This window comes from Eubalaena glacialis, chromosome 10 (genome assembly GCF_028564815.1).
Source record: "Eubalaena glacialis isolate mEubGla1 chromosome 10, mEubGla1.1.hap2.+ XY, whole genome shotgun sequence".
Taxonomy (NCBI): Eukaryota; Metazoa; Chordata; class Mammalia; order Artiodactyla; family Balaenidae; genus Eubalaena; species Eubalaena glacialis.
Window position 1 is genome coordinate 66,005,146 of NC_083725.1, and position 237,832 is coordinate 66,242,977.

At 49.7% G+C, this 237,832-nt stretch overlaps 4 protein-coding genes and 1 pseudogene across 8 annotated transcripts; 1 reads left to right on the forward strand and 4 right to left on the reverse strand.

The window, feature by feature from the left end:
• Positions 1-55,558: 55,558 nt before the first annotated feature.
• MYO7A (myosin VIIA) lies at positions 55,559-139,497 on the reverse strand. Of its 3 annotated transcripts, none has more exons than XM_061202823.1 (47): positions 139,387-139,497; positions 135,205-135,357; positions 127,897-128,081; positions 127,285-127,406; positions 127,055-127,197; positions 126,666-126,779; positions 125,307-125,460; positions 124,517-124,593; positions 123,863-123,982; positions 122,959-123,101; positions 121,890-122,100; positions 121,233-121,368; positions 117,891-117,997; positions 111,832-111,969; positions 109,755-109,913; positions 109,242-109,334; positions 107,027-107,121; positions 105,671-105,755; positions 105,014-105,232; positions 104,450-104,557; positions 103,229-103,438; positions 102,639-102,842; positions 102,189-102,365; positions 101,673-101,762; positions 100,170-100,297; positions 97,842-97,968; positions 96,550-96,669; positions 95,838-96,011; positions 94,717-94,944; positions 75,471-75,641; positions 73,052-73,169; positions 72,170-72,296; positions 70,817-70,986; positions 69,722-69,912; positions 68,903-69,027; positions 68,043-68,200; positions 66,873-67,026; positions 65,541-65,696; positions 64,884-64,989; positions 63,064-63,177; positions 61,897-61,984; positions 61,611-61,717; positions 59,235-59,420; positions 58,747-58,857; positions 57,529-57,612; positions 56,493-56,612; positions 55,559-56,198 (listed from the first exon to the last, which is right to left on the reverse strand). In XM_061202823.1, the coding sequence occupies exons 1-47, from the start codon at positions 139,483-139,485 to the stop codon at positions 56,109-56,111; spliced, it is 6,495 nt and encodes a 2,164-aa protein (XP_061058806.1). In that variant the 5' UTR covers positions 139,486-139,497; the 3' UTR covers positions 55,559-56,108. The 3 variants fall into 3 exon arrangements, with proteins under 3 accessions (XP_061058806.1, XP_061058805.1, XP_061058804.1); XM_061202822.1 differs by having other exon boundaries at positions 58,741-58,857; XM_061202821.1 differs by having other exon boundaries at positions 58,741-58,857; positions 70,817-71,100.
• On the forward strand, positions 80,959-81,907 carry LOC133099258 (ester hydrolase C11orf54 homolog; annotated as a pseudogene).
• An 18,380-nt stretch (positions 139,498-157,877) lies between the features above and the next one.
• CAPN5 (calpain 5) lies at positions 157,878-216,573 on the reverse strand. Of its 3 annotated transcripts, none has more exons than XM_061202824.1 (13): positions 216,560-216,573; positions 196,374-196,600; positions 188,967-189,098; positions 172,170-172,378; positions 168,651-168,843; positions 167,615-167,808; positions 166,856-166,933; positions 165,228-165,423; positions 164,458-164,580; positions 163,132-163,328; positions 162,121-162,236; positions 161,447-161,583; positions 157,878-160,492 (listed from the first exon to the last, which is right to left on the reverse strand). In XM_061202824.1, exons 2-13 carry the CDS (start codon positions 196,536-196,538, stop codon positions 160,310-160,312), a joined length of 1,923 nt encoding a protein of 640 aa, XP_061058807.1. In that variant the 5' UTR covers positions 196,539-196,600; positions 216,560-216,573; the 3' UTR covers positions 157,878-160,309. The 3 variants fall into 3 exon arrangements, with proteins under 3 accessions (XP_061058807.1, XP_061058809.1, XP_061058808.1); XM_061202826.1 differs by lacking the exon at positions 216,560-216,573 and adding an exon at positions 215,903-215,956; XM_061202825.1 differs by lacking the exon at positions 216,560-216,573 and adding an exon at positions 211,258-211,350.
• On the reverse strand, positions 182,700-183,191 carry OMP (olfactory marker protein). Its single transcript, XM_061203212.1, has one exon. It carries the CDS (start codon positions 183,189-183,191, stop codon positions 182,700-182,702), a length of 492 nt encoding a protein of 163 aa, XP_061059195.1.
• A 5,183-nt stretch (positions 216,574-221,756) lies between the features above and the next one.
• B3GNT6 (UDP-GlcNAc:betaGal beta-1,3-N-acetylglucosaminyltransferase 6) lies at positions 221,757-222,891 on the reverse strand. Its single transcript, XM_061203058.1, is given in 3 exon segments — positions 221,757-221,941; positions 221,944-222,486; positions 222,489-222,891. Coding segments are annotated over 3 exon segments (1,131 nt in total).
• Between the last annotated feature and the right edge of the window lie 14,941 nt (positions 222,892-237,832).

Consider the following 237,832-nt stretch of genomic DNA (forward strand, 5'->3'; position numbering starts at 1 on the left):
AGGAAACCAGCTTTACAAGAAATGTTAAATGGACTTCTTCAAGTGGGAAAGAAAAGGCCACAACTAGAAAAATGAGAAGTATAAAAGGAAAAATCTCTATCAAAGGCAAATATACAGTGAAGGTAACAGATCAACCACTTACATAGGTAGTAGGAAGTTTAAAAGACAAAGTAGTAAAATCATCACCCTAAAAATGTATATCCACAAAAAGTAGTTAAGGGATACACACAAAAAGATGTAAAATAAGGTGATACAAACAGTAATTATATGGGGGTTTACATAAAAATGCAGGGTTGTTAAAATGTGTTTGAACTTGAGATTAGCAACTTGAAATAATTATACACACACACACACACACACACACACACTGCTACATATAAACCTCATGGTAATCACAAACCAAAAAGCTATAATAGTTACACACACAAAAGGGAAAAGAACCCAAACATAACATTAAATATTGTCATCATATCACAATGGAAGAGAGCAAAAGAAGAAAAAAGGGACAAAAAAGAACCCAGAAAAAACCCAAAACAATTAATAAAATGGCAATAGGCACATAACTATCAATAATTACTTTAAGTGTAAATGGACTAAATGCTCCAATCAAAACATATAGAATGGATGAATGGATACAAAAACAAATACCATGAATGTTGCTTACAAGAGACTCATTGCAGGTCTGAAGAAACACACAGACTGAAAGTGGAATTCCATGCCAATGGAAAGGAAAAGAAAGCTAGGGCAGTAATACTTATATCAGACAAATTATACTTTAAAACAAAAACTGTAAGAAGAGGCAAAGAAGGACATTACATAATGATAAATGAATCAATCTAACAAGAAGATATAACAATTATAATTATATATGCACCCAACATAGGAGCACCAAAATACATAAAGCAAATATTAACAAACACAAAGGGAGAAATTGATACTAACACAATAATAGTGGGGGACTTTCACACCCCATTTCCTCAATGGACAGATCATCCAGACAGAAAATCAATAAGGAAACAGTGGCCTTAAATGACACATTAGTCCAGATGGACTTAAGAGATCTATATAGAACATACCACTCAAAAGCAGCAGAAGACATTTTTTTCAAGTGCACATGGAACATGGACCACATGCTAGGCCACAAAACAAGCCTCAGTAAATTTGGTTTGAATTCATATCAAGCATCTTTTCCAACTACAATGTTATGAGACTAGAAATCAACTACAAGAAAAAATTTCAAAAAACACAAACATGTGAAGGCTAAACAATATGCTAGTAAACAATCAATGAATAACTGAATAAATCAAAGAGGAAATCAAAAGATACTTAGATACAAATGAAAACACAATAATCCAAAGTCTACAGAACATAGAAAAAGTAGTTCTAAGAGGGAACATAGGCCCAAGTCAACAAAATCAGAAATGAAAAAGGAGAAGTTAAAATCAACACCACAGAAATAAAAAGAACCATAAGAGATTACTATGAACAATTATACACCAATAAAATGGACAACCTAGAGGAAAATGAAAATCCCTAGAAATGTACAAGTTCCCAAGACTGAATCAGGAATAAATAAACAATCTGAACAGACCAATTACCAGCAATGAAACTGAAACAGTAATAATGATAATAATAATAAAAAACCTCCCAACAAAAGTCCAGGACCAGATAGCTTCACAGGTGAATTCTACCAAACATTTATAGAAGAGTTTACTCCTATTTTTCACAAACTATTCCAAAAAATTACAGAGGAAGAAATGCTTCTGACCTCATTCTACAAGGCCAGCATCACCCTGATGTCAGAACCAGACAAAGATACCACAAAAAAAGAAAATTACAGGCAAATATTACTGAAGAATATTAATGCAGAAATCTTCAACTAAAGATAAATATATAAATAATCAAATCCAACAGAACATGAAAAGTATCATACACTATGATCAAGTGGGATTTATCCCAGTGGTGCAAGAATGACTCAGCATCCAAAAATCAATGTGATTGATACATCACATTAACAAACTGAAGAATAAAAATCATATGATCATCTCACTAGATGTAGAAAAAGCTTTTGAAAAATTCAACATCCATTTATGATAAAAGCTCTCAACAAAGTGAGATAGAGGGAACATACCTCACTATAATAAAGGCCTTATGTGATAAGCCCTCAGCTACCACCATACTTGATGGTGAAAAGCTGAAAGCATTTCTTCTAACATCAGGAACAAGACAAGGATGTCTAATAACTTTGCTGGGTAGAGTATTCTTGGGTGACAGTTTTTAATCTTTCAGTATTTTGAGAATGTCACTCTGCTCCCTCCTGGACTATAGAGTTTCTACTGAGAAATCGGCTGATAGCTTAATGGGGTTCCTTTGTAGGTTACCACCCTTTTCCCCCTGGCTGCCTTTAAAATTCTTTCTTTGTCTTTGAATTTTTTTTTCATTGTGTTTTGAAAAAAAATTTTTATTGGAGTATAGTTGACTTACAAAGTTGTGTTTGAGGTGTACAGCAAAGTGATTCTGTTATATATATGCATATATTCATTCTTTTTCAGATTCTTTACCCATATAGGTTATTACAGAATATTGAGTACAGTTCCCTGTGCTATGCAGTAGGTCCTTGTTGGTTATCTATTTTATGTATAGTAGTGTGTGTATGTTAATCCCAAACTCATAATCTATCCCTCCCTGCCATGTTTCCCCTTTGGTAACCATAAGTTTTTGAAATCTGTGAGTCTGTTTCTGTTTTGTAAATAAGTTCATTTGTATCATTTTAAAAAATAAGATTCTACATATGAGTGATATCATTATAATATTTGTCTTTCTCTGAATTAGTATGATAATCTCTAGGTCCATCCATGTTGCTGCAAATGACATTATTTCATCTTTTTTATGGCTAATATTCCATTGTTTATATGTACCACATCTTATTTTTGTTTTTGGTTTTGGCTACGCCACACAGCATATGGGATCTTAGTTCCCCGACCAGGGATGGAACCCGCGCCCCCTGCAGTGGAAGTGTGGAGTCTTAACCACTGGACCGCCAGGGAAGTCCCCCCCATCTCCTTTATCTATTCCTCTGTCAGTGGACATTTAGGTTGCTCCCATGTCTTGACTATTGTAAATAGTGCTGCATTGAACATTGGGGTGCATGTATCTTTTTAAATTATGGTTTTCTCTGGATATATGCCTAGGAGGGGGATTGCTTCATCATATGGTAGCTCTAATTTAGTTTTTAAAGGGACCTCCATAGTGTTCTCCATAGTGGCTGTACAAATTTACATTCCCACCAATGGTGTAGAAGGGTTCCCTTTTCTCCACACCTTCTCCAACATTTATTGTTTGTAGACTTTTTGATGATGGCCATTCTGACTGGTGTGAGGTGATAGCTCACTGTAGTTTTGATTTGCATTTCTCAAATAATAAGCGATGTTGAGCATCTTTTCATGTATTTTTTGGCCACCTGTATGTCTTCTTTGGAGAAATGTCTGTTTAGATCTTCTGCCCATTTTTTGATTGTGTTGTTTGTGTTTTTAACACAGAACTGCATGAGCTATTTGTATATTTTGGAGATTAATCCCTTGTTGGTCGCCTTTCTCCCATTCTGTGGGTTGTCTTTTCATTTTGTTTATAGTTTCCTTTGCTGTGCAAAAGCTTTTGCGTTTAATTAGGTACCATTTGTTTATTTTTGTTTTTGTTTTCATTACTCTAGGAGGTGAATCAAAAAAGATCTTGTTGTGATTTATGTCAAAGAGTGTTCTGCCTGTGTTTTCCTCTAAGAGTTTTATAGTGTCCAGCCTCACATTTAGGTCTTTAATCAATTTTGAGTTTATTTTTGTGTATGGTGTTAGAGAATGTTCTAATTTCATTCTTTTACATGTAGCTGTCTAGTTATCCCAGCACCACTTATTGAAGAGACTGTCTTTTCTCCATTGTAAATCCTTGCCTCCTTTGTCATAGATTAATTGACCATAGGTGCATAGGTTTATTTTTGGGCTTTCTATCCTGTTTCATTGATCTATATTTCTGTTTTTGCTCCAGTACCATACTGTTTTGATTACTGTAACTTTGTAGTGTAGTCTGAAGTCAGGAAGACTGGTTCCTCCAGTTCCATTTTTCTTTCTCAGAATTGCTTTAACTATTCATGGTATTTGTGTTTCCATAAAAATTAAAAAAATTTTTGTTCTAGTTCTGTGAAAAATGCCACTGGTAACTTGATAGAGATTGCATTGAATTAGTAGATTGCCTTGGGTAGTATAGTTGTCATTGACTTTTGATAGTTTTTGTATAATGTGTCTTGGGCAAGGTCTTTTTGTGTTGATGTAATTAGGTATTCTCTTAGCTTCATGGGCCGTATAGTTGTCCCCCAGTATTGGGAATTTCTCAGCTATTATTTCTTTCAGTAATCTCTCTGCTTCCTTTTCCCTCTCTTCCCCTTCTGCTGTACCCATTACCCTAATGCAGCCCTTCCTAAAAGAGTGGGATAGGTCTAACAGAATTTTTTCAAGTCTTATTTCTCTTTCCTCTTCTACTTCTATAATTTCCAGATTTCTATGTTTGAGCTTGCTAATTTTCCTTCCATATGTTCTGCTCTCATTCCAAAGCATTCTAATACATTCTTCGTCTCATTTACTGAGTCTGCAGCTCTAGAATTTGTTTGTTCTTTTCAGATATTCAATCTCTTTGATAAATTATTCCTCTGTTCATTAATTTTATTCCTGAGCTCATTAAAATGCCTTTCTGAGTTTTCCTGTAGCTTGTTGAGTTTCTTCATGCCAGCTATTTTGAATTCTCTATCAGTTAGATTGCAATATTCTCTGACTTTAAGTTTGGTTTCTGAAGAATTGTCATTTTGTGTGTGTGTGTGTGTTACAGTGTTACTGTGGTTCTTCATGGTGCTTGATTAGTTGTTCCTCTACCAGTGCATTTGAAGTAGTGAACATCTTTCTACTTGTTTCTAACAATTCAACAGATAAGAAATTAGAGGTCTTTCTTTTGTTTTCCAGTAGGTGGCACTATAGCACATGTCTTTGATTTCACTTACCTGACCTGCCTCTGATTATATTTGAGAGTCCACACTTTACATCCTCCACTTTATGTCTGTCGGAAGTTTGACCCCTTGCCCTCACTATAATTTCCTGTGCTTCCACAGTCACTGGTGCCATGCTGCTGCCAGTGTTCCTGGTGATGCTGCCTGGGGCACCAGGATGATGGGCTCTTCTGTTGTGTCTGGGACCTGCTGAGCTGCAGGCTTCACTCTTGCAGGTGGGGGTGGGAGTGGGCAGGGAGCTGGGTCAGGTAGACACCTCTGCCATGTTCCTGTTGTCAGGTTCTTGGGCTCCACTACTGTGTGTAGGGGTGGAGTGGAGTTGTGGGTGCCTCTGTGGCTGGATGGGTAGGGTTCACTGCTTCCTAGTTACCTGTGGCCATGGGTGCCACTGTAGCTGGGAAGCCAAAGTCAAGTGTGCCACCTCCCCTGCTGCTACTTGGTTCTCTGGGAATGTGGACTCAGCTGTTGAGGCCAGGGAGCTGGGATTCTGCACTGCCTCCATGGTTCCCCTGGTTCCACCTCCTCTATGTGTTCCCATATATTCACCTTTAGATATACAGATGTGTAGAATTCTCCACCATTGTGATGTGTTGGGCAGAGGCACCTTTGTTGAGTTATGGATACTTTACTGGTTAGAGATTGAGGAGAGAGACAAAGGGAACATCTTTCTCTCCATCTTGATGCTGACATCACTCCTGGACAATTGTTTTGGCTAGTTTGGTGCTGGGAGAGAAATCTGATATAGAAGAGATTTAAACACTTGTCTCTTGTCTCTAATCTAGTGGTCCTTCCATTACTCTGTGCCCAGGATTCCTGTAGACACTGAAGTCCTCATTTGGAGGCACCTCTTTGTCTCTCACATTTCATAAACTGGGAAGGCTCTGATCTTATTGCTAAGGCCTGATGACCCAAGATCTTATCTTCAGCAGAAGAAGCCATGAAGGGAATCTGGAGTAACTGAGGTTTCTTTCCATCAAAATCATTGGTTGTAGAGTGAGAAGGTTGGGAGGTGGGAGTTGCCTGGGGAAGTTCTTAGTTCAAAGACTAAGTCTTTGAACTAATAGTTCAAAGACTATTGGGGCTCAGAGATTAAAAGAGGCACTTCCTGTTCCAGTGAAAATAGAGTTGGGCTCCTCTGAGGGAGGCTACTAGGACCTGCTTGTATATGTTTGGTGGTTGAAACCCCATGATGTACTGGTGAAGTCATGCTTAATAGGGACAGCACATACCTCATTGTGCTCTTGTCAGGCTTTTACAAGAGTCTGAGCCAAATATTGAGGCTCCATCGATGGTAAGTCAACTTAAAAAAAACATTATTATGTTTAAATATTGTTAATTGTTCTTTGATGTGAGAATCCAATAACCTAGATGCTTATTACCTTTACCTACTTACATAACCTTGGGCAAGTCATTTGACCCTCTGAGCCTGAATTTTATTTATTTATAAAATGTGCATGATAACATATACCTCATGAAAGTGTTGAAAAAGTTGAGTAAAGTAATGCATGTGAAAATGCATCATAAACTAAGAATTACGTATATATTAATTTTTACTTGTATGTATTTATTTGTTCCATAAAGCATTTACTGAACATTTGCTTTATGCTACACCTTGTGCTAAGAACTATGTTAAAGATTCAGACATTATAATCATGTAGTATATAAATGTAAGAAACCATATTTTCCATTATGTACATATAAAACTGTTGTAGTGCTGACAAGACACCTGTGTAAAATAATGTTGAGGAAGTTAGCATGGTATCATTCTGCCAATTTTAAATACATCTAATTGGAGGCAGAAATAAAGAAGAGGAGATTATACCAATTCTAAAAAGAACCCTAAAAATGAGATTATACCAATACTAAAAAGAACCCTACCTGGTAGGTAGTAATATTTCCTTTTTACTGATGAGGAATTTGAGACTCGGAAGTTTAAGTAACTTGTGCAGGGTTGTGCTAATAGCAGTTAGCAAGGGCTGGGTTAGAATCTTTTGATTCTAAAATTTTAACTTCTGCTTTCTGGGCTGCAAGGCCACAGCAGAGCTAAGGTTAGGCACCACGGCCCCTTGTTGTGTTTCTGGCCTCTGGGGCCTCACAGCCCTTGATAGGAGGCAGGCTGGTGCTGGCCAGTTCCTGGAAGGCCTGGAGGCTCCATGTGTGAGAAGCTGGCCACAGAAAACAAACTTGACTTCACTATGTGCCTGCCTTGTGGTTACAAAACTATGAGTGAAAGCGAGTCCATTAAGGTGGCTAATGCAGTGTATCCAGGAAGGCCTCATTTCCTCCCCCAGGGAGTGTAAATCTTTAGTGGAGCTAGTGAGATACTCTGTGTTTGTGAGCGAGTGCTTATTGGGGGTTATCCAGCTGAGAAGAGGAGAGCTATTGTCTGTCATATGTAAGAAGATTAGCATATTAATGCTGGAAATCTTCCAGTTACAGATCCAGCAATTAATTTTCAAGCCCATTTTTTAGAAGGAATGTGTCCCTACAATCCCACCCAGATTGTAGGAGGGTGCCTTCTCTCCACACCCTCTCCAGCATTTATTGTTTGTGGATTTTTTGATGATAGCTATTCTGACTGGTGGGAGGTGATAGCTCACTGTAGTTTTGATTTGCATTTCTCTAATAATTAATGATGTTGAACATCTTTTCATGTGCTTTTTGGCCATCTGTATGTCTTCTTTGGAGAAATGTCTATTTAGGTCTTCTGCCCATTTTTTGATTGGGTTGTTTGTTTTTATGATATTAAGCCACATGAGCTGTTTGTAAATTTTGGAGACTAATCCCTTGTCGGTTGCATCGTTAGCAAATATTTTCTCCCATTCTGTGGATTGTCCTTTTGTTTTGTTTATGGTTCCCTTTGCTGGGCAAAAGCTTTTGAGTTTAATGAGGTCCCATCTGTTTGTTTTTATTTCCATTACTCTGGGAGACGAATCAAAAAAGATACTGCTGTGATTTATGTCAGAGGGTGTTCTGCCTATGAGTTTCATAGTGTCCGGTCTCACATTTAGGTCTTTAATCCATTTTGAGTTTATTTTTGTGTATGGTGTTAGAGAATGTTCTAATTTCGTTCTTTTACATGTAGCTGTCCAGTTTTCCCAGCACCATTTATTGAAGAGACAGTCTTTCCTCCATTGTATAATCTTGCCTCCTTTGTTGTAGATTAATTGACCATGGGTACGTGGGTTTATTTCTGGGCTTTATATCCTGTTCCATTGATCTATATTTCTGTTTTTGTGCCAGTACCATACTGTTTTGATTACTGTAGCTTTGTAATATAGTTTGAAGTCAGGAAGACTGATTCCTCTAGCTCTGTTTTTCTTTCTCAAGGTTGATTTGGCTATTTGGGGTCTTTTGTGTCTCCATACAAATTTTAAAATTTTTTGTTCTAGTTCTGTGAAAAATGCCATTGATAATTTGATAGGGATTACTGAACCTGTAGATTGCCTTGGGTAGTATAGTCATTTTGACAATATTGATTCTTCCAATCCAAGAACACAGTATATCTTTCCATCTGTTTGTGTTGTCTTCAGTTTCTTTCATCAGCATCTTATAGTTTTTGGAGTACAGGTCTTTTGTCCCTTACGTAGGTTTATACCTAGGTATTTTATTCTTTTTGATGTGATGGTAAATGGGACTGTTTCTTTAATTTCTCTTTCTGATCTTTCATTACGAGTTTATAGAAATGCAAGGTTTCTGTGTATTAATTTTGTATCCTGAAACTTTACCGAATTCATTGATGAGCTCTAGTAGTTTTCTGGTAGCATCTTTAGGATTTTCTATGTATAATATCATGTCATCTACAAATAGTGACAGTTTAACTTCTTCTTTTCCAATTTGGATTCCTTTTGGACTCTTGCTATAGTGAGCCTCTTTTATATTGTGATTTTTAAAAGTATTTTTCTAATATAAGTATTTTATTTAGTACGAAGTTTAATCCTCAAGCTTTGGTGCACATGAGAATTTCCTGGAGAGCTTATTAAATCACAGAGTTTCTGGTTCAGTAGGTCTGGGTGGGGCCTGAAAATTTTCATTTCTAGCTCATTCCCAGATGATGTTGATGTTGCTGTTGCTGGTCTGGGGACCTCACATTGAGTACCACTGGTCTCTGATAATAAACTGTGAGTTCCTCAAGGGCTAAGACCATATCTTATTCATCTCTGATCCTAAGTGTTTATGGTCTGGTACTTAGCAGGTGCTTAGTACATACTGAGTCACTCTGTACATTGAATGTATTCTGATTTCAGGTGGCCATTAAGCAGATGAACCTTCAGCAGCAGCTGAAGAGAGACCTGATTATTAATGAGATCCTGGTCATAAGGGAAAGCAAGAGCCCAAATATTGTGAACTACTTATGGAGTGGAGTCCTGCCAGAGAAATAGGGCCTTTGGGACAGATATATGGTGGAGCTGTTAGAGGAGAAGGCAACACCAGCACTCAGAACTGCCTCCATTTAAGATGTGTCTATGATGCTTGGCTCTCTGCCTCTGACCCTGCATGTTGCTGGATACCTCTGATTGCTGCACAGTATTCTGGGGTTAGGCTGAACCCTACTACCCTGTACCTTCTCACAGCTGGTCCTGGTACTGTTTGTTCTGCCCTAGGGAACGCCTTCAGCCCATCTGCCTGAGTCAAACATATAGGTCTTTAAATCATTCTGCATCTCAAATCTTTCCTTATTCTGCTTACCCTGCTGAATAACTTCTAGTTTGTCTGCATTCTTTTAAAATGTGACACTCAGTAGTTTCCTTTGAGATTTGACCATTATGGAGAGAGTGGGACTCAGCTTTTGTTAGAAACTCAACACAACCTAATGATTTCATTCATTGTTTAGTGGGTTTTTTTGCTTTGTTTTTTTTAGGTGGTCTTTTTCATTGTTGACCCCTGGTACATTTGTAGCCAATTTAAATCTCTGACCCTTTTTTTAAACATGAGATTGCCTTAAGCTGGTAACATAGAACTTTTTAATTATCTTCATTAAATCCCATTTTGAGTATTCTACCCCATTGTTCCAGTCCATCAGAATTCTGATCTTCAGCATAATAATAAGGGTTGTAGCTAATATTTGTGTCATGCTTTACTTTGAACTAAACACTTTCCTGAACAGTAGTATCTCATTGTGAGGCAAGGTTTATTATCTATATTTTACAGATGAAGAAACTGAAGTTCATAGAAGTTAATAACTTGTCCAAGATCAGGAAGCCAGTAAGTAGCAAATGAGGGTTTTGGATTTCAATATTCCTACATCAACATCCATTCCCTTTCCATTTTTCAAATGTAAAAAAGAAAGTGAGCTTCTTGCCCAGCTCAGAGATGTCACAGGTACAGGTGATATTGGACCAAGTCTTGGACTCTAGTTCCTTTACTGTTTATACTGCATTGCCTGCTAGATTTCATTTCTGCTAGATTCTGCCAGTTTTCTTGTTCTGCATCTAAAACATTGGTAAGCTTCTGGTTTTTTGTTTTGTTTTGTTTTGTTTTTAAGAGGACTTTGATCTTTCCAACACATGATGTTGATAACTGTAGAAAATAAAGCCTTATCCTTTTGGGGGATGATTGTCTCTCCACAATGTGGGTCATGACTGGCTCTGAAAAATCCTCTGAAAGTTATTTTCCATCTTCTCATCTCTTTTATGAACTCATTATACAGAGAATAGTGTGTGGACAAAGTACTAAAAGTTATAAGGTACCAGATTTTGTCTCAGGATAAGGAAAAATGAATGCTGTCCAATAGAGTTATGGCCTGTCTCATAAAACAGGGAGTTTCCCATCATTGGAGTTATCTAAACAGTAAATACGTGACAATGTTGTTGAAGGAATTTGTGTTCTAGGAAGGGATTAGAAGATTTATAAATTGTTTATTGATCATGCCTTTTCTGGTGTCTCCAGAGGCTTTTACTGTGGAATCAGAAGTAATAAGGCTCAGTCCCTGCCATCAAATAGCTCCTAGTCTGGCATAGAAAAGAATACCGGGGAGCTCCTGCGGGAGGACAAAGTGGGTGCTCTTAACCTGAGCACTCAGTGAAGGTACTGCATTTGATAGTCCATGGCTTTTGTGAGTTCCCAGAAGAGAACTCCATTCTTATTACTTCTTCTCAAAATATGTGATGCTCTGAGGTTTTACCTTGAGATGTGATTTTAATCATACAATGAAAAGGCTATCTGCTTTTTTTTGCAATGCTGCTCGGCTTGTGGGATCTTAGTTCCCCGACCAGGGATCAAACCCGGGCTCTCAGCAGTGAAAGTGCAGAGTCCCTACCACTGGACAGCCAGGGAATTCCCTGAGATGTGATTTTAGAAGTTACCTTGGCACAGTGTGTAGTCCCAAAGTGTTTGAGACAACCTGAATCTGGTCTTGCATTGTATTAGTTTTGACAGGGACATGTCGGACCCAGGAAAGAGAATCAGCTTTGTCAGTGTCTAGAGGTAGTCTTTTGGGTGCTCATATTTTCCCCAGGTCAGTCCAAGTTGAAGATATCTTCTCCATGTGCTGGGTGACAGGCCATAAATGTATATTCTTTGTCAGTGAGGAAATAGGCTCCTGGCAAGTGGAAGGCTTTTTACCCAGTCCTGATTCTCTTTTGGTCCACGTTCCCATAGTCTTCTCTCTCAAAAGTGATTGTTGAAGAAAAAAGCAATCTGTCATATTTATTCTTCATGGACATTAAAAAACTACATGACTTTCAAGTGTAAAGAATGAAGAATATTATGGAAAGAGGACTGGATTGAATCATAGTCAAGAGAATAGGGCTCAAATCTTACCCTTTGGTTGAGACCATTTGTTTTTTCCAGTAGTCTCCCTATCTGCCCAGCAATAGTCCCAATATCTGGATGAAGATAAGATGACATACCACACAGCTTAAGTCAGTCCAGTCTAGCTTCTTTGTCTAAAGCTAGCACAAGAGTCTGTAGAGCTCTGGACTATCTTTGTTGTTATTTGTCTTATTCTACTGCTGAGGAAACTGACCAGGCAGGCCAAGTGACCTTTTTATTTATCACATAATAGGGCTGAGTGATCCAATCTCTGAGTGAAACTATCAGTTCTAACTCGTGTCAGCCCCATAATCTCTCCGATAGTACTTAATCGGCAGCCCTTGGCTTCCAGAAGAGGCTTTGGTTCTGCAGCCCTTACTGAATTCATTCCATTCCTAGAATCAGAGACATTCAAAATGGATATCATTGTCAGCATGATGACATGTGTATAAAACTCTACAGCTTTTCAGTGGCTTTTATGATGCTTATTTCACTTAGTATTTACAATTATCTTTTATTTGATTTATTCAGTAAATACTGACATCTATTGTGCTGGACTCTCTGGGGATTGAGTTCTGAACAAGACCCAGTGTGGGTCTCATGGATCTCAAATCTAATAGAACTCTAAAGGAGGTTTAGTGATTTTCCCTAATATTGGTAACATGGACTCCAAATCCCATCTTTGTGAAATGTTTGGGTGCTCTCTACTTTCATGCTTTTAGAGGTTTGGGAGTCATGCCTAATTTTAGGAAGTACTACTTTGTGTTGTGATGAAATAAAATTTTATTATATCTTCAACCTCTCGATTTTAGTTCTGCCCTTTGGGGCTTCACAGAAGAGTCTACTTTGTTTTCTCCCGGTGAATACTTAAGAGGTGTCAAGTTAGTAATCCTGTCCCCCAGATTTTGCTTTTGCTTAGAAAAAAGAACCCTAGATTCTTCCAGAGCTGAGGGAAATGCAGAGTCACTCTGTGTGTATGCTTGTCTTTGAAAACCACTGCTATGGCCCAGGATGCTCTATTCCTTCTCACCCTTTATCTTTACTCCTACAGTTACCTCGTGGGAGATAGGCTATGAGTCGTAATGGAATACTTGGCTGGAGGTTCTTTGACATGGAATACTTGGGAACCCACATGGATGAAGGCCAGATTGGAGCTGTGTGCCATGAGGTAAGGTCAGAGGCCAACCAGCCTTGAGCAGGACATGGCCTCCATATCTATGTATCTCAAAATTCTGCACCTGATGGGATCTCAGCCTGGGCACTGTAGAGGTGGGAGAAATTAACTGAACTCTCCCTTCATTCTCTTATTACACCTGTTTTGAAATTTCTGTTAACATGATATTTTCTTTAATGATAACTTTATTTTGAAAACAAAATTATGTAAACATTGTAGAAAAATTGGGAAGTACCATGTATATTTTTTTCACTCATAATTTCAACCTGTTTATGTTAAGTGCTGTAAACACTGTAATATTTTCCGTTATCTCTTTTATATGGATATATATTTATATCATATTTTTATTTTACTTTCTTCATGTGCTATGAAGGATATAAGGAAAAGAAAGAAGGTAATGACAGAGGGGGTACTATTTCAGACAGAGTAGTCAGGGAAGGTTTTGCCATACATTTGACTAAAGATATTAATGGTATGCAGAAGCAAGCCAAGCAGAAATCTAGGGTAAAGTACTTCCAGGCAAAAGAAATAGAAAACAAAGCTTAAATCGGTATCTCCTTTCTCCTCATTGCTATTAAAAATCTAAGGTCTGGGGACTTCCCTGGTGGAGCAGTGGTTAAGAATACGCCTGCCAATGCAGGGGACACGGGTTCGCTCCCTGGTCTGGGAAGATCCCACATGCTGCAGAGCAACTAAGCCCGTGTGCCACAAATACTGAGCTTGCGCTCTAGAGCCCATGAGCCACAACTACTGAGCCCACGTGCTGCAACTCCTGAAGCCCGCGCACCTAGAGCCCGTGCTCCACAACAAGAGAAGCCACAGCAATAAGAAGTCCACGCGCCGCAACAAAGTGTAGCCTCTGCTCACCGCAACTAAAGAAAGCCCTCACACAGCAACGAAGACCCAATGCAGCCAAAAATCAATAAATAAATAAATAAAAATTAAAAAAAAAAATCTAAGGTCTGTAACATGTTGGGGAAAGCAGGAAGAAAGAAAACTTCCATAAGGCCTTTGTGAGAAGCACTGTCCTCAGGGAATAGCCACATTTTTATTAGAGCAAGAAGATGAAGAGACTATTCAGAGAAGCTGAGCATACTGGGTGTTTCGCTGATAGAAAACTGGAACTTTACGATAGCCCAATAATAGAGAAGTTTCAGTATTAGGGAAAGAGTAAAAGATTAGGTGATTAGAAGAATAGGTTCAAAGTTTTATGGGGATGAGTGTAATAGTATGCTTGGGGTTTGATGATGTAAGATCTGGCAGCATAGAGATGAAATTATGTAGTTGTATGTTTAATCAATATTAGGAAAAATAAAATCATGTGAAATTGTTACTGTCCTAGAAAATATGATCACCTTTGCACTAAAACCCCTGGGATCTAGAACACGCACGTGCACGCGTGCACACACACACACACGCACACACACGTTAATGGAAGTAACACAGGCCTGGGATGCTTAGGAGATCTGAATTATTTTCTTTGCTGTACCACTAAGGCAGTGTTTCTCAACTTTTTTTTTTTTTAATTAGTCATCAATTTTATACTCATCAGTGTATACATGTCAATCCCAATCGCCCAATTCAGCACACAACCATCTCCACCCCACCGTGGTTTTCCCCCCTTGGTGTCCATATGTTTGTTTTCTACATCTGTGTCTCAACTTCTGCCCTGCAAACCAGTTCATCTGTACCATTTTTCTAGGTTCCACATACATGCGTTAATATACGATATTTGTTTTTCTCCTTCTGACTTACTTCACTCTGTATGACAGTCTCTAGATCCATCCACGTCTCAACAAATGACTCAATTTTGTTTCTTTTTATGGCTGAGTAATGTTCCATTGTATATATGTACCACAACCTCTTTATCCATTTGTCTGTCGATGGGCATTTAGGTTGCTTCCATGACCTGGCTATTGTAAACAGTGCTGCAATGAACATTGGGGTGCATGTGTCTTTTTGAATTACGGTTTTCTCTGGGTATGTGCCCAGTAGTGGGATTGCTGGATCATATGGTAATTCTATTTTTAGTTTTTGAAGGACCCTCCATATTGTTCTCCATAGTGGCTGTATCAATTTACATTCCCACCAACAGTGCAAGAGGGTTCCCTTTTCTCCACACCCTCTCCAGCATTAGTTGTTTGTAGATTTTCTGATGATGCCCATTCTAACTGGTGTGAGGTGATACCTCATTGTAGTTTTGATTTGCATTTCTCTAATAATTAGTGATGTTGAGCATCTTTTCATGTGCTTCTTGGCCATCTGTATGTCTTCTTTGGAGAAATGTCTATTTAGGTCTTCTGCCCATTTTTGGATTGGGTTGTTTGTTTCTTTAATATTGAGCTGAATGAGCTGTTTATATATTTTGGAGATTAATCCTTTGTCCATTGATTCGTTTGCAAATATTTTCTCCCATTCTGAGGGTTGTCTTTTTGTCTTGTTTATGGTTTCCTTTGCTGTGCAAAAGCTTTGAAGTTTCATTAGGTCCCATTTGTTTATTTTTGTTTTTATTTCCATTTCTCTAGGAGGTGGATCAAAAAAGACCTTGCTGTGATTTATGTCAAAGAGTGTTCTTCCTATGTTTTCCTCTAAGAGTTTTATAGTGTCTGGTCTTACGTTTAGGTCTTGAATCCATTTTTAGTTTATTTTTGTGTATGGTGTTAGGGAGTATTCTAATTTCATTCTTTTACATGTAGCTGTCCAGTTTCCCCAGCATCACTTATTGAAGAGACTGTCTTTTCTCCATTGTATATCCTTTCCTCCTTTGTCATAGATTAGTTGACCATAGGTGCATGGGTTTATCTCTGGGCTTTCTATCTTGTTCTATTGATCTATGTTTCTGTTTTTGTGCCAGTACCATATTGTCTTGCTTACTGTAGCTTTGTAGTATAGGCTGAAGTCAGGGAGTCTGATTCCTCCAGCTCCGTTTTTTTCCCTCAAGACTGCTTTGGCTATTCGGAGTCTTTTGTGTCTCCATACAAATTTTAAGATGATTTGTTCTAGTTCTGTAAAAAATGCCATTGGTAATTTGATAGGGATTGCATTGAATCTGTAGATTGCTTTGGGTAGTATAGTCATTTTTACAATATTGATTCTTCCAATCCAAGAACATGGTATATCTCTCCATCTGTTGGTATCATCTTTAATTCCTTTCATCAGTGTCTTATAGTTTTCTGCATACAGGTCTTTTGTCTCCCTAGGTAGGTTTATTCCTAGGTATTTTATTCTTTTTGTTGCAGTGGTAAATAGGAGTGTTTCCATAATTTCTCTTTCAGATTTTTCATCATTAGTGTATAGGAATGCAAGAGATTTCTGTGCATTAATTTTGTATCCTGCAACTTTACCAAATTCATTGATTAGCTCTAGTAGTTTTCTGGTGGCATATTTAGGATTTTCTATGTATAGTATCATGTCATCTGCAAACAGTGACAGTTTTACTTCTTCTTTTCCAATTGGGATTCCTTTTATTTCTTTTTCTTCTCTGATTGCCGTGGCTAGGACTTCCAAAACGATGTTCAATAATAGTGGTGAGAGTGGACATCCTTGTCTCGTTCCTGATCTTAGAGGAAATGCTTTCAGTTTTTCACCGTTGAGAATGATGCTTGCTGTGGGTTTGTCGTATATGGCCTTTATTATGTTGAGGTAGGTTCCCTCTATGCCCACTTTCTGGAGAGTTTTTATCATAAATCGGTGTTGAATTTTGTCAAAAGCTTTTTCTGCATCTATTGAGATGATCATATGGTTTTTATTCTTCAATTTGTTAATATGGTGTATCACATTGATTGATTTGTGTATATTGAAGAATCCTTGCATCCCTGGGATAAATCCCACTTCATTGTGGTGTATGATCCTTTTAATGTGTTGTTGGATTCTGTTTGCTAGTATTTTGTTGGGGATTTTTGCATCTATATTCATCAGTGATATTGGCCTGTAATTTTCTTTTTTTGTAGTATCTTTGTCTGGTTTTGGTATCAGGGTGATGGTGGCCTCATAGAATGAGTTTGGGAGTGTTCCTTCCTCTGCAATTTTTTGGAAGAGTTTGAGAAGGATAGGTGTTAGCTCTTCTCTAAATGTTTGATAGAATTCACCTGTGAAACCATCTGGTCCTGGACTTTTGTTTGTTGGAAGATTTTTAATCACAGTTTCAATTTCATTACTTGTGATTGGTCTGTTCATATTTTCTGTTTCTTCCTGGTTCAGTCTTGGAAGGTTATACCTTTCTAAGAATTTGTCCATTTCTTCCAGGTTGTCCGTTTTATTGACATAGAGTTGCTTGTAGTAGTCTCTTAAGATGCTTTGTATTTCTGCGGTGTCTGTTGTAACTTCTCCTTTTTCATTTCTAATTTTATTGATTTGAGTCCTCTCCCTCTTTTTCTTGATGAGTCTGGCTAATGGCTTATCAATTTTGTTTATCTTCTCCAAGAACCAGCTTTTAGTTTTATTGATCTTTGCTATTGTTTTCTTTGTTTCTATTTCATTTATTTCCACTCTGATCTTTATGATTTCTTTCCTTCTGCTAACTTTGGGTTTTGTTTGTTCTTCTTTCTCTAGTTCCTTTAGGTGTAAGGTTAGATTGTTTACTTGAGATTTTTCTTGTTTCTTTAGGTAGGCTTGTATAGCTATAAACTTCCCTCTTAGAAATGCTTTCGTTGCATCCCATAGGTTTTGGGTCGTCGTGTTTTCATTGTCATTTGTCTCTAGGTATTTTTTGATTTCCTCTTTGATTTCTTCAGTGATCTCTTGGTTATTTAGTAACGTATTGTTTAGCCTCCATGTGTTTGTGCTTTTCACGTTTTTTTCCCTGTAATTCATTTCTAATCTCATAGCATTGTGGTCAGAAAAGATGCTTGATATGATTTCAATTTTCTTAAATTTACTGAGGCTTGATTTGTGACCCAAGATGTGATCTATCCTGGAGAATGTTCCGTGCGCACTTGAGAAGAACGTGTAATCTGCTGTTTTTGGATGGAATGTCCTATAAATATCAATTAAATCTATCTGGTCTATTGTGTCATTTAAAGCTTCTGTTTCCTTATTTTCATTTTGGATGATCTGTCCATTGTTGTAAGTGAGGTGTTAAAGTCCCCCACTATTATTGTGTTACTGTCGATTTCCTCTTTTATAGCTGTTAGCAGTCGCCTTATGTATTGAGGTGCTCCTATGTTGGGTGCATATATATTTATAATTGTTATATCTTTTTCTTGGATTGATCCCTTGATCATTATGTAGTGTCCTTCCTTGTCTCTTGTAACATTCTTTATTTTAAAGTCTATTTTATCTGATATGAGTATAGCTACTCCAGCTTTCTTTTGATTTCCATTTGCATGGAATATCTTTTTCCATCCCCTCACTTTCAGTCTGTATGTGTCCCTAGGTCTGAAGTGGGTCTCTTGTAGACAGCATATATATGGGTCTTGTTTTTGTATCCATTCAGCCAGTCTATGTCTTTTGGTTGGAGCATTTAATCCATTTACATTTAAGATAATTATTGATATGTATGTTCCTATTACCATTTTCTTAATTGTTTTGGGTTTGTTTTTGTAGGTCCTTTTCTTCTCTTGTGTTTCCCACTTAGAGAAGTTCCTTTAGCATTTGTTGTAGAGCTGGTTTTGTGGTGCTGAATTCTCTTAGCTTTTGCTTGTCTGTAAAGCTTTTGATTTCTCCATCAAATCTAAATGAGATCCTTGCCGGGTAGAGTAATCTTGGTTGTAGGTTCTTCCCTTTCATCACTTTAAGTATATCATGCCACTCCCTTCTGGCTTGCAGAGTTTCTGCTGAAAGATCAGCTGTTAACCTTATGGGGATTCCCTTGTATGTTATTTGTCGTTTTTCCCTTGCTGCTTTCAATAATTTTTCTTTGTCTTTAATTTTTGCTAATTTGATTACTATGTGTCTCGGCGTGTTTCTCCTTGGGTTTATCCTGTATGGGGCTCTCTGTGCTTCCTGGACTTGGGTGGCTATTTCCTTTCCCATGTTAGGGAAGTTTTCAACTATAATCTCTTCAAATATTTTCTCGGGTCCTTTCTCTCTCTCTCTGTCCTCCTTCTGGGACCCCTATAATGTGAATGTTGTTGCGTTTAATGTTGTCCCAGACGTCTCTTAGGCTGTCTTCATTTCTTTTCATCCTTTTTTCTTTATTCTGTTCCACAGCAGTGAATTCCACCATTCTGTCTTCCAGGTCACTTATCCGTTCTTTTGCCTCAGTTTTTCTGCTATTGATTCCTTCTAGTGTAGTTTTCATTTCAGTTATTGTATTGTTCATCTCTGTTTGTTTGTTCTTTAATTCTTCTAGGTCTTTGTTAAACATTTCTTGCATCTTCTCAATCTTTGCCTCCATTCTTATTCCGAGGTCCTGGATCATCTTCACTATCATTATTCTGAATTCTTTTTCTGCAAGGTTGCCTGTCTCCACTTCATTTAGTTGTTTTTCTGGGGTTTTATCTTGTTCCTTCATCTGGTATATAGCCCTCTGCTTTTTCATCTTGTCTGTCTTTCTGTGAATGTGGTTTTTGTTCCACAGGCTGCAGGATTGTAGTTTTTCTTGCTTCTGCTGTCTGCCCTCTGGTGGTTGAGGCTATCTAAGAGGCTTGATGGGAGGCTCTGGTGGTGGGTAGAGCTGACTGTTGCTGTGGTGGTCAGAGCTCAGTAAAACTTTAATCCACTTGACTGTTGATGGGTGGGGCTGGGTTCCCTCCCTGTTGGTTGTTTTGCCTGAGGCAACCCAACACTGGAGCCTACCTGGGCTCTGTGGTGGGGCTAATAACAGACTCTGGGAGGGCTCACGTCAAGGAGTACTTCCCAGAACTTCTGCTGCCAGTGTCCTTGTCCCCACGGTGAAACAGAGCCACCCGCTGCCTCTGCAGGAGACCTTCTAACACTAGCAGGTAGGTCTGGTTCAGTCTCCCCCGGGATCACTGCTCCTTCCCCTGGGTCCCGATGTGCACACTATTTTGTGTGCGCCCTCCAAGAGTGGGGTCTCTGTTTCCCCCAGTCCTGTCGAAGTCCTGCAATCAATTCCCACTAGGCTTCAAAGTCTGATTCTCTATGAATTCCTCCTCCCGTTGCCGGGCCCCCAGGTTGGGAAGCCTGACGTGGGGCTCAGAACCTTCACTCCAGTGGGTGGACTTCTGTGGTATAAGTGTTCGCCAGTCTGTGAGTCACCCACCCACCAGTTATGGGATTTGATTTTACTCTGATTGCGCCCCTCCTACCGTCTCATTGTGGCTTCTCCTTTGTCTTTGGATGTGGGGTATCTTTTTTGGTGAGTTCCAGTGTCTTCCTGTCGATGATTGTCCAGCAGCTAGTTGTGATTCTGGTGTTCTTGCAAGAGGGAGTGAGAGCACGTCCTTCTACTCTGCCATCTTGGTTCCTCCTCTCAACTCTTTTTTTCATTGTCTCCACTTGCCCCCCCCCCGCCCCAGGAGCCTTTTAAGACATTGCTTCCTAATCACATTCCCACCATAAAATTTGATACCATAGTTATACTATATATCTGTTTATGTACAGTGGCCATTTGGAAAGCCACAACGATTGTAATATCTAAGATGTTTTTCACTCACCCCAGGAATTGACTTTCACTGGTTGAGAATACTTGCAAATGTATGCTTGGGGAAATCAATATGCCTCAAATTATTTATCTTTAAATTGTAAATTAGAACATTCATACTGCATGTATCTTAGGGGTGCCATATGGATCAAAAAGCACTTGGAAAAAAATTAAGTGTTACCCAAATGAGTGGCATTACTGTTATACTTAAATTCCCATAGAGATCACCCTCTTTTTAAAAAATAAGTTTATTGAGATATAATTCACACACCATATAATTCACTCATTTAAAGTATGTAATTTAATGAGTTTTGTATATTGAGTTGTACAACCATCACCATAATCAATTTTGAACACTTTCATTATCCTAAAAAGAAACTCTACACCCTTTATCAGTCACTCCCCACCCAACTGGCTTCCTGACCCTCCCAGTCCTATGTAGCCATTAATCTATCTTCTGTCTCTGGAGATTTTTTTTCCAGGCATTTCATATAAATTGGATCACACAATATGTACTGATTGTGACTGGCTTCTTTTGCTTAGCATAATGTTTTGAAGGTTCATCTGTGTTATAGCATATATCAGTACTTTATTCCTTTTATTAGCAGTTAAGATTCCATTTATTTCTGTTCACCAACTGATGTACATTTGGGTAATTTCCACTTTTTGGCTATTATGGATAATGCTATGAACATTCATGTACAAATTTTTGGTTGGATGTATGTTTTCATTTCTCTTGAGTATATGCCTAGGAGTAGAACTTCTGGTCATATAGCAACTCTATGCTTAACATTTTGAGGACTGGCCAGACTGTTTTCCAAAGTGGCTGTACAATTTTTATATTCCCACCAGCAATGTATGAGGGTTCTAATTTCTTGAAAACATCCTTTTTAATCATAATTTTTGACATCCGGAGCCCAGGGTCTCCAGCCTCCTTAGGAAAGAAAGTCTTACTTTTTCATGGAAAAGCCACATCTGGATATGGGTTTGTCATTAATTTAGCCATTGGAATATTCTTAGAAAGTGAAGTGTTAATTTGAGAATGTTTAAAAATATTTCCAATTGGTTTGTGTCTTCAGTTTTATAATTGGTAGAACCATCTAAAATTTTAGCTTTGAGTTGTAGATTTAGTAGCAACCCTGAGACTATCTTTTCTGATACCCACATTTTACAGATGGGAAAAAGTAGACTACAGAGAGTAAGAGATTTGTCAAGAATGATATTATCGGTCAGGTACTGGCAGAACAAGGCATTTTCATTGTTCCATTCAGTCACTACATTACTCTTCTGCCTGCTAAGTCTAGGTGTTTTCCAAGGTTCTTTTCTTTCTCCTCTATCTCCTATAGCATTTGTCAGTTCCAACTATTCCTGTAACTTAAAAAAAATCATCTTTTCACAAATGACTTGGAAATTTTTATCTCAAGTCCAGACCTATGTACAGAAATTAAGACTCATATCTTCAGTTGCCTACTGGACATTTGCCTGAAAATGTTTATAGATATGTAAAATTCAATATACTCAAACAGTAGAAATCACCTCCTTACCAAAAATAGGATTGTGCTTCGAACTTCACTGCTTCTAATATCACATATGTCTAGCTTCCCAAATGTGACTCTTCTTTGTCACTTTCCTCCAGTTTTATCATTCTTTGTCATAATGGAAAATCCTTTCCATTTTTCCTCAGTAGTTTTTCTTGGACCTCAGGTTCATTTTCAAGGATCTAATATTCTGTAATAAACTCTAAACTGGCACATAGTTAATACTTACAGAATGAATACCCTACATATAAATCCTTTCCATCTTTTCTTTTTCTAACTGATTTTGGATTCTGTGCCCAGATCATGCCAGAGCAGAGAAAATGGAGTACCATGATGGAAACCCCATACTGGATGGCACCAGAGGTTGTCTATGGCTCCAAGGTTGACATCTGGTCTCTGGGTATCATGGCCATCAAAATAATTGAAGAGGAGCCCCAATAACTCAATGAAAAAAATCTGAAAGTCATTGTTACTAGTCCCATATCAAGATGTTTGGGTTGTTGTCTTTAGACCCAGGAAATGGGCCTGAGACTATTCTCTTTGGCTTTCAACCTGGATTTCTCTTTTCTTTATAAAACTAGGCACTGTTGAATTTAAGGTATAAATGCTCAAAGAAAAGGTATACTAGCAAGTCACTCATTCATTCAACTATTATTTGAGTTCCTGTCACGTACAAGAAACTGTCCTAATGATAATTACACAAATTTATAGTAACAGAAGGTAAGTGCTGTGAACAAAAAGCAGAATAAGGAACTTAAGAGAGTGGGGGGTGGGGGAAGAAGGGAAAAGCGTGCTGTTTATTCTGAGTAGAGAATGAATTCCTCTCTTTTGCATTATTTGAGCAGAAATCTGAAGGAAGTAAATGAGCAAGCCATGAGATTATTCTGATGTAACAGTTTTTTACATATCAAGTATACAAAGGACTTGATTTGAGAGCATGCTTGTTCTATCTTGTGTAAAACCAAGGAGGCCAGTGTCCCTGAAGTGAATGAGTAGGGTGGATAAGGTCAGAGAACTAACAGAGGACCAGATCAGGGAAGACCTATGGTTACTGTGAGAACTTGGATTTTATTCTGCAAGAGGTTGAAAGTCATTGGAGGGTTCTGAGCTGAGGAGTAATATGATCTGATTTATTTTGTAAATAAATCATTTTGGTTGCTTTTATGGAAAATAGACTGAGAGATACTGATATAATACTTCAGATAATTGGTGGCTTGAACTCTATTAGCAGAAGTAGAACTGAAGGGTAGTTAGACTCAGGAAATATCTTTAATGTACAGCTGACAAGATGAATTGGATATCAGAGAAGAGGAATCAATAAAGACTAAAATACTTTGGGCCTTAATTGCTGAAGAAAGTCAGTTGCCATTTCCTGAGAAGTTTGAAGAGTGGGTGAAGTGGGATAATAAGAGTTGGTTTTGACCAGTGGACAGGCAAGAGTCCCAGGACCCCCAGACCCCATAGCCAACCACCCCAGGATGCAGCCCTGCCCCCCAGCATGGGGGCATCAACCCCAGGCCTGTAGCCAGCTATACCTGGATCAGACCCTGCCCACAAGCAGGCCTGCACCTGCCCTGGGACTCCCAGGGCCATGCAGCCAGACATGTCGGGACCCAGCCCCACCCACCAGTGACCACCAGACTGTGCATGAGACAGAGTGTGGCAGCAAACGGTACCAGGGACCAGCCATGCATACCAATGTGCCCACCATAGTCAGACAAAAAAACCACATAAAGAACCAGAAAATAATTCACAAAGTGGCAATAAGTACATACCTCTCAATAATTATTTTTTTAACATCTTTATTGGAGTATAATTGCTTTACAATGGTGTGTTAGTTTCTGCTTTATAACAAACTGAATCAGTTATACATATACATATGTCCCCATATCTCTTCCCTCTTGCATCTCCCTCCCTCCCACCCTCCTTATCCCACCCCTCTAGGTGGTCACAAAGCACCAACCAGATCTCCCTGTGCTATGTGGCTGCTTCCCACTAGCTAGCTATTTTACGTTTGGTAGTGTATATATGTCCATGCCACTGCCTCACTTTGTCCCAGCTTACCCTTCCCCCTCCCCGTATCCTCAAGTCCATTCTCTAGTAGGTCTGTGTCTTTATTCCCGTCTTGCCTCTAGGTTCTTCAGAACTTTTTTTTTTATTCCATATATGTGTGTTAGCATACGGTATTTGTTTTTCTCTTTCTGACTTACTTCACTCTGTATGACAGACTCTGGGTCCATCCACCTCACTACAAATAACTCAATTTCGTTCTTTTTATGGCTGAGTAATATTCCATTGTATATATGTGCCACATCTTCTTTATCCATTCATCTGTTGATGGACACTTAGGTTGCTTCCATGTCCTGCCTATTGTAAATAGAGCTGCAATGAACATTTTGGTACATAACTCTTTTTGAATTATGGTTTCCTCAGGGTACATGCCCAGTAGTGGGATTGCTGGGTCACATGGCAGTTCTATTTTTAGTTTTTTAAGGAACCTCCATACTGTTCTCCGTAGTGGCTGTATCAATTTACACTCCCACCAACAGTGCAAGAGGGTTCCCTTTTCTCCACACCCTCTCCAGCATTTACTGTTTGTAGATTTTTTGATGATGGCCATTCTGACCGGTGTGAGATATCTCACTGTAGTTTTGATTTGCATTTCTCTAATGATTAATGATGTTGAGCATTCTTTCATGTGTTTGTTGGCAATCTGTATATCTTCTTTGAAAAAATGTCTGTTTAGGTCTTTTGCCCATTTTTGGATTCGGTTGTTTTTTTGATATTGAGCTGCATGAGCTGCTTGTAAATTTTGGAGATTAATCCTTTGTCAGTTGCTTCATTTGCAAATTTTTTCTCCCATTCTGAGGGTTGTTTTTCGTCTTGTTTATGGTTTCCTTTGCTGTGCAAAAGCTTTTAAGTTTCATTAGGTCCCATTTGTTTATTTTTGTTTTTACTTCCATTTCTCTAGGAGGTGGGTCAAAAAGGATCTTGCTGTGATTTATGTCATAGAGTGTTCTGCCTATGTTTTCCTCTAAGAGTTTGATAGTGTCTGGCCTTACATTTAGGTCTTTAATCCATTTTGAGTTTATTTTTGTGTATGGTGTTAGGGAGTGTTCTAATTTCATTCTTTTGCATGTACCTGTCCAGTTTTCCCAGCACCACTTATTGAAGGGGCTGTCTTTTCTCCACTGTATATTCTTGCCTCCTTTATCAAAGATAAGGTGCCCATATGTGCGTGGGTTTATCTCTGGGCTTTCTATCCTGTTCCATTGATCTATATTTCTGTTTTTGTGCCAGTACCATACTGTCTTGATTACTGTAGCTTTGCTTTGTAGTATAGTCTGAAGTCAGGGAGCCTGATTCCTGCAGCTCCGTTTTTCTTTCTCAAGATTGCTTTGGCTATTCGGGGTCTTTTGTGTTTCCATACAAATTGTGAGATTTTTTTGTTCTAGTTCTGTGAAAAATGCCAGTGGTAGTTTGATAGGGATTGCACTGAATCAGTAGATTGCTTTGGGTACTATAGTCATTTTCACAATGTTGATTCTTCCAATCCAAGAACATGGTATATCTCTCCATCTATTTGTATCATATTTAATTTCTTTCACCAGTGTCTTATAGTTTTCTGCATACAGGTCTTTTGTCTCCTTAGGTAGGTTTATTCCTAGATATTTTATTCTTTTTGTTGCATTAGTAAATGGGAGTGTTTTCTTAATTTCACTTCCAGATGTTTCATCATTAGTGTACAGGAATGCAAGAGTTTTCTGTGCATTAATTTTGTATCCTGCTACTTTACCAAATTCATTGATTAGCTCTAGTAGTTTTCTGGTAGCATCTTTAGGATTCTCTATGTATAGTATCATGTCATCTGCAAACAGTGACAGCTTTACTTCTTCTTTTCCGATTTGGATTTCTTTTATTTCTTTTTCTTCTCTGACTGCTGTGGCTAAAACTTCCAAAACTATGTTGAATAATAGTGGTGAGAGTGGGCAACCTTGTCTTGTTCCTGATCTTAGTGGAAATGGTTTCAGTTTTTCACCATTGAGGATGATGTTGGCTGTGGGTTAGTCATATATGGCCTTTATTATGTTGAGGAAAGTTCCCTCTATGCCTACTTTCTGGAGGGTTTTTATCATTAATGTGTGTTGATTTTGTCAAAAGCTTTCTCTGCATCTATTGAGATGATCATATGGTTTTTCTCCTTCAATTTGTTAATATGGTGTATCACATTGATTGATTTGCGTATATTGAAGAATCCTTGCATTCCTGGGGTAAACCCCACTTGATCATAGTGTATGATCCTTTTAATGTGCTGTTGGATTCTGTTTGCTAGTATTTTGTTGAGGATTTTTGCATCTATGTTCATCAGTGATATTGGCCTGTAGTTTTCTTTCTTTGTGACATCTTTGTCTGGTTTTGGTATCAGGGTGATGGTGGCCTCATAGCATGAGTTTCGGAGTGTTCCTCCCTCTGCTATATTTTGGAAGAGTTTGAGAAGGATAGGTGTTAGCTGTTCTCTAAGTGTTTGATAGAATTCGCCTGTGAAGCCATCTGGTCCTGGGTTTTTGTTTGTTGGAAGATTTCCAATCACAGTTTCAATTTCAGTGCTTGTGATTGGTCTGTTCATGTTTTCTATTTCTTCCTGGTTCAGTCTCAGAAGGTTGTGCATTTCTAAGAATTTGTCCATTTCTTCCAGGTTGTCCATTTTATTGGCATATAGTTGCTTGTAGTAATCTCTCATGATCCTTTGTATTTCTGCAGTGTAAGTTGTTACTTCTCCTTTTTCATTTCTAATTCTATTGATTTGGGTCTTCTCCCTTTTTTTTCTTGATGAGTCTGGCTAATGGTTTATCAATGTTGTTTATCTTCTCAAAGAAGCAGCTTCTAGTTTTATTGATCTTTGCTACTGTTTCCTTCATTTCTTTTTCATTTATTTCTGATCTGATCTTTATGATTTCTTTCCTTCTGCTAACTTTGGGGTTTTTTTGTTCCTCTTTCTCTAATTGCTTTAGGTGTAAGGTTAGGTTGTTTATTTGAGATGTTTCTTGTTTCTTAAGGTAGGATTGTATTGCTATAAACTTCCCTCTTAGAACTGCCTTTGCTGCATCCCATAGGTTTAGGGTCATCGTGTTTTCATTGTCATTTGTATTTATTTTTTGATTTTCTCTTTGATCTCTTCAGTGATCTCTTGGTTATTAAGTAGTGTATTGTTTAGCCTCCATGTGTTTTTATTTTTTACACATTTTTTCCTGTAATTGATATCTAGTCTCATAGCGTTGTGGTCGGAAAAGATACTTGATATGATTTCAGTTTTCTTAAATTTACCAAGGCTTGATTTGTGACCCAAGATATGATCTATCCTGGAGAATGTTCCATGAGCACTTGAGAAGAAAGTGTATTCTGTTCCTTTTGGATGGAATGTCCTATAAATATCAATTAAGTCCATCTTGTTTAATGTATCATTTAAACCTTGTGTTTCCTTATTTATTTTCATTTTGGACGATCTGTCCATTGGTGAAAGTGAGGTGTTAAAGTCCCCTACTATGATTGTGTTACTCTCGATTTCCCCTTTTATAGCTGTTAGTATTTGCCTTATATACTGAGGTGCTCCTATGTTGGGTGCATAAATATTTACAATTGTTATATCTTCTTCTTGGATTGATCCCTTGATCATTATGTAATGTCCTTCTTTGTCTCTTGTAATAGTCTTTGTTTTAAAGTCAATTTTGTCTGATATGAGAATTGCTACTCCAACTTTCTTTTGATTTCCATTTGCATGGAACATCTTTTTCCATCCCCTCACTTTCAGTCTGTATGTGTCCCTAGGTCTGAAGTGGGTCTCTTGTAGACAGCATATATATGGGTCTTGTTTTTGTATCCATTCAGCCAGTCTATGTCTTTTGGTTGGAGCATTTAATCCATTTACATTTAAGATAATTATTGATATGTATGTTCCTATTACCATTTTCTTAATTATTTTGGGTTTGGTCTTGTAGGTCTTTTCCTTCTCTTGTATTTCCTGCCTAGAGAAGTTCCTTTGGCATTTGTTGTAAAGCTGGTTTGGTGGTGCTGAATTCTCTTGGCTTTTGCTTGTCTGTAAAGGTTTTAATTTTTCCATCAAATCTGAATGAGATGCTTGCTGGGTAGAGTAATCTTGGTTGTAGGTTTTTCTCCTTCATCACTTTAAATATGTCCTGCCACTCCCTTCTGGCTTGCAGAGTTTCTGCTGAAAGATCAACTGTTAACCTTATGGGGATTCCCTTGTGTGTTATTTGTTGTTTTTCCCTTGCTGCTTTTAATATGTTTTCTTTGTATTTAATTTTTGATAGTTTGATTAATATGTGTCTTGGCGTGTTTCTCCTTGGATTTATCCTGTATGGGACTCTCTGTGCTTCCTGGACGTGATTAACTATTTCCTTTCCCATATAAGGGAAGTTTTCAACTATAATCCCTTCAAATATTTTCTCAGTCCCTTTCTTTTTCTCTTCTTCTTCTGGGACCCCTATAATTCGAATGTTGGTGCGTTTAATGTTGTCCCAGAGGTCTCTCAGACTGTCCTCAGTTCTTTTCATTCTTTTTTCTTTATTCTGCTCTGCAGTAGTTATTTCCACTATTTTATCTTCCAGGTCACTTATCTGTTCTTCTGCCTCAGTTATTCTGCTATTGATCCCTTCTAGAGAATTTTTAATTTCATTTATTGTGTTGTTCATCATTGTTTGTTTGCTCTTTCGTTCTTCTAGGTCCTTGTTAAATGTTTCTTGTATTTTCTCCATTCTAATTCCAAGATTTTGGATCGTCTTTACTATCATTATTCTGAATTCTCTTTCAGGTAGACTGCCTATTTCCTCTTCATTTGTTAGGTGTGGTGGGTTTTTGCCTTGCTCCTTCATCTGCTATGTGTTTCTCTTTCTTCTCATTTTGCTTAACTTACTGTGTTTGGGATCTCCTTTTCGCAGGCTGCAGGTTCGTAGTTCCCGTTGTTTTTGGTGTCTGTCCCCAGTGGCTAAGGTTGGTTCAGTGGGTTGTGTAGGCTTCCTGGTGGAGGGGACTAGTGCCTGCGTTCTGGTGGATGAGGCTGGATCTTGTCTTTCTGGTGGGCAGGTCCACGTCTGGTGGTGTGTTTTGGGGTGTCTGTGGCCTTATTATGATTTTAGGCAGCCTCTCTGCTAATGGATGGGGTTGTGTTCCTGTCTTGCTAGTTGTTTGGTATAGGGTGTCCAGCACTGTAGCTTGCTGGTCGTTGAGTGAAGCTGGGTCTTGGCGTTGAGATGGAGATCTCTGGGAGATTTTTGCCATTTGATATTACGTGGAGCTGGGATGTCTCTTGTGGGCCAGTGTCCTGAAGTTGGCTCTCCCACCTCAGAGGCACAGCATTGACTCCTGGCTGGAGCACCAAGAGCCTTTCATCCACACGGCTCAGAATAAAAGGGAGAAAAAAATAGAAAGAAAGAAAGAGAATAAAATAAAATAAAATAAAATAAAGTAAAATAAAATAAAATAAAGTTATTAAAAAGATAAAAAATAATAAGAAAAATATTTTTTAAAGTAAAAAAGAAACGGACGGACAGAACCCTAGGGCAAATGGTGAAAGCAAAGCTATACAGACAAAATCACACACAGAAGCATACACACGCACACTCACAAAAAGAGAAAAAGGGAAAAAAATATATATATTGTTGCTCCCAACGTCCACCTCCTCAATTTGGGATCATTCGTTGTCTATTCAGGTATTCCACAGAGGCAGGGTACATCAAGTTGATTGTGGAGATTTAATCCGCTGCTCCCGAGGCTGCTGGGAGAGATTTCCCTTTCTCTTCTTTGTTTGCACAGCTCCGGAGGTTCAGCTTTGGATTTGGCCCCGCCTCTGCGTTTAGGTCGCCTGAGGGCGTCTGTGCTTCGCTCAGACAGGACGGGGTTAAAGGAGCAGCTGCTTCAGGGGCTCTGGCTCACTCAGGCGGGGGGGGAGGGAGGGTACGGATGCGGGGCGAGCCGGCGGCAGCAGAGGCCAGCATGACATTGCACCAGCCTGATGCGCACCCTGCGTTCTCCCGGGGAAGTTGTCCCTGGATCACGGGACCCTGGCAGTGGCGGGCTACACAGGCTCCCAGGAGGAGCGGTGTGGATAGTGACCTGTGCTCGCACACAGGCTTCTTGGTGGTGGCAGCAGCAGCCTTAGCGTTTCATGCCTGTCTCTGGGGTCCGCGCTGATAGCTGCGGCTCACGCCCGTCCCTGGAGCTCCTTTAAGCAGCGCTCTGAATCCCCTCTCCTTGCGCACCAGGAAACAAAGAGGGAAGAAAAAGTCTCTTGCCTCTTCGGCAGGTCCAGACTTTTTCCCAGACTCCCTCCCGGCTAGCCATGGCGCACTAGCCCCTTCAGGCTGTGTTCACGCCGCCAGCCCCAGTCCTCTCCCTGCAATCCGACCGAAACCCGGGCCTCAGCTCCCAGCCCCCACCCGCCCCGACGGGTGAGCAGACAAGCCTCTCGGGCTGGTGAGTGCTGGTCGGCACCGATCCTCTGTGCGGAAATCTCTCTGCTTTGCCCTCCGCACCCCTGTGGCTGCGCTTTCCTCCGCGGCGCCGAAGCTTCCCCTCCGCCACCCGCAGTCTCCGCCCGCGAAGGGGCTTCCTAGTGTGTGGAAACCTTTCCTCCTTCACAGCTCCCTCCCACTGGTGCAGGTCCCGTCCCTATTCTTTTGTCTGTTGTTTCTTTTTTCTTTTGCCCTACCCAGGTACTTGGGGAGTTTCTTGCCTTTTGGGAGGTCTGAGGTCTTCTGCCAGCGTTCAGTAGGTGTTCTGTAGGAGCAGTTCCACATGTAGATGTATTTCTGATGTATCTGTGGGGAGGAGGGTGATCTCCGCGTCTTACTCTTCCGCCATCTTGAAGCTCCCCTGCTGTTTTTTGTTTGTTTGTTTGTTGTTGGCTTATCTCTGTGCCAACAGTCAGCCTGAAGGATAAACTTAAGGTCTTCTCAGGTCTCTAATGGGCCTTACTCTGGGCATATGTGGTCACTTTGTAATTTTCCCCATGTATGCAATTGCTTTTGGATGTCCTAATCTTTAATGTCTGACTCCCAAAAGGGGAAAAGGAGAAAAATGAAAGATGGGGAGGAAAGAGTACTAGACCTTTATATCCACTGGAAGTCACGTTAGTGGGAAGGGGAGAGGTTTGCAACAATGGCGGGGGTGGGGGGAAGCAACAAAAATGCAGCCCTCCTCTTTCTGTGCACATCTGTGACCAGAAGCAGCAATCAGTGATCAGAGCACAGATTCCCAATAATTGGGAGGATAGTGACCTTTTGGCCCACCTTGGCTCCCATAAGCTGCTTCAGGAACATGGCACAGCTGCCTGCCATGGCACTGGGGGTGTGGAATGGGTCACTGCTACTGTGCTAATTGCTGAAATTGACCAAAGTTAACCATAACTTACCGTCTAAAACTTCACTGCAAGTTGCAAGCCTTCAATAGACCCCATAGTGCCAAAATAGTTATATTAGATAGATATTGCCTGTGCAATTATTGTCTAGAAGGGGACAGGTTCCTGGTGCTTCTTTTTCTGCCATCTTCCCAGAATCACCTGCTGTGAATATAAGTTTTTACTTCTAAGGAATAAATGCCCAAGAATGCAATTGCTGGGGTATGGTAGTTTGACAAGTTTTGTAAGGAACTTTATAAGTTTTATATAGTTTATGAGAAACTGCCAGACATTTTCAGAGGGCCTGTACCACTTTACATTCCCACCAGCAACGTCTGATGATCCAGGGGCTCTCCATCCTTGCCAGTTTGGGGTATTGTCTTTTTTTTTTTTTTTACTGTAGCCATTCTTATAGGTATGTAGTGATATCTCACTGTGGTTTTAATTTTCATTCTTTGGTGAGTAATGATATTGAACCTCTTATCATGTGCTTAGTTGCCATGGTCTATTCTTTTCAGTGAAATGTCTTTTCACATCATTTCTAACTGAACTGCTTGATTTTTTTTATTGTTGAATTTTGGGAGTTCTTTGTATGTTATAAACATAGTCCTCTGTTGGATATTTGGTTTGCAGATATTTTGTCCCAGTCTGTTTTGGGGGTGTACCATCTCCTTAACAGAGTCTTCCACAAAGCAAAAGTTTTAATATTCTGAATAGGTCGAACTTTTCAATTTTCCCTTTTATGAGTCATGCTTTTAATGTCAAGTCTAAGAATTCTTTGTCTAGCCCTTAGGTCTCAAAGATTTCTCCTATTTTTTTTCCTGAAAGTTTTATAGTTTTACATTATGTACTTAATTCTGTGATCCATCTTGAGTCAATTTTTATATGACGTGTGTGGTATGGGTCACAGTTTTCTGGTTTTTGACCTTACCTGTCCAATTGCACTAGTACCATTTGTTGAAAAAACTCTCTTTATCCCACTGAATTACTTTTGCACCTTTGTCAAAAATCATTTTGACATATTTGTGTGGGTCTGTTTGCAGGTTTTAAGTTGTGTTCCACTGATCTCTGTCTGTTCCTTCTCTAATACCACACTATCTTGATTACTATAGCTATATAGTAAGCCTTAATATTGGGTAGAGTGATTCTCTCTTTATTCTTTTTTTTTCAATATTGTTTTAGTTAATTTTGGGCTGTTCCTTACCATATACATTTCAGAATCGAAACCTTCCAGTATTTTGATTGGAATTGCATTAAGTCTGCAGATCACTGTGAGGAGAATCGACATCTTTACAATGTTGAGTCTTCCAATTCATAAACACATATGTCTCTTCACTTTTTAAATCTTCTTTGATTACTTTCATCAATACTTTGTAGTTTATGGCTTACAGATCCTGTGCTTGTTTTGTTAAGTGTGTACCTAAGTATTTACTTTTCTTTAGAGTAATTGTTAATGGTATTATGTTTCAATTTCTATAGGTTCATTATTAATATATAGAAATTGTAAATGGTTTTGCATACTGGTTTCAAAAAGTTTTAAAAAGGAGCTTTTTACTACTGTTTCCTTATTTCTAGTTTTTTTAATCTTTAGGTGATCTGTAGAGTTGTCTTAGAGACTATCCTAACATTATTGGGTATCTAATTGCAAGCACTCCTGCAAAGGTGGTAGTATTATTTTTATCTTACAATTTATACACTGAAACTAAGAACTTGCCAATCTAGTACAAGACAAAGCTGGTTTCAAACCCAGGCTTGTACAGAGCTGTTTCCAATATGCTATACCCCCTCAGGGTTAAAACACAAATTTTTGAAGGGACTTACATGGTGTATTTTCTGAGAAGTTTTACCTGAAAATGACAAATTGACTAGAATTACTAGATGTTCTTCTACTAATTGTCCTTCTGTCTCTATAGACAATGCACAAATATCTACTGACATTTAGTGCATAGGATAATATGGGTTCCATTTCCCCTACTCAGTGCTTTTAAAAATGTGAAATGTAAATATTTACCAGATCGGTATTCATTTATTTATTCCTTCAGTTAACTATTTATGAAGCAGGTACAGGATATACAGAGATGAGTAAGACAGAGTCTCTGCTTTTAACTTGCTTACAGCCAAGTAAAGAAGACTGATAGGAAAGCAGATAAATAGAGTAGAGGGTGATAAGTGCTCTGATGGAAGTAAGTACAGTTGCTACACAATAATGTGCTGGAGCTCGCTTGTACCAGCTCACTGGAGCCAATTATTAAATATTCAGGAAATTTGCAAACCTGTTTTATTAGTGGTAGTTGAAATTGGGCTATTGTAGGAGTACTTACACCATGGAAATTGGCAAATTCTAATAGGGTTTCCTTTTTTCCCCCCTTTTTTCCTCCCTCCTTCCCTCCCTCCACCCCTCCCTCCCTTCTTTCCTTCCTTCCTTTCTTCCTCCTTTCTTCCTTTCTTTTTCTCTTAGGACATACAGTTTACTGAAATACTTCTGTTGGTGCAGGAGCAAATGTATTAAATCCAGTTCTTTATCTCACTGTAACATGAGCTCATTTTGCATGTCATATCATAAGTTGTCCCACGACCAACTGCTTCTGGTAATTTAAGCAACAGCCTTTCACAAATATGGTGGCAGTTTCCCTTTTAGATGATGAAAGTGAGATTAAGTCTAAATCTCCTGTGGGTTCTTTTTCTTCCCAGAGACTATAAAGCAGTTAACATCAACATCAACTTATACATCGTCAATGAACCTTGGCTTTTCTCACTGGCCTGGTGCTCCAGCATTTACTCAGTGACCACAGACAACATTCAGGTCCTAAATGAGATAAATCACCCTTACTTCTTCATGGTGATCTGATAGTCCAGACTGTTCTTCCACCTCTGGTACAATAGGGGTCTCTGTCCCCCACCACACCCCTACACTGTGCAGGGACTGTGCAGTCCCCAGGGAAGCTGCTTAAGAGCAGAGATTTATGTGACATTGGAGATGGTACTCTGCCTTCTCTCATCCAGATCTTTCTGTGATTTTCACAGAAATTAATATTGCTATAATAATTGCTGTTTATTGAATCCTCACACTGTGCCTTTCATGCATTATGTAATTTAACCCTCTGAGTTAGCCACTAGGAGTATCCCCATGGGGGATCTGAAGTTTGAAGCTTCACATGATGCAAGATTCAAAATGAGGTCTGACTCCAGAGTTTTGTTACTGCAGCCCCACCTTCCTGTAGGCACAGCAACAATGACAGTGGCATGGGGTGTGGGGAGAAAACCAATGTACTTGATTTCAAAGTGAAAACTGTGTCCTGAGCAAAATGCTTTTGAAAAGGAGAGCGAGTGTTCAGCCACCTACCTTGATTTCCCCTTCTGTTCTGCTACTGCTTACGGCCAGAGGCTTGGGAACCTGAAGACCTGGGTTACACTTCCAGCTAAATCCCTTCACTTATTGTCTGTGAAGGGAACCCCAGCTAACCAGTTAACTACTTCAGAGCCCATTTTTCTTATCAGTATAGAGTAGGATGACCAAGTTGGACACAATAGCCTACAACAGAAAACAGCTTAATTTCTCTTTACTGACTTTTTAACCTGCTCTGTGAGCTATGTTTTTCCCTGCCCCTGGATGAAGTCTCACTCAGATCCCATAACTTTTCTAGTCACTCTTACATAATTTTTTAAAGTACCGTTTTGTCACCAAAAAGCCTCAATTCATGATCAAAGTTTCTAGTCCAGAATAATAACCCAAACTCTAAACTGCCTTGACAGTTAAAGCTTTAAGCCAAGAAACCTACATGAGAAGGCTAAATATTTCAGGTTGCCTTCTCCATACCTCCAGCCTCACTGGCCCTTGTTTCTGACTTGCTCAGGGTCAGAAACAGGTAAAAGGCGATCAGGGCCAAGGGCACAATCTCATAGGGCCAGTACTGCACTGAGGCCCTCTGGTGGCAGTGTAAAATTGCTTACCCCTTCTTTCTTGGTGGCTTGGGCAGCTTTCTGCAGATGACCCTCAAGGAAACCTTGGCATATGTGAAGCCTCTCCACTTGTCTGTCCCCATACTATTCCACTTCATGTATGTACTATATAATTTTCTGACGTTTTTGTTTTTTAAAATTGAAAAGTAAACTTGTTCATTATATAAAATTCAATCATTACAAAAACTATAAATTAGAAAGCAATCCATCCTCCATAATCCTATCCCCCAAATCAGTAATGTCTCAAAATTGTCCCTTTGGATATATTAAATAAAACTTTATTAAGGAAAACTTTTCAGTTTAATACTTGAATTGATCATATTTAAATTGATAATAAATTCATGTGATTCAAAATTCAAAGAGTGTAAAAGGATGTAAGAAGGAAGTTTAAAGCTCCCAAGGTCACTTTGGTCAGGGAGGTGGGGCCAGTATCCCAAGGGCTTTCCTAAGCAGCCCACACTCTGGGTTAGAATATGCAGATTCAAATCTTGGCTCTACCACTTATTGTGTGAACTTGGAAATGTTAGTTAACCTGTCTGGGCCTCAGTTTGTTTATTTGTAAATTGGAGATAAAAATAGTACAATAGAAGCAATTTTATCCAACACAATTGGGTCTGCTTAGTGGTCTGTTAATTGGAAAAGTTAAAACAGGAAATTGTGAAATAAATTATACACAGTCTATTAGCACTTTACTATGTTTAAAATAACTACCTAATATTTAGTGACTTAAAATTAACAAATATTAGTTTGTCACATTCTTTATGATGGCTGAGTTGTTTCTCTGGTCTAAGCCAGTTTGGCTGGACCAGGTGGTCTAGGGTGGCCTTATCCATATGTCTAGGGTCTTATCTGGGATGACTGTCGTCTCTCTTCATTTGGTCATTCATCCTCAAGGAGGCCAGCTTGTGTATGTTCACCTGGTGGCACTGGGTTCCCAGCAGCAAGAGAGGACAAACCCCAATGCACATGCCTTTTCAAGGATCTCCCAGTGTGATGTTTTCTAATGTTCCATTGGCCAAAGATAATCACATGGTCAAGTCCAGATTCAAGGTGGGGCAGGGGAGAAGCAGACTTTACCTCTTGAAGGAAAGGAACAGCAAAGTCACGTTTGATACAGGCCTGCATTTTGAAAGGAATAATGTGATCATTTTTATAAACAATATAACAGAAAAATAAACTCAAAATGGATTAAAGACATAAATGTAAGGCTGGATACTATAAAACTGTTAGAGGAAAACGTAGGGAGAACACTCTACCCAGTAACGCTCTAACTCAGATTCGATGGAGAAATCAGAAGCTTTACAGACAAACAAAAACTAAGAGAATTCAACACCAGCAGACCAGCTTTGCAACAAATGCTAAAGGAACTTCTCTAAGCAGAAAAAGAAAAGCCACAAATAGAAACAGGAAAATTACTAATGGAAAAGCTCACCAGTAAAGGCAAACATACAGTAAAGGTAGGAAATCATCTGCACAGAAATATGATACCAAAACCAGCAATTGTGAGAAGAGGAGAGCACAAATGCAGGATATTGGAAATGCATTTGAAATTAAAAGACAGGCAACTTAAAACAATCTTGTGTATATATAAAGCTATATCAAAACCCCATGGTTACTGCGAACCAAAAATCTACAATAGATACACACACAAAAAGAAAAAAGAATCCAAACACAACACTAAAATTGGTCATCAAATCACAAGAGAAGAGAAAAAAGGAGGAAGGGAAGAAAAACGACCTACAAAAACAAATCTGAAACAATTAACAAAATGGCAGCAAGAACATACATGTCAATAATTACCTTAAACGTATGTGGATTAAATGCTCCAACCAAAAGACATAGACTGGCTGAATGGATACAGAAACAGGACCTGTATGTGTGCTGTCTACAAGAGACCCACTGCAGATCTAGGGAAACATACAGACTGAAAGTGAGGGGCTGGAGAAAGGTATTCCATGCAAATGGAAATCAAAAGAAAACTGGACTAGCAATACGCATATCAGACAAAATAGACTTTAAAATAAAGACTCTTACAAGGGACAAAGAAGGACACTACATAATAAGGCAACAATCCAAGAAGATGATATAACAACTGTAAATATATATGCACCCAACATAACAGCACCTCAATATATAAGGCAAATACTAACAACCATAAAGGGAGAAACTGACAGTGACACAATAATAGTGGGGGACTTTAACACCCCACTTTCATCAATGGACTGATCATTCGGACAGAAAATTAATAAGGAAACACAGGCCTTAAGTCACACATTAGACCAGATGGACTTAACTGATATATATAGAGCATTCCATCCCAAAGCAGCAGAATACACATTCTTCTCAAGTGCACATGGAACATTCTCCAGGATTGAGCACATGCTGGGCCACAAAGTGAGCCTTGGTAAATTTAAGAAAATTGAAATTATATCAAGCATCTTTTCTGACCACAATGCTATGAGATTAGAAATCAACTACAAGAAAAAAATCTGTAAAAAAACAAAAACACGTGGAGGCTAAGCAATATGCTACTAAACAACCAATGGATCACTGAAGAAATCAAAGAGGAAATCAAAAAATACCTAAAGACAAATGAAAATGAAAGCACAATGATCCCAAACCGATGGGACACAGCAAAAGCAGTTCTAAGAGAGAAGTTCATAGCAATACAATCTTATATCAGGAAACAAGAAAAATGACAAACAACCTAAACTTACACCTAAAACAAATAGAGAAAGAACAAACAAAACCCAAAGTTAGCAGAAGGAAAGAAATCATAAAGATCAGAGCACAAACAAATGAAATAGAGATGAAGAAAACAATAGAAATGATCAGTGAAACTAAAACCTGTTTTTTTTTTTGAAAAAGTAAACAAAATTGATAAACCTTCAGCCAGACTCATCAAGAAAAAAGGGAGAGGGCTCAAATCAATAAAATTAGAAATAAAGAGGAGAAGTTAAAATGGACACCACAGAAATACAAAGGATCATAAGAGACTACTACAGGCAACTGTATGACAATAAATTGGACAACCTAGAAGAAATGGACAAATTCTTAGAAAGGTAAAATCTCCCCAGACTGAACCAGGAAGAAATAGAAAATATGAGCAGACCAATCACAAGCACTGAAATTGCAACTGTCATCAAAAAATCTTCCAACAAACAGAAGTCCAGGACCAGGTGGCTTCACAGGCGAATTCTATCAAACATTTAGAGAAGAGCTAACACCTACCCTTCTCAAACTCTTCCAAAAAATTGCAGAGGGGGGAACACTCCCAAACTCATTCTATGAGGCCACCATCACGCTGATACCAAAACCAGGTAAAGATACAAAAAAAGAAAATTACACGCCACTATCACTGATGAACATAGACGCAAAAATCCTCAACAAAATACTAGCAAACCAAATCCAACAACACATTAAAAGGATCATACACCATGATCAAGTGGGATTTATCAAAAGGATGCAAGGATTTTTCAATATCCGCAAATCAGTCAGCAAGATACACCATATCAACAAATTGAAGAATAAAAACCATATGGTCATCTAAGTAGATGCAGAAAAAGCTGTTGACAAAATTCAACACCCATTTATGATAAAAACTCTCCAGAAAGTGGGCATAGAGGGGAACATACCTCAACATAATAAAGCCTATATATGACAAACCTACAGCTAACATCATACTCAGTGTTGAAGAGCTGAAATCATTTCCTCTAAGATCAGGAACAAGACAAGGTTGCCCACTCTCACCACTATTATTAAACATAGTTTTAGAAGTTTTAGCCACGACAATCAGGGAAGAAAAAGAAATAAAAGGAATCCAAATTGGAAAAGAAGAAGTAAAACTGTCACTGTTTGAAGATGACATGTTACTATACATAGAAAATCCTAAAGATGCTACCAGAAAACTATTAGAGCTCATCAATGAATTTGGTAAAGTTGCAGGTTACAAAGTTAAATCACAGAAATCTCTTACATTTCTATACACTAACAGCAAAAGATCTGAAACAGAAATTCAAGAAACAATCCTATTTACCATTGCATCAAACAGAATAAAATACCTAGGAATAAACCTACCTGAGGAGACAAAAGACCTGTACTCTGAAAACTATAAGATGCTGATGAAAGAAATCAGAGACCTCACAAACAGATGGAAAGATATACCATGTTCTCAGATTGGATGAATCAATATGGCTAAAATGACTATACTACCCAAGGCAATCTACAGATTCAGTGCAATCCCTATCAAATTACCAATGGCATTTTTCACAGAACTAGATCAAAAAAAATCTTAAAATTTTTATGGAGACACAAGAGACCCTGAATAGCCAAAGCATCTTGAGAAAGAAAAATGGAGCTGGAGGAATCAGGCTCCCTGGCTTCAGACTATACTACAAAGCTACAGTCATCAAAACAGTATGGTACTGGCACAAAAACAGAAATATAGATCAATGGAACAGGATAGAAAGCCCAGAAATAAACCCACACACCTATGGTTAATTAATCTACAACAAAGGAGGCAAGACTATATAATGGAGAAAAGACAGTCTCTTCAATAAACGGTGCTGGGAAAACTGGACACCTACATGTAAAAAAAAATGAAACTAGGTAATTCACCATTTGACATAGCCTCAAGGTCTTTCCTTTGAGAGTATTTCAGCTGGTTGAATTTTGTATTCTGTTGCTTATGTATACTTCCCAATACACCAGCTATGATTTCTAAGTTTTGTTTTCTTAATGCACAACAAGAACTTAAAGTCATTTGGAGAATGAGGAATCCACACAGATTTTTATAATCCTCCCACCCCCAGGATCTTAGTGTGTTACTCACACCAAATTAAACTGCAGCTTATTTTTTAATGACCTATTCTGTCATCATCAAGTTTTTCAAAGCATTGACTGTTTCCTTGAAAATGCCGTACTTTTAAAACTCAGATTGTACAGATTTAAGTAACATTAATTACACTGCACAATTATAACAAGTACAGCTGTTCTAAGCCATATGGACAGTAAGAACAACTGATTCTTGGTGACTGTACAGCTCACATGGTGGGCATCCTGGAGCAGGCCAAGGCATCAGTCAGTCAGTTTCCCAGAGGGAATTAGGAGCCTCAGCTTAGTGGAAGTTGGTTAAAACCTTCTATTGTACATGCCTACTAGAGCTGTTGTGAGGATTAGCTGTGAAAATACCCTTAATGTGCTTAAAACACTTGCTTAGCTCCTGAAAATACTTATTAATGTTAGTTGTTATTCTCATTATTATCGTGATCATTCATGTTGTTGTTATTATTATTATTATCATTATTAATCAGTCCAAGGAAAGACCTTGGGATAGGATGGAAATGGCATAAGAAAGAATAAAAATGCCAGACCCAGTACCATCAAGTAGTATTGGAGGTGGAATAATGAAGGTAGAAAGGGAGGGTCAAACCAGGCAATTAAAAAACGTACACAATAGAACTTAGAAGATGGAGCTCTGTGAAATGCGTGATTTAGGTAAGGAGCCTAGAGAAGTGGGCATGTTCATTAAGAACTATAATTTCAACATTCTTATTTGAAGCATGGTGATTTAGGAGAATGAGTCATAAATGCTAGTTCACGGACTGGTTGCTTGTTCCTGAGGAGCTTGTTAAAAATGCAGAAATTCTAATTCCTGAGTCTGTAGTGAGGCCCAAGAACCTGTATTACTAAAAGCTGCTCAGGTAGATTTGGATGCACAGCCAGGTTTGGGAAGCCATGCCATGAAAACATAGAGCACTGGAAGTCAAGAAACTTGAGCTGTAGTCCTGGGTCCAGAATAGATTTGCTAATGTGACATCTCTGGGACTCCCTCAGACCTCTGTCTTGAGGGTCCAGGGAGATGAAGTGTGTGAAGTGTTTTATCCCTTGTAGAGCCCTCGACACATGTAAGGGGGGATTGTTAGGATAGTAGCAGGTACTCTCTGTGTTTGAGACCAACCCCATCAATCAAGGTTCCTCTGCCTAGTCTGCCACTGCTCCATCCGTGGCAGTCTAACAAGGGACTTGACCCACATGATCTAAAATCCCTTCCAGCTATAAAGTCCTATAACTGTGTTTTCTGTTTTGCAGACACCAAATTTCTATATGTTCATGTGGATTCTCATGGATAGTCTTTCTGCAGTTTTCATATTTTATTTTCGTTGGTAAGCATATATTTGTAAATGTAAATGATTTTTTCCCAAAATAAAAATGTAAATGGTTTTATGGAAGTTTGAGGAAAAAACAGTTACATTTGTCCCATAATCCCATATGGTGAATTCTCAGGGATATAGGATTTTATCATCCGAACTTCCTATTTCTTTTCATGCTCCCTGCAGCTCCTCACACCCCTCCTACCTCCTCAATACGAGACCATATTCTAAGGATAAAGACTCTCACTAAAGCTCAATCAAAGCCTGTTTCTACAGATTCAGTGTGGATCAGTTGGGAGAGGACAGGGGTTGAAGGTTGTTCAGAACAAGTGCCTCCAAATCTTCCCACCTTCCACAACAGGGGACACAGCGGGGTGCTGTGTAAAGAGCAAGTTCACACTCTGGAAAGCCTGGGTTTTAGTCCTGGCTTTTCCCTTAGTTTCTGGGTGACCCTGAGAAAATCACTGCCCCTTTCCAGACCATAATCTTTTTATCTGTCCAAGAAAATGACATTTGCGAATTCTTGAGGGAAAATGCTTCAAGATTGCAAGGTTCAGGGTGGGAGAGGGGACATCTGGTAGAAGAATTTTAGCTAGAAGGGACCATGGTTGTTTAGACCTCATCATGCCCATCATTTCCTCATTTGAGTTCTCCTTTAAAGGGGGAAACTACAAACCCTCTGCTTAAGGTAGAATTTGAATGGATAATGTTCTTTTCTGACCACTGCCTGAATTATTGTCATTTTTGGAAGAGGTCTGTGAGGCTCATGGATGGTCTGCTTCCTTCCAGGTGGAGAGAGAGCCAAAGTGAAAAAATCTTCAAAGGATCACCAGTTACACAGGTAAAGTCAGAGGCCTAGCCCACTCCCATCTCTTCATCCCTACCCGTTGCCTCCAGGATACAGGGCCTGCCTTTAATGTTTCTGACAAGAGTTGAAGGAGTCTAAAATCAGGGGGTGGGAACCAGTGAGAAGTTGGGAAAAGTAGCCTGGGCACAGATTCTGGGGGGCCCTTGACAACAGGATTCATTGTGGACTTTATCCTCTAAGCAATGAGACTCCTTGGAAGATTTTGAACATGGGTGTTTATTAGCTCACTTGTTCATATATTCATTCATCACAGTTATTGAGTACCCACTTTGTGCTAGGCACTCTGAGACTGAAGTACCTGAAAGCAGTCTATGGAGAGTGGCCCAAGAGAACAGAGGTTCTGGCCCACAGAGAGCAGTGAGGAAGCAAGCAAAAGTATAGCAGTTGACATCTTTCGGCCAAGCACCTAGGTCCAGGACAGAGAAGCTGCCGTGCTTGTCAAGGCTGAATGTGATTTATGTGGCTTCAGTTGTGGGTGATGTATGTTGGAAGGTGGAAGGAGAAAATTGCAGAGATCCTGGAATGCTGGACTAGAGTCTAGGCTCTGCATATAAGCAATCAGGAAATGGCAAATGAGTTTCAAACAAGGGAGCAATATGGTTAGACTTCTGTGTGAAGGGATAGAATAGGAGAATAACTTATTATTCGGCAGAATAACTCAGGGCTAAGTAAGTGAGATAGGTCCAGTAAGGGAAGGGAAGCTAGAGTTTATTATTCAGGAGGTTGTGGGGATAATCACACAGTGAATTACTGGTTTGGGAAGCCAGTGCAATGTCAAAGGGAAAACCAGTTAGGAGGCAGAGGACTGTGCAGTACATGATACAGTTTCCTCCCATAGCTCTTGGAGCCTTAAGTTGGTATGATCACAAAATCATGAATTTTTATTGTGTACAGTGGTGAAGATCATGAGATGTTCTATACCAGCTGGTGGAGGGTTGAACACATGCATTACTTAGAGTTGCAGGAATGATCCACAGGGACCATGAAAAAATAAGTTCAGAAATTTGAAGAGCAATGGTTTTTCCTACTGTAAAACTGAACGTTTTAACCAAGCTGACCCAAATTTCTTAAGGTATAGAGAGATTTCCAGTAACTCTGAGTTATATGTATTTTAAAAAGATCACTCTGCTGGCTGTTAAGAAGACTGAAGGCTGTGTTCCAGCCACCTTATGATTTTTAGTAGTATTAGCAAACTAGGTCTGCCGTAACAAAATACCACAGACTGGGTGGCTTAAACAACAGAAATTGATTTTCCACAGTTCTGGAGGCTAGAGGTGCAAGATCAATGTGTCAGCAGGTTTGGTTTCTTCTGAGGCCTTGGCTTGTAGATAGCCACTTTCTTGCTGTGCCTTCACACAGCCTTTCTTCTGTGCACACAGAAACCCCCAGTGTCCTCTGTGTCTCCAAATTTTCTCATCTCTGCTCAGACTGGATCAGAACTCACCCTAATGGCCTCATTTAAATCATGTCTTTAAAGGTCTTATCTCCTAAATTAGTCACATATTGAAGTGCTGGTTGTTAGGGCTTCAACATATGAATTTGTGTGGTACACAATTCAGCCCATAACAGTAACCTAGCCAAGAAATAAAAAGAGTATGGAAATAGTGAGGAAAGCATGGATGGGAGAGAAGTTTTGAAGGACAGTTTAAAGAACTGTTTAAATCTGAATGAAGGAAGTGGCTATAATGCCTTAGAAAAGTACACAGTTTATTTGACCCCAACTTTCCACCCGGTTGAAATGAGAAGAAAATAAGGTGAGTAAAAAATAAGAATTTTTCCTGTTTTTAAGAGTTTTCAGTTGCCCATTTACAAAAACCAGTTTTGCCTGATCTACATAAATTTATAGAAAGACTGTTGAGTACCTCCAAGAGACACTTAGAATGTGAAGGACCAAGTTTAGAATCAGGGAAGGAACAAGGAAGACTGGAAAGAAGCAAGAACCACAGCCCAGATCCAGTCAGGTTGGGAGAATATAGCCTCCAACACTAAGCATAGTGTCACATCTTGCACCACCACCACCTCTGGGATGGGCATGTACTGCTGCTGCCACCTCTCTAGCTTTAGGATGTATTTTTCAGCCCTTTAAAGAAGTTGATTATTTGTTTTCTGTCTCTTGTAGTTTCTTATGAAAAGGCTTCCAAAAAAGTCTTCCATTTTTTTATATGTCCTTTTTCTCTGGCTGCTTTTTAAGATTGTTCCTTTTATCACTGGTTCTCAGTAATTTGATTATGGTTTACCTTAGTGTATATGAGTGTGTCTATCTGCTTAGGGTTTGCTAAACTTCTTGGATCAGTAAGAGTATAAATTTTCAGTCTGTATTTTTCAAATATTTTTCTGCCACTAGTCTCTTTCTGGGATTCCAGTTACATAGATGTTAGGTGGTTTCATATTATCCCATGGGGTACCAAGACTTTATTTTTAGCCTGTTTAATTTTGTGCTTCATTTTGGATATATTCTATTACCATATGGTTAGTTTTTAATTGCTGTGCAACAAATTACCACAAACCTTGCAGCTCAAAACAATGCAAATTTATCAGCTTACAGTTTCTGTGGGCCAGGGGTCCAGGCATGGTTTTGCTGGGTCCTCTGCATAGAGTCTCACCAGGCTAACATCAAGGAGTTGGCCTGGGCTACAATCTCATCTGAGACTTAGAGGCCTCTTCCAAGCTCACTGGTTGTTGGCAAAATTTAGTTCCTTACAATTGCAAGAATGGAGCTGTCCATGTTTTCTTAATCACTCGTGGAAGAGTTTTGCTCTAAGATCCTAGAGACTACTTTCAGGTCCTAGCTGTATGGTTCTCTCACAGCATGACATCTTACTTCTTCAAAGCCAGCAAGAGAATATCTCTTGTAGCAGATGGATTCAGGGGAAAAAAGAACAAAGGAAGCAAAATACTACACAAAACAGATAGAAAACAAGTTGAAACATGGTAGTCATAAATTCAACTATTTTATTAATTACATTAAACATAAATGAATGAAATTCTCAAAACAGGAGTAGAGATTGTCAGACTGGATAGAAGAAAGCAGGACACAACCATATGCTGTCTACAAAAGAAATACTTAAAATACAAAAACACAGGTAGATTAAAACTGAAAGGGTGGAAAATAATATGCCATGCAAACAATAAGCATAAGAAATAATATCTGAAAAACTTCAAAACATGGAGCATTACTAGAAACAAAGATTTCATGATGATAAAATGATCAATATATCAGGAAGGCACTATAAAGTATATACTTAATAGCACAGCTTCAAAATACATTAAAAAAAATGAGAAAAATCATACTTGGAGATTTTAACATTCCTCTCTCATTACCTGAAAGAACAACTAAACACACAAAAAATAAAATCAGAAAGGATATAGAAGTCTGAATACTTTCAGCCAACTTGACCTAACTGACAGAAAATGTTATACTCAACAATGGCAGAATATACATTTTAAAATGTACATGGGATATTTGCCAAAATGGACCACATGACAAGCTATAAAACATCTGGAAGAGATCGCTGAGTTACCTAATATATAGACACAAACAGAGAATTAGGCAAAATGAGGATACAGAGAAATATATTCCAATCAAAAGAACAAGACAAAACCTCAGAAAAAGAACTAAATGAAGCAGAGATGATCAATCTACCTGATAAAGAGTTAAAATTAATGGTCATAAATATGATCACCCATCTCAGGCAAAAAAATGGATGAACACGGTGCAAACTTCAACAGAAAGATAGAAAGTATAAGAAAGTACCAAACAGTAGTTATAACTGAACTGAAAAATACATTAGAAGGGTTCAACAGCAAACTGGATGAGGTAGAAGAATAAATCAGTGAGCTGGAAGACAAAACAATGGAACTCACCAAGACAGAGCAGCAAAATGAAAAAAGAAGTTTACAAAGGGAAGATACATTATGGGACATTTGGGACAGCATCAAGTGTAATGGCATTCACATTATAGGGCCTCCAGAAGGAGAAGAGAGAGGGAAAGGGCCAGAAAAAATAAATGAAGAAAAAGTGGATGAACACTTTCCTAATCTGGGGAAGAAAACAGACCTCCAGATCCAGGAAGCCCAGAGTTCCAAATAAGATGAACCCAAAAAGACACATACCAAGACACATTACAATTAAAATGGTAAAGGTGAAGATAAAGAGAGAATCCTAAAAGGAGCAAGCAAAAATCAGCTTGTTACATATAAGGGAAACCCCATAAGGCTATCAGTAGATTTTTTTAGCAAAAACTTTACAGGCCAGAAGGGATAGGCATGATATATTGAAAGTGTTGACAGGAAAAAAACTTCCAACCAAGAATTCTCTACCCAGCAAGGTTGCCATTCAGAATTGAAGGAGAGATCAAGAGTTTCCCAGGTAAACAAAAGCTAGAGGAGTTCATCACCACTAAACCAGTTCCACAAGAAATGTTAAAGGGAGTTCTTCTAGCTAAAAAGGAATGGCGCTAATTGATAATAAGTAAGTGTACAAAAGTAAAAATCTCACTGGAAAATGTATATATATAATGAAGGTAGTAGATGGGTCACTTATAAAGCAAGTATGAAGACTAAAAACCAAAGTGATAAAAATGACTAAAATTAAGAGACAAAGAAGGACACTACAAAATGATCAAGGGATCAATCCAAGAAGAAGATATAACAATTGTAAATATTTATGCACCCAACATAGGAGCACCTCAATACATAAGGCAAATGCTGACAGCCATAAAGGGGGAAATCAACAGTAACACAATCACAGTAGGGGACTTTAACACCCCACTTTCACCAATGGACAGATCATCGAAAATGAAAATAAATAAGGAAACACAAGCTTTAAATGATACATTAAACAAGATGGACTTAACTGGTATTTTTAGGACATTCCATCCAAAAAGAACAGAATACACTTTCTTCTCAAGTGCTCATGGAACATTCTCCAGGATAGATCATATCTTGTGTCACAAATCAAGCCTTGGTAAATTTAAGAAAATTGAAATCATACCAAGTATCTTTTCGAATCACAATGCTATGAGACTAGATATCAATTACAGGAAAAAATGTGTAAAAAATAAAAACACATGGAGGCTAAACTATACACTACTTAATAACCAAGAGATCACTGAAGAAATCAAAGAGGAAATCAAAAAATAAATACAAACAAATGACAATGAAAACACAATGACCCTAAACCTATGGGATGCAGCAAAAGCAGTTCTAAGAGGGAAGTTTATAGCAATACAATCCTACCTCAAGAAACAAGAAACATCTCAAATAAACAACCTAACCTTACACCTAAAGCAATTAGAGAAAGAAGAACAAAAAAACCCCAAACTTAGCAGAAGGAAAGAAATCATAAAGATCAGATCAGAAATAAGTAAAAAAGAAATGAAGGAAACGATAGCAAAGATCAATAAAACTAAAAGCTGGTTCTTTGAGAAGATAAACAAAATTGATAAACCATTAGCCAGACTCATCAAGAAAAAAGGAGAAGCCTCAAATCAATAGAATTAGAAATGTAAAAGGAGAAGTAACAACTGACACTGCAGAAATACAAAGGATCATGAGAGATTACTACAAGCAGCTATATGCAAATAAAATGGACAACCTGGAAGAAACAGACAAATTCTTAGAAAAGCACAACCTTTTGAGACTGAACCAGGAAGAAATAGAAAATATAAACAGACCAATCACAAGCACTGAAATTGAGACTGTGATTAAAAATCTTCCAACACACAAAAGCCCAGGACCAGATGGCTTCACAGGCGAATTCTATCAAACATTTAGAGAAGAGCTAACACCTATCCTTCTCAAACTCTTCCAAAATATAACAGAGGAACACTCCCCAACTCATTCTATGAGGCCACCATCAACCTGATAGAAAAACCAGACAAAGATGTCACAAAGAAAGAAAACTACAGGCCAATATCATTGATGAACATGGATGCGAAAATCCTCAACAAAATACTAGCAAACAGAATCCAACAGCACATTAAAAGGATCATACACCATGATCAAGTGGGGTTTATTCCAGGAATGCAAGGATTCTTCAACATACGCAAATCAATCAATGTGATAGACCATATTAACAAATTGAAGGAGAAAAACCATATGATCATCTCAATAGATGCAGAAAAAGCTTTCAACAAAATTCAACACCCATTTATGATAAAAACCCTCCAGAAAGTAGGCATAGAGGGAACTTACCTCAACATAATAAGGCCATATATGACAAACCCACAGCCAACATCGTTCTCCATGGTGAAAAACTGAAACCATTTCCTCTAAGATGAGGAACAAGACAAGGTCCACTCTCACCACTGTTATTCAACATAGTTTTGGAAGTTTTAGCCACAGCAATCAGAGAAGAAAAAGAAATAAAAGGAATCCAAATCGGAAAAGAAGAAGTAAAGCTGTCACTGTTTGCAGATGACATGATACTATACATAGAGAATCCTAAAGATGCTACCAGAAAATTACTAGATCTAATCAATGCTTTTGGTAAAGTAGCAGGATACAAAATTAATGCACAGAAATCTCTTGCATTCCTGTATACTAATGATGAAAAATCTGAAAGTGAAATTAAGAAAACACTCCCGTTTACCAGTGCAACAAAAAGAATAAAATATCTAGGAATAAACCTACCTAAGGAGACAAGAGACCTGTATGCAGAAAATTATAGGACACTGATGAAAGAAATTAAAGATGATACAAATAGATGGAGAGATATACCATGTTCTTGGATTGGAAGAATCAACATTGTGAAAATGACTATACTACCCAAAGAAATCTACAGATTCAATGCAATCCCTATCAAACTACCACTGGCATTTTTCACAGAACTAGAACAAAAAATTTCACAATCTGTATGGAAACACAAAAGACCCCGAATAGCCAAAGCAATCTTGAGAAAGTAAAACGGAGCTGGAGGAATCAGGCTCCCTGACTTCAGACTATACTACAAAGCAAAGCTACAGTAATCAAGACAGTATGGTACTGGCACAAAAACAGAAATATAGATCAATGGAACAGGATAGAAAGCCCAGAGATAAACCCACGCATATGGTCACCTTATCTTTGATAAAGGAGGCAAGAATATACAGTGGAGAAATGACAACCTCTTCAATAAGTGGTGCTGGGAAAACTGGACAGATACATGTAAAAGAATGAAATTAGAACACTCCCTAACACCATACACAACAATAAACTCAAAGTGGATTAAAGACCTAAATGTAAGACCAGACACTGTAAAACTCTTAGAGGAAAACATAGGAAGAACACTCTTTGACATAAGTCACAGGAAGATCTTTTTTGACCCACCTCCTAAAGAAATGGAAATACAAATAAACATATGGGACCTAATGAAACTTAAAAGCTTTTGCACAGCAAAGGAAACCATAAGGAAGATGAAAAGGCAACCCTCAGAATGGGAGAAAATATTTGCAAGTGAAGCAACTGACAAAGGATTAATCTCCAAAATTTACAAGCAGCTCATGTTTATCCAAAAAACAAACAACCCAATCCAAAACTGGGCAGAAGACCTAAATAGACATTTCTCCAAAGAAGATATACAGATTGCCAACAAACATATGAAAGGATGCTCAACATCACTAATGATGAGAGAAATGCAAATCAAAACTACAATGAGGTATCACCTCACACCAGTCAGAATGGCCATCATCAAAAAATCTACAAACAATAAATGCTGGAGAGGGTGTGGAGAAAAGCTAACCCTCTTACACTGTTGGTGGGAATGTAAATTGATACAGCCACTATGGAGAACAGTATGGAGGTTCCTTAAAAAACTAAAAGTAGAACTACCATATGACCCAGCAATCCCACTACTGGGCATATACCCTGAGAAAACCATAATTCAAAGAGAGTCATGTACCACAATGTTCACTGCAGCTCTATTTACAATAGGCAGGACATGGAAGCAACCTAAGTGTCCATCGACTGATGAATGGATAAAGAAGATATGGCACATATATACAATGGAATATTACTCAGCCATAAAAAGAAACGAAAATGAGTTATTTGTAGTGAGGTGGATGGACCTAGAGTCTGTCATACAGAGTGAAGTAAGTCAGAAAGAGAAAAACAAATACCGAATGCTAACACATATATATGGAATCCAAAAAAAAAAAAAAAAAAGGTTATGAAGAACCTAAGGGCACGACAGGAATAAAGACGCAGACGTAGAGAATGGACTTGAGGACGTGGGAAGGGGGAAGGTTAAGCTGGGACGAAGTGAGAGAGTAGCATGGACATATATACACTACCAAATGTAAAATAGATAGCTAGTGGGAAGCAGCTTCATAGGACAGGGAGATCAGCTCGGTGCTTTGTGACCACCTAGAGGGGTGGGATAGGGAGGATGGGAGGGAGATGCAAGAGGGAGGAGATATGGGGATATATGTATATGTAGAGCTGATTCACTTTGTTATAAAGCAGAAACTAACACCACTGTAAAGCAATTATACTCCAATAAAGATGTTAAAAAAAGGGGGGATATGGGGATATATGTATGCATATGGCTGATTCACTTTGTTGTACAACAGAAACTAACAGTATTGTGAAGCAATTATACTTCAATAAAAATCTATTATTAAAAAAATGACTAAAATTACAATTAGTTAGGGATGCCAAAAATAAGATGTAAACTGTGTCATTGATAAATTTCAAAAAAAAAACCCAAAATCACACAGTTTGTTCTGTGACCACAAGAGAAATTAAATTAGAAGCAAACAATAAAATATCTAGATAATCCTCTACCGAAAATTAATGTATTTCTAAACATTTCATTGATCAAGGCATTAATCACAAGGGAAATGGGAAACTATAATATTTGTAAAGGATAATGCATATACAGCAGCAAAATTTGTGGGGTACAGCTTAAAGCAGAACTTAGAGGGAAATTTGTAACTTTAAGTGTCAGAAAGAAGATTGTTAAGGTAGAAACTTAATCAATATTAAACCAATCTAAAAGAGATAAGTAAATTTTTCTCCAAGTAAAAGGAAGGAAATAAGAATGATAGGAGCAATGAAATAGAAAAGATAAAACAATAGAGAAAAATTTTTAAATGAAAAGTTAGTTCTTAGGAAAGATTAATAAAATTGATAAACTCTTAGTAAAATGAATGAGAGAGATTGAGTGCCAATATGATGAATGATTAATGAAAGAGGGACTATCTCTCCACATCCTATAAATAAAAATGAAAATTATAAACATTTTTAGGCCATTAAATTTGACAATTTAAATGAAGTAGACAAATTCCTGGAAATGTACAACTTATCAGAACTGAGAGAAGAAGAAATAGAGATTTGTAATAACCCACTATCCATCAGATTCAAATCTGTGTCAAAAACTTCACCACAAAGAAAAGTCCAGGCCCAATGAGTTTCACTGGTTAATCAAATATTTAAGAAATAATACCAATTTTATACCAACTCAAAAAAAAAAAGCAGAGGAAGGAACATTTCCTAGCTGATTCTTTGAGGCCAGCAATAATCTCTTATAAAAAATGTCTGACAAAGACAGTACAAGAACTAAATTTACAGATCAGTATCATTCATGAACTTAGACATTAAAATCCTGAACAAAATATTAGCAGATTGAATCCATCAGTATATAAAAAGGACAAAACATCCGGAGCAAATGAGATTTATCCCAGCAGTGCAAGATAAATATATCATTTGAAAATTAATCAAATCTACCATATTAATAAAATAAAGTAGAAAAAGCATATTTGACAAAATTCAATACCTATTTATGATCAAAGCTCTGAGTAAGCTAGAAATAGAAACTTCCTCAATCTGATGAAAGATATTTACAAAAAACCTCCAGCCAATATCATTTTTAATAGTGAAACAGTATTTTCCCTCTAAGATCAGAAATAAGGCAAGGATATCTGCCACTTCTATTTGGCATTGTACTGGAGATCCTAGCCAGTTTAGTAAGATAGATAACAGGCATAAAGGAAGAAATAAAACTCCTGATTTGCAGATATGATTATTTACATTAAAAATTTCTGAAGAATCAAATGACAAACCTACTAACCTACTAGAACTGGTGACTTAAGCAATGCCTCAGGATACAAGTCAATATACAAAAAATCAACTGTATGTCTATATATTATCAATGAATAACTGGAAACTTTAAAAATTGAAATAGCATCATTTACAACAGCATAAAAACATAAATAGGAATTTTAGGAAAATATTGCAAGCCCTTGCAAAGAAGATAGATGACTGGTCACTGAAAACTACAAAAGTTTAGTGAGAGAAAAAAGACCCAGATAAATGGAGCAACATAACACAGTCATGAATTTGCAAACCTAATATGGTAGATATTGGTTGTCATGGAATTGACCTACAAATTCAAGTGCAATAAAAATCCGCTTCCTCCTGTGAAGCTGACAAAAAAAATGTAGCTCATGTGTGCAACTGTTTCTTCAAGATTGAAATTACAGTCAGGGCAAAAAATAACTGAATTTAGGGCTTACCTCTTTGGATTCTCACCCTCTTCTAGATTCCTGCTCCACAGTTCCTCAGTATATTGTAATTCTTAGATAATTTTAAGATGTTTTCTTGGTTTTGTATATTATCCATTTTTAAATTTGTCTTTGATAAGAGTCAGTTTCCTAGCTCCATTACTAGAAAAAGTCTCCATCATCTATTTTTTCTATCATTCAGTTAGAGAAAAAAAAACAATTTTTTGAGCAATTACTGTGTGACAGACACTCTTGAGCACTGTACATGTGGTGGCAAGCAAGACAAAGTCTCTGTCCCTAAAAAGCTCCCGTTCTAATGGAGGATGTGTTCATGTTTCTATTCAAACTGCTTCGGGAACAGTGGTTGTGAAATGCATGAACTTTAAGCAAATGTCAATCTCTGCCTTCTGAGGGCTTCCATGGTGAGTTAGAACCTTACGCAATAGGCTCTTAAACTCCAGCACCTTGATGAATTGAGGACCAAAGAAAAGTCTGCCCAAAGCCTGGATAGGGAGAGAGCTGGGGGAAAGTATCTGAGATGGTAAGTGAGGGGCTAACATTTTAAAGATGACTAGAATTTTACCATATGACTGGCAAAGATTCAAGAAGTGACTTTGGAGGAATCTGTGTTGTTGTCTTTTCTATCCCACAGAAACTCCAAGGGCAAGCCTCCAAGACGAAGCTTTGAAAGTTACGGAAAGCCCTGGACTTTAACCAAGAGCGAAAGGGAACGCTCAGGCTCTAAAGCCATCATACCAGAGCCTGTTGAGGAAACCACCAAACCAACGATACCTCCCTAGGATGCTGTTAGACAGCCGGTGCCCACCGAGCCGGCCTTTGAACCCACCCAGGCACCCACCTCAGAGGCCAGCAGAGAGGCTACCCTCCAAAGTGCATTGCCTACCTTGGAGGCAGATGAACCAACAGTTCCCTCTGTGGAGGACCCTCCTCCTGAAACAGAACCTGAAAAGCACCCCTACTATTGAATCCTCCCAATAATCCTCTTTTATGATGGTTTCCACCACATCCAGCATGTCCTTCTCCTCCTTTGGGCTGTCTTCAGAGAAGAATTAGCCACAACTTGCCCCCTTCTTCTTCTTCCTCTCTGTGCCCCAGGGTGACCTGATGGTAGAGAGGGGTCAAGAAAGGAGTGCAGCAGATCCCGGAGGCTCTCAGGAAAACCATTTTGGTCTAGCCTTCATCTCAAGGGCATGAGCAAAGGGAAAAAAGTTTTGGTCTTGGAGCTGGAACTGGTTGCTCTCTGGGTGTCACAGGATTTGTCTCATCCTAACCTTCATAACATTCCCCACTAAAGGAGTGGCTGTGGTGAACATCAGCATGTAAATAAAGGCAACCTCTCAGGAACTCGGAAGGTAAGTGATGCAATCTTTAGACCCTCTGTGGTCACTCAGGCTGACAAAGACTAGGGGATGAGTGCCAAAGTGAGTCAGAGAAGGAGAGGTGGCATGGGCACGAGTCGGGGGTAAAGATCTCATCCCACACGCACATCCTGTCGTACAGTGTGCAGTGGGTGCTTCCTAATAGCTTGTCATTGGCCGATTCCCCAGTGGGGTAATGGGCATAATCCCATGTCCACCCAAAGGCATTTGGTCTTGAAGGGCAACTAGAGCTGAGAATACCTGTCTGGGAGCCCAGCGTTAGAAGCAGCAAGTTGTGTTCCACTGTGTGCCCATCAGGTATTCACACTCCTCCAGGGCTCATACTCCCCTGTATATGATGATGTGTAGGGGCAGACACCACAGCACCTTCCTTGTGGCTCAGATTTATCCCGGGCTGACTGTGGAGTCATGTGAACATTGGTGGGGCAGGGCTGCCTCAGAGGGCAGCATTGTCATCCCAGAAAGCAGGGCTGTCTGGTTTGGGGCCTCCATTTCACCAGCCAGCCCTTCCACCTCCCGCACAGGCATCTGGAGAGAACAGGAATAGCACTCCCTGTGGAGTGGTTTGTCACCTACATGCAGGTGACCCCAGACCCTTGAGTGTGTGAGGGCAAGTGGAGCTGGGCTGGCTGTGCTGAAGTACCAGGGGGGCCTTGAGGACAGATCACAAACATGCCAACATCTCCCCTGTCATTTCTCTAGGCACTCATCCCAGCCACAGCCCAGAAGGATGCCCACCCCCAGATCACACCTTCCCTGTCTGAATCCCCCACCCCAGGACCTGCCCAGGTCACGTCCAAACTTGTATGTTCCATCCTGGTCACAAAGTAATATTTTACAGGCACCCACTGGACGTAAGGATTCATCCCAAGGCAGCATGGTTCCTGAGGTTCTTGGAGGTTTCTTGATGAGCCAAGGAGATGTTTCTGGCAGGATGCAAGGGCCACTCTTGATCCACTGGCCCTAGGTAAGGCCCAGAAGCTGGTCCCCCGCTCTGGATCTCCAGCCCATCCACACTTAGGTCACCACCTCCCAGGGCAGCATCCCCTCAGCCTGCCCCAGGCCCAGCCAGTCCTTTAAGCACCCCCAACCAACCCCCAGACCAGCTTGACCCTGCACGCACAGACCAAGGAGACAGTTCTATAGGCCACTCCCTGAAAGGGCCCTGTCCTGGCCCTACACCCTGCCCCTCCCCCAGCAAAGACACTACAGGGCCAGAAGATGGAACACATGCTTTATGCCTGAGGTGATCAGGGGAGCCTCGAGCAGGGGCTCAGCACTCACACCGTAATATATAAAAGTGGTCCGTCTCCCTCACCCCAGCTGAGGCTCCTGGACTTAGGGGAATTAAGCCAGTCCCTTAGGCTTCAGAACAATCTTGGTTTGGTTGTTCCCAGCATGAAGAACTAGGTAGTCCTCTTGGTTACCTTTCCTGGTGGCGCACAGAAAGTCAAAAGAGGTCACATAGTAGGGCTAGTCTGAGATAAGAACGGCATCCAAGGAGCACAGGGTTTTACAACTGGGAAGGCCACAGCAAGCCAGGAGTAGAACCAACCGGGTGCTTCAGGGGTGGATGGAGGGGAGTTCTGCATCCCGGCGAGGCTGCTGCACCGGAAGGAGGGTCAGAGGCCACGATGGTACAGTCAGTGGTGGCCAGCCGGCCCAGCCTCCCTGCCTCGATGGCAGAGGTCTTCCCCCGGCGGCAGAGGTAGCTGATGGTCCTGAGCCAGCTGCTGCCTAGAGAGCAGGCACAGAGCCAGCACCACCTCCCCACTGTTCACTTGCCACTCCTGGAGCCCCGCTGTTTGCTCATGGCCGTGAGCATCTGGCTAATATAGGAAGTCAGGAGGTCATCCATCTTGTAGCCCTGGAAACAGCAGCAAGAAGATAGATAAACAGAGCACAGAGTAGGATACGGCCGCCCACTCAGACCCAGAACACAGCTCCCAGGAGACTGCAGTGGACAGAAGCCCAGACAAAGGCAGACCCTGCCCACCCTCTGGACTTAAGTCTCCCCAGCCACACAGCTGAAGGGTTGGATTCATCCAGCCAGACATCTAGGGCTCTAAGCTGTTGCGACCTCAGGTTAAGGTGCTAATTTGTGGGTCCCTCAATTGAAGCTGCAGGTGAGCCCACCAGGCCTGGAAGGAAGAGCTCTCACCAGTGACGTCTCACAGAGAAGTTTGCTCCCGCGCACCAGGTTCCCAATGGTGATGTGGAAGTAGGTGTTGCCGCTGCTCCAGTTGGAGATCTTGGTGAAGGGGTGAGTGGTCAGGATGTCCTAGGGGGGCAGAGAGAGTCTGAAGCTGCACGGCCTGGACTGTCTGGCCTCACTCTCCTCAGCTCCAGCCCACAGACACCACCCACAGGAAGGACCTCAGGCTCTCAGACGAGAAAAGGAGCAAAGGGTAGAGTCCAGCTGTGCTATGGAGCTGCTGTGGGAAGCAGATGCCTTCCCCCTCCAGGCCTTGGGTGGGGCCAGCTGGTGGGACAACCAAGGAAGCCCAGGAGACTGTCAGGTGTATGGGGCCCGGAACTGGAAATCTGAGAGCCTGAAGGAACTGAAACTGTGGTCCCAGATGAGATGGTCCAGCAGAGTTGGAGGGGGGGAGACAAGAAGACACAGACTTGGGGAACACGGTGTGTGGGCTGGGTAGAGAAGAAGCCCAGGGAAGTGCCTGAGAGAGAGACCAAGGGAGATATGAGGAAAACCAGGAAAGTGGGCACATGGAGCCAAGGGGAAGATGGTGGCCAACAGCCCCAGTTGTACCCTCCTGTGTCAGTGGTAGGACTTGTCTCCTGACTCCCTTGGTAGGAACTGCTCAGGCCCACAAACTTGAGCAGCATTTACCCCAGTAGAGCCTCCCACCCTGACCAATGTGGACACAGAGCATTCTGGAAGGAGGAAGTGGTTGGTAGTATCCAGTGATGCTGAAAGGCCAAGCACTAAAGAGTGATTGGATTTAGTAGCGAGGGCTTTGTTAGTAACTCAGAGAGCAGTTTTGATGGAGAGATGAGAGGTAAGGAAGTAGACACAGCAAACACGGTCAGCCTCTCAAGATGTGTGGCCAGGTGGGTGGATGAAGCGAGGATGGTGGTGGCCGATAGGGTCTCTTGGGGTTTGAGTCTGGGGGGCCTTTGTTAGAAGTGCAAACAGAGAAGCCCACCCCCGCCTGCTCTTCTCTGTCACTGCTCACCTTGGTTCTGGGATCAATGAGGCTGACCCCATACTTGTTGATGGCAATTAGGAGAATCTCAGGAAAGTTTGGCTCTGTAGTTTGCTAGTTAAAAAAAAAAGCCAGAGACATCAGGTGGGAAACTCAGAGCAGGAAATATTATAAACATTTGGAGCAGGAGTGAAGCCGCCCCCAGCTGGGCTTAAGTCTAGCTCTCCTGCTGCCTGCTTGATACCAGGGGTGCAGTGGTGCTCGTGGTCCTGCCACGACCTCATGGTTTCTACCAGTACCTCTGCTGGGCCCTCAGAGCTACCCCAAATCCCTTCATGGGTCCCCAGCCAGCCCGGCAGCAGTTTCAGCCCCTCTGTCCTGCTTCTCTAGGAGTCCCTGCTATTGCTCTCTCTCAGCCCTAAAGCCTCTCATCTTTAAAAAGCCTCCTTGAACCCTACACCTGCCTCCAGGTGTACCTACCTACCTCTCTCTTCGTTGCACAGCCAGGCTTCTCAAAGGGCCCCCCTCCCCAGTGTGTAGCAAGGCCATTCCCCCCTCTCCATCCTGACCTATCCCCTCACCCCAGCCACTTCACCATTCTCCTGCCTCTGGTCCTGCCCCTCAGATCCATCCCCACCCTGAAGTCAGAGTGGGCTCTGGCCCCATCATCCCTGCACAAAACCCTCCAGGCTGGGCAGCACCTGCAGGAGGAACCCTATCCGCCTCTCCTGCTCACCAACCTGCTTACCGCAGCCTGCTCGCCTCACACCCCACGCCCATCCACACTCACCCACTCGCACTTCCTGCCCAGGCCTGAGCTCTCACACCTCTGGGTCTTTGCTCGTGCCAGGCTGTCTGCCAGGAACCCTCCCCTCAGGGTCTCCCTGGAAAGCTCAACGTTGCCTCCTCCAGGAAGCCTCCTCAGCCTTCGCAGTCTGGTTGGGCCTCCCAGGCTCTGCCACCCCACTGTCACGGTGCAGATCATCCTGCATTACTCTGGCCTTTGTACACATCTGCCTCCCCTGCCAGGCTGAGATAATGGCCCCTCAGTGTCCCAGGACTAAGCCCAGGGCCCAGTACTTAGCTGAGACACCTAGCTGGGACAAAGCTGAGGGCCATTTCCTCCTTTCCTTGCCAGGCAGGTGGCAGAGACCACTGCAGTTTCCCAAAGTCATGGGGAGGAGTCTCTGTGCCATCTGGTTCCCCCTCGTCCTCTCTGAGAAGCACCCACCCACAGCATACCTTCACCTCGAAGAAGGCTGAGCCGAAGGTGGGCCACTTGAAGATGAGCTTCAGGAAGGCCAGCTTGGCCTCCTCCTTGGACTTCCCTGCGTGCTTGTTGAAATAGGCGACGATGGACTGCAGGGGGAGGCGGGGGGGTCAGAGTCCCCTCCCCTGCCGCTCCTGCCCCATCTGCACTGTCGGCAGGTGTCATGGGCCCTGGAGGGCCAGGTATAGGATGAGGGTCCTGGAGGCTATGAAGCCTCCCCACTTATACCAGTTAATGGACTACCTGACAGCCCTTCCCTCCCCAAAGCAAGCAGGCCAAACAGTATCAAAATCCAGTCACCATGGTAACCAGGACAGGGCAAATTACTGCCAAGTGGCCGGCTGAATTTACAGGGACCACAAGAGATACTTCCCTGGGCTGCTGTCCAGCACCTGCCCCCTTGACCCTGGGGTACCCAGAGAACCATTCAGGGGGCCCCAATTCCCACTGTCTCCCCCATGGTCACCCGCTTCCAGTCGTCAGGTGAGATCTGCCGGATGAGGTCCTGGGGCACCAGCTCCCGTAGAAGCTTGGGGATACTGGGGAAGTAGGACTTGTCCTCCTCAAACTTGGCCCTGTAGATGAGTGCCCCCAGCTGCAGCACTTCCTCCCGCGTGCACTTGTGGTAGCCTCGGAGATACTTGGGCAACTCCTGCCAGAGACAGAGCAGGTCACAGGCAGTGGAGGCACCTGGAGGAAGCGGGCTCCTTCCCTTAAGCACCCCCCCCCCCGCGAGGCCGGGTCTACTGCTTTACCCCACATTGGGCCCACCTGCTTCCCCAACCTCAGCTGACACTGCTCCCCAAGGGGGGAAGGCACAGTACAGGGGAACAGCATTATGCCGCACAGATTCAGCACTTTACAGATTTAAAGCAGAGCCAGGTGTGAAGATCATCTCATTTTCCCCCATAACAGTCCAGTGAGGTGAACAGCCCCATTTCAAAGATGATGAAGAAACTCAGAGGGACCAGCTGGGGTGAGTGACTGTTCCATAACCCTAACCCCCCAGGCCTGTCCTTCCTTGGGAAGAGCCTCTCAGGCTGGCCTCCTCCCGCTGTGTTCCCTTGAGACCCACTGATTTCATCAGCAGCACCAGCCCCATCCCGACCTTGATCTTCCAGACCCAGAACCAGAGTAGCTGAGGATGAGGAGCTGACTGAAAGCAAAGATGAAGCCTCTAAAGGGCCAGCACTGCCCACAGGCTCCTGGAACCTTACAGCTGTCTTATCCACTATCTATCTGAAGAGTAGGGAAACCAAGGATGGCCTGAGGATACATTGCAGATCAGAAACTATCCACCCACCTTTTCATCTACTCACCCATCCATCTATCCCTCCAGCTATCCACCCGCCCACATTATCTCCCCATCCACCCACCCACCTGCCCACCCATAAGGGTGTACCTACCCACATCGAATTCCCATTAATTCCCCCATTTGTCCATCCATCCATGTACCAATATCCACTCATACATTCATTCACCATTCATCCTTCCACCCAACCATTTAGTGAGTCACCAATTCACCTATGAACCCATCCATCAAGCCAACAAATATTAAGCATCTACTATGGGTCAGGCCCTTTAAGCAACAACATATACCCTCCCTACTCTCATGGAACTTGTAGTCAAGGACAGACATTATTCATCAAACCAATGTGTAATTACAATCTTTGAAGGAATTGTTCTCAGTACTATGAGAGAATATAGCAAGGTGACCCAATCTAGTCTGGGGGGCAGGGAAGACTTCCCTTAAGGTAAGATGATTGAATTGACATCTAAAAACTCAGTAGCTGAGAGAAAGAACCAAGGGAGGAGCATTCCAGAAGAGAGACATTACGAAGGCACATCTGAGAATCTGAGAAAATGCAGCTGGCGTGAGCTGAGCAAAGGAGTGTTGGTACAAGGCAATGGGAAGCCACTGAGAGGATCATGGTGACCACCCTGTGGAGAATGGATTGAAGACAGATGGAGGAGAGATGGAGGAGATCAGAGAGAAGGTTATGGGCTTCTTCCAGATAAGAGAAGATGGTGGACCGACCCAAGTTGGTGGAGGTGGTCATGGAGAGACGTGAATGCATTTTAGAGATATTCAGGAGGTAAAGTCATCAGGTGAGTGATTTGGGACATGGGAGAGGTCCACGCTGACTCAGGTTTCTGCCTTGGGGGAGCTGGTAGTTAACGGTGCCACCTGCTAAACGGGCAACATGGGGCAAAGGGGAAAGGGGAGAGGAAGATCCCGGGTTTGAAGGAAGGCGGCCCTTCTGGCTCCCAGGCCAGGGTTCTCTCTACCAGGGCAGCCGCCTTCCCCACCACTGGCACCCCTCCCCGCATCCTGCTCTGTCTGTCCCACAGAACGGTGAACGGCCACCTCAGAAGAGACCACTGAGTCTGCAGTCATGAAGACCTGGAATCAAACCCCAGTTCCATCAGCCCTGTGATCCTAATTACATCACTTGATCTCTCTGAGTGTTTCTCTGTAAAATGGGAACAACATGCCTCCTTCTTGGGGTTTGTTGGGAGGACAGAATGAGTACAAACTGCCAGACACATAATAGAGGCTCAGCCTGTGAGCCACCCTGCTGGCTTCCCGCAGGCCCATGCCTTTGCTGGAAAACGTTTACAGACCCAGGTGTACCAGCAGAACCCCAAATTCAGAGCATAGCCCCTCACCAGGGGAAGGGCCTGAGAGCTCAGCCCAAGGGCTGGAGGGTTGGGAAGGAGAAGGATCTGAGGTCGGGCCGCCTCCGGAGACCCCGGCAGGCATGGCTTCCGGTCCATGCTGTTGCTCCGCCCCTGGCAAGGACAGCAGGCAGCCACAGCACAGGGGCTCTGGGCAGCTCACCTGGTAATAGTGGAAGATGGAATCGGCCATAGGGTCCTTCCCTGGCACCGTGGTGGTCCACAGCTTCTTCATGAAGAACACTTGGTAGGTGAGCGAGGGCACGATTCCTGCGGCAGAGGGCAGTCGGTCACCCAGAAGATCCCAGCACAGAAGGGTGTCCAGCCCAGCACCAGCCCCGGAGGAAGGCCTAGCTCGGGCCCCACCCAGGTGGGCCTCAGGTATGGCCCCGAGCCAGGACCTGCCGGCCCCAGGCCTCAGATAATCCCAGGACTCAGCCTCACGTTACCATCCTTGACGGGCCGTGCTTTCTTTATCCAGTCCGTCAGGTGTCGCACAAAGTCGAAGAAGAAGTCATTCTCAGGGACGCTGATGACCTAGGGACATGGCCATTCTAGTCCACTCATTTTAATTTGAGCAATACTGAGTTTTCTGACTTTGCCACCCAAGGCCTCCCCGGCAGCCCCTTCTCCAGAACTCCCGCTCGCAGCCAGAGCGGGTGTCCGTGTGTCAACCCCATCTTGCCCCGACTGTGCCTGTTGAGTGTGTCTGTCCAGTGACAGTGACTCCCTTCAGTCATTCAGCAAAGAGTCACTGATTGCTGCTCTAGGACCCTGGAAAAAAGGCCGAGAAAGGGGCCCAGGCCCTGCTTTGGACATTCTCTGGTATCCGTGTCCTGCTCCTCCCACAGGCTCTAAGCCCCCCTGGGTCCAGGACCTCACTGAGATCACCTCTGGGTCACAGTGTCTGGCACCGGGACAGACATGAAGTGAGGAGACGGGCATGGATGCACAGGGCACTGTGGGTGAGCGACAGGGGAGAGCACCTGACCTGCCTGCAAGGGTCAGGGAAGCCCCCCATGGGAAGGGGCTTTCAAGCTGGGCCTGTGACGCCCATGGACATAAATGGGGCGGGGGAGGCAATGTGGGGTGAAGGCAGGGGCCTGTGCTTCAGAGTCAGACCTACCTGGATCTGAGTCCCTGCTGTGGGACCTGAGATAAGTCACTTAACACTTCTGAGTCCAGGTTTTGTGGTCTATTAGGTGGGGATAGTCATCCTCCCTTCAAGGGCTTTTTCAGAGGTGAATTGACCTCAGCCTGGCAGCTGAGGGACCAGTCAAATCAGCTCCGGAAAGTACACGTGTATTGGGGCAGGGTGAGGAGCCTAGTGTGTCCAGAGCACAGAGCGCTCCCAAGAGGTCTGTGGCCAGGCTGTGCAATGCCTCAGAGGAGAGAGATTTAGGTATAGCTGCTGCACGTAAGGGGGCCATTGCAGGGACGTAGGAAAGAGACGGGCACGATCAGATGCCATGCGCAAGAGCGCCTCTTCCTCTCCCCGTCCCTCCTTCTCTCTGTCCCCAGCCCCGCTGCCCCGTGAGCTCCCAGGGCGCCAGCAAATTTCCCATGAGACAGACCAAGAGCAGGCAGATAAGCAATCAATGGCCCCCCCAACCCACCTTATCTGCAATTTTGACAAAGAGGCTGAATCCCTCGGAGGACTTGAGGAGCAGCCGGGCAGCGATGTTCTGGCAGAAGTCCTTGGCCTTAGTGCTGGACTCCACCTCGAAGGCCTGGGGGAAGGGGTGGCAGGGAGCACTTGCTTGGCTCTGGCAGGGCCTCTCCCAGGGCCTCTCGCATCCCCGTGGCTGTGCCTCCAGCTAGACGGAGCCCCCTCCCATGCAAGACACCCTCCTTCTGAGGGGGCTTCCCCAGAGCTGGGCACCATGCTTAAGAAAAGGAAGAAGTATAAAACCTACTATGTATAAAATAAATAAACTACAAGGATATACTGCACAACACAGGGAATATAGCCAATATTTTATAGTAATTATAAGTGGAATACCACCTTTAAAAATTGTGAATCACTGTGTTGTACAGCTGACACTCATATAATATTGTACATGAACTAAACTTCAATTAAAAATAAATAAATAAATTTTTTTTAAAAAAGGAAAAGCAACTCCTGTCTGGGTCTTCCCAGATCGTGCCCTTACCAACCCTTCAAGCGGGACTAAGCCTTGGCCTCCAGGGTCCTGGGCCCAGCTGTACAAGCATGAGTGATGGCAGAGGCCAAGGGAGCACAGAAGGGACAAGGTGATTGGAAGGAGAGAAACCAGAGGAAGGAGAAAGCAAACTCCAGAAAGGGTGAGGAGTCAAGAGCCGGGAAGCAGCCCAGACTGGGGTTGAGAGGGATAGGAGAGTCTGGGGAAGCTTAGATGAGGGAGGAGTGCGATTTGGGGGGTGGGGGGATGCTCCATGTAACCTTCCACAGGGGACAGGAAAAGATTTTAGGAAGTTTTTCTGTGCTTGTGACTAGAATCCTATAGTGGTATTTCTGAGTCCCTAGTCTCTAGACAAGTTTTTAAACTGCTTTTCAGGGCTTCCCCTGGTGGTGCAGTGGTTGGGAGTCTGCCTGCTAATGCACGGGACACGGGTTCGCGCCCTGGTCTGGGAGGATCCCACGTGCCGCGGAGCAACTAGGCCCGTGAGCCACAACTGCTGAGCCTGCGCGTCTGGAGCCTGTGCTCCGCAACAAGAGAGGCCGCGGTAGTGAGAGGCCCGCACACCGCGATGAAGAGTGGCCCCCGCTTGCCGCAACTACGGAAAGCCCTAGCACAGAAACGAAGACCCAACATAGCAATCAATCAATCAATCAATCAAATCTTAAAAAAAAAAAAAAGTAAACTGCTTTTCAAACCTAAAATTTCAATGTTGGTCTTGTTTATCTGAATGAGATGCTGTGCTGGGATGGAGCAGGGGGTGTAGATCAGGAGCCAGCCTGACCAAATGGGCATGACAAGAAGACAAATAGGACTTTTGCCCAGGGGACCACGGTGGAGGGGACTCAGGTCAGGTGAGAAGGAAGGAAGGGTTAGTCTGCAGGAGAGTGGGCTCAGGGCAATGGGGGAGGTCTTGGGCTGCGGAGCAGGCAGGACTGTGCCCAGGAACAGAGCTGGCATCAGGGAGATGACATCAACACAGAGCTCAGCTCAGAGAGAGAAAGCACGTTTCTTCCAAAGCAGAGGCTCCTCAGAGAGAGGGAGGGGTGACCTTCTCAAGGAAGCTGATCAAGGAAGTGAGAGGCTGACCCAGGAACCCAAGGGCTCCTGACCCGAGGAGTCTATGGCCTCTTGACTGAGCCCCGACTCCACTGAGGGGCAGGAGGATGGGGGCAAAAGTGGGGGTGGTGAGGAAGGGACATCAGGGCTGCCCCGTGTCCCCGAGGGAGCCTGGTCCTTCAGGGGCACCCACAGACCAAGAAGCCAGAATCCCTCACCTCGTCTGTGTCATCGGGAAAGTAGACCTTGTGGAAAATCTGGGTGGTTTTGTGCTGGATGGCCTCCACCTCCACCAGGTGCGGGGGGTACTTCCGGGACCCGTTTCTGAAAACCAGGGGAGGGGGAGGGGGAAGGGGGCCAAGTCAGGAGGCAGCAGATTCCTGGGGCCACGGGGAGCAGAGAGCAGAGGGAACTTTGGAGACAGGCAACCCCAGTCCTAATCCCCATCCACCACTTCCTACCAGGTGACAAACACTCAAGCCTCTAGTTCCTCATCTGTAAAATGAGATGATAATGGTACCCACCAAGTAGGGATGTGGAGGGGACCGAATGAAGCAAAGGGTACAAGTGGGCTTTGCAGAGTACGGAGTGCAGCCCAGGTGTCTGCCTCCCCAGCAGACTTGAAGGTATGAGAAAATAGCTTTCTGAGCAACCAGACTCACAAACTGTCCAGAATGGGTACTGGGCACTGCCACCTTTGTCTACCTGGCAGCTGTGGGACCCTGAAGATGGGTCCCAACCCCAAAGATGGGTCAGGACCTCAGCATCCCCAAGGGACTCGTCTCGCAAGCCAGGGTGGCTGGAAGCCCATCCCAGTGCCTGCCGCCACGCACTATGCCCACTGCCCCCTCTGCCCCTTGCAGCCCCTGCTCTACCTCAGGGCTTTCTGGAGCCGCTGCAGGCAGTCGATGGCGAGTGGGCAGGGCTTGCGGGACTGCAGGAAGCGCTGCACATGCGGCAGGAGGATGTTGCTGGGCGGGAAGAGCCCTGTGCACAGCCAGAGCAGCTCCCAGCCCCGCTCCTCACTGTACCTGCAGGAAGAGGTGTGGTGTCCAGCAGGGCCACCGCGGGCCAATACGCCTCAGCTGCTCACCACAGCAGCACATGCCTGCCCTCATCCCCACCCCTGTCTGAGGACCCACACGGACCCACCCCCCTGACAGCCTGATCCCATTAGTGCTACTCAAAGTCTGGTCTGCCACCCCCACCCCAGGCCGCACACTTACTAGTCAGGTGGAGGTAAGGTGCTTGTGTCAGAAAAAAAATCAGCTGTGTCACCAAGCACTCTGGCTAAGATTTTTTTTTTCTTAGAAAGACTTTCCTATGATGGAAGCAGCTCTTTAACTCGTCTATTATTTGAGTAGCACTACGTTAGACCAGCCCCAGGACTCCCTCAGGCACTACTCTGAGCTCCTTCGGTCTGGCAGGAGGGAAGCCTGGAGGGCTTCTAGGAGGAGGTGGCATTTGATCTAGGCTTTGAAGACTGAGGCAAATTCTGATATGCAAAGGAGAGGAAAGGTTTTCCTGGCTGTGGGCACAGAATGTGCGAAAAGATCTGATGTATGGTCCAATAGTGGACTTGTATAAGAGATGTAGAGAGTGACACAGCTGGGGAGGGAGTTGGAAGTCTGGGAATAAAGGGAGAGGGTGGGGCTTCTCTCAGGCTCTGAGATGAGCATGTGCCTGACTTCCCCCTCCTGCCATGGTCTGGGCCATCAGGGAGGCGGTGACACCCTCTGGGGTCCAACACCTCTAGCCCATGAGAGTTTTTAGCCAGAGCTTCTGACTGACAGCCAGCTCAGCCTGAGCCAGGGATGGGACAATTGCTCATGAGATGCACCTGTAGGCAGACAGTGGCATCTGGGCTAGGGAGGGGTATCCAGAGGAAGCTCAGGCAGAGAGCAGCAGGAAATTAGGAGGAGCTGGGGCTGTTCAACTTGGGGGGAGGACAGACTCTGAGGGCGCAGCCACCACCTCTTGGTTCTGGACCCTCTTCCTTGGGCCTTGAGGGAGAGCTAGGATATGAGGGGGCCTGAGGACAGCTTCCTGCTCTGAGTGAAGAAGGACTGTTCCCAGGCAGAGCCAGCTGCTGCCTCGGCAGGGAGTGAGCTCCCCGTCACAGTGGGTGGAGGACCTTTACGATTACCTTCAGCTGTTAGCACTAGGGGTGGGGGCCTGCCCCTCACCCTCCCACCATCCCGGCTTACCTGATGTGGTTGTCAGTCAGCTGCTTCAGGATCTGCACGTACACCTCGTCCTTGAGGGGCTCAGCCTTCAGGGCACCCTCGAAGATCTGGTCTGTGAGCTCATTGACGGAGCGCATCCTCTTGGACGGGTAGTCACCCATGTACTTGAGCACGGGTGGGGAGCTGTCAAGGAAGGCTGTGGCCAATCGGGGAACAATGGCCCGGGAGGCAGGCGGCCACACTCTCCAACAGGGTCTGCCACCCCTGATCATGTGGTCCTGGGCCTCAGGCTACTCACCCAGGAAATGGGCATAATCTGCCCACACTGCTCTCCATGCCCACTGCCCGCCCTCTCTCCTCAACTCCTCTGGCCACCTCCTCACTGGCCATCCTGCTCCAGGCCCCAACCCCACTACCAGAGTCCTCACAGCAACCAGAATAAACTTTCCAAATCACAAATCTAACCATGCCACCCCCTGCCCCAGTGGCTCCCCATGGCTGCACTGCAGGACACAGTCCAAGCTTCTTAACAGGCCTTGGGAAACTTTCATCCATCAGCCCACATCTTGGGATTCCCTTCTTGAACTCTAGCCTCTAGCTGTGCTGAGTTAATTTCTGCCCTTGAAACAGCCCTGCTCTGTTTTGCCTCGGGGCCTTTATACATGCTGCTCCCTCTGTCAAGAACATTCCCCACCCATCTCCCCTTTGACTGGCCAAGGCCTACCCAGTCTCCAGCCTAGATATCATTTCCTCCAGGAAGTCCTCCCTGCCCTCCTCCAAGGCCAAGTCAGGTCAATGTGCTGTCGCATCCCATCACAGCACTGACCCCGATCAGCACATGTCCACTCTCAACTATGAGCACCATGAGGCTAGGGACTGGGTCTGCTCACCACCGTGTCTCCACGCCGGGCCCAGCACATGGCACGATATACATCTGTCAACCAAATGACAGGGTGCAAGGAGACAATGGGTGAGGCAGCCCCCTGCACGCTGTAAGGTGCCGGGCACACGGAGGGAGCCGTTCCATCAGCATCCCCCCACGTCTGCCCAGGCCCCAGCTGCACCCCTCAGAAGGAAGTAAGTGTCTAGACGAAAACCCTAGAGGCCAGGCCCAGCCCAGCCCTCCCCTGCCCTAGGCGCCCCCTCCCTGACCCTCCGTGTCCCCCCCCAACCCCCTAAGGGTGCGGATATCGATGAAGGCCATGCAGGCCTCCTGCGAGAGCTCCTCGCTGCCCAGGATCTTCTTCAGCAGCGCCTGCTTGAGCGGCTCCCGCGTGTGGCTCCACAGCCGGTCCTTGCCGCGGGTCTTGGACACCATCACGCGGCTCAGCGTGTGCTTGGGTGGGGGCCTGCACAGCACGGGACAGTCCGCACTGACGGCCAGGTTGTGAGACTCCAGCCCCATCCCGCCCCGTGTAGGAAGCAGAGCACAGGGAACCGGCTTCCCTGCTGCGCCGCGTGACCTGGGATGAGTCACCAGCCCTGCCGGGGCCTTACTTTCTCAGCTGACAGATGGAGATACTAACAAGGCTGGCTGTGCCCCGGCAGCCCTGTCCGCCTCCCCGGCCTGCTCGCCCCTGCTTCTCTCTGCTCGCTCTGCTCCAGCTGTGGCGCTCCTCCACCCGGCTCACCCCGCCCCCACCCCAGCTTAGCTCAGACACCACTTCCTCCACGAAGCCTCCTCGCCTCCATCTCCACCCCGACCCAGCATCTCCATCACAACACTGGGCGCACAGAATAACAGCCGCCTGGTCTCATGCCTGTCTCCCCACCAGGACTGTGAGTCAGTGAGGCAGGTACAGCCTTGAGTCAGGAGTGCCCAGGACTCCACCTGGGGTGGGCGCAGTCACAGTATCTTAAATGAAGGAAGGATAAGATGACACAACATGAGAAGCGTCATCTCGACGGACTGAAAGTGCCCTCTGGTTCCCTCTGACCCAGGCCCTGCTCACAGACGGGGACACCACAAAGCAAGCCCACCACGCAGCCCAGAGGGTAGCAGAAGCCTGCAGCTCCCCGTCCTGGGGCCCCCTCTCCCCTTCCCCCGTCACCTGAAGTAGTCGTAGGAAAATTCCTCCAGCGTGTAGGGCTTGGCGCGCACCTCAGGCTCTGCCGTTCGCAGCTGCAAGAGCCGGATAACGTCCTGCCTCTGGTCGGGGGTCATGGTGACCAGGGCCTAGAGACCGAGAGACAGGGAGCTGAGGTCAGGCGCCCCTGGATCTCCACCCCAGGCCCCTGGATCAACATGGTAAAGCCCAGAGCCTTCTTAAGTGGGTCTGGGGGTGGACCCTGTGCCCCATTCTGACCCTGGGAACACCTTTCCTCCTGGGGGATCTCTGACATTACCACTGCCTCCATCATGCTGGCCTTAAGACCCTTCCCTTGGTGCCCTGTGTCTGAACCAGGTTGGGTCAGTCAGAAAGCCTGGACAAGGCAGCGGATGCAGTGTGAGAACCGCCCCGTCAGCAGAGCCTGGCTCAGGAGCTGCCTGGAAAGCTGGGCTCCGAGTCCTCAGTGCTGGCTCAAGGGGCTCCAGAGGAAGCAGGGCCTCACTTCCCAGCTCTGCCCTCACTGCCTTTCTGGACAGTGCAAGCCCCTACCCCCGCCCCCATCCCCTAGGCCACTCTTCTCTGATCCCCTACCCCTGGGCAGTTCCTCATCTGATGCAATTTCTAGGTCCCTCTCCACCTGGCGTACATTTGATAGTTGCCCCCAACTTTCAGTTTATGGTCCCATAAGACCCCCAGATCATCTTCACAGAAGCTGCAAAGCATGAATCTACTATAATCCCTCACTCCATTTTATGTGGGAAAAAGATAAGGAGGGGCCAGGGGAGCCTCCCATGCATCTGCCACCCCCGGGCCACATACCACAATCTCCTGCGGTGGCATGGTGACAGTGGGCATGACATACACGCAGTCGGTGGGGAAGTCCCCACGCTGCTTGGTCCTCTCATTGATGCCATTGGCCCAGCCTGAGTTCATGACCTGCTCTCCTGTGTCATGGTCCAGGATGATGAGGTCCCCCTTGGCAAAGCTGAGGAAGCCTGACTCCTCGCCCGCTGGAAGGCATGGGTGAGCAGGGCCACATGGGGGCAGAGAGAGAGGCTGGGTTGGAACACCTCTGGGTTGATGACCTGTAAGCCTCTCCTCCCCACTGGAACTGAGGCCCTGTCCCATATCTGCTCAGCAGCCACTCTGCCTCTACCTTGCACAACCCCCAACACAGACAGCCATCGGAGGGGGCCACTTCCCTGCTCAGAAGCCTTCTGTGGCTCCCCACTGCCCTAAAAGGAATCCCACACTCCTCGACATGCTCACAGGCCTGTTGTTGGCAGATGGCCTTCCTGACTTCTTCTGCCTCACTTTTTGCCCCTCCCGCCTCATCTCGCCCATTCCAGCCGAAACAAACTACCCGCAGTTCCCAGACACACCTGCTCTCTCCAGCCTCTGCTCGGTTCTCCTCTCTGCCCCAAACGTTCTGCTCACACATACGTCCTCCCCGAACCCCAGGCTCCCACAGCCTCTGGGCTTCCCGGGTCACTGCACTATCACAGGGATGGTCACTGTCTGCTCCCACCCCTCCCCACTGAGGGCAGGGCTGGGTTCATTTCGTCTCTTTCTCACGCTCTGCTCAGGACCTCAAAGGCCCAGGGATGCACGGTCCATAGCTGTTATCACTGTCCTCATTTGAAGATGGTGGGTATTGGGGGAACACTGAGGAGGAACCCCTGATCTCATCTGGAGAAGGTGGCAAGTAATAGGTATTTAAGACCAGGGGGAGGAAGGTTCCCCACAGGGCATAGATCGAAGGCACAGGGTTGAGCTATTTGGTCCAGCTGGAACCGAGGGTGTCTGGGGAAGAATGGGTAACAGGCCATCTTGAACGCCAGGCCAAGGCCAGGGCACGTAATCTGCCTAACACCCTGACCCGGGGACTGGCAGCTCGTGCCAGGAGCCACTCACCAGGGCTGGGGTTGTCCTGCAGGGCCACCACATACTTAGACCTCTTTCGGAGCCCCTCCAGGAAGGTGACCACCAGGTCACGGATGTCCTCAGCATTGCTGGAGGTGAAGGTGTACTCATCCCCCTTGATGGTGGCCAGCGTAAAGCTGGGGGCTACCAGTTTCGCTCCCCTGCAGGACCAACACGGAGAACAGGGCCCTGTCGGGGTCAGTCCTGCCCAGCCCGAGTGAGATGCAGCACAGCCCAGGTCAGAGCAGCCCAGCGAGAGCGAGACACGACACTCCCTGAAGGAGACCAAGGCCAGCCCAGTCAGATGTGGCCCAGCCAGAAAGAGGCCGGCCCAGCCAGGGTGAGACGGGGCCCAGGCAGCCACAGCTCAGCCTGAGTCAGCCACGGCCAGGCCAAAGTCACACATGGTCCTGGGAGGCCTGCAGGGGGAGCTCACTTCCCCTTTGTTGTCTAATTCCTACTCACCCTTTAAGGCTCAGCCTAGAAACCACTGCCTCCAGGAAGCCCTCCCTGCCCTCCCACAGCCCTCAGCACACTGGCCCCTACTTTAAAATGGCTTATTCGATGTTCATCTCCCCTCTCAAGTGAAGCTGCAAGAGGACAAGGACTATCTTGTCACCACTGCATCCCATGTGCCTGGTCAGAGCTGGACATGACCCAACCCTGGCCCACATCGGACACAGCCCAGAGACACTCCTACAAGCCCCAGATGGGGGGAGGAGGCACTGCTGGGAACGCCAGTCCATTCCAGGACCCACTCCCAACGTTGCTCCCATGTGCCCTGCACTTCTCAGTTTACAAAGAGCTCTCCCGTCGATTATTGCGTGTATTCCTCACCACCGTATTGAAGGAAAGTTAAGACCTCCATTTTAGAGATGAGGACATGGAGGTGAGTCCCACACAGGGCCCTGAATCTCAGGCCAGCTTTTTGTACACGCTCGATTATCCCTGACTGTCCTAACCACCCATGCCCATCTCAGAACAGCCATGAATGTGTTGTAAGTACCCGCCCCCCCCACCCTATTGGGAGGAAGGTGCCTGAGGGGTCTGCAGGGTGCAGCACATGCTGCTCAGTCACATGCGACCAGGACAGGCCACTGCGTGTCTCTGCACCTTGGGGATGTCCTCTGTGAGGTTTCCTTCAAAGGTCCCCATGACCGCAGAAAAGCCCCGGGAGCTCTCTCCTTCCCCGTGTGTCTGCCTGTGTCTCCATCTGCCCCTCCTGACTTCAGAAAGTGCTGAATCAGGACCCTGGGTTTGAGTCCCATCCCTGCCACTGGTCTTCATGCGGCTTTGGACAAGTCCCCGCCCTGCACTAAAGCGGGGAGTGGGGGTTGGACTAACCTACTGCTGGACACGGCCATGATCTCGGGGAAGGACAGCTCCAGAAGCACCTGCTCCTGCTCATCCACGAAGTAGACGCCCGTCCAGTTGACGGCCACAATGACGTCGTTCTTAGGGAGGCTGGGGCCTGGGGCAGAGACAGAGGCACTGAGAGGGCACCTGCCCACTGCTGGACCCAGCCCTTCTCGATCCTCATAACCACCAGGGAGGTGGCCAGGGCGGGGTATATTGATGTCCATTTTACAGATGGGGAAACTGAGGCTCAGAGAACACAACCTCCCTACAAGCCCACACCCCAGGTGCGGTGGGAAGAGAGTGTTGGATTAAGGAACTGGGTTGGAGCCGCATCCCTGCCACTGGTCTGTGCAGCTTGGGACAAGTCTCTGCCCTGTGGTATGGTGGGATATGGGGAGAAGTCAGACAAACTGAGCCCCAATGTTCCCTCGAACCTGATATTTGATGGTTCTGTGAAGCCACCACCAGCACAGGCCCTGGCATGGAGCAGGTGCCTGGTACCAGTGGCCCGAGGTTGGCTAGGCAAGTGGCCTGTGCAGGTTTGTCGGCTGCATCTACTCTCAGCTTCACGGGTTCGGCCCAGCCTGTGCTCTGGGCCACCCTCTTCTGTACACAGTAGGTGCTTTAATGATCACAATACTCAGTCAATTGTTCGACCCAGTGTGTTGCTGAGTACCTACTATGTGCCACGGAGCCCTCCTGGGCTGCAGGGAGGCAGGACCCACTCAGCACATTGACTTGGAGGCCAAGCAGCCCTGCGGGCAGGAGGCTGGCTGACTGGGGAGTCTGGCTCAGGCCATTCCCCTCCCTCTGCCACAGACCAGAGCCATTGAGGGAGGGACGGGAGGCAGGTGGGCTGAGGGGTACCTGAGAACTTGTAGGCTTCGTAAAACCTGGAGAAGAGCAAGGGCCACTTGAAGCGGGCATAGTTGACCACGTCCTCTTTGACCTTCTGGGCATCAGTTCTCCTCTGGGCATAAATCCCCTGGAGGGGCACAGACAGGGACAGGGGACAAAAGACTTGGCACAAGCTCTGTCTGGAAATCAAATGTCCCTGTCCCCAAGTCAGAAGTGGGCCCCAGGCCACCATGTCCTCGTGTACACCATGGCCTCACCCCACCCCCACAGCCCACAGCCTCCCGTCACCCCATCTTCCTCCGATTCCATCAACAGCAGTGAGGACTTGCTAGAGAAACATGGGTCCCCCCTCAGGGAGCTCCCGATTCAGCAGAGTGACAAGAAAGCCCACAATCCCAGCTGGCGCATGTGCAAGGCACAAGGGCAGGGATCAGCGAAGGCGTTTGGGGAACAGGAACATGAGTGGCTAAGGATGGGGCCGGCGGGGGTGCCAGGCCTGACCAAGAAGAGGGAGTGGGAAACCGGTGAGTAGGAGCCAGGGCACCCAGAACCATGGGGGAGGCCACCACTGCGAGGCTGGTCTTTTAGTGGAAACTGACAGGTGAACTTGGGAGTTAGGAAGACTGCAGGGTAGAGAAGAGTTGGAGCCTGGAGTGGGCAAGCAGCTGGGGGAAGAATGCAATGCTCCTGGCAAGAAATTAATGCACAGATGTTTTATTATCTAAAAATATTCTGCTGAGCTTTAATAAGAACTTGGTGGTATTGGAGTAGAATTGGAGGGATCAGAATGAACTCATGGTTTTTATCATCTATGAACACAAACATAGATGAAGACGTGTGTGTGTGCCAGCCCCTATGCTGTCACATTTCCATGCACGAAGAGGGCCCGGAAGCAGTGCCATCCCAAGAGCTGTGAGTATTCAGGGATAAGGGGCTCAGCATCTCCAACCTAATCTCAAATGGCTCAGAAAAAATAATAACATGTATGTGTGCAGAGAAAATAAAAGCAAATGTGGGACAATGTTAATAACTGGTGAGTCTAGGTGAAGTGTATACTGTACACAACAGGCCTAGCTTTTTAACTTGCAACTTTTTCGTAAGTTTGAAATTATTTCAAAATAAAATGTTTTTACCCCTCTGACCCTAATAATCATGCTAATTCGGACCTGTCCACTCTACAAGAGGCCTGGGCCAGGGCTCTGGGATGCACAGGCCAGGGCACTACAGTCCAGCGGGGAGACCCACGAGCTCAGTCATGGGCTCTGAGAGGGCAGAGGGCACATCTGTTGTACTCGCAGCTGTGTCTCCAGGGCCTGGTGCAGTGCCCAGCACATGGCAAGCACCCAAAACAAAGGGAATTCATGAATGATGGCACCCAACCCAGAACATGCCAGGTGCCACATGCACATTGGCAGCGGACACCGAGGACCCAGGGAAGGCAGAAGAGTGGAGGTGGGGATGGAGGCTGGAGCTGTTGGGAGGTGGAATGGATGGGCTTCAGCAGCTAACCAAGTGTGAGGGGTGAGGGAGAGGAGGTGGCCAAGGATAGAAAGAGTGGGGGAGGGAGAACATGCATCTCTCCTGGAGGGGGCTGAGGACAGGGAGGTCCTCGGGGGTGAGCCAGGCCTAGAAGCACAGGGGGTGCAGGGAGCATTCGGGTATAGGTGGAGACTTGTGGGCAGCTCAAGGGAAGGCAAAGAGCTCAGGAGGAGACACATGGGGCTCCTGGGTTAAGGAAGAGGCCACGTGGCATAGGGGTTGAGACACACTGATCTTGGAGCCCTTGGCAACTTGTGTGCAAAGAGGATTATGCTCTTATACAACCAGGGCTTGGAGATGGGGAGGCCCGTGGGTCCCCTCCAGCAGCCAAGGTCCCCCACCACCCCCACCAGGGCACCCCTGCTCTACTTGGAGCGGGTCTCTTAGCTTAGAAGGGAGCTACTCAGGGCTGGTTATGGGCCTGGGGCCTCAAACAAGAGGCAGAGGGGGCCAGTACCTCAAATTCCCCAGGCAGGAAGTTGGGCCAGAGCTCTTTTAGGGGAAAGGAGTTGCACTTCCTAGAAGCTCCTCCAGCATGCACCAACTCTCCTGAGCTGCAGCGCTAATAAGCATTGGTGGGAGGCCAGGAGCTGGGACCCCCAGTGCCCATGGACCCATGGTTTCCCTCATGAGGCCATGGGGCTAGATTTGATCCATCTCTGTGTCCCTGGCACCCAGTGCAGAGTAGAGAGCAGAAAACACAAGTGAACTGATATCCATGGTGGAGAAAGGCTGCTGGGAGCCAGGAGGTCAAGGGTGCCATCCTGTCCTCCCAGCCCCATGGACAGACAGATGTCAGGTAAGAGCTGTGACCTCTTTGATTTCTCAGGTCCTTACCCTTCAGCCAGGTCATCAGAAAGCCCCTTCTTCAAAACCCCAGCCCTCTGACCTTCTTGTGGGCAGCAATGGCCAGCTGGGCCCACTTCTCCAGCGTCCTCAGGGGCGTGATCTCGCGGTCAGGGATGTAGGTGGGCACGAGGTTCAGCAGGCGCTCCAGGATCATCTCGGAGCCGTAGTCCACAAAGTACTGCTGGGAGGCCAGCTCGGCCAAGTCATCCTCCTAGGTGCGGGGAGATCTCATTCACACACGCTCTGGGAAGCCATTCCGGGCCACCAAAGCCCCTAGGCCCTGCATCCTGTAGCTTTCAGACCCTTGCCTTTGGGACCCTGTGCTCTCCCTGACTCACCAGGACCTCCTGTCTGCTTGGTGGAGCCATGAGCACCCCAAGGGCAGGGCCACACTCACCTGCTCCTGGGTTTCCTCAGCACCAGCACAGAGCTGGACTCTGCCCAGGGGCACATGAGCTGACCCAGAGGGACCAGCCAGCCCATTGGTAATGGGTCAGCCACTATCTTCTCAGCCTGATGAGAAATGCCTGCCCTGGAGAATGGGGGACCTGGGTACCGCTGGAGACTATCAGAGGAACGGGGTGCATCACTACCTCCATCACCATCACTACACCCCCTGGGGACAGTCAAGGTGTTGAACAACCAGTGAGCTATAATGCAGAGGTTGCAGAGAGCCAGATGGGCACTGAGCATTTGCCCCTTTTCTGTCTGAGGCTGGTGCATGGCAGCCCCAGTGATGCCTGCCTGGGGCTGCCCAGGGCTATGGCAGCAGGGGCAATAGAGAAAGGGTCTTGGGCACCTTAAAGGCAGTAGATGTTTTCCAACTAGTTCAAAGTATTTTGGAATTTTAGCAACTGATATGGCTGTACTAATACATTCTGCTTGAATATCAGCTCGCCAGCACCAAAACCACCACTATTATCATCACCACCATTACGAACACCAACACCACCATCAGCAGCACCATCATCATCATCACTACCCTCACCACCACCTACACCATCACTGCCTCCACCATCATCCCTTATTTCCATCATCTCCATCCTCATTCCTCCATCATAATAACCAACAGAACCGTAAGTGTCATGAAAACCATCATCACCATCGAAAACAAAGCAACCACATCAATCCTGTCCTCAGGAGATAAAAGGATACACATTTGTAAACTCTGCTCTAAACGAGTGGATCTCTTACTCCTTTAGAGCAGAGTTTCTAGACTAACTAACAATACAGCAAGATGCACAAACAAGATGGTGGAGTGGAAGGACCTGAGCTCACCTCATCTCACAAAAACACCAAAATCACAACTAACTGCTGAACAACCATCGACAAAAAAGGACTGGAACCTACCAAAAAAGATATTCTACTTCCAAAGACAAAGAAGAAGCCACAACAAGACAGTAGGAGGGGTGCATTCGCAATACAATCAAATCCCATGCCAGCCAGGTGGGCAACCCACAAACTGGAAAATAATCATATCGCAGCAGTTCTCTCAAAGGAGTGAGAGTTCTGAGCCCCATGTCAGGCTCCCCAGTCTGGGGGTCTGGCAATGGGAAGAGGAGCCCCTGGAGCACTTGGCTTTGAAGGCCAGCTGGGCTTGATCACAGGAACTCCACAGGACTGGGGGAGAGAGAGACTGCAGTCTTGGAGGGCACACACAAGATTTCACATGCATGGGGACCCAGGGCAAAGTAGTGACTCCATAGGAGCCTGGGACAGACCTACCTGCAGGTCTTAGAGGGTCTCCTGGGGAGACGGGGGGTGGTTGTGGCTCACTGCGGAAACAAGGACACTTGTGGTGGAGGTACAGGGTACTCATTGGCATGAGCTGTCCTGGAGGCTACCATTTTGACACTAAGACCTGGCCCACCCAACAGCTCGAAGGCTCTAATGCTGGGACGTCTCAGGCCGAACAACCAGAAGGGCAGGAACACAGCCCCACTCATCAGCAGACAGGATGCTTAAAGTCTTCCTGAGCCCACAGCTGCCTGTAAACACACCCCTTGACATGGCCCTGATCACCAGAGGGACAACACCCAGCTCCACCTACCAGTGGGCAGGAACCAGTCCCTCCCACCAGGAAGCCTCTTAGACCAGCCTCATGCATCAGCGGCAGACACCAGAAGCAAGAGGAACTAAAATTCTGCAGGCTGTGGGACCATAAACACAGAAAGTTAGACAAAATGAGACAGCAGAGGAATATGTTCTAGATGAAGGAACAAGATAAAACCCCAGAAGAACAACTAAGTGAAGTGGAGATAGGCAATCTACCTGAAAAAGAATTCAGAGTAATGATGGTAAAGATGATCCAAGATGTTGGAAAAAGAATGGAGGCAAAGATTGAGAAGATAAAAGAAATGTTTAACAAAGACCTAGAAGAACTAAAGAACAAACAAACAGAGGTGAACAATACAAAAACTGAAATGAAAAATACTCTAGAAGGAATCAATAGCAGAATAAATGAGGCAGAAGAAAGGATAAGTGAGCTGGAAGACAGAGTGGTGGAAATCACTGCCACAGAACAGAATAAAGAGAAAACAAATGAGGACAGGGCTTTCCTGGTGGCACAGTGGTTAAGAATCCACCTGCCAATGCAGGGGACACAGGTTTGAGCCCTGGTCCAGGAAGATGCCACATGCCACAGAGCAACTAAGCCCATGTGCCACAACTACTGAAGCCTGTGTGCCTAGAGCCCGTGCTCCACAAGAGAAACCACCACAATGAGAAGCCCGAGCACCACAACGAAGAGTAACCCCTGCTCGCCGCAACCAGAGAAAAGCCTGCGCACAGCAACGAAGACCCAACACAGCCAAAAATAAATAAATAAATAAATAAATAAAATTTATTAAGAAAAAGAAATGAGGACAGTTTAAGAGACCTCTGGGACAACATTAAGTGCACCAACAATCACATTACAGGGGTCCCAGAAGGAGAAGAGAGAGAGAAAGGACCTGAGAAAATATTTGAAGAGATAATAGCTGAAAACTTCTCTAACATGGGAAAGGAAACAGTCACCTAATCCAAGAAGCGCAGAGAGTCCCATACAGGATAAACCCAAGGAGGAACACGCTGAGATACATATTAATCAAACTGACAAAAATTGAAGACAAAAAGAAAATATTAAAAGCAGCAAGGGAAAAGCAAAACATAACATACAAGGGAATCCCCATAACGTTATCAGCTGAGTTTTCAGCAGACCAGAAGGGAGTGGCACGATATATTTAAATTGATGAAAGGGAAAAAACTACAACCAAGAATACTCTACCCAGCAAGGCTCTCATTCAGATTTGATGGAGAAATCAAAAGCTTTACAGAGAAGCAAAAGCTAAGAGAATTCAGCACCACCAAACCAGCTTTACAACAAATGCTAAAGGCACTTCTCTAGGCAGAAAAGAAAAGCCCACAACTAGAAGTAAGAAAATTACAAGTGGGAGAGCTCACTGATAAAGGCAAACATACAGTAAAGGTGGGAAACCATCCACACACAAATATGTTATCAAAACCAACAATTGTGAGAAGAGGGTACAAATGCAGGATGTTGGAAACACATTTGAAATTAAGAGACCAACAACTTAAAACAATCTTGTATATATATGGACAGCTATATCAAAACCTCATGGTAACCACAAACCAAAAATCTACAATAGAGATACCCACAAAAAAGAAAAAAGAATCCAAACACAACACTAGTCATCAAATCAAAAGAGGAAAAAAGAGGAAGGGAAGAAGAGAGAACTACAAAACAATCCCAAAACAATGAACAAAATGGCAATAAGAACATACATATCAGTAATTACCTTAAATGCAAATGAATCAAATTACCTTAAATGCAAATGAACCAAAAGACATACACTAGCTGAATGGATACAAAAACAAGACCTATATACATGCTGTCAACAAGAGACCCCCTTCAGATCTAGGGACACATACAGACTGAAAGTGAGGGGATGGAAAAAGATATTCCATGCAAATGGAAATCGAAAGAAAGCTGGAGTAGCAATATCCATATCAGACAAAATAGACTTTAAAATAAAGACAGATGGTTACAAGAGACAAAGGTGGACACTACATAATGATCATGGGAGCAATCCAAGAAGAAGATAAAACAACTGTAAATATATATGCACCTAACATAGGAGCACCTCAATATATAAGGCAAATGCTAATAGCCATAAAAGGAGGAACCAACAGTAACACAATAATAGTGGGGGACTTTAACACCCCACTTATATCAATGGACAGATCATCCAGACAGAAAATCAATAAGGAAACACAAGCCTTAAATGATACATTAGACCAGGTGGACTTAATTGATATTTATAGAGCATTCCAACCAAAAGCAGCAGAATACACATTCATCTCAAATGCCCATGGAACATTCTCCAGGATAGATCACATGCTGTGCCATAAAGCAAGCCTTGATAAATTTAAGAAAACTGAAATCACATCAAGCATCTTTTCTGACCACAATGCTATGAGATTAGAAATCAACTACAAGGAAAAAAAACTGTAAAAAACACAAACACATGGAGGCTAAACAATATGCTACTAAACAACCAATGGATCACTGAAGAAATCAAAGAGGAAATCAAAAAATTCCTAGAGACAAATGAAAATGAAAACATGATGACCCAAAACCTATGGGATGCAGCAAAAACTTTTCTAAGAGGGAAGTTTAAAGCAACACAATCTTACCTCAGGAAACAAGAAAAATCTCAAATAAACAACCTAAACTAAAACCTAAAGCAACTAGAGAAAGAAGAACAAACAAAACCTAAAGTTAGTAGAAGGAAAGAAATCATAAAGATCAGAGCAGAAATAAATGAAATAGAGATGAAAAATAATAGAAAAGATCGATGAAACAAAAAGATGGTTCTTTGAGAAGATAAAAAATTGATAAACCATTAGCCAGACTCATCAAGGAAAAAAGGGAGAGGTCTCAATAAAATTAGAAATGAAAAAGAAGTTACAGCAATACCACAGAAATACAAAGGATCATAAGAGACGACTACAAGCAACTATATGCTGATAAAATGGACAAGCTAGAGGAAATGGACAAATTCTTAGAAAAGTACAGTCTCCCAAAACTGAACCAGGAAGAAACAGAAAATATGAACAGACCAATCACAAGTACTGAAATTGAAACTGTGATTTAACAACTCCCAACAAACAAAAGTCCAGGACCTGATAGCTTCACAGTGAATTCTATCAAACATTTAGAGAAGAGTTAACACCTATCCTTCTGAAACTATTCAAAAAATACCACACAAAAAAAGTGCAATATCACTGATGAACACAGATGCAAAAATCCTCAACAAAATACTAGCAATCCGAATCCAACATTAAAAGGATCATACACCACGATCAAGTGGGATTGATCCCAGGGATGCAAGGATTTTTCAATATCCGCAAATCAATCAGTGTGATACACCACATTAACAAACTGAAGAATAAAAACCACCATTCTTTTAAAGGTTGTGCCCTGCCCCCTTCCCTCTTGTTTCATTCACACCTAAGGAAGAAGGAAGATGGCTTGTGCTGAGTATTCTTTTCATCTGTCAAGTCTAGAGGAGCTTGTTGGAGTTCTGCAGAAGGTGTTAAAGGATAACTTTGCTGATGTCCAGGTCTCTATAGTTGAGTGCCCTGATTTGACTAAGGACCATTTACCTTTCCTGTAAAAGGCATCTGTGGGAAAACTAGAATTGCAGAAGTAGGAGGTGTGCCTTACTTATTGCCTCTTGTAAATCAAAAAAAAAGTTTATAACCTAAATAAGATTGCAAAAGAAATCCAACTTCCCAGAGCTTTTATTCTTAGAGCAGGAGCAGGCCCATTTCAGACTCTTGGATTCAATTCTGAGTTTATGTCAGTTGTTCAAACAGAAAGTGAACACAAACCTCCTGTGTATTGAAGTTAATTTGCTCGTGTTAACCCTGAAGGTGGAGGGTGCCTACTAGAGAAATACAGTGAGAATATCATGATTTGGGGTGTGCATTACTGGCTAATCTTTTTGCCAGTGAGGGCCAACCTGGAAAGGTCATTGAGATGAAAGCCAAAAGAAGAACTGGAAAACTTAACTTTGTGACTTGTATGAGACAGACTCTTGAAAAACATTATGGAGATAAGCCTGTGGGGATGGGAGGTACTTTCGTGATTCAGAAGAGAAAAGTGAAGACACACATTATGCCCACAGAATTGTCTTCCTGCCCATTGAACTCTGATGAAGATGTGAATAAATTGTTGCATTTTTATGAGATGAAGGCTCCTTTGGTCTGTCTGCTGGTTTTTGTCTCCAGAGACCCAGGGTTTGATTTGAGGTTGGAGCACACTCGTTGTTTCAGTCATCATGGAAAAGGTGGACACTACAATTATGACACCACCCCAGATATAGTGGAATAACTTGGGTATCCAAGTTACCTGCAGAGTTTCTCTATTGCATTGACCAACCAAAAGAGACCCATTCTTTTGGGCGAGATTAAATCAACTGATACTCATTTAGAAGAAGAAATAATTAAGGTTAATTGATTGATTAACTCATTAATGGATAGTAATACAAAATCCAAAGGGGTCAGCAAGATGGCAGAGGAGTAGGAGGACGTGGAATTCATCTCTCCCCACAAACGCATCAAGAATACATCTACAAATGGAACAATTCTCACAGAGCACCAGCTGAACACTAGCAGAGGACCTCAGATACCTAAGAGGACAAGAAAGATCCCCGTGTAACCAGGTAGGATGAAAGAAAGAAAAAGGGAAAAAGAAAAGGAGAGGAAGTGGGATGGGAATGGCACCCCTGGGTCGGGGGGAGCTGAAGGAGAGGAGAGGGTCCCACATCCGGGGAAGCCCCCTCATAGACAGGGACATGAACTGGGACAGAAGGGAATTCATGGGCTATTGGAAGAGAGTGCCAACAGCCAAGCAGGACAGAGTGAGACCTACACAGATGGTCTGTGCCACAGCCCTGTGCGCCCCAGCCTGAGACAGGTGTCCACTAGTGTGCACAGAGGCTGAGTGCTGGAACATGGGGTTTGGAGAGCAGACCCAGGAGAGGACTGCTGTTGGCTGTGAGGAGACAGCCTGAGGGGGTGGAAGTGAGGAAGTCCGCAAGCGGGAATGCTTGTGGAGGAAACTTGGACTGCCACAGAAGCAAAGAGCCATAGTTAAGTGATGCATAAGGGGCGGAGCTGCCATTGCAGCCTCTCTCCCCATGTGCCAGCCCCTGCCTCCCTGGGCACTAAGAAGGGTCCCCGCTGGGGCCAGCTCTCCTGTGACCGTGACTGCTGGCTCCCCCACGCGCCCATTGCCACCGGGGCAGACTCATGTGCTCCAGGGCAGCCTCGGGAGCAGACCTCTGTGGGTGGCCCACACGCAGAGGTGGGGCTGAAACCACAGCTGAGCCCCAGGGGACATGCAACTAAGAAAGAAAAGCTGAAATCTCTCTGCACAGCTGCGCAAACCATGAATTGACACCCCCGTGACTGGCCTTTTAAAGTCAGCGCCTACAGAACATCTGAATGGACAATGAGTGCTCCTGCAGCCAAGGCAGGTCTAGCTTTAGCAGCTGTAGACTTTGTGGGCACATACACATGGGGGTTGGGCCAGCCTAGAGTTGGAGCTGCCCCCATAGCATCCACAGTGGGTCCAGATCCATGACTACTGCAATCCTAGGACCTGACTTCAGTAGATCTATGCTGGTGGCCTGGTAAAAACAACATATGAGAGACACCAGGGCCGATTGCTGGCATACCCACATTTAAGGTGGGGCTGAGAGCAGTGCCAATGACAGTGTAATCTGAGAGCTCGCACAACAGGTGAAAGGTGACACAACAGAGCACACCCACAAGTGAACAGCTCCAGAGGAGGAAAACTCAGTGGCTTCCTTCCCAGTGGGGGGGCTCCAATCCTGCCTACCTCACAGTGCACATCAGAAACACAGCTAAGAAGCAGATCTGGGGGCCTCTACTCCAACAACTAGGGAGCAGAGCGCATCTCTGACAGGGCAGTGACAACCACAGAGCAAAGGGGATGCTCTACTCAATATCCAGTACAGGCTATGGTCACCACAACATCAGTCATACCTCCTATAAAGGTGCTAATGGCCAGAATACACTGAGGAAAGAAGTGGCAGATATCTATACTAAAAACAACCCTCACACCAAAAAATATTAAACCCACGCAGGCAACACATGGACGTTCCCACATAAAATAGCCCTCCAAGACAGTCTGAGAGTCTGGCATTGGGCAGAAGAACCCCCAGAGCATTTAGCCCCGAAGGCCAGCAGGGCTTGAGGGCAGGAGCTCCACAGGGCTGGGGGAAATGGAGACTCCACTCTTGGAGGGTGCACACAAGGTCTCACGTGCACTGGGACCCAGCACAAAGCAGTACCTGATAGAAACCTGGATTATATCTACCTAGGGGTCTTAGAGGGTCTCCTGGGGATGCGAAGGTCAACTATCACTCACTGTGAAGGCTAGGACACTGAAGGCCCAGGGAATACTGATCACAGTGAGATCTTCCAGAGGTGCGCATTTCAGCACCAAGACCCGGCTTGAGAGCTGGATAGTCTCAGTCCAAACAACCCCCAAGATAAGGACACAGCCCCACCCATCAGAAGACAGGCTGCCTGAAGTCACACTGAGCTCACAACCACCTCAAAACACACCCCTTGACACAGCCCTGCCCATCAGAGGGACAAGATACAGCTCCACCCACAAGAGAGCAGGCACCAATCCCTCCCACCAGGAAGCCTACCCAAGTCGCTGGACCAACCTCACCCACCAGGGAGCAGACACCAGAAACAAGAGGAACTATGATCCTGCAGCCTGTGGAAAGGAGACCCCAAACACAGAAAGTCAGACAAAATTAGTTGACAGAGAAATATGTTGCAAATGAAGGAACAAGATAAAAACCACAAGAACAACTAAATGACGAGGAGATAGGCAATCTATCTGAAAAAGAATTCAGAGTAATGATAGTAAAGATGATCCAAAATCTCAAAAAAAGAGTGGAGGCACAAATCGAGAAGATACAAGAAATGTTTAACAAGGAGCTACGGACTTCGCTGGTGGTGCAGCAGTTAAGAATCTGCCTGCCAATGCAGGGGACACAGATTCAATCCCTGGTCCGGGAAGATCCTGCATGCCGTGGAGCAACTAAGCCCATGCGCCACAACTACTGAGCCTGTGCTCTAGAGCCTGCAAGGTGCAACTACTGAGCCTGCATGCCACAACTACTGAAGTCCGCGAGCCTAGAGCCTGTGCTCCTCAATAAGAGAAGCCACCGCAATGAGAAGCCTGCGTGCTGCAACAAAGAGTAGCCCCGGATCGCTGCAACAAAGAGTAGCCCTGGCTCGCCGCAACTAGAGAAAGCCTGTGAGCAGCAACAGAGACCCAATGCAGCGATAAATAAATTAATTAATTAATAGATAGATAGATAGATAAATAAACAAATAAATTTATTTATTTATTTAAAAAACCCAAGGAGCTAGAAGATTTAAAGAACAAATAGAGATGAACAATACAGTAACTGAAATGAAAAATATTCTAGAAGGAATCAACAGCAGAATAAATGAGGCAGAAGAAAGGATAAGAGAGCTGGAAGACAGAGTGGTGGAAATCACTGTCACAGAACATAATAAAGAAAAAAGAACGAAAAGAAATGAGGACAGTCTCAGAAACCTCTGGGACAATATTAAACACATGAACATTCACATTATGGGGGTCCCAGAAGGAGAAGAGAAAGAGGAAGGGCCTGAGAAAATGTTTGAAGATGTTATAGCTGAAAACTTGCCTAACATGAGAAAGGAAAAACTCACTGAAGTCCAGGAAGCACAGAGAATCCCATGCAGGATAAACCCAAGGAGGAACATGCTGAGACACATATTAATCAAAACAACAAGAATTAAAGACAAAGAAAAATATTAAAAACAACAAGGGAAAAACAACAAACAACATACCAGGGAATCCCCATAAGGTTATCAGCTGAATTTTCAGCAGAAACTCTGTAGGCCAGAAGGGAGTAGCATGATATATTTAAAGTGATGAAAGGGAAGAACCTACAACCAAGAATACTCTATTTTGGGACTTCCCTGGTGATGCAGTGGTTAAGAATCCACCTACCAATGCAGGGGACACGGGTTCGAGCCCTGGTCTAGGAAGATTTCACATGCCTCAGAGCAACTAAGCCTGTGAGCCACAACTACTGAGCCTGTACTCTAGAGCCTGCGTGCCACAACTACTGAGCCTGTGTGCCACACCTACTGAAGCCCGCGTGCCTAGAGCCCATGCTCCACAACAAGAGAAGCCACCGCAATGAGAAGCCTGCGCACTGCAATGAAGAGTAGCCCCCGCTCACCGCAACTAGAGAAAGCCCACGTGCAGCAACGAAGACCCAACACAACCAAAAATAAATAAATAAAATAAATAAATTTATATATAAAAAAAAAAAGAATACTCTACCCAGCAGAGTTCTCATTCAGATTCAACAGAGAACTCAAAAACTTTACAGACAAGCAAAAGCTAAGAGAATTCAGCACCACCAAACCAGCTTTACAACAAATGTTAAAGGAACTTCTCTAGGTGGGAAAGAGACCAGCAACTTAAAACAACCTTGTACATATATACACTGCTAAATCAAAACCTCACGGGAAATGCAAACCCAAAACTACAGTAGATACACATACACAAAAGAAAAAGCAACCCAAACACAACACTAAAGATGGTGATCAAACCACAACAGAAGAGAACAAAAGAGGAAGGGAAGAAAAAACACCTACAAACCCAAAACAATTAAGAAAATGGCACTAGGAACATACATATTGATGATTACTTTAAATATAAATGGATTAAATGCTCCAACCAAAAGACATAGATGGGCTGAATGGATACAAAAACAAGATCTGTATATATGCTGTCTACAAGAGACCCACTTCAGATCTAGGGACACATACAGACTGAAAGTGGGGGGATGGAAAAAGATATTCCATGCAAATGAAAATCAAAAGAAAACTGGAATAGCAATACCTATATCAGACAAAATAGACTTTAAAATAAAGACTGTTACAAGAAACAAGGAAGAACACTACATAATGATCAAGGGAGCAATCCAAGAAGAAGATATAACAATTGTAAATATATATGCACCCAACACAGGAGCACCTCAATATATAAGGCAAATGCTAACAGCCATAAAAGGAGAAATCAACAGTAACACAATAATAGTGGGGGACTTTAACACCCCACTTACACCAACAGACAGATCATCCAGACAGAAAATTAATAAGGAAACATAAGCCTTAAATGACACATTAGACCAGATAGACTTAATTGGTATCTATAGGACATTCCATTGAAAGCAGCAGAATACACATTCATCTCAAGTGCACATGGAACATTCTCCAGGATAGATCACATCTTGTACCACAAATCAAACCTCACTAAATTTAAGAAAATTGAAATCATCTCAAGCATCTTTTCCAATCACAATGCTACGAGATTAGAAATCAATTACAAGAAAAAAAAAAACACTGTAAGAAACAAAAACACATGGAGACTAAACAATATGTTACTAAACAACCAATGGATCACTGAAGAAATCAAGAGGAAATTAAAAAATACTTAGGGACTTCTCTGGTGGTCCAGTGCTTAAGATTCCATGCTTCTACCGCAGGGAGTGTGAGTTCAATCCCTGGTCAGGGAACTAAGATCCCACATGCCACGCGGCACAGCCAAAAAGATTTAAAAAAAATACCTAGAGACAAATGACAACAAAACCACAACAATCCAAAACCTATGGGATGCAGCAAAAACTGTTCTAAGATTGTATAGCAATACAATTTTACCTCAGGAAACAAGAAAAATCTGAAGTAAACAATCTAACCTTATACCTAAAGCAACTAGAGAAAGAACAAACAAAACCTAAAGTTAGTAGAAGGAAAGAAATCGTAAAGGTCAGAGCAGAAATAAATGAAACAGAGACAACGAAAACAATAGAAAAGATCAATGAAACAAGAAGCTGGTTCTAAGAAAAGATAAACAAAATTGATAAACCTTTAGCCAAACTCATCAAGAAAAAAATGGAGAAGGCTCAAATCAATAAAATTAGAAATGAAAAAGGAGAAGTTACAACTGACACCACAGAAATACAAAGGATCATAAGAGACTACTACAAGCAACTGTATGCCAACAAAATGGACAACCTGGAAGAAATGGACAAATTCTTAGAAAGGTACAGTCTTGAAAATGGAGTAGAAGGACGTGCGCTCACTCCCTCTTGAGAGAGCACCAGAATCACAACTAACTGCTGAACAATCATTGACAGGAAGACACTGGAACTCACCAAAAAAGATACCCCACATCCAAAGACAAAGGAGAAGCCACAATGAGATGGTAGGAGGGGCACAATCACAATAAAATCAAATCCCATAACAGCTGGGTGGGTGACTCACAAACTGGAGAACACTTATACCACAGAAGTCCACCCACTGGAGTGAAGGTTCTGAGCCCCATGTCAGGCTTCCCAACCTGGGGGTCTGGCAACGGGAGGAGGAATTCCCAGAGAATCAGACTTTGAAGGCTAGCGGGATTTGATTGCAGGACTTCGACAGGACTGGGGGAAACAGAGACTCCACTCTTGGAAGCAACACACAAAGTAGTGTGTGCATCGGGACCCAGGGGAAGGAGCAGTGACCCCATGGGAGACTGAATCAGCCCTACCTGCTAGTGTTGGAGGGTCTCCTGCAGAGGTAGGGGGTGGCTGTGTCTCACCATGAGGACAAGGACACTGGCAGAAGTTCTGGGAAGTACTCCTTGGCATGAGCCCTCCCAGAGTCCGACATTAGCCCCATCAAAGAGCCTGGGTAGGCTCCAGTGTTGGGTCACCTCAGGTCAAACAACCAACAGGGAGGGAACCCAGCCCCACCCAACAGCAGAGAAGTGGATTAAAGTTTTACTGAGCTCTGCCCACCAGAGCAACACCCAGCTCTACCCACCACCAGTCCCTCCCATCAGGAAACTTGCACAAGCCTCTTAGATAGCCTCATCCACCAGAGGGCAGACAGCAGAAGAAAAAAGAACTACAATCCTGCAGCCTGTGGAACAAAAACCACATTCACAGAAAGTTAGACAAGATGAAAAGGCAGAGTGCTATGTACCAGATGAAGGAACAAGATAAAACCCCAGAAAAACAACTAAATGAAGTGGAGATAGGCAACCTTCCAGAAAAAGAATTCAGAATAATGATAGTGAAGATGATCCAGGACCTCGGAAAAAGAATGGAGGCAAAGATCGAGAAGATGCAAGAAATGTTTAACAAAGACCTAGAAGAATTAAAGAACAAACACCTAGAAGAATTAAAGAACAAACAAACAGAGATGAACAATACAATAATTGAAATGAAAAATACACTAGAGGGAATCAATAGCAGAATAACTGAGGCAGAAGAACGGATAAGTGACCTGGAAGACAGAATGGTGGAACTCACTGCCGCGGAACAGAATAAAGAAAAAAGAATGAAAAGAAATGAAGACAGCCTAAGAGATGTCTGGGACAACATTAAATGCAACAACATTTGAATTACAGGGGTTCCAGAAGGAGAAGAGAGAGAGAGAGAAAGGACCCGAGAAAATATTTGAAGAGATTATAGTTCAAAACTTCCCTAACATGGGAAAGGAAATAGCCACCCAAGTCCAGGAAGCACAGAAAGTCCCAGGCAGGATAAAGCCAAGGAGAAACATGCCAAGACACATAGTAATCAAATAGACAAAAATTAAAGACAAAGAAAAATTATTAAAAGCAACAAGGGAAAAACGACAAATAACATACATGGAAACTCCCATAAGGTTAACAGCTGATTTCTCAGCAGAAACTCTACATGCCAGAAGGGAGTGGCATGATATATTTAAAGTGAAGAAAGGGAAGAACCTACAACTAAGATTATTCTACCCGGCAAGGATCTCATTCAGATTCGACGGAGAAATCAAAAGCTTTACAGACAAGCAAAAGCTAAGAGAATTCAGCACCACAAAACCAGCTCTACAACAAATGCTGAAGGAACTTCTCTAAGTGGGAAACACAAGAGAAGAAAAGGACCTACAAAAACAAACCCAAGGGCTTCCCTGGTGGCTCAGTGGTTAAGAATCTGCCTGCTAATGCAGGGGACACGGGTTCAAGCCCTGGTCTGGGAAGATCCCACATGCCGTGGAGCGACTAAGCCCGTGAGCCACAACCACTGAGCCTGCGCGTCTGGAGCCTGTGCTCTGCAACAAGAGAAGCCGCAACAGTGAGAGGCCCGCGCACCGTGATGAAGAGTGGCCCCTGCTCGCCGCAACTAGAGAAAGCCCTCGCACAGAAACGAAGACCCAACACAGCCAAAAAATAAATATAAATAAATAAATAAATTTATATTAAAAAATGTATAAAGCAAAAAAAAGGTGGACAATAAAAAGAGTAATTAACACAAACAACATCATAATGGATGACTTCAACATACCTCTCTTAGATCAAGTAGGGAAAAAACAAACAAACAAACAAAAAACAAACCCAAAACAATTAAGAAAATGGTAATAGTAACATACATATTGATAATTACCTTAAATGTGAATGGATTAAATGCTCCAACCAAAAGACACAGGCTTGCTGATTGGATACAAAAACAAGACCCATATATATGCTGTCTACAAGAGACCCACTTCAGACCTAGGGACACGTACAGACTGAAAGTGAGGGGATGGAAAAAGATATTCCATGCAAATGGAAATCAAAAGAAAGCTGGCCAATCCAAAAATGGGCAGAAGACCTAAATAGACATTTCTCCAAAGACATACAGATGGCCAAGAAGCACATGAAAAGATGCTCAACATCACTAATTATTAGAGAAATGCAAGTCAAAACTACAATGAGGTATCACCTCACACCACTTAGAATGGGCATCATCAGAAAATCTACAAACAACAAATGCTGGAGAGGGTGTGGAGAAAAGGGAACCCTCTTGCACTGTTGGTGGGAATGTAAATTGATAAAGCCACTATGGAGAACAATATGGAGGTTCCTTAAAAAACTAAAAATAGAATTACCATATGACCCAGCAATCCCACTACTGGGCATATACCCAGAGAAAACCGTAATTCAAAAAGACACATGCACCCCTATGTTCATTGCAGCACTATTTACTATAGCCAGGTCATGGAAGCAACCTAAATGCCCATCAACAGACAAATGGATAAAGAAGTTGTGGTACATATATACAATGGAATATTACTCAGCCATAAAAAGGAACGAAATTGAGTCATTTGTTGAGACGTGGATGGGTCTAGAGACTGTCATACAGAGTGAAGTAAGTCAGAAACGGAAAAACAAATATCGTATATTAACGCACGTATGTGGAACCTAGAAAGGTGGTACAGATGAACCGGTTTGCAGGGCAGAAGTTGAGACACCGATGTAGAGAACAAACGTATGGACACCAAGGGGGGAAAACCGCGGTGGGGTGGGGATGGTGGTGTGAATTGGGCGATTGGGATTGACATGTATACACTGATGTGTATAAAATTGATGACTGATAAGAACCTGCAGTACAAACAAACAAAACAACTCATACTAAAAAAAAAAAAAAAAAAGGAATGAGATACTGACACACACTACAGCATGGCTGAACCTTGAAAGCATGGTCTCACTGAAAGAAGCCAGACACGACAGGCCACATATTGAATGATTCCATTTCTATGAAATGACCCAAAGAGGTAAATTCATGGAGACAGAAAGCAGAGCAGTGGTGACCAGGGACTGGGGTGACAGGAATGAGGAATGACTGCTTATGGGGGGGTGGGATTATCTCTTGTGTTGATGAAAATGTTCTAAAATTGGTTCTGGTGTTGGTTGCACAAGTCTATGAATATACTAAAAACCATTGAATTGTGTACTTTAAATGGGAGAATTGTGTGATATATTATCTCAATAAAGTGGTTTATAAAAAAAAAAGAAAGCTGGAGTAGCAATACTCATATCAGATAAAATAGACTTTAAAATAAAGAATGTTACAAGAGACAAGGAAGGACACTACATAATGATCAAGGGATCAATCCAAGAAGAAGATATAACAATTATAAATATATATGCACCCAACATAGGAGCACCTCAATACATAAGGCAACTGCTAACAGCTATAAAAGAGGAAATCGACAGTAACACAATAATAGTGGGGGACGTTAACACCTCACTTAGACCAATGGACAGATCATCGAAAAAGAAAATTAATAAGGAAACACAAGCATTAAATGACACAACAGACCAGATAGATTTAACTGATATTTATGGGACATTCCAACCGAAAACAGCAGATTACACTTTCTTCTCAAGTGCGCACAGAACATTCTCCAGGCTACATCACATCTTGGGTCACAAATCAAGCCACAGTAAATTTAAGAAAATTGAAATCATATCAAGCATCTTTTCTGACCACAATGCTATGAGATTAGAAATCAATTACAGGGAAAAAAAACGTAAAAAAACACAAACACATGGAGGCTAAACAATACGTTACTAAATAACCAAGAGATCACTGAAGAAATCAAAGAGGAAATCAAAAAATGCCTAGAGACAAATGACAATGAAAACACGATGATCCAAAACCTATGGGATGCAGCAAAAGCAGTTCTGAGCAGGAAGTTTATAGCAATACAAGCCTACCTCAAGAAACAAGAAAAATCTCAAATACACAACCTAACCTTACACTTAAAGGAATCAGACAAAGAAGAACAAACAAAACCCAAAGTTAGTAAAAGGAAAGAAATGATAAAGATCAGAGCAGAAATAAATGAAACAGAAACAAAGAAAACAATAGCAACAATCAATAAAACTAAAAGCTGGTTCTTTGAGAAGATAAACAAAATTGATAAACCATTAGCCAGACTTATCAAGAAAAAGTGGGAGAGGACTCAAATCAATAAAATTAGAAATGAAAAAGGAGAAGTTACAACAGACACCACAGAAATACAAAGCATCCTAAGAGACTACTACAAGCAACTCTGTGCCAATAAAATGGACAACCTGGAAGAAATGGACAAATTCTTAGAAAAACACAACCTTCCAAGACTGAACCAGGAAGAAATAGAAAATATAAACAGACCAATTACAAGCACTGAAGTTGAAACTGTGATTAAAAATCTTCCAACAAACAAAAGCCCAGGACCAGATGGCTTCACAGGTGAATTCCATCAAACATTTAGAGAAGAGCTAACACCCATCCTTCTCAAACTCTTCCAAAAAATTGCAGAGGAAGAAACACTCCCAAACTCATTCTATGAGGCCACCATCACCCTGATACCAAAACCAGACAAAGATACTACAAAAAAAGAAAATTACAGACCAATATCACTGATGAATATAGTTGCAAAAATCCTCAACAAAATACTAGCAAACAGAATCCAACAACACATTAAAAGGATCATACACCATGATCAAGTGGGATTTATCTCAGGGATGCAAGGATTCTTCAATATATGCAAATAAATCAATGTGATATACCATATTAACAAATTGAAGAAGAAAAACCATATGATCATCACAATAGATGCAGAAAAAGCTTTTGACAAAATTCAACACCCATTTATGATAAAAGCTCTCCAGAAAGTGGGCATAGAGGGAACCTACCTCAACATAATAAAGGCCATATACGACAAACCCACAGCAAACATCATTCTCAATGGTGAAAAACTGAAAGCATTTCCTCTAAGATCAGGAACAAGACAAGGACATCCACTCTCACCACTATTATTGAACATCGTTTTGGAAGTCCTAGCCACGGCAATCAGAGAAGAAAAAGAAATAAAAGGGATACAAATTGGAAAAGAAGTAAAACTGTCACTGTTTGCAGATGACATGATACTATACATAGAGAATCCTAAAGATGCCACCAGAAAACTACTAGAGCTAATCAATGAATTTGGTAAAGTAGCAGGATACAAAATTAATGCACAGAAATCTCTTGCATTCCTATACACTAATGATGAAAAATCTGAAAGAGAAATTAAGGAAACACTCCCAATTACCACTGTGACAAAAAGAATAAAATACCTAGGAATAAACCTACCTAAGGAGACAAAAGACCTTTACTCTGAAAACTATAAGATGCTGATGAAAGAAATCAAAGATGACAAAAACAGATGGAAAGATATACCATGTTCTTGGATTGGAAGAGTCAAAATTGTCAAAATGACTATACTACCCACTGTAATCTACAGATTCAATACAATCCCTATCAAAATACCAACGGCATTTTTCACAGAATTAGAACAAAAAAAAACTTAAAATTTGTATGGAAAAACAAAAGACCCCAAATAGCCAAAACAATCTTTGGAAAGAAAAACAGAGCTGGAGGAATCAGACTCCCTGACTTCAGACTATAGTACAAAGCTACAGTAATCAAAACAGTATGGTACTGGCACAAAAACAGAAACATAGATCAATGGAACAGGATAGACAGCCCAGAAATAAACCCTTGCACCTGTGGTCAATTAATCTATGACAAAGGAGGTAAGACTATATGATGGAGAAAAGACAATCTCTTCAATAAGTAGTGCTGAGAAAACTGGACAGCTACATGTAAAAGAATGAAATTATAACACTCCTTAACACCACACACAAAAATAAACTCATAATGGATTAGAGACCTAAATGTACTGGATACTATAAAACTCTTAGAGGAAAACATAGGCAGAACACTCTTTGCCATAAATTGAAGCAAAATCTTTTCCAATCCGTGTCCTAAAGTAATGGAAATAAAAACAAAAATAAACAAATGGGACCTAATTAAACTTAAAAGGTTTGCACAGCAAAGGAAGTCATAAAGAAAATGAAAAGACAACCCACAGAATAGGAGAAAATATTTGCAAATGATGCCATAAAAAAGAATGAAATAATGCCATTTGCAGCAACATGGATGGACCTGAAACTAACACAACATTGTAAATCAAATATACTCCACAAATAAATAAATTAAATAAGTGATCTAAAGAGGTCAAAAAAAAAAAGAACAATACAGCAATTTCTGAAGCATGTACAGTCACTGCAGCAAAGCAGGAACACCTCCTACTTGCAGAATTCAGGCTACTCTTCAAAGCCCTTGCTTCTATAGATCGTGTTAAATCCAGGAGAAGCCTAGATAATGCCCAGCCTCCATCTGGCTAACCTCCACATTCTCTGATGGTGAGTCAAGGGCAGCAACACTCAGCTCAATTCAGCACACAGGCGACTTGACCAAACAAGCTCAGCCAGAAAATTAGCTCTCACTCACCTTCTCACACCTGTACTCCCCAAACTTGACCCCTCGCACCACCTGCTGGTAGATGAGGTTGGTGGCCACATTGTCTTCTGAGGGGTTGTGCCAGGGAGTGAAGACCTCCTTGCGGAAGAAGAGCCTCCACGGGGCGTTGCGTTCCTGGGCGCCCTGCTCCTTGGCATACTGCTCACACTGGGAGATGGCATCCATGACGTGGTCGCTGCCACTGCCCAGGGAGGACACCTGCCGGCATAGGGCTGGAGGTCACCCAGCGGAAGGGTGAGCAGGCCGGGAAGGACTGCAAGGAGCCACTGACTGTGCCAACTGTTCTCATTCAGATGGAAAACCAAGGCTCAGAGAGAGGAGGGGCTTGCCCAGGTCACCCAGGAGGCAGACCAGCATGGGACCCCTGGATCCTAGCTCCTGGGCTCTGAGCTGGCACAGCCATGTGGGAGTTCCCATTTCCTAGTACAAGCCTTTGGTGAAACTCTGATGGACAAATGGCCACTCAAAATATGGGAGGTAGCTGTTGGTGAGAAAAGTGCGGGCAAACGGCATCAGACAACATGTTCCTATCGCTGGACCTGCTGGGGTGAGGGCTGGGGGTCACCTCTGCTGTGGGTGGTGATGCTGGGTGTGGAGGCAAAATCACCCACTCCCAGGACCAGCTCAGCAGAGAAGACTCCAAGCCCAGATGTGCCCCGGGAGGTATACACTCTGGGTGGTCAGTAACAAGTGAAGAGGAACTACCATAGCAACCTGATAAGGAATCATATGCCCATTTGCAAATGGGAAAACTGAATCTCAGCGAGCCAGTGGCTCTCTCTCTCTGCCATGTTCTTCTTCTGTCACCAGCAGAGGATTGAATCCACCTGTGCACGTACAACGGCAGTGAGCCCTGGATTTCAATCACCAGTGTGCTGTTCGGTTTCTCTTTAGGTGCTTAGGACCTCTCCATGATCCTAAGGAGTTGGGGCAGGACCAGGGTTACCACTGGTTTACAGAGGAGGAAACTGAGGCCCTGGAAGGTCAGTAACCGTGCAAGGGCACCTGAGCCAGTAGGTGGCAGCACTGGGGTGGGAGCTGGTGGGTGGCCCTGGGGGCGCCAGGAGGAGGGGCATCAGGGCCGGCCTCACCTTATCAAACAGGGCGATGTAGAGGGAGAACCCGAAGCGGTCATTGAGCGAGGTCTTGTCGGCTAGCGCGTTGCAGAGCTCCTTGGCCGTGGTTGCCGAGTCTGTCAACAGGGTCTTGGTGGTCCCGTCCATGAACGTCACAGGCAACATGATGGGCTTCTTGGACTTGGTGGCCTGAAAGTGATCCAAGGGTTTGTGGGAATCCTTTCACTTCAGAACATCTCACTCCCTCTGAGCTCCTGGCTCCCTGCTCCCTATGGGGTTGGAGCCCTCGGACCTCAGCATCCCATGGTGCACTGCCTGTCCCTGGTCACAGATGCCCAGGGAGCCCTGCTGTGCTCCCCACCCTGAAAGGACCTTCAGGGTCCCTGAAGTGGGGCACTAGGGCTGGGTGGTCGGGGTTTGACATATGCAGGGGCTTCTGCCCTCCTGTCATGTAACCATCACAAGACCCTGTGAAATGAATATCTTTATTGTTATGTTGCAGATGAAGCCATTGAGACACAGAGGAAACCCCCTGCCCAAGTCACTTTGACTATAAAGCCAGCAGACGGGAGTCATCACCACTGTGGGCTTTCCCGTTCCAGTAGGCCTGAGATTCCAGAACTTGAGGGTGGGTGTTTGAATGACCACAGAATCCCAAAGTAGGCAATGTTTCTGGGGCACTGGGGTGCACTGGCGACACACACACACAGATGCCTGGGGGCCACACCTGCAGCTCCAGCCAGCTTGGTGGCTGTGTCCGTGTCCCATTGACGAAGGTCCTCCTGAGCCGCTCCTCACAGTATGGGGCATAGCCAGGTGGTCCCCCGTGGATGAAGTTCCGCAGGTACTATGGACAGAGGACCAGCTGAGGGGGCCCCCCTCCAGCCTCCCTCGGCCTCCCCACCTGTGAGATAGGCTGGGACCTGGGACCCTCTAACGGAGTGCCTGCACCTGGACAAACGTCTCCTCCAGCAATAGAATACAAAGAAATCAAAAGGGACTAAAAACTGCACACACGTGCAGTCAGGGCAATTATGAACAATAAGCTACAAAAAGGCCACAAACCAACTGCCAGGAGCAAAAGCAGGGAACTGCCCATGCCCCCTGCACACAGCACCACCAAGGGGGTGGGCAGACCACCGACGCCCCTCCTCCAGCCCGACCCACCAATCCGCCACCGCCCTCACCTCATTTAAGGAACCAGCCCGCCCCCGCTCAGGGAGTGAGCAAAGGCACCTGTTTCTTGATCTCACTCCCTCGTGCTGCAGCATGAGTCCCATTAAAGCCTTGCCTGAATTTCTTGTCTGACCTCTTATCAACTTCTATCGATTAAAGAGGACCCAGGTCGGTAACACCCGGACCATCAGAGCAGCCTCACCGGGTCTCCTGCCTCTGGTCCCTCCACCCACACTCTGGGCCTGCTCAAGGCCCGTCTGTCCACGTCCCTCCTCTGCTTTCCAGGGCTCCCCACTGTCCTCCAGATCAAGTCCACCTCCCTCACGTTTGGCAGCAGGGCCATCATGATCCGGCCCTGTCTAGTCTCAGCTGCCTCACCCCACACACCATACCCCCCTTCACCCAGCTTAACTGCTCCTCTTCCTCCAGCGCCCACCTCCCTGAGCCCTCCCTCTTCACAGTGCTGACCAGCTGGGTTGATCCGGCTGTCACCTGCTCTGCCTCTGTGTCCCGAGCACCCAGGGCCTGGCACTAAGGAGCAGTCACGAAAGGGCCTGAGATGAACTGAAGTGCTTCAAACCAGCATGTGGAGGGTCTGTTGTCAAACTCAGCATCCGCATAAATAAAATGGGGCTCAGAGGAGATAGAGTGCAGTGGTGGGTGCCCAGGAGGAGGGGGCCAGGAAGATGGGCCCTGCGGAGGTGGGGAGGCCTGGGAGGAGATGACCCGGGCAGGGCCTCATTGCCAAGCCCCTCTGAGTTTCTTCCCCGTGCTCTGCCCCTCAACCCCAGGGACCGGGCGCAGCTCCCCTTCCCTCCCCCGGAGGCCAAAAGCCTCCCCTACCTTAACGAACTTCTCAGAGGGGGCGAAGCAGCCCACACAGAGAGACACAAGGATCCAGCCCCGGGCATAGCTGCTCTTGGAGGGGTTGTGAGTGAGCTGCTTGCTGATCTGGCAGTAGATCTCATCCCTAGGCAGGTGGGGTGGCAAGGAAGGGAGAAGCACTGCCTCAGAGGGAAAGCCCCACCCCTCCCAGCAGCAGGTAGGATGCTTGCTCTCCCACTTGCCAGAGACCACCTGGGAGGAGGCAGGTGAGGCCAGGTGGGGAAGGCTGAGCCGAGGGCTCTGCGGCTGCTGGAGAGGGTCTGGCTTTGGAGATAGGCTCATCAGGCATGAAGCACGCACGTTCCCGACTCCAATCCAGAGTCCACGGCCAGGGCCCCATGATCCAGAGGGTGGTGCATACGCTGCTCCTGGGCACAGTGGCCCCAGTCACTGGTGACCACTTTGATGAGAAGCACAGGCTCCCTCCGTGCCTCATCCCTCACCAAGCTGCACGGCCTGGGCAGGTGAGTTCACCTCTGAGCCCAGCCCACAGACGCGGCAGCAGGTACAATTTCTACTAATGATAACTGGCAGAGCAGAAACAGGAAAGACATCTGGGGAGTTTCTCTGGGGGATGGAATGAGTAGGGACTCCGACATTCTCTTGATATAGTGCTATAATATTTGAATATTTAAATGGCCATGTTTTACTTTTGTAATCAGATTAAAGCAATGAAGGTAGTTTTTCATTTTGTTTTCATTTTAAAGGGAAATGATACCACCCCTTCCTTACAGGATTTCTGTGAAGAAAAATGAGCCAAAGCTTATACAGCACCTGGTGTGGTGCCCAGCACAGTAAAACCCCCGCAGATGCCAGCCTAGCTGCAGCTGTGAAAATGCTGCATGCCCCCTTCAGGGCCAAGGGCGGGACCCACCAAGATGGAGTGACCACCAGGGGGCACTAACTGCTGCTCCTCCCTCTCTGAAGGGCAGGTATCTAATTCAGTGGCTCCCCAATTTTGAGAGCTCAGGGACCAATGCAACCTCAAAATAAATTCTGGAAGTTGCTAACTTATTATCACGACAATAAGGACATTTAAAACACACCACACACACAGCACCTGCCCACTATCTATATCACAATCATTTTATAAAACAAATGTAATTTTAATATCCAAAAAGTAGGAAGGGCGAAATCTCAGAACAAAGAACAGTGCTTTAAATAAGTCAAATTTATAAACATCCTTATTTTTCCCATCTTGTCACAGACCAGTGACAACTATCACCCATAGCTGGGAGCCCCTGACCCCGTTCAATTCATGGACAGGGAGACAGAGGCCGAGAGAAGGGAGGGATTAGCCATGGTCCCTCAGGGAGTTGGCACCCCAGCCTTCTAATGGTCCAGGGCTCCTGGCACTGTGTTCTCTAGAAGTACCACTTTAGGTCTGATGGTGAGATAACTGGGAGGCAAATTCTTGCCCTTAAACATACCTTGGGCAGCCACCTTTTCTTCCTGGAGGCTGGTGGCCCCAGGTGCTACATCTCTGGCGAGCGAGGTAGTCACTGGCCTCGAGGAGCAATGAAAGGGAGGCCAGTGACCCCTGGGCAAACCTCTTCCTCTCTGGACCTCATGTCTCCCATTGGGAAAATGACACTTGACCTCCCCACCCGCCCCATCCTGCTGTCCTCCCAGCCAGCACACACAAGTTCATGGGATCAGCTCTCCTAACCAGCCATCCCGTGCAGATGGAGTTCTCAGGGAAACCCTATCTGTTTTCCCTCCACTGATGCAGCTGAGTTGATTCCACAATTGCTCCTGGAAAGTCATGGATCATCCCAGCTCCTCCCCAACACCCCAGGGACCTGAGCAAAGGCCTCTCCTGGGCCTGGGTGGGGAAGGAGCCACTTGCAGGATCCCAGGCATTCTGGCCACAGTAACCCTGACCACGGGCCTGGGCTGGGTACACCAAAGGTGCCGGCAGGCAAAGGGTTACAGCAGAAGATGCATGTCAGATAATGCTAACAACAACTACCGTTTACTGAGTGCCCACCGTGTAGGTCCTGTGTCACACTTTCCATAGTTTTATCTGCCCACAAGCCTACAAGGTAGGTACTTTTATTATTCCATCTTTACAGATGAAGAAACTGAAGTTACAGAGCTGAAATCACTCTACCAAGGTCACACAACCAGCTAGCAGCAGAGCTAAACCCAGGCCTGCTTAGCTTAATCAGTTGCTAAAGTGACAGAGCTACCACTCAGCCACCAAAAGCCTTTCAGGTCTGGAAGTGCGGGATGCTTCCCCTGATAGCTGCCCCCTCCCTGTGCCCCTGCCCCTCAGGCACTGACCGGAGTGCTGGCCGCAGGATGCCGTTGCCAATGATGAAGTGCAGCTTCTCCAGGTTGGAGGTGGGCCGGTCCTCCAGCATGCTGTTGCCCTGCACCGTGGACTCTCCGTCATGCAGCCTCTTGGTCACCTGGGCCACAGGGAGGGGCAAGGCTTGACCAAGGCTTGGCCAGGGCCCTGCTGTTTGCCTGAGTCTGCCCACTCCCCCTGAGGGCAGAATCCTGGGAGTGGCCAGAGGGCTGGCTCCTCACCACTGTCACACCCCCGCCTGTGCAGAACAGATGCTGGGTGGATGCCTGGCCTGGTGCTACGCGCTTCTGGGGATAAGGCTCCTCTGCAGCCTCCTTGACATCTACCCCCAGCCCTACCCCAGGGAAGTCCCCTCCGCCAGGCCAGGGTCCTGCTCCTCTGACTCCTGATGGGATCCCTATCTCTCTGAGGTGGGCCACACACCACTCCGACACCCAGAGTACACCTGGGTTCCAAACACCCGGCCACCATCACCTGTCATTAACGCCCTGGCTCCTGTGTGAATAGCCTTGGGCCTGGGTTCTTATAGATGGGCTATTCCTCTCTGGTTCCACATGGGCCACAGCGCCAGCCCTGCGCTCTGCCCAGAGGCGTGGAGTGGGTGAAAGGGTGAGTGGCGGGAGCGTGCCCCTGCAGGCAGGAGGGGCGTGGGAGGTCCTCATGTCTGCTGAGCACCCACAGCCATCATCTCACGCCATCATCCCAGGAAGCCACTAGCAGGCATTTTCTTCCCTGGGTGCCTTGGATACCAAGCAGCAGAGCTGGGACTCAAATCTGGGGTAACGTAGCTACAAGACTGGACTTGAGCCTCGGATGGGGAACAAAATGAGGACAAAGACAAAGCAGGCTGAGGAAGCCCAGGAGGAGCAGCCTGACTCTGCTGTAGAGGGGAAGGCTTCCTGGAGGAGGTGACGCCCCAGGCACAGAAGAGGAAGGAGGAATTTTAGGCAGAGGGACCGGTATGCACAAAAGCAGGGGCATGGAGGAACCAGTCCCTCTGCACCGTGAATGCCTTAGTTCGTGTCTGTCGGCCCTCCCAACCTGGACAGTCCTGGAGCTACGGGCCAGGACGGTGCTCAGAAAACACAAGGTGACTAAATGAATGACAAACAAACTAATAGTGTTAATGCCCCATGGGCACCCTTATCCCACAGAAAAGTTCTCATCGGCTAAAAGGTCCCTGGATCAAAGGCAACGGGTCCATGCCCTGGCATGTCCTCCCTCTCACCATCTGCCACTCCAGCCCTCCCCAGCTCTCATGGCCCATCTTCCGGGAAGCCTCCCTGACCGACCCCAGCCTGAGCACAGCGCCCTCTTCCTTGCATCCTGTCTGCCTGATCACATCCAGCGCTGTCCTGCCGGCCATCCTGGTCCCCTGAGGAGAGGCAGTATCCACTCCACTCCCGTCCCTGTTGGTCCCAAGCCCAGCCTTGCCCCAGCCTGGGCCACCGAGGCCGTGCAGGGTCTCTTCTGACCTCCTCTGTCAGTTTGGACTTCTTCTTCAAGGTCAAGTGCACCAGTTTGTGCCTCACGCTGCTCTTCTTCTGCCCCTCAGGGAGCTGGGCCTGCCGGACAAACAGGGGTCAGAGTCAAACGACTGGACCGAAAGTAATGACAAGAGCAGCTGACAATGTGGTTAGAATTGTCTCACCTCCACACTAACGTGTACCACACCCCCACCCCATCAGCCAAGTGACAAATGGGAAAACTGAGACTGAAAAGTATAGTAACCCACCCACTGCCTCCCAACAAGTCAACATTGAAGCTGGCTCTGACTGCAAAGCCTGTCTGCCCTGCCACGTGGCCTCAATCGTGGTCAGCACTCTACAGTTTATATCAGGCTCACACTATTCGTTCCCAGGAGTAGACAGAGGAGGGCAGGGGTCAGGGAGGTGAGGCAGAGGCAAATTTTAGGATGCTCCTTCTGCTGAGGACCTTGCGGCTGGGGATGGCCTGGAAGGGCCCTTGGCCAGAGGGCACCTGGGACTCACCTCGCCCTCGCCCTGCAGGGCCTGAAGCTCCCTCTTATATGTCTTCTTGCCCAGAGTCTCATAAATCTTGGTCATCACAGGAATCTTCTCGCTGCCGTCACTCATGGCCGTGTGGTACTTGGGCTCAGGGAGGTCCCCCATGAACCGGAGGATAGTGATCCAGACCGCCAGGGCCGCCTGGGGACAGACCCATGCCAGTCAGAAAGCCTGAGCGCAGGATGTTGCTAAGGCCATCAAAATGACCCAGGGGTGGGGGAGAGGCTGGAGAACCCCACTCCCCCCAACCGGAGGAGGACCACTGAGCTGAGTGCCTTGTGGGTGTTCCTCGGGGCCTTGCCCTGTGGCCCGGCCACAGGCTGGGTGCGGGATGAAGTCAGCCCTGGTCCCTGCACACCTGTGACCCAGCCCCTCGGCACCCGCGCTGCCAGCACAGACAGCCCCAGCCCTCACCAGCTGGTCGCCCTCATCGTCGTGGTACAGCAGTGGCTGCTTGAGTGGCCGCCGGGTGTAGGTGTGCGTGGTCGTGCCCTGGAAGTAAGTGGCAGCGAACTTGGCGAATTTATACTCGGAGAGGTCCTCCTCATCCTCATCAGGCAGGGGCAGGGCTGCATCCAGGTCTTCCTCCACCATCTCCCTCCGCCCGCGCTCCAGGTCCTGGGGAGACAAAAGGGGTTCCCTGCCATAGGGGCAAATGGGGCTGGGCTGCAGTCCCCCAGCCTGTCCCTGTAGGGCCAGCTCTTCCTCCAGAAGTGTAGGGCGCTGTTCATCCTGTTCACTCCCCAGACAGCGCCCAGTGCAAGGCAGATCCTCAATACATGAATGAATAAAGGCTTGTGAATGGCCCTGGAGAGGGACAGTGATTGGCCCAAGGTCATATGGCAGGCTGGTGGCTGGACAGGGCCTGGGACTACAGCCCCGTCCCAGGTCGTCACAGCTGCCTTCTGCTCAGAGGGGACCACGTGGACTTTAACACAGAGGGGCGCAAGAGGAGGGACGGCACCACACTGGGGCCTGTCCCAGCCCCTTCCCCAGCTTAGTACCTCGAAGCCACTAGGTGCCTGGCCCTCCTGGCCTGGCAGGCCGCCCGAAGTCCCCAGGAAGCCAAACATCTTGTCCACCATGTCCGAGTGATTGATGGGCTCGTGGCGGGCCCTCTCCATCTGCTCCAGGAGCTCCTTCTTCCGCCGAGCCTCCTCCTTCTCCTTCAACTCCCGCTCTGCGTCCTCACGGGCCAGCTGGGCCAGGCGCTCCTGCGAGGTGGGGGTGATGCAGCGTCAGGGAGCAAGCCCCCCATGGGGAGACCACGGGAGCCCCTGCAGCAGCCAGGCCAGAGTCCCAACCTCCTCGGGGCCCTCCTGACCGCTGGGAAGGACGGAGCCTCGGGCCTCTCCACCCTGGGACACACCTGCTCAGCCCTCACAGCCCAGTGCAGACAGATGACCGGTGCTGAGCCAGAGACAGCTCACAACAAGCTCAGACAGTAATGTCACCTGCCTGCCTCAAGGCTCAGCTGGGACCACCTCCTCCAGGAAGCCTGCTCAGGTCTCCCCAACCGAAGGGGACCACACCAACCCAAAAATCCAAGAGCCACCGGGTATAGGCTCTAGACCACCGCTGTCCAATAGAAATATAATGCAAGCCACGTATGTAGTGGTTACATTCAAAATAGTTTTTTAAAAGATAGGTTAGATCAACTTTAATAATGTATTTCATTTAACCCAATATTTCCAAAGTATTATCTTGACATGTAATTAATATTTAAAAAATAGTACTGAGATATTTTATATTCCTTTTTTTTTTTTTTTTTTTTTAACTGAGTCTTCAGAATCTAGTGTGTTATTGGGAATTCCCTGGCAGTCCAGTGGTTAGGACTCGGTGCTTTCAGTGCTGTGGGCCCGGGTTCGATCCCTGGTCGGGGAACTAAGATCCCGCAAGCCTCGCTGCGTGGCCAAAAAAAAAAAAAAAAAAAAATCAAGTGTGTATTTTGCACTGACAATGCTTTGCCCTTTCAAGTGCTCAGTAGCCACACATGGCTGGGGGCTCCCACCCCGGCTCAGGCTGTTTATCCTGTTACAACACAGCTGAGGGCCTGGACCTGCTCGCTCTGGAGCCACAGCCCTCTGGCCTGGCCTGGCACAGAACAGGCACCCAGAGCACGAAGGAAGGAAGGTCGCGTGGACAGAGGCTGGACAGCCGGTGTTGGCTGAGGGCTACTGAACCGGTGAATGGATGTCTAAGGAGTCGGCACATCCCTAGCTCACCTGATGCTTGCGTTCAGCCTCCTCCTTGGCCTTCTTGGCGCTCATCTCCTTCCGGAGCTTCTCCTCCTCCGCCAGCCGCATTTTCTCAGCCTCCAGGCGCCGCAGGTACTGGGGGAGGGGGCAGCAGGGTGCGCGCCAAACCGTGTGTGACTGTCACGGTGCTTCCCGCCAGCTCAACCCCACCCCACCCCGGCTGAGTTCTGGGACTGGGAATGACTTTGCCAAATAACTTGGTAGAGGGAAACTGAGGCACATGAGAAACCCTCCAGGTGCCACAGCGGGTTGGGGGCACCGCTGATCCCAAAGCCAAAGCAGGCTCACCTTGGCCTCCCAAAGAGTCACAAGAAGGGCTGGGCCCCTGGCCTGCCCCTGGCTGGAAAGAGGGAAATGAGGGGTCCAGTCTTGTGCATGCCTCAGAAGACGTAGAGCCCTACCTCCTCACCCCCCGACAGGCTCAGGCCACACGTGGGGCGATGTGTCCGCCTGAGGTGGAAGAGCATCCCTCGGAGGACACAGCTGTCACAGGGCTCAGAGCTGTGGCTGCTGTGGACCTGGGATCCTTACCTCAGCCCTGAGGCGCCGGTGCAGCCTGCGGGCGATCATGCCCCGGGCGTAGGCCTGCACGGTGATCACAGCCCAGAGGCGATGACGGAAAGCCTTGCGCACCAGGTAGGCGCGGCAGCGGGCCTGGAACCCGATGATGCGCCGGCGGGCCAGGCAGTACTGCTGGTGCAGCTTCCGGGAGCGGTGCAGGGCCTGCAGCCGCAAGAAGCCCAACCGCATCTGCAAGGATGGCCACCAGCTCAGAACCACTGCCCTGATTCCAGACCAACCCTGCCCGTGGAGGTCACTGCCCCGGGCTCCACTCTCCAACCTGCATGCCCCGAAGGCACAGCTGTCTCCTCTCAGACCGAAGTTTCCCAGGGAGTGGTCTTGGCTTTCCCTGAGATGCGGCCCCCCCAAGAGACCCTCTGAGGTGTTTAATATCCCAGGTGCTCATCACCCACCAAAACATTCCAGAAGAAAAGCACAAACATTGCTGACCAGATGGGGAGAGCTGCAAAAACCAGACTCGGACTTTGGGCTGGAGGAATGGTAGGGGCTGGCAGGGTGGCAAGAGGCCAGCCAGGCCCCGCAAACAGGTAAGTCCTGCTGCTATGGCAACAGGGCCAGGTTCAAAGGCTTCGTGAGGCAACAAGCAGCTCCCTCGAGAAGGCTCACCAGCCCGTAGTTCCTCCTGCAGTTGTGGCCCCGCCAGTGCCTCTGGATCAGCGTGGCAGCATTCTTCAGCTTCAGGAAGTTGGACCTAAAACAGCAGCATAATGCAGGAGGACCTCTGCCAGGGTCCGGGTGGGGTTTGGAATTAGGAGAGCAGGGCTGAGTCCCAGCTCTGTGTCTCCTTGGCTCCATGACCTTGGGCAAAGGCATATAACTTCTCTGCACCTCAGCTTCCTCATCTGTAAAATGGGCAGAATAATACCTGCCCTGCCTGCCTCACAGCCTTGTCGCATAAACCCAGTAAGGTGGACATTCAGAAGGTTACTCATGAATAAATGTAGGAGTAGTCAGTAAATAAAGATTAAACATTTTGAAAACTGTAAACATCACTTATTACTGACTATCTAACTCCCTGATTTTATAGGTGAGGAAACTGAGACTTGATGAGGCTGGGGCTGGAGCCCTGGTCTTCTGACTGAGTGAGCACCATGCTGTTCCCTGTGCACACTAGGCAGCTTCTACAGGCTGACAGTCACCTTCAACCTGGTGGAGGACAAGAGACCACACATCAAACAGCAGGTGTCTCCTGAACGTAGAAATAAATAAGGGAGGAGTGAAGGATGGCTACGTCAGTGTGGGTGAGCCAGCAAGCCAATTCCTGGATACACACACAAACGAGGGCACAGCCGTGGGAGGGGGCGGACAGATGGATGGAGGGACAGGTTGATGGACAGACAGGTGGATGGATGGACAAAGGATGGCTGGACAGATGGACAGACGGATGGAGGGACAGGTGGATGGATGGATGGACAAAGGATGGCTAGATAGACAGACAGACAGATGGACAAGTGGGTGGACGGATAGAGGAAGGGAGTGACCAGATGAACTGCAAAAGATGCAGGCTGTGGGATTTTTGTGGAGCTTGAATCACACCCCTGAGTCAGCCCTGCCCATCTGTGAACTGACACAGCTGTACACATGCCCCTTACACGGAATATGGGACACACTTTGTAACTCACAAAATCTCGAATTTCCCCTTTGGGAAATTTCATCAGGCATCTGAGACCAACAGAGGGTCCACTTGTGTGCCTCATGTGCCCACATGTGCAAGCCGGTGTGTAGGTGGGGGTACTGTGTTACTGGGCACGGGGGCACAGATGGGTCCACGTGTCTGAGTGTTCAACCCTGTTCACATGACCCTGTGTGCATGCTGTGCACGTGTGTGCATGTTTCTGTGTGTGCACATGGGTGTTTATTCCATGTTCACGTGGGAGGAACGGAGGTGAGCCAAGCACACGCACGCACACACACACACACACATGCGGGCTGAGGTGGGGAAGAGCTGGTCCAGGCACGAACCTGTCTTTGAATCCCCGGATGACCTTCTGGAGGAGGATGACTCTGTCAGTGATGGCCTTGTCCCGTTCCACCTCCAGCAGCATGTCGTGGTGGTCCTGGAGGGCAGAGCTCCTGAGCGGCGCCCCTACCAACCTCTCCAGTCCCAGCGCTGAGGCCGCCCCAGGTGGGCCCCCTCTTCCTTCACTCAGAGCCCAGGCCTAGGGCTCAGTTGGGCCCCAAAGGCTCCCAACCCTGCTCTGGCCCCATGGGGCAGCCTCTCACAGCCACAAGTACAGACAGGTACTGTCGTGGTGGATGCCAGAGGCCTGGGAGGGACAAAGGGAGCAGGAGGGGCCTAATTTGACTGCATGGAGTCGGTGGCCCAACACGCACACACACTGGCTTCATCCTATGGCCATCTCTACCCGAGTCCCAGCTCTTCTAGGTGCTCTGTCACATCAGCCCCTGGCCTGGGCCAGGCCACCATAGTTTCTCTCCAGGATCTTAGAAACAGCCTCCTAACCAGTCTCCTGTCCTCTGTTGCTCCCCCTCTGGCCTTCCCTCAAGGACAGATCTCACAGAGATACCCCACTGGCTCCCGGGGTCAAGCCTGGTCTCCTCCCCTGGCACCCGGGTCCTCTACCATCAGGCCCTGCCCACTTCTCCAGCCCCCTCCTTCTCACCCCTGAGCCCCTAACCCTCACTCCAGTTGGACAAAACTCATGGTTCGTTCAATACATGAATCAAATATCTCCATGTGCCAGCCATGTGCTAGGTGCTGGGGTGAGGCGGCAATGAACCAGGCAGACCTGGGCCCTGCCCTGGGGAATTCTCAGTCTGGTGGGGGAGGAACATCCATCAGATAATCACAGGACACATCACTTGGGGACAGGGCCCAGCACAGAGGGGCTGCTCAGCCAAGGCTTTCTGAACGAGTGAGTGAATGAATGAGAAGCAGATGTTTGGGGTCTGGAAACCACTACTGGTTTCTGAAGAGCCCAGAAAAGTGAGGATGTGGAGGATGGGGACAATGATGTCTCTGGCACTAGATGCCATCATGCTGCACGCCTTCCCTCTCTTACCCATGTGGGCTGGGCATCAGAACCACAGTCTGGAAGCCCTGCTCTCCACTCCAGGGTAGCGCCTGACCATGGGCACCTCACCTCTACGTGCTAAGCCTCTGAAACGGGCATAATAATTCTACCTCACGGGCTGCTGTGATGACTAAATGAGTGATGATGGACAAAAAGCCCCCACTGGGGCCTGGCCCACGGAACGTGCTCTCCAGGTGGCAGTTGTGAGACACACAGGCAGGGAACAGTCAACACATTTTTCCAATGAGGAAATGAAGGCTCAGAGAGATGAAGGCACTGGCCCAGGCCCCTCAGCCAGGGAGGAATTAGACTAGACCCCAGGACTCCCTCCAGCGCAGGGCTGGCTCCCCCGTTCCCTCTCCCCAGCTGTCCTGGGCTGCCTGGGCCCACCCTATGCAGAGGAAGGGGCCCTGCCCCATCACCCAGGACAGCCAGAAATCTAGAACGGCAGAAATGGAAACGGAGAAGCCAGCGCTCATGCTGTCCCTGCTCTAGCTGTCCCGTCTCCGCCAGCTCCAGCAAGCTCCCCCGGCCCAGCTTCCTGCTCCCAGCCCTGCCCCCTCCCCGACTGCCCAGCCCCCAAAGTCCTGCCCAAGCTGTGGTGGGAGCCAGAGGGCCCCAGGTGTCTGCTCGGGGAGCGCGGGAACAGGCCCGGGGACACCAGAGAGCAAGGTGAGCAGCACACGGCCGACCACAGCCTCGCATGAGCCCCGCCTGGCAGGAAAAAAGGGAAGGGACCAAAGGTACACGCAAGAGCCCCCTACCACAGCACATCCCATTTTGCAGATGGGAAAATGAGGCTCAGAAAGGGCCAGTGACCTGCCCAAATTCCCAGGACAGACAACCACAGGGTCAGGACTGAATCCAGGTCTCCCTGATGAGCCCACCTCTGGCCTTCGGTTTTCTCACCCAGGGTCACTGCTCCAACCCCACCTCCAGGTCATAGATGCTCTCAAATACCAACTGTCCCTCCACCACCCGCTCCAACCAGCCACAGCTGCAGGGCAGGAGGATCACAAAGCCCCAGCATGGACCCCATTCGGTGCTGCAACTCCTCTACAGCACACCCGTAGGACCTGTTCCCACCGTGACGGGGAGTTCACAGCCCCGCCAAGGCAGCCAGAGTCAGAGGCCGTGCTCACTTTCAGAAAAATCTTGGTTTTGCCAATCTGCCAGTCATCGTGGGTGCCCAGCACAGCCTCAGCCATGCGCTGACATGTCCCCCGAAGGTCATCCTGGGGGGTACATAAGAGAATGGGTGGCCCCACCAGTGGAAAGGCCACCTGGTGTCCCTCCCAAGGCTGGGAGGCAGGGCTCTTGCTCCAGCTCTGGCCCTAACTCTGTGTGGCCACAGCCGGGCCCTGCCTTCTCTGATCCTCACTCTTCTCCTTAGCTCGGCCCGATGATTATAAAACCCTCACCTCCAGCTAACAGCCAGGGCCCACTCACCACATGTGTCAAGTCCACACCAGCCGAGCATGGCGATGGAAGCTCTCAGATGCACTCCACTGCCTGACCCCAATTTTCCCAGCCATACCTGAGGTGGCCGAGCTGATGTCATGCCCAGCACACTGTTCCAATGAGAACACTGGGGCCTTTGCCCAGCCCAGAGCTGGGACCCTCCCTCCCGCCCGCCCATGCCCCCAGCTCCGTACCTGCTTGTAGGCCGGCTTCACGCCGGGCAGCAGCACTCGGTACCGCTCCACGAACTCCACGAAGCTGTAGCGGATGGGATAGCCGGCTCGGCGGATTCGGATGGTCTCCATCATCCCCGAGTACCGCAGCTGGCGCACACACAGGTGCCGGTCGAACAGCTGCCAGGCAAGGAGCCAAGGGCGTCAGTGCTGGAGGCTCCCGCTGGGAGGCCAGCCCTGCTCTGTATTTTCCTGGCCCCAGACAAAGGCCCCGAGAGGCCAAGGTCACACAGCAGATGAGGAGCAAAGGCGGGACCAGACGCGGCTCTGCAGTCCGAACCCACCGAGCAGCACGGCATGAGGCCCTCACGTGGGGTGAGCTGAGTGCTTTGAGGGCACAGAGGACAGACAGCTTAATTCCCCTTGGGACATCTCGAGGGGGGCTTCGTGGAGGAGCTTTGCTCTAACCCTGACAGGAGAGAGGGTGCTGGAGGGGCTAGCTCACGCAACGGTGAGCAAGCCTGAAAGCGCAGGACATGTTGGGGGATTTTATGGGGACTGAGGAGGCTAATCCATGCCAGGATTATGGTTGTGCAGGTGGTGGGTGCCTTGTACAACCCCAGGGGTCGCCCTTCATATTATAGCCATCTTAGGTTTATAGTTTTTCAGACAGCTTTCTGGCTGCTGACAGTAAAGTACCTTCCTTAAGAAAGAGATACATTTTTCTAATTGGCACAAAGTCATTTTTGTGATGGCAGCAGGGTTGGTGGATGGGCTGTGAAGGACCTGAGAGGCCAGGCTAGGGAAGCAGCAGCAGGTGACCGGGTCAGATTTGTGTTTGAGAACCACATCTCTCACTGCAGTGGGGAGGAGGCTGGGAGTGGGGGACAGGAGGCAGGGAGGCAGGAGACCCAGGGAGGAGGTCCTGCAGCCAAGGGCCAGGCCACAGATGCTGAGGTCAGCCCAAAGAAGGTTCCAGAGGCATCCGAGAACAAGAGAGATGGTGCCCAACTCCAGGGCCCTGGCCTCGGTCCCCTGGACCTCCTGCCTTAGAGGGGAGCTCGCTGGAGCCCTCTGTGACTCTCACACCCCTGAAGACCCGGTCCTGATCCCCTGGGGGACTGGCCAGCCCACTCTGGGGAATGTTTCCAGGCAGGGGACAGGGGACAGAGTTAGCATGCGGAAGGCTGGCTGCCGCCACCTGTTTCCTCTCCCTACAGGCACTTTCCCTGGCCCAGTACTGGCCTCCAGCCTTCCGTCCCTCCCCAGACCCTCAGGCCCCAGCTTCCCCTGGGCCTCCCCTCCTATCTCTGGGAAGAGGCTTGTGGTAAACAACACCTCCCAGAGCTGGGGAAGGAGAGGGCTCCCAGGGAGGGGCGGCCCAGGCTCCTGGCTCTGCAGCCTCAAGTCCCTCAACCTCCCTGAGCCTCTGGTCCCACATCTTGAACATGGGGCCATAAAGGTCCCTCCCTCCTGGGCTGTTGGGAAGGTTGAATGAGGCTGTGGAGAGACGATCCATTCTGCTCCGGACACACAGAAAGGGCTCAACAGATGTTACTCAGAAAAGCCAAAAACGAAAATGTTCCCAACCAGTGAAAGGAATCCAGGAAGGGTTCCAGGAGGAGGTGGTCATTGGCTGGACCAAAGGAGAGAAGGCTTTCAAAGTCAGGGCCACAGCAAGAACCACAGCTGCCATTTACTGAGTGCCTTCCTAGGCGCCAGGCAGTTTGCATGCATTATTGCATGGAATACCCCCAGGAGGTGGGTATGATCAGTCTCATTTCCATCTGTGAGGAAACTGAGGCACGAGAGAATGAAGTGACTTGTCTACAGTCACGCAGTGAGCAGGTGGTGAAGTTGGGATTTGAATCTGGCTTGAGCCCACTACTGCAGAGTCCAGGCTCTTTCCAGGGCACCTGCTGCCTCCAGTAAATAGGAACTTTGTTCTTTAAGCCCCTCAGGGGCCCTGCCATTCCCCACAGAGCACAAAGTCTCACATGGCCCAGCCCACCCTGCCCCTTCGGCCCAGCCCCTCCTACCCCCCCAGGCTGGTCCCATCTGCCTCCCCCTCGCCCCCTCCCAAGCCAGGGCTGCTCACCATGGGCTTCTTGAACTCGTTGGGCTTGATGCAGCGCACAAAGAAGGGCTGGCAGGCACCCAGCGTGCGCATCAGCAGCTCCAGCGACCGCTTGAACTGGCTGCTGAGTGTGGGCGAGCGCTTCCTGGTCTCGGCGCCCTGGGGGGATGGACCACAGCGATGGGAGGGGCTGACCCGTGCCCCTCCAGCCCTCCGGAAGGGAAGCAGGAGGGGAGAGGTCAGCTGGTCAAGGGCCTGAGGGAGAGCCGCCCAAGGAAGCAGGCTGGCCACGCACATGGGTTTTCCTGTCACCCGCCTGGTCTGGGCTGGAGCTTGGATCCCAGACGCACCCCCTTCTCGGAAGCCTCCCTGATCCTGGGCCCAGGAGCGCGGCACACGCCCTGGTGTGCTGGATAACTCTGGGCAAGACGCAGCCCCTCTCTGAGTCTCCATCCTCCCTTCCCGGTATAAATGAGTGGCCAGACTTGGTCACCTCAGGACGATGGGGTCGTCTCTAGAGACGGGTTAGACAGACCTAAATTCAAACCCTGGCTCACCACCTCCGAGTCCTGTGATTTTAGGCAGGTCACTAAGCAGCGCTGAGCCTCAGTCTCCCAAATGGGAATAGTGCCATCTATCTAGCTGAGCAGGCTGTGAGAGTCTGTCTCAGTAAACAGCAACCCGTGAGGGCGGCAGTGCTACCTGCACCCTCTGCCCTCCCTGTGGGATTAGCAGGTCAGCAGCAGGTGGGCGGGGCAGACCCAGATAAGCCTCCTAAGAAGGCACACAGCTGGCCTCTGGCCGCCGTCCAGCACCAAGGCCCAAGGGCCCCGTGCTCCACCAGCCACTATCTGGGTGAGCCGACCAGCGACCCCCTGCACCTCCCTGCCCTGTTGGGGTCTCCCTCTCAGAAGACTATGAAATGAGTTGGGGTCCTGGGGGAGGACCTGAGCAGCAAACAAACAGGAAGCAGAACCTCTCAGGCCAAGAAACTGGACATAGAAACAAGATTCGATTCCAAAGCATTTTGATGTTATTGCTTTCCTGGCAATTTCTTTTGGGTGAGGATTTTTTATTAGTGAATTTGATTATTATTGTAAGATTTTATATTTTAAATGAGTCATCATTTTATCTGATATCCTGTAGCACCAAAAACCAAGGATGCAGATGTCAATGTGTGAGATATGTGGGGGGAGGGAGAGGCATTTAACTCATTCTAAAGTTAGACCATATGCCCCCGGAATGAAATGAAACTTGCCAAGAAACAGCAAATGCTTGCTATTCTGAAATTTGCCATGTTTTCTGTTTTAGTATTATCTGGAATATATTCTAGGATTTTGCCAAGAGAAGCTGAGGAGTATTTGCACTGGGGTAGGGTGAATGTCAAGTCTGTAGCCCCCAAGTGTGCCCCAGAACCTGATCCAGCAGCAGCACTGGGTGACCCCCAATTGGGGGGAAACCTGTCCAGGGTGGGCTGTACCCAGCCTGCATTAGAGGCCTTGCCAGGAGCACGTGTGTGCACACACAGCACACACACAGACACGCAACACACACAGCACACATACATAGACACACAGGCACATAACACACAAATGTACACACATATACAGACACACACAGACGCACACCACACACAAATACACATGGCACACAGCACACACACACAAGACACACACACTACACACACATAACACATATACACACACAACACACACAGAAATACACACGCAGAGAACACCCGCACGCACAGCACACAAAGCATGCACACATGCACAATACACACAAACAACATACACGCACATAGGACACACCCTTCTTTGGTTTCGATCAGCACTCTGGAACTACTCCTGTCTGTCTGTCTTCCCTGCTGGGCTGTGAGCCCCGTGAGGACAGGCGGGTCTGCCTTGTTTACTGCTGTGCCCCAGGGCCTGGCACAGCAACAATCAACAACACTTTGCTGAACTGAAGTGGTGCTGAACTGGTTGCTAGCGTCCATGGGCTCCGAGAAATTGTCCAACTGCTCAAGCCACAGATCTAGGAACCATTCCCAACTCCTCCTCTCTCATATCCAATATGTCAGCAAATCTTATTGGCTCTACCTCCAAAATGGACCCAGAATCTGACCCCTTCTTACCACTTCCTCCACTGTCAGCCTGGTCCAAGCTGCCTGCATGGCTCTCTCGTTATTGCAATAACCTCCAAACCGGTCTCCCTGCTTCTGTCCCCCACTCTCCACACCGCCCTCCACTCCACTATCAACACAGTGATAGTGAGTGAGTGAGTGAGGCTGTTAAAACACAAATCCAGTCATGTCTCCCCTCCCCCAACCAGCTCAAAATCCTTAATGGCTTCCCAGTTCACTCAGCATGAATGCCAAGGTCCTTTGTAAGAACCCACATATCCCACAGGACCTGGTCCCAGTAACCTCAAGCCTCTCCACCACTTTATTGCCTCCCTTCCAGCCACCCCTGCCTCCATGCTCTTCCCAGGGCAGGTTGGGGCTTAAAAAGCACCTTAGGGTTTTGCACTTGCTGTTCCCTCTCCCTGCGATGCTTTTCCTCCAGAATGCACGTGGCTGGCCTCTTCACTTCCTCACCAACCTCTCAGTAAGGCCTTTCCTGATCCCCTATTCAAAACTGCAAAGCTCCACCACCAGCACCCTTCCCTCCTTCTTTTTTCCCCATCTCATAAGTCACCATCTGACATTATGTAATCCACTTATTTATTTGCTTATTAACTATTTTCTCCTTCTGCTAGAGCACAAGCTCCACGAGGACAGAGGTTTCTTTCTGTTTTGTTCACTACTGTGTCCCCAGGACATATGACAATGTCTGACATATAACAGGCATTCAGTAGGTATATGTGATGGAAGGAAGGAATGAGTGAATGGGGCCTATGATCCCAGGGTCTGCTCTCATTTCCCTGGCCACCTGGTTTCTGATTTGGTTTTATTTCATTGAGAGGAAAGGTCATCTTTTCCGACATTTGTTGTTTTCTGGGATAATCTGCAGATAATTAGGGATGGGGGTAAAGGCAGAAGTGAGAAGTCCAAAGGTCAGCGTTAAATGACGCCTTGGAGGGGATGTGAGGCGCAGGAACCTGAGCATGATGTGATGGGGCTGGGAAGTCACTGTCAGGAGGAGCCACCTGCATAAGGAGTGAACCAGCGTCCTGTGGACTCAGGGCGCCTGGGTCATGTGCCTGGGGGTGGGGGCGGGGCGGTGTTCATGCCCTGGAAGAGCTGCCCTGCTCTGCTGCTCCCTCCAGCAGCAACGGTTGGGGTGGGGCTGCCAGGGGCGCCCTGAGGAGGCAGACACAAGAGTCAGAAGGGTGGAAATTCAGGGGCTGGGGACCTGCGCAGGACACAGGTCAGATCACCGGAAGGATGTGGGCCCTCACCCTAAGGAGAGCGCTGCGGCTAGTACACTGTCATCCAATGAACTGACTCAGCATCCACACTTCACCAAGCCCATTTCCTTGTTCCTTTAACAGAGCTATCATGTTTCCAACAGTTACAAAGCATTTTTCCTTTCCTTGAGGCAAAGCTTGCAGATAGCACAGTACAGTGAAAAGGAGCAGGGACAAGAAAGCCTCACTGTAGCCCTCACTTGTACGTGACCTTGGCCAAGTCCCTGCACCTCCCTGAGACAGACCTGGAACCAATCCCTGTGTGTCACCAGCTGTGTGACTTCTCGCAAAGACCTTGGCCTCTCTGGGCCCCAGTTACTTTACCTGAAAGGTAGGGGCAATAGTAATTACTCACGGGGGTGCCTAAGTGGGCCAGAAGAGTAGATGTAATTGGTATCAAATCTGTCACTGCCAGGTTCTCATTCTGTGCTCCAAAAACTCCCTCGGGAGCGGGCCACTTCTGGACACCCCACAGTCTCACACTTGGACCTCTCCACGGTTCCTCAGCAAGTGGGTTCTATTCCCAGAGTTCCGGGAAGGAGGCTTAGAACAGGAAACTTCACGGAGAGGTCCCCACATGCCTCCACGGGCTTGGGAAAGAGAAGTAGGAGGAAAAAATGGGTTCAGTGTCTTCCGGGACTGCCCAAGACCAGGAGGAGTGTGTAGGCCTGGTAGGGGCTGGGCTGGCGTCTACAGAAGGACAGGAAAGACTGGGGGAGAGTCCAGAGCCACTCCTGTCTCACCAACACTGCGACCGGCAGTTTGTGGGCTTCATGGTGGGGACTGCCGGTGCTGGAGCTCCAGGCACCTGGGCCCCTCTCTGGTGGTGGCCCTACGTTCATCCCATCAGTCAGCTGGGCCACAGTGCTGGCCTGGCACCGACCGTGGGCAGAGGGCGGAGGCCTCCTTCCAGACAACCTCCCTGCTCTTGATGTGCTGGGGGCCCTGCACTACCACTGTGGTTTTGTGATTTGTGCCAGAACTCTGCAAGGCACCAGGCAGCAGGGGGATGCCAGACATGCAGGAAGGAAGGGGACCCAGCGTTAAGAGCGAATGTGAAAGGATGTCGGCATTAGGCAGAGAGGAAACTGAGGGCTGAGAAGAGAAAAGGGAGGCGAAGGGACGGCAGGGCTATGCTGCTGCTAAGGGTACCCAGCATCTTTGGGGCCCAGAGCGCCTTGGGAGCCACACACGACCTGGAGCTGGTGGTCAGGACACACCAGGGATGGTGTTTCAGGGCCTAAGGAGGTCAGGGGGCAGGGAGTGGCTTCTAGTCCCAGCTCCCCCGGATGTTGTGACTGTGAGTGAGCCACACTCCATCTCTGTGCTTCAGTCCCCCATCTGCAAAATTCAGAAAATACCACCTGCCCCTCCTGCTCCACAAGGTTAATCAGAGGATCTAACTGAGTCATGGATGTAGAAACCCTTAGTAGGGCCTGATGGAAGGAGCAGGCCTTGATGCCTCCAAGAGACTCCGTGGAGGCAGAGAACTTGGGAGAGAAGGGTTCGAGTCCCAACCCTGCCCCGATACACTGGGCAAGTCTCACCTCTTTTTCTAGGACTCAGTTTCCTCCTTTAAGAAACTGAGATGCCTGAAGTCCACACAACTCCAAAAACAAGAATCAAACCACTCCACAAACCACTCCACAAAAACGCACACTCCAAAAAAATAAAGAAAAAAAGGCCCTTTCCCCAAGCCTCAGTGCCGCAGGGGCTGAGGACACAGCCCAGCCCCAAGGGCTGCTGAGGCCTCTCCCGCCATCCTCTGGCCCCGGGCTGGGGTCTTTTACCTTCGCAGAAGCTGCTGACTGGCGGAGAGTGCCCGATGAATAACCACAGAGAAACTACAACAGGAACCACAGTGCACGGCGAGGTGGGGTGGGGGGGCAAGGAGAACGTGGCAGGTCAGAAAACAGAGGGCAAAGTCCACCAGGGAGAGAGGACAACCCTCAGGGCAGTGGTCTGGGCTTCTGGGAGGCTGGGGGCAACACAGGCAGCAGGGCAGGCACTGAGGGGGCAGCGGCTCTGCCCTCCCCTTGAGCCCCTCCACGCACTCTCCAGGAAGCCATGGGACAGGAGGAAAATATGAAATAAAAAGGCATACAATCCTGCAGGAAACAAGTCCACCCAGTGAGAAGGTGGTGGAGCTGGGATTTGAATCTGGCTTGAGCCCACTACAGAGTCCAGGCTAACACTCTAGAGACAAAGGAAATGTCGAGGGTGGGAAATTCTCCACCACCCCCCCCACCAATATGGGGTCCAGGGCTTGTGCAAATATGCCGTTTGTGCCCATTTCTCTGAACACCCACCCCTGTCCGCGTCCTCAAGGCTGGACGTCCCCTCTTTGCCCGTGCTCCCTGTTCGCTGCTGGAGGTCGGGGCGGGGGAGGGGCCCCCCATGGAAAACCGAGTCCTGATCAGGCTCTGCTCCGCAGCATCTCACGTGATCCTTCTCTGGGCCTTGCACCCCACCCACTCCCCGTCATTAGTACAAGAGGACCCAATAGGAGGATCTTGGAGGCCCTCCAGCCCCTCCCGGAACCACAGCAAAGCACCACCCCTGCTCTATGGCCAGAGGAGCTCAGCTGAAGCCACTAGACAAGGGGGCACCTAGATACCAGCCTGGCTTCTGGGGGCCCTTCCTGCCCAATGAAAACCACACCCCAACGTTACCATGGCGACGTCAGCCTGGAAGATCTGCTTGATGAACTTGTTCCTGGAGGAGTGGACCAGCTGGATGATGTCTCCATGCAGGGTGTCCCGGTTCTTCTCCAGGAAGCCTGGGCAGCGGCAAAGAGCAGTCATACCTCGTCAGCTCCAGCAGCCTCGCCCTGACAAGACTCACCCCTTCCCCGAAGCCACAACGCCTGGTCCAGGAAGACCCTCAAAATCCACCTAGTTCAACCACATCCACTTTACAGTTGGGGACTCGGGCCTGTAGAGGACAGTAGCTTGCCCAAGGTCACAGAGAAAGTGAGGGGCAGAGCCAGCTCTGGAACTCATCTCCCCAGCCTCACAGCCTACCTCTTCCCGGCCTGGCCAAAGAGGAGGGCAGGAAGTCTCAGGCCCCGGGAGGGAGCGGGGCACCTTGCCAACTCAACCACCGCAACACCTGAAATGCCAGCTTCAGTCTTTTGGATGAAGGTGAGATGGGCTGGGACCTGGGACCCTCTACCGGAGTGCTCTCACCTGGACAAACATCTCCTCCAGCAACAAAATACAAAGAAACTTAGGGACTAAAAATAACTACACACATGTGCGGTGCCAGCAATTGTGAACAATAAGATACAAAAAGGCCACAAACCGACTGCCATTCCTGAGCTGCTGGGAGCAAAAGCAGGGAACTGCCCATAACCCCTGCACACAGCACCACTAAGAGGGTGAGCTGACCACCTAAGCCCCTCCTCCAGCCCGACCCACCAATCCGCCACCGCCCTCACCTCACTTAAGGAACCAGCCCGCCCCCGCTCAGGGAGTGAGCAAAGGCACCTGTTTCTTGTTCTCACTCCCTCGTGCTAAAGCAGCCTGAGCCCGTGTAAAGCTTGCCTGAATTTCTCGTCTGGCTTCTTACCAATTTCTATTGATTAAAGAGTCCAAGGACCCAAGTTCAGTAACAAAGGTGTCAAAAGCCCTTGTTAAGTGTGTGCCCTGGGAGAGAATACAAGTTCATCTGGTACCAGGTAATAGTAAAGGAATGCATTTAAAAGACCTTGTGTTTGGATAGTGCCTTCACAGCTGGAATGCTCACAACTCCCCCTGTATATGCAGGACAGGTGGAGATTATCTTCCCCACCCCCACAAGGGAAGAAATTGATGTTCAGAGAAGCTAAGCAAATTGTCTAACGGCACATAGCAAGCCACGGGCAGAGTTAAGACCTGAGCGCAGGAGCCCTGGCACCAGCCCAGGGAGGCTCCCCTGCACCACACAGATGCCAAAGAAGGCTACCATTACCAGGGACTGAGGACTTAGGAACTGGTTAATGGGGGGCCTTGCTAGCGTGGAGATGAAGATGAGGAGCCCAAGGTCTGGGGATGCCTGAGGCGGAGGAACCCTGCAGAGAAGCAGCACCCTTTCCCCCAGGACTCAGGCTGCCCTGGCTGGCAGATGGCACAGAGACCCAGTGTGGAGCTGCCCACGTGGCATCTGGGGAGGGGTGAGCTGCAGGTGGCACTCAGTACTGGAAGGGGGCCTCTGAAGTTGGGATGGAATTGTAGGGTCCTAATTAAAGCTCTATGACAGACTCACTATGGGACCCTAGGGAGGTCCCCTTCTGGGCCTCAGTTTCCTTATCTGTTGAATGAGCATCATGCACCCATAAGCTCTAGCTTCTTTTTGGATCACCTAGCACCACACATGTCATAAATAAAATTTACTGAATTGAAACAGTGCTCTGTAAACAGAAAATGCTGACACAATTGTTTAAAGTAGCTCAAAACTGATTAGTGACCTTAGGCAAGTCATTTCCCTCTCAGGGCCTCAGTTTCCAAATCCATAAAAGTAGATGAGCCTTATGTTTCCTCCAGGTCTAATAATATTCTATAATTTTATAACTGAGTAGAGTTTGCTCAATTTTCATTTTCGTCTCCTCAGCCACATCATGAAGCCTAGTACGTAATAGATGGTCAGTGAACGTTGGTTGGACTGAACTGAAAAAAAAAACCCTCTCTTATTCCAAACAACAGATCCATTTGTTTGCCCAACACTCCTTCAAACTTAACATTGGCTTTCTTCTTTCTAACAGGTGGGGCGGATCTCACACCCGATAATTTAATGAGGGCTGAGCAGCCTTCTGATTCCATAATTGCCGCATGGCTTGCTCTCTGCCTCCTGGACCAACTCAGCAAGAAAGTATGAAAGCAGTGGCCCTTTGCTTGTTCGTTTGGAATTTCACTGGCTTTGGCTGTGGGTGGGACCCTTTGGGACTGAAGGCGGGAGGGCAGACACATCCCACAGCTGATGCCCATTCAAGGCCAGCCCTTTGCACCAGGGTGTGAGGAGTGTGGTTGGCAAGGGCAGTCTGCCCGCTTTTGACAGACCCTGTAAGAATTCCAAGTGGGGAAAACTTGACTGTTTTCTGACCTTCTTCCTCACTTCTAGCTTTAAAATGAGCCCAATTGTATCTCCCAGGAGAAAAGAAGATACATCTCCTTCAAAGACCAAACTTGGTCTTGTTGCTCAAAGAGTTTTGGTGAGTAACTGGGCTAGTTCTAGGCCTGGCTTTGCAGCCAATAGGCTGTGTGATCTAAAAAAACTTTAACTGCCCCTTCTGAGACTCAGTTTCCCCATATGTGCAAAAGAGCATTGAGCCCACCCGAAGAATTGAAAGCAGGGACTCAAAAAGATACGTATACACCCATGTTCATGGCAGCACTATCCACAACAGCCAAAAGGTGGAAACAACCCAAATGTCCACCAACAGATGAATGGATAAATAAAATGTGGTGTATACACGCACACACACACACAAACACAATGGAATATTATTCAGTCATAAAAAAGAAAGAAAATTCTGACACATGCTGCAACATGGATGAACCTTGAGGGCATTATGCTAAGTGAACTAAGCCAGACACAAAAGGTCAGATATTGTATGTTTCCACTTATATGAGGTACTTAGAATAGTCAGATACATAGAGACAGAAAGTAGAATAGAGGTTATCAGGGACTAGCGGGTGGGGGGAGGATGGAGAGTTATTGTTTAGTGGGTACAGAGCTTCTATTTGGGGTGATGCATAGGCTCTGGAGAGTGGTGATGATTGAACAATATTGTGAATATACTTAATGCCACTGAACTGTAGACTTAAAAATTGTTAAAATGGTAAATTTTATATTACATATATTTTACCACAATTTTTTTTAAATCCCTAAAAAAAAGCACTGAGCCCAATGCTTCCTAACATCCCTTCCCTCTTTGTATTCCAGGGCCCTGGTCTCTGTCCTGGGCTGGAGAAGGGGAAGGAAGGGAGGGGACACAAGCAAAGAGAGACAGCAAGCCCCAGAGGGCCCACCTGTACCTTGACTCTCATAGTAAACAACGCCTGCAAAGTGGATGATCCCAAACTGGGTCTCGTGGTTGTTCTTGGGGGGAATGTAGTTCGAGTTGAGCTTGTGCTGGGAGTTCAGTTTATGCAACATGGTGGTGTCTGTGCCCTGTTGGAACCAAGGAGCAGCTGTCAAGCCCACCCTCTCCTCCCTGTCGTCCCACTCTCCACCAGGCCCTACTGCCTTTCCTGCCCCCTGTCTTTTCACCCCCTCTTCTGTCTTTCCCAACAGCTTCCCTCCCTTTACTTATGGCCCACACAGGAGCTCTCTGGGCCTCCATTTCCCCATCTGTTAAGTGGGTGAATTGGAATTACACAACCTTGAAAGTACATTCCAGCTTAGAAAATCTATTTCGCATGATTAAAATCATGAGAGCAGCCCCTCCCCCACTCTAAGACATATTCCGTGTCTGGAGCACCTATTCTACACCAGCTGCATGCTTAGATCTTCATAGTTTGGTCCAGGACCCACTGGACCGTAGGTAATTCCCAAATGTCAGATGAGCGCACTTGAACCGGCCCCAAAGCTGCTCTGAGAGGCGCGTATCATTAGTCCCATTCCACAGATGAGGAAAGCGGAGGCTCAGAGTGTGGAGGGGACGTGTCTGCCCCGCTCCGCTGCAGGCCCACCTTGGGGAACTTGCTCTCCTCATCGATGAGGGAAATGATGTTCATGGGCTTGTTAGCGATCATGTCCAGGGCGTCCTGGTTGTCTGTGAACTCGATGTGCAGCCAGTCGATGCTCTCCAGGTCATACTCCTCCTGTTCCAGCTTGAACACGTGCCGCACGAAGAACTGCTGCAGGTGTTCATTGGCGAAGTTGATGCATAGCTGCTCGAAGCTGCAGGGAGGGGTGCAGGGCACAGGTGAAAGCGGGAGGCAGGGGGATGTTCAGGCCCTGCCTTGGTCACTCAGTGAGTCGGAAGGAGAGTTAAGGCTGGAGCCCTCTTCCCTGCATGACCAGGCCTTGGAAGGGGGCTGGTGGATGGGCACCACACCCCTGGCAGAGCACCTGGGAGAGGAAGAGCCAAGGCGCTGGGGAGGGGTCTCAAAGAGAGACCCAAAGCGTCAGCAGACGTGGGAAGGGGGCTCGCGAGATTTGGCAAGAAGGGCCTTGACAGTGACATCTCTGAGCCACCAACTCAGTGCTCTCCCAGGTAACAGACACTTCATATGTTCAATGTGGGTGTTTTGGTGGTGTGGAGGGCTTTGAGACATCTGAACATTACAGGAATTGAAGTGACTTGCCTGGGGTCACACAGCTAAAAAGTGGGGCAGGGCTGGCTGCCTCCAGCTCCAGTGTCCACCTGGGCCTGCTCCATCCATCTGCCCCTCACACAGCCCCCAAGTGGGACACCAGCGATGGCCAACACCCCATCTCAAGCTGGGCTCAGGCCCGGCCTCACCTGCTTTGAGGCACCTTGGAGCTTGGATGCTGGACTGATGGGCAGCGGGGACTAGAGGGTCTGTGATGGTGTGAGAGCCTTCGCTCCACCACCCCAGCTGGCCTCAGCTGACCCAGGGACTGGAGGGGACAGGGAAGAAGGGGAAAGGGCCCCACAGGGTGTCTGGAGTCAAATTTTCCAACAGCCTGGCAGAGTGTGCTTGGAGCCAGCTAAATGTAGTTTAAAGGGAGAGATCTGACACTTAAGCCCATGTTGTAGAAGAAAATTCCCACAGGACACAGCCCATGTGGTACCTGTTCACAGCAAAGTTCTCGAACCCAAAGATGTCCAGGAGGCCAATGGACCGCCGAGAGTTCGTCACTTCCTGGGAGGGAGGCTTATAAATTGCTGCGTTGATCTTGTCCACAATCCACACAAAGAGCCGCCCGTAGATCCCCTGAGGGGAGAGGCAGCCACATAAGCCACGGGGTGCAGCCACAGCCTCCCAGGAGGACCGGCCAGGCTCCTGGGCCTCAGTGGCCTCACTCCAGCCCCTTCCTGCTGCACGAAACCCCCAAGCTTTTATTCCAGCTTCTCCCTCTCCCTGGAGCACCCTCTCCTGCCAGAACAATTCCTGCCTGTTTTTCAAAGCTCTGTGGAGATATCAGCTCCACCAAGAAACTTCTCCTGACCTCACGCAGTTTGGGCTCCCATCTCTCCAACCATCTCTGTCTCCCCTTCAGCTCTGATTATCACGAGGGTCCCAGAGCCCAGCACAGGGCCTGGCACAGCGGAGGGGCTCAATGGATGACAAAATAGCAGGACTGGGGGGCCTCTCCACCCGACCCAGCCCCTCTTCGGCGGTCTTCGTTGGAGAGATCAGAGAGGGTATCCCCTGGGCTGGGAATAGCACAGCAGACTGAGTAACCAAAGATTATGATTCAGCATGAAGCAGGCCAGGTGTGGAGGGCCTCAGGGCACCAGAGCTGTTGGGGCCCCTGAAGAGCACAGCTCCCAGCCCCTTGTGGGAAAGACGAATGAGGCTCTGGGGAAGGCAGACTCTTGCCCAGGCCCCAGAGAGAGCCAGTGGCTGGAGCCGGACCCAAGCGCAGACCGGGGTCAAGGCCCAGACGTCCTTCCAGCTCTGTGGACACCTCGGCTCCTGTCCATCAACAACCCCACCTCTCATGGGGCGGGGAGAGCCGGCAGCCACTCCACCTTGACAAAGGCGTCTCTCACGTCCAGCGCCTGCTCCCTGCTGAGCGGGGTGGACACCGTCTCCCCGCGGGTGATGAGGGTGCGGCTGGTCAGGCAGTTCATCAGGTCTGGGGGGTTCACCTAGTGGGGCAACATCCAGGCACCCCTCAGCCACCCGCTAGCCTGCCCCTCCCTCCATCACACCTAGAGCCCCTCCCACTTTCCACCAGGCCTGACTCAGACTCTGCCCTCCACGGCCATATCCTCCCCAGTCATCAAACCCACCCAAGGGCCGCTGAGAAGGAACTGCTCTCGCCTCAACAGCCCCCTCCCATCCCCCCAGCATGTCCCCTGTCCCTCTGGCACTGGCTTTGACTCTGGCTTTATTTATACCAGTTTTCCAACTCGAGGCAGAGCCTAGTAAATCTTTACTACAAGACTGACTGACCCTCTCAGGGCGCCCCCATGCTCCACACCCTCCCCAGGGGCAGCCGCGCTAGGTCTCCACTCCTCCTCCGGGACCCGTGCCCAACACAGATCCTGCACACAACCGGTTCTCGACGTCGAACTTCTAGAACTCTCCAAGCAGAGGGCCCCAGCTCCCTGAGCCTGAAGTCAGAACTGCTCCTCTGGGAGAAAGAGAAGCAGCCGAGGGGACAGAAAGCTCTCACTGACCTCGAGCAGAGACGCGGCTGTGGCCAGGGACGGGGAGAAGAGGACCTCGCAGGCATCCAGGTTTTCAAACGTACGGTCTGTCAGCAGCACCAGGGCACAGCGTCAGGCAAGAGGGGGTGGGCGTGGGGGGAAAGGGACAGTCTAGGAGGACGAGGCGGCTCTGCCCACTCTCAGGGGGACTGCCCTGCCCACAGAGGGCATCAGCACCATGACTAAATGCTTTTCTGGGTTAATATCAGTTTGACAAATGTTGTCACCATGAGCCACGGGCACCAGGAGGGTAGGGAGCATGTATGCGCAGCATCTGGCTCCATGCCTGACATCCAAGTAGCAGACACTGGCAGTCATGGCCCCCTCTCCCATGACCCCCACTCCAGACCCCCAGAGCAATCAGGGGCTCCTGAGACAGGCTTGGTGAACTTGTCTAGCTCTGTGCCTGATACCATCTGCCCTTCGCCAAATGTGCCGTGCTCTCTCAGGCCTCAGGACCTTTGCACAGGCTCTTCCTTCTGCCTTGTGCATGCTTTCTCCATGTCTCTTAGTCTTTCAAGACTCACTAGACTGTGAGCTCCTTAGAGCTGGGATCATTCATTCATACTGAGCAAACGTTCCCAGAGCTCTTACTCTGTCCTGGGACCATGCTGGACACCAGGGCAAGAGCAGAGTGGACTTGGTGCCTGTCTCAGAGGACCACCTCCCAGCCTGGAACATTGCTGGAGTGTCAGATGAGTGAACGTGCTCCCTTTTCTAGCCTGCCTTCTTTTCTGAAGATGGCTGTTCAGTCACTCACCTTCATACTGCAGGTTGCCCAGGTGCAGGATGGCAGCCAGGAGCTTTGAGATCTCCCAGTTCTCCGTGTCAGTGAACATGAGCACCTTCATGGCCGAGCGGATGTTGGCATACTCCTGGCTGTCCTCGCGGCCCTCACAGGTTATGCAGTTACCCTGGTGGGAGGGGGTGGGAGAGTGGGGTGCAGAAGGGTGTCAGGGAGGCCACAGGTACCCACAGAGAGGCAGTGCCTGGGCTGAAAGGCCCTCTCTGCCTGGCCAGGCCAGCCTGGGTTTCTGACCACTGACTTCACCTATGACTCCTCCAGAAAGTCTAGAAAGCTCCTGGCTGGCCTTCTCAAGAATACATTTCCCACATCTGGGGAGCATGGATGCCCCTTCTTCCCATGAGTGAGAGGAGCCAGGTCACTGATGCCAGGCCTGCCCCCATCACCCTGCCTGGCAGTCACAGCACCAAGGCCTTACCTTACCCCTCTCCCCCCATGGACATCCACCCTCAGGAACTTGAACCCCTCACAAGGTGCAGCCTGGGGTAGAAGGTGGGAGGTGGTAACTACAGACAGGCAGGGCATCACCTGGGGTCTGCCCCATTGGGTGTGCCTATGAGACCCGTGTTTGCATGTGTGTGTGTGTATGTGTGTGTATCCAAGTGTGCCAGCCAGCTAACAGAAGTGTCCAGAAAGGCCTGCCACACCCACAATATATACACACACACACACACACACACCCCTTGGTTGTCCCACATCCCTCAGGTGCCATAGCCCACACTTGTGTCCACGTGGCTGGCCCACCTCAGGTCCAGACAACCAGGCATGGGCTCCCCCCAGGGCTAGGGAAGCTGGTGCCCCCCAATCCAGCCTGCTGTGTGCATGGCCCACCACTGGCACTGAGTGGCAGCAATGGCCTCAGGCCCACTTTTCCTTTATGGCCAGACAGCAACAAGAGGCTGGCACCAGGGCCCTGCAACCAGCAAGCCCCTGAGGCTGAAGCCACAGCAGGCTGTACCCTACAATCCCGGGGGCCCTGGCAGAGGTCCCAGTCTCCACGTCCTCAAAGAATAACGTATCACCTCACACGTGTGCAGACAGGGCCGGGTGTGTGTACACGTGGGCATGTGTGTGTCTACGCATCCCTGGGTCTGGGACGTCTACACATTTAGGAATGTGTGTGTCTGTGGTGATAATTCATCTAGATGTGTGTACAAGCAGGTGTGTGCCCACGTGGGGAACAGGCCTTATGGTGGGCTGGGGCCAGTCAGAGGATGGAAGGAAGCCCACAAAGAAGTTCCTACCCACCAGGCCTGGAGCTGGGGAGGGGCAGGGACGGTGTCCCCCTCCCCGGGTGCCCCACCTGGGCCTCACCATGGCCAAGTAATTATAGTCCGTGGCCTGGCCCAGGCCCAGCTTCCTCTTCTGCTCCTCACTCATGCCCTCCAGCATGCAGTAGAACACGTGGTAATTCCTTTCATCGGAGGCCTAAAAATAGGAGCACAAGGTGTTGGGGGATGGGAGGGCAGGAGGAGGCCATCAGGAACCAGACAGTCAAGCAGACTGTAAACAGTTTACTATGTTAACAAGTGCCTTTCATGAGAAGGTCCCCGTGGATGGGTTTCCTGCTGGGATTTCAGGCACTGAGGCAAACAAGCAGCAACACGGGGACAAGCAAGGCTATGCAGATGGTGTGCACCCCACACCCCCCTGAGGCTGGGGCTCCTGCGCACGTGCAGCTCTGCCCAGGGGCTCAGGCCCACCTGGCGACAGACACGTGACTTCTCCAGCAGGTACTGCTCGATCCTGGCGCCCTCGATGGCGCCCCGCTTGTTGAAGTGGATGTCAATGTACTTCCCGAAGCGGCTTGAGTTATCGTTGCGAATGGTCTTGGCATTCCCAAATGCTGCAGGGTGGGCAGACGTTCATGGGTCACGGTCAATGTCAATCGCCCCCCCAGCCACCCAGCCCCGCCCTGAGAGCCCGGCCCTACCTTCCAGGATGGGGGTGGCTTCCAGCACCTGCTGCTCGATCCACGAGTGCTGCCCACTGACGGCCGCCAGGAACTGCAGGATCAGCTTTGTGCTCTCCGTCTTCCCTGCCCCAGACTCCCCACTGCAGAGGAGACCCAGGCAGAGGCAAGACCTGTTACTGCCCTAAACTGCGGCCCCCCCCTCCAGCCAGCTCCCTATCTGTAAAATGGGCTGATGCTAAGGACCTTCCAGGCCTGGGGAAGGCGAAAGGAGCTCAGTGCCCTGCCACAGCTAAAGGTTACTTTCTTTCCCCTTCATTCAGACACACACACTCTTCCATCCATACTGCCACACAGCATGGCATGAACTAGATGCTCGATCAATGCTTTGTCGTTTTACCCTCTGCCCAAGAGAGAACAGGAGCCTGAGGTTGCAACTGACCGTAATTTAACAGGAGCCAGCAGTAAACAAGGTTGGCCTCAAAAGTTAACATGAGCTTTGGTAGCATTAATAGAGGTATAAGGCCTGGGAAAGGGGAGGTGATTCTCTATATTATGAGGCATTAGCGGGAGCACAGAGCAGGAGTTCTAGGGGCCAAGCCTGGAGCTCCATGCTGGTCCTGGGCCGCCCACCTGATGATGCAGCACTGGTCACGGCTGTTGCGCTTCATGTTGAAGTAGCAGTTGTCAGCAATGGCAAAGATATGTGGGGGCATCTCCCCAATCTTCTTGTTGGTGTACTGGCGGATGTGTTCTGGCGAGTAGATAGAGAGCAGCTGGTAGGGGTTCACAGCCACCAGGATGGAGCCCGTGTAGGTCTGTGGGCAACAAGGAACAGGGAGCTCACCCCTTCCCATGTGGGAGGCTCTGACTCTACAAAGCTCTCAGGCTCTGCCCTGCTCCGTCCCTCTGGAAGGGACAGCACTGGCTTTGGAGTCACATGGATCTGGGGTCAGAATCCTACCTCCCTATGAGCTGGGGGTGGGGCCTTCAGATTAGCATTGAGTCGGGCTCACAGTAGGTGCTCAGAGACATTTGATGAAAGGAGGGAGGAAGTGGGGAGGGAGGGAAGGCGGGTCTCAAAGCCTCAATTTCCTTATCTTTATCCATAAAATGGGCATAATATAACCGTTTATGAAGATTAAAGAAGATAGTGGACTTTACAATTTATAGCACACTGTAGGTAATCCTCAAATGCTGGCTCCCACCTTTGCCTCCAAACCCTGCATCCCAAACTTTCAGAGTAAAATTCACAAACTGGACCTTTCCAGAGTGGAGGAGTTGGGTTGGTGAGGGGGGAGTGGAATGAAGCCATAAAGAGCTAAAGGGGCTGGGTGGGCCCCAGTCTCTGCAGCACTGGCCCTGTGCTCTGGGGGACAGAGCGCCTCCAGCCATCCTGGGCAGTGGGGACACACGGGCCAGACACACCTCAGAGAGCCTTCTGGGGGCTTTCTCTCCTCGGGCTCCTCTGTTAGGGCACCTATGTGCAAAGTTTCCTGCTGTGGGCCCGGACCCTGCCACACAGGGGACAACAAGGCCTGGCCCTCCTGCTGCCAGGACACAGGGAGGCCCTCAGGGGTTACGTCTCCTTCCCTCCCCACCTCTCCCCACTCCAGCTCAAAAAGGTCAGGCCCAGCTTATAATTGGTGATGGATCTATTGACATCTGGGCCCGGAGGGGTTGAAGAAAGATGTGACTGTGCAGGGGAGGCGACAGCCCTGCCCATCCCCTCCCACCCAGGGCCCAGTGCATCATACCAGAGACCCAGTCACGCCCCAGCAGCCTCAGCCCAAGGTGGCCGTGCAGGGAAGGCGCTGCTGCCAGCACCGCATGCCAGGGCAAGTGCCCACCCCGGGGGCAGGTGTGGCCATGCAAAGCTGCCCAGAGCTAAGCGCCCCAGACCCAGGCTTCTCTCCTGCCAGACATTGCCCTTTTGGGCCCCAGTGGACTCTCCTCTCCCCCTGGCTCTTCCTACCAGCTAGACTCTGGTAACCAGGTAGGAGAGACAGCCACAAGGAACATCCCTTTGGCAGATCACTTCGCTTCTCTAAGCCTCAGTTTGCATCTGTAAAAGGGAGATGGTTAACACCCACCTCCCAGGGCTGTCGTAGAGACCAAAGGGCACAACCTCTGGCAGGTGTCTGGTACAGAGTCGGCTGTCCACAAGTGCTCCCTTCCTTTCTTCTGAATACTTCCTTAACAAAGCGATGCTCAACGACCTGGCCCATGATCACCATGTGGCCTCCGGCCAGCTAGGCTCGCGCTGTCATTCAAGAACCCTTCCCTGAGGCACGTGCGGGGGCTGACAGCCACACGCTGGGTGGCAGGGAGGGAGAGCCTGGGGCCCTGGCAGCTCGCACCAGGCACAGGGATTCCTTGAGATGGGGGTGGGGGGGCAGTGGAGGGCCCGTCAGTGGGGATCAAGCACAGAGTCATAAAAGGACAGGACATTTGGGAGGATTGCTGGGAAAAGGTCACCCTGGGAGCTGGGGAGAATGAATAGCGGCTACAGACGCAGGAGGCAGAGACACTATTTCAGACCCAATGAACCGATCGACGTGGGGAGTCAGAGCCAGACCGAGGTGACCCTGAGGACAGACCAAGCACAGGGCAAAGGGAGCGCTGAGATGCCACAAGAAGCCTTCCAGGGGCTGGGCCTGGACCCTCTTCTCCCCCTCACAGCTCCCATGGCCCTCTCTACTCTGCCCACAGCCCAGAGGGCCCTCCTGAGCACTAGACCCCTCAGCCCCCTCCCCGACTTGATGTCCACCAGCCTGTCCGGAGGGGAGCTCACTCTCCCCTCCAACCCTGCTCCTCCTCTGCCTCCCGGCTCGGCCAACAGCACCACCGCCATCCTTCACTGCCGACCTTCACCACCGTCCTTCACCGCCGACCTTCAACCCCGTCCTTCACCGCGGACCTTCACCAGGGCGGAATGCCGGGAGGCCTCTCTCTCCTTCATAACGATGCACTTCTCTCCGTGGGCACGGCCACCTCCCCGGCCAGGTGCCTCCCCTCTGGGCTCCCAGCTTCCACACTGCCCCCTACAATCTGTCCTCCACTGGGAACCAGAGTCAGCTCTTTGAAAATCTGACTGTGTCATCCCCCTCCTGAAAACCCTCAGGAGATTCCCCATGGCCTCAGGACAAAGTCAATATCCTTTCCCTGCCCACAAGACCTCGGAGCCCTGGCCCTCGTTAGCTGCATCCCACAGCCAGAGGCTCCCTCCATATTAAACCTTCTGTTAAAAGCACCACGCTCCATCCCCTGCCCCCTCACCCAGCTACTGCCTGCTCATCCTTCAGGTCCAAATGGAGATGAGCGCTCCCCCCAAAGGAAGCCAGGCACCCTCCTGTGTGACCCATCACAGCCTCCATGGTCCCCTTCACTTGGCCCCCGACTCCTCCATAATTCTGGTTCAAGGCCTCTGCCCCCCAGCCTCACTCCTCTCTCTACCTGGGGCCCAATACTGTGCACGGTGTGTAGGACACGCTCAGCAAATGTTTGGCAAGTGAACGAATGAGTCACTAAATTAATGGATGGAGAAGAAATTCACTGCTGTCCACAGGAAACAGCAAGAAAAGGAGCTGAGGGGACAGGACTGTCAGCAACACTGCGGCAGGGCTGCCTACGCTGACAGGAAGGATGGCCCAGGGCTGGGGCTAGTGGAAAAAGCACACAAGTGTGGGGAGGAATGCTATTTGTGTAGAAAAAATGCTATTTTTTTGGTGTAGAAAAAATTTTTAATTATATATATATATAATTTAATATCATATATATCATATATATATAGTCTTTCTCTTAGAGGATAGATAAGAAGTTAGTAGCAGTGGTTATCTCTGTGGCAGAAGGAATATTTTCCAATCTGTAGCACATATACCCATTTCAAACTAAATAATAAAAACGAAGCCTTTTCCTTCAGCGAGAGGACCCAGCCCAGCAGAATGACAAGGACACACCACCTGCCAGGAAGATCCCTGTCGGGTGCAGGACTTTGCAGCTTCCAGGCCATCTCTCCCTGTACTGTCAGAAGGCCACTGTGAGGTGTAGTCATGACACCCCTTCTCAGATGGGAGAACTGAGCCTCCGAGAAGGGGCGGGACTTGCCAAGGTCACACAGCAGATAAGCAGGGAGTGGGATGAAGGAGGGACCCTGGCACCAGAACCCCAGCTCTCGCCTCCGCACCTGGGCTCCCCCAAATCCCAGGAATTCACCTGTGAGACTGCGGAGCTGGCATTGGGGGAGGTAAAAGAAGTGAGGGGCTTGGCCACTGCTGACAGTGAGACTCAGGCCCGTCTTGCCTTTCTCTGGGCCTTAGCACCCATCCGTCCCCTGAGGGTCTAGGCACTGCTCCCTGAGGCCCTCTGGCTCTGTCTCTCCAAGGGTTCATGGCCAGCAGAGAGTTAATGTCCAACTACCCAGCACAGGCCTCTTCTCAAGTCTCCAGTAATAAAGCCTGCCCTGTGGGCCCATGGGCTGGAGTAGGGAAAAGATAAGGATTATTCCCAAGCCAAGGACATAGTACACAGGTCCCTAGGGGCCCTCAAGTCCACAGGTGGAGATCAAGGAGCCTCTCTTGGGCCAGAGACACACCCCAGGAGATATGGTAGGAATCCACCTCCTCCAGGAAGCCTCCGGGCTTGCTAGCCCTGGGGCCTCTCCCTTAGCAGGCCATGGAGACCAAGACATACATCTTAGACACATACACCTTCCCAGTGTCACAGAGGCACCCACCCCATTGTGCCAAAGGGACGGCTGAGACCAGAAATGGGTAGGGACTCCCTAAAGGCAACCTGTCAAGACCTGGATCCAGGCCTCCCAGCTCCCAGACCAGGGCTCCAGCCCGTGTTCAGCATCAGCCCTGCCACCTGTTGCCCGCAAGACCCAGGGACGACCCCTGGCCTCTGGGACCACCCAGTGAGAGGTTGCTAGGTGTCCTCTGAGGGCTCTGCCCCATGTAAGATGTCTCGGGCTGACTTACGGCCCTGGGGTGCTGTCCCTCACGCTCCTGGGGGCAGGCCAGCTGGAGCAGGCAAGCCCTGGGCAGACAGTCAGGGACAGAGCATCCTCCAGGCCCAAGGCTGCGAGTGGCCGTGGTAATCTGAGGAAATCCTGGGTGCATGTGGGTGTGCCCACGGTAACCCAAGCCATGAAGTGACCAGGGGTTGCCATGGTTAGGGACAGGTATGGTTTCTGGGTGGGACAATGGCCTGGCTGCTTCTTCAAAGCCCTGCTCTAATCCCACTTCATCCACCCAGTCACAGAATCATAGAGTCAGCAAGTCAAGGAAACCTTCTTGAGCCCTACAATTCTGGAGCACAGCTCCCCAGACCAACAGACACCCAGCATCTTAGGCCCACAGACTATCCAAGCTGGGTACCTTCCAGGTGCCATGACTTGATTTCCAGCCATGAGTCTCTGACGAGAAAGACAGCTCAGACACCCCGTGTGGGCTCCACCCCCATGCCCTCCCCACCCTCACCCGCGCCTCCTCTTCCTCACCTAAAAATCAGTCAGAAAGGCTACTAGTGAAACTTCTAATGAGGCAAATGGTACAGATCTCAGGGTTCTCCGGAGAATCCACAAACCTCTAGAATTCTTTTCTTTGATCCCACAGTCAACCTAGGTAAGGCCTAATGTTCAGGCCGATTTCTCTGCCAGCTGCCAGCTAATCAGCCTACCCTCAAAACTTCACAAACAAGATTCACTGATCTCGGACTGTCTGAAGTTTTTTCCTCCCCTCTCCCTTTTGAATCCTGTTTTTGCCTTTGTTCTTTGATTCAGTCTACCAACCGACTCCCCCTCACTTACAAAGAACCAGTTTGCCGGCAAAATCACTAAACTACGCGCAAAATAACCAACTACATGCCTCTGAATTATTCTTAGACATTGTCCGCGGGGTCCCTGGTGGAAACAACTCCCACCTCACTCAGCTCCCCTCTGTGAAACTCACCCCCGAAAGGAGATTGTGTCAGGACATCAGCTCTGCAGTGGCCTCCCTGGGCAGGCAGGTAGTCAGGCTCCCACTCACCTCCAGACCCAAGTGTCAGACTCCACCCAGGCCTGGGTGGATGGCCATGGAGAGCCCCCAAACCCTCCTGTGTCCACCTGCTGTCCAGAGAGAGGAGGGAGGAGGGAACTGCCAAGAACTGGGGTGCAGACACCAGAGGGTCCCATGGGATATCTCTGGCCTGGGCTCAAGTCCTAGCTCCCTCCCCCGCCATTGTCTAGGTGACACTGCTCACATCTGGAGCTGCCATTGTGCCCTGCCCCCTGGATGAGGAAAGGAGTCAGAGGGGCTTTATCGGTACTAAGGGGCTCCCTGAGAAAGCTGCTTGCTGTGCCTATGCAATCAACGTATGTCAAGGGCCCAAGCACAGCCTCTTGTTGGGAGCTCAAAGCTGCAGAAGGACCCAGAGTGGGGAGGCTGGCAGAGGGCCTCCAGAGCAGCCGAGGCACCACAATTCCAGGACTTTTGAGGGCCTGAGAGTTCCTTGTTGTGCTTCCTCAGGCTCCCTCAGACTCTCCCAGCTCTGTCTCCCTGGCTCCCCTTCACAGTCCTGACAAATCACTTACTCGGCACGGTCCTGCCTCAGGCCTTCTGTTCATGCAGTGCCCCTTCCTGAACGCCATCTCCACCAGCAGTCAGGAAGTGACCTGGGAGTGAGACCTCACTCCTACAGACTCTGCGGAACCAGCTCCGCACCTCTCTCAGGCACTTATCACCCCACACCTCCCCTGAGCATGCCCAGCCTGGGCACCTGGCTCAGGGGGCTCCCTCCTGCTCTCTCCTTGTTGTACACCCACAGCTTCCTTCGCCCCTGAGCTGCTTGGGCACACAGCTCTGGGCCTGGCTAAGCCTTATAGAGCCTCAGTTTCCCTGTCTGTAAAATGGGACTAGGTCAGCAGTTCTCAGAGTGTGGTCCAAAGACCCCTGAGGGTCCCAGAGACCCTTTCAGGAAGTTCATAAGGTCTTGTCTTTTCCACCCCCATATCTGTGAGGCCAGATTTTCTTCATACACTTCAGCCAAAACAATATCACATCAGTCTGGATGTGAAGCAGATACGAGAATCGGGTTGTCTTCTATTAAGTCAGATACTAAAAATATTTGAAAAACATGTAAAACAATGCCCCTCTTCTTACTAATTGTTTTATGTTGGCAAATATATTTATTTTTCATAAAAATACATTATCCTGTAATGGATTTTTTGTGGTTATTTTTAAATGTCTCAGTTATAATTTCTAATATGTTAAATATCAATAGATATAACCCACATAAAAGCTCTTTGAGGTCTTCAATAATTTTTAAGAACATAAAAACATTCCTGAGGCCAGAAAGTGTGAGAATCTCTAGACTAAATGATCTTGATGGGCCTTTCTTGTTCTGATGGTCTCTGAGCTCACCTCTTGGGATCAGCTCACTCCTGGCTGAGTGAGATCTCTTTATTTGTCCTCTTGAGTTTCAAGGTGGGGAAGTGTGGGGTGTGTGTATGACTGGTTCCAATTTCAAGGGTTTGGGGGATCAAGGAGCATGTCCATCCTCCATCCCCTTCAAGAGGACACAGACTTCCAACGCATCCTCTCTTGACCTTGAGGACCCGTGGCAGGTCCTGACCCCACGGCAAACCCAGGGAGAGCAGCAGCTCCCCCATCTCCGGGCAAAGAACTGAGCCTGTCACCGTCCCCTCCCTGGTCTGGCCTCCCAGCGGTTTCAGCCCTACGGAGGCACATGAACCTTTGGAAGAAACCCCTCCATCCTCCAATCACAGACCACACAAGCCACAGCCCAAAAGAGAGGATGAGCCACAGACCCGAGCGGCTGTGGGCATGGGCTGAGTCCCTGGTCCCCAGTGGCCAGCTGCAGAGGCTGGGCAGGGCTGGCTGCAAGTCAGAGGGACTGAAAGTGGGCGGGGCTGCTGGCAGGCGGGGCGGCACTCACGTAGATGAGATGGTCTCGGTATCTAATGAGCAGGTTGCGCAGGATGCCAGCTTCGTTGAGGTCCCCCAAGCGGATCATGTCCTCCACGCCGTGGACCGATGTGGGGTGCATGGGCTTGATGTGCCTGGCGTTCTGCGGGGAGATCCAGTGTTCCTGCGGGGAGGCACAGTGGCTAACGTAAGCTAGTTGCGCTCTCCTGGCTGCACTTTGCTAGGGAAGAGTCCCGGGAGGGACGGGAACCCCGGGTATCTGCGACCCCATAAGGGCCTCTCCTGCGGCCAAACACTATCAGTTCTACCATCTATGAGGATGTTAGCACCCACCCCTACCCTTCATGGACCACTCTTACCTCCTCTTAGGGGATTCTCTCTGCAGACCTAAGAGGTGGGAATGGCAGGGATTTTGGCCCTACCTTATGGTTGTCATAAAGGGGATTAGTCTCTCCAGTCACCTTATAGGATGGAGTTGAAAGTGTAATCATTGGAGTTAGACAGACTTGGCTTCAAATCCAAACTCCGATAAACAAATGCACAAAAATTATTCAGATAGTGTGATATTTCCTGCTGCCACGGGTGGCAGATGGTAGCACATCTGGGCAACAGCCTTGGTTCTTTCAACAAGTTTGCAAAGCCGTGGTTTCCTCTGACCTCCCCCAGGTGGTCTCCAGCACCCTCTACTCACAGTCCCAGCTTCTCAGAGAAGTGAGAATCTCTCCTGTGCTCTGCAGTGTGGCTACAACCTAAGTCAAGCCTCCAAAGCCCTCTGGGGCCCCCTCCTTGTTCTCAAATGCCGGAACCCTGGGAGCCTCAGGACCAGGCAGAAAGCTGACTGGTTTCCCAGGCTGGGGTCGGTGCCTCCTCTGGGCTCCCACATACCCTAGGTCTCCCATTGCAAGGCAATGGTCACTGCCACTGTTGGAGCGCAGTTCTGGCCCTGACCCCTCAATTTTCCCCAAGGCTGGTTCCATGTCTGCTATACCCCTGGTTCACAGTGCCTCATACAGGGGCCAGGCACAAATGACGTGGCAGGGAATCCCTGATGAGACAGGTGGCCGGCTGGTGACTACTAGGAACCAAGTCTGAATTAAAAGCAGAGTCCTAGTCATGGAGAGACCCCAGAAGTCCCCTATTCCAGCCCCCTCACATCACATGAGAAAATAGGATCAGAGGACCACGGCCCTCAGAGAGGTGAGGGGCAGGCCAGCGATTGCTCATGACTCCAGTTTCCCTGGCATTTCATGGTACCTCCTGGGCCGGGGCATTACATTCCAGGTCAGGCCCTCAGACAGCCCTGACATGAATGCGTCGGGTGGTGAGATCAAAGAACCTGCCTGGACTTTCCAATCCCGTGTGGAACATTCCTCTCTCCCACCCTATTTCTTGATAAAAGCTGATCCAATTGGAAAATTCCCTTTCCCTGACTCGGTCCTAAGCCCTGGAGTGGGCCAGAGGGGAGAGGACGCTGGGCAGGCTATCTGCCTTCCCCGCTCGACCCCAACCTCTGGTCCCATAATTCCTCCCCAAGACACTTCGGCACAGAGTTAAGAGGTGGCTCAGCCACTGCGAGACCTGTAGCCCTGTGCACATCACTTTGCTTTCCTGAACCTCTACAACCTCATCTATGAAATGGGAATGCGATTAACAATCCCTTTTTCTTGGAGATGTTGGGAGGGTTAATTGATACAATAATGGCCAACCTTTGTTTCACTCCTGCCAGGTCTATAAAGCACTGGTGCCTGGTAATTGATCAACCAGTGCTGGGTATTATCACTTTAATGTTTTCTAGTTTTTGTTGCAAAAGAGATGTATGCTCTCATTTGTTCCTCTTAACATCGCATCGTGGAATTACCAGTCCCGTTTTACAGTGAGGAGTCACATTGGAGAGGTAAAGTGGCGTGCTCTGTTAAATGGCAGAGCTGAGCCTTTCCCCACCCCTTTCCTGCATGGAAGGTCACCCAGCTGAGGTCAGCAGCGCTCAGGTCAATGTCCACAGACACCTACAGCACAGACCAAAGTGTAACCAGGGCAGAAACTGAGGCCTGGCCCTGAAGGCATACCAGTGAGAGACAGAGAGGGAACATGGCCGATTCTAGGGCCTGGGGGCACATTTGGGAAAGAGCTGGCCTGGCACTGAGCTCAGAGAGGCAGGGACCACGTGCTCTGTAGAGGAAGGGAAGGAGGGGTACATCTGGCAATGAGAACAGCTTGGACAAGAGCAGAGCATTAGGACTCCAGTGAGGACTGGAGCCATGACCTTTCATTCATTCAGCAAGCTTTTACAGGGACCTTCTCTGGGAGGCCTTTTGTTGTGCTCTGGGGAACCAGATGTGATTCACCTGGTCCCTGCCCTCAAGCTGAGGGAGCCTGTGGGCAGACAGAGGGGTCAAAGATGATGGCCTGGAGGTGGGGTGGGGGGAGGGAGTGGGAGTAGGAAAGGCTGGTGAAAGGAGGCCAGAAGCCGCTAGGGGCCCAATGCCCCTGAAGCAAACCCAGCCCCCTAACCTGCTCCCAGCCAGCCAGCCACATCCCTCCCACCTCTGCAGCCCCCGTTCTCAGGGGGCAAGTGGGAGGGGACCTCTGGGATCCGGTGACACAGTTACGGGACACCATCTGACGTGCAACATGACCCAGATGAAACTCAAGCCTGCAGGCAGAGTCCCTGGGCCCCACCCGGGGGGTCCAGGCTAGTTCATGGGCCTGTGTGTGCTGCCAGCCAAATCCGTGTCCCCCTTCTGAGGCTGCAACCTCACAGGGGCTTCCTAGAAGGCCCTGGAACTGGAGCCTCTGGAATGACGTTGCAGGCACTCCATTTCTAAAGCTCAGGGGACAAAAGTGTGGTTAACAGAACCTGAGCTCCAAAGTTGCCACTGAGATGCTGGGAGAGGAAACACCCACACAGAGCCCAGAGGCCCCGGATCCTGACCCCAGCACCATCCCTCACTAGCTGTGTGACTCGTCCTGAGGGTTCCTCTCTGGGCTCCAGTTTCCCCTTGGGGTAACTGTTGCTGTCCTCCCTGCCTTTCACAGACACTGTGAGGACCTAAAGATAGAACTTGGGTCAAAGGGCTTTGCAAACCCCAAGGCAGGTATCCCTGGGGGCTGCAGGGATAACAGTGATGCCCCTGCCTCCTCCACGTTCAGTACCAGGCCTCCAGGGTCCTGAGCCCCACCCCGGCCCTCAACAGAGCCTTCTTCTCCAAGTCACTGCACCCTCTTTCACCCCCATCAAACTAAGAGGCTAAGATGGGGACTGTCTCTATGCCCCCAGCGCCGGCCACAGCATCAGACACAACCCAAATTATGGTGGAACCTAATCTCCCTGGTCCTCCATGTCCCCACTAAGCTGTACATGTGCTGTAGCACATGTAGTACACGTGCCCCTGCCACATACACACATGCCATGCACATGCACACATGTCCAGAGTTCCCAGGCTTCCCCTCTGGGCCCTCATCAGGGCCACCTTCTCTAAGGCAGGACCCTGACTTAAGACCTTTTCTTCCCTCCCCAAGGCCCCACTCTCACTGTCTATCAAACTTACACTTCCTGTGTCCCTTTCCTTCAGGGCCACAAGAGATAAAGGGTTCAACTGTTAGACTAATTCCAGGGCAGCGTCAGGGCGGACAATGAATTCGTGTGATGCCATAACCCCACAGAACGAGAGCGGGCGTTTTCAGACTACCTCACCCTCTTCCGAGGCATTCACGTGTGATCTCACATATGAATCAATAACCCTGTGAGGGTTCAGAAGGAGAAACTGAGGTTCAGAAGGGAAAGAGATTCGGCCAAGGTTGCATAGCTAGCAAGTGGGCAGGATGGGATTTGAATCCAGTCTGTCTGACCCGAAAGCACCCCTGTACCTGAGGAGCTCCCAGCCCGGTGCCACCCCCTGCCCCACTGTACACACCGGCATGCCCTCACAGACACACATTTCTAATACCAGGCAGAATGGACTGAAGTGCTGGTGGAAATAGAACAGGTAGCCTGGGGCAGAAGGGGAGGTTCCCTCCCACGGGGGTGATGGGGAAAGCTCCATGGGGGAAGGGGGGTCTGAGAGGCAGAAGTGGGGCACAGGCACTGCCTCCATCCCCCGGAGGCAGGTCACTGCCAGGCCTCTGCCTCAGGTCACCTGTCAGCCTGTGTCCCCCTCAAGGCCTGGGGGCGGGGTGGCAGGGGGCTACTCACATTGCCTTCATCGTCCACCACCTGGATCTGCCCAGAGTCACAGAGCTTCACCACCGCCCCAATGGGCACATCAAACTCCTGCCCGGATCTCAGGTCCATCCAGACATAGTCCCCCTGCGGGTGAGAGAGTCCCAGGCCAGGTGAGCAGGGAGGGGGATCGGGTACTCCTTCCAAGCAGTCCTGTGCCCACCCCTCCACCACCAGAGGCTCTTGTGCCAACCACAGAAGAGGGAAGAAAAGGGAACTGGCACTGTGGAAGCCATGGTGCCAGGCCCTGGGCTGGGCACTATGCAGTGTCATCAATCCCTCCTCTGGGGCAGCTGTTACTGTCCCTAATTTATAATGAGTAAGCAGAGGCTCAGAGAGGGGAAGAGCCAAGACCACACAGCTGGGCAGCTTCAAGCCCGGGCCTGTCCAAAGCCCTGACCTCTCCCCAGGACTCTACATCCCACACATGTACAGCAGACTCACTGAGGCTTAGGCAGAAACACTTCCCCTCTGTCCTAAAGGAGGCGTACCCGCAGGACATTCAAACAGCCTCTGTCACCTCCTTGGTCAACACCCACAGTCATAGTTATGACTTCCCTGCAGTGACGCTGTTCTGTGCCAGGCCCCATGATATATGTGGACATCGCTCTCAGCCACACTGTCTCCTGGTTTGTGGGGACATCCCGATCTGGGGCCGGGGGAGCATTATATTTGTGTCCCCTGCAGCGTTCAGCACAGGGCCTGGCTCCCACTACACGCTCAGTAAACGTTCACAGAAGCCAAATCTACAACTCAGAGTCAGAAAATGGACTTAGAACAACCACTTTCAGCACTGATGCATTCAACATGCATGTACTGAGCACCTACTGGGCACAAGGCACTGATGGATCTAAATGCTGGGGATCGAGCAGTGAGCATTCTAGTTGGGAGGAGACAGAAAACAAACAACTGAGCAAGTACACGGTCACTTGGGATGGCGGTAGTGCTGTGATGGAAGTGAGCACACCAATGCTGGAGAAAGACAGAGCCGGCCAACCCGAGACTCATTCGCCGGGGAAGCCACTCTATGAAGGAAACCTCTGAGACCTGAAGGGCGAAAGGCAGTCAGGCTAGGAAAGAGCAAGGATAGAAATCTGGGCAGCGGAAATGATAAGTGCAAAGGCCCTGAGGCAGGAAGGAATCGCAAAGAGGTGGTTGTTGCAGGACCTGATGAGAGAGAGAGGTGGGCAAGATTCAGGACTCATAGACTCTCGTTGGCCTGGAGGTAAAAGTTTGAATTTTATTCTAATCTTAATAAGAGTATTCTTTTGGGGTGGTTCCCAAGTTCCCCAGAAGGGTAAGAGAATGTAGACATCCTAATAAAAATATAACTTCCTATCAAGTGGCAGTTAAAAGCATAACAGCTGCTAAAACTGATTCACAATGAAATAAGCCCATGGGGATGGCCCAGGGGAAACAGCTCTGGGCTATGAGACTGGGATCCAGGACCTGCTTGGCTTCCAGTAAATCGCTGACCTCTTTGAGCTTCGGTTTCCACATGCCTCAGTGAGGCGTGGGCTTGGTGAGTCCCAAGGCCAACTCTTCACTGTTTCAGCCTCCTCCTGTTCCCATCAGAACCAACTACTTTTCAGCCACAGCTGCCATTATGGGCCTTCACTTCATGGGAGGTTAGCACATGTTAGAAACAGGCTAGCTTCAAACCCAAGCTTTCTCCCAGAAAAAGTAAGAAAAATTGGAGAGCCTCTGGGATGGGAGGAGAACTCATGCGTTTGCTGAGCATCTACTGTGTGCCCAGGCTACATGACTGCTTCCCATAGACTGTCCCATTTAATCCTCACGACTGCTTTAGTCCCAAGTCCAAGCTGTGCTTCCTGCCACACTCCTCGCCCTCTCTAAGTGCCAGCCCAGGACCACCTGACACACACCTGCTCAGGCTGTTCTGTTCCACCTGCCCCCCATCTCACCCCACCTTTCCACTGAGTGGACACCCAAAGCAAATAGCAACTCTTCCCTGGCCCCTCCTCACTGCCCCACCTTCCTCCTCCTCCTCCCAATCCCTGAAGAGTTAGTTCATTCATTCAGTACATATCTGTGGAGAGCCCGCTGTGGGCCAGTTTCACTCCAGACCCTGGGGATAGAGCAGTGAACAGACGGGAAAGCAGAGGGCCTAGTAAGGGCAGGCCCAGGCTGGAGCTAGATGAGGGGGCGATTGGAGGATGTGGGCAGCACCAGGGCACACAGGGCCCTGGGAGCCATGGACAGAAGTTGGACTTTCTTTTAAGTAGGACAAGAAGCCACTGGAAGGTTTTAAAGCAGGAGAGAATGGCATGATGGATTTACATTTTCAAAACTTCCCCTGGCTGCTGTGTAAAGAACACAGGCTCTCCTCCAGTCTTCGGGGCCCCTGGGCTTGCCCCTTAACAGCCAGCACCACTCTGGGTCATCACCATGGGTGTCCACTCCCCCCTAGCCTGCAGCCCCCTGAGGGCAGGCTGGTCTGAGTCTTCCATTGGTGACTCCCCGGAACCAAACATAGAGAAACAGTTTTTCTCTCAGTGAGACAGAGAATCAGAATGTGAAACAGTGTGTATGTGAGCATGTGTGTGAGTAGGTAAGAGGGAGCATGTGACAGAGTTCGTGTGTGAGAGAGAGAAAGAGAGAGACTACCTGATTGCCAGAGGCCAGCGGTGGCGGGCAGTGGCACCAGGACATTGCTCTATGCAAACTCAATACCCCTGCAACAGGCCAGGTAGTGACTTACATTCTTCCCTGTAATTAACTGTCTCATTGAACCTTATGACAACGCTTAGGCAGAGGATTCTCTCTCTACTTCATCTCCTCAAAGAGGTCAAGAAACATGCCCAAGGTCACATGGGTGTTTTGTGGTAGAGCCGGGAATGAAGCCCAAGCCTGGCAAACTCCAAATTCAGTGCTCTCTCCCTACATCCCCTGGGCCCCGCCCTGAACCCAGCTCTGCAAGCAGAACAGGAAGCACTGATAGGGTCCCTGGCTGGAGATGGTTCGTGGACCCAAAAGGCAAACTGGAAGCTCCAGCTAAGGGCAACAAAGCAAACAGAAATGTCTAGAACCCTCCTAGCCAAGGACTGTCACCAGGAGGGTGGTGACTTAACTTTCTCTTCTCTTGGTCTAAACTCGAGGAAAGAGGCTAAAATGGCAGCTAAGAGGCTTCAGGGAGGAATCTGGGGCCTGAGAACCTCTGAGGGGGACAGTTCCCATTGTCCCATGGAAAGTACTTGGGGCATCAGAATGCAGCTGGGTTGTAAGGGTCCCCATTTTACAGATGAGGAAACTGAGGCCGAAAGAGAGAAAGGGATTTGGCCATAGTCACTCATCAAATCAGTGACTGATGAGACTGTGAGCATCTGCAGGGCAGAGCCCGAACCAAAAACAGGTAGGTCAGGAATCGCTGGATGGGTGAAGGAAGGAGCAGAGGAAGGAAGATGTGAAAGAACATGACACTTTTTTGAGGGGCAGGAGGAGGGAGAAGAGGAAAGGGGCACTGGGCTCAGGTCTAACCCCACCAGCCCCTCCCCACAGCCGGATTCCAGGCAGCCCATGACTGTATCTGGCCCCATTCCTACCACCCCACTGTGAGGGGTGCCCCACTAGGGACCTCACCCGGAATCAAAAGTTCCATTTGTGTAGACACCTGCCTCTGTGTGGCTGTGTAACCTGGGGCAAGTTCCAGCTTCTCTGCTGTCAGTTGAGTGGTTCCCAGCCCCAGAACGGTGAGTTCCTAGATGGATTTGCCTAAATGTTATCAAGGGTACCCCACAACCCTAGTGGGGGCTTCCTCCAGGGAAGCTGGCCCACATCCACAATGAACACAAGGTAAAGAGTTCTGGGTTCAGGTCCCAGTTCTGCCACTAACGCTGTGTGACTCTGGGTAAGTCTTTCAGTCTCTCTGGGCCTTAGAGTTCAACAGCCTTAACAGGAAAGGAGTCGGTGCTTGTGAAGATGAGAGACCCATGCAAAGGGAAGTTGTCCTTGATGTCCACCCACCTTCCCTCCTAGGCATGAGCCCAGGATCAGATCAATATCAACTCCCCGCAGGGTCTTAGCCTTATATGCCTCTTTCCTCCTCTGGGGCAGTGCCTGAGGTTCAGTCCCCGTTTGTGCAATGAAAAGGAGTCTGTCTCAGGACACTCCCCCCACCCTCACTTATCCTCATAGTCACTCCGGGACATGAGGAGGGGACCCACGGGCCACGCTTTCCTTCTACCAGCCGGTCAGCCAGTCCACAAACGTCTCCCCGAGCCCCCTCCGTGCACCTGGAGTCACTCCCTGCTCCGGACCCGGGCAAGGGCAGGGAAGCCCCTTCCCGGCGCTGGCCCATCCACCTCCCGTTTTCCAGCTGCACAAGCTCCCCGCCCAGGCAGGGGCAGCGGGGGGCCAAGTTCCCGCCGGGCGTCTAGGACCGCGCGGCACCAGAGGGCTCAGGTGTGCGTGCACCCTGGGGCTTTGCGACCCTGCGGCCCGCCTGGCTCCAGACAGGCGGGGAAACCGAGGCCCAGGACCGGGTCCGCGGGGGGCGTCCTCCCCCTCCCGACCCGGGCCTCACCGGCAGGACCGCGTATGTCTTCAACGCCTGGTTCAGGCTACGCACCAGCGCCCACTTGCCCGGCTGCTTGGCGCGCGCCTCGGCAGGGTCGCCGGGGTCGCCGGGGTCAGCGGCGTCCGCGGGGTTGGCGGGGTCTGCGGGATGGGCAGGGGGCTCCATGGCGTGGAGGGCCTAGCGGCGGCTACGGTGGCAGCACGTCTCGAGCTCCCTAATTCACCTAATCCCGTGCGCGCCGCCCGCCGGGGAACCCTAAACCCGGCCATCTGCCGCGGGCCCATGGCAACGGCGGCTTAGGTGACGCCCGCGGGCGGGAACGAGGAGGGGGCGCCCGCGCCGCCCCAGCCCCCTCCCATCCTGGCGCGACCCCAACACCCAACATCGCCGGGGCTTCTGGGCCCGCCTCACCAGGACCTCAGCGAGCGGCACCCAGGAACCGAGCTGCGGGCCTCGGCAAAAACGAGGCACCTGGAACCTCACCTTGACCGCAGTTTTGGAGAAAAGCAGTATGTTTTCTACGGAAAGAAACGTGGGGATGTTATGGAGTGGAACACAATAAACTTCGTAAAGTTTTTAAGACTAAAGGGAAGGTGCGTGAAAGATCTTTCTGGCCCACTGGCTGCCTCTGGGGAGTGAGGGCAGATAAAAGCCTTGAGGTTGGGAGGGGCCTTTATGGGGAAAGCCCTGGAAGAGTCTGTCTCTGGTCCTCACCCAGCCTCTGAGGCCAGCCAGCTGGTGATCTCCAGGTCAAAGAGGAGGCACTGAGGCCTAAAGGAGGGGTGTCCCCTCATTCCCCAGGACAGCAAGTCACCCCTAATGGCTCAGAGCTCACCCCACAGTGGGTGCCAAGCTGGGCTCCTGTGTCCTGGCAGCCACACAGGACTGGGTGCTGGCTTGGGTCCATGCTGGGCCGCAAGCCACAGTGGCCACTGTCCCATCCAGAAGGCGTGGCATGCCCAGGCCCTATGACTCTCCTCCTACACCTGCCTTCTTCTCTCTCCCTACTTATCTTTATCCTCTCCCCTCTTTTCTCCTATTCTCTCTTCAAGGTCTCATTTTTGGCCCTCAGCGTTGTCTGAAATCCTGGAAAACCCAACTTTCTGTTCTAGAGAAGCAAACCACAGCGGGGAGTAGAGGGAATGACAAGGGAGGAGACAGTGATGCCTCACACAGAACTCGGAGCTGCCCCTCTGGACTTGGGCTTCCTTCTACCGCCCCCCCCCCCTTTTCCAGCCTCTAGGACGCAGCGCTCTCCCACCCAGCACACAGCTGACTGTCGGCAATGATTCCCACCCATTTCCTGTGCCCTCTCAGGGACCCTGCTCTCAGAAGGGGTCCTTTCCAGAGTTAAGCCCAGAACAAGCACACCTACCCCAGCCCACCCTCCTAGGAGAGTCCATGCGAACAGGAACCAGACCCTCAGACCCAGGGTGGTGCTAGAGCTGGGCTTCCAGGCATCCTTCCATCTGTCTATTTTAAAAACCTTCACAGGGACTCCCCTGGTGGTCCAGTCGTTAAGAATCCGCCTTCCACTGCAGGGGACATGGGTTCGATCCCTGGTCAGGGAACTAAGATCCCACATGCTGCAGGGCAACTAAGCCAGCACGCTGCAACTACTGAGCCCAAAAGCCACAACTAGAGAGCCCGTGTGCCACAACTACAGAGCTCACGTGCTCTGGAGCCTGCACACCACAACTAGAGAGAAGCCCACGCACCGCAATGAAAGATGCTGCATGTTGCAACTAAGACCCACACAGCCAAAAATAAATAAATATTTTTAAAATTAAAAAAAAACAAAAACCTTCACAGGTTCAGGCTAAAGCTTAGGGGACACCGTCCTCAGATCTTCCAGCCTGGGGGTGGACAGACCCAGACACAGATAAGGATGGTACCACCAGATAAGGGACAGATTAACCCTGGAGAGGCAGGATAGCATGGCTGCTATGAGGTTGGACTCTGGAGCCAACACCGGTTCAATGATGACAAGGCCATTCACATGCTGTGTGACCTTGGGCAAGTTCCTCAACCCCCATGTGCTTTTGTTTTCTCATTTGTCGGATAACAGGATAACAGTACGTCATTAGGTGCCTGTGAGGGTTAAACAGGTTGTGTGTAACTCACTCAGATCGGTGCCTGTTAGAGCAAATGCTGTGTGAGTGTTAGTTATTATTAACTGAGCAAGTCATGTTGTGGTGGTGTTGTGATTATTTAGGCAGATATGAGGGAGAAGGGTGTTCCAGAAAAGAGAACAGCAAAGCACAGAGAAGCAGAGGTAAGAAGGAAGAGATGGTAAAACAAGTCTGGTGGATGGAGAGAGGCCCCCTGAGAGAGACCTAGTAAAGTACTGAGAGACTGGCCCTCCCTGACCCAGACCCACTGCTCAACACCCTGCACCCAGGCCACCCCTGAGATGAAGCCTAGGAGTAGGTCCCTTCCCTGCAGGTGGCTGCACACCAGGTCTGGGAGGCAGGTCTAATGCCCCTGGGACCCACTCTGGCATCACACCAGACTCTCTCCCAGAGCCAGGGCTCACTGCTCCCCCAGCCTTGTCTCCTGCTGCCTGGCCACACAGGACAGGGCCTCCTACCTTTGCTTATGCTGAGTTCTCTGCTAGGAATGCTCCACCTCCACCATCCTCTTCCCTGCCCCCACTTAGCCACCAAGGCTCCACTTAGCTATGTGCCCCCTGGTCCCCACACTTCACTACCTTCTTTTCTCTACTCCCTTCATGCCTCACACCCATAGTGCTGCTGTCACCTCCACCATACCACCATCTGGTCCAATTCTGGCCACCCATTTTACATATGGGGAGACTGGAGTTCAGAAGGGGCAAAGGGACCTATCCAAGTATACATAGCAAGCTGGAACAGAAAAGCTTTCAGGAAATAACTGTGCCAGTTGTCATCAGCAAGTGATATCAGCAAAGAGTGGAGAAGTCTGCCAAGAACTCTACAGAAACACCAGAAAACATAGCAAAAATTGTCAGAGTCAACTTTACTGGAACGCTAGAAAATATGCAAAGGTTTACAGTAACCATTTGAACATTTAAGGAAGAGGAAGATGACTGAAACCCCACAGGAGAACTTTGTGGTACTTTAACCTACCCATCCTCCCTAACCCCCCACCTTGAGGATGGCAGCCTGTATCCCTGGTGTGGGTTGTTGGGGTCAGAGGGAGCAGAACAGACCTTGTTATCAAAGAATTATGATGGTTTTAACCTGTCTGGGGGATCCCTGAAGGAATAATACTAAAGGTTTGTCTTTATTCCCTAACTAGGGACCCCAGCTTAGAGAAGTAGCTATGGAGGGCATTGGTCAAAAACATCCAAAGGCAAATGAACTACCCACTGCCACCTGGGGAAAAAAATAATCAGTTGGAGCAAACAATAGACACTCCAAAAAGCCTGGAAGAAAGGCAGGGAAATGAGATGCACCAGGGAAAAATGGCTTTGAAAAAGCTTCAGCATATACTGGGGAACCTAGAAGACCAAGTACACACCCAGGGTTAGACAAGTGTTCAGAAAAAGCATGAGAAAGCCTAAGCTCTCACCTCTGACTGACCTCAAGCTCCATGCAGACAGGGAGTGAACGCTAAGTCAGAGTTGTAAATGTCCTGACTGAGCATTGAAGTCATGCGCCAACACACACACAGCCCAACTGCAAAGTCTGAGATTTTTTTTATTTGTTTTGGTTTTTTTCCGGGGGTTTTAGAGACTTCAGTGACCACACACAACAAAGAATCTAGTCTTCACACACACACAAAAAAAAAGTTTAGAAAAGTCACTCAACAAAACTACAATTCACAATAAGCAGCAACAACAAACCCTGGGGAGGGGGAAAATCTGACTTCTGGAGTTATCACATTATAGTAATCAAAATGTCCAGTTTTCAACAACAATAACAAAAAAAAATCTATAAGACTTGCAAAGAAACAAGAAAATATGGCCCATTCATAGGAAAAAAAGAAATTAATAGAATCTTTCCCTGAGGAAGCCGAGACACTGGACTTAATAGACAAAAACTTTAATCAACTGTTTTAAATATGCTCAAAGAACTGAAGGAAACCAGAACAACATCTCACCAAGTACAGACTATCAATAAAGAGACAGGAATTATAAAAAGGGACCAAATAGAAATTCTGGAGTTGAAAAGTACAATAACTTATATGAAAAATTCACTAGAGGGGTCAACAGCAGATTTGAAAGGGCAGAAAGAAGAATCAGCAAACCAAAGATAGCTTAATTGAGATATCCAGGCTAGGGAGCAGAAAGAAAAAAGGATTAAGAAAAATGAGCCGAGACTAAGAAACCTACAGGACACCATCAAGTGGACCAATATATGCACAATGGGAATCCCAGAAGGAGAGGAGAGAGAGAGGCAGAAAGAATATTTGAAGAAATAATGACCCCAAATTCCCCAAACTTGATGAAAGATATGAATCTACACATCTAAAATGCTCAATAAATTCCAGGTAGGATAAGCTCAAAAAGATCCTCACTGAGACACATTATAATCAAACTAGCAAAAGACAGACAAATAGAGAATATTAAAAACAGTGAGAGAGAAGTGACTCATCATATACGAAGGATCTTCAATATGATTAATTGCTGATTTCTCATCAGAAACCATGGAGACCAGAAGGCAGTAGGATAATATATTTAAAATGCAGAAAGGAAAAAAACACATTTCCAACAAGAATTCTGTATGTGGCAAGAATATTCTTCAACAGTGAAAGAGAAACTAAGACATTCCCAGATAAACAAAAACTGAGGGAGTTGGTAGCTAATAGACCTGCTCTACAAGAAATGCCAAAAATAATCCTTCAGGCTAAAATTAAATGACACTAGACAGTAACTCAACGCCATATAAAGAAATAAGAACCCAGTAAGGTAACTACAAAGGTAAATATAAGAGCCAGCCTTATTGTTATTTTTGGTTTGTCACTTGTCTTTTTTCCTATGTGATTTAAAAGACAAATGCATAAAATAACAATTATAAATCTATGTTAATGGGCACACAGTGTATAAAGATGTAATTTCTGACAATAATACTGTAAAGAGAGAGGGATGGAACTGTATAAGAGCAGAGTTTTCATATACTATTGAAGCTAAGTTGGTGTTAACCCTCACTAGATTGTTATAAATGTAAGGTGTTAATTGTAAACCCCAGAGTAACTACTAGGGAAAAAAAAAAAAAAAAAAAAATATATATATATATATATATATATATATATATATATATATGAGAGAGAGAGAGAGAGAGAAATGAATGAGAAGGGAACCAAAACAGTAGAGTGGGGGGAAAAATCAAACACAAAAGAAGGCATCATAGAGTAGAATCTAAAAAAAAAAAAAAGATACAAATGAACTTAAATACAAAACAGAAGTAGACCCACAGACATAGAAAACAAACTAACTATGGTAACCAAAGGGGAAAGGGGGGGAGGGATAAATTAGGAGTTTGGGATTAACAGATACCCACTACTATTTATAAAATAGATAACCAACAAGGACCTACTGTATAACGCAGGGAACTATACTCAATATTTTGTAATAACCTATAAGGGAAAAGAATCTGAAAAAAAATATATATATATATATATATGTATATAACTGAATCACTTTGCTGTACACCTGAAACTAACACAACATTGTAAATCAACTATACGTCAATTAAAAAAAAAAGTCATTACAGAGGAGTTGACAGGGGAAAGATATGACATATAAAAAAACCCAGCAAAATGGCAGAAGTAAGTCTTTAAATGGAAATGAATTTAACTCTCCAATTAAAAGGTAGAGGTCGGCAGAATAGGTTTAAAAAAAATAACACATGATCCAATTATATGCTATCTACAAGAGACTCACTTTAGATCTAAAGACACAAATAGGTTGAAAGTGAAAGGATAGAAAAATATACTCCTTGAAAACAGTAACCAAAAAAGAGCTGAGGTGGCTGTACTAATATCAGACAAAATGGACTTTAAATCAGGAATTGTTACAACAGACAAAGAAGAACATTATATTTTAATAAAAGACTTAATCCAACTGTTATCAACAGTCCACAGATTTATCTTCAAACTTCACTCTGATCCAGGAATCTGGGCAAAGTACATCTAGTCCCTACACTGGCCTCACCACAGAGCCAGAAATCACATCTTACCGAAGCACAGCAGCCTTCCCTGAGGTCCTAAAGAAGCGGGTCACATGTACCACAGATCTCTGGATTCTCACAAGCACCAGCTAGCCTTGCGACGTGGGGCAAGTCCCTCCTCCTGAGACCACAGCCCCCCATCTGTATGTGAGGGGCTACCACAACAGCCTCAGAGCCTTCCCTGACATCACCACCCCACCCTGCCGTACCACAGGCGGGGCAGAAGCCTCCCCCATCCCCAGGCTCCCTCCCACCCTACTCCACCCCCAGGACTCCTGCTATCACAGTTCCGCTCATGGGCACCCTTGCTGTGTTTCGGAGCTGCCTCCCCTTTGGTCTGGAAACTCCTCCAGGACAGGGAGCAGTCAATTTATCTCTGCATCCTTTGTGCCCAGCCCGGTACAGAGAAGGGGCTGAGTGCCACTTTGCTGGGTGGGTGAGTGAGAACGTGGCTGGAGGAGGTGGCTTCTGGCACACTAGGAACCTCCAGACACTCCCACCCTACTCCCAAAGCCATCAACATGATGAGTCTGCCCAGACTACCACAGAGTCCCTAGGAAAGAGCTCACGCTCTGCGAATGCCACCCAGCAGTGGAAGTCTGACCTCCTCCCCTGAGCCCTGTGCCTGCTCCTTGTGCCACAGCCCTGTGCCCTGCACAGCAGCCCTTTCCCAAGGTCTCCTCTCCCTGCATGCTGCCCCCCTCACCAGCATGGCTCCCTATCCTGTCTGGACCTGCCCCAGCTCATGTCTAAATTACCCTATCTGGGACATATATACGCTGCCAAATGTAAAATAGATAGCTAGTGGGAAGCAGCCGCATAGCACAGGGAGATCAGCTCGGTGCTCTGTGACCACCTAGAGGGGTGGGATAGGGAGGGTGGGAGGGAGACGCAAGAGGGAGGAGATATGGGGATATATGTATATGTATAGCTGATTCACTTTGTTATACAGCAGAAGCTAACACACCATTGTAAAGCAATTATACTCCAATAAAGATGTTAAAAAATAAATAAATAAAAGCATAGCTGAAATGAAAAAAATAAATAAATAAATTACCCTATCTGGGCTTCAGTTTCTTCACCGGCAATATCGGCACAAAGATCCCTACCCTACAGCCTTATGGCAATAAAATGAGATCATGTATAGTGATTACCCGGTACATAGTAGGACCAATGTGGATGCTACTTTTGAAGAATTAGAACCCTCAACAAATGAATAACATTTTTTCATAATGAAGAGATTTGGATTCTGAATACAACTTTATGAAGGTGTTTTCTGTGCCTGGTACTCTGTGGGGCTCAGAAAGGCTGGCATGATGGATGAATGGAAGTAATGAGGGAGGGATGGGTGAGTATCTGTCACTGATATATCCCACACTGGGCCACTCTACACATGGGGCAAGAAACATCATATTCTCTGAGGTCTCCTCAAAGAATTTATCCCAAATAAATATTTATGCCAAGTAAAGTGAAAGAGAGAAAAGAATGGGAAATTCTCATACACAGGAACACTATTGATATGACTTTAGTTGTAGTCGCCATGGCCGTTAAACTCTTTTGAGCTGTGTCCAGCATTGGGCTGAGCATTGTATATGTGTTACGATATTTTGTTCTCCAACAACCCTTTGAGGTAGGTATCATGCTCGCCCCAGCCCCTCGGACAAAATGAGGGTGAAATCACAATTGTTCATTCATTCCGCACAGAGCTCCATCTCTGAGCGGGCTGGTGCTGGAGCTGAGGAGGCAGTGGGGAGCAGGATGAAGGCTGTCCCCCGTTTCTGGGCTCACCAGGAGGCCCCAGGAAGGCAGGGGAAGAAGGTGGCATGCGATCAGACTCTAATGTGGGCAGAGGAGGGAAGGGTCCCAAAGGGAGTCGTGGCCACAGCGAGGACTTAGAAGTCAGCCAGGAAAAGAGGGACCAAGTGCTCGTGCAGACCGACTGTCTCTCAGGACAGGGAAGGGGTGGCGGGAGGAGGCGGACCTGGTAGGCAGGTGAAAGGCAAGCACTCTGATTGAACCCCTCGTGGCATTTCATCTTCACAACAACCGTCCTGGGAAAGGAGGGTTTTTATCCTCGTTTTACAGATGAGGAAACTGAGGCTCAGGAAGGCTGAAGGACGTGCGTGCCCCAGGTCCACACATTTATCAACAGCAAAGCCCAAGATGAGCCCAGGGCTGTGGGCTCTGCCTGTGGAGCTGCGTGGCTGGCTGGCTCCCCAAAGCTGGGACTTCATTCAGGACCAAAGAAGTAACTGAAATGTGCTTTCTGTGTGAGGGGTGGGCAGAGCCAGGTCCACCTGCAGATACCTGCTCCCAGCAGAGGCTGCCAGACAAGATGGGCCGGCGTTCAGTGGGGCTGGTTGGAGGAGGGTGAACAGCGAGTCAGAGGCCTCCTGAGGGAAAACGGCTGTGGGAGCTACGAGTGGCCCAGGCCCTCCCTCTGGGGTCTGCAAATGTCCCCATCCACCCAGCCCCACCTGCAGCCCAGGCCCTGGCACCCTGCAAACACTCAGTGACAGTGACTTTTCCTTCTGTGTTTGGTCTTGGCCATCTCTGATGGGCCTTTGAAGAGGCTCTCAGGCCAAGGGGCTCTAGAGGGGGACTCCTCCAGCCCCATGACAGAAGACTGTCTATCCTGATCCTGCCCTGACGCCTGCCTTCTCACATATACACGTATACATAACTCACACTCAAACACGCAGCTGCAGGGCACGGCTGCCCATTGGTCCCACATGGTCCTGGAGGACATGAAGCCACTGGCCAAGCCTCCACAGCACACACCCCTACCAGCCCAAGGGCCTGGTGCCAGGCCGACCTGGCTCAGGGCCCACATTCCTGGATCTGGAGACCAGGAGCTCATTAGAGCCTCAGGCTGATCACGGGGAAGGGCTGAGGGTCAGGGGCCACTGTGGCCCTGGGAAGGAAGGGGAGCTGGAGGACCCAGCCGGGGGCAGCACCTCTGCTTCTTCCCCATATTACCCTCGGGGCCTGCAGCTCCAGCCACGTCATCCCCCACTCACTGCTCCCCAGTCAGGCTCAAGGCCCTTCCTGGTCTGGCTTCAATAGACTTGCCAACTTCGTCTTCCCTTTCCCCAAGGGCTTCTCTACATCTGGGCCTTTGCACATGCTGTTCCACTGCCTGGACTACCTGGGGATTCAGAGATGTATATAAATAAGTAATTTCTGACCAGGGGGGTGAGTGCAATGAGAAAGGGTGGCCCCAACAGACACATCACAGGGAGAATGGGCCCTGAGAGAGTCAGGGAAAGTTTCACACCTGGGTTTTGAAGCATAGATAGGAGTTTTCTAGAAGAAAAGATTGAGGGGCTTCTACAGCTAAGAACATGGATAAGAGAATATGGGATAGGGAAGGATGAGCCACCCAACAGGGTTATTCCTGATAGAAAGATGAAGGAGCCCTCACCTGCTGAAGAATCACCATTGTCCTTGGTCAAATGCTCCTACTGCCCGCCTGGCCAGACACAGTCCTGCAGGGAGAGAGACCATGTCAAGCCTCTGAGCCAGCCAGCCCTGGAAGCATTGAGCCTGGCTGGGGTCACCTGGGCTCTTCCCAAAGCCCCAGCCCCTCCTCCCTGAGGAACCCTCCCTGGGTTCTCTCCCTCTGGTCACAGCCCAGCCTGCGTGACCTGAGCCTCTGCCACCATCACCAGTTCCACTGCCCAGAGCAGCTGAGCTCCTTTTTTACTACTGTTATTCAGAGATTCCCAAAGGGCTCCTAAGAAGTAGAAAGTCTAGCCCCCTCCCCTGGACATATGGGCAAAGGGGCCCAGAGAGGGACCAAGACTTTCCAAAGGTCACACAGCAGGGCAGGACAAATTCAGGACTAGGACTTGGTCTCTGGCCACCCAGCTCAGAGCTGCCCCAGGAGTACAGGTGACAGGGACAGCCTGGCCCAAGAGAAGGGTCAGGCTGAACATGACCTGCTCATGACACGCCGTGCCTAAAACCCTTCCAGAGCACCCCCGGCCTTCAGGATGGGGGCTCTAATCCCTCCCCCATCTTGCGTTTAAGGCCCAGCGCTATGCGTCTCAGTCTTGCCTCTCTCTGCTTTCTTCCTTCCCCACTCCTGTCCTTGGGCCATTCTCAGCACTGACTCTTCCTGAAATATGCTGGCCCTTTTTATACCTCTTAGACTTTGTATACACTGGACCCTCTGCCTGGAATTCTGACTAATAAATTCCCACCTATGCTTCATGGCTCAGTTTAGATGGTACCTCCTCCAGGAAGCCTTCCCTGACTGTCCCCAGGCTGCCAAGAGCCCCGATATTTCCCTCTATCCAGCCCTGACTATATGCGTTTGTTGTCTGGTCAGTGTCTGTCCCCACCTCTGCTCCCAAAGTAAGGGAGTTGATACAGGGTAGGGTGTGGGGCTCAGCCATCACCTCACACAGCACAGGGCCAGGCCCAGGGACAGCTCAGGAAGGACTCGTGGGACTGAGCGTGGTGATCAAAAGCAGCCCCAGCCCATCGGCCCTGGCATGAGGCCCCTCTGGCCCCCTACCTGCCTCCCAGGATGAGCATCAATTTTTCACAAGGTCCATTCAGAGGCGCTGGGGCATTTGATCCTCTGCCCATGACATTACCTGACACCTGAGCCCTGACCCCTGCCCTGGGGCTCCGGGATACAGCAGGCACACCGTCCTTCTGGAGACCTGCACCTGGCCTGGGTGCCTGGCTGAGAAGGGAATTCAACAAAGGCCAGCAGGCAGCTGCCGTGGGGAGCTACGTCTGTGAAGAGGATGCCCAGCTGTGGTGCTGGCATCCTGCACCAGTGTGAGCCCCGAGAGCCAGGGGCAGAACCAGGGCCTTCAAGGCTTTGGGGGGTGGAAAGGGGTTGAAAGGGCATAGAATTTAAGGGCCACGTGTGAGGAAAAAGCTACAAAATAGACATTTTTTTTCCCTAAAAATAAAAACTAATCCCTGTTCAAGTTAATTGCTTTTTAAATTGACAACAGAGAACACAGAACTGTATTTACATTTCTATACCCATGCTCAATTTTAACTTGTCCTCCCAACAACCATGGCTGATGGGGCTACATCTCCCATTTCACAGATGGGAAATTTGAGGCACAGAGGAAGGAAGCGACTTATCCAAGGAGAGAGATAAAGAAAGAGATAGTGGCTGAGAGAGGCCTAAGGAGACAGAGTCAGGGACGGAGGACTCTCTGTCTGCCACCCCCAGCATGTCTGCCCCCCTGTCTCAGCTCTGGTCAGAGATGGCAGGGGGCCCAGACCAGGAGCAATTGGCTGTGGGGACAGTGGCTCCAGGGTGGCCCGAGCCCATGACTCCCACGAAGTCCAGCAAACCCTTCTCCCAGTGCTCAGGACAGCGGGCAGCCCATCCTTACCTGGGTCCCTGCTGCCCACCGGCCTGGCTGCAGCTGCCACCTGCACAGAGGGCTCGGGAAGCTGGGGTGGCAGGTGTGGGAAAATCTGCAGACACACGCCCCTCTTCCTCTTTCTTGCTCCGTGACTTGCTCTGGGGGTCTCTCTGGGTCTTGCAGTCTTTCACTGTGTGAGTCTCTCTCTCAGTCTCTCCCTTTCTTTCCTGCCCCGGGCAGCTCTCCGGCCGGCACTGCTGCCCTCTCCTCCCCACTCCAGAGCCTTCCCCCAGGAGGCGGAGTCGGAGGGCCCTCCGAGGTCTGGGTGTTGTGACATCAGCATGGGAGGCGGGCTGTGCTGCCCAGGGCCCTGGCGGAGCCCTGGCCGCCCAGCGGGGAGGCCAGGGCACTGGGGTCTTTCTCGGCTGTGCTGCCAACCAGCACCAGCGTGCGAGCAGGCCCGGAGCCACTCATCCCAGCCTCAGCTGCCTCCTGTCATTTGCAGTAATGCCCACCACCTGCTCTCAGCACCTGGGCAGGAAACCTTGTTCTGCTCCCGACTTGGTCACTGATTTGCTGAGTCTTGGCCCCTGCCTGCTGTCCGCCAAGACTGTTTCCTTCTCTGCAAAATGGCTGTTTGAGACTCAGAGCAAAGGACCAGGCGAGGCAGGGCAGGAGGTAGCAAGTCCTGCCTCCTGGCCCTTTCTGCCCCCCTTGCTCCACACACACACACAGACCCTGCCCTTGCCCCAGGCCACTTCCCGAGGGCTCGCCCCAGATGCGTCCCCCTGAAGTTCATCACTTCACCACTGCCCCACAGCTTGTTCTGGGGGCCGGGGTGCGGGATGCCTGCCGTCTCTAATCATCCAGGAAACCTTCTCGAAGCAGCTGACTGGGAGCAACCCTGCATGTACCAGGGACTCGTGCAAACTGAGGTGGAAAATGCGATTTTACAGTAGGGGAGGAGGGTAAACGAGGAAGAGAGTGAACAAAATGTTCGTTATTAGCGTCAGCGAAGACAGTGCCACCGAGGACTCCCTGTTGAGACCTGGCCCTTGCACGTCATGGCCCTTTGCCTGCAGCGACCCTGGCAGCCGCCCCAGCCAGGCAGGCCTCTCCAGGACAGGTTTGGCCAGGGCGGAGGGAGGTACTCTTTTGGATTCTCTGTAACTGGGTTGCGCCTGCAGGGAAGGGGCCACCTGGCTGCCACCCAAAGGATGGGGTGGGCGACCCAGGGAGGGACCAGTGGCCCAACTGCGCCACATCCTGGGCACGGCTGCCCGATGGCGCCCCCTGGAGAGCAAGGCTGAGCATCCGGCCTCTGCCTGGAGCAGCGGGTAGGAAGCGACAGCGCTGGGACCCAGGCTCTGCCAAGGCTGGGGCGCCCTCTGGGCGACGATCCTGACCCCTGAAGACCCTGGATGCTGGAGTGTGCTTGGCCGGGTGCCCATGACCGGAGTTGCTCCTGAACACTGCCCCCACTGCTGGACTCCCACCTGCTGTCCGCACTTGGTACCTACCATCCCTCTAATCATCTCTTGCTGAGCCGGCCAGACTGGGTGGGCGAGTGGTGTCAGCCTCACACAGATGGGAAAGCTGAGGCCCGAAGAGGAGATGGTGCCCCAGGCAGAACGCAGGTCTGAGCTGTGAGGGATGGGCGCGGAGTGGCGCGGGGGTATGTGGTCCCCTCCAGATGCTGCACAGCTACAGCGGTGGCCAGGACTACGCTACCCAGCACCCACCAGCGGCCAGGACTACGCTAAGGTGGGCACATCATTCAGCACATCCTTGTCTCCCGGGCTTATGAGGAAATCTTGGTCTTAGTTCATTCATTTTTCCCTTACTCCCCACTCCCAACCCAGCCATCAAGTTCTGTCCACTCTACCTCCGAAATCTCTCTGGTTTCTCCTCCCCGCCACCCCCGGCTTTCTGGCTCGAGCTGCCCTTATCTTCCCCTCAACAGCCTCCACTCTGATCCCCTACATCCACCCGTACCCCCAGAAGCCCATCTCCTTTTTGGCTGCCCTTCATGCGGCTGCCCCCCTCTATTCCACAACTGGCTCGGGGCGAGGCCTTCCCGCCCCCAGCAGGCTCAGGGAACACCCAGTAGCTCCCACGCTGCCTCGCCACTGGTTCTCTGCATGTCTTCCCCACCAGTTTGTACACTGCCCCGGAGCAGGCAATGTGGCTGCTTCCCCCGCCCCCAGTGCCTGGGACGGGACTTGGGAAAAGGCCAGGTGAAGGGACAGCTGAATGACCCCAATGATGCCAGCACAGTCCCACCAGGCAGGCATCGGGGTCCAGCCTCAGCTGTAACTCCCTCACATGGCTCTCTAACCAGAGGACAGTCACCCAGGCCTGGGAAACATTCCCTTCATTGTCCCTTATCCCCAGAGGGACAGACAGACACAGGAAGGCCTTTCTGGAATTGTGGTAACATTTATTCTGAGAACGGAACAGGTCTCCACTCCCCTGACCCTGCGCTCGGCCCTGAGGGGAACGCAGCCCAGCTCGGGGTGCTGTGGAGCAGGGGCCCTACCCATCTGCAAATGGGGACTTGAGGCCCCTGTGGGCTGCAGGGCGCACCAGGCAAACAGAGCAGCTGCTCTCCCCACTCACCCTCCGGTCCCGGCCAGAAAGAGCTCCATCCTCACCTGCCCGGTCCCCAGGGCCTCCTGGGGACCAGGATTCCCACACGGCCAGGAGCCAGCCTGGCCCACCAAGAGGGGCAGGGAGCAAGGGCAGGGCTGCCGAACCAGTTCTGTCTGAGAAGGGAGTCGAGGGACACAGTGCCCAGCCCCCAGGCTAAAGCCCACACAGGTCTGCCAGCTGGTCCTGGTTTGCCCCCGTAGCCCAGGTGGACATGGCTGAGCAAAGACCCGTGTGTCGGCCCCAGAGGCCCCAGGCTGGCTTATCCGGCCCTCGACGCTCCACCCAACTCAGGAGTCTTCCTTTCAAACAGACACTGAGAAGTGGTGATTACATGACTGTGTATAGTGTGTACGCATACAAAGATACATAGAGAAAGGGTATTGTTTTGCCCTTATACAGCACTTGTTAGTAAGAGTGCTGACAAACGATAATCACTGGCCCCACTTTGCAGAGGGGGAAATCGAGGCACAGGAGGTTTAAGCAACTTGCTCCTGGTCACACGCAAAGTCCTCACCCTAGGTTCGGGTTCTTGAGGAGAAGTCCCAGCTTTTCGAGAAGGAATCCTTTTGTCCTCCTTGTCATTCAGTTCCTGGCCCCTCCCGTGACCCAGGGCCAGGACACAGGAGCAGAGCCAGCCAGAGCGAGGGGTCAAGAATCCAGCAAAGTCAAGAATCCAGCATATCCAGCCAGGACACTGCACCCAAGAGCCAGATCTGGAGCTGAAAAGTCAGGTTCCCCAAAGGAATTCCCAGCAAGGCCACAGGAATTCCTGATCTTGAACCAACTGGACTTTTTCATTGACATCACCTGGTCTGGAGCCTGAGAAGGGCACAGGAGAGATCCAAAGCTGGTCACAGCGCCAACACTCTCCAAGAACACAGTAGGTGCTGGCTTGTAAAACATCCAAGTACAAACCCCCATCTTCTTCATCCACCTCCAGACCTCCTCTGAGAAGGTATGACCTCGCCACGTCCCTCCCCAAGCAGATCAAAATAAAATCAGAGGATCACAGGAACTGGAGTTTAAGAAGAAAAAAGGGTTCTGGCTTTCAGTTTTCCTTTAAAAACCCCTGGTTAAAATTGAGAGTTAAAACGGAAAGAATATAAAACGTTGAGGACTAAAAGGAGCGTTTTGGTCCGGGCAGCAAGAGGGTTATGGCTCCTCAGCTACGTTTTGGGGGGAATGTTGGTGGAAGGGCCTCTGGTCAGACAATGGATTTACCATCTCCTGTAAAGCCCAATGTGCAAACTGATGCCAGCGGACCTGAGACCACCACTCCAGAGTCCCTGCTCCCGGGAAAAGCCCAGGTCTTGCAGCAGAGGGGTTCCTGGGAGCATGTGCCTCCCCTCAGGTCTCTCCCCGCCTGGCCCACTACATCAGACACACTCCTTCCCGCGTCAGGGCAGTGGAGGCAGGACGCCCTTCCTCTCCACCCCCTCTCCAGGGACCCTAAACCAGAGGCTGGGAATGCAATCAGAACCTAGAAGGAGAAGGTGGCTGCAGCTCCTCTGGGCGTCTGTATCTGAGAGGACCTGAGAGCAGAGGCGAGGCCCAGGACGGACGCCGGGTCTCCCAGAGCTGCGAGGAGAGGCCCGGCTCCACATGGGGTCTCATGGGCATCGTTTATTCATTTGGCAAATCTCCTTTGAATAAATACATGATGGGCGGGTGAGTGGATGGGATTCAAGAATGGACAGATGTCACCTGGACATTTCCCAAATTCTAGCCTGGGCAGGAACCCAAGAGCCAAGAGTCCTTTCAAGGTGGCTAGAAAACCAGATGTAGGACAAAGAAAGCAAGTCTTGGACACTGGGGCAGGCCTGGGACACAAGGGGCAAGAGTGGGCCTTGGGGATGTGGCAGTTTGTGTGTAAACAAGTGACATCTTCTTGGCACTCTGCTGGCAGACAGCAGGGCCTTGGGAAAAGGTTTTCAATGGATAGAGTCCCTTAGCCATGGTGGCAGTTGGGGTAGGGAGGGCTATTTTAAATCTCAGGCAAGAAGACTCCTCTATGAGAAAGGAATGCTTTGGGGTCCTCGGGACACTGAGGCAAGTGTCCTTGAGAGGGGCAGAGACCTCCCAAGGTCACACAGCAAGTCAGTGGAAAAGCTGGGAAAAGGACGCCAGTGTCCCGGCTCCCAGGCTGGTCCCTGGCCTGGTTGGGGACATGCAGATGGTGGTGAGAACTGTGGGTGCAGGCAGACGGGCAGGTATCAGATGGCCGTGAGGGAGGCACTGCTGAGGATGCGCACAGCAACGGTGCCCGGCAGGTCGCTGGGCTGCCGGCTGTTGCGGTCTCGGAGGTGGAGGGTGTGCAGGGCCTGGAGGTCGTCCGAGCTGGCCTTCAGGTACACCTGGCCCAGGAACTCATCCTTCAGGACTCGGTAGTTCCAGATCTGGAAGGAGACAGAGGATGGTTGGGGGCCATCTCCAAGACAAGGACTATGGGTCTGTGAGGGCTGCTGACAGCGGCGGCAGAGCCTTGACTCCCCTTCCTGTGATGCAAGCTGGGCTGAGGAAAAGGAGCCCTGCATCTGCCTCACCATGGACCTTGGGCAAGGCCATGCCCCTGCCAGAGCCTCAGGCTTCCTCCCATATGTCAAAGCTCCCCTCCATGTATACAGTTAAATCTGTCATTATTAGCTCTGATGTTGACCTTGGGTGACCTTGGACAAGTGATACACCCCCTGCTCTGGTTTCCCCATCTTCAACATGAGGTTTGGATCAACGGCTCCTAAGGGTCCTTCCAGCCCAAACATCTATGGGTCTGTGATTTGATCCGGTAGGACTCAGTGTTAAAAAACTTGGAAACCCTACAGTAGCTCCCCCAGGATACCCGAGCGTTTGTTTACAGATGGTTTCTCACCGGGAGAGATGCTGGCCTGGACTCCAGGGACAGAGGGCTTCCTGCCAGTGAGCTCAGAACTGTGGTCCCCTTGGCCTGAGAGGGGAAGGAAGCCCGTGCCCAGGACCCTGGCTTTCTGATCCCCTGCTCTCAGGCAATAGTCACCCCCACCATCTGCCACCAGGGGAATTAAAGGAACAACTCCCAAGGCTTTGGGGCAATGTTGGCAGAGATGACCACTGTCCCTGGCCGGGAGTCTGACCATGCTGTGTCCCACAATCCCTACAGCTAATCCAACTCATCAACCCCACAGAGGGGACTCTGGGGTACCAGGAGGGGCAGGCAAGAAAATTCCCTAGGCCATACCGTGTCGGAGATAGAGTGGGAACCAGAACCCAGTGTTCTTGGGTCCCTGTCAAAGGCCCTGCCACGCTGGGCCCAGCCACTCTGAGTGTGGAAGCATGAGGCGGGGGGCCCAGGAGGGACCCCAGACAGGCGGGCTCACCTGCACAGTGATGGGCTGGCTTGGCTTCTTGCGGTAGAAGATGCCTTTCACATCATACTCAGGCGTCGAGGTGCCTTTCTGCACGGCCGAGCGGACTTTGTCCCCCTCACTCTTGATGATCACGTAAGAGTTAGCCCCTAGAAAGAGGGAGTGGGCAACGGGGTGAGGGTGGGGCTGGGACAGGCCCCGGATGACACAGATGTCTGGAAGCAGAAGCCTGGGCTTGTGTGTTCAGGAGAAGGGAGACCAGAGCCTGGCCAGCTCCCTAACTTCCAGAGACAGGAGGGGGCATGCTGGTAATCTCTGGTCTCCAGACCTTTACCCAAGCTGTTCCCCCTGCCCGGAGCACCTTTCTCCCCTACTTTCCTTCACCAGGCTTCATACCTTAATACCTCCTCAGCCTGGAGAAAGCCCCCCCCTCTCCAGGAAGCCTTCCCTGAGCCCTCCCTCCTAGCTGCCTGTCCCTGTGTCTGACTGCCCTGCCACACTGGAAGCCGCCCAAGGGCAGGAGGCAGAGCGTGTTCTTCTCTATACGCCCAGCTTCATCCCAGGGCTGGGCCCAAAGTGGATGTCAAGATGGGTTTGCTCAATGAGTGAGAGCAGGAGAGCTCTGGAGGCTGTGTCTGTGGCTCGGGAGGGGAGGAGGGCTGGGGGTTTTCTCCAGGCAAGCTCACCTGTTGGGGAGTCCTTGAGACCAGTGGCCCCCAGGACATGCACCTGGGTCACCTGCTGGGGGTAGCCGCACAGGGAGCTCCAGCAGGAGCGGGGAGGCTCATCCAGGCGTAGCTCCCTGATGCAGGGCAGAGGAGAACAGGCAGGAGGTGATGGAGAGGGTCCGGGAAGACGGAAGGTCAGGGGATTCAAGAAGAGTGGGGCGGGGGTCAAGAGCAGTGTTTAGTCCAGACAATGCTTGTCTCGGGCAAACAAACCCCCATAAGCTTCCTGCTGCTCCATCCCTACCCAAGGGTGCCCCCTCCTCCCCCAAGGGAAAAGCAATGTACTGAGCATTACTGTGTGCCAAGCCCTCTGCTGGGATGTTACAGGTATTATCTCTAATCCTCACAAAGCCCTGGGAGATAAGTGACTGGCACTCTGCCCATTTTACGGATTAGGAAGGATCACCGGGGGAAGGGGCTTGCCCAACACAGCACAGACTGGCGGGACCGAGGTCCGCTAATTCCACAAGCTGCCTCCCCAGTCTGGGATGTGGGCAGGGAGCACCGACTCTGGGCTACCTAGCAAGTGTGGGACGCACAGGTCTGCACTGCAGCAGGGATGGGGATGGTTTCAGGGTCCACCTAGCCAGACTCTGCCACTGGTGGCATGGACTTAGAAACCACCCCCAACCAACGTCGATCCCCAGTTCTGATCTGTAAAATGAAGGGGTCAGGCCTCCCACCCCAGGGTTCAGGAAGAGCAAACGAGATGAGTGAAAGCTTCTTTGTAAACTGTGAAGCGCTCTGCACACGTGAGCAGCTGCTCCTTCGTGTGGCCAAGAGAGGCTGGGACAGGGGAGGAGAGGAAGGGAAAGAAAGGGGATGGATGCTAATGTCAGGCCAGGGAGGCTGGAGGCGCAGGCTCCACGGCTTAGGACGACACTGAAGATCTCTGGGCTGAAGATTGCAGGCCAGCCTGGTGTGGACCTGGGCCCTGCCAACCCAGGCCCCCAGCCAGTCCCCACGCACCGGCAGTTGGAGGGCACGTCAGTGAAGACTCGGAGCAGGAACTCGCCAGTGTGGCCTGGCTCGAAGGTGGTGGGGATGATGACGTAGCGGCCCTCGGGCTGCTCCGTGCGCAGGAAGACACTGCGCGAGTTGATGTAGATGGAGCTGGCGGTCCTGTGCTGCAGGCTGTGCATGCGGTACTGGCGGTTCTCCTCCACCTGACGGGGGCGGAGACACCAGGTCACACAGAGCCCCTCACCCCACCCCGCACCCCACGTCTCCCCCTCGTTGCCAGAAGGGGCACATCTACAGAGTCAGAAGTACATGAGCATCTGTCTGCCTAGGGCTGGCGGGGCGGGAGGTGGATGCAACTGGGTGGTGGCGGCTAAAGGGTGCGGGGTTTCTTTTTGGGGTGATGGAAGTGTCCTAAAATTGACTGTGGCGATGGCTGCACAACTCTACGAATACACTTTAAGTGAACGAGTCATATGGTATGTGAATTATATCTCATAAAGCTATTGAGAGGGGTGGCAATGGGAATCCCTCTGGCGACAATGTCTGTGGGGTTTCTCACATCACAACAGAATCAAGTATCACTATCTGCCCAGGACACAGCATGTGTCCATAAAATGACATCACCAGCTGCCGGGACATGCTGGACAATTCCTGGAATAAGTGCCATGATAAGCTATAGTCACATCAGCGAAGGTCATGTCACGTCAAAATCACAACGTCAGCACGCAGTGAATGTTCCAACATTCTGACGTGAACAAACGGTTATAATACGACCCAGCACATCAAATGCCAGGATCTCGACTCAGGCCGTGGGCATAGCACATGCACGTGGTTTCATTAGGTTCTTGGTGTCTGGCAGGCCCACAGTGCCCTGCTACGCTGCGTGTCATCACACACGGGGCGTCACAACATGCGGAAGGCCTTGGGGCCCAGGCCAGTGGGAAGCCCTCCTGGCTCTGCCCAGGCTGCCTCTTCCCAGTGCCCAGCAAGGCCTCCAACTCAGGGGGACCAGAGCCCTGAGGGAGGAAGCCGTGGGCGGCCCCCCAGAGCCCAGGCCCGACCACCAGCAATCGTCCCCTTCCCCATCCAAACAGCCTGTGGGTCTGGGCAAGAAGAAATCAGGCTGAGAGCTCCAGCGGGGCCAATCCAAGGCAGGCTGGGCCTCTGTGGGGATCCAAACAGGACCTGTGTCACAGCACAACCATGGCATCAGCCAATGTGGCCAGGGTGACCGGGGTGATGTCAGAGACCAAAGTGTTCTAGAGTGTTCTCCCCCAGGCCCAGGCAGCCCAAACTCTCCTTACCCAGAGCAGGGGTCCCAGCTGGCCTCACCTTGTAGATGTCGAAGCCAATGGCCAGATTTTCACCCTTGCCATCCCGGCGGGTGGACTGTTTTGGCCGTTGTTGGATGCAGATCAGTACTTCATCTTCTGGCTTTTTGACATCAAAGATGTACTGCGGGTGCAGCAGAGGAAGAGGGGCTCACGGTGAGACCACACTGAAAATGGGCTCGGTGGCTCCCGAAGCTCGGCCCAGAACTCAGCTGTGTGAACTTGGGCAAGTCACATTACCTCTCTGAGCCTCATCCCTCATCTGTGAGATGGGCTGGCAATGTCCACCCTGCATGCGGGGTGGGAGGACTCGGGGAAATGATGGATGCTCAGCTCCGAGCCTGCATGCAGCTGGTGCTCAATGAAGGCACACCGGGCGTGAGGACTAGGCGGGTGCCGGGGTCATGACCGAAGAGGCCACAGGGGAGGAGTCCCCGTGGGGAGCCAGCCTGGCCAAGTTCCCCCAGAAGGAACAGCACTATGTGTGGAAACAAGGGGTTTGAGCCCCCAGCTCAGCCTCCAAATAAAATGTCCCTGTAACTCTTATCAGGGCACTCATTAGTCCTCAGAGCCTGCAGGTCATATTGTGAGGTTGGGGGTGACAGGACCTCCCAGACATGCCCATCCAACCCCGCTGTACAAACCGTGCACCGAACCCCACGGAGGTACAGGGATGTACCCGAGGTCATGCAGGAGTCCGTGGCAGGACGGTGCCGAGGGCCCCACAGTTGCTCAAGGGGCGGGGGGGTGGGGATCCCCAAGGAGGCCCACCTGCGGGTTCTGGAAGAAGGTGTCCTTGTGGTTGATGCAGCCCCCGCTGCGGTTGTGCAGCGGGTCCTCGTGCCGCGTCCACGCGCCGCACAGCCGGGCCTCCTCCCACGTCTTGTGGATGCTCAGGTAAGATGTGTTGATCAGGCGGCACTTGATGATGTCCGTGAAGTATCGGCACATGTCCTCAAAGGTCATCCTGGGCGTGGCAAGGGGCTGAGCCGGTCGGTCCCCCCTCCACCCCGCCCACCAGCCTGCCCACTCGCCCCACGTGCTCTGCACCACGGCCTACACAGCAAGTGTGGACATGGCATCACACGGACCCTTCACATCTCTTTCGGCTTCAGTCTCTTGCTTTGTAAAACGGGAATGAATCTAACGACAGCTGCCTATCTCACAGAGTTAGTGCAGGAATTAAGCAAAGCAATAACAATAAAAGCATGTAATACAACTTCCAGCAGACAGGAGTTGCCAAAGGCTGGCCGTTACAATTATTAATAGTATGAATAACTAATGTGTACAGCCCTCTACAGTTTCCATCCATTATCATCCACAGCTAGTGGTGGAAACCCCTTGGTAGGCGAGCTGCAGTGGCCAGGATGCTGCCACACCTCCAGGAGCCTGGGCGGGGGGAAGGGAAGTGCCCACCCACCTTCAAGTGTGCACATATAAGAGAATATGCACATATATGCATCACGGGTGAACATATCTGAGAAAGGCCTTAGGAGGAAGCCCTTTCCTGATGAGGGTTTTCTACTGCGATGTTTTAATTCGACTGGCCCCTGAGCCAGACTGGGCAAAGTGGATCTCATCCACAGGAGCCCAGACCAGAAGGCCTGGGGGGCCTCCTGCAGCAGCTCCCCTGACACCTGCAGGAGGGGACCTCACTGGGGTGCCAGGATCACTGCCATCTGCCTCTGGATCTGCCTGGGGCCCTCACAACATCTCCCACACACAGGGTACCCTGTATCCCTCCAGGAAGTGGCTCAGTCTCCAAATCAAGTGTCCTGCTGAAGAAAGACACTGAGCCTGGCAAGCAGGGCTAAATGCAGAATGAATGAATGCAGGAGTGAATGAATGCAGGAATCATTATCACGCTCTTTAAGCAAGGCTGTTGCCATCTTCCAAGCTCACCTCCTCACCTCCCTGAACTCACTCTTCCCATCCCAAACCCAAGTGTGCTCTCTTGCCTCTGGGCTGGGTCTCTGTCCTTGCCCACCAAGGGCTCCTCTGCACCCTGAGTCTTAGCTCCTCCAGAGGGCCTCTCCTCTTCCTACCTGCTCTCGGCATCAGGCTGCCAGCGTGCCCTCTGCCCTCTGGTCAATTTCCCACCTGCTGGTACCCTGGCCTAGTTGCCGAGGGCTCAGCCTGGGTACCAGAGCAGCCCAGGGTCCCCTGACATGGGCAGTGGGGGCTGTGGGGACGAAAGGGTCCATTCTGCCCAATTCACTTTACAGAGGAGGAAACAGGCCCAAAAAGATGCAGTGACTTATCCGAGGCCACATGGCAAGTTGATGGTGGGGCATTTTTAGAGCCCTGGCTCCTGCCTCCCTGTCCAGCACTTCCTGCCCAGCACACAGGAGGCTCCCCTCTCAGCCCTGGACATCCGCCCAGGGCAAGTGCACACTCACCAGAACTCGCCGTCATCCTGCACAGTCACACCCAACTTCTCCCGCTCACTCTTGCTCACTTTCTGCCACTCCTCTGAGCTGGGATGTGAGCACAGGGGAGGGAAGGGAGAGGAGTATCAGAGGAGGGACCCCATCAGGGCCAGTCTGGCACGGGTCAGGAGGCATGAGGGACAGCTGAGCACTAGGCCTCCATCAGTGTGGGTGTGGTCGGGGGCACCCAGGGCCATGCCCAGGCCCCTCTCCAGGAAGTCCTGTCTGCCCACTCTCGCAGGTAACTGTGGGCTGCCACCATGCCGGGGACCCGGAGGTCTGGGAGCAAAGCTGCAGGCTGGGGGCAAGGGGGGACTGACCCACAGTGAAGGGAGCACCTTCACTGGGGGCCTAGGCCTGCTCCTCTCCTGGCTTCACCAGGGCCATTAGCCAAGCACAGGGCAGTCACCCCCATTCCCACCCCTGGTGGCCTCCCTCCCTGCTTTGCTCCCCACTCAAGCACCAGACTGGTCTCTACATCCCCTATAGGAATCAGCTCATCCCCACCTCCAGACCTCTGCCCATGCTGAATCCACCCCCCAACATGCCTGCTCCAAAGTAAGTCTTCTCCTAATGTCATCCTCCCCCCAAATCCTTTAAGGCCCAGCCCTGGTGCCACCTCCTCCAGGAAGTCCACCCTGTCCTTGCCCAAGCCCTCGTACCCCGGCCCACCCACCTGGGGTCTGCCCTGTGCCTGCCCCCTGTCCTTGCCCAAGCCCTGGGCCTCACGTGTCACTCCAGGGCCCGTTCCACTCCCGCTCGCCCCAGGGGTTGCGCAGGCGGATCATGTCCAGCTTCTCTGACTTGAAGAAGGCCAGCAGGCCACGGCCCAGGCGCACCTTGCGCACATCAGTGATGGCATACGCGTGGCCCTTCACCAGGCCACACGCCAGCCGGGCCTCCATGTCTGCCGCTGTCACTGCCTGTGGGACACAGTTGCTCAGAGGCAGGGCAGGTCAGGCTCCACCTGGAGCCAGAGGCCACACCACCCCCTACAGGACGGGGAGGGAATGGCAGCCCCGCACAAAGGGGAGACCTCATTCCTCTGAGGTTAGGGACTGACCTCCACATTCACAGCCCTTTACAAAGCCGGGGAACAGCAGTGGGGGATAAAGGAAGGGACCTGAAGTGGGATCGGCCCAGGGCTGTGTTGGAATCGACTAGCACTGGCTCAGTTTTGCAATCTGGTTGTTAAAACGTTAGCCTGAAATCAACCATGGTGGGAGTATTTACACCATAGAAGTCAGCAAACCAGGGCTTTTTAATTTTCCAGTCTTTTATCAACATACCACTGGGTGAGCCAAACCTGGGTTCAAATTCTGCCTTCACTGAGTCCCAACTTTCCCACCCAAAACATGAGCAGTCAATGAAATAAGACGATCCTCTTGAAGAGCCCAGGCCTGTGCCAGCAGGCAGTAGGGGCTCCCTCGCCCTTCCCATTGCCTTGCAACTGTGATGCCTTAAACCTTGGCCAAAGGACCTATCACTCCGTTATGAAAGGGCTGAAAAGGGGGACGCTAGTTGAACAGTGTGGGCAAGGCCTTTCATAGTGTAAAGATTAGGGCAGGGGGCCTGAGGCGTGTGCTGTCCAGCACTGGGGAGGGGCTGCACCCTCTAACTGCTCCCCTCCTCCCATGAGGCTGAGGGTCTGGATTTATGATCCAACCTGGGCAGGGGCTCTCCCTGAAAAGCCAGTCACCTCCCACCCCAATCAGGGTCAGTGAAGGGGAGGGGCCGCCTCTGGGGCTTGGCTCTGTGTTCTCACCTTGATGGAGGCACTGATGAGGCCTCCCCGGCTGTGCACTTTCAACACGCGCTCAAAGAGCTGGTTCCTCTTGGCCTCGTCACTGACAAAGTCACTCTCGGTCAAGTCGATGGGCTCGGAAACCCCACCTGTGAAGTCCACCAGCGCATCCGCCGTGTTGCCTCCATCTAGGGCCTGGTAACAGCCCGCCAGCCTGGAAACAATGTGGAAAGAACTCCCAGCTCATGTTCCCCAGCCAGTCTAAATCCTTCACCTGATAGGGGAGATTTCTGAGACTCAGAGAGGTCAAGAGAACTGCTAAGGTCACACAGAGGGCCACACAACAGAGCCAACCCAGCTCTCCGGCTCCCAGGCCAACGTCTGTCCCACTGAACCACACCATTTTGTCACTCAAATTCCCCTCGGCCTTCACAGCCCCATCTTCAAAAATTAGCTGTCCAGAAATCCAGCAATTCTTTTCAGAAGTGTTAAAAGTTCATATGTCTTTTGACATAATTCTGTTCGAGTAACACTATTTATAACAATGTAAAACTAGCAATCACCTAAATGTCTAACAACAGAGAACTGGTTTTAAAAGCTAATGTTGCCTCTCAAGCGGCCATTGAAGAAAACACTGTAAAGGAATTCCTACTGCAGGGAAAATGCTAGTGCCTGCTTGTTACATTTGAAAAAGCAATACAGCCGGACTCCAATTATGTCTAAAATGCATGCCATAATTCATTTCAAAAAGATTAAGCATCTACTATGTGCAACAGATCAGGTGCTAGGACACAGCTGTGGCTCCTTATTTAAATGTTAGGAAAAAGGTTGGGGTCTTAAAGGCAGAGTGCCAAATGTGAACATGAGAAGCAGAATGGGATATATGACAAAATACCATTTCCATAAATTGAAAATATACGCCCACAAAACACCAGCACAGGTTTTGCAAGGTAACCTACAAACAAAAGAGCCATCAAAGATGTTAAAAGAGCTGCCAGTGGTGGGGGAGGGTGCAGGGAGAGCAAAGGGAAGAAATGGAGACATGGAGAGGGGGTGGGGCCTTGAGGGGACAATGTCCTGCTGTTCTGAACAGAGGAGCTGCCCCATTAACCCAGATGGCCCAAAACAGGGAAGGGGAGAACAGCAACCTGGGAGAATATGCAGGAGTATAGGAGAGTTTTATTATCCTCTGCATGGTTTCCTACATTTTCTGGATTTCCTGTAACAGACATGCATTCTTTTTATAATTTTAAAAGCAAATAATAAAAAAAAAAAAAACAAGCATAAATGGTGCAGCCCCTGTGTAAAACAGTTTGGTGGTTTCTCAAAAGTGTAAACACAGAACTACCATACGACCCAGCAATTCACTCCTAGGTATATATTCCAAAGAACTAAAAGGAGACATTCAAACAGATACCTGCACATCAATGTTCATAGCCACATTATTCATAATAGCAAGCAGGTGGAAACAGTTTACCCAAGTGTCCATCAACAGATGAATGGATAAACAAAATGTGGCACACACATACAATGGAATACTATTCAGCCATAAACAGGAATGGAATTTTGATACACGCTACAACATGGAAGGACCTTGAAAACACTATGCTAATTGAAATAAGGCAGACACAGAAGGACAAACAGTCCACTTATATGAGCTACCTGGATATAGGAAAATTCATAGAGACAAAAAGCAGAATGGAGGTTCCCAGGGTTGGGAGAAGGGAGAAAGAGGGAGTTCTTGTTTAGTGGGTAACAGAACTTATGTTGGGGATGATGAAAAGTATCATCATCTATACTGGATATAGACAGTGGTGATGGGTACAAAGCATTGTGAATGTAATTGATGTTACTGCGTCGTACACTTACACATGGTCAAAATGATAAATATATTTTGGACAACTTTTTAAAATAATAAAAATTTTACTTAAAAGAAAAAAAGAGCTAGCCCACTGAGTCACTGAGTGGGTCTCCCAGAGTGGGAGGAGAGGAGCCTGCACCAAGGACCATGGTGACCAACTGACCACCAGGGGGCGGGTTTTGCTTTCTTAGGACTAAAAATGGAATCTGCCAACATGTTTTCAGGGGTTTGCTTCTTTGTTTTTCAATTTTATTTTATTTATTTTTTTATACAGCAGGTTCTTATTAGTTATCCATTTAATACATATTAGTGTATACATGTCAATCCCAGTCTCCCAATTCATCCCACCACCACCCCAGCCCCTGGCACTTTCCCCCCTTGGTGTCCATATGTTTGTTCTCTACATCTGTGTCTCTATTTCTGCCCTGCAAACCAGTTCATCTGTACCATTTTTCTAGGTTCCACATATATGCATTAATATACGATATTTTTCTCTTTCTGACTTACTTCACTCTGTATGACAGTCTCTAGATCCATCCACGTCTCTACAAATGACCCAATTTCGTTCCTTTTTATGGCTGAGTAATATTCCATTGTATGTATGTATCACATCTTCTTTATCCATTCGTCTGTCAATGGGCACTTAGGTTGCTTCCATGACCTGGCTATTGTAAATAGTGCTGCAATGAACATTGGGGCGCATGTGTCTTTTTGAATTATGGTTTTCTCTGGGTATATGCCCAGTAGTGGGATTGCTGGGTCATATGGTAATTCGATTTTTAGTTTTTTAAGGAACCTCCATACTGTTCTCCATAGTGGCTGTATCAATTTACATTCCCACCAACAGTGCAAGAGGGTTCCATGGGTTTGTTTTTGATGATGGAATTTTTGTTTTTCCTTTTACACACACACACACACACACACACACTGTCCAAGGAGAGTGACAAACAGGCCTGGGAGGAAGAATCAAGGAGAGGCTCCCACAGGGCTGGTCTCTGACCCCACTGGCCCTCCTGCGCCAGGCCTGCACCTGTCCTGCAGGGGCCTGGGCAGGTCACTCTGCCCCAAAGCCCTCCACAGCTCAGCAAAACTTTGCTCATGCCCATGCTGGGAACCCAGGGCCTGGCACAGAGCAGGAGGAGGGGCAGCAAAGATAGAATGGCTGGACAGTCAGGTAGACAGACCAGTGGGTGGGTGAAGGGGAGGCCCAGCAAGCAGGAAAGGCAGTGGTTTGTCCCAACTTCCTCGACCAGCCCAGGCTCGGGGACACCACGTGCCGAACGAGGCCTGTAGGGAGGGCTCAGCAACTTGGATCTTTGGAAAAGAACCATCGACCTGAATATGGTTGCTGGCTCTGCCCCTGGCTACCTGCAGGACACCTGCCTGGGCCTCCATCTTCCCAGGTAGAAGTGGGAGTACCTATTCCTCCCTATGTGGGCCAGTTGTGGGGACCTGACACCAGGTACCCAGAGGCCCTGCAGTCCAGGCCTCCACCACACCTGGCGTAGGTTCAGCTGGCTGTGCTCTGGGCGCCGGGCTCTGAGCTCGCTGTGTGTGTTTGCACCTGCCCCTCACCTCTCTGTGCCTGGAGCCCCAGCGAGAGGAACACCCGCACAGAGCCCACGAGCAGTTCCGCCCCAGCCTGGCCGCCCGCCCGCCCACCCGCCACTGGCACCTACTTGGCGTAGGCCTTCTCCACCAGGGCACACCAGAACTCATTGCGGGAGCTGGAGTGGCAGTAGATGAGCTGGTTGTTGACTGTGGGCAGCCGGTCATCGATGACCACGTCCACCCACTCCCCGAAGCGCCAGAAATGGAAGTGAAAGATGCCCACGTAGGTGTTGGGCTTCTCGGGGTCCCACTCCTGCTCCTTCCAGTCTGGGATGACCTGGATGGGGAGGGGGACAGGATGGGGACACACGGAGGGTCACAGCTGGCCTCCCGAGGAAATGGGGGTGCATGCCTCCAGGGAATCAAATGGAAAGGAATACTGGGTTCAATTCCCATCTCTGCCATGAACCAGTATGGGACTTGGGCAAATCCTTCTCATCTCCGGGCCTCAGTTTCCCCATCTCTGAAGGGGTTGGAGGCCCCCTGAGGCTCCTCCCAGCTCTGTCATTCTAAGATTCTATGAGCTTCCCCTTCCCTTCCTCATGCCTCCATCTGCATCCTCCCCCTCAGAAATATAGCACATCCATCCAAGTTCCTGCCTGGTCAATGGTGCCACCGTGCCCCCTGTCCTGCCTGAGCCAGAAGTTGGCAGCCATGCTGGCCTCCCCACTTTCCCTCTCTCCATCCAATCTGAGCTCCTACATTCTGCTAAAATGCATCTCCTCCTCTCCAGCCCCCCGGCACCACCCTGGCCTGGTCCCCCATCTCCTCGCCCCGGGACACTAACAGCAACAGCAACCACATCTGCCCTTGCCCCACACAGCAGCAGAGAGATCTTTCTGATCAGGTCCCCTGGAAAATAAAGTCCACACCCTTAATATGTTCTGTCCCCAGACTCATGTCTCTACCCTCACCTGCCCCAGCCTCCACCTACTGTGCCCTGCTCCAGGCTCTTTCTCTGGTCAGGAACTCCGCACCTGCTCTTCCTGCAGCTGACTCTCACTTGTCCTTTAGGGCCTACCCTCCTCCTCCAGGAAGCCCTCCTTGACTCCTCAGACTAGGCCAGGACCCCTGCCCATCCATCTCACGGCCCCTGGCACTTCTCCTCTGAGACACTTTCCCCAGTTATAATTACACAAGTGTGTGACATTGTGTTCAGTGCTGATACTGTCACTGGAATGTCGACTCTCTTAGGGCAGAGACACGTCAGTCTTGGTCACTGCTATCCACCCAGCACCTAGTCCAGGGCCTGGCTCAGAGAGGGTCCTTAATAAACATGTGTTAACTGAATGAATAAATTCATAGGCATCCACTGGGACTCTTAATAAAATTGATTATTTATGGAGCATCTTGGAAATGTCAGATACCAAGCCTGTGACTGCCATGGGTTATCTCAGTTCAATTCACACAACCACCCTATGAAATTACTAATATATCCATCCTTACTTTACAGATGAGAACATCAAGGCTCAGAGAGGGCAAGTAACTTGTCCAGGGTCACATAGCTAGAAAATATACACATTCTTTGGAGGCAGGCAGACCTGGGTTTGAAGCCAGGATTCAAACGCAGGTCTGTCTGCCTCCAAATAATGAGTTCTTTATCAGTGTGGACCACTCTGCACCCAGCCCCACACTGGCACTGAGGACCCAGATGATTCAGACATGGTCCCTGCCCTCGGGAGGCTCCCAGTCTGGTGGGAGAGGCAGGCACACAGGCAAGTGCTGAGGCTGACACGGGGTACATGCAGGGCCGTGGAGAGAAGGGAGTGGTGGGCCTGACCCTGGAGGACAAGCAGCGGCTTCTGAGCAGGTGTCCTGAGAGCTGGCGGTGGGCATCTCCCCAGCAGACCAGGACAAACAGAGGCAATTTGGGGCAGCAGGAGGTGGGGAGGCAGGGGGAAAACCCTCACCCTGCTGAGTCAGGGGGACCTGCTGGCCCTTTCGGGCAAGGACCCAGAGGAGCCAAACCCCAACAAGACCATAAGAACCATCTTCTAGAAGAAAATCACTCCCAGGTATGGGGGTGGGCACGCAGGCAATCTGGCTGAGGAGCCAGAGATGTATCAGGAGGCTGTAAATCCCAAGGTCCGGAGCAGCCTGAGCACAGAGACTTCAGCCAAAAGCCATTCCCAACCCCCACTCTCATTAAGGATGCTTTTGTTTACACGCCTCTAACCATCAACAGGGATGCTGGCAAAGAGAAATGCTCCCTAGTGGGACATTCGGGACCAAGACAATGAAAATGATAAGCACAGTGAGAGGCCCTACAGCCACTAATGGAGCCCAGCTAAGTGCCGTAGGGCCTGAACCCTCAGGGCTGTCTTCTGAGGCGGTAGGGCAGGAAGTCGCTTCAAAAGGCCACCCACAGGCACCAGTGAGGGAGGCAGGATTCACACTCAGGGCTTCAGAGCCTGACACAGAGTCTAGAACCCAGCAAGGGCTGATTACTAGCTGGTCCCTTTTCAGTCAACTCTGTGTCCTTTCTCAGTGAAAACTCCCAGGCCGGCCTCTGCCCTGACCCCTGGCACGTTCCCTGACACTTGATTTCAGGACAGAAAAGTGTATCAGAAATGGGGTACAGGGACTTCCCTTGTGGCGCAGTGGTTAAGAATCCGCCTGCCAGGGCTTCCCTGGTGGCGCAGTGGTTGAGAATCTGCCTGCCAATGCAGGGGACACGGGTTCGCGCCCTGGTCCTGGAAGATCCCACATGCCGCGGAGCAACTAGACCCGTGAGCCACAACTACTGAGCCTGCGTGTCTGGAGCCTGTGCTCCGCAACAAGAGAGGCCACGATAGTGAGAGGCCTGCGCACCGTGATGAAGAGTGGCCCCCGCTTGCCGCAACTAGAGAAAGGCCTAGCACAGAGACGAAGACTCAACATAGCAATCAAGCAATCAATCAATCAATCAAAAAAAAAAAAAAAACTTAAAAAAAAAAAAAAAAAAGAATCCGCCTGCCAGTGCAGGGGACACGGGTTCGAGCCCTGGTCCAGGAAGATCGCACATGCCATGGAGCAACTAAGCCCGTGCGCCACAACTACTGAGCCTGTGCTCTAGAGCCCGAGAGCCACAACTATTGAGGCCATGTGCCACAACTACTGAAGCCACGCACCTAGAGCCCGTGCTCCATAACAAGAGAAGCCACCGCAATGAGAAGCCCGCGCACTGCAACGAAGAGTAGCTCCAGCTCGCAACAACTAGAGAAAGCCCGCACGCAGCAGTGAAGACCCAACGCAGCCAAAAATAAATAAATAAATAAATTTATTTTGAAAAAAAAGGGGTACATGCAGGTGCACAGAGCAATGGAGAGTCAGAAGCTGGGAACACTGGCCTGGCCACTGCACCCTCCTCCACTCCTCCCTGGACTGCACGGGATGCGGAAGAAGGATGGGGGAGGGGGGAGGGAGGAAGAGGAGCCCTCGCAGGAGCTGGGAGGTACCAATGGGGCCACGGGAGGATCATTAGTCGAACCCAGGGCTTGGCTCTGAACCCTCTGTGACTCAAAAGGCAGCTAATGAGGCTCCAGGGCCTGTGATACAGAGTCAGCAATCTCCATGGGCCTCAATTTCCCTCCCACATCACAGCCCTTCAAGGAAGCCCTTCAAGGTAGCCCCAGGCCAGCCTTCTCACCCCTCAGCCCCTCTCTGCTGCCAGCCAGGGTACCAAGCGACAGGAAGGAGTCTGTCCAGGGAGGTGTGCTCCCACGGGCACACAAACCAAACACCTTCCACACCACATCCGGTCATGCCAGAAATCAAGGAAGCAACCAGAGGATTCAGGACCAATCTGAAGAGGCTTCCACTAGCCAAAGACGGGCCAATCTGAGCAGCAGTGAAGGATAATGACGGTGATGAATGAAAACACATCCAATATGTTCAAATCCATGAGACCATGATGATATTAACACAAACAAGTAATTAGTCACTATTGGAGGGTGGCAGGGAATCAACTCACTTTTTTGAAACTGGAAATCGAAAGGAAAAAAAAAATCAAAGACTTATCCTGACTTTTCTATACAAACTGTGCCATAGAGTAACCAACAGCAGATGAAGGGAGGTTTTTATCTGGTGATGAATTCCATCTAAGAAGTGAGAAGAAATTAGAATATTAGACTCCTATTCTTTTTTTTAAAAAATATATTTATTTATTTATTTTTGGCTGCGTTGGGTCTTCGTTGCTGTGTGTGCGGGCTTTCTCTAGTTGCGGCGAGCGGGGGTTACTCTTCACTGTGGCACGCGGGCTTCTCATCGCGGTGGCTTCTCTTGTTGCGGAGCACAGGCTCTAGGCGCGTGGGCTTCAGTAGTTGCAGCAAGAGGGCTCAGTAGTTGTGGCGCACGGGCTTATTTGCTCTGCGGCATGTGGGATCTTCCCGGACCAGGGCTTGAACCCATGTCCCCTGCGTTGGCAGGTGGATTCTTAACCACTGCACCACCAGGGAAGTCCTAGACTCCTATTTTTTTGCAACCACTGACAAATAATGGATTTGGGCAATCATGGCTTCTAACACCGATTTAGGATCACCGATGGTTCCTATGTCACAAAAAAGAGACAACCCGACATTATGTACCTCCTGAGAGAACTTCGCCTATGAAGCAGTTGTGCAAAAAAAATTGTGCCACACCTTATGAAGCCTCCACAGGTGAGTGCTACCTCACAGGAAACTCAGGGCACAGACAAATATTAATCAACACCATGAAAACGAAGCCTGCAAAATCTAGATGGTTGGAAACTCCACAGGACAAATGACTGGCTTCTTCAGCAACTAAATTGCAAGGAAAAAATATGAAAAGATGAAGGGGAACCAACGGACTGCAGTAATGGACCTTTTTTGGATCTGATTCAAACAAACTGTAAAATATACATATAAACATTTGTGACCCAGAGTGGAAACCAGAACATTTACTGGGTATTTGATGATATTAAGGAATTATTATAAAGTTATTTTTGTTATGTTACGATATTATGGTTCCGGGTTTTTGTTTTGAACGAGTCCTTATTGTTCAGAGATACATCCAGAAATATTTACAGATGAAATGACATGCTGCCTGGGGGGAGCAGGGTTGTAGAGGAAACAAGATCGACCACGAGTTGGCAGTTGTTGAGGTGGAGGGATGGGTCCAAGGGCTCACTAGGCTGTCTCTCTCCTCTCACGTGACTACAGTTGAAAAGCCCCATCACCAGGGACACCAGCTCCCTGGCCAGCATTCAAAGCCCTGCAGGCAGCTCTCAGCTTCACCCCTGAACACTGCCTCCCTCAGGCCCTATAGGAATCTACACCCCGTGATGCCTCAGGCCACCTCAGCTTTGCACGGGTGGCTCCCTCTGCCGGCCTCAGCCCAATCCCCATCCCTCCGGGGCCAGCTGAGCAGCAGCTTGCAGGGTCCTCCTGACCCCACCCACCCCTTGGGCGCCGTCCGGCAGCCCCTCCCCCAAGCTCCTGCTCAGATCCCCACCGCCCGGCACAGGGCCAGCTCCACAGCTGGCTGAGTCTTTCTGGGAGGAAAATCCCCAAATGCCGGCCGCAGCGAGGGCCTGGACAGCTGGTGAGCTTGTACACACTACTGGTGTGAAAGGAAAATAAAAATGGAGTCAGTTTTACTAAGACACCGCTCTGAAATGGAGCTGGGAGGCCACTGAGAAAGTGTGACTTCTGCACATCATCGCCTGCATGGAATCTGAACTTTGACCACTTCTTGTCTTAATGCAGCCATCCAGAACGTTTGCCCAATGTTCCAAAAACTCAAGATATTTATTGGATCCTTACCCTAAAATAACTCTTGACAGCCTTAAGGACAAATATTTCCTTTAACGACCTTATGGCTTTTGCCTTTACAAGCCCCTGACTTCCTCTTTCCTGGAACGCTCTTTTGGTTCTACCTGAATCTGTGTCTCCCCAGTTGCAATTCCTAAGACCTGCAAATAAAGCTCCTTGTTCTCTGTAGCCTCAATACTGATTGTTGTTTGATGCTGGACACCAATTTACCAACCTCGGTGTGTGGCTGGGACTTAAGCTTCGACTAGGCCACCTCTCGGAGGCTCAGTGTCCCCGCATCTACCTACCTTCCCTCCAAGGCTGTTGTGAAAACGAAGGTGGAGAATGGCCTTGGATGTACTGCATCAACTGTGGAGGGCTGTGCACACATGAGGGGTCGTCCCTGCTGGTGTGTGGAGTACATGGTGTGTGCAACTGGTCAACCAGTTGACCAGTTGCTGGGGAGAACTGGTCAACCTCCCTCCCAAGAGGAGAAAGGAAAACCTTAACAACAGTCCACTGTGCAGATGGGAAAAACAGGCTTGAAGGGGCTGCGGCACCTCCTTGGGCTGACCGGGCAGTGAGGCAAGAACCCTGTGGGATTTGGAGCCCCTCGTGCGCCCATTAACAGCCACCCACTGCAGAATCACCCAGAAACCTCAGAGTCCCACTGATGGGTGTGCCACAGTACCCCCTGGTGCCCCCGCACCTGGAGCACCCCCTGGCGCTCTCCCTCAGGGACTCCCACCCAGACCCAAGTGGCTGGGCTCAAATTCTGCTGGGACCCTGGCAAGTGAGTGAATGCCCGTGTGTGAGTGTGTGCACAGAAGCATGCATGTGTATGTGCAAGTGTGTGCGTGTGTGTCTGTCCGTGTGGCAGAGAGGGAGCTTCCCACAGATTTCTGCCAGGGACCCCAGAGGGCCAGCCAGGAGCATTTCTAAACAAGGCCAGCAGGGCTGCAGGCTGAGGGGCTACAGTGGAGTTTCCTGTGTTACCCAAGCTGGGTGAGGTGAGCCACAGACCTCTCCAGATCCTCAGAACGAGAGGGTCCCTGGTTCTGAGCATCTGAAGTTTCTCAGTTCTCAGCTTCTGATTCCAAGAGTCTCAAATTCCCGAGTTTCAGACGCCACGGCTGGAAGAAGTCAGGAAGATTGGGCAATCCCCACCCCCAGCCCCTTGGGAGAAGAGCGCCTCCCAGCTCACCACCTGGAGCGTGGGGTGCTGACACACCTGCAGGGGGCCCCGGGATCCCTGTTCACAAGGAGTGAGCACAGCCAGACGCTCAGAGACCTGGGCGGCCCCTCCGGCTAGGCTCCCAGGCTAGACTGTGAGGGTTTAAGGTTCCCTCAGCTGGGCCCTTCCAAACCTGGCAACGGTGAGGAGAATCCACTCCCGCATGACCACTCTCTCCGACCACAGAGCCAGGCCTGGACCCTGCCTATCCCTCCACCCCACACTGCCTGCTGCCCTAAGCACTGGCTGCTGTGTTGCCTCAGGCAACTCACTACACCTCTCCGAACCCTACACTCTTCCTTAGTAAATAGGTTCTCCTAACACCCTCCTCTCAGAATCATGGTGCAAAGTGAGACTCTGTGTCTACAGCGACTGGGAAAGTACAAGGAGGAAATCCAGTGAGGAAGCCCGTGTGCCTCTCAGGAAGCTCAGTGCTTCACCAGCTTTAAGTCATTTCATCTTCACAATGACCTGATGAGGAAAGAACCATTACTATTCCCACTGACAGATGAGGAAACAGGCTCAGAGAGGCTGCTCAGGGTCACACGGGTGGTGGCTGACGGCAGCGCCAGGCTGGGTCCCTCACACTACCGTACACTGGCTCAGTGGGAGGCAGGAGCTCAGGAAATGGCAGGTCTCTCCGCTCGGTGGTTTCTCACGGGTTCCGTGGAAAGCAGGTCCTCATTTCCCATTCTCTGCACTCCCCCCGACCCAGTCTCAGGAGCAGAACCAGGCCTTCTACTGCTGTCCTCGGGGTGGGAAGCCTGGGTTCCCGTCTCTGTTCCCCCCACCACTCCCAGAAGTATCTTCAGGAGTGGATGGAGGCTGGGGCTGGAGGGCTCTGGGGTGGAGGAAGACGGGGATGCAAGACCTGCCTGGGGAGGTGTTCCCAAGCAAAACCCCAAGAGCGGCCTTGGAAGCGGGGCCTGCCCTTGTCTCAGGGGAGAAGCTGGCCTCGCCCGGGTCTGAGCCCTCAGATGGGATGGGGGCATCGGCCCTTCCCATCCCAGGGGGCCAGGATCATGGGGTCGAAGGTCCACAGACCCAGAGCTTGATCCACATGCACCCCGTCACCGGCCCCTCCACACCCTCTGTGACTTCGGGCCGGCAGCCTCCTCCCCGGGCCTCTGTTGTCACCGTCCACAAATTGAGTGAGGGTCGGGGTCAGGTGGGGCACTAAGGTGATGTGGTGACATGGGTCTTCTCTGGTCAGTGGGGCAGCGCTGCAAGGGGCTTCACAGAACTAGGCTGTTCCCTTTAGAAAGTCTGAGGCTGGGAGAGGGTCAGGGGCTGCCTGAGGACATACAGCATGTTAGTGAAATCCGGGCACAGGCCTGATCCCACCTCACCCCTCAGCTACTCCCCTGTCCCGTCTGCCTCCTGCCCGGCCACCCTGCAAGGGAGGGAGACTCCAGATTGAGCACGGCTTGGTGGGTCCCCACCATCCCCTGTGGGCCCCAAGTGTCTCCCCGAGGCCTCAGCATGGCTTTCTCCATGCCCCATACAGAGGCTGGTCTGGGGGCCACTGGAGAAAAAACTGTCATGGCTGTTGGTTCCTGGCTGGGTGTCAGGGGACCTGGTTTCAAACCCCATGCTGATGTCTGACCTTGGGCCAGTCACCGCCTGCTCTGGGTCTCACCCCTGAAAGCGGCAGGAGGTGGGGGCAGGGGTGTGGAGGGGGCCCAGGGAGGGGTGGCTCCTGGGAAGAGAAGGCATACTACGAGGCAGGGACACACAGGCTTTACCGGGGACACGCAGTGAGCATGGCAGAGGCACTCACACGCCTGCACAGAGCAGACGTGCTGGGGTGGGGATACAAGCAGTCTGCACCAAGAGGGACCCCAGAGCTGCAGGGAGGGGTCAAGCAGAGAGGCAGAAGGACAGGGCCATCCACAGGGGTCTAGCCTCCAGGCTCCCCCGGAGTCAGGAGAGAAGCAGGCAGGAATCCAAGCACGTCCCGGACTAGACACCCGAGCTTCAAGTTAGAAAGGACCATCGCTCACACCACAGCCAAATCTCCCACTGAAGAATCGACACCAACTGCTTCTGCTTGCCTGCCTCCAAAGTGCGGGCCTGCCCTCCCGGCAGCCCTGCCACTAGGGTTGGCTCTGACCCTCCATCTCTCAGTGCCTCTCTTCCCAGGGCCCTGCAGCCCCCCGACGGCTCTGCTTCACGAGGGAAATGTCATGGGCACGTCCCTGACAAAAAACAGGGCTGACCTGGAGACACGGTGTTGGGGGCGCTTCCTGAGGTGCCCTTGGCTGCTGCCAGGCCTCAGAGGAGCTCACTGGGTCTGTGCAGCGTGAAGGGGGCTTGGGGGTTGGAACTGAATCTGCTGGCAATTGTGCCTCAGTTTCCCTCTTTGTTTGGCGAGTGGGTTGTGCCCTGTGACTTCTGAGGCCAGTGTCCCGCCTTCACACCACACTGCCACCTCCAGCCCACTTCTGACCATCATCCATCACAGCTCCCCTCCAAGGCTGCCCCCGATTCCTACCCCTCAACCCCACCAAAGATGCCACACCAGGATGCCACACCTGCCTTCTCTGACCAGTTAGCCAGGAAAAGCCTGACATCCCAGGAGGGGACACCTCAGGCCCCAGAGATGTTACTGTCTCCAGCTCCAGGGCTCTGGACCCCCTCTATCCAGCTTCCCCCAGGCAGAGGGAAACCTGTTTACTACACTGTTCCCCACTTCACTGCATGAACCTCAAAGTCTCCCGGCTCAGGAGCCTCCCCTCCCCAAGGTCATCCTGATCAAGCCCCTGCTAAGGGCCACCAGGGAACCAGCTAGGCAATTCAGACTTATTCACAGGGCAGGTATAGAATACAACCATATGAATATAGCATGATCTCTCTCAATACATATGTATATGTATAGACAGATACATCTCTATGCAACGTTTTTTAGATTTCCCCCTTCACTTCTCCCCTCCTGAAGTCATTCCCAGAAGAGCGAGAGCTGGCCTGCACAGCCTCCAGCGTGCCAGCCACTCCCCACTGCCCAAATCAGCCCTCACAGCAACCCTGCCCAATGTCTTAAGAGCCCTGAGGTGTCGTGGGCCCACACAAGGTGCCCGGATCAGCAGGCTGAGTGTTCACCTCCAGACACGGACACTGGGAAGGGGCGTCGTGGCCAGGAGGGCAGCAAATGCCTGTGTGCCAGACTCTCCAAGGAGGCTGCTTTGTCGTCTCCGGGCCCCTGTCTCCGGAGGAAGCCCAATGGGTGGTTCTTTAGAGTTGTCTCTCTCGGTCTGTGCCTGTCTCTGTCTAGGTCTCTCAGTCTCTCTCCCAACAATGGAGCAGAGAGAAGGCAATCTCCCGTGGCCTCTCCATCTTCCCACACTAGCCCCGACCAGGTCTCCGTGGTCCACAGCAGAAGCAGTGGCAGCCAGGTCAGCTTCTAGACTACGGAGCCCTTGCATCTTCCTCCCGTAAGCAGGAGCGCCAGCACCAGGGAAAGGAGAGAAGGAAGGACGCAGGCTCAGGGGTCCTGGCCAAGCCAAGTACAGGCCAGCAGCTAGAAGAATGTCCGCAAACACACACACGGGGGAAAGGGGTATGGGCAGGGGTCAGGCAGGTGGGCGAAAGGAGAGGGTAGCAGCGGGCAGCTGCCATCAGAGTTGGCTAAAGACCACGGAGGCCTTGAGGTTGGCAGGCTCGACGCCCTCGCTGAAGGTGATGAGGAAGTACATGACCTTGCGGATCTTGGCCAGCTCGGACAGGCGCTCCCCAAACTCCAGGGCGTCGGCCTCATTCCAATCCATGGCTTCCGAGTCCTCCTTGCGCCAGAAGATGGCAGCGGGGTCCAGCAGCTGCCGCGTCATGAGGTTGGTGAGGTCGGGCGTCCAGATCTGGGAGGTGCCCGTGACGGTGACCTTGCCCGGCTTGTCCAGCACGACGTCCCAGCGCTCAAACTGCAGCCTCTGCTGCTGGATGAAGTCGATGCGGTACACGGACTCGGCCGGCTGCAGCAGCTTCTCGCCATCCTGGCGCTTCCCCCCGCGCCGCTTCAGACTCTCCACGCGCAGCCGCATCTGCTTGGTCAGGTCCTCGTCCAGGACCAGGGGCATGTCGAGCTGGGTCGGCTTCGGCTCGTCCTCCGCCATGGCCCCCTTGCTGCTGCGCCTCCACCGTCCAGGAGCCGAGTGGACTGGGGCCTCACGGCCAAGGCGAGAGGCCACCAAAGAGGGGCCCCGCCTCCCCTTTCGGCCACCTCCTCGTCCCGCCCCTCTTTGCCACTGGCTCTTCCCAGCCCCACCCCGTCCTCAAAATGGGGTGTGCAGGAAGACGGGCGTCCCCGCACGCCTCCTTCTCTACTCCTCGCAGAAGCGGTGATGGAGGCACTGCAGGCAGGCAGGAGGGTGGCACGCTCCTCAGGGACCAGCTGCTGTGGCAACCACGCTGGCTACCACGGATGGGCTGAGAGCCGGCTTGCTGTGAAGAGGGAGCACTGCTTACAGGCAGTAAGAGGGCAGGAGGCGGGGGCAAGCGCTCACTGGAGACACATCAGGAGAGGCTGAAGACCCCCTGGCAGGAGGGTGGGAAATAAGGCCCAGAGGGGCCCACCGATTTGAGATTTGAAGTCACCTAAGCCAAACCTTGGCGCTCTCCTTGACTCGGCCTCACCTGCACCCCTCCAGGCCCGATCGGCAAGGCCTGTGGATTAACCCTGGAAACCCGCCTCCCCAACCCCACTGCTAGGACCCCGGCCCAGCCACCATCATCTCTCACCTAGACCCATGTTCTCAAACTTCAGGGAGCATCAAAACCAGCTGCAGGACTTAAAACTCAGTTTGCTGGGCCCCACCCCAGAGTTTCTGATTTAATCGGTCTCGGATGAGGCCTGAGAACTTGCATTTCTAACGACCTCCCAGGTGATGCTGATGGTCCGGGAGCTGTGTTTTGAGAATCACTGACCTGGATGATTCTTGCCTGCTGGCCCCGCCTCAACCCTGCACCACATGGCAACCACATGCCCAGGAAGCTCTTCTACTAAAATCCCACCACTTATTACCCCTGTATCAAGCCTCAGTTTCCCCCAGGAGACTTGAGGCCGTGGAAGAATCTGACAAACGTCTGTATCCCCAGTGCCTGAGGGGGAACCAGGAGCTCAGCTATTATACGTGGGCAAATGGAAGAAATGTGAGTGTAACTGGGGGTGGGGGTGAGGGAGAGGGGAAGCTGCCATGACACTGCCACACACAGAAAAGAGGACAGAAGCACAGGCCAAAGTGTAATAACTGAAAACAATCTGAAGGGTCTAGTGGACCACAAGCACAGCCAACTGCTAGATGGAAGCTAAGTAAGTCAGTGGGGTCTTGGGCTACACAAACAGCAAGAGGGTCACCAAAGGGGACCACGCACCCAATCCCGTTAAGACAACACCTCAAGCCCTTGGGTCAGTTCTGGGGGCTGCTGGCAGCAATTCGCCGATGGTATTCAAGAAAACCATAGAGCAAATGTTAAACTGCCCGTCCCTCACAGAACCTTTTACTTTGTAGCTGGAGCAGCAGAGGAGAGGGAAACAACGTGTCTGAGGAGTGACTGTTCGGGGAGCTTCTCTCTCCTTCATAAGGAGGAGCTATTTCCTTCCCAGCACTAAATTTTGCTTTTTATTTGTACATTTGCTTAGTTTTTGTCTGTGATGTCTCCCCACCGAGAGGGCAGGGGCTGTGGCTGTCTGGTTTATCACTCTAGTCACCACCTAGAACAGGGCTGCCACACAGGAGGCCCTCAGAAATCCTGAATGAACAAATGAACGAATGACACTGACAAGAGAAGAGCTGATGTGATGGATCATGGGGCCTAAGGACAAGAACAAGAGGAAGACGGGCACGTGGGGAGAGAGTACACGGGCACTGACCGAAGTCAAAATGTGGTTTAGAGACAACTGTGCGTCGGGCACAGGAAGGAGGGAGATGGCTGGAAGGTGAGGGTGATGGAACAGCAGAACCAAGCACTGGGCCAGGGTGACGAGGGCAGGGTGTCAGCCACACAGGCACAGTAACCCCTGGGACGCGGCAGTACTTGGGGTGGGAAAGGCTGGGAAATTGGAGGTGTTGAGCCCTTGGTGCCTGGGTGCCAGGGTAGCTGGTTGGCAGGGGATGGCAGTAAGGTGGGCTGCTGGTGGGGGCCGGGGTGGGGGGAGTGGGGGACAAATGGCATGAGCCTGCAGGGGTCTATATGGGGAGGGTGTGGTCTGGAGGCATCCCTGAAGGGAGAGAATGCCGCCACCTCTCCGGGCCTGCAGGACATGGTGGGAGGTGTCCAGCTTCTACCAATGAGGATTCAGAGGCCGCAGGACGCTGGAGGAGAGCCTGGTCTCGGCCTGGGCAGAGGGTCACCGACCAGCAGGAGGAGGCTGAAGGTGGAAGTTGTTACCAGGGCTGGGGCCTCACAGACAGGCAGGGCAGGAGGGAGGGAGCCATGGGGACCAAGGACGGCCAGAGGGGAAGGAAGGGCAGGCGGGAGGCTGCGGGTGGGGCTGGCCCACTGCTTCCCACAAACCTCTGCTCGGCCACCAGATGCCTTGGGAGGCCCCACCAAAGGCTGGACGTAGGAGTGAACAGAGAAGAGAAAAGCAAGGTCCAGACTTGCATCCGTGACTGCAAAAATGTGATCATAACAAATGAACAAGCCCCTCTTTAACCCCAAATGGAAAAAAGACTAGAAGGAAATGTAGAAAACCCTCAACACTGGCTGTTTCCAGGTACTTTTTAAAATCACCTGTCCCCAGTACCTAGAATGGTGCTGGGGCATAGCTGGTGCTCAATTATCGTGTGGTGAATGAACTGCTATATGCTAAAGGGCGGGGATTGCTCATATAACACGGGCAGGGGTGGGATGGGAAACGTTTTTAAGTGGAACTAAAAGATTGCCAGGCCCTGCCACCAGGTGCCTCCCCTAGGCCCCGGCCCAGGATGCCCACCCCCCAAAACTCGCTCTCAGACACTCGGGCACCCCACTGGGTTTCTGCTCTCCCCCCACCGGGGGCATGGCTGCCTCCTCCTGGGCCTGGGTACCCCGTGACTCAGAGCAGGGCTCAGGCCTGCCCTCGCGCCTGGGGCCACGCCAGGCTCTAGGGAAGGTGAACTCACCTGGCTTGGGCCAGGCCAGGCTAACAGCACATGTTCCACCCCACTGTCACATCCTGACTTCTGGTCCACAAAACCTGGTCACCTAAAGTCCACTGCCCTGCCCTCAGGGAGTGCACAGTCAAGTTGGGGAGACCATAATGCCCCCATCAGGGATCCCATAGGACGGGGAGGCCTGCTTCCTAGAAGTGTCCGGCAGAAGAGAGGAATAGGTGGGAGGCCAGAGGAGGGGCGGAGAGGGATTTAGATTGCTGCTAAATGCCATGGGCTTGCCCCGCATCCCTAGCCCGTGGGCTCCTTTAATCCTCCCACCACCATGGGGACTGGAAAAGTCAGGTTTACACAGAGGCCAAGAGAAGAAACGTGACCTGACCAAGGTCACACGACTAGCGAGAAACCCAGCCAGAATTAAACCCAGGACCGGCTGGCTTCAAATCCCGTGCCTGTCGGCTCCAGGCTGTGTCAAGTACTAGAGGTAAAGGGGGTGGCTTCCTGGAGAAGGGGGCATGTGCATCGGGGGCGTGATGTGCCTGCATCTGAGGCTCAGCATCCCCAGAGTGTGAGGTGGGTGGAGGGAGCAGGGGTGCCGCTCAGGCTGAGCGCCCCCGTTCCATGGAGAAAACAGTGTGGGGCAGGGGAGGCCCTGCAGGGCAACAGGCCCAGCAAGTGAGGGGTGACAACAAACAGGGCCCAGTCAGCAGGGACAGGAGGGGAGGTAAGGCACAGTAATGAGCTCCCTGGGGCCTCGTGCCTCCTGCCGGGACCCAGGGTCTGTCACCACAGCAGCACCAGAAGGCAGAGTGCAATTAGCCCAGAGCAGCCTGCCTCGCCCAACCTCCCAGGGACCTAAGCTCCTGGAGATCTGCCCCTGAAGCCTCCAGACAAGCCAGGCTGGGTGCCCTAACACCCTGCAGGGGGAACCTTAGGCCCAGAGACAAACACAGGCCTGCCCATGGTCACACAGCATCAACGACAAGCCTCTTGCCTGCGGGTCCGGGGCCCCTTCTTCCACTTGCTAGGTGGAGAGCTGTCCCAGGGGTTGGGCCCAGGGCAGGGCACACCGTAAGCTGAGGCTCATCTCTACAAATGACTAGACAGCCCGTTCCCCAGGAGGGGACACAGAGGGCCAGGCCCCGGCCCCACTGCAGGCCCCAGGAGGCCTGGGGCTGCTGGCCAGTCGCTGGGGAGGAACTCTGTTCTCAAAACTTTCTTGACCCCTCTCTGTGCCGGGCTCCTGCTGGGCTCAGCAGGAAGATATAGACCAGCTTTGTCTGTGAGCTCGAGAGGGGAGATTACAGATAAACAGGCAATTACAGGGCGGGGTGGGAGGTGTAGGGCCAGCCCCACAGGGTTCCCATGTGCCACCTCCAGCCCCAGACAGAGCCCTGACCAGGGCACCTTGTTCTGGGCTCAGAGAAGGGGGTTGGAGCCTGGAGGCAGGAGGGTGAGGACAGCTGTACACCCAAAGAACAGCGCCAGACCCCAAGCCTCTGTGGGCCATGAGGCTCTCCAAGGCCCTCCCAGCTTGGACGCCCCATGACCACCCACGTCTATGGATCTCAGCAGTGGCCTCTGCCGAGGGCCCTACAGCACAGAGCTTCCCGTATCCCACAGGACCACCGGGGCCAGGCCACAGGGATGCCCACTTGGGGGTGGCTTTGAGAGGTCACACCCCTGTTCAGAAGACATGACGACAGGACACCTACCACAGTCCCAGCCTCGGCGAAGGGCACAGCTCCCTCTGATGGCTGAGGGATGCCTCAGAGGATGAGAACAAACTCGTCTGCCCCTTGAGCCCTGCTTGCCCAGGAACACCCATTATGTTCCATGAATCTTAATGATCACAACACTGGCCACTGCAGCGCTGCACTGCACAAGGCCCTTTAAGCACAGTACCTTGTTCCCCTCACAGCTCCCGGAGAGGGAGCTACTCTGATATCCCAACTTTCTGGATGAGTAACCTGAGGCTAATTACAAAGCTATGAAACGGCGAGGCTGGGACTCGCACCTGAGCCTATGAGACTCGGATGCCCGGTGCTCTTAAGCCCTGCCGCTAGTCCCTACAGAAAGAGCAGAAAGGGCAGGGATAAGAAAGGGGCAATGACTTGTATTTGCTGGCGTGGGAACCCAGGATGCAGTCCCCATCAGTTACTCTTTAGAAACCACAACTCCAGCCTCCCTGCTCCCCCAAGGAGGGAGCTCTGAGTGTTGGACTTAAGGGCTGCACCGCCGAATGCTGCCACAAGAGGGCGAAGTGTCAGGACCGGAGCCCATTCTTTCCAACCCAAAACCCTGTGGTTCTGGTCCAGAATATCAGCTGCTTGGAACCATGAATCATGAAACAGGATTGTCTGGATCACTCCAGCTGTTCAGAGTGAGAAGAGTGAGGCCCAGAGAAGGACAAGGGCTGGCCAAGTCGCACAGCAGATACTGCCAGGGGTCTCCTGAGCCGCAGTTAGTGGTGTCGCCACACTGTGCATGGTTTAGGCAGCCTCCACATTTCATAGGTGCATATTCTGCACAGTGGGACCCCAACAGTCAAGAGCGGACGCATCAGAACTGGGAGCTGTGCAGATTCCCAGCACCTGTCCCTGAGCTGGCAGGGGCAGGGAAGGCGATTCTGATGCTCAGTCAGTACTGGGGAGCCCTGGCATCACCCCGCCCCATCCCCACACAGGCTGTCAGAACGTCTCACCTGCTCGCTCAGGCTGCACCTCCCCCATCTGATGGGGAGGGCGCCAGGCTGAGTTAAGTCTCTCCAGCACCCCTGCCTGACCCAGGCCTCACCTTTTGCCACAGTGACTCGCGGGAAGCGAGGGACGAGCAGGCCGCCACAAACCAGCAGTTGCCCACCTGGCCCTGGTGCAGGTCGTGGGAGCTGATGCCATCCACAAAGAGGCGGGGGTCCTCGCAGATGTCCTGCGGAGAAGCCGAGAGGAGACCTCACTGTCTGCGTGGAGATTCGCCCGCCTCCCCTTGCCAACTGGGGCCCTGGGTCAGTTTCTCCAAATCCAGCTTCCCCCAGGGCTGCCCAGAAAGCCCTTCTCCCCTCCCCTGGCGGAAGAACTCTGCTCTTTTGCCAAAGTTTGGATGATGAGCAAATACTGTGGAAGGACTTCGAGGGGCTGGACCCGGGCCATCACCTTCCTCCTGCCCTCTGTGGTCTTCCCTGACCAGCAAGGGCTCAGTGTCCATCATCCTCCAGCACCAGCAGCCCTGCAGGGCCCATCCCAGCCAGCTCTCAGGGGCCCACAGTCACAAAGTGGGGTGAGGTGCAGGGCAGAAACACATCAAAATTGCACATGATGAGTGCAAAGACCGGGGAGAAGCGAGGAGACAACCATCCCAGAACCCATGTGGGCACATCCTCGGGCTGTCTCATCTGACCCTCACCCCACTCGAGCAGTGTGGCATTTTTATTCCATTTTATGGATGAGGAATGAAGGTTCAGAGAGAGGCAGTGATTTTCAAGGACACACAGCAAGCAAATGCCGAGCAGAACTGAGCAGACACCCCAGAGCTCCCCAAGTGCCCCAGTCCCCTCCTCCTCACCCATCAGCATCTTCACTCTACAGAGCTGAGAGCGAGTGACTGCTCTCCAAGAGGGGTGACAACACGGGGTGGGGGAGATAAACACTGAGACATGCTTTCCTTCCTGCTGGCACCGTGATCTAGCCTCACCATGGTCCTGAGAGGTGGGCATTGTGCTCCTTTCACAGATGAAGAAACTGAGGCCCAGAGAGGTTGAACAACATACCCCAGCCACACAGCACGGGCCTGCCTCCACTTCAGCTGGTGCTCCTGAACCAGTTCAATCACAACAGAGCTACTGAGGTCCTACCGGAGGCAGCCAGCAGAGGGCAGCAGAGTCAGGAAGACAAGAGTTCAAATTCCCGCTCCCTGGCTTCCCTGGTGGCGCAGTGGTTGGGAATCCGCCTGCCAATGCAGGGAACATGGGTTCAAGGCCCTGGTCCGGGAGGATTCCACATGCCACGGAGCAACTGGGCCCATGTGCCACAACTACTGAGCCTGCACTCTAGAGCCCGCGAGCCACAAGTACTGAAGCCCGCCCGCCTGGAGTCCGTGCTCCGCAACAAGAGAGGCCACCACAATAGGCCCGCTCACCTCAACGAAAGAAAGCCCATGCGTAGCAACAAAGACCCAACGCATCCAAAAATAAATTAATTAATTAAAAAAAAAAATTCCTGCTCCCCATTTACCGGCTGTGCAACTTTGGGCCAGTGGCTCAACCTCCCTGAGCCTCCATTTCCTCCCCTGTGCAAAGGAAGTAGATTATTATGCTTGCAGGGCTGTGTAAGGACTCCACAGAACATGCAGGCAGAGCACTTGGCAGGGGAAAACGGGGCAAAGGGCCATCAGGTCTCACTAAGGTGTTCAGGACTCCTGCTGCCACCTCTGCCTGGGAAAACCAGAGTTTGGGAGGGCCAGATTGAGGGCTGTAACTCCCCTGAGGGCATGAGCACTCCAGATGGGATTTCAGGGTGACCCAGGGCCAAGCTGCAAGGGGCTCCCCCAGAGTACAGACTGCGGGATGCCACAGGTCTGAGTAACACTGCCCCAGGTCATGGAAACCCAGTGAGGCTGGTAACCCAGTGAGCTCTCAGGAAGCAGTGGCTTTGCCTCCCACCCAGCTGCCCTCCTTATCTTATCTCCCAAGACCAGCTCAGAACTCTGAGCCACAGGGAGCCATGACTTAGCATCTGCCTCCCTGGGGCCGGAAGGGCAGGCAGGACAAGGGTGGAGGGGGGCTTCGTACCTGGAGGACCCCAGCCACATCCCCACCATGGGAAAAGAGACAGCTACTGCCTGGCATCAGAGGAAGTGACTTCCGAGGCACCCCTCCGCCTTGTGGGCCCTGCACAGAGACAGGACCACCCATTACACAGAGGAGGATGCCGAGGCCCAGGATGGGGCAGTGACGCCTAGGGTCATGAGGCAAGTGGATGGATGAGACAGAGCCTAGCCCCCAGAATAGAGCTCTCCTCCCCACTAAGCGGCACTGCCAGGGCAGCCTGTGGGCAGGTCCAGCCACCCCAGCCTGCCCCAGACACTTCTCTGGCCCCTGGGAGAGACTGAGCTCAGGGCTCAGCCAGGCTCGGCACTGCCCTGACTCCCTGTGATAGGGCAGAGACCTGGGGCAAATCTGCCAGCCTGGGAGGGAGCGGAGAGGAGGAGGTGGTCTGGGTGTGTTCCCACTGCCAGGAGAGGCACAGGTTTGCCAGCTCAAGATAGAGAAATGACTTGAGGTTGGCGGCACCTGGGGTTGGCCCTGGAGTCCAGCGGCCCTTGGGACACCCTGAATGGAACAATCAGAAACTGCTTGCAATGACTGGGCACCTGCTGTGTGCCCAGCTGTGCAGAACAACCCTGTGAGACACGTACGGTTAGCATCCCCATTTTATAGATGAGGAAACCAAGGCACAGAGAGGTTAAGTCATTTGCACAGGGCCACAGAGGAAGAGGTGAACTGAGATTCCAATTCAGACAGCTCCAGAGCCTCCAGCTGGGCCAGGACTTATGAGTGACAAAGGTACCATCCCTTCTCCATCCCCTGCACCTGTCCTTAGCCCAGCTTGGGGGACTTGCTATATGGCAATGAGACCAAGGGGTCAGGGGCAGCGCAGACCCTCACCTTTGTTACCATAGGGCCCGGCTTCTCAAGACCAGTGTTTGTCCTTCCATCTTTCCTGGGCCATTGGCTAAGCACAGAGTGCAGAGTCAGTCAGAAAATTCCCAGCCCACAGGCAGAGCCCTTGAGGAGGAGAAGCCTGAGTGTAACCCTCCATGTGAGCACAGCTGTGACAGCAGGAACCCAGGGAGAGATCAGAGGAGGCTGCCTGGAGGCGGTGATGCCAGCAGAGCAGGCATGGAGAGGGCTGATGGGCAGGGAGGCTCCAGAGGGGAATGGAGACTCCAAATTCCCCCCCAAGATGGGATCCAGCCACAGCCTCAAGACCGATGCCACCTCTGACGCCATCCTCCCCGGGGCCCCCAGCCAGCTGTGCTCCCTCCCAACGCTGCCCTCCCTGAAGTTCACCTTTGGGTCTCCCCCACCAGCCTGAGAGCTCCAGGGCAGGGCCCAGGTCTGGCTCTGCCCACCTCCAGTGTCAGGAACAGGACTTGGCAGGTTCTGCTGCGGGCAGGAGCCCTGGGAGGAAGCGACAGCAGAGTGGCCTGCAGGACAGGGCTGGCCAGGCACCTGCTGGGAGCCCGGGGCCAGGCCACCCCCAGGGCTGGGGTGACCACTCCTCCGGTCAACGTACGTCTCTGTGGGGCACAGCCTCCTGCTCCTGTGGTCACCTCTCACCTCTCGGCCCCTTCCAGCCTGCAGGACCAGCTCCACCGGACATAGGTCACAGCCCGTAACCATCTCCTCCCTGAACCAGAACTTCAGGTTTCCAGGCCCGGTGCAGAAACAGGAAGGCAGCTAGTCAACGGATCCAGGGCGCCTTCAGCCCCTCCGCTCTCCCCCCTTCTCCTCATCCATCCACCTTCACCCCAGTCACCTCCCTCCCGGAAGCTAAGATCACAGCAGGAATCGATTAGAACGGGGAAACTGAAGCCCAGGAAGGAAGCAGGACCTCTGCCTGGGACCGAAAACAGGGCAGTGTTCTCAGGGGTTACAGCCTGTGCCCCATCCCCTCTGCAACAGACTTGCCTCCCCAGCCCATGCTCCCCGCCCCATCCTCCCATCCTTCAAGGCCACCCGAGCATATGCCAGGGAGGGGATCATTCCTGGGCAGGGCAGAGGCCCAGGTGGCTGGACTTGACGCAAACTGCCTGCTTTGCGGCATAAAGGGGCCTAATGCTCAGCACAGCCAAGGAGCGGGGCCTTCTCCAGGTGCTGGTGTCAGCATGAGCCCCAGACATGGGGCCGGGGACCACCAGGCCACCTTGCGAGAATTCTGGGAGGTTCCAAAACTGACGTCTGTTTGTGGGGTCCCTATTTGTTCCCTTCTTGGTTCCACCAAAGGACCTGCAGGCTTATCATCCCCAGAGATGGGACAAGGCAGAGTGCAGCAAGGGGGGACGTGGGGTGGAGCGGTACGCAGGGATGAGAAGCTGCGGTACTAAGGCTCTGGGCCTGACAGAGGAGGAAGCCTCCCATCCACCCATCCCCTTGGGATTCCCCCTGAGTCACAGGCCTTCTCCTTCAGTCTCTTATCTCCTCTTATCTCCCTGGCCAGGCGCCTAAGGGAGGCCAGCAGATGTTTACCGAATGGAAAAAAACAAAGAAATGCTGGATCTGGGAGGAGGAGGGTGCGGGCCGAGGCAGGTGCCCTGGGTGGGACTGAAGTGGACCAGAGAGTCCAAGAGATGGGACTTCCGGCCAGGGCTGGCTCTGGGTCCCCAACACCAGGCCGGCAGGAGCAGGTGGTGAGAGCAGACAGTTTGTCATCTGCCCCCTGTGTGTCGAACAGCACAGATACCTCAAGTCACTTCAACCTCCAGAAACCAGGAGCAGCAAGAACTATTCTCCCCATTCACAGATGAGGTAACTGAGGCCTGGGGAGGGGAAATGACTTGTTCAAGGTCACACCTCCTGCAAGGTAGGGCCAAGGCCATCTGGCTCAAAAGCCAGCCTCCTCATTCCATTTTGGGAGAAAGAAGAGGGAGGCTGGCAGGCAGGGAGGCTGGCTGAGGAGATCCCCCAAGAGCAGAGAGGCCACAACTAATGTCAAGAGAAGGAGCTGGGGGTGGGGTGGGAGTGAAGATGGGCTTCCCCTGGGCCTTCGAGAAAGTTGGCTTCTTGCTCTATTTGTAAACAGTCAGGTCACAGGACCCAGGAAATGGGGCTCCATAGAAACACGGCTGCCTCGGGCCACGCTCCACCTCACTGGCCAAGGGCCGAGCAGCTGGGAGTTAATGGTCACCCCACTGGGCCGGCTCCACCCCACCAGCCTGAGGCAAGTGAGCCTGACTTCCTGCTCCACCAACCCTACATCCCGCATCCTGTCGGTGGAGCAGGGCCTGCCCGCCATCCCACCCTGCCACCACCTACAGCCCCACTGACAAAGAGCCGTCCCTCACACACACCCCAGTCCCAACCGTCTCACCCCGTCATCCCACACCACTCAGCAGTGCCTGGCCCTGGACTGCCTCCCAACCCAGAACTGCCCCCACCGCCGCCCCTGGGCCGCGCTCAGTCGTCTCCCTCTCAATGCCAACCACCACAAGCTGCCTGTCACTGGCCTCCACATCCAAGGCAGGGGCTGCTCCGCTCCTCCTCTTTATGTGTCTAGGAACGACTAGGCACCAAGCCCAGTGAGAAAGGCAGCGAAGGAGAGTGTGCCATGGCAGGACTCCTGAACTGGCAGGCAAAGGGCCCAGAGAGGGCAGGTGACTCCAGCAGGCTCACACAGCAGGGGGATGCTGAGCCCAGCGGGCCTGGCATTTCCTCCTCTCACTGCAGCAAGCCCAACCGTCCCCAGCCATGCCTTGCCAGCCTCCTTCCGGAGCCACAGGATCTAAAATGTCTGAGTGATGGCCACAGGGCAGCAAAGGGTCAGGAGGGGAGCAGTGAGGGGGTGGAGTGAGAGGAGGGCAGAGAGCTCGAGCACCCAAGGGCTCACAAAGGCCTATTGAGGCCGGCCTCCTTCTCCAGCCACCAAACAAAGGAGAGGGAGGAAGGCATGGGGGTTGGGGGTGCACCAAGGGGCAGGAGTCCAAGGCCAGGCCGGGGAGGCAGCTGGGAGTTCGGAGAACCAAGGCAGCTCAGCTCATGGGGCTGAGGTCCCCAGGGGGCACCAAGGACCCCCCCTATCTGGGACCGGGGAGGTGGGCCAGGGCGGGCAGGAGCCCTGGGAGGAAGGGACAGCCCAGTGGCCTGCAGGACCAGTGCAGGCCACTCTGCTGCGCCCCGCTGGGCGATCGGGGCACGTGCTTGCCCCTCCTGGACTCAGTTTCCCTACGTCTCAAGTACCCCAGTCCAAGAACATTGGATTTTGTGCACTGGAAGGGACTTGAGAGCCTGGCCTGTGAAAGGAACATGAAAACTGAATTTCATTTTCCCAAAATGTCCAGGGGGGCTAGAAGGCACTTTGTAAAGTGCAAATCTTCCCCTGTCACACGCTGCTGAGAGCCTGGCCTAAGATTCCCGCTGCCTCAGAGCACAGCTGCCCTGGCCCAGCCCTGCCGACCCCAGGGCCCCCGGGCTTCCTCTCCCCTTACTTCACCCCACACACCCCACGCTCCTGCCATGTCCCAAATAAGGCTGAGGTTTCAAGCTTGTGTCTTTCTCACACCCCACGCTCTCACCCCTCAACTCTGAGATGCCTCCTCTGAGTACTGGAGGGGGAGTCTCCCCCGCCCCAGGCACCTCGGTCCAGCACCGTCTCCTGTACTAAAGTCCCTCCGGTGTGACCAACTCTCAGTGCCACCAGCACAGCCGCGGAGACTGGAGAGGGGGCCTGGGGCACTGGCCTTCAGCAGCCTTTCCACCACCCAGGCCCCCGGGGCACCCGCTCTCACACTCAGGAATCGGTGTTAAAGAGAATGAGATCATGCCATGAGGCCAGAAGCTTCTGTTCAACACATTCCAGCCTTAGCGACCAAGGCTGGGACAGAGGGAGCCGTCAGACAGATGCTCCATAATTCACAGATCCCAACAATAATGGTGACAGCTGGCTTATGGGTGCCAGGCTTGGTGCCAGACGTTCATGCATCATCTCTTTTAATGCTCACAACAACTCTATGCGGTACTATTATTTTTTACTATTACTATTATTACTGATTAACCATCGTAAGAAATACCTTCCATGTACAGCAAATGACTATTTCAAAATCACTATGACAATAATCAGTGAAGTAAATTCCTTCCACTTGAATGTCACTCTACATTGTACTAAAAAAAAGGCACATCCGCATCACCTCATTTGTATCCGAAAAACGACCCTGGGACGAGGGTGGCAGAACAGAGGGCCCCACTTTCCTCATAAGGAAGCTGAGGGCCAGAGAGGTCCTGGCTGGGCAGTGGTGGCCACAGACCTGGGGGCCGTTCTCCTGGCTCCCCGTCCAGATGAAACCCCACTGCAGGCGGGCCCAGCATCAGCCACTCCACTTGCTCGGTTGCCTGGGGCCTCAGAGCGACCCCTCCCAGTCACCCACTGTCCCCTGCAGATTGGGTGGGTCTGGGCTTGCCCACCTCAGCGCCAGTTCGGACCGGACACTGACCTTGGGGCGCTTCCACCTAACGGCGGGCCCTGGGGTGCCCGTATAATACAGTGAGTCATCGGTGGCGGGGAAGGTCGGGTCCTCAAAGAGCACCTTCCTGCGCAGACAGGCCCGTTTCAGGGCCGAGTAGTTCTGGTCCCCGTAGGGCTTCACACAGGAGAACATGGTGGCCGCTGACCCAGGAGGGGAGGCCGAGACAAGGCAGCAGAGGGCAGCTCCTGGGGCACCTGGGAGGACAGAAAATCAGAAGAGCATCACTTCCTGAGGACTGGAGGCCCCGAGGGATACGCTGAGTGAGGTGGTCCCCGAGTGCTCCCTCCCCACAGCCCTGGGAAGCGGGCATCCTCATCCCCATTGTACAGGCCAGGAACTGAGGCTCAGAGAGGGGGAGAGACCTGCCCAAGGTCACACAGCCGGTATGCACAGAGCAGGGAGAGGAACCGACTAACTACACAGCCTGAATTTCCTCATTTCTGATGCTCAGAGGTGACGCCAGGCCCGCGGGCCAACAGGGCACAACCACGATGGCGCTCAGGGCCGCCTGGCCGCACCCACGACCTCCCTTCCTTTGTTCCACCAGCCTCCCTAGACCTCTCGGACAGAATCAGACCAGTGGTGACCCAGCAGCTCCCTGGCTGGTGTCACACCCACAGGAAAGCGGCAGCACTGTCTCCAAGTTTCCCTCTTCCGGACCCTCACGCCTTACCCTAGAGCCGCAAGATCATCTCTGTCCTGTGTGGAAAACCCTTAGCCCTGGAGGCCCCTCCAGCCTTCAGTCACATCCATTCTCGCCTCCTCCTTCCAGCACTCTGCCTTCTCCACCGCACTTCCGGAATAAATGCCTCCAGTTCTGTAGGGAGCGCTCTCCTTCATGCTGGTGACCTAACCTCCCCCAGGGACTCCCAGCCCCACCCTGTGACCTTCCAATCTCCTCTCCCACACAGCCCCCCAGGCCTTGCAGCGTCTCACACTCCTGGACAGTCAGTCTCCTCTTCCTGGGCCTCAGGGGCATCTAGCGCTGCTCCTGACCCATCTCCCCCTCTGACCTCCCCTCCCCCTCAGGGGTCCCCTGGCTGATGACCCCCACATCCCTGTGTTCAGCCTGGACCCCTCTTCTAGGCTTCCAACTGGCCCATCTCCTGTGAGGGCCAAATTCCGCAGCAGAGTCTGGACTTGAATCCACACGTAGCCCTGGCACACGAAGGTGCTGTGTCTATCAGCATCCCCCCTTCAGCCCCCTGCAGTCCAGCACCCTGAACCTTGTAGCCATGTGCTGACCAAATGCAAGAGACCCAGACTGGACTGACTCAGGAAAGGGCTCTGGGAGGGGAGGGGAGGAGAGGGAGCCGCAGCCAGGTGCCCTGACAGAAGCCGGGACAGCCAGGCACCTGACTGACAGCCCCACCTATGGCCCTGTATCTCACACTCTATCTGGGCTGCTGGCTCCAGCTGGGAGCTCCACACCCCCGGGCCTACTTATCATTGGGCCTGCTCAGGGCAACACTGCAATCCCCACCCCCAAGACACAGGCCCCAACTTCCCAGCCTAGCTGAGGGAAACTGAGGCAAGGTAGGCCAGCTTCTAGGGCAAACATGAGTTTGTGAGCAAACTGATATGGGTGTCAGTCCCAGCTGTACCACTCACCTGCTGTGTGACCCTGAACAAGTCACTCAACCTCTCTGATTCCCTATTTTCTCATCTCCACGATGGGAACAATTGCTTCAGTAACTGGAAGATGCCAGTAAAATTAACCAGAGGCTGCGGAGACTGCTTAGCAGGCCAGAGGGAAGAGGAAGAACAGAAGTAGAAAAGCCCCTCTCATTCCCAAGAGAGAACCTCCATGTCTCTGGCACCTGCCGTGTGCAAACCACCTGGCTAGAGGATTTAGGATTTGCTGGGTAGGCCTTTCATTGTTGCCATTTTTCAGAAAAGAGAACTGAGGCTCAGTGAGGGGAGGCAACTTGCCCAAGTTCCATGGCAGAGTCTGGACTTGAACACACATCCTCTGACCTTTGGAGCCTCCATCTTGGCCTGGTGACCCCAAAGCACAGGCAGGGCTCACCCCACACACACCCTGGCTGAGCCAGCCCCACAGGAAAGGAAAGATGAGGGGATTCAATGGAGGGGAGAAACAGGAAAGGGAGGAGGTGAGAATGGAGGGGTGAGGGTGGAACACGGATGGACAGAAGGGAGAGCAGGGCTGATGGTCCCTGCCTGCCGAGGGTCTGAGGGCTGGCTTGTCCTCTGCCTGGACCCACAGCCACTTCATCTTCTGCCAATACATCATACAGGGCCCACCTGTCCCACTGCTGTGTGACCTCAGGCCAACCCCCTGAACCTCTCTGGCCATCCCTCTACCCGGGAAGGCCAATAACCCTGCCCCTTCCCACCCACCGTCCCAGCGTTGGAGGCCTGAGGGAAAGAGAAGGGGGAGCCTGGAGAGGCAGCCCCTGGGCTCTGGCACACAGCCACCAGGAGCGCCATGAGCATCACAGTTTCCTGAAAGGCCTGTTCAGGAAGCAATTTAAGCTGCAAGAATTAGATCAAAGAAGTTGAAAGCAGGAGCCCAGAAATCAGCTCTAGCAATTCCAGCATTCAGAGCCCAGAACCCAAGGAGGAGGAGCGAGCTGGCCAAGGTCACAGAGCCAGGCCGGTGGAGAATGAGGGCTCTGGCCACCCTCCAGGCCACGCAGCGGCCAACGCTGCTGGGAAGGTTTGCTCCTAGGACAGAAGGGAGGAGCGAACAGAGAGGGGAAAGCTTGGCTCGGCCCAGGTCCAGAACAGGGACCAGGCCTGGCTGGCTGAGGGTCTGACCCAGTTCAGCCATCTCTCCAGCCTCACCCCTGCCTGCCAGGCTGACCCTGGCCTACTTATGCCAGGCTCTCTGGCCCTGGCCTTTGCACAGGCTGCACCTCATACCGACTGTCCTCCTGTACCCTCGATCTGCCCCAAGGTCACCTCCCACTCCATCCACTGAGTCAACACGCCCAAGGGGTCAGAGTCACCAGCCTCTGAGCTTTGCTCTCTCCCTGTAGTTCCAGGCATAACCACTGACAGCTACAGATAAACCAGCAATCAGGAAAGCCAGCTTCTAAACCCTGGCCTTTTCTCCCTGGGTCTGAGCTTGGGGCTGGGGCACGTCCTGTCTTCAGGACACTGAAGTTTGAGCCAGGCACTAACAGGACAGCCTGAGCCTCCCAGCTGCCCCCCAGCCTGCCCTCTTCCCTCTGCCCCTGCCAATCTCCCTACCCCCCGCCATTCTCCACGTTGGGCCTAGGTTCCAGTGCTACGAGCTCCTTGCAGTCCACTCAGGGCCTCTGCCCACACTGTTCCATCCACACATGCACACCTGGAGAATTCTGGTCACATTTCAAGACTCAGCCCAAGTACCTCCCACCTGTGCGACATTGTTCCTCCCCCTACCTCCACAGTCCTGGAACCCCTGTGACAGCGCCCGTTACATTGTACCCCATCTGCATGTGACTTGTCTGTCTCCCCAGCCTACACCCCTCCAGGACAGAGCCCATGTCCAGCTCCTCTCTGTATCCCTAGTGTCCAACATTGGGGAGCAGGGGTGGATTCAGTGAATTTGGGTTGAATGAGCCAACACAGATGATGCATGAGGAATTCCTTCACTGATGGGAAAAACAGGTTCAAAGAGTGGCCAGGACTCCCAAGGGGGATCAGCTTTCCATGTCAGAGCTGCACCAGCTCTCAGGTCTCATGAAGGCCAGCGCTCGCCCCTTCCCACTAGATCAGGCCTCTCTCTCTCTCTCTCTCTCTCTCTCTCTCACCCCTCCTCCCCTCCAGCTCCTGATGTTGTCCGTGGAAGATGCAGCAAAAGCCCTGGAGCTCTCTGCTGTGGCCCAGTCCTTCTCTAGCTCCTGACAGTGACTTGGCTTTAGTTTCGCAATGTCCCCCTAAGCTGTGAGACCTGGACAGGCCATGTCACCTCTCTGGTCTGCATGGTCCTTGTGTGGAAGGAAGAGATAATGTGCCAGGGCTTCTGGGAGGATCAAATGAGACACGGCCGCATGGAACAGCACTTTGCATACTTTAATGCACTGTGTCCCTGGGGGATGTCAGCACGGATGACACATCTACAATGTGCCTCCCCTGCCAGGAGGGTTACAACAATTCAGGGTTCCTGTCCCCAAGGAACTTCATGGTCTAGTGCAGCCAACAGACACAAGGCAGCATGGAATATGCATCATTCCAGCAAGAGGGAGGGACACAAAGAAGCCTTCACAAAGGCCTGGACCCAGAAGTCAGCTGTGCTTTAGGAGAGAAAGGCCACTCCAGGCAGAGAGAATAGCTCAAGCAAAGGCTCAGAGGCAGGAAAGCACAAGTTGATTCAGACCCAGCCTGGCACAGTGGGATTCCATAGACTGAGCATGGGGGCACTGACCCGGGTCAGAACAAGGGCATGGGAGCACCCACCAGGGAGCTCAGGGAACCCAGTCTTCCAGCAGGTCAGTCAGACCTGAGTTTGAATCCCAGCTGTGCAACTTAGCACTGTGTGTCCTTGGGTAATTTACTAACCCCTCTGAACTGCTATCAGCCCTTCCTGGTTCCAGCCTCTAAGGTGGCATCTGCCCCGGGGCCTGCCCCATAGGAGCTCTATCTATCCTCACCTTGGAAACAGTGTGTACCTCCTTCCGGGAGGGTGTGCCCTGATCTGCTGTCCCTGGACCTGCTGGAGGTGGCAGGGACAGGCCAGGGGTGCATGGGCAGAGTAAGGGCTCATCTTGCAGCAGGCCACACGGAGCCAGCTACAGCAGGGGCAGATACCACTTAGCCTTCCTGGACAGTTCAGCCACCGCAGCCAGGGGGAAACAGGAGACAGTTTCAGTCCCATTTTTTAGATGAGAACATAAAAGGAACATGTACAAAACCTGCAGCCCATTAGCTGGACCTCAAGCCTCCAGCCTCCTCATCATATCAGGGCTTCCCAAAGCAGGCCCCAGGTTAGTACTGTGATCATTTTAGGGGTCGCTCTAAGTTGCTTTACGTGGCAGTTAAGTAAGTCAGTAAGAAAGTTATTCCCCATCCACTTCTCTCTCAAGGAGAACTCAGTTCGGTCCAGCAAGTCTTGAAACCCTCACGGCCCTTGCCCACCTACTTAACAAAGGAAGAGCCAGCCCCAGGCTCACAGCAACGGCACCTGGCTGCAACTGAATGGATTTTTCTGTTGTTTTAATTTAGTTTTAAGATTCTTCCAGTTACCTTGTACTTAGAGAGTAATACTGACTTTCCATTTAGAGTAAATGCACAGTTTCCTTTAAAAAATATCAAGGAAGAAAGAAGGTGATTTCAAGAAATCTGTTACGTTCCCGGTGGTGCAGGCAGGAACCGCAGCATTACATCACGCCTGGAGGGCAGGGTGCTGCCCAGGAAGGAGCCAAGACTGCGTTCCAGAACTGTGTGGCAGGGGAAAGTCACCTTACCTCTCTGAGCCTTGGGGCTTCCTCTAAGAGGTGGGATAACAGAGCCAGCACTCAGAGGGCCAAGAACAGCCAAGGCCATTTGAAAAAGAGCAGCTGGAGGACTCACACTCACAGGTGACAAGACCTTTCACAAAGCTCTAGTAATTGACACAGTGTGGGGCTGGCATAGGGTAGACAAACAGACTAGAAAGCCCTCCAAGACAAGGACACCTGATTTGGACAAAAGGTGACACCACAGCGCATTAGGGAAAGGATGGTCTTTTCAATGCATGGTGCTCAGTTGACTAACTATCCGTGTGGGAAAAGCTTCATCTTGACCCCGACCGCACACCACACTCAAAAGCAATTCCACGTAGACTGCAAATCTAACCGAAAAGTAAAACAATAAAGCTTTTTGAAGAAAATATTAGAAAAAGAGCATATCCAAATGGCCAATAGATGGAAGGAAAGTGCTGGACTTCACTAATCATCAAGGAAATGCAAATTAAAAGCACAATGAGATACCACTACGCCCTGACCGGAATGGCTGCAGGGAAAAACACCACACACACACACTCTCTCTCCCAAGTCAAGCTCTTTCACATTGGTGGTGGGAGTGTCAACTGATACAACCACTTTGCAAAACCATCTGACCACATCAATTAAAGCTGAACAAATGCATACTCTATCATTCAGTAATTCTACTCCTAAGTATATACTGAACAGAAACACGTGCACATGTTCACCAAAAAACAAGTACAAGAATATTTAGTGTAGGAGTATTTGTTATAGATAAAAATTAGAAACCACCCAAAATGTCCATCACCAGAAGAAAGGATGAATATGGTGTTTAATGGAATATTATACAGTAATGAAAATGGACAAATTATTGCTGCATGCAACTCATGGATGGCTCTCATGAGCACAATAGTAAACAACAGAAGCAATACTTCGATTCCACTGATGTAAAACTGAAAAGCAGATATAAGCCATCTATGGTGAGTTGAAGGCAGGATGGTGGCTGCCTTTGGGGGTAGTGACTGGAAGGGGTAGGAGGGGGGCTTCTGGGGTTCCAGTAACACTGCTCCTTGATCTGAGTGGTGGCCGCACGGATAGAGTCACAGAGCTATGTATCTATGACTTACGCATTGTTCTGTAGGTCAGTTGTGCTTTAATAAAATCTTAAACAGAAAAAGCCTGTGCAGGGGTCCTGGGAAGAAGGGCTAGCTGAATTTAGTGACCCCGATCCCACCAGTTTTGGGGACATTACATACCCGTAGGGTCCTGCCTGGCACCCAGGGTGGGAAGACCCAGGGGGTGCGGAGCAGGGAAGAAGCCCGGGCTGGGTCACAGCACTAGTCCGGGCTTGGCCTTTTTCATGCACAGGCTGTGACCTCCTGCGAGGTGCCTCCTCTGTCTCTCAGGACACCTGTGGCTTTGACCCTTGAGGTGCTCAAGTCCAAGTGAGGATCCCACAAGGTCGGGGTGGCAGCCCCACACCCCACTGGGCACACACCTCCAAAGCTTCCTCTCTGAGGAGGGGGTACCAACCAGCCAGGCCCCATCCTCAGGAGATGTTCTCGGCCCTGAGGCAGGCAGGGCACTCAGGGAAAGGAACTGAGCTGAGGCAGAGTGGCAGTGCGGGTGCGGGAGGAGCCCACAGGCAAGGCTGCCCAGGATCCCAGCCAGAGGTCCCGGAAGGCCAGGCGCAGGGATCGGGCTTCATCCTGAGGTGATGGAGAGCGGGAAGGGTGCTGAGCAGGGGAGGGACTTGAGATCCACCTGGCTGCCACATGGAGAATGCACTGGAAAAGGACACGACCAGGGCAGATAAACCAGAAGGCAGGCCAGAGAGCCTGTGTGCCCATGTGTGAATGCAGAGCTGGGTGGGAGGCAGACCCAACTCTACTTGGGGACCAGCCAGTTGTGGGAGTGAAAGGAGAGTGCAGGAGGCCTGCTGCGGGTCCCTCCTCTGTGCCCCAGTTCCCACACCCCACAGTGGGTGCCCATGGCGCAGCATGGCCCGGCAGAGTGGGTGTCATCCAGGACTGGCCGAAGGAGCCAAGGATGCCCGACAGACAAAGCCCCCCAACCCCGGCCCGGCTCCCTCAACCTCCCACCACATCCCACTCCAAGCAACAGAGCCCCCTCCCCTATGCCACATGACCAGGGAAGGGCTGAACAGCTGCAGCTTATAATTCAGGGAACGGTCAATTCCGACATGCTCATCTTCTCTGGTACCCCTCTGGGCTGGTCCTGAGCTGACAGGAGGGGGTCAGATCCTCACGGCAGTCCCAGGGCGGAGAGGCACAGGGTGACAGGCACAGACCAAGAACTAAGCCAGACACACTGTGGTCAGTGGTCCCAGAAGCAATGCATGTTGCAGGTGGGGCTACAGGGGAAGGAAGAATGGTGGTGTCTCTTCAAGATGGAACTGGACAGAGCAGGGCTGGAAGGCTAGGTGGGAATCTGCAGGGGGAGCGCGCAGGCAGGATGCACTCCAGGTGGAGGGAAGGCGGAGAACACCAGGTAACAGCCTGAAGGCCAGGGTGCAGAGCTTTGAGTGGGGAAAGCTGGCAGGACCGGCTTTGCAAGACTGGGATGCCGGCTTCCAGAAGTGGGCTCTCACTGAGCGCAGGGGGCAGCCAGGGAGGGGTGGAGGGGTGAGACCGAGGGTCAGGTGCTGAAGTAGTAACGCGGGCCAGGGAGAGCCTCAGCCAGAGCCAGGGCAGGGAAGGCCAGAGGCCAGGGAGGGGGCCTGGAGCCTCAGAGTTTGGGCTTTATCAATGAGTTCATTCTCTTTTATTGTAGAGCCACTCCCACTCCTCTCTTGCCCCAGGAGCCACCGTTTCAAAAACATGCTCAACACATCTCTCTCTGTCCGACTGTGGTTGTGTTGTGGCCTCCCAGAGCCCCATCTCCCCCATGCACCGTGTGCTGAGGAACGGATGGCGGGGGCGGGGGGGGGGAGAAGGGGTGAGGAGGGTGAGCTGCGCTGGGGCCACCGGGGCTCCAGCAGCGGAACCATGGGGCCAGGCCCAGTGAGTCACTCTGGCCAAGGCTGAGCAGGCGTCACCGGGACTGGGAAATCCTGTCTTTCTTCTCCACTGCCCTCCCCTTATGGTTTCTGTCTGTATCCAATCTAGTCTCCACCCAGCTGCAGTGATCTTTCTAATACGTAAACCTGACCAAGCGCTCTGTGCTAAGAGACAAGTGGGTCTGGAGGGCAGGGCCAGGCATGTTTGGGGCTCAGGGTCTCTCGCTGGTCCTGGGGGACAGCGGTCCTGGGGCGCTGATGTCCCCCGGCCGTGTATATGAGGGAGAAGCTAGCCTCGGGGCTGGCTCGCTGTGTGGCCCTGGCTGAGTCCCGAGGCCTCTGCCCCTCAGCGGTTCCCACTGGGACTTGGGTGTTGTGAGGAGGGGGCCGGGAAGCCTCAGTAAGCAGGTGAGATCCAGCTGGATCTGCCGGGCATCAGCAGGGACGGGAAGAAGCTGGGAACCTTCGTGGGCAGCAGGCTGGCCAAGGCTCAGCATCAGGCAGGGTGAGCAGCTGGCTTGGGCACTGAAAGTCACTGGGCCTGGGAAACCCAGCCCAGCAGCACATCTGGTGAGAAAGTGCAGAGGGAGGGGCAGGTGCAGCTGAGCACCCAGCAGCAGCGGCTCTTCCCTATCCTACTGGGGCGGGGTTGACACCTGCAGCTGCAGCTCACAGGTGCTGCTCACTCCCCACAGGGGAAACAACCTACAAAAATGAGACTTGATCAGGTCACTGAAGCTGCCTCAGCTCCACTGGGCTGTGTGACCTCAGGCAAGACCCTGCCCTCTCTGGCCTGCAGGCTCTCACCATTGAATGGTGGAGAGGGGGACACTTCTTGCTCTTTTCCAATCAGCTATGTTTGTCACCAGGACAGCCTCTTTTCCTGCTTCCTGCATAGGTAGTCTGTGCCTCTAGCACCACCTGCCTCCAAGAATCAAGGTTGGAAACCTGGTGGGATGGCCCATTTCTCAGACTGGGAAACTGAGGCTCAATTCCTAGGTCAAACTCCTGCACACCCTCAGAAATGAGCTGTACTGTTCTCATTGCACAGATGAGGCCCAGGGGGCACAGAGAGGGAAGAGATGCATTCAGGACAGTCAGGAGCCTGTCTCATGTCAGAGCTCTGCTCTGCCTGGCCCACCACTCCCTCCCTCAAGCAAAGGCAGTGACCCACTCATCAGCTCCAGGAGTCCCACTCAGCTGCATGCCCCCATTCAACCTTCCCACACCTGCTCTGTGCCTGGCCAAGGGGGCAGCGAAAAGTCGGACCCGGCTCAGCCCGGGAAGTCAGCCTGGTGGAGGAGAGACAGCAACCCCAGCACCAGCCAGAGAGATCTGCTCTAAGAGGGCAGTGATGCGTTCAGATGGGGCAGGAAAGGCTCGAGAAGGAGGCGGCATCTAAGCAGGAGCTCATAGAGTGAGCTGTGATTTTTAAGAGACAGAAGTGGAAGGTTCAGAGGAAGACGGAACCTTCTGGGAGGAGGAAACCATTTAGGCAAGGCGGGAGGACAGGGTGCAGGGGAGAGGAAGAAAGAAAGGGCTAGCACGGCAACACTGCCACAGCCAGGTTATGGGGACCCTGAAAGCCAGGATAAGGACTCGGGAGCGTGCCAGGGTGTGAGCTGGGCTCCTGGAGGATTCACAAGAAGTCTGGATGGAAAGGAGGCCAGGACGCAGGCAGGGAGACCAGGCTGTAGAAATGGACCTGCAAAGCATGGCCTTGGCCATGGAGATCCAATGGAGACCCACACTGGGGCAGGGTCCACAGCACACAGCCAGGTGCTGTCTGGGAGTTTGGCTGGGGGTCCTTCCTTGGAGGCACCAGGAGGCTCACGACCTCCCAGGATGACAACCACGTCTCTGGGCGAGCAGCGTGTTGGCAGCACTTCCGGGCTCCAGGCGCTGCTCTGCCCCATGTCACATTCCTGCCCAAGGCAGCCTTGAACACCAGTGCCTCCCCTCCCCATGCCCAGAGGAGGAATCAGAGCCTCAGAATGTCCCGTCCACATCCTCATCCTCAGATGGGGAGAATGGGGCCAGGAAGGGACAAGAACAGTTACCTCTTTGTGCCTCAGAGTTCTCACCTATGAAATGCAGGTCTCCTGCTCTGCTGGCCCAACCTGCCCTCACCCCTGGCTCCCCTCACACAACTCTGCTCTAGGCAGGACTTAGCCCCAATTGGCCTTGGTATACTCATCTGCAAAATGGGGCTCCCGGCCTGGCCTTCACAGGGTGATGGTGGGGATCAAGTGACCCTGCACAGCACTGGGGCTATTGAATGAATGTCTGAGATGCACTCCACTCTGGAAGGCTTAACCTACTGTTATGTTAAGGACCCCAGGATAGGGTCTGGTCTCTGGGTCAACCCGTGGGGACACGCCAGCACACTCCCCTCTTCCAAACATCCCTGAGCTCTGCCTACCGTGGCCTCAGGCTGGGCTCGGGGCCAGAGGTGCAGCAGCCCAGGCTCTGCCGGCAAAGGCTCCTAGGCTGAGGCAGAAACAGACACTGAGGGTGACCCCCTGGGGGAAGCCAGCAGCTGTGGACACCCAGGAGGGGGACCTCTGAGAATGGCGCCTGCAATGACACTGCAGTTGGCTCCTGTGGTAGGCTGAATAACTGCCCCCAAAGATGTCAACATCCCAATCCCTGGAACCTGAGAATGTTACCTTATACAGCAAAAAAGACTTTGCAGATGTGATTAAGGATCTTGAGGTGGAAAGATTATCCTGGATTATCCGGGTGGGCCCTAGATGTAATCACAGGTATCCTTAAGAGGGGGACAGAGGGAGATTTGACTCCAAAAGAGGAAAAGGCAATGAGGTTACGGAAGTAGAGAGAATGGGGTGATGAGGTCATGAGGAATGCCGACAGCCACAAGGAACAGAGGCTCCCCTGGAGCCTCCAGAAGCAACCAGCCTGACACCTTAATTTTAGCTCTTAAGACTCTTTTCAGACTTTTGACCTCCAAAACAGTAAGAGAATAAATTTGTGTTATTTTAAGCCACTAAATTTGTGTTAATTTATTACAGCAGCGAAAGGAAATGAATACCATTAGTATCATTCCTGTGGGTAAGTATGTAGTCTCACACCTCTCTCCTGCTCAAAGAAGTGAGTGAGTGAGGATGAAGTTGTTACTCCTTGAACTGCTCCAATGGAAAACAAAGTCACCCCAAACTTCAGTGTCTTAGTTACTATATTATTAGTAACACACCAGTTGAGTCCTACCACCTCACCCTGACTGGCAGAAGTTACCCAGCAGTGGGCAATGGGGCAGGGGCTGGCTGGGCAGGGGCAGGCAGGTCAGGCCAGCAGGCTCTCTGCCTTTTGTCCCCGGGGCTGCAAGATCCTGAGGTCATCCTGGGCGTACCCTGAAAGTGCTGGCCAGCTGGGTACCAGTGAATGGGCTTGGTCTAGTCCGGCCACCAGTCCCCTGTCTCACAGCTGACCACATGCACCACTGTGGCAGAAAACCACAGTCCACACCCACAGGCCACCATAGCCTCAGCCAGTAGTTCCCTCATACCCCTAGTCCTGGGAAAGCTGAGACCCCTAGAAACACATCCCTGAACAATTAGAACGGGGAGCAATAACTCGGGCCATTACAGGCCAGCAAATGCTCATATTTCGCAACTTCCTACGTCCAAGCCTGAAGGCTGGCTTCCTAAAAAAACCTGGATTAGAACTCCAAAGGGACTTGGCCCATTTTGCCATTAGTGAGCAGGGAAAGGCAAGGCCTGAGGCCAAAGTGAAGTCAGCAGCTCGGGCGTGAACTAAAGTGAGGCAATCCCAGGGCATCACCATCAACCCAGGGAGGAGGAGAAGCTGCAGAGTCTGGGGCCCTCAAGGCGAGGCCCGGGAGGACCACTGCCAGCCAAGGAATGTTTTGAGCAGAAAGGGCAAAGCATGAAGGGGCAGAAGAGGTCTCTGGAGGGGCTAGAGGGGTGGAGGGGAGGCGGTTCTAAAGGCACTCAAAACACTTGAGGACCCTGGGGCAGAGAAAGGCAGGGGTGAGGTGAGAAGACCCGCAGCAGACAGGCTTCTCACCTGCCAGGCCCCAGATAGTGAGCCCGGACACAGGAGGGCTGAGAAGGCCACAGTTCTCAACCACTGAAGCCAAGAGGGGCTTCCACTTCAATGGGAGAGACCCTGTTTCCTTTCACCCTTCTTCTCCCAAAGTCGGCCCCTCCTTCCTCTGGGTTGTCCCTCCCCCAGGGAAGAAGGGATTAAGTGATGCTGATTGTTAGGTACTATTAGTTATAATGACTACCAGACACCATGTACTTCGTAAAACACTTTTAGCGACGTGATTTAACTTCATCATCAACCCCTAAATCTCTATGATTAGGCAGCATTTACCCCCATTTTGCATATGAGGAAACTGAGACTCACAGGGGAAGTTCCCTGCCTCAAGGTCACTGCAGAGCGAGTCTCAGCGAGGAGGAGGCTTGACACAATGACAGGCCCTGCAGGTAGAAGAGGTCATGGAGACAGGTTTCCCTGTGGCCACTGGGGGCTCCGGGAGGGCCACCTGTTCAGGGACCAGGGCTTCAGGGCTGTCCTGAGAGCCCACAGGGAAGGCAGGGGCAGAAGCAGCCAGAGACAGCACTGGCCTGGGAGCAGTGGCCTGGATGTCATCCCCAAAAGCCCATAGGCCTCTCACATTTCATCGACTTCCCTCAAACCTGCTCCGCCCCCAGTGGTGGCTCCATCTCAGATAGGGCTCCCCTACCCACCCTTCCCCATGCTCCACCACCCCCTCCTGTGCAGGCTCTGGGAAGCCCTATCAGATGCCCTCCTCAGGTGCCAAGCCTAGCCCTGGGTGGGGAGCTGGGGAGGGGAGAGGCGAGGGGAAAGAGAAAGGGGCCTCTCCCTGTTCGGGCCTCCTTAGCAACTCACCCACCACAGAGCCAAAGATGACACTTCTGGGATGCACATCTGATGATTTAATGCCCCTCCGCATGGGCTATCATTCAGTTACATGCTTCCAGGCCTTTACCCATCTATTCCTTGGGCCTGCAGTGCCCTGCCCTTTCTTTTCTGCTTGGTGAACTTTTCATCCTTCAGCACCCAGCACCGATATATCCTTTGCAGTGAAACCTTCCCCAGCTCCTGGGCAGGGACTGGCTCCCAGCACTGGGTGCAACTCTGGGCAGGGGCTTCTCAGTTTGACCCATCTGCCTCATCAGTCAGAAGAGAGGTTCCTCCGGGCAATGACCCCGCCTAAGCACCTCGACATCCAAGCTCCCAGCTCTGGCCTGAAGCAACAACAGCTGGGCCCAGCCTGCCCCGCCCTCAGCCTGGGAAAGCAGCCAGGCCTCCCCACCCCCACCCCAGGACTCTGGGGACTGCAGCAAAGGCCAGGCCCAAAGACCCTGGGTGGGAGGCTTTCAATCCTTGCAGCAGAATACAATAGTTCCTTCAGGAGGCCTCGCACTCATAGGGTAGGCTGAGCCCCACACTCAAACACCCTCTCTTCCAGGAAGTCTGCCCAGATTTCTCCCTCCCCAGAATTCTATGAATAACTGCCCTCGGCACTTCTCTCTTCAATGCTGGTGTAGGGAGAGGATTCTGGTTTGAGAGCCAGGGCAACCCAGGTGCAAATTCTGGTTCAGCAGCCCTGAGAGAGAGAGTAGGTCACTTCACCCTCTGTGCCTCACTCTCCTCCACCCTGTGGGGTCTGGGGCTGAATCCCACCACAGGAAATGAAGCCTGGCGAGAACTTGGCACCTGTTAATGATCTGTCCTGCTTCACCTCTGGAACCCAGGTGGGTCTCCTCAGACTCCCAACTCTGAAAGGTGGTGGCAGGATCAGAGCAGCCCAAGATCCATTCTCCCCCAGCTCTCCCTGCTTCCCTGGCCCTCTCACACACACACCCAAGCCCAGCAGCCCAGGAAAAAGGCCCCTATTCAACCTGGGAAGATGGTCAGGAAGGGAATCGGCTGTGGCCTTGCCCACTTTCCCAAGCCGGGGGACGGGGGATGGGGAGGTACCCGGGAGGGGTTGTGGAATTGAATGGGTGGAGGCCTGGGAAGGGACACGAAAGGGGAATTGTGAGGAAGAGGAGGGGAAGAGCCGGTCATGCCCCGGGAGGTAAACCCCAGCGCGTAAGCACCATGAAACCAGCTCCGGAACACTCGGGTGCAGTGGGAAGAGACCCCTAGCCTCGAGCGGGGGTGGGGACGAACCCCCGGGGCCGGGGCGGAGCCTGGAGGTCCCCGCCCCCCCCCCCCCCGGGCGTCAAAGCCAGCGCTCACCTCCTTCCTCCCCGGCTGCAGGATGTGCAACCCCACACCCACCGATTCGTGCTCACAGGGCACGCGCTGGCCCTCTCTGCACCCATACACACGCACACACCTCCGAAACACACATGAACACACGCGCGCTCGCACACGCCTCCCTCTGCGCAGCGCCTCCTACCTGCCGCGCCGCCGCGGGTCCAGCGGACTCGGGGATGCCGGGCTCGGCGCTGGCACTGGAGCGGAGGCTGGACCGGCCCCCTCAGCTGCCTCCGGCTCCGGCCGGAGATCAGCTGGGGCTGTCCTGGGGCGGGGCTCGAGCTAGAGCTCCCGGGCGGCCGGGCCCGCCCAGCGGCCTCCGCCCATTGGGGGACAGAGGCGTGGCTTCCAGCCGGGCGGGAGGGCCAGGATTACAGCGCATGCGAACTGGCGCCGAGCTGTGAGGTGAACGGGCAGGGAGGTGGCTGCAGAGTTCCCGCTGGAGAGTAGGCGAGGATTTGGGGGCCTGCGCGGCCCAGCCCGACCCCTCTCGGCTTGATCGGGCCCGCGTTCTCCGTCCCTCCCTCCCAGCATCTCCGGGAGTTCCCCAGAGCCCAGCCTAGGTCGGCACCGAGGCAGGGGGCTGGGAAATGAAGGACTCGAAGAGGCGAGCGCCCATCTCTTCCCTATCTCCATGTCCATATGCATCCCCAAGATTCTGGATGGAGGAGCGGGACCCAGACCCCAGGAGTCACAGGGAGGGCCCTTGTCAGATGGGGAAAGCAAGCTCCAGGACCGTATTGAGTATTTATTTACTCAATATGCTGTGATGGGGCGACAGCAGGAGGGGCATATTTCCCAATTAAGACTGAGAAGGGGGCTTCCCTGGTGGCGCAGTGGTTGAGAATCTGCCTGCCAATGTAGGGGACACGGGTTCGAGCCCTGGTCTGGGAAGATCCCACATGCCACGGAGCAGCTAGGCCCGTGAGCCACAACTACTGAGACTGCGCGTCTGGAGCCTGTGCTCCGCAACAAGAGAGGCAGCGATAGTGCGAGGCCCGCGCACTGCGATGAAGAGTGGCCACCACTTGCCGCAACTGGAGAAAGCCCTCGCACAGAAACGAAGATCCAACACAGCCAAGAATGAATGAATAAATAAATAAATAAATGTACTATTCAATTAAAAAAAAAAAGACTGAGAAGGTTTGTGAGTGACCAGCACTAGCACACAGTAGGGGCTCTGGGACGGCAGGGCAGACATGTTTGTTATGCTCATCTGAGGCCTGTGTCAGCCCACTTCGCAGATGGAGAAGCTCAGACCCACTCCTCTCTCCTTCCAGTGTTCCCAGTGTACCTCTAAGTCACTCTGACTAATCAGCCCCCCTTTTGTATTTCAGACTGTTGGAGCCACAAGAGGAGTGTTTCGTGGTGGTTGCAAGAATGTACACTGGACTCACTGCCTGGGCTCATATTAGCTGTGTGACCTTGGACAAGTGACCCAAACTCTCTGTGCCCCAGTCACCTCACCTATAAAATTATTATAGTAGCACCCACTCCATGGTGTTGTTGTGGGGATTAAATGGACTGAGCCATGTAAAACCCCTAGAGTGGGCCCTGGCTCGAAGTAAGTATTCTCGATGTTATTTTAATCTAGCCCAACCCCCTCATTTTCTGAAGACACTGGGTCCCAAGAGCAGAGACATGTACACATGGCTGGTTAGAAGCCCATCCATTCTAGGATGTTAGAACTGGAAGGGCCCACCTCAGAGCCCAACTCTGGCAGCTCCCACCTTCTCTGACAGATGAGGAAAGAGACCTAGAGAGGGACAGTGACCTGTCCAGGGCACCCAGCCTGGTGGAGTGGGGGAGGCATTGGCCCTGCTCTTGTTGGGGGTTGAGATGGAGAGGTTTCCAGACAAGCCAGGAAGAGCTTGGTCTCCCAAAAAATTGGGGGAAGGGGCGGGGCTCTGATGATGCTCTGGCCCTAGGTCCCTGCTGGTCGGTTGCTATAAACTGATTCACCGAATGGTGCCATCACGGGGCCTCCTGTGCAGGTGCTTTTCCCATGTAATTCTCACAACCACCCTTGGCAGGAGCCCTCATTAGCCCCATTTTACAGATGATAGAACTGAGCCTCAGGAGATGCCCCGGTCACACAATCAGGAAATGGCAGAACTGGGATCCTCCCTACCCTGTCTGACTCCACTCATGCCCTTCCCCTCTTCCTCCTCCTCTATCCCCCTCCTCCTCTTCTCTCCCCCAGGGAAAGGCCACCTCTGATGGCTTCTTGACTGGCTGTCCAACCTCTGCTGCATCCCCCTGTAACTAGGAGCTCATTTCCTCACAGGGCAGCCCTTTCTACTTGTCTTGGGAGAGTCTTTGTCACCCAGAGCTGACCTAGTTCCCTCTTCCTAGTTCTGCAGGACTCCACAGCCTCCACCCCACCAGAGCCCTGGAGAGAATCTTCTTTGCTGCAGGCCAGCAAACCCCTATCTTCACTGCTCCTGTATGTAACGAGTTTCCCAAGTGAAATCCTTATAATAATAATTACTTTTAAAAATCCCAACAGATCTAATTGTCTAGCTATTGTTTGAGAACCCTAAAGGAAGCCCCTTGGCATGGGAAATGGCTCAACGTGGAGGCTCCTAACGCCTGGTGTCTTGGGGTAAAATATTCAAGTAACCATTCAAGTTCCCCCACACCCATCTAGCCAAGGGGACGGGATCGCAGGGAGAGGAGTGGAGGTGGACATACAGAACTTTTCAGGACATGCAGAACTAATGGTATTCTCCTGAGAGTTTGGGAAATGGGAGAGTCACACTGGAGTCCAGGGGAGAGCACACACCATGGAAAATAGGGATATGAAGGACAAAATGAATTTTGAGTTGCTCTTAATTCCATGCTACTCTGAAACACTGCTTATATTTTGTTAGTATCCTGGATACTATTAAGAACCAGCCCAAACCAAGTGGGATTTATTCAGGAATACAAAGTTGGTTTAATAATAGGAAATCCATTAATAGCATTAGTTTGCTAGGGCTGCCATAAGAAAGTACCACAAACTGGGCAGCTTAAACACAGAAACTTATTGTCTCACAGATCTGGAGGCTAGAAGTCCAAGATCAATGTGTCATCAGGGTTGGGTCCTTCTGAGGGCTGTGAGGGACAATCTGCTCCATGCCTTTCTCCTAGCTTCAGGTGGTTTGCTGGCAATCTTTGGCATTCCTTGGCTTGTAGACACAACACCATGATCTACGCCTTCATGTTCACATGTGTTCGCCCTGTGTGTCTGTCTATCTCTGTGTCCAAATTTCCCCTGTTTATAAGGACACCAGTCATCCTGGATTAGGGTCCACCTAATGACCTCATTTTAATTTGATCACCTCTGTAAAGACCCTATTTCCAAATTTACATTATGAGGCACTGGAAGTTAGACTTCAACATCTTTGGGGGGGACACAATTCAACCCATAACAAGTATGCACCATATTAATGAACCTAAGGGGACAACCATGATTTTTTTCTATAGATGCCAAGAAAGCCTTTAACAAAATTCAACACCAATTCACAATAAAAACATTCAATGAAATAGGAAGTGAGGGATACGTTCTCAACACGATAAAATGTAGTCCTAAAGCCGACATCTTATTTAATCAAGAAACACTGGAAGCACTTCCACTAAGATCAGAAACAAGGCAAGAATAGCCACTATCTACACCACTATTCCACATTGTACTAGAGATATTAGCCAATGCAATTAAACAAAATAAATCAACTTAAGGCCTAAGATTGAGTAAAGAAAAAAAAGCTATATCTATTTGCAGATGATATAATGTTATACCTGAAAAAAAAAACCAAACCAGAGAACCAATGATAAAACTAATTCAAATAGTGAAAGAGTTCAGTGAAGTAGCAGGATTCAAAATTAAAATACAAAATTCAATGGCCTTTATATATACAAATAATAAACAAAGGTCATAAGGGTAGAGAAAACCCTTTTCATAATAAAAACAAAAAAAGATTAAGTGCTTAGGAACAAATTTAATGAGAAATGCATAAAACCTACATGAGGAAAATTTTAAAACATTCTTGAAAGACACCAACTAAGAACAAATGGAAAGATATCCCCTGTTCTTGGATTCTATGACTCAACATTATAAAGATGTTAGTTCTCCCTAAGTTAATTTGTAAATTCAATGCAATCCCAATAAAAATACCAGCAAGCTCTCTTATGAAGATAGACGAGATGCAAAGTCCATATGGAAAGATAAACATGCAAGAATGGGAACGCTGAAAAAGTAATACTATGAGGAGGAAATAGCTTTAGCAGACATAAAAGAATAAAAGCTTCTATAACTAAAAATGGGTGGCAGACTTCCCTGATGGCGCAGTGGTTAAGAATCCACCTGCCAATGCAGGGGACACGTGTTCGAGCCCTGGTCCAGGAAGATCCCACATGCCACGGAGCAACTAAGCCCGTGCGCCACAACTACTGAGCCTGCGCTCTAGAGCCTGTGCTTGCAACAAGAGAAGCCACTGCAATGAGAAGCCCACGCCGCAACGAAGAGTAGCCCCCCGTCTCTGCAACCAGAGAAAGCCCACACGCAGTAACGAAGACCCAATGCAGCCAAAAATAAAATAAACAAATAAATAAACAACTGCCTCACTCTCCCCAGGACCCCTTCTGCCCCTCAGATCCCTTCTCCCACAGCCAACTGAACTTTCTAGAATACAAATCCAATCTCTTATCTATAGCTCCAAACTCTTGAGACCAGGAGTAAAGAAAGAAAAAAAAAAAAGACATTTTAAAAACGTCATTTCTGTGTTCTTGGGAGTATGAGAACTAACCTTCCGGGAAGACTGCTCTTCTGCTGGGAAAATAGGTTAATGGGCCTGTTTGTTCCTCCAAGGCCAGGCTGAGTCTAGGCTGGAGGGGAGGAGAGGGTCGTCACCACTACAGAATCATTCTGCAAATGACCGTCCCAGGGTGGAGAGAGGCCAGCTCTAACAACTGTTACGACATTGAGTCAAGGCTAAGAGATTGGCAGTTCCCCACCCCCACCCCGAAACCCGGGCACCCAGCCCGGGAGGCCCCTTCAAAGCCGGTGGTTCTGCTCTCCCGGCTTCAGGCTCCGGCTCAGAGCCCAGCCTTGACGGGCGGAGTCCTCACTCTGCTTGGGCAGCGACGGGAGGGGCTTCACTCAGGGCCCGGGCAGACAAACACTCGAAGTAGTTATGTTCAAACCCCAGAGCGTCTGCTCCCCAGGGCTGCATTCCGAGCTGGGGTCGGGCCTGGGGCCCTCACTGTGCGACGCTGGAGCCACTGCTCCTTTCTGGCCCGCTTTCCCTTCCTTCCACTGGGGCTGGGGGCAGGGAAGGCATCTCTCGGGGCCCCTCAGGCTCGGACTTGGTCTCCCCAGAATCATTATTTGCTCTTTTCTTCCGGGTTTGAGGGAGGGAATAGGTATGGCATCGGGGTGGAGGAAACTGAGGTGGGGGCCTTACCTTTGAGCTCCACCCTCCCCTCCTGCCTCGAAGGGTTACTGCCTCCTGCTCCCAAGTGCCGCTGAGATGGGTGGGGCTGAGGGGGTTTTCCTTTGCTGAAGACACAAATGTTATAGCTGTGTGTGCATGTGTGTGTGTGTGTGTGCGTGCGTGTGGCAAACTGCTGTCTGCCTCCTTCTCTCTGGAGCCTGCAGACCTGGCCTCTGGCCTTGTGCAGCTGCAGCCTTCGGCTCTGGGTGTGGTGGACGACAGGCACGGTGTCTGGGGCAGTGGTCAGGGCCCAGGAATGGCAGGCAGGAGGCCCGGTCATTTACTTACCTGGGCCTCAGTCTCCACATCTGCCCAATGGGGATGATAATAATCCCTGTTCCCTGGATGCGGGGAGGATACAAGGAAGTCAGGGGCTTGGAGGTGCTTTATAACATGATATCTCTACACATTAATTTAGATGTTTAAAAATATCTTAACTTTTTTTTCTTGCATCGCTTTTAGATTCAGTCCTAGGTACATTTTTATTTCTATTATAAATGGTACTTTTACAAATGACTTTTCCTGATTGCTTGTTACTACTATATAGAAGTTAAATTGATTTTTGTACATTGATTTTGTACTGGAAGACTTGGTACATTTTAAAATTATTTTAATTAATTAACTGTAGGATTTGGTGTGTTTTGGTGGGTTTTCTAAGTAGCTAATGGTTTTCAATGAGGTGTACTGCCCCCTGGGGGGAGATTTGAAAATTTGTAAGGGAGTTTTTTGTTGTGCCCAAGAATTTACACATCATAATTCATACAATTTTGTCTTTTATTAACCTTTTATATTACAATAAAAGAATTATATTGATTTTTGGAAAATATATGTGTGGACAGATAATATTCTCTAAGAATTTCATTTCAGGATAAGGAGTATAGCATTAATTTTGTGGGGAAATTGGATCTGATAGGGTTGCAAGCCTCTGAAGTTCTGATAATTTTCTTTCTTTTTTCAAGTCATTATCATTTTATTTTTTTATTTTTTGGCTGCCCTGCATGGCTTGTGGAATCTTAGTTCCTGGACCACCCACGCCCTCGGCAGTGAAAGCGTGGAGTCTACCTACTGGACGGCCAGGGAATTCCCTCATTATCATTTTAAATCTTTATCTTGCCTTGCTGTGCTCTCAAGCCTTGGACAATGTTAAACAGTGGTGATGATGGACACGTCTAGTCTTTTCTGACTCTTAAAGGAAATGCTTTCACCTTTTACCAAGATTTTCTTTAAATCACGAACAGATGTTGAATTTTATCAAACATGCCCTCCCCCTGCCACATCTGAGATATTCATATTTCTCTTGGTGTGATGTACCACATTGACAGATATTCCTTTTTTATCCATGTATTCTGATTCCTTTTCTAATGCTAAGCCCACCTCAAATTTCTGGGATAAATCCATCTAGGTGCTCTGACATCCTTTTTACATATTGCCTCATTGTCTACTAGCGTTTCGTGTAGGATTTTGCATCTGTGTTTGTTAGTGAGACAGGCCTATCATTTTCCTTGCTCATGGGGTTCTTGTCAGCTAGGCCGGCCTGGTGAAGGGAGTTGGGAGCACAGGCTCCTGAGGCCCAGATTTACCCAGACCCAAGAACCAGCCGCCCGCCTCCGCGCGGAAACTGTATGCAGGGCGCGCCCCCTGGCGGCTGCGGGGCGCAAAAGAGCCCGATGAGCCAGGCGAGGGGAAGGGAACCAGGTAACATCAGGTGGTGCCAGGGCTGCGCGGGCCGTGGGCCTTCGCTGGGCCTGGTGACAGTGAGCAGCCCAGCTTCAGAGATGGGTTGACCAGGACCCAGAGTGACAAAGTAGGCCTATAAATGTGGCGTTCTGACTCTTCTGAGCTGTGAGTTTCCTGAATCTTAATCTCTTTACCCATAAAGTGGGGATAATCCACCTGCCTGTCAGGGAAATGGGAGGAAGTTGTCACAGCACAGAATTCAGACTTTTCTAAGGACACAGAGGTGTCCTCTCCCGACACCTCAGCATTCTTGTTTTCTTGTCTGTTACAGCACTTGATAAATGGCAAGTGTGGGAAGAGAATTCAGGGTTAATGATACTCAGCTGTCCAGAATGAGTTCACATCACAGAGGTCTGTGTGAAGGAATCACATTTGTTAATTTATTAATTTTTGTTCATTATTTCATTATTGTTCATTTATTCAACAAATATTTATTGGACACCATCGTACGAGAAATAATGGCCCCCAAAAGATGTATAGGCCCTAATCCCTGAAACCTATGCAAATGTTAGGTTACATGGGAAAAGGGAATTAAGGTTATAGATGGAATGAAGGTTGCTGATCAGCAGACCTTAAAACAGGAAGATAATCCTGAATTACCCAGGCAGACCCAGTGTGATCGAAGAGTCCTTATAAATGAAGGGGGAGGCAGAAGAGTCAGAGGATATGGGACCAGTGGAAGCAGAGGTCAGAATGATGTGACTGCTGGCTTTGAAGATGAAGGGAGGCCACAAGCCAAGGAATGTGGGCACACTCTAGAAGTTGGAAAAGGCAGGGGAATAAATTCTGCCCTAGAACCTCCAGAAGGAATGCAGGCCTGCTGACACCTTGACTTTTAGCCCAGCAAGACTCATTCTGGACTTCTGATATGTAGGGCTGTAAGATAATAACTGTGTTTGTGTTTTTAAGCCACAAAGTCTGTGGTAATTTGTTACAGCAGCAATAGGAAACTAATACACTCTCCCGATGGATACAGATCATGCCACTCGGACAGATGGGCACAGATGAGTGGGCACATCCATTCAATTGTTCACCCCTAAAGCATTTAGGAAGTACTTACTATGAGCCAGCCCCTGCTCAGAAGCAAGGCCAGCAAGGGACAAGTGGCCACGGCTCCTGAGCACCCATGGTCAGGACTGCAGAAAGGGTGTTTGGATGGTGCCTTTTCCTCCTGCTTTTTCCACCTCCCAGAGCCAAGCATGAGCCTGCAAGATGCCAGGGCCTCCATCCATGGGGTAACACCCGATGTGATTCAAACATCGTACCTCCCTCTGGGAGCAGCCAGTCTGGTTGGGGGGAAACAGGGATCAGAGAGGACACATTAGGTTACCTGGGATAAGGCAAGGCTGCCCTAACAAAGTGCTGACAAAATCCCAGAGGCTCAAAAAACATAAAGGTTTATTTTGTTCTTCTCAATAGTTTGAGCTGAGTATTCCAGGTCAGTCCATGGGCAGCCCCGCTCCCTGGAGTGAACTGGGAAGCCCTCTTGTTTCCCTGCCTTCCTCTAGGCCAGTGGTTCCCACCACAGGTGACTTTGCTCACCAGAGTACATTTCGCAACGTTTGGAGATATATTTGGTTGTCATGACTCGGGGTGTGATGCTGGCATCTACTGGGCAGATGACACGCATACGGCTAAATGTTCTCTCATGCTCAGGAACCGCCCTACCCCAAATGGCAATAGTGTCAAGGTTGAGAAACCCAGGCCAAGGCCTGGGGTGTTGTCCTCATCTGCAAGGTCACAGGCCCATCCGTGTTCCAATCCGGGGGAAGGGGAAAGTGAGCACAGGTGAGGCCCGGGTTCAGGAGGGGTCCTCATCACAACCACACACAGCCATGAAAACAGCCTGGTCACATGCCCACGCCTCACTGCAAGGGGGTCTGGGAAGTGTAGTCTAGGTGTGTGCCCAGGAGGAAGCGGGTAGTAGAGTTTGGTGGCCAGCCTCCCCTGCAGGCATCCTCACTGATACAAGAGACATGGACAGCGGTGGTTGGTGGATGTTTCCAGTAAAGGGATCAGAGCTGTGCGACGATGCAGGGGCAGGAGAGGGCCCGACAAAGCAGGGCGCTGCACATGGTTCTGCTGGATGGAGTCCGCCAGCGAGGAGGACTGGACCTGAGGGCAGGGGAGGCATCTGGTCAGTCTTCTGGCTTCTCATCCAGGCTTTCCTCCTTGAAGCTCAGTCCTTCTTGTCTATCTTACATAGTTGAGACCTTGACAGCACACATATCTGCCTCACTCTTAAGCTGTTTCCTTGATTTTTGTACTTTGTCAACAACTGGCAGCTCCTGGAGGTCAGGACCACAGCCTGACCCTCGGAGTCTGGCCACTGAATCCCCGCCTCCTGTTCGATGTTCACAACAGACCCCAGTCGCCCCTGCACACTCCCTAATCACTGTCCTTCACGGTTACTGATCAGGTCCCCCCAGCCCCCAAATATAGCCCCTTACATTGACCTTCCACAGGCTTTCTCAACAGTGTCCTCCAGATTCCCCAATCACTGCCTTTCCTAGTTTCCTCATGACTGACCCCCACGGCATCCGCACACTGACCCCTGAACTGAACTCCCAGCTTGGTTCCCCAAGGCCGACTGACCCTGAGGCCCAGACCCCGGCAAGGAGCCTGTCTCTGTCCCCTGGGAGTGAGTGCTGGCAGGGCAGGTGTGCGTGGGCCAGACCCGAACAGGCCATTAGCTGTGGTCAGGTTGAGTGTGGAGGGGACCCGTGGTGTGTTGTCTGCCAGTGACCACACGGCCCTGGATTAGTCACTGCCCTGGCTGGGCCTCGGTTTCCACTTTGCACAGTGGGGGTCTTGGCCTCACAGGGATTGGGGTTGGGGAGTAGTGGGGGAGAACCAGGTGGGAGGGGGGCTGCCAGACACCCTCAGCTCCGGCTCTAGGGGGAGTTGCTTTCTAGGTCCCAGGTGCAGACTGACTTCTGGGGAGGGGAATCCCTCTGATGGCTGTCAGTCCAGCTCCACACATTTGTGGAGGAAATGATGAAGTAACAACTCACATGTGTCCTGCACCTGCAGGCGACATTTGATCCTGGCTCCTCACACCTCCCTTCCTCCATTGCCCACAGTGACTCGAGGTGGGTGTCCTGGAAGGCTCATAAAGGGGGCGATGGAGCTGGGTCTATCCCTCGTGCAGTGGGCTTCATTCCTAGCTGTGCATTCCCATCGCCTGAGGAGCTTTAAAAAATACCGAGAAGTCTGGGGGCACCCAAGACAATCAGAACCTTTGGAGATGAGGCCAGGATATAGGCATTTTCCACCCCCTTCACTCAGGTGATTCCAAAGTACAGCTAGGATTCAAGGGCACCACGCTGGGTAGGACAGAAGGTATCCAGAGCAGGGAAGATGCGCTCAGCCCGAAAAGCATCACGCGCGGAGGCTGCTCATCCCCGCCTCCAGCGCAGCCCACCCGGCCTCAGGACACCCTGTGCCCCCCGCCCCAGCTCAGCCCGGGGTCGCGCAGCACCTTCCACGTGAGCAGCATCTCGTAGGGGGCGAAGCGGTGCACGAACAGCAGCTCGCGGTACATGCAGGGGTCGAAAGAGGGCTGCCGGGCGCCAGGCAGCTGCACGCCGAAAGGCCGGATGCCCTCGTGGCCACTGGCGCCAAGCCGGCGCGCTCCAGACACATGCCCACGTAGGCGTCGTCGATAGGGAAGAGCGGGGTGTGGCAGGCGGCTTGGCGCAGGGCCTGGATCGTGCGGCCGGACAGGCGGAAGTCGCCGCCGCTGCAGTACACCGGGTAGGCGGGTCCGGGAAAGAGCTGCGAAGGCACGAAGTACTCGCTCCCGCTGTCGCGGATGGGCACAGAGCCGCTCATGAGCTGCGCGACGAGGAGGTAGCGGTCGGGCGGCTGCGCCTACAGGAAGCGGAGCACGTTGGCTGTGTGCACTAAGACGTCGTCGCCGCCGCTGAGCAGGAAGCGCGCGTGCAGGCAGCGGGCCTCCAGCCAGTGGATCCGGTGCACGTGCTTGAGCGTGAGGTTGAGGAAGGTGTCCGCGGAGGCCTCTTGCAGCACGCCGCCGTCATCGCACGCCTCCAGCGCCATTACCGCCATCAACCGCTCGGCGCGCTCGGCGTCCTCGGGAGCGGCGGCGCCCCGCCGGAAGAGGCGGCGCCCCGTCCGCCCGCCGTAGCTGCGCTCCTGCCCCACATGCAGCGGATGAGCTCGTGACGCCCGCAGTTGGCAGGCGACGACTTAACGGCCAGCAGCAGGAAGGTCCCGCGGCTGCCCGCACACTTGGCCGGCGCATCCCAGAGCAGCGGGAAGTGGCGGCAGTGGAGGTACCGCAGGAAGTCTTGGATGCACGTGGCCAGCCGCTCGAAGTTGGCCGTGGCGTTCGCCGAGGCGTTGGCCAAGCACTGAGGCCCTGGGCTGGACGGCGGCGCGGCAACAGGGGCCACACGGGCAATCTGCGGGGAGCCATCCGACATCCTCTCCTGCTGGGACTTGGCTTCGAGGAACCACAGATGCAGGCCCAAGAAACTCAAACCCACCAGAAGGCAGGTCAGGGTCTTGGGTTTCACGGCCCTGCGGCGGGAAAAAGCCATCTGTGGGGGGAACCGAGTCAAAGGTGAGCCGGGAGTCGTCTTTGAATCAGCGGAATGACACCCTTCCCCCGTCATGTCTCTCCCAGAACTGAGAACCAGTCCCTTCTCAACTCTGTTGTTAAGAAGATAAAATAAAGGAAAGAGAACTGAAGCATTTCACGTCTCCCAAGTCTGGAGTGTTCTGACCTTCAGATCTGTGTATCTCGTTGCCTCCTGACATCTCCTCTGGATGTCAGGTAGGCCGGGCAGACTCAAGTCAAAGTCAAAGCCTCCGTCTTCCCGTGAATCCATATGCTGCTTTTTCCACTTCAGTGAATGGTACCTCCCTCTGCCCAGTTGCTCCAACCGGAAGCCCTGACTCTCTACCCCACCCTCAACTTATATAGACTTTCTACATCTTGTTGATACTGCGTCCAAATCTCTCTATGCTTATTCCCTCCTCTCCACCCCTGTCGAGCCCTGACCCTCTCTGATCTATTTTCCTCCTTGGGAAGGAAAGGGAAATAGATGCCCATGCCTCCTTGGGAAGGATGAGGTGACAGACCCAGGTTAAAATTCAGTCATTACCACTTACATGTATCATCTTGAACAAGTCATTTCAGATTTCTAGGGCTGAGTGTTCCCCTCTATACCAAAGGGTTGGTAGCTTCCTACTTTGCAGGGTAGTTGAGAGCATTAAATGAGCATGAACTGGCCAGTCAATTAATGGCACCAATTCTTTACCCTCTTTGGCATCCTCTGGCCCCACCTCCTTCTATTTCTATCTGTTGGTGTTATTTTCTGTTTCCCACACATGCCAGGTCAGGCCCTCTCCTCTGTGTACCTAAATCCCCCGGCCTGCCCAGGTGCACCTCAAGCCCTGCCTTCATGAGGACACCTCAGGACAAATCCCAGATCACAACAGTCTTTCCTGTATTTATTCCCTGCTAAATTCAGCCACACCAGGTCCTCCTCTTCTTGAAATACACTACTGTCTGTTTCAGGGACGCCACTCTCTCCTGGCTTTCCTCTTCCCTCTTTAACCATGTCTCCCAGTTTTCTTTGCTCATTTCTTCCTCTCTAACGTCCTTTAATGGTTGGGAGGGGGGTGGGGGGGCAGTTCTCCAGGACTCTGTCCTGGACACTCTTTTCACCTTTGTGCAAGATGATTTCCTTCGCTTTTAGCACCTCCAAACTCCAGAGCCATATGTCCAACCAACAGCCTGTTATTTACCATATCCATGTGGTGGTCCACAGCCACCTTGGGTGCAGCCTGAGCTCTCATCTTCCTCCCCAGAGTTGTCCCAGAGTTCCACCCTCACCGTGTTGTTCAAGCCCCAAACTGTGATTGACTGCCTCCTTTCCCTCATCCCCCCCACCAAAGCCTGGTCAGTTCTAACTCCTAAATATTTCATCAGTCTGTCCCCTTCCATTCCCACCATCAACAGGCGAATCTAAGCTAGCATCTGCTGCTCAGATGAACTAGCCTTCTGCTTGGTTTCGCCACACACTTTCTTGCTCTCAGCTGATCCATCCTCTACAGCAGCTGGAAAAACCTTTGAACAATGAAGATTTGCACACCACTCCTCATGCTCTTTTCCTCAACTTCTCACTGTCATCCACCTACCCTGGCCATCAGCCAAGTCACAGCTTTGGACTGCCAACTTCTTCCTACCTTGAAGCTTTCTGTCACACTGTTCCACTGCTGGGATGGACCTCCCTTCCCCTCCTTCACCTACTTAACACCTGCTTGGCCTCTTCATTCTCTAGTTCCACTTGAATAGGCATGTCGTTGGGGAAGGTTTAACATTAACTCAAAGGAGACTAGAGTGTTATTTGTTTAAAGTTTTATCTTCCCTCCTAGTCTGTAAGCATCCTGAGGGCAGGGATGGCATCTGTGTTGTTCACTACTGTCTCCCCAGTGCCCTGCCCAGGGTGGGAGTTGGGACAACAAAGTGGTGGAAAATACTGGCTGCCTGGGTTCAAATTCTGCCTCTACCACTTTCTAACTGCATATGCTGAGCAAGCTGATATAAACTGTCAAATAGCTACCTCTTAAGAGTTACTGAAATGATAATGTCTGTAAAGAATTTAGCATGGTCCTTGGCAAATAGTAAGAGTTCAGTAAATATTAGCTATTATGATTATCAGAGGTGCCAATAAATATTTGTTGAATGAATACTTTGCCCAGAATATGTGCTCAATAATTATTCTCGGATTGAGTCGTTTGCTCATAGTAGATACTACCAGATCGAACCGTACTCTCGTGTTTGGTTGTTACAGTCCGTACACAATGTCTAGCACAAGATGGGCACAAAGCTGGTGTTCCGTGAAATAATGGCAGCAGTTAACTACAAATAAAAGTGGGAGAACCTTGCAAAAGTTGTAATCAGTGAGGCCCATTAGAAATACTAGATGTAGGTTCCTATAGCTCTTAATGGATTCCTGCTTCAGTGTTTAATGCACCGAGAAAGAGAAACAGCAAAATAAACGATTTTATCATCACTATATGCTCAGTGCCTAGTCCTGTACTTGGCACATTTGGGGCATGCAATACATTTTTTCCGATGAATGAAAGAATAAAAGAATGAATGAGAACGGAATTTGGAGTCTGAATAACTTGGGCATGAGTCCCAGCTTCTTTCATTAGCTGTGTGACTTTGTATGAATTTGTTAACCTCCTAGGTTTCAGTTTTCTCATCTGAAAAATTGAGAAAGTTAACATTCATCTCTCAATGAAATACGGAGCGAGGAAATAATATTGTCAGTGCTAAAAAGTGCCATACAAATGCTAGTTTTAAAAAATAATTAAAAAGCATTCTCTACCTCCTCTTCCTGCCCACAATCATTTCTAGAAAGAAAATAATCTCAGTTTCAATGCAACAGTAATTCTTGTCTCAATTAAACCTGCATTTACTTTGATAAACTTGATCCAGAAATCTGGATCTCAGCCACCTTTTGATATGAAAGGAAAAGGTTGGGCCAGGTCCTGTACCTGAGGGTGTCACTGGTTTGCTGGGCTCTGTTCTTGGGTGCTGACACTGTGAAGCTCTGGGTGTCTTCTCTGTGGTTCTTTTTGCTGGATTCCCCCCTATTCTCAAACCACTTTTCCAGGCACCCTGGAGTCCCTGCACTTTAAGCTGTCACGGTCTCTGCTGGCTCTGATCCCTTGTCTCTCAGGACTCAGCTCAACTACTACCTCTTGCTGGAAGCCTCCTGGTAAGTCCAGCTCAACAGAACCTGTGTCAGTGTTGATGGATACCACAGCTGCTGAGTAGCAAAGTTGGTGAAAGAGGACAGACCTGTCACTTATGCGACCCTTTCGAACCTCAGATTCCTCATTTGTGGGACCTTGGGCAAGTTATTTATCTAAGAGGATATATGAGATATATATCCTCAGAGGGTAATATGAGTTGATTGGTGTAAGGCACTTAGAACCATGCCTGGCACATAGTACCATAGTAACATTTGCAGTTGGCTAACACAGGAATGTTTACGGGGCAAAGCAGGTCATCTTTTATGGATTAAGTTCAGCCTTCTCATGCAGGATTGTATAGAGTTCCTTTGTGACCCTCTTTCTGTGCTCCTTTCTCACTCCATTTATCACTCCACACATTTACTTGCCTTTGCAGTGCTATTCACTCTACCTGGGATTCTGTCCCTTATTTTCCTGGGAACAGGAAAAGTTCCTGTTGGTTATTTCCTCTTCTGGCTTGATGCCAAGTGACGGATGGCTGGAACATAGATTCCTCCAGCCCCCTACCACCCCAAGGTATTCCTGTATATGCACCACAGATATGGCAGGCAAACACACCTTTTATTACCTTTGGCTCCAACCCCCAACACGGAGCCCTAAGCCTGGGGCTTTGCCCTGGTTCCTTTCCCCTTGGCCTCCCTCTGGTTCTTGCTTAGCACTCTAAGGAGAGTGGGGCAGGGAGGGGGAGAAAATGCACCTCCTTGTTGATGGGAAGAAGCCCAAGCCCCCATCTTATCTTGAGTGTCTGAGAGAGAAGAAATAGACAGGAGCCATCACCAGACTGGGACTTACCTCTAACCCCCTTCTTTCACAGGTTGAGGCCCCACCCCCAGGACTGTGGCTTAGGTCAGTATACTTGAATCTGACCAATCCATGCATCCCTCCTCCTCCTTGGAGTGGGGGATGGCTACATGCTTCCTTCCGACAGTGACAGCTTGCTTACCCTTCATGATGAAGCTAAACGTTACCTCTTCTAGGTGTTTTCTTGACTCACCCACCAACCAACTGCCGTGTACACTCCCAGCAATACACTTGACTGAAACATTTTGATGCTGTATTGTAATGAGTAGTTTCCCTGCAAGACTGGGAGCAACTCCAGGGCCTGGGAGTTAACATAGGATGTGCTTTAAAATTTTTGTTGAGTAATTTGCATGTGAAATGTTCATCTAGGCATACTTTCTAGCCAAATTCATGACATCTGAGTATACTGAACTTGGCAAGTGATCAGGGGCTTCATCCCATTACCACTGTGAGTGGTTGGGAGGGAGATGAATCAGACTCAGCCCTGGTCCTCAGAGCTCACTGTACTTGGGAGAGCTGGTTAGTAAATGACTATAAAGTGATGTGATGTGTACAAAACACAGAGGGAACTCAGGGAAGGAACCTGACTGAGCCAGGGAAGACTTCACATTAGAACTGCATTGTATCAGTTATCTACTGCTGTGTAATAAACCATCCCAAAACTTAATGGATTAAAACAACCAGCATTTTTATTTCTCAAGATTCTGTGAGTTACCTGGGAGGTTCTTGTGTTGGACCCACCTGGACTCTCTCATGTGGCTCTATTCAGCTAATGTGTAAGCTGGGAGCTGGGCTCAACTGAGGTGGCTGGGCCTCACTCTCCTGTGCTCTTTCATCCAGGGCTGCTACATGGCATGTTGGTCTCAGGGTTCCAAGATGGTGACAGTGGAGGCTACAGGCCCTCTTGAGGCCTGGGCTTCAGAACTTGTATCATGTCACTTCTACCACATTCTGTTGGTCAAAGCAAGTCACAAGACGAGCCCAGATAAAAGGGGTGAGGAGGAGTTCCAAAAATTTGTGGCCATATTTAACCTACCACATGGCTTTTGAGGTGGTAAGGAGTTTTCCCAGCAGGTAAGGAGTGGTGTAAAGAGGGAGAGGGCACTCTGGGCAGAGGTACAGAGGTGGGACTAAACAGGACATGTCTGGGAAACATTCCACGTTTAGTGTCGTTGGAAGGGTAAATATTGGGAGTTGAAGGTGCAAAGATAAATTAGAGGTTCCTGAGAAGGGCCTTGAATGCCGTACCTGGAGTTTTAACTTGATCCTTTGAAAGTTTTGACCAGTCCATATCTGTTTTCAAGAGTCCATTGTAGCAGCCCATATGTGGTATAGATGCCAAAGAGGGAAATAGTGGAGGAAGGGAACCCAGAGACGGGTACAGGGATCCATGAGAGAGAGGTGAGGCCAGGCCTGAACTGGGCAGGGGTCATCAGAAGGGCAGGGATGGTGTCCTCAGAGCTTGGTAACTTACTGGATTCTGTAAGAATGTTCCACCTCTCAGGCTCCTTGTTCTCCTTGCTAATTTAGAGGGGCTGGGCAGGGGCAAGGGGGATGTCTGGGTGAGAGAAGAGTGAGGATACGTATGAGGGGAGAGTGGTGGGACAGGCCTGACCATATTCCTCCCCAGACTGAGCAACTCCTGTCCCACTCATGGCTGAGTCCAAGGCCTGGCGCAGAGCAGACATCCATCCAGGTTGGCCCAATGACTTAATGTTGTTAACTCACTTTCTCCAAGCTCCCTAAAAACTCATCTTTTCTCTTTAGCAGAAATGTCTTTCGGGAAGTTTGGGGGTGAATTGAAGTGGGGAGAAAGTTAAATGGCGGTAAGCTTATTGGAATAAAGTGACCAGACTTTAGGACAGGCAGTGATGACCTCTCTAGGAAGGTTCTGGAATGGCCAGGGAGGAACTTAGTGAGATGTATGTACTGGGTGTGGGTGGTAGGGTGGTTTCTGAGAGGCGTATTGTTCAGAGGTGGAACAAAAGAGGTGGATTAAAGCAATCCTAACTCCTTTTCAGCCCTCACCTTTACAACGGGTGATTGTTTTCACCTAGTGTAAAAGGTCCGTTGCTTGTCCTGCCACACCTTCGTCAGAAAAACGGGGGGTGGGATAAGGCAGAGGAACCCGTCTCCACTTCCAAGACAAACAGGTTCTGTGGGCACAGGTCAGCCAGGTGACCAGGAAGGGGAGGAGAGTTGGTTGTTCCAGGTTGAACTGGCCAGTGGAAGAGGGGTTGACTCCTCAGGTCTGTCCAGCAGTTTTGAAGTACCCCTGGCAAGCCTGGGCAGGCACTCTTACAGGAATGCTCCTATTCAGAAAACCCAATATAATTAGATTCATACTACACCATGGCGCTAACCCTTAAGACAATTCTACATTTTACACATATAGAATCCAACATTTAAGTGACTTGGACACAATCACACAGCTTTTCAGTGGAGGACCAGGATCCTAAGCTAGGGCTGTTAGACACCAACAAGGACATGAAGTGTGTAACAGCACTCCGCCGGGACTAATGCCAATGGGCTCCAACTCGGAGCCTGCTACCTCGATGCAGTGCTGGGTCAGGTTACTCCTCTCCACCCCTCAGGCCTCGTGAAGGACCACATAGCCAGCCCTGCCAACAGCCACAGCTGAACCCAGCCCAGCAGCTGGCATCCACAGACCCCGAGGAACTAGAACTCAGGCCTATACCCTAGGCTTCCTTTTCAAGTGACTGATGACTCTCTTTGGTTGGAGGTGCCCATGTCCTTCAACATTCCTCTAACTAATCCTTAAATAGTTTGGTTTCTAGGATTCAGTCTGAGACCCTCTTCCACAAATCATCCACTCACATAGCTTCAAATACCATGTATGCTTTTGATTCTCAAATTTATATTTTCAGTCCAGATCTCTCACCTGACCTCCAGATCCGCATTTTTTACTCTCCTCAAGCTCTCCACCAGGATATGTATCTCGCCCAGACTTCAAACTCAACAAATCCCAAACTTACTTGATGATAACTCACCCCATATCTGCTTCTTTCTGTATAACTCAGATATATTTGATTTTCTATCTCCAGTGCCTCTATCACCATTATCTCTTACTTGAACTACCACATTCTCCTTCTCCCTGGTATCCCTCCTCCTTTGACTCCATTCTCCACCCTTTCAAGAGCTTTCCAAATTCAAATTCTTAACATGGCTTTGAAAGCCCTGTGTGACTTAATTCCTGTTCATCTCTCCAGAAACCCATCACTTGTTCTTCTGTGATAACCAGCCTCTTTTTTCTTTCCTGATTCCTCTCATCCTTCAGTTCTTAATGTACTGTTCATCTTCAAGGAAGTCTTCCCTTCTCTGGTTCCCTTGTGCACACTCCCAGAGCTCCCTATACCCTTCCTTTGTGACACCCATCCCAAACGTGACTGGCACAATTATTTGTCAGACACTAGATTATAAGTGCCATAGGGCAAGGTGTCTTATTCACTGTACTCCTAGCACCTATCACGACACAACTTTCCAAAGTTTGTTGACGGGAGGGCACAGTGCCATATGGTCCCCACATAGTAGGGCTCATGAAATGAATCCTCTGTCTCTTTTTGTGCTTTCTCCACATTTTCCTTTGAGAATCAAGCCTTATTTGGGGGCTAGGCCACCTTACCAAGTGAAGCAGGTCCTGACTTCTCTCTCATTCAGGTAGATCCACTCTGCATCCTAGTCAAGGGTTGAAGCAAAAAAAAAAGAAGAGGGGAAAAAATATCTCAGACATGCCACAGCTGATCCCAGAGTAAGCTCAATAAAAATCCAATAGACTAAATTGATTGTGCCTTTGTGTGTGGGGGGGCGGGGGTGTATGGCAGGGTGGCTTTAGAAAAGTGAGTACTTGGGACTTCCCTGGCGGTCCAGTCGTTAAGATTCTGCGCTCCAAATGCAGGGGGCCTGGGTTCGATCCCTGGTCAGGGAACTAGATCCCATGTGCGTGCCACAACTGAGAGTTCACATGCCACAACGAAGGAGCACATGTGCCACAACTAAGGAGCCCACGAGCCACAACTAAGGAGCCTGGCTGCCGCAACTAAGACCTGGCACAACCAAATAAATAAATAAATAATATATTAAAAAAGTCCATCTATCAAGATTCTTTAAAAAAAGAAAAATGGTGTGTACTCTTCAGAGGTGGAATTGAAGCAATCTTAACTCTTTTTCAGTCATCCCTTTTACAAAGCACGGTCCAAATTGTGTCCTCAGGCAAGGATCCTGGTTCACCTCTTGCCAGCGTCTATCTGTTGATCCAGGCAAGGCTGCCCCTCCCTGACACACAAAAGAGGGACTAGTTGAAGAATATCATATGGTCGGCAGTGAGAGAAACGATCAATTCATGCAGGCTTGGCTAGTAAAGCTAGTATTTGAAAAGATGTTGTTTGGAAAACTAGGTGAGTTGTAGGAAATTCTAATTTGTTTTACATCTTATAAGGCACTTTGGTCATTGCCAAAGATAAGACCCTAGACATATGTGGCTTATGCAGTAAGTTTTTTCTGTTTCCAATATGTCCCCCTTCATTGTGTGAAGCTGGAAGGTTCATGCATTTACTCCAGAGCTCATAAAGTTAAGAATGCTGTGTACTTATGGATCATTAATGTTTAATTGAAAAGTTATTAGCTTTTAATCTTGTAAATCACCCAGGCTTGGAGTAGAAATTTACTGCAGTATCACTTAAGACTAATGACAAAAAAAGTCATAATTACTAAACATCCTTCCCATGAACAGGATTGCTGCTGGCCTATACAGCCCGCTTCACTCAGAAATTGAAAAAAAGTGTGTCGTGAGACGCAACCCTTCCAAGGCACATACCGTGAGGCTTCAGCCTGTACTAACCCCCTCCCCCAACTGGGTACCATTGTGCAGTGCACAAACTGTATAACTAAACATGTGGCCCTGCCTTTATATAAATGTATAGATACATTAAATATAAACCAGGGATAAAACATTACCAGAAGTCTTATTCAAAACAGTATCATTTAATACTTTCACCAATAGTGAGGTGATTAATGCTGACATATAGCCTAGATTATAGCAGAATTGTGTATAAAATTACACAATTCTATCTTCTACAAAAATAACGGTGGCATTGGCCAATCAAATAGAAAAAGTGAATAAGCAAGTCTGAGATCACCTGAAAATCTATTCCTTGTATAGATTCATGACCACCTATGTTTATTAAATAATTGCTAGGACAAATATCTGCACCAAAATGAAACCAGGAAACCCTGTATTAGCTTGGAAAGTTTACCTAATGGTCACACTGATAAATGACTCAGAAATATCCAAAGTATGGAAATGCTTGATAGTAAACAATGCCTTATAATACATTAAACAAAAATTATACCTATTTCTTAAAATGATTCATTTATTAATTGCTATTAAGTAATTCAGTTCTAAAAGAGCCAAAAGAAACAATACTAATTGTGGAAAGGATTTTGAACTTCTCCTTTTGGAAAGTAAAAAAAGTGTACACGACGATGATAGTTTATTAGTTCCTTGACATTACCACATGACACATTTTATATGGCATGAGAAAAAAATGGTCAAATGATCTCATCTTTCTGGAAGTCAACTCAAAAGCTGAATGCAAGTAGCATTTTTGGACTTTATAGTAGGGAATGGAATTTCCTTTAAAATGAAAACAAAATCATGTAATTTTCCCCAAAGATTTAGGCACTTTGCAGCAGGCTGTTGGCAATCTAGTAAAACTGATATGAAGAAATACTTTATAGTGTAAATATTTAAACACAAACCATATGATTACATTCAACAAAGAAGTGAGCGATGTCTCAAATGTATAAAATATTTCATTCTGACAAATACACACTGGAATCACCCTGTGGAGAAGTGCAGTGGGAAGGACTTTCGTCCTTCCATATTTGCGGAAGGTCTAGAGAATGGGGGGCAAACTCCCAGAACCAGATAGTGAACATTTGAGGCTTTGCAGGCCACACACGTCTGAAACATATTCCTCTTCTTATTATTGTATGTTTCAACAATGCTTTTAAAGTGTAAAGATCATCCTTACTTTGCAGGCCATACAACTGCAGACTGGATTTCGTCTGTGGGCTGTAGTTCACCAACCCCTGGTCCAGAGCCATTTGATATCATAGAACTTTCATCGTTTTCTTTTAGGTGCAGATGATGTCAGGATGAATATTTGTAGGGAACCATATTTCCGTGCTTAAAGATTTCTCTAATAAATGTGCTCTGCTGCAACCTAAGAGTTACTTCTGCACACTCGATTTAAAAGTGATGATCTGCAGATCTGACATTTGCCAGAGAAGTTTCAGAAGCTTTATGACATTTTCGTAAATATTTAAATTACCAATGACTAAATCTGGTCCACATCGCAACACTGTGCTCCTTAGAAGCCATGAAGCAGGTCTTGTAATAAGGGTTAAAAAGGAACTGTGAGCAAAGTGTGACCTGTGATTGGTGCTGTAATATTGACAGCTGCTGAGCTAAACAGAGTGGGACAATTTTAGGTCACTTGCAGGCCTGTAATCGAGTGGGTTTTAGGGTTTTCTAGTCGGAAATATTCTTGTGATCATTTTCTACGCTAGCTACCAATCAAAACAGGAAGCAATTTGCTGACTTAATGATAATGAAGGTCTTGTGAAACAATACCAGATATTTAAAGTGTGTAAAGATGGTGGTCACTACTGCTTATTCCAAATGTGCATCAACAACAGCAGAAATTCTGTAGGTAACAATACTGCTTAAATTCCTTAGTGATCTGTCTTCTCCTTAGCTGCTCTGATTGCCAACTTTGTTTTCCACCTTTCCCTCAAATATGTCAAGGTTTCATTACCCAAGGTGAAAGGTTATGGTCTAAAGCTAGAGTTTTATCTTCAGTGTGAATTTCAAGTGAAGAAGTGTCTTTATCTGGGTCTAGGTAATGTCCAAATAAGACAAAATACTGAAACATTAATTACTAAGCATAAATTTATATACTTTTGACTTATTTTTACAGAGGGACTAAAGATGTTTGCGTTTGTTGATAAACATGTTCTTTTACCACATTCAAAAACTGTACTATGAAGAAACATATGCTGGGCTTCCCTGGTGGCGCAGGGGTTAAGAATCCACCTGCCAATGCAGGGGACACAGGTTCGAGCCCTGGTCTGGGAAGATCCCACATGCCGCGGAGCAACTAACTACTGAGCCTGCACTCTAGAGCCCGCAAGCCACAATTACTGAGCACGTGTGCCACAACTACTGAAGCCTGCATGCCTAGATCCTGTGCTCCACAACAAGAGAAGCCACCACAATGAAAAGCCCGCGCACGGCAACGAAGAGCAGCCCCTGCTCGCTGCAACTAGAGAAAGCCCACTTGCAGAAACAAAGACCCAACTCAGACAAAACTAAATAAATAAATTAATTAAGAAAAAAAAGAAACATGCTTCTATAAATTGAGGTGGTGTATTCATAAATTTGTTAATCTACTACAGAATTCTGATGTGAGTTCACAATTGTCTACTTCCTCATTTTCACTGGAAATTAAGGTTACTAAGGGTTAAGAATTCTAATCAATATACATAAATAAAAATACCAGAAACAATAAAGAAGGGAAGCAATCTTGAAAGGTCTGAAAGAAATGAAGGATGTGTTCTTGTTAAGGAAAAAAGGAGAGTAATTTTGTCCTAAAGTAGTTGCTTAGAGGTTGTCAAATGGTTTTCCAGAATGAGAAAGAAGAAAGTAAAGACAAAAACCTGAATGGGTATAGGAAGTTGTAAAGCGTCTGCAGATGGTGGGGGGAAGAGGAGAGGTAGAGAAGGGAATGGGGGCGGGGAGAATATCTTATTCATGTCGTCACGCTGGCTAAGACTGAATGCATTTATTTATAATTTTTAAAAAATGAGCTCAATGAACTGCCTGATCTCCTTGCTTGGTGCCTGCGATAAATGCTGTATTTGCCTTCACCACACACACACACACAAAGAGCTCAATAGTGTACAAATGCAAAACTAGAGGTTGAAATTCCCTGTTAAAAGGACGGAGCTTCTTGGATTATTGGTCTGTATTTAATGAGACAAAGCAATTACTGTCACTTTGGTCACATAGGTAAGTATTTTTTCACAGTGACCTACAATATTATTTAATTAAGTGGTCAAACCTTTTAACAACTTCTCCAAATCAAATTCTAAATGAAGTCTTCTTGACCTCTGACTTTGAGATTTCCCAGACAGCCCCTGGAAAACCTCAAAGGATTTGTTCTCACTTCGTAAAAACAGAGGTGTTAAACTAATTAGGTTTCTTTGATATGTTAAATTGCATGGCAAGCATTGTCAAATAAGTGATGCTTAACCTTCCCTAGATTATAGTTCCATGGGTATGTGTTATTAATGTAAGTATTTCAGAAACTGTATGAAATTTCTAGAAGTTTGTTAATGTCATAGCTGTCCATGATATGTCCCGGTATAATGTCATAACTCCATTTATCTTGAAATGCTGAATGTCACAGAGTCAACCAAATTTCCTTGTCAACTGCATTTTAATGAACTCATCAGACCTTTAACCATAGCCATTTTAAGCTTTTTGTCATTCACAGATATTGTTTTACTCTGATGCCTTCCTGAACTCTTGTAATCAGCTACAGGCTTCATTTTCAAGATCTTCTCAGAGATCCATGGAAAAGACTGTAACAGGTACCCTGAGGTACAGGCTTACGTAACTTTAAGATCACACCACTGGACTTAATAAGGATTTCCAGAACTAACGGAGAAGCTCATGGGTTCATGAAATTGCTAACCGAAATCAAGAAAGACCTGAATTTATCACATGGGGCTGAGTAGAGTGATGAAGAATGATTATGATTCCTTCTATGACTTTTGCTTGGAATATTGCTGGTTCTTCATTTTTTTTTTTAATATTTATTTATTTATTTGGTTGCGCCGGGTCCTAGTTGCGGCAGGCGGGTTCCTTAGTTGCAGCAGGCAGGCTCCTTAGTTGAGGCTCCTTAGTCCTGGCTAGTTCCCTGGCCAGGGATGGAACCCGGGCCCCCCTGCATTGGGAGCGCGGAGTCTTAACCACTGCGCCACCAGGGAAGTCCCTTATTGCTGGTTCTTTAATGTTCTATTTTCTGGATTTAAGGAACGCCTTTTCTCTTAAGCTATCTAGCACTTACAGCAATTTAGTAGATCATATCTTTGTAAACAAAAATGAAGCATTTATCTTTTCTCCCTGTCTGAACCCTCCAAAATTTGGGAAAAACCCTTATTGAATACTTATTTCCATGGCAATATAGTTATTTGAATAAGTTCAATAAGAATTTGTTCTCCCTGTAACAGGACACAACTGGAAACACTGATTATATTACCAAGGCTTTGACTGGAATGTCATATTTGAGGATGATGTGCATAGATATGACCAGTTTTAAGGAATTAATAAGGCTGACTTTAAGGAGCCAGTGCTTATGAAGCCCCCCTGGAAAACTGCCTAGTACCTGGTTTACAGGGGTCCCAGCCTTACGGGTGAGTTAGGAAGGCCACTTCCTGGCAGGACCAGAAAGCTTAAGATATTTTGGGGACCTGGAGAAGGAGGGATTCATCCAAATCTGAAGGCATGCAAGAGAAGTCTGATGGCAAGTTCTCAGCTTGGATTCCTAGACTCGAGGAATTTAAAAGTCCAATCTGGGATTCCTAATAAATGTTCAAAAGGCCTATGTCATCAATTACTATTCTCATTGCACTTATATAAACAATCAGGCCAAGTTTGATGAGACTAGACTCGTTTTGCAAACAAAAACCGTCTTACCTTGATTATCTTTGACAAAACTAGGGTGATTATAAAGACAAATTTTATGTTTCAATGGAAAACTATAATATACCCATGCGGATTATCAGATTCTAGTCCTGTTCATTCTCCTTGAGCTATTTTCACCTCTTTGTAAGCCGGATCCTGCCATCTTGTGCATTTTGTCACTAATGAACATTTCCAATTTTCTACCACCCTTCTGACTTGGCATTACTAAGAACTAAAACTGCCCTTTTCCTGAAGCCCTACAAGCTGAAGCTGGATGTAACTTTAAGGGATTTACCACCACAACAGTTTGGGCCACTCAGGAAGTTCACCAGAACATGGTCCTTTGAGCTCTGGGAAATAACCATGTGTGTGAGACTGCCACTACTATCCTGACTCCACTGTTTAAAGATGCCTTAAGACCAACATCTAGAAATCCTTTTGATTGACTGCCCTCTGTACTCAAAAACTGAGTTTATATAATCTGCTCCAACTATTAATTTTTGCTTTTCCTTTTGTTTCTCCATAAATCTATGCCTTCCTTCCCTTTGCAGATCTCTTATCTCCTAACTTCTAACCTGAATCTTCTCTCTACAGCCACCAACTTGGCTTCTGGTCTGCGAAACTTCTTGGAAAGTTTTAGACAGGGGAAGTAAAAGGGTCCAGAATACACCACTATGGCATAAAAAACATTTTGAGCTGAATGCACTTGAGAATCAACAGACAGGAAGAGGCTTTTTTCCTGAATTCCCTTTATCTGACTAAAAGCAGAACCTCCCTAAAAGACTCAACTGTCAAATCCTCTCCTGGGAGTTTCAGTGCCACATCTAAAAAGACACTGTCGTAGAACTATCTTAACTCCTACCTATTCTCCTAAGGGCCCATTTGTCTTTCCTAAAAGTCATTTGTTTTCCCCTAAGTGCCCTTTCTCGCTGTCCCCTTCTCTTAAGATGGTATATAAGCTGCAAATTCTGCCTCAAGTCACATTTTTCTCTGAACTCCCATTTACATATGTAAATAAAAACCTGCCCTTTCTCTTGCTAATCTGTCCTTTGTCAGTTTATTTCACAGGCCTCAACAACTGAATCTAAGAGGGTAGAGGAGAGGCGTTCCCCCGCAACTGGAGAAGCCGTTAA

Coding starts and splice junctions, on each gene's coding strand:
- MYO7A (XM_061202821.1), bottom strand. CDS start 139,485: ATGGACCTGAGATCCGGGCAGGAGTTTGATGTGCCCATTGGGGCGGTG. Junction 124,594..125,306: donor GGGCAACCTGCAGTATGAAG/GTGAGTGACTGA, acceptor TGCTGCTGACAG/ACCGTACGTTTGAAAACCTG. Junction 72,297..73,051: donor CGAAGCCTACAAGTTCTCAG/GTACCCCTCAGC, acceptor TCTCTGCCCCAG/GCCCCAGCCTCCCTAAGAAC.
- CAPN5 (XM_061202824.1), bottom strand. CDS start 196,538: ATGTTCTCCTGTGTGAAGCCCTACGGGGACCAGAACTACTCGGCCCTG. Junction 167,809..168,650: donor TCATCAGTGCCTCCATCAAG/GTGAGAACACAG, acceptor TGTGTCCCACAG/GCAGTGACAGCGGCAGACAT. Junction 162,237..163,131: donor GACGTGCCCTCCAACTGCCG/GTGCGTGGGGAC, acceptor GCCCTGCATCAG/GGAGCTACGCCTGGATGAGC.
- OMP (XM_061203212.1), bottom strand. CDS start 183,191: ATGGCGGAGGACGAGCCGAAGCCGACCCAGCTCGACATGCCCCTGGTC.